This window comes from Micromys minutus (genome assembly GCF_963924665.1).
Source record: "Micromys minutus genome assembly, chromosome: 6".
Classification (NCBI taxonomy): Eukaryota; Metazoa; Chordata; class Mammalia; order Rodentia; family Muridae; genus Micromys; species Micromys minutus.
In genome coordinates this window covers 65,127,655-65,334,649 of record NC_137975.1, presented here as the reverse complement: position 1 = coordinate 65,334,649, position 206,995 = coordinate 65,127,655, and the positions used below count along the sequence as shown (strand labels likewise).

The window sequence follows — 206,995 nt, the reverse complement described above, 5'->3', positions numbered from 1 at the left end:
CGACAGCTAACAACTTCTCAGAGCAGCTCCCACATGGTGCCGGCACTGTCCCGGAACTCTAAAGCACGCCTCATAGGAACTTCCGGCCTCCTACTACGGCAAGAGAAAAGGGACATCTTTGTAGAAAATGCATTACAACAGCCCTGCCTCCCTGGCGCTAAGTTCCGCCTATTTTTCCAGGTCAGTCATTTAATTCTCCGCCTACTTCCCCCTCCACGTGCCCGACCTTCCAAGCCCCGCCCTCCGCTCGCTCACCCCTTTAAACTCCGCCTCCATCTGCATCTTTTTCCAAAACTCCACGCCCCTCTTTTAAGCCCCACCCCTCACAAAACTGTACTAAACCACGGCCATAATCCCTTCACCTTGAAATCCCTTCTTTTCAGAAAGTCGCCTATGAGGCCCGCCCCTTTCGGAGCCCCGCCCCCTCTGCGCCCTTCTCCGGGTTCAATGCCCCACCAAGGGTTGCTGTGTGCCCAGGCCTAGATCTGGGATTCCGTTTCTGCAACCGCCTTTTGGAGCTTTACTGGTGTGTAGTAGGGATGGTTCATTCATTAGATGCTATCCAGCCAGAGAGGAGCTAAAGCGCGGGAAGCTGCGTTTCTCATTCTTCACAAGTTACACGAGGAGGGCACAAACTTGGCATGAGCTGTGGACCCCAGTGCAGTCTGGTTGCTCTGTAAAAACTAAACACTCCTGCACGCAGCTAATGACAACCTTATCACTTTTGCTTTGCCTGCATTTCTAGGGAGTGGTGTTTTTCTTATTTTATTATTATTATAAATATGACATTTAAATTTTTTAGTGAAAAAAATTTTTCTAGATGGGAGGTGGCAGCTCACTCCTTTAATTCCACCAGCTCACTCCTTTAATTCCACCACGAGGGAGGAAAAGGCAGTCGGATCTTAGTCTGAGACAAGCTTGATGAATGAGTGAGTTCCAGGACATCCAGAGCTGCACAGAAAAATCCTGTCTAGAAAACAAAAATAAACGAAAGAGAAAATCACAGAAAAACAATTCTTTTCATATTCTTGTTACGGTTTCCTTCCACAACTCTTCTCAGATCCTCCAACACTTCCCCACCCACCCAAATCCACACGGTGTTTTCTTTCTCTAGAATACAAACATATAATTATGATGGTGATGGGGAAAATAAAAATAAATCAGAATAGGACAAAAAAAAAAAAAAAAAAAAAAAAAAAAAGAAGAAGAAGAAGAAGGAAAAGGAGCCAAAGAAAAAACTCAAGAAGCACATGTAAACACATAGACACACACAGAGAAATCTTATAAAAATACAAAACCAGAAATGGAAGCACATATGCCAAAGACCTATAAGGGGGACAAAAGCCCTGACAAAGAATTACGAGGCAAAGAAACATGCTACGGAGTTCATTTTGTGCTGTCCATTGTCCATATGCTAACTGGGCTTGGGACCTGGCCTTGGGTTTGTTTGTGCGGTGAGTTAGCTCCACTGGAGAAAACTGGTTTGTGAGCGATTCTCAATGGCAGATAGCTTCTGGGTTAGGAACAGGGGCTTGTGTCCTTCCTCTTTCAGCACTGCAAGCCCATCTGACCCAGCCCTGTGCATGCTCCCACATTCTCTTCTACTGTGTTGGGAAGGCCTTATTTTCTTGGTCCTCCATCCCCATTGGCTGTATCTTTTTGCCCTCTTCTCCTACCTTCCCTTTTGGCCTTCTTTTTGCCTTCCTGAGCGGGGGAGGGGGTAGGGGGAGTCAGGGGGGATTAGACAGGGACATCATATTTAGGACTGGGTATTGGTCTTTACCTTTTTCCTCTAGTGGCATGCAGAGCACCTTCCGCGACCATGAGCACTTGCTAGTCAGTAGATGTGAAGGCTCTAGGTAGCACCAGCTCAACTTCTCCATGCTCAGTGAGTTGTGTAGATGTTGTCTTCAGCGATGCGGCCTTACCCTCGGTTTGTGGAGGGCAATCAACAGCTTTGGCAACAGCCTGGGTTGTTTGGCTAACTGCTTGGTTAGATGTAACCCATTCCTGGCACAGGAGACTTCATTTGGTAATGAAAGATGTCTGGCTGGGGCTCCATTTCCCCCGTTGTTTGGCGATTCCATTTGGATCACCTTCATATATGTATGTATTTTAGAAGTTTCTTCTGTAGTAGGTTTCTATACAACCCAACAAATGGCCCTAAGTTTTAACCCCAGCCTCTTACTCTATATCCAACCTCTGTATAGATGGCAGCCTGCTTATTGAAAATTAACAGCTAACAGCCACATATAAATGATTATTTACCATTTTTGTCTTTGGGGGTCTGGGTGACCTCATTAGGGGTAATTTTTTTTTCTAGTTCTATATATGTACCTGAGAATGTCATGATTTCATTTGTTTAACCACCGAGTAATAGTCCATTTTGTCACTATGCCAAGTTTCCTTTATCTCATTTATCCATTGATAGGCATCTAGTGTGGTGCTAAGTACAGTGTAGTCTTTCTGTCTGGCTTTGAGTAAAATGTTTCAGCAAAGCCTTTATGTTTGGGTCAATCAGTAAAGGCTGAGAATGGCTTTGAGATTGAACCTTGAAGAAATGTCTCTCTAGAGAGTCTGCACTTGGTGATATGTGAGAGCTTATAGCTGCACCAGCCCTGGTCCTAAGACACCCCTAGCAAACCTGGAGTTCTTACTTTTGACTATGGGTAACCAAGGGACTGAGATTTCTGTGGGTTGTCTGCTCTCACAGGCAGCAAGGGCAAGATAACTTTGGTACCTGGAACCTTTTCCCAACCCCAATTAGCCATGTATAATGTTTGAATGAAGTAACTGGAGTGAGATAGCTGAGTGTCACTCTTTTCCAAGAAGGCCAAACCCCTTTTCTCCTTCAGGAAAATGAAAGCTTAGCACCTTAGTGAGTTTCTCTCTTTGTGGCACCTACAACCAACATCAAACAATAATCTAGTCTGTTTTCAATTTCTGGCTATTATAAGTAGACCAGCAATAAACATAGCTGAGCGAGTGTCTCTGTAGCAGAATATAAGTCCTTTGGGTCTATGTTCAGGAATTCTATAGTTGGATCTTGGAGATAGATCTATTCCCAGCTTCCAGGAGAGCTGTCACACTGATTTTCATATAGGCTGTACAAATTTACACTCCCACCAACAATGGATGAGGGTCCCCTTTATTCCACACCCTCACCAGCATGAGCTGTCATTTGTTTTATTGATCTGAGCCATTCTGACTGGTGTAAGATGAAATCACAAAGTGGTTTTGATTCACAGTTCCCCAGTGGCTAAGGATGTTGAGCATCTCTTAGTGTTTCTCGGCCATTTATACTTCTGACTTTAAGAATTCCCTCTTTAGATCTGTACTCCAGTTTTAAATTGGGCTGTTTTCTTGATGTCCAGATTATTTTTAGTTCTTTATATATTTTAGATGTGTTTAGATATTAGCACTCTATCAGATGTGTAGTTGGTAAAAAAAATCTTTCATTTTGTAGCCTGCCACTTTGCTCGGTTGATAGTGTCCTTTGACATACAGAAGTATTTCAGTTTCATGTGGTCTCCTTGTTTTTCTTAGTGCCTGTGTTGCTTTTGGGGTTCTGTTCAGAAAGTCTTTCCCTGTGCCAGTGGGTTCAAGGCTATTCCTTACCTTATCTTCTCTCAGACTTGGTGTATCTGACCTTATGTTGAGGTCTTTGATTCACTTAGAGTTGAGTTTTGCATAGGGTGGTAAGTATTTATCTATTTGCAGCCATCCAGTTTGACCGGCACCATTTGTTGAAGATGCTGTATTTTTTTCCCAGCGTGTATTTCTGGCTTCTTTACCAAAAATCAGGTATGCATGGACATGTGAATTTGTGTCTAGGCCTTCAATTCGATTCCATTGATCAATGTGTTGATTTTTGGGCCTATACCATGCAGTTTCTACTACTATGGCTCTGTAGTGCACTTTGAGGTTAGAGACAGTGAGACCACCAGCAGTTATTGTTTTATTCAAGAGTATTTTAATTAGTGTGTCTCTGTGTGTGTGTTGTGTGTCTGTGTATGTGTGTGTGTGTTGTGTGTCTCTGTGTGTGTGTGAGTGTGTGTTTCTACATAAGGCTAAAAATCCCCCCTTTCAAGTTCTGTGAAGAATTGTGTTGAAATTTTGATGGAGATTGCATTGAATCTGTAGATTGTCCTTTTGGTGGGACAGCCATTTTTACTCTGTTAATCCTACCAAGTCATCTGATATTTTCCTTAATTTTTTTTTCTTCAGGGACTTGGAGTCCCTTGTGATATAGGTATTTCACTTGCTTGGTTGGAGTAACACCAAGTGTACTGGCTGGTTTTGTGTCAACTTGACACAAACTAGAGTTATCACAGAGAAAGGAGCCTCAGTTGAGAAAATGCCTCCATGAGATCCAGCTGTAAGGCATTTTCTCAACTAGTAATCAAGCGGGCAGGGCCCAGCTCATTGTGGGTGGTGCCATCCCTGGGCTGGTAGACCTGGGTTCTATAAGAAAGCAGGCTGAGCAAGCCAGGAGAAGCAAGCCAGTAAGTGACATCCCTCTATGGCCTCTGCATCAGCTCCTGCTTCCTGACCTGCTTGAATTCCAGTCCTGACTTCCTTTGGTGATGAACAGTAATGTGGACGTGTAAGCTGAATAAACCCTTTTCTCCCCAACTTGCTTCTTGGTCATGGTGTTTGTGCAGGAATAGAAACACTGACTAAGACACCAAGGTATTTTATGTGAGTGTGGCTATTGTGAAGAGGGTTGTTTCCCTGACCTCTTTCTCAGTTCATTTGTCTATAGGAACACTACTGATCTGTGTGTGTTAAATCTGTATCCTGCTACTGCTGAAAGTCGATCAGCTCTAAGAGTTTCCTGGTGGAAGCTTTTAGGGTCAGTTATATGTACAGCTGTATCTTCATCCAATAATGATACTTGACTCTTCCCTTCCTATTTGCATCTCCTTTGTCTTATTTCTCTAGCTAAGACCTCAAGTACTATACTGAATATATACTGAATAGGCATAAAACAAATGGACTTGTTGTCTTGTTCCTGATTTTAGCAGAATTGCTCTAAGTTTCCATTTAAAATGATATTGGCTGTGAGCTTGCTGTAAACTGCCTTTATTGTGTTGAGGGATGTTTCTTGTATACCTACTGTCTCCAGGACTTTTATTATGAAGGGGTGTTGGATTTTCATCAAAGGCCTTTTCTGCACCTAATGTAATGATCATGTGGGTTTCATCTTTCTGTTTGCTTAAATGGTGGATTGCAACTATGGATTGACGTATGTGGAACCATCCTCGCATCTCTGGATGAAGCCTACATAATCATGGAGGATGGTCTTTTTGGTGTGTTTTTGTATCCAGTTGGCTTACCTGATCCCTAGCATGGCCGGTGGAAAGTGTCTCAGGTCAGACAAAGGGATGGGGTGAGAAAGGAAGGCTGTAGGAGAAGATCTGCGTAGTACCCCAGGAATCGTATTTTTCCTTGAAGTCAAACCTGGGCCAGAGAAGTAGCTGAAGCACTTGCCACCAAGCCTGATGACTTGAGTTAGGTCCCTGAGACCCACAGGGTAGAGGGAAAGAACCTACCCTCACAAGTTGGCCTGTGACACACACATAAATAGTAAATTTTTTTAAAAAGCCCAGTTGAAGCATAATTGAGAAACAGTAAATGCACTCATTTCAGGTAATTGTTAGCAAGTGAACATGCAGATGTGACTATGTCCCCAATCCTAACAGAATTTTAGCACCCCTACAAATTATTTTTGCTGCAGCCTCGATAATGAGTCAACACAGCCTAGCCCCAGGAGTACCAGGTAACCACACAGCAAACCTGCTTCAAGGTCACCGTGGCAGATGATACACACTGTGGACCACACAGGTGAGGATGGATGCTCTGCCTCTCTGTTCTGGAGGCATCCAGTTCTCTCCAGAGATATGGCTCACCATTGCAACAGCATCAGGTTTTCTGTACCCCTCTTCAACTGTAAATGTGGGAAACACAAAGTTCCTGCATTTCTCTCCATTGGATTAACGTAGTCTCCCATCGTTGGCTTAGCGCTGGTTAAAGCAAACAATAAGAAAAATTTAAAAACCCTGCCTTTCATGTATCTCTGTAGACAGTTAGTAACCTATGTCTGCATGAGCTGCTGTTCATTGCAGAGAACAACAAAAGAAGTTAAATACAGATTATAGTGACAACATTTTAATAAAAAATTTAAGTAAACCTGAAGTTTCAGTCCTTGATAAATATTATCTTAGGAAATAGATCATGACGGTAAATTACAGTTCTGTTATTTAATATTGCTAAGTATTTTTTAGCTGCCACTCACTAACTAAAATTCCGTTGTTGAGAATTTTACATTAATGTCTGAGTACATGACCATAAGCTAGAAACACATAGGGAAATTGGAAACTGGATGTTTGAGACTTCTTAGAAATAATTTCTACTATGCTGGAATCTGTTATGTTGTGAAAGGAAGTGTGACTAGTCCCACCGTCTTTTCTTCTCACTAAGAGCATCAAGAGCCTCCTTGAAGCCTGAAGGAACTTGAGGCCTAGGAATATCCAGCCTGTCTTCTAATTGTGAGGACACAGGAGAAGAGCTGCTTCCAAAAAACTTAAACACATACCCAGTTATTTTTAAACATTTATTTATGTATATGTGTGTGAGTGCATTTGTGTGCACCTGTGTGTGTATGTGAGAGTGTATGTTTGTGAGTGTCTGTATGTGTGTGAGTCTGTGTATGAGAGAATCTGTGTGTGTGTGTGTGTGTGTGTGAGAGAGAGAGAGTGTGAGTGTATTTGTATATGAGAGTGTATGTATGTAAGGGGGAATTATATGTGTGTGTCTGTGTGTTGGGGTGAATGTATGTGTGTGGGGGGTGAGTGTGTGAGTGTGGGAGTGTCTGTGTGGGTGTGTGAGTGTGGATGTGTGAGCACTCTCTTGCAAGTGCCAAGAACACAGAAAGAAGGCTGTCAGGCTTGGCCTTGGACACTTTGATTATCCACTCAAGTTTATCTTTTATTGAAAAAAGAAACGGGGTTAGCAGGGGATTGGGAGTTCAGGATCACCATCATCTACACAGTAGGTTTAAAGCCATCGTGGGCTACGTGAGACTGGATTTATTTATTTATTTATTTATTTATTTATTTATTTATTTATTTATCTATTTATTTATTATTTACCAAGTCAAGGTTTCTCTATATAGCCTTGGTTGTCCTGTAGGCCAGGCTGGCCTCAAACTCACAGAGATCTGCCTGTCTCTGCCTCCCCTCCTGAGTATTGGGATTAAAGTAGACCACTTACCATCAAGACTGTTGTTTAAAAAAAAAGAAAGGAAGAGAAATGGAAGGGGAAGGAGAGGAAGGAGCATGAAGAGAGGGAAGAGATGAGGAAAGGAAAAGACATGGGAAGAAGGAAGAGGGAAAGAGAAAAATAAGGAAAGGGAGTAAGGGCAGAGGAATGGAAAGGAGGTAGAAATGTCATTAACAAAGTAAACTCAAAATGTAAAGTCTACATTTTGGCTACATACTCTAAAGCACTTTGAAAAAAGTACTTTAAAATGGGAAAAATAAGACAGCGATTCATATTTCAAATGCCATGACAGTAGAAGCAATGGGTAAAACAAGCTCTTAGTAACCAAACCCAGGGATATCAGTTTTAATAGCTCTGATCACTTGTTGTGGGGATTTTATCAATAAAAAGAATTGAAGATAGGAAAGCCAAAACAAATCCTTTCCCAGATTTAGGCATGTTTAACAAAACAAACGAAACCCCTCAGTCTTTTGTAGCCCAGGCTGGCCTTGAATTCTTAATACTCACGTAATATTTTACTTTTAGAATAAATATTTTAGGTTTTGATTATTATTTATTTATTTTTTTAAGAAAAAGATTTGGACATACAGTGGCAAGAAGCACCTGCTATGCCTCTGGAAACCACCAGGTGACACTAAAGCGCCTTCCCCAGGCTTCCAGGTAGTCAGTCCATAGAATTAGAAAGGAATATAGTGTTGTCTACATAATAATTGATTCATTAACCCCGAACATGTTGTAACATTTACTAAAACAATGTTAAAATGCCATTTAGGGAGCTAGAGAACTTAGACATGTTTTGTGCTTCTTAGCTAGTGAGAACCATTCAGTGATCTGCTTATAAACCCATTAAAATAGAGCCCAGGTCCCTTCTCTTCTCTCTGCCCCACGCTACACTTATTTTGTTGAATATCTGCCACTTCCGATATTGATTATTTATCAATTGAAAAAGATCAGAACTGACATAGAATTTAGAACAGGCATCTGCAGACAATAAATGATTTATCATGTTTGCATGCCATACCTTTAAAAGTTTAATACGGGGCTGAGGAGATGGTTTGGTAGGTAAAAATGCTTACGTGTATATATGAGGGCTTGAGTCTAAATTCCCAGGACTCATGGTTTTTTTTTTTAAAGCTGTGTGTGGCCTTTCAAACCTGTAACCCAGGACAGAGTGTAGACAGGAGAATCACGGCGTTTTGCTGGCTGCCAGCCTAGCTATAGATTCAGTGAGAGCCCCTGTCTCAAGGGAATAGGGCAGAGTGACAGAGAAGGGCACTGGAGCTCCTCCTCTGACACACACGCACACACACACATATACATACACATACATACACACACATATACACATTCACACACACATATACACACAATCATGCACCCTCACACACACACACTGACATATACACACATTCATACACCCTCACACACACACACACACACACACACACACACGCACTGACATGCACACATGTATACATAGTCGCACAGATACACACTCACATACACACACACATAATAGGTGTGAAAGAGGTGCATCTTATGTACATATCAGGCATATGCTCAACTAGAAAATGTTTAAGTAGCTGGGTGGTGGTGGTGGCACACGCCCTTAATCCTAGTACTAGGAAAGCAAAGGCCAACCTGGCTTTAGAGTGAATTTTAAGATAGCCAGGGCTATACGGGGAAACCCTGTCTCAAAAATAAATAAATAAATAAATAAATAAATAAATAAATAAATAAATAAAAACAAAAATAAAAAAAAACCCAGAAATAATGAAGTGTATAAGTGATATTTATTAACAATGCTGCCACCCTTTAGGCATCACCACCCTTAGGAAGCAATTTGGAAACATGTGTCTGGAACTTGATATGTTTCCAGTTAATGCACTAATTCTATTTCTGCAAGTCTTTAACGAGCTGACATTCCAGAGCCAGAACAGACCATTAGCATCCGATTGTGTGGGATGGCAGATTTTTTTTTTTTTTTTAAATTGGGGCTGAAGAGAGGCCTCCCTGGTTAAGAGCACTAGCTACTTTTTCCTCAGACTCCGGGTTTGTTTCCAGCACCCACATGGCAGCTCACACCCTCTGTAACTCTAGTTCCAGGGGATCCAACATTGTCTTATGACCTTTTTAGGATCCAAGCATACAAGTGGTACACACACACACACACACACACACACACACACACACAGCAAAATGCTTATACCTATAAAATAAAAAATTTAAAATACAGTTATATATTGTCAAGTATAAATATAATTAATAGAAATATATTTTTATTTTCTTTGGGGGGTGCAGGGTTTAACTATGTAGCCCTGACTGTCCTGGGTCTCACTATGTAGACCAAGCTAGCCTTGAGCTCATGGAAAACCACCAGCCTCTGCCTTCCAAGTACTGAGATTAATGGTGTGTGCCACCAAGCCAAGCGTGTGTGTGTGTGTGTGTGTGTGTGTGTGTGCGCGCGCGCGCGTGCTCGTTAAACATTGGGAAATCTTGCATTCAGTATCTCAGAGGAGCTTCCTGAAAAAAACAAAACGATATTGTACTGGCAAAATTTTTAACCTTGTTTTGTTTACTTATTTTGTGTTTATGGGTGTTTTTCCTGTGTGTATTTCATTCTCCCATGTGTCTGCTTCAGCAAAAACATCCTCTCATTACACAAGTTTCCAGAAAAACACCACATGACACAAATGAATCGCCAAAGAAACCAGAAATTTCCACTGCAGATCTCCGTGAGTTCAAGGCCAGCTAAAGCTACATAACGAGACTCTGTCTTAAAAGTTAAGTAAATAAGTAAATAAATAAATAAATCCTTTTGTTTGTTTACTTGCTTGCTTTTGGTTTTCAAGATGGTGTTCCTGTCTAGCCGAAACTCTACTGGCGCTCACTCTGTAAACCATGCTGGCGTCAAATTCAGAGATCCCTCTGCCTCTGCCTTCCGAGAGCTGAGATCAGAGGCATGAGCCATTACTGCCCGGCTGACAAATCACTTTTTGAAAGAAGAATTTAAAGGTTTTAAAGTTCTATAAAGATTTTTACAAACACTAAATAGATACCAGAAAAGAGAACATGAGACAAAAACTACTGGGAAATAAACCTCTGGGAGCTACAGAGATCGCTGTCTGATGCCTGTACTTATGGGAGAAGTCTTCCATGATGCCAATCAACAGACCTGGAAATCCAAATGGAAGAACAGAGCGTAATGCCAGCCAGCCCCATCAATCAAAATCATCTTCTCCTGGCAGACTTTCCATCCTGATGTCATCATAATTTTTTCTCTCTCTTTAAGGCTAAAATGTTCATAACAGAGTCTCTGATATGTGATGGGTTTTGCAAAGCCACACCTCTTCAGTGAGATACTTAGGTTTGTCTTTGCTCTGTAATAGGCAGAGAAGAAGGGATAATTTTTTTTTGTTCTTAAAATTGATGTTTTAGATTAACATACAAAGGTTGCTTTCATACATATAGTCACACAGTCTCTTTTGTAATTTACTCCCTCCTCCAAGACCCTAACTCCAACCCAACAGTTCCCTTCCTTGGTCTCCTCTACTACATCCACCCCCAGATAGTTTATACTTTTTAAAATTGGTTTTTATTATTGTTTTTTCTCTTTTAGTTGAAATAGCAGAAAATAGCTTTCTCTTCAGATGACATTAACTGGTACTTATGTGGTTGCTCTGCTCACCCAGCGCTCTCTGAATAAACTATAAGGCCTATGAATTGTGGTTTCTATTGACATCATCATCGTGTGTGTACTCGTATGTCCTCTCTCTCTTTCTCCTTGTTCTACCTCCCAAGTACTGCTGCTCCAAGCACAGGCCTGGGTATTAGTTTATTTTTAATTCACCTTTCCCATCCTCCTTTCCCTTTCCTTGAATCTCCTCTTGTCTATGGACCCAGTGTCTCAGAGCTCCTGCTGGGTAAATCATTCACTGTCTTGGCAGAGAAGTAAGACCACAGCCCACCCCCTCATGGCTGTGATTTTCTTCCAGCTGCCAGCACACTGTCCTTTGGTTCTTTGTTTGGCTTAATGATGGTTTTACTTCTTTCTGTTGTTTTGTTGTCTTTTTATGCATCCTAGGCTAGCCTTAAACTCACTATGCAGCCTAAGCTGTCTTTGAACTCATGACCCTCCTGCCTCAACCACCCAAGTTCTGGGATTAGAGGCTTTTAGTCACCTTTATTGAGACATTGTTCACATATAAAAATTGTGATTAAAAACATCCAGATTGATATTTTACAGTGTTCTGTTCTTAACAGCTCCTTTGTTATACCCATCTTCCTCATGTATTACAAAGGCAAACTTGGCCTCTGAGTATCACTAGATTGAACTGGTGTAGCCTTACACCATAATGGATGTAGTTCAAGGTCTCTTGGTACATCTTTGACCTCTTTCACATTTCTCCTGTCTTTCTCCCTCACTGTGAGCCACTCTAAATGTGAGATATACTTCCACTTCAAGACCTTTGTGCTTACTGTCCTCTTCTCTTAGCTCTTGCCTCTATTCTGGTTAACTTCAACTGTCAACTTGACACAAATATCTGGGAAGGAAGCCTCAGTAGAAAAATTGCCTGTGGGCATGTCTCTAGGGGTAGTCTCTTGATTGGTAATTGAAAAAGGAGGACCCAGCCCACTGTGGGTAACATCATTTTCTAGACATATGGTTCTGAACTAAACCAGAAAGTTAGCAGTATGCCTCTAGCCAGCAAGCGTAAATCTCTATGGTTCCTGCTGTAGTGGGTTAATAATTCCCTATGGCTCATAGCTACTCAGCTATGCAGTGAGTTCCTTGGTCAGAGACAATGCTGTATGGAATACCGAACAGGCCTGTATCCCCATCCACTTCTAGTGAGCCCTGCAGATCTCACAAGAAGCTAAAGTCCATCAGCACTAGCATAGCACTCCTTCTGTAATGGCTTGTATATGCTTGGCCCAGTGCGTGGCACTATTAGAAGGCCACTGCGCCTTGTAGGAGTAGGTGTGTCACTGTGGGTGCAGGCTTTAAGACCCCTCATCCTAGCTGCCTGGAAGCCAGTCTTCTGCTAGCAGCCTTCAGATGAAGATGTAGACCTCTCAGCTCCTGCACCGTGCCTGCCTGGATGCTGCTATACTCTCATCTTGATGATAATGGACTAAACCACTGAACCTGTTAGCCAGCCCCAATTAAATGTTGTCCTTAGAAGAGTTGCCTTGGTCATGGTGTCTGTTCACAGCAGTAAAACACTAAAACACCCTCTTTGTTCCCCTTTAGCTCGATATGCTAAATGTACCTATCTGACTTGTTTACCACTTGTCTCTCAATATGAAATACAAGCTCTATGCATGTGAAGATCGCTGTCTGCCTTTGGGGTGTGTGTCTGTGTATGCATGCGCGTGCCCATGTGTGTGACTTCTGTAGTGTCTGAAACATGGACTGACATATATCAGGTACTCAATAATTATTCTTTGGATTTCATATAAATTTGACAAAAACGTTTCATTTTTCCACAGTGCTACTCTCTGATACTCTTCCCAGGTTGACAAGATGGCAGGCACTAAATTACAGAGACGACTCACAATTCTGCCTTAACGCTTCATCCCTTTTAGCAGCAAGCGACAAGTTCTTGGTGCTAGGTGAGTGAGACAGAAAGAACCGGGAAAACACAGGGGGATCTAATGCACAAAGATTCTACAAGTTCACTTAGAAGTCAATTGATTGGACCTCCTAAAATTACTTTCAGAGCACCATTGGTTACAAAGGGGCAACTTCAGAGAAGCTTGAGAAGACCGCAAGGTTCCAGAACCTGAAACCAGATCTGCCCCGTGGGAAAGGCTGGCTCTGGAAGGACAGGAACAGATACTTTGAATGCCAAGGGCATTCAGTGCATCTTAGGGGATGTTGTTCTGAAGGTGGGGGCATAAGGGAGTGTTATAGAGGGCCCAGAGGAAACGATGTAACTATGTTGAGACGTAGACATCACAATCTAAGAGTGATAATACAAGCTTGTCAAAAACACCAAAAAGAGGATACTGAGGATATAGCTCAATTGGTAGAGTGCTTGCCTGGCATGTGTGAGACTCAGGATACAACCCCATCTTGCAGGCATGTTAAATGCACACGAAAAATCCAGCACTTGGAGGATCCAAAGTTCAAGAACATCTTTAGCTACATAGTGAGTTTAAGGCCAGTTTAGAATACATGAAACCCTATCAAAAACCAAAAATTAAAAGAACGAAAGTATATGAGGGTTAGCAAGAGGATATGGAAAATCGTTATATGAAATTCATATACACAACAAATGACTCATAATGAGAATATTTTAAAAAGTGTTTCATGACTATAAGAATATATTTATGTGTATATGTTTGTGTATGCACATATATGCATATATATGTTTGTATGCATGTGTGTATATATGTATGTATGCATTATGCAAGCGGGTACACTAAAGAAACTATCAAAATGGCTACTCCATTATTAGGGTGGAAGGTTTTATTGTGAGTAAAAGAGAAGGAATATCCAGAGGTTTCTGGAAGAGTCCAGAGCAGAGAAAATTTAAAAAACTAAAAAACAACAACAACAGAAAACAGACTTGGACATGGCTAGGGCTAGGAAAGCGGGGTATGGAGAAATGTGGGGCATAAGTAGGGTGAGTATCTGTGGGAGGGATGTCTGTGGGCAGGAACAGGCCTGGGAGTACAGGAAAGATGTGCTGGGGTGGTGAATAGGAACCATAGGAGCTGGAGGCTAGCATGTATGCCGACGGGCGCCATGGTTATGTCACTGGAGAGCCAGAGACAAGGGAAATGACTCCTTTGGTCAGTTAGAAAACAAGTTTCTGGGGAATTCTGGCTTTTAACAAACCACCAGAAATCCTTCTACGGTCCATTTGGAGCTCATTTCTGCATCTATGCATTTCCCAAGACCTAATCAAACATGCCCATTTCTACACCAGTTGTCATTAAAGCAACAGCAATGATGTTATCCACATTGGGGGTAGCCAATCAATCGAAGCTGCTGTGAGGTTTCAGTACACAGCACCGGTAAGGTTGATACGAGAGAGACTGTCGGGGTCTGAGGGTGGACCTCAGACCTCATCCAGCATGCATGAAACCTTCTGTTTCATTCCCTGGAGGGAAAAAGAGAAAAGGGGAAAGGGGAGAGGGGGAGAGGGAGGGATGGAGGGAGGGAGAGAGGAACAGACAGACAACCATGATAGGAGCTGGGCATGGTGGCTCACATCTTTAATCTCAGTACTCAGGAGGCAGAGGCAGCAGGCAGATCTTTGTGAGTTTGAGGCCAGCCTGGTCTACTTAGAAAGTTCCAGGCCAGCCAGGACTGTACATAGGCCCTGTTCAAGGGAAAGAGCAAAACAAAGCAACCAAACCAAAAAAAAAAAAAAAAAAAAAAAAAAAAAAAAAAAAAAAAAAAAAAAAAAAAAGAAAAAGAAAAAGAAAAAAGAAAAAGAAAGAAAGAAAGAAAAGAAAAAAAACCCACCTAATATACCGCTGGTACAATATAATATCAGGACAGATGCTTCGTTAAATTATTATTTCACAATTATTTAAACTCCCGGGTGTGCTGTTCAGAACAGATATGTCCAAGAAGACCCACAAGAGCATCCGTTGTAATATCCTAACCCAGAGTCAAACCAGATGTCCAGCAGAAGAACGGCCACATGTGCTGGGAATGCCATTCACTGGGATCCTGCTTAGCAATGAACAAACACGCTTGCTCTGCACTATAAAAAGACTTTCATGAGCATCCTGGGGCGCAACAGGTGCCAGATACAGAAGAATGCTCATGCTGTGATTCTACACATATCATGTGGTCAAAGGTTGCTGAATTAGTGCCTCAAAAAGGGACTAAGCTGTGCAGCAGAGATAAGAGGATACTGGGCAGGGTGAGGGGTTTTGGGGCTCATGAGATAGACTGTTTCTAGATTTGGGTGATAAACTGTGCTCATTTTGTGAAAAATATCTTTAAGGTATATACTAGTAGAATACTGTTTTTTTTTTTTTTAAATTTAAAGAGAAAGAAGACAGAGTCAGCCTTAGGCAGGACTTTGTAAATAACAGGACCCAGATGCCAAGCAGAAGGCCCAGAGATGAAACATAGCCTCAGGTAAAAATGACCAACGAGAGTTACACAATCATAAAGCTGCCATCTGCTGCTCTGCCCTGTCCCTCAACAGCACATCTCGGATCTCGGCTACCTTGGCTGCAAAATGGAAATAATATAGAGCTCCCCAAAGTAATCCTTTTCCTCTGTTGAGCCTCCACTTCAAAAACACCCTTCCAAACTGTCAGTTAGTGGGATCCAGATGCCTTGAGCCTATGGGAGACGGTTCACATTCAAACTGCTATGTTGTGCTAAATGAAATAAGCCAGTCATATTCTGTGATCCCACTCACAAGAGAACCTTCAGGAATCAAATTCAGTGATAGGAAGCAGGTAAAGAAGGGGGGTTTCGAGGATCTGAGGAGGAAGGAGGACTGAGTTCTTATTCGAATATTCATTCATTTATTTTATGTGTATATGTTTGTGTCTGTATGGATTTATATGCACCATGTGCCCAAAGGAGCCCGTGGAGGTCAGAAGAGAGCATTAGAGTTTCTAGAGCTGGGATTAGAGGTGGTTGTGAGCCACTAACTGGTCACTGAGAACCTAACTCTGGTCCTCAGTGCACTTAACCACTCACAAGTCACTCCTTCAGCTCATGGGATGTTTTTAGTGGACACTAAGTTTTGATTTTATAACATACAAGTTTTAAGATAGGTGGTAGTAGTGGATATGCAACATGAATATACTTAATATCTGAGCCATGCTTGAAATGGCTAAGATTTTATTCTGTGTATGGTACTAAAGTTAGAAATGGATAGAAAGGGCAGGAACACAGTTGTAAGAGGTGTGATGGAGTGAATACAGGGAGGGGTGCTAGGATGCCAAAGGGTTACAGACACAGCTGGATGGAAAAATGAGCCCAGATTATAAAAGGGGGTGGGGGTCACAATGAAATGTGCAGTAGATGCTATGCATTGTAGAAGCAAGAGGGAGGCCCACCGAAATGGCCGAAACACAGGGAATCAAAAACCCATGTCTCTGTTTCTGCAGTCTTATAGGCTGGATCACAGCCTTCTACACAGCCAACTTTACCTCCCATGACCAAAGAAGAAGCTAGCAAGGGGCTGGAGAGATGGCTCAGCAGTTAACAGCACTGACTGCTCTTCCAGAGGTCCTGAGTTCAATTCCCAGCAACCACATGGTGGCTCACAACCATCTGTAATGAGATCTGATGCCTTCTTCTGGTGTGTCTGAAGTCAGCTACAGTGTATTCATATAAATAAATAATTCTTAAATTAAAGAAGAAGAAGAAGAAGAAGCTAGCAAGTCTTGGGGGCTAGATGAGGTGGGGGAACAAGGACTTGGGATCTCAAAGATGGAAAAGAAACATACATGTAACAGTCCTGAGACTGGAACTTTCTAGACATGGCTCACTTGGCGGGTGCAGGCTGTAATAGCCACAGGCCAGCCTCACTTCCCATTTGTCTCTGCTCTCTGATCCTCCAAGATGAAGCAAGCTGAGCCATGAGTACCTTTCACCTCTGATAAGCCCTGGTCACCATAGCTTCTTGACCCCGATCGACTGCGTGTGTTCACCATATCAGCCACAGAATATCTGACAGAAGCAACTTAAGGGAAGAAGGACTTTACTTGACTCACGTTGTGAGAGGGTACAGTTCACTGTGGTGGGATTCAGGGTGGCAGGGGCAGGCAAAAAGTGCTCTTACACCCTGCAAGCCAGCAAGCAGAGAGCACTAAGGCCAGGCAAGAGGATTGCCACCAGTACGGGGGCTTTCAGCTCTTCCATCCAGAGACCAAGTGTCCTACCTAACACTTGGGCCTGTGGAGGACATTTCCTATTGAACCCTGTGTGAACTGTGAGCCAAAGTAAGTCCCTTCCTGACATTGTTCTGTGAGTGATCTGGTCTTAGTGAGGAGAAGAAGAGTAGCCAAAACTCTTCTCCTTTCCTTCCGTGGCGTTCTCGTGGCAACCCACTTTTCATTGTCCCCAGCAGCTTGAGTCAACCCTGCACCGCACTTTCAGTGTCTATAATTCTACTTAGCCTCCCCTACCCTGGGACCCAGGTGGACTGGAGAGGATGGGGTGGAAGATAAACCACAGAGGGGCAAAGACTCACAAATGGTTTCCTCTAACTGTTATCCTTGTGGAGTTTATTGTGAAACAAGACAGTATTGTCTGCCAACCTTATGCAAACATCTGATAAAAATATCCATGGGCCAGGGAGGTGGCTCATTGGGTAAAGGGGTTTGCTGCCAACCTTGACAGCCTGAGTTTGATTTTGGGGACCTATCTGGTGGGTCTCTTGCAAGTTGTCTTCTGACCTCCATGCATACTCCCATGAGATAAATGAATAAATGTAAGTTTTTAAAATTAAATATATCAGTCATGGGCAGGTGAAATAGCTCAGTGAATAAAGGTGTTGGTTGTTGACAGCCTGATTTCAATCCTGGGATTGGATCCACATGAGGGAAGGAGAGGATGGACTACCACAATTTATCCTCTGACCTATACCTACCGTGGTGTACCTGCATTGTGTGCATGTGTGTACACACAGACACAAAGGAATAGTGTATTTTAAACCATTCCCTTAGTTATATAAAAATGTGTAAACAAACGTACAAAGTTCATTAACTTTTTCTGTTCTTTGTTGTATATATGTAATATATATTATACACACATAATTTTATGTGTTTGGATATTTTGCCTGCATATATGTCTGTGTACCACATGAGTGCATGATGCCTACATAGAACAGAAGAGGGTATAGGATCTCTTGGAACTAGATTTACAGATGATTGTGAGCCATCATGTGGGTGCTGGGAATCGAACCTGGGTCCTCTGGAAGAGCAGCTACTTCTCTTAACCACTGAGCCATCTCTACATCCCCTGGTTTTTGTTATATTAACAACAAGTATCTGCCTATTAAAGAGAAGGTGCTAGAATCATGTCTTGGTTTGCAGAATTCTGGGAGGAAATGGTGCTAGTAGAATGTTCTTTGTATCTTCCATAGAAACCGTTCATATAGTATCCCTTAATGTTTTCCCCTCTTCTACAAGACAAGCCTGCAAATACTCATGTGTGTGTGTCTGCATGAAATGACGCCTCGCGTGTCTCTCCCCTCACTAGCCTTCTTTGGAAAGGTCTCAGGTCTGTGTTTGTGTTGTGTACTTGTCTGAGCCTCTCGCGGTGACTTCACCATAGCTAAGTATGACAATAGACATAAGTTGGCTAGTCGGCTATGTGCACATGTTCATGGTGAGCATCGGTAGCTATGCTGTGCTGGAGAAGTTTTGCCAAAACAAATTCACCCTTTAAATGCATAGGCATCGCCCCCCCCCCCCCCCCGCCCCACGAGCATATTTGCTAAATCAAACGTTGATGAAAGCTTTACTTCACTTTCTCCATGATGAAGCTTGCCAGGAAAGACACTGTAAGCAGAGAATCACACACGATTTCCCATCATCCTCAGCTCATGACGTCAGCACACGCATTCAGCCCGTTCTCTTCAGCTTAGACAGCCCCGGCCACCGGCATCATCTGAGGTTACAGTGTCACTCAGGTGGCTCACGTCACCAGTTTCCATTCCCTCCTACTGCTGGAGTCTCATTTTAGCCTTGGGGATCACGAGGCATGGAGTTCATCCAGAATGCCAGAATGGCACTTGTGGAGATAACATTACTGTTTGCGCCTACTGTCCAGTGACCCTGCTCCAGCACCGAGCATCACGTGCCGTGCACGTGACTTGAGAGGAGGGCTTTGCTTAGGACTGATGTGTCCAACAGAAAATGCAAACAAGGCAGTTTCCTGTGCTCAGCAGCAAACTCGACATTAGTCTCCACGTGGCTGTGCCTGAAGCAAATGACAATAGTACTTAGATACTCAATTTCCACGCATTAGGAGCTGTGGTGCTTGGAGTTCTCACCGGCTGAGTGGTAGAAGCTGGAATGACAACTCCCGTTTTTCCATCCGGGAACATCATTTTAGGACTACCACTTCCATTTTATGGCTTTTTGGTTTCAGCCTCATAAACCTCCCCTCAGAGGGAAATACAAAAATAGAATCAGAGAGACAGGGAGAGAAGGCAGGGCGAAGGAATGCTTCTTCAGAGCCCCATGGACTGTTTGGAATTTCCTTTCTCAATAATCCACTGGTTCATCAAAAATAGGGTCTGTCTGCTTTCCACGGCTCTGCGAAGTTCTAGGTCTGGACCCTCCTCACTCAGACATGCTGCTGCTGTGGTGGGGAGGGCCCATGGGGCAGGGGTCGCCTGCAAAAACAGCTGCTCCTGAGCTCAGGAGCTTACCCTTGCCAGCCGTGAGCCGTTGCCAGGTTTCTGGAGTGTTAGAATAGTAAACAGTTGTCTCTCAGAAACAGAGATAGGGTGATTCGAAACCTCACATGCTAAATTTAAATTTCATTACCCTCTTTCCTAACAAACAGGGATCAGGGATTTTCAAGCAGGGTGGGGCGGAGGGAGATGTAACTCCAGAGGGTTGGAAGAAGGAACCACTAGGAGATTCGGTATCTCCAAATCTCAAAGGACGCTTTTCCCATGTGCTCACTGTGTCCCTGACATTTTGAGAGGAGCCTAGAAGCTCTCAGGGAGAAGTAGACTTGGAGGTGTCACAAGTTCTTGGCCACTGGCCCCAGTGCTGCCCCTGTGAACTTTCTCACAGTTAGCAGGAAGCAGCCAAAGGGCCGAGAGTAAAGGCGAATAATGTGCTCATAATTAAACGCTGACAAGAGTCCGGCTGTAAATTCCGATGTCATCGTAACAAGGATGGTGAAGCAGATAAAAGGGACTGGAGGGGCTGAGGACCTGGCTCTGTCAGTAAAGCATCTGTCACACAACGACAAAGTCCTGAGTTCAGTCTCTAGAATCCACATAAAAGTCATGGTACGCATCTGTAACCCCAGCTCTGGGAAGACAAGTGGATCCCCAGAATCTGTTGGCCAACCAGTCTAGATAATTGGGGAACTCCAGGTAAAGTAGTGAGCAACCAAGAAAGGTAAGAAGTATCAACCTTGGCCTCCATATGCATACGTATAGACGAGTGTATATTTACACACAAACACTACATACACATACACACAAAAAATAAAGTGATTGTGATGGTTTGAATATTGTTAGCCCAGGGAATGGCACTATTGTTTCAGTTATTTTGGAAAGTAGTTGCTATCACTTACTTCTAGACCAAGCATGGTCATTTTTGGAAAGAACAGAGTTTGTGAGAAGTCTCATTTTAGCTATAATATAAACAATACTATTTTCCTCATGCCTTGACCTTGGCACCTGCCTCAACTAGAGCATCTATAGATAAACACTCTCACTTCTTGCTACTACATAGAACACTTCTTCTACCGAGCATACTGAGGATGGACTGATAGGTGGGAAGAGCTGTCATAACTATGAGTGGTACCTTTCTATGGGATGGGGTCTGGACTAAAGAAAAAAGGAGCAAGCAAGCTGGGCACCAGCATCCATCTCTGTCTGCTTCTTAACTACAGGTCTAATGTGAGCAGTTGCTGTAAGTTCCTGCCACCACAATTCCCTGCCATGATGAATGAGTATGAACAACTGTATGAGTTAAAATAAACCCTTCTCCCTTAAGTCACCTTTGCCGGGTGTTTTGTTACAGCAATAAGAAAAGCAAACAATGTAGTGCCAAACAATTGTAGTGGTTTCATGCTATTCTGATACCAACCAATGCTAGCAACAGACCCAATGATAAAGTGTGAAATCCCACAAGCTGGTGGCCCTTGACGGATGTCAGCTGTAAGTCTCAGTTGGTGAGACCCTCTTCTACCCAATGGCTCCCATATATTTCAGGGGCTATAGGATTGAATTATTAGTTGTAAGATTGGTGAGTATTAGATTGGTGTTGTGGTTAACCCCAGCACTCTGGAAGCAGCAGGTAGATTCCTGTAAGTTCAAGGACAACCTGGTCCACCCAGTGAGTTCCAGAATAGACAGAGCTACATAGTCTACATGTCTGCAAAACACGAAACAAAACATAACTAAAAACAAAACCCATAAAACAAACAAAAGATTGGTAGAAGTTACTGGTCTGCTAAGTTGTGTTCCAAAGGTATTACCCCACAGTCACAAAAACACTAGTGGCAGAGGTTGAGAGGCTGAGGTATGTGGTGACTAAGGGAACTAAGAACAGTCAAGATAATTTTGGTTCTGGATCTCGGTGATGGTTGATTTTCATTGTGCCTTTGACTGGGTTTGGGATCACCTAGGAGACACACATTTCCAGAGAAGTTAACCAAGGAGGGAAGACTCATCTTGAGTATGGGCAGCACCATCTCATGGGCCAGAGTCCTGGGCTGAATAAAAATGAAGAATAGAGAAAGTGAGCTGGGTACCAGCATGCACCAGCACGCATCTCTCTGCTGTGAGGCCCCTCCATGTCCCTGATGCTATCTATGCCTTCCCTACCCTGATGGACAATATCTTTGAACCATGAGCTAAAATAAACCCTCCTTAAGTTGCTTTTGTCAAGTGAGTTAGTCACAGTAACAGGAAACACAACAAATACAATCTCCAGCATCTTACCTCATTATGGCCTCAAAAGTATCTACAGGATCTTCTACACAGAGCTCAGCTCCTCGGGGTGATTTCAGCTAACAGTTCAGAGAAATGGCAGTGAATGGCAGTTCTTTGCTCTTTAAATTCTGCTATAATCCTGCTAAGGCAATTGCGAAACATGTGGTGACACCCCCAAGGTGATGTGCAAGTGTGTGTATGTGTATCTGCATGTGCATGTGTGCATGTGTGTGCGTGTATGTATATACATGCACCAAATATAAGCATGCTGACAGTGGAAGCCAAAAGAAGGTAAGTTACATACAGATGGTTGTGAGCCACTATGTGGATACTGAGAATTAAAGCCAGGTCCTCTGGAAGAGTAACAAGTGTTCTTAACAGCTAAGCCATCTCTCCAGTCCCAACATGTGTTAATTCTTGACAATAGCCTGTAGCAGCTTTCTGAAAGGAGACAGCCGCTACGTGACAGATCTGCCCAACCTCCCTCCAACTGTGAGTCCTTAGGGACAGCAGCCTCTCCTTAAAGGCTGCAGAGCTCCAGGGCACACCATTTGCTTCAGGGACACTGCAGCTTTATATGGGGATGATGACAACTTTCTGGCCAGTAGCCATGAAATATCCTAAGGAAGGGAATTCCTACTCTAGTTACACTGTCTCCCTGGTTGCAAACCTTGAACTGTTGAAAGAGGGCCCTCTTTAGAAGGCTAACATCCTTTCCTCTCTAGTCTGCTAATACCCCATTATTCCAGCAGTCTTGGCAAGAATCAGAATCCCCCACCACTAGTGTATTCACTAGTGCTCAATGTGTCCTAGTGAATGGATATCATATCAGATTCTTCCTCATTCCATCTAATAAATGTAACCTTGGGTAATGGCTCATGCATTTCCTCTCCCTTATATCCTTTTGGTCAAACCTGTCTATGTTCATGTGTGAAATTCCAATCACTGGAGAGAAGCAATATAAGTGGGTTTTGGCTGTATAGTCCCTAGGCTGTCGACACTCACAGGCAAGGGACTATATAAAACCAAGTGCTATTATCAAGCCTGACTGGAGGGAAAACAAGCCAGAGAGGTGTGCCAGCATAGGAACACCCAGCCTAAAAAAAGATATGGATGTCTTCAGTTTGCTGGTAAGAGTCTCTAATCTTGACTGCTCACATCAGCTCAGCCATGCTGTGAGAGTTCTCCTAAGTGTGTTTCCAGGTTAAGCACCAAGAGGCTCTCGATTCTGAAGGACAGGATTGGATCCAGGAAAGAGAGAGGTTGGATGGACAGTGAATCAAAGGGCAAACCCCCTGCCTTCAAATATAATACTATGGCTTCCTTCCTGGGGGGTGTTCTTTTTAAAATGCAGACATCTCTGCTAGAAATCTTGAGAAAAGGCTGCTCAGATACTGTTGGCAGAGTATGAATTAATGAAGGAAGATAGCCCATTAGATATTTACATTTGCAGAGAGGGGAAAGGGGGCAGTTGGATCACTGGCTCACATTCTGTTTTGCTTTCATCCAGGGATTGGCCTGGTGGATTAGCAGATAGCTAAGATGCTGGTAAGTAAAAGAACCATTTCCAAGAAAGCTGGTTTGTTTGGGTGTAGAAGTAGCTTGAAGGTTCTTAGATACATTTATGAATCCTTTTGAAAATAACATTTTCTTTAAGGGTTATTTTTATTTTCTTTTTAAGATTTATTTATTTCATGTATGTGAGTACACTGTAGCTGTCTTCAGACACACCAGAAGAAGGCATCAGAGCTCATTACAGATGGTTGTGAGTCATCATGTGGTTGCTGGGAACTGAACTCAGGACCTCTGGAAGAGCAGTCAGTGCTCTTAACCACTGAGCCATCTCTCCAGCCCAAAGCTTATTTTCCTTGTCGGTGGTGGTGTTTTGTTGTTGTTTTGGTTTTTGTTATTTGTTTTGATTTAGTGGTTAAAACTACCAATAGGACTAACTATCTCATTGCCAAAGCTCAGTGCAAAATAAAAATATATACTTCCTTCCTTGAAGGATTTAATAATTAAGAATTTTAAGGGTGAGATGGGGAGTTTGCATGCAGGAGAATAAGGCAGGAGGATATATATATATATATATATATATATATATATATATATATATATATATATATATATATATATATATATATAATCTGGGCTATAAAGTGAATTATGAGAGAAGCCTGGCTATGGAGTCAAGCCCTGGGGGTGGAAGGAAGTCATTGGTTATAGTGGAGTGTCCTGTGCCATTGGGAGGGAGGGAACTGTGGACCCGCACCAGATGCTCACACAGGGGACACCTGGAACAGGAGTAAGCACTCTAAGGCATTCCTTCTTTGATTATGTTTTCCCCCCCAAATCTATTGGCTCTCTAGGCAGATTCTAGGACTGGAGTACAGATGGGTTGGGGTACTGGACAGAGGTGGGCGGGGTCCGATTGCTAAAATGCTCGCCACACAAACTTGAGGCCTCAAGCTCGGTTCTCCAGCTTTCTTATAAAAGCCAGGTGTGGACATGGCCAGCAAGATGACCCAGTGGGCCTTCTGTACAAGCCTGGTGAGCCAAGTTCACTCCCAGGATCCCATACAAAGGTAAGCTTCTCAATCCCTTCTCCACCCCTCTCATCTAGCTTTCAGGTAACAAGGGTTGGCTGACAGGTGGGCCAAGCTCTTCTCCCCCAACTTTTTAATGTTTCCTCTGACCTGCACATGCCCAAGCCATACACATGAACACGAATAAAAGTAAGACAATGGCAAAACTGTGGATAGCTCCTGAAGAACAAAAGATTGACCTCTGGCCTCCACATGTATGTACGCTGCCATGTGTGTGCACCTACTCACACATGTGATCCCTTGAACATATGCAAATATACATAATAGGAAGATCTCTACTTATGTCTTAGCAAGTCTATATCTTCTTTCCCATGTGATCCCCGTCTCCTGTTCAGGTTTGACAATCCCTCCCATAGACTAATGTGATGGGTTTCAGAATAGAATCAGGCTTTGGTATCCCGTGCCCTGCGTTGGCTGGTTTTGTGTGTCAACTTGACACAAGCTGGAGTTATCGCAGAGAAAGGAGCCTCCCTTGAGGAAATGCCTCCATGAAATCCAGCTGTAAGGCATTTTTTAAATTAGTGATCAAAGGAGGAGGGCCCAGCCCATTGTGGGTGGTGCCATCCCTGGGCTGGTAGACCTGGGTTCTATAAGAAATCAAGCTGAGCAAACCAAGGGAAGCAAGCCGGTAAATAACATCCCTCCATGGCCTCTGCATCAGCTCCTGCTTCCTGACCTGCTTGAGTTCCAGCCCTGACTTCCTTTGGTGATGAACAGCAATATGGACGTGTAAGCTGAATAAACCCTTTTCTCCCCAACTTGCTTCTTGGTCATGATGTTTGTGCAGGAATAGAAACCCTGACTAAGACATGGCCTAACATAAAAATGCCTTTAGCTATGAGGAAACTAGAGCACGGAGAGGCAGAGGGAGGTGTGGGATTTGCATCCAGCCCTTCTTTCTACCAAGGAGAAGGTACCAGTGGTTTCATTTGCATTGGCTAACCACTCCCAGTCACACTGCCTGTAAAGCCAGATCATATCCTGCTTTGAAAAAAATGAAAAAAAAAAATCCCGATGCCACAAGTGTTCAGTGATTTGGCCAGTGGAGCTGGGATTTAAACTCGGTTCCCAAATTCCCTCTCCATCCCCCTCACCCAGGTAACACGAGCTGGCTGACAGGTGGGCCAAGCTGTACTCTACCAGATTGTGTTGGCTCAGATGCCAGTTCCAGGCAGCCAGGCTGGTTATCTTAGGAAATGACCTGTTCAGAGTGGCCCGTTTAGGGATGGGAAGGCTCAGGAGGTCTAATACTTGTCTTTCGAGCACAAGGACCTGAATTCTGCCCACAAAAACCATGTTTAAAGGATGAATGAAATAACTCAAATGGGAAAGGCTTGCCACCAAGCCTGATTACCTGAGTTTGACCCCTGGAATCCATGTGGTAGAAGAGAATCAACTTCTGCAAGTTGTTGTCTGACCTACACACTTACATACACACAAATAAATAATTGTACACACACACACACACACACACACACACACACAAAACAAAATAAAAACCAAGCAAGCAAGAAACAAACAAGAAACTCTGCCTGGGCAAGGTGGCATTTGAGTTTGAGGAGGAAAGGACAGTTGGGTCCCCAGATCTCACTAGCCTATCAATCTAACCTAATATGTGACCTCTGGGCCAGTAAGAGAACATGCCTCAGTAAAGAAAGATTAAAAATAAAGGAAAACAAAGATGGCTGCCAGCTGAGGTGCAATACGCACTAGTGCCCGCACACCCGTGTGTATCCCCTCCCCCTACACAAAGTGGCCGATTTTAATGGAACCACAGGGACTTATTAACAAGTTTTGAAGAGTATGTTTATAAGACACGTTGAACTCAATATCCCATAGCTCACTTCTTAAGATTCTCTACTCCAGTGCATAGAGGTGGGTCAGCCGGGAGGACCCTCCTTCCGGGGGTGGGTCAGCCGGGAGACCTTCCTTGGGGGGGGGAGGGTGGGTCAGCCAGGAGGACCCTCCTTCCGGGGGGTAGGGTGGGTCAGCCAGGAGGACCCTCCTTCCGGGGGTGGGTCAGCCGGGAGACCTTCCTGGGGGGGGAGTGTGGGTCAGCCAGAGGACCCTCCTTCCGGGGGTGGGTCAGCCGGGAGGACTCTCCTTCCGGGGGAGGGGTTCAGCTTGTAGGACTCTTCTTCCGGGGAAGGGGGTCAGCTAGGAGGACTCCTCTATGCATGCCTCCTGCCCTACAGCTTCGTGTCTGCCTCTCGCATTCCTGTCAGGAAGTCACTTTGAAGGCCTTGGCCATGGCTTATCATTTTTTCCATTCTCAGGCCAGTGCTATTTGTAGTCCCTCCACCTGTTACCATATGTGTTAGTCCGAAAAAGGCTGAGGGCAGCTTCATTAATAGCCTAAGACCAGCGCAAACTCGCCAGGAACACCGTGCTTTCTTTGAGGGCTCCATCCCTGGGATCCTGGATGAGTCTTTACAGATTCTCAGCTGTGCTGGTGCCACACAGCAAGGGAGCAAGTTTCTCTCAAGGCCTGAGCTATTCCCATTTGTAAATGAGGAATTCCTAATCACTCGCTAATTGCATAACATGTTAATGAATAAAGAGGTCAGTGCAGGCAGCCAATAATGCAGATGCTACAGAAGCTTGCTATCAAAGAAATAGCTATGGGAAAGTAATAAAAAAGTAGCCCAGACTACAAGAGGATAACCTGCCACACAGTATAAAATGCTAAAAAAAAAAAAAATCACCAATGAAACAATGAGGGACACTCTGGTGCATGTTAGTGAAAATAAAATGTGGCAAGTATTTAAGAATAAAACATTAAACTGTAAAATTTCTAAAAGATACAGTAGGGGGAAATTTAGGTGATATTGCCTTTGAGTATTCATTTTTAAGGTAGAGCACAACTGTAAACAACTGAGGGAAGAAAAATAGGCTGGGCTTTATTAAAGTTTAAGGGCCTTTGTTCTGTGAAAGGCACAGAGAAGATGAGCCAGCAAGTAGGAAAAGAGATTTGCAAAGCGTTCATCTCAAAAGCAAGTGGGGGCTGATGGCTCAGCCTGTAAAGACATTCCCTGCCAGTCCTGACGGACCTGAGTTTGATTTCCAGGACCCACGTGGAAGGAAGAGAGAATCTCCTCCCACAACTGTCCTCTGAACACCAGAACGTGGCTATGCCTGCGCATGCATGCGGGGGCACACACACACACACACACACACACACACACACCCCTTTGAATTAAGAATCAGATTTGGATTGGTGAATGGCTCAGTGAGTAAAGGCACTGGCAGCCAAGTTTGACAATTTGACTTTGATCTCTGAAACCCATTTGATGGAAGAACAGAATCAACTCCCAGGAAGTTGTCCTCTGACTTCCATATGCATTCTCTCTCTCACTCTCTCTCTCTCTCTCTCTCTCTCTCTCTCTCTCTCTCTCTCTCTCTCTCTCTCTCTCCACCCCCTAACACACACACACACACACACACACACACACACACACACACACAAAATAAATGAATAAATAGGCTTTCGGGATGCTAGAACTTTAAGCAGTATTAGAGACTTTTCAAGCCTGAGCCTTTTATTTTTCACGTGTATGGATATTGAGCCCAGCCCAAAAGCTGTCTGAAATCTCACCACCAGAAGGACCAGACACTGAGTTAGCCTGGCTCTAATGCTGATTCTTTTCTGCCTCCCCTATTCCTGCCTCCCCTATTCCTGCCTCCCCTATTCCTGGTTAGAGCTGGAAGAAACCCCCTTAACCACTCAGCCTCAGAATCCTTATCTTCACAGTGAGAGCTGGATGTGTCCCCAAGATTCCTCTAACACAACCTGAAGGTTACAGCTCTGCTCTACTTTTAATGGGAAACATCCCCCACAGACTCACTTGGCGCTGTGTGAGGAAGTTGTGGCACCCTTGAGAATAATCTAGTTGAAGGAGGTAGATTATTGAGGTGGCTTACAGTTTGGCCGCAGTTGCAACTGGATCTCTTTCATCCCTCTGGCCACTGGGAGTGAAGCTGACACTCAGGTTCCTGATGTCACACCTGTGAGCCACTCTGATGCTTCAAATGCTGCCATGTCTTCCCTGCTTTGAAACCTCGAACTAGGAGAACTCTCTCCCCTGCATTGTTGGGCGTTTTGTCCCAGAGACAGGAAAAGCACAGAGTATCTTGCTTTCCAACACGGGGAAAGTGAATGGCAAAGAAGGCCACATGGCTGTCAGAGAACTTTGGACCCAAGTTAACCCAAGTGCAAAGTGCTGTTTCTATGAAGTACAAAGTGTAAGATTGGACATAACCCAAACTCAGAAAAAAAACCACTGCATGTTCTCCCTCATATGTGGATCCTAGCCTATGCCATTTATAAACACTGTAAAAGTGGATAAAGTAAAATTTAGAAAAGAGTCTGTGATTGGGTAATATAAGGTCATGGGGAAAGGACAGAATATGCATGAATTTGAAGTGGTTGTGTGTGTGCACATGTGTGTGTGCACATGTTTGTGCGCATGCATTGGTGTGTGCATGGGGGGATCATGAAAAAAGGACGTTGAGTATTTTTCTCATTTTTTGACCTTTTGAAGGAACAACTGGCTCTGTCATTGTTTCCCCTTCCTCTCCCCTCCTCCATCTCTTTCTCCTCCCTGCTCATGCTGAATATGTGAATTCAACTTTCTGTGTATTGAAGTAATTAGAAACATTTCCAAATTTTCAAAAGAGCTCAACATCTGTTATCCTTTGAAGCAGTGACTCTTAGAGTTGGATGCTCTTTGCAATCCCATCAGCCATTAGTACAACAGAAATTAGACATGACTACTCGTCACTGGATTTATTTGTCACATTGACCCAGTTAGAAATAGTGACTCAAAAAAAAATCTGTTATTGGGGGAGGGGTTTTGTAACATGTTCTTTTTTTAAAAATGTTTTAAAATATACCCAGACATCCTATTATAATATTATTTAATATGTAGATTATATTGCTATACATAAAGTATGATTTTATCCTTGAAAGTAAAATAAAATTTCAAATGGGACTATACCCTGTCCACAGCTAGAAGAGTCCTCTTACTTTCATATTCTGTTAAGCCTTTTGCTTCTGATCTCTTGTCATATTTTCAGTTGAGGTGTCTTAAGGACTAAATTGGAATGTGGCTTTCTGTCACTAGGACAACCACTTCAAACCGGAATCATTATATGTATCCTGATCTTTATCATTGCCAAATCTCCCCTGAAGAAACTTTAATAGCCCTTTAGTGTTCCCTAGAGTTTCTTTACCACCTGGCTTCTTTCCACCTAGAAACCCAGTTTATTAGGGAGAGATTCTGAATGGGACACATGGTGTAACTGATCTTTTTGAGAGACGTGTTTGAGGATTTCTCTTGGAAAAGGGAAATGAAGTTGCTAAGTATAGATAGTCCTACAACTGTTCATATTTTGATGTTAATTTCACTTCCCCAAAATGTGCTGCCTAGTCACATACTCGGGACTTCATCAGAACCTTCCCATTTTAATTAGTAAAATAACGTCGAGAGCTGATGATTGGGCAGGAGAAGGGAGGTGGAGAGAGAGAGAGGGTCAGAGGTCAGAGGAAGACCAAGAGAGAAGCTCTAAGATGGAGGTCGAGAAGGATGAATTAGATCCAGGTGGGTTTAATTGGCGTTAGGTAGCTATAAACAATTTTAGGATTCTATAGGTCTTTCATCTCATATAGAAGGGCAGTTTGTATTTTTGTCCATTTGATGTAATCTTATTGTGTAGAGGGTTTATGGAATGAGAGTTTGATATATAAACCTGTATGAAAAGCTCTTGAACCTTAGTGTCATGTTTGTGCTGGGCAGGGTGGTAATTTTACCCGTGTTGAAGAGAGTCGTGAGGGTAGAGTGAGATGTGGGAAGCTTGGACCAAGCGACAGAGTCCATGCACTGGCTTTATACTAGAAGCGGTGCCCGTGGAGTGAGACCATGGGGGTTGATAAAGAGACAAGCCAATTCTATTTTTAATATTTACCATAACAGCTAAGAATTTTATAATTTTCGAGAGAGCCTCCATATCTGTATACAAATAAAATATGGACAACAAAAGCATACTATTTGAAAATTATTTTTTTAAAGATAGGAAAAAAGACTAAGCAGAGTGTTGCAGTAAATATTTAAAAATGTGGTGCCTTTTTATCCCATGCTAGTGCTGGCACCATTAGGGCCATGTGGCACTGTGGGGTATCTTTATTTCAGGGGTTCTATGCTGCCCCAAAGTACCCCAAAACCCCAGTTCTTTGACCCAGGTGGTCTGGTCGCCCTGGCTTCTTCTGACGTGGGTGGTCCAGCAGTGGCTACCCTCTCACAATTCCTTTGGCATTGAGTCGCTGTGAAAAGAAAACACCACACAATAAATTCTGATCCAATTGGTGTGATATAACTTGCCACCTAGATAAGTCAGATCATCCTGTACAATTCTGTCCCTTATAAAATATTCATAACAACCTGTATCCATATAGAGATGCACAGAGAAAAATATCTATGTCTGCCTCCATGTTGCTTCCTCTCCTCCCTCTGCCCAACTCTTCGGATCCACCTTCCCTTCTCCTGCTCAGTCACCTGCTCTTGCCTTTATTTTACAAATTAAAATGGGGAGAAGGTTCTGATGAAGTCATCTGAGTAGTGACTAGGCAGCCCTTCTATGGGAAGCAGAATTAGCATCAGAATACAAACAGCTACAGGACAATCCATTTTTGTCCAGTTAGGACTCTTTGCCCCTCAAATATAAATTGAGTTCAACTATTACCATTCTACAGTTTATGAAGTATAAGAATTAACACCTAGTCCATCAATTTTGTCCATTAACTAAAGTACTCTGTCATCTACAGTTCTACACCTGACTTATATCCTGGTTTTAGATTGTATTTCATCTGAAAACCACCCTTTCAGATATATATTGTCTTTCTCAATGCTAAACATCTTGGGTTGGCTATGAGACTACCAGTCTTTAACCATATCAGAAATCAAAGAATGACTAACATTACCTGAGATTATGAGAAGCACAAAACATAGCTTCCAAAATGTAACCAATTTATAGAGATTGCTGATTTCCTGGACAGTTCCTCAGTTTTCAGCCTTCTGGCTCAGGATTATCGGACAGACCTTTGAAATGTAGAATTTTGAAGGGCTAATAATTCTGGCTAGGCAGAGATTGTCAGTCAACTATTCTGCATAATGTGTCCCTTTCTGGACAGTATTTGTCTGTAGATGAAATAAGCAGAATTTGCCTAGTGGCTGTCTTGCCACAGTTGGAGCCACTTCGTTGATGCTCAATTTTTTCTTAGAATTCAAGAAGGGGTGCTGTTAGGAGCAGACAGGTCTCTAGTCAAATGATCTTTAATAAAGAAATGTCCATAAATATCATATTCTGTGGACTTCTGATACCTTTAAAGATTATTTATCTACACAAAGCATTTCTGAACTGTTAGGCCTTGACTATTCTTGGCCATTTTTTATTTAATTATCTCAAAAACACCCTTTTAATTGACTCAGAACCATGAGCTTGCTATTCAGCCCTTAACTCATATTGTTTAATCAACTAAAAACAGTGTATAAAAGCAGTTACAGGACTGGGTCTAAGCCTTGTATTTTTAAAGTTTTTGTAACAAATAAGTTCTATACCAATGTAAAGATATGACTTTAGCTTAGTTACCAAGTGAGTTTATGGCTGTACAAATCACTCTGGCTAATTTCTCCCTGTTAAATTATGACCATTTCTAAATTCCTCATAAAAACAACCTTAGAATAACCACCTCCAGTTCCCCAAAGTCCAGGGAATTGGGGTGATGACTCTTCATTGGCTTCTTCAAGCTGCACAAGGATGCTGAGATATCTAGAAGTGGGTGGAGAAGATGAGGAACCCGGCCAGAGCTCAAGAAGGAAGGTCACACTGACAATTGTTGTCCTCTCTGATGTCTGTCCTGGACAGGATCCTAAGGATCGAGTTCAAATAGGCTTGAGATTGAAACTCACCAAAGCTGTACATTCTGTAATACATAAATCTCAAAACAAAGTTTTAGCATCATTGAGACATCTATAGTTAGGATGATATTTTGTTCATTTTTTTGGTTTTGATTTATTCTCTTGAATTTATTTCTTCAGGTGGTCTCCGTCTATCAAATCTGATCCATATAACTCTAGAAGGCATCCAGAGTCTAATTACCCCTTTTAAAAACACAAAAACAAAACCTTTCTCCCAAAGTAGTGTGTCCTTTAGTCGGTAACCAGAAAAGCTTGTATCTTGTATTCTCTCCCAGGGAAATAATATAACCGCAAAACTCAACATCACACTCATTTTGAAAATTAAAACAATATAAAGGCACACACAGACACACACACACACACACACACACACACACACGCAGAGTCACTCACAAAGAAAAATAAAATTTTAGGCCTCCTGCCAAAGAGAATCAGCTACTTCTCCTGCATACTCAGTAGACCCATGTCTTCTGTTTATAATTGGAACAAGTAAGAACTGTTTTTAATCTCCAGCAGTGACAAGTGTGCCCTGAGCATGCAGGTTCATGTATGTGGGCACACCCAAACAGCCTATCCTCAATGATCAATCTCATCTCTACCAGCCCAGATGCTCTCTGACCCAATCCCTTATTCTTGCCCAGTTGCTTTCCTGGTTAAGGCTGGACTGGTCATGATTTGATGTGAAACACACTCACAGCTTCCTGTCAGAACACTTGGTTCTCAGGTCATGGTACTTGTTTTAGGAGATAGTGTGGTGTTTAGTAGGTGGGGCCTAGCAAAAGGAAGTGGATCTATAGCAGTGGAACTTGAGGTTTATAGGCCAATGATGCTTCTGGTTCATGTTCTGCTTCTGACCTGCTAAGATGTAAACAGTGGCCTCATGTTCCTGCTGCCACAACCACAAACCACACTGTCATGCCTTCCCTAGAACAAACTGCACTCTTAAACTCTGAGCCCACATAAACCCTTCTTCCACAAAGTCACTTTTCTCAGGTATTATGTCACGGATGAAAAAATACTCCCTCAGTTGTTAATTTGAATGGATGGGCTTTTTAACACAGGGTGAAACTATCAGAGATGTCTACAGTTTGCATTCACTGTCTCACCAACCCTTCTGCATGCCTCCATGTGAGCTCCTTTCCCTGTGTCATCTCAAGGAGTGCTGATTCCACCCACTGGTCATGTCAAAAATTTAGAAGAATTCCTAGGGATCTTCTTCTGTCTTCCTGCACCTGGATAGAATTACATCAAAACATCTTTTTCTTCTACCTTCCAAACGTCACTCAGGCCCACTTCCTTCCCTCCATCCTCCTAGGATGTTTTGAAAGAATTATTCTAGTTACTGCCCATGTCCTAGTCAAAATTATAAAATTCAATATGTACCACTTAATGATAGTCCATCCAACAATGAACTACATAGCCTATGGTGGACCAGTAAGATCATAATAGAGCAGAAAAGTTCCTATATTCTAATTATACCATATGCTATATACCTAGTTATGCTTACTATATACTCTGAGCATGCAGTTTCATGTTTATGGGCATACCTGAACATATATATGTTTGTGTGTGTGTGTTATAGGTAGATGATAGATAGATAGATAGGTAGATAGATAGATAGATAATAGATCAACTATAGTCATTGTAGCCTAACACATTAGGGTGTGTGTTGTAGTGATGCTGTTGTAAATAATTATCAATGCTATCAATAATGTTAAGAATAAAACATACAGTTGCAACAGAACACAACATTCCTAGTTATGTATGTCCCAATCCATGATTTCTTTTCTTATTGCTATTTTAGGGGGTACTTCTACTTATAGCAAAATGGTCCCCTGTGAAACAGTACACTGTGTTACATAGCAGCAGACTTGTGCATCTTATGTTCATCTTTTGGCTGCACAAAGAAGCCAAGCTGAGCAATTGACCACAGCCATCTGGGCATGTGTGCTGTACTCTATGACATCTACACAGCCACAGAAATCATGTGCAGATCCTTTCCTCAGGAGCTTCCCTATCAAACATCTGCTAGGCACAGTTCTTTGACCTCTTCCCTTCCTTCCTTCTTCCTTTTCAGTGTTATACTCAGTCCTTTACCTTCTGACTTCCTGCCTTTCATCTACTTATATTTTTTTCTATTTTATAAAACCTAAATAAAATCTCATTACCTAGGAAGTAAGCTACAAACAAAACAAAACCTACCACGTCCATATCAGACATTCAAATAAAGCAATTGGCACAAATGTGTGGTGTGGTAGTTTCTATGAGAAGTGACTCCCCATAGTCTCAGGACATTTGAAAACTTGGTGACACCATTTGGAAGGTTTAAAAGTATGGCCTTACTGCAGAAAGTATGTCACTAGGGGCAGACTGAGCTTAGAAGCCTCATGTCATTTCTAATTTGCTCTCAGCTTTGCATTTTCAACTCAAGATATGAGCTTAGCTCCTGCTGCCATGCCTGTTGATTGCTGTCACAGTGGACTCTTATCCCCCTGGAGCCATAAGCCCAAATAAGTTGCCTTCTCTAGGTTGCATTGGTCATAGTTGTCATCAAGGCAACACAACAGTACTGAATACAGATAGTTTTGAGCGGGTAAGCTTAGTGGAACATCCACTTAGCCCCAAGCCCATAGAAACCAGCATACTCTCCTAGACTTTAGTGCCCAGGCTGGATCTTGGACAGCTCCAGCAAGGACAAGGTCTCCTCTATAGATATGCAAGTTTGCCAAAATGGACAACCAAGAAAATAGATGAATGAGATGGAGATGAAGAGTTCAAAAGCATTGGTGAACTTAAGCGAGTTCTAGAATAGATATGGAATACAGGAACCCAGGGCATGGAGCTAGTCCTTGGATGGGCTAAGTAAATAGAGGAGACTTCTGGAAGTATCTGGCACAGACCCTTGCTCAGATGCTAAGGTCACCTGCAGAAACAATGGCAACGTTCTTTGTGAAGAATCTATTGGTTCAGGCGGCTATGCAGATATAGGAGACTCTGATGGCTAGTCTTTGTGTTCAGCATGACACACCTGGGAAGAGACAGCCTCTTGGTTGGTGGGTTGTCTCTATCAGTTGACCTTCGGGCATGACTGTGTGGCATTTTCTTCATTGTTAACTGATGTAGCTACTATGAACAGGGGAGCAAGTCAGTAAGCAGTGTTCCTCCATAGTTCCTGCTCTGACTTCCCTCAGAGATGGACGATGATCAGAAGCGTATGCCAAATACTCTCCTTCTGGAGTGTCTTTTGATTGCAATTTGATACTTCTTATCAAAGTAAGGGAAGCAAGGGAGTAAGGATTTATTCTACTGTGTGGGTTCCTGGAATACCAATCCATCCTGGTGGGGAAAGCATGGGGGACAGGGGTGGCGGGGGGCGGGTGTAGCAGGTCTGGCATATTGGCAGCAGAGCCCCAGGGCCGGAAGTGGAGTTGCACTAAGGCCTTCAAAGCCCGCCCCTTCAGTGACTCACTTCCTCCAGTGAAACTCTACAGCTTGAGTTTTCTCCAAATGGCATCGGGTGGGGTCAAGTGCTCGAACCCATGATGAGCCCATTCGGCATATTTCACAAACCATAATAACCTGTGTGGGACGACAGAATACCTCCAATACACAGTCACATCCAAAACGGAAATCGCGCAATATTGAATATTGTTTCACCTCATTTAAGTTTTACAAAAATAATGTTTATGCCTGAATAGTCACATGAAAAAAAATCCAGAGGCTTCACAAGCCTCTGTTAACATTGAATGTTTGTAAGGTTAGGGGAAACGTTCCATCCATGCATACAATATAAAAAAACAGACAAGTTGAAGAACTTCCAAATGCAATGAAAATCGGGTTTGCATACCACCCACCTAGACTTCCTCGCTTTTTAAAAGGGATCTGTGAACCAAGAAGTAACTTGAGAAAAATCATAAGCACCATCAACAGAAAAGAGAAGGTGGGTTGACGTAGCAAAGGCTGAGGAAATGTCAAGGATTTCCTGTTGTTTTAAGGTTGTTTTCAACAGCGAGGAACAATAATTGGATTGCTTTTAACTTCTGTTACTTTACCCACGCTCTTTCTGGGGTTTGGGAAAAGGGCCCAGGTGTCATGGCTGATGGGGAGTTCAATAGAAGCTGCTGTGGGTGGATGAATACTAGGTGCAAACTTGAACGACTCATAGATGCTTGTTCAGTTCTTGATAAAAACATGGCCTGGTGAGCTGGCAGGACCACAGGTGGAGTAAGACACGGACATGTTGCCATTTAGTATTAATGCATCTGGGCTTTCCCCACAGAAAACCCAGTAAAGAGAGCTGAAAGTCAGTGGCGAGATCCCCACATCTTGTCCATCCCCTCCCTAATCCCCAGGGTTTGTTGAAGAGTTTGGGATGTTTTCTTCCAAACACAGATTTATTTATAGATAGGTAAATAATTTTATTTCATCACCTTTCCTTCCTTTTTTACTCCCTTTTTCTCCCTCCCTCTGTTCTTTATCTTAACCAGCCAGGGCTGTTACACAGAGAAACCCTGTCTTGAAAAGTCAAAAGAAACAAACATCAACAAAAACCAGTTCCTGGGTCAAAGGGAGCAACTGTAATCTGAAGAGGGCAGTAAAAAAAATCCTTTACAGAAAGGTTGTATGGAAACCACATTATAGGAAAATTAGCTAAACAAACAGGAAGTGTGTCTAGGTAAAAAAAGAAAGCAGTATTACATGGTTCTTGACCATAGATGTGGGTTTTATAATAATCTGTTTCATATTTAATCAGTGACTTTGGGCATGACATATCCAACAGTTCTCCAGTGTCCATTTACTGTATTTATAAGCTGAGAGTCACAGTTCCTTCCTCCTAGGTGACAGCAAGGGTTAAACGAGATAACCGTTGGACCCCCTTACTCTAATGTTCAACACATAGGGAGCCACCATGTGGGATCTGGGAACAGAACCCATGTCCTCCGAAGGGCATCAAGTGCTCTTGAACTTCTGAGCAATCTCTTCAGCCCTACCTTTAAAATGTTTTATTTGTGTGTATGTTTCTGTATGCCCATGTATGTAGGTGTCTACAAAGGGCTGTTAGATTCCCTGGACCTAGAGTTATAGTTGCTTGTGAGTTATCTGAGATGGGTGCTGGAAACTGATCTCAGGTCCTATAGAAGAGCAGTAAGTATTCTTAGTCACTGAACCAGCTCATCAGTCCCAGGCCACCCAGTGTTTGTTAAGGAAGCACATAATTCAAGGCACAGTCTTTCATGGTGGGGAAGTCAAGGCAGCAGGAATTTGAAGCAGCTGCTTACGTTACATGCATATGGATAATCTTCAATAGCTCTTAAACTCCCCAGTCTCCCCAATCTGAAGTCTGCTACTATGTATCGAAATATCTTTGTCAGTTAGGACATGAATGAATACACCTTAAATAGTAACTTTTAAAATGAAAGACTTTCTTAGGAAGAACTGCAAAATGGCAGCACAGAATAAATGGAGAAAAGAGGCTGGGAGAACCTGGGAGAGACAAGAGGGGGGAAAGACAAGAGGAGAGATTGAGACACTGGAAGAAGGAAGGCTGTTGGGAACACTTGAGGCTGAAATTAGGGGTGTTTCAGAGGAGTAAGGGGACATTGCAATTCTTCAATCATGAAATTGAAATTTTTAAATTAAAGTTTTATTTTCTCACTATGTGTACATATGTATGTTGAGGTCAGAGGACAAGGTAAAGGAGCAGATCCTTTTTAACCAGGCTTGACCGCAGGTGCCTTCACTCTGAACCATCTTGTCAACCCAATCAGAATTTTGGTGGCTTGGCAGTTAACCTAAATAAAAATGGCTTGGGGATATGCCTGTGGAAATACAGAAGTGGCTTCCTTTTATCTGTTCTTAGGTCCTAACTAGGCCCTCTGGCTCTTTAGCAGTGACTAATAATAGCCCTGGGGTCAGGTTCTAGGCTTCACCAACTGTATACCAGCCAGGATTCTCCAGGGTCAATAAGGCACCTACTCCTGTATGAGAGATCCTGGATCAGAGACTGAATAGAAGCTTTCAGAGTCATGGGAGGAGAGATCCCTAGCTCAAATGAAGGAACTAAGAACTAGAGGGACCAAAGGTACTATTCAAGTCAGAGGCTGAAGTCATGGAAGCCCCTAGAGAGCCACTGACATGAATCCCTGTTCCAAGGTGGGAGAACCAACTGTGACAATCTCAAAAACAAAAGACGAAACAAAACCTACACTAGCTCAAGTGTGCACACGTACACACTTCCCTATCTTGTCTTTTCCCCTTCTGCTCTGGTCCCAGCCTATTGGATGATACAGCATCTCCACTCAATATCCGTGCACATGGGCTTTACTGATTGTCTAGGCATCCCTCTATCTGGTCAAGCTGACAAGCAAGATTAAACAACTCATCGACTGCTAGTTGGATGATGGTGGGGGAAACTGATTAATTTCTTTATGCTTGACTTCTGTCCTGTGTAACTGGGGGGAAGGGTGTGTGTAATTATCTTACTGAAAAGATAAAGTTCTTGTGAGATTAAGGTAGTTAACATCCAAAACATTCCCAGGCAAATATGACACAAAATCAGTGTTCAATATGTGCCAACTATAGTTATTAATTAAAACAAATACAGAACAAAAAACACTGTGTCCCAAGACTGAAGAGAGCATAGCAATTAAGAGCACTTGATGCTGTTCTAGGGGTCCTAGTCAGCACCCACATCAGGTAGTTGGTTTACAACTACCTGTAACTTCAGCTCCAGGGGATCTGATGTCTTTGGCCCAAGCCTAGCTTTGGGGTAGCAGCTGGAGAGCCCAGACTTTTGCCCTAAAACCTCTACTTACAGATATCAAAAGCTTTAGGCATATGGAGGTGAGCGACATCAGCAGGGGTCGTGTTAGAGGATAAGGTTTGGGAGCTTTAAGCATGGGCAGAATGTTAAACACTGCAATTTTTAGACGAACTGAAGAAGCCACCATCTGTGGGTGTGAGCCCATCCAAACAGAAATACAGGTTTTTTTTTTTTTTTTCAACAGCTTTGTTGAGATATAATCAGCGTAAAATGAGTTGTGCATATTTAAAATGTATGATCTGTTAAGTTTTGATATCTGCATGCACCTGTGAAGCCCTCAGTAAAAGCAACACATCTGTCACTCCCAAACATTTTATCTAAATTTTTATTATGTTTATTTATTTGTTTATGTATGTGTGCACTAGCACATGCACACAAACACACACACACCCACAAACACACACACACACACACACACACACACACACACACACACACACACACACACACACACATACACGAAGAGGTAAGACAAATTCTCAGGAGTTTGTTTTCTCTTCCTACCTGTCTTGGGGGCAGGGTCTCTGCTGTTTTTGCTGAGATGCATAGATGGACTTCCAGGTCATTCTGTGTCCATCTCAGTGTCGGAAGGCTGGAGTTACGGATGCATACCGCTGCATCTGGCTTTTCGTGTGGTTTCTTGGGAATTGAACTCAGGTCATATTTCTTGGGTGCCGAGTGCTTCTATGTGCTGAGCTATCTCATGCCCCTGTTGTATCATTTTAAATTCCCACTGCAGTGTGTGGGAATTTGCATTTTCCCGTTGACTGCTGCCGCTGAGCATCTGTTAGAATGTTCGATACTGTCTGTCTTTTTGTAGATCGGTATATTAGACCTACTGTCTCTCTGTTGTTGCTTTTAGAGAACTTAAAAAAATTGTTTGCTACAGTCTCTATATGCAACCCTGGTTGTCCTGAAACTCACCTGGTAGATAAGACTAGCTTTAGACTTGCAGCAATCCCCCTGCCCCTGTCTCGAAAGTGCTTGATCACAATCACATGCCACCATACCCAGCTACACGTTGGATATAAATACTCTGTTGGAAATATGATTTGCAAGATTTAAAATTGTTATTACACACCACAGAGTTCAGATTGCTAGCATCTCTGCGGAATTTTTGCATATCAGTTGATGGGGGGGGGAGGGATCTTGTGATACAGAATTTCTTTTTTATTTTTTGAGACCGTCCTTGGTTTAGGTGCAAAGATAATGTTGGTCTCATAAATTAGTTTGAAAGCTGTTTTCTTGGAAAACTTGTGTAGGATGATAGGTTTGTTATTTTGTTTATATATGTTTAATTGTCTGGTGGATCCTGAAGAAGAAGCCATCTTAGCTAGAGATTTAAGACAGCAGACTTTTGCATATTGACCTTGTTATTGAGAATATCCTTGAGATAACAAGGTCAATTTTGTATATTTTGTATATATCCTATATCTCAAGGAAATAGGATAATAACAGGGTCAATATACAAAAGATATAAGTTATACCTTAACTAGCTTCAGTAGGCTCTTTGAAGATTCCATGAGCTTTTCTACATAAAAGACCACAGTTTCAGTTTTAGTCTTTCTTTCTACCACAAAAGACTGATTTTTATTCTGTCTGGTTGTCTGGCTAGAGCCTCCAGTGTAAAATTGACTAGAAGCTGGCAGAAGACAGGCCTATTAGTGTTAAAGGTTTTGTTGTTGTTGCTGCTGTTACTAGTAAGATTCTCTTTATTGGGCTCAGAAAGTTTCTTCCCAGTTTCCTAAGTAGTCATACTGAGCTCTGTTAAATGTGGATCTTTTGTTTGCGTTTTAGATGCTTTTCCTTTATTCACCTGTTAACATGGCAGATTAAATGTATTGATTTTTAAAATAGTAAATCCATACTTCATATATGAAATAAATGTATTTAATGATCATGGATTCAGTTTACTAAAACTCTTAAAAATTGTCTTGAAGCACTTTGGGCGTGTGTATATACACTTTGGGGGAATATATATGTATATATATACACACACACACACACGCATTATGTATAGTACTAGGTTATATAAGAACATATATATCTATATACAGATATACACACACATTATATATTATATTGAGCAATTTAGGAACATTTATATGTGTAGTACTGGGTTATGTAAGGGCAAGTGTATAATGTACTTTGAGCTCATTTGCCCCATAATTCCCCATTCTCCCCTTTACATGTTCTCCTCATTAGTCTCTTTGTCTCCTAGGCAGTTTCCCTCTACTTTCATGTCCTATACATGCTTTATTGGAAATCTGGGATCCACAGAGAAGGGAAGGCATGTGGTGTGCCTTTCTGGTGTAAGCATCTTTGTGTTGATGTGTTGACGTGGAGTTTTCCAAATGCACTTCCAGGACTGGGATAGTTGGGATTTATGGTAGATCTATTTTCTGAAAAGCCTCCATACTGATCTCTATAGTGGCTGAGGTTTTACATTTCCACCAGCAATAAATATACAGGTGTTCTCAGATCCTTATCTAGAGTTTTCTTTTCTTAGGCTGTCAATGGTTACGTCATGGAGCAACTTGGAAACCATTCCCTCTACTTCAGGTTGTATTCAGTCTGTACGGCAGTTGGGTTCCTCTTTTCTTCGTTTTCATGGCTCTTGGCACTGAACTTTGGGCATACTAGGAGAGTGTCTGTCTGTCTGCCTGTACCCTACCAGTCCCAGCTCACCTTGGTGAATGTCAAATGTTTTTAAAATGCTATAGACATTTTTGTGTTTTATTTGGGGACATGGTTAACTGAAAACTATTTTATCCTTCCTTACTTCTCTTTTGAAGTCGTTCAGTACTTTTAATCAAGAGCCAGTTTATTGCCATTTCTGAGTTCTCTGATAACTGTCAGTTTCTCACTCTATGTAAGGCAGGAACCATTTTCCCTGGCCCTTTGTTCTTGTGAGCTGCAATACTCATTTTTTCTGGTCCTCATTGGATTCTAAGGAGCCCAGTGAATCTCCAGAGTCTTCAGCTCCCTTTCTGTAATTGGTCTTGCAAATTCTTGAAAACTTCTACTCTTGCACTGCCCCTCCCTCCCAATTTAGGGAGTCCCTTGAGCTGTATCTTTGTTCCCTTGAAACATATCAGGGCACTGTTTCTTTTCCTCTTGATCTGGAATCTGAAGTCTGTGGTTCAAAGGCAAGCACTGTAGTACGTTGACAAACTTGTTCAGAGACCTGGTTCTAATCTAAAGAGAACTTTAAAACGCAAAAGTAGGGGCTGGGGAGACAGTTTAGTCCAGAGCACTTGGCTAGCATATATGAAACCCTAGTTCTGACCCCAGCATCACATAACCCAGAGGGAGTGGTACATGTCTGTGATCCCAGCATCTAGATTATCTTTGGCTACCCAGCCTGGGCTACACGCAATGACATTACTGAGTACAACAACCAACACTAGGCAAAATCTAAGCATGTCTGGGGAGAGAATAAAAAAAAAAAAAACCCAGTATATTGCATTGTTAATTGTGTAAGTTTTTTCTGCAAAAAAAAAAAAAAAAAAAAAAAAAAAAAAAAAAAAAAGAGTAGATGTCAAACTTTGAAGGAACTTGGCAGTTCTAGGCATACATAGTTCCCCTCTTATGACACAAATAGTTCTGTAGCACCTGCTGGCAACATTTGCTAATTTGGGATATAAACTTAACTTGGGGGCACCTTATCCTCTCAGATGTCTTGGGCATCTAATGCTGCATTCAGCTTATATAGCAGGTGGTTGTTACATGATTGATTTGAAATTCCAGCCCTCTTGTCCTATGGCCCTGGCTCTACTTTCTTGGGTGGTATAATTCCTGGGGAACAGCAAAGCAGGACGAGTGAACAACGGGGCACAAGTACAGCCCTGCGGGGAGAGACGGAAATGTAAGGGGAAACTGACCATCAATCGGCCATCAGCTCTGAATTTATGGCTGGCAGGTGAGTGCTGGACACTTGTGCTTTGGCTCGGTTCCTGACATTTTGATATAGTTGGTCCAAGTTCTATGACTTGAGTCCTTCCGGCGAGAGTGAGGAGCTAAGAGAGAGGATATTCAGGGGCTTTTAAAGGAAGGGAGAAGGGATGGAATGGGGGAGGGAGGAAAAGACTGAGGGTTAGGAGAGCGAACGATGAATAAAGAGAGAACGAAAAAGGAGGGAGACACTTTAGAGGAACCGAAAGAAGGGAAACGAAGGAAGGAGGTGAACAGGGAGTGGAGGAGAGGCAGAGAGGCAGACAACTGAAGAGGAGGAAAAGAAAAACAAATAGAAGAGGAGTGGACAGAAGGAGGAGAAGGGGAAAGGAGCGGATGGGAGTGGGGGGTGAGAGAGAGAGAGAGGGAGACAGAGAGAGAGGGGAGAGAGAGACGGGGGGGGGCGAGAGGGAGAGGGAGAGAGAGAGAGAGAGAGAGAGAGAGAGAGAGAGAGAGAGAGAGAGAGAGAGAGAGGGAGAGGAGGAGAGGTGAGGGAGTTTTTTTTTGTTTTTTGTTTTTTTTTCCAGCTAACTTGTGGAGACACGGAAAACGTGACTTTGCAGTGGGTCTTTGGAACCCGTGGGTGCGCTTTGCGAGGTGGGACCAGATCCACAGGTGTCCGCTCCCCAGTTCTCGGCCTCAAGCCCTCCCCACTTCCCTCCGGGTCGCTGTCCGAGGTGCCCCTAGGTCATCCCTGGAAGCCAGCGGAGCAGGGGTGGGCGGAGTCAAGGCAGCGGGACCTGAGCGGGGCTCTGCAGCCAGCCAACCGCACGTGTTGGAGACGGGGAGTGGGCGGGCCCTTCGGTGTGGGCGGGGCCGCCGGCACGTGACTCTCAGCGGGCTATTAATCCGCGCGTCGCTGCTTGTCGGCGTGCTGGTGTTTCGCCCGAGACTCTGCGCCCAGGCGTGTCGCCCCAGGAGCCGCAAGAAGGTCACAGCAGCCCGCCGCCTATTCATCCATCGATCCAACCATCCATTTCCGTCCGTCTGTTCATCCCTCGCGCTGCGCTCGCTTCCCAGCCGCCCCAGCCACCCAGCGCCATGAATCAGATAGAGCCCGGCGTGCAGTACAACTATGTCTACGACGAAGATGAGTACATGATCCAGGAGGAGGAGTGGGACCGTGACCTGCTCCTCGACCCGGCCTGGGAGAAGCAGCAGAGGAAGGTCAGCAGGGTCCCTCACACGTGTCTATGCCTGGGTCGCTGTGGGGTGGGGGCGTCTCTGGCTGTGGCCACTAGAAGAGGCCCCCTGGTGGAGGTGCTGTTGTTCTCCCAACCTCCCACCCCACCCCGCCCCATCAAAAAGGACAGCCCATCCAGAGAAAGGCAGGACACCCGATGTGTGTGTGTGTGTGTGTGTGTGTGTGTGTGTTTAAGTCAACATAAGTCGGAAAGCGAATGATGTTCAAAAGACTCTGTTAGACTAGAATCTGAGAGTCTCCGCTCTCCTTTCGTCCATGACCTTGGCCTAAAGTTGTTTTGTGACAGGCCCTGCTGTCTTCATTTGCCCCAAGACTGTTTCCTCACCAAGACACAAAATGAAAATCCACTCTTATCTCAACTTCCCTAGGTCTGTCCCAAAGAGAATTTGAAAACTATTTATTAAACATGTTAGGCTCCTTAGAGAGGGATGCTGTCGAACCCTAGACATTCACCTACAAAGTAATAATTATTTCACACTCTATTTATAGTTCATTGAGGTAAGCACTCGGGGATGAAGGAGACAGCCAGCTCCAAAGAACTCCCTCCCCATCTTGGTTGGTGCTCTATGGGGCCTAATGGAACATTCTATTATTACAGGGTTTCTTCTTGATCCTCTTGGCTATAAAAATAGGGGGTGCTCACCAGGAGGCTGAGTTCCATCTCTGTTTGACTGGGCACAGAGCCTGGGTAAGGTTAGGCAAGTCAACAGACTAACCCAGCATTTTGACAAAAGCCAGTTCCCCAAGCCAGTGCCCCATGCCTTATCTTCTTACTTTTTCTGGGCATGAGCAAGGTGGATTTTTCTTCTAAGTTCCTACTTTGAGGGGATACTAAGTGTGAGTGTAAGGGTGCATGGGAGTTCCTATAGCCGCTCCTGTGAGTGATTGTGTGACAATAAGTGTATAATGTTGGAAATCTATGGTGGTGTTAACAAGAAGGAAAAAAGGCTTCGTGTTTGCATTAATTATCAAATAACCAAGCACCACTTTCAATCAGTATTTCCCTTTCCTTGTTTATGCTCCTTTAAATTCTCAGCAACAGTTGTTCCCACTATTGCTATAAACCTCTGATGATGCTACTTTTCCACCCCCACCTTGCTCCATGAGGTGTCTGTCATCACTACCTTTCTTGGGAACGAGGGATGGAGACATTTAGAAACAGAGTCTAGTTAAAGGGCTTACCAAGAGGGATGCCCATGGCCCTGAGGGTTATACTCCTGTCATCTGGATGTGTTGGCATATAGCCACTTGGTAAGAAGTTGAATAGTGGTTTTAATTATAGCAGTGAGTGTCTCTTTTTTTTAAAATTCTCAGTTTGATTGCATTTTTTATGGCTTAAAAAAGAACTCTGCTTCTATTTTTTTTTTTTTTTTTTTTTTTGAAGATTTGTCATTTCTTATGAGAAACAATAACATAACTTAGGGACAGAACAAGATTACCCATCATTTTTGAAAGCCAAAGATTTTAGAAGTTTCTGTTGATTCTAAGAAAATACAGTACAAAGAAGATATAAACATCCTCAGTTTCTGAGTCCATATTATTACACGTTGTGACCTATTTACTTAAAAAACATATTTATAATGTTTTTGTGTAAGTGGCATTGTCCTAATCTTTTAGGATTCTTGTATGACCAATTATCCCAATTATTAATACCACATGAAATATGTTATTCAAAAGGCAAAATATTAATTGACCCAGTTTTTAAAATGCTGAAAAGTATAAAACAAATCGTTAGCTTTCCTCCTTAAGATATATTGAACTGTATGAGATAATCATATGCTCGTAATCTCAGCATACAAGAAGCTGAGCCAGGAGGATTGCTGCAAGTTGGAGGCCAGCCTGGAACACACGTTGAAGTAAAAGAAAAAGAAAAGGGAAAGGAAAGAAGATAGCTTGGGTGTTAGAGATGTCAGGGAAGGAGAGCCCCAGCTTCCTCAAAACACAGACCTGGATGGATGTGCACACAGCTCTTTCCACTTTTGGTAGAGAACCTGCTGTAGTCAGTGAAAATGTGGGGAACTATGAGCTCAGTGCAGCCAGAGCAGTGGCCTCTATATTTGTCCTATGAGACACTGTTGGAACCAGGAATGGATGAGATGCCATTGTTTCTATTGTGGGCCACCTTCTCTGCACTTGCCATTTCAGTGATATGCCGGGTATGTGATCTGTCAACAGATGCTGGTGACGTTGGTGGCATGCTGATGGAAGTGGTGCCTAATAATACTCACAGTTCAGAGGCTTGGGACTTTGGTAATCCCTGCCCTATGGTGTGGAATGCCTAGCCGCAGAAGGCCTCAGGAACAGTAGAGTGCCTTTTTAAAGGTCACTCAAGAGATGTTGGACTTAGGGTGTATGTGTGCTGACACCCCCACATTATCTGTGAGGGCATATTGGGTCCCTGGGGTAGAGTCTACATGATCTATAAAGAAGATCGTGTTTTAAATTTAACTACAACCCAAGGAGAGAACAGCTCCTGAAGTATCAGAGATGGACTATTTAAAATAGAAATGAAGGCTAGGAGTGTAGCTCAATTGGTAGAGTATTTGTCTAGCATCCAGAAGGTCTTGGGTTCAATCCCCAGTGCCACATAAGCTGAGTGGGGTGGATACATGTCTATAATCCCAGCACATGGGAAGTGTAGAAAAGAGGACCAGAAAGTTCAAGGTCATCCTCAGCTGTACAGTGAATTTGAGGCCAACCTAGGATGTCTGCAATTTCAAAATACAAAACAAAACAGAAAACAGTAATGTATCAGGTTTATACCTGGAGTTAGAGAGAAACTTTACCATACAGGACAGTTTAAGGATTCAGGCTAAGTTAAGCTGCCTCCAGGGGCTGTTAAAACCTTTAACACTGATGGTCTCCCATGGGAGTCTAGAAACAGGCTTCCTCTAGATCAAGGAGTGTGCTCAGCCTTAACCCTTCCCTGGGGAAGCCTAGGCAGATGGACACTTGTTATAACCAATCCTGAATGTGCAGTGTCTCTGAAAGCACAGGGCAGCTGTCTTTAACCTTAGGAGGTGAGAGCGGGACTTTAAAGAGAAGACTTATCTGTTTCCATACCTAAAGTTCTCTCCTTAGCCTGTGCCTGATTCCATAATCATCAGACTCTTCTTACCTGTAGATGTTCTAGTCTGGTTGCATTCTGGAGATGAACCGATTCTTCATGGAGCTGTCTGTCCTGTCAGCCTGGCCTCACTGTAGCATGTGGCCATGCTGTTGGATCAGGCAGCCCGGGTTGATAGGTGTGGGGGGCAGCTGGCTACAGGATAAGGGTTGGAGGTTAGGAGCCTTTGCACTGCCCCTTCTGTGTTCTTTGTGGGCTAAGGCCACTTACAGTCATGACGTCCAGGCCCTTTTTGTTTGTTTGAGATATTGGGAGTTGAACCCGTGGCTTCATGCCTACTAGGTAAGTGTTCTATCACTGAGCTACATCCTCAGCTGTGGTGTGTACTATTGTCTGAGGTTTTTCTCAGGAAGAAAGGGAACTGATTGTTGGGACAAATGAGCAAGCTTGTGGATTTTCACAGATTCAGGAGACCCCAATGGTCCTCAGTTCTGCCTCGTTCTTTCTTTCTGTTGAACTGTAGTTGAGTCCTTGTATCTTTCAAGCCTCAGTGTGTTCATTTATGAAACAGAGATACAATTCTTTCAGACACCATTGGGTTGTGCCTCAGACAAGGCCTTAACCGGAGTTAGGGTGAAGGAGCTTCATATTCGTACATGATGAAAGCTACTGTCAGCCTTGTGAGGCGGTGAGGTTAATCTTACCAGTTGATCTGATAGTCATCAGCACTATGCTTAGACTTGGGAGGAAGAATGAAGCCCGAGAGTCAATCCTTGGTGACTGGGATGTACTCTTTCTGATAGTAGTAAAATATATACAACATGAGGTAGGCATGTAACTCAGTGGTAAAGCATTTGCTTAGTATGAGCAAAGTTCTAGGTTCCATCCCCAGAAGCACACATACACATAGACACACAAGTGCATACACATAGAAACATACATACACGCATATACACACACAACTACATATATACAAATACACACACATACATAAACATAACCCCATGCATGTGCATACATGCCCCCTTACACAAACACAAACCAAGGATAAATATATATATATATATATATATCCTTATATTTTAAAACATTTATTTGTTTAAAACATACCGCTCTCACTATTTTTAACAATTTAACATTTATTGTATGTGTATAGGCACATACTTACCATAGCTGTGCATAATAACTGCCAAACCTTTTCTATCATTTCACTCAGAAGCTCACTGTTTCTGTGTTTCCCGTGCTCCCCTTCCCTGGAGTTCTTTTAAAGATAAGATTTGCATGCGTGAATATTAGAGCATAATAATTGTTTAATATCAAATGTTGGATGCTCATCTGAAGCTTCAGACTTGTAGGAGGTGAACTTGGGAGAATCATTGTGGGTGGAGAAAAGTAAGCATCGCATTTACAAAAGGGTAGACGTTGAACTGGGCTGCACCTGAAGTAGTTACTGTTAGCTGAGTGGAGAAGAGAGGAACAGCCCTTTGGAGTGGGCAAAAGATGTGAAGCCCTGTTGCTGGTTTTGTTGGAGAGATAAGAAGGGACAATCAGTGGAATGTAACAGAGCTTTACCCAGCTCTTTAGCACTAACAAGGCAGTTTCTCTCCTGTATTTTATGGAGAGCTCCTCCTTTAACCCCTTTGTAGAGCAACAGGGAACAATTCCAGGGGTAAACATACAGAGAGGGGATGTAAACAAGGGGCCACACCAACTTGGTCATGGAAGCTTAGCTGTGAGTTCTTGAGCTCATTGTGTGAGGAAGCATGAAGGCAGACGAGCTTCTAAAGCTGAAGATGCCCAGACAAACGTAGAGAAAAGGTTGGAGAGAGAAAATGTGGTCAAGAGGATGGTACCATTCCTTGGGTGCCAGGGTGTTGTGAACTTCATTTTGTAGGTAACAGAGATTTTGAGGTCTGAGCTAGCAGGAGTCTTGCTAAGGTGTTCGGGGTAGATTCAGATTGGGAGGGTCTGAAGTGGAAGCCTGCTGAGGGATAGAGTGGTGAGGGTTAGAATGAACAAATGGATACATTGTCTTGGAAGGCATCTAATGGATACATTGTTTTGGAAGGCATCTAATATAGACTTGAGGGATTCTGGAAAGGACCACCTGAAGGTGGAAGGCTGTTGAATAAATCTAATTAAGCAAATGTAATCGTCCCAGTAAGTCTTGGTGCACCTATGATGGGAGACAGGTACTGACAATAGCTGCATCTAAGGAAGAACATCTCTTTATCAACCAGAAGACTGTCTATGTGGGAAGCTACTTAAAGCGTATATCACATTCTGATCAGGGCGTGAACAGCTGTGCCCAAAGGGGCTAGCTTCTGTATCTAGGAAGAGAAGTTGTAGTTCTAGATAGCTTAACATAGCCAGAGAACACTTTGGGAGTGGAAGGATATAGAGAGAGGTGAGTACAGAATTTTATGTGAGGTTTAGGAAGCTAAGGGAACGGTTGTCACAGTTACATGCTTAGTTTACCTGAGAGGTCCTAAGAAGCTCCTCCTCACTGTTTATTTTGTATTCAAAAAACACATTCACTGGGAATAGGATGTGCCCTCTCCCTTCAGTCAGATTCACCAAGAAACGTGAGCCCAAAATACGGTTTCCTATGCATGTGGGAGGAGAATTCTTAACTGGGAACCTCAATTAACTCGACATCAGAGAGCTGTCAGAAAGCCCTGCAGTTGGTTGCTGCAGCTAGGAGACACCCACGGAAAAGGGGAAAAGGCGAAGGCTGGAGTGGGCGGAGAGCCACCCTGCCTTGCAGAGGAGTTGGTATGGAATCCGTTGGAGGACAGTCAGCACTCTGCCTCCGTTTCCCTGGGAACGGGACTAGGTCTTCCAGAAAGAAGAAAAAACAAACAGTGGAGAGGTAAATTTAAGTGCTATGCTCTGCTGATTTCAAAGAAGGGAGCTCTAAAGTGCAGGAAGGTGCCCTTGTGTGTGTTCAGCACGTGCAGGTGCGCTTGGGTCTGTGTGTTGGGGGAACAGTTGACATTAGGTATCTTTTCAAGTCTTTTTGCACCTTATTATTATTTTTTAGATGTATTTATTTATTATACATGAGTACACTGTAGCTGTCTTCAGACACACCAGAAGAGGGCATCCAATTTCATTACAGATGGTTATGAGCCACCATGTAGTTGCTGGGATTTGAACTCAAGACCTCTGGAAGAGCAGCCAGTGCTCTTAACCACTGAGCTGTCTCTCCAGCCCGCACCTTATTTTGAGAGAGGCCCAAAGCTCACTGATTTAGCTTGGTTGCCTGGCCTGTACCAGAGATTCTCCTGTCTCAGCCTCCCCAGCACTAGCTTTACAGACACATGCCTCTGCAACCGACTTTTTATGTATATGCTGGGCACCCGAACTCAGAGCCTCACGTTTAAGCAGCAAGTTCTTTACTGACTGGCCCTCTTGCCAGTTCTAGAATGGGGTATTTCAAGAAAAGCCCCAGGAAAGTTGTGAGTGTGTGTGTTTTACACAAACACAAGTCTGAGCATGGGCTCACCCAGGCATAAACACACACACACACACACTTCCCCTAGTGTAGTAAATTGGATACTGGCAGGTATGGGCACCTCAACCCTGATGAGCAGATGATAAATCAGCAGTGTCACTCTGTCATTTGTTTCCCAACCAATGACATGATGCCATTCTGTCTCCTACACGTGTGGTACTCCAGTTCCCAGTTTTCACGAAGTCACTTCCTGACGTCCTCTGGACCTATTTCTTCTTGTCCCATTTCTAAATTCTTCATGCTTTTCATTTTCGTTCCCTGCCTAGTGAACAGCGGTGGGCTCATGGGACAGTTACCTTTCCCTGAGCTCTGGCAAGAGTGATCTTGAAAAGACACGAGCCTGGTTGAGGTGTCTGTCATTGTATGGCCACCTCCCCCTTCTTCCCTCCTCTTCCTCCTCCTCCTCCTTGAACAGTATTGGAAACGAAGCCCAAGGCCTCCACAGTTCTTAAAGGCCCTGCTCTCTGGTTGCCCCTCATTGTGTTTCTTCCGCTCCTTTATCTTATATTCACCCTTCCCTCTCCCCCACGCCTAGGGGTCAAGTTCCCCTGGAACCCCGCACACCCGTCCCAGGATTCCCACTCTGGGGGTTCTTTGATTGGACCCACAGAGAGAACTAGTTTGCATTTAGTCAATGAACAGATTATGAAACATCTTTCTGAAAACAGTGAATGTAATTAGCTTTCTCATTAAAAATTTTAGTTTTAGCAAAATTTTAAGATTTTAAAAGTTACATGTATGTGGGGGGCATGGGATGTGTGTGCATATGTGTACAGTTTTTCTTGGAGGATAGAAGGCATTCAATCCCCTGGACCTGGAGTTACAGGTGGTTCTGAGAACTTTCCAGCCCTCCCCACTCTCTGGGTTTTGTTTTGGTTTTGTTTTTCTTTACAGCTTTATAACTTTTTCAGCTACAATTGATTCCAAATAACCTCGTTCTGTTGTGATTTAAAAACTCTAAAGTGGTGCCGGTTCGATGAGCCGGTGGGTAGAAGCACTGGCTGAACACACCTGCTGGCCTACTGAGTCGAATCCCCAGAGTCCACACAGGAGAAAGGAGAAAACTCTCTGTAAAGTCGTCCTCGACCTCCACTTGCCTATTCACAGATATGTCTCTCTCTCTCACACACACCATACCATACATACCCCCCATCATACCATACACATACACACCACACACACACCATATACACATACACCCTTTCTCTCTCTCTCTCTCTCTCACACACACACACACACACACACACCATACACACACACCACATACACACCCCATACTCACATACCTCACAAATAAACCACACACTACACACACCATACACACATACCATACCATACATATCACACATACACCATACACACACACATGCCATACACACACTGTACACACTTACACATATCATATACACACACATACCATATACATCCTCACACACAGGCTGGGAAGAGGAGCGGTCAGAAGAATGGGAATGGGATAGAACAGGGCAGTAGAGGGTGAGAATGATCAAACTGCAGAGACCTGGAGAGAGGACTTGCTGCTCTTGCACAGGACCCAGGTTCACATCCCAGCATCCACGTGCTGCTCAAAAGTGTCCCTAACTCCAGTTCCAGGGAGTGCAACAACGTCTGTGGTGCATAGAATATACGTGCAAAATACTTATGCATACAAATTTGAAAATATTTTAAAATTGTCTGTATTTGAAAATGTCATACTGAAGCCCATTATTATATATAATCAATATATGCTAATAAAAATATTTTTATAAAAGAAAATAAAGAGTAGATACAAGTGATACCCTATAGATTATGAGATCCTGGAGCCACACTGGCCTTGGTGCATATCATGTCTTGGGCCGTGAAGTTAGCATGACTGAGTTATTGTGATACTTTTTTTTTTTTGCCAAGAGGAAAAATAAATGTGTCCATCAGGGTCTGTGCAAGTTGCTGTATGCATTGAAAATAAGAGTCTCTATGGGTCCAGTTCAGCAGTGAGGAGCAGGTAGCTCAGGACAGGCTCTCAGTGATTGTCAGACATGGTTCAGTGGAGAAGCATGAGGGTGTTTGGGCAAGTGGGAACAGTTATGTGGGAAGAGGCTGCAGCTGAGTTCTGTGCAGACAATGGTAACTGAGCTCACACGGGTGTATTCAAAACCTCATCTTGGAAAGTCACAAGGAGTTGTCAGACCTCAGAGGTAAAGGCAGGAGCCCAAAGTCACCCTTACCTCCTCACCACCATCAAGGCCAGTCTGGGTGGCTGTGAGTTGCTGTCTTAGAACAGCAACAAAGAGTTCTCAAGTGACTCTGTAACCATGACACAAGATGGGAAGATAGTGATTGCTGAGGTGTGTGTGTGTGTGTGTGTGTGTGTGTGTGTGTGTGTGTGTGAGAGAGAGAGAGAGAGAGAGATCTTGTTTTTCTCTTGAGATATTACATATGAATTAGGTGGAACTGATGGTTCTGACTTCCCTAAACTGTAAATGCCTGTGGTTCAACCTCACAAAGCCCCTTTTCCCATATTGTCAGACTGTATTCAAAGTCCCCCACCAGACCGCAAAGACAGCCAGGCTGCAGCTCTGCTGGGACTGCTCTACCCTGACCTCCACTAGCTTCAGTGTTCATTTTAGGGAGCGAGGGAAGTGTTGGGGGCTTTAGGGGAAGTTAAACTTGTAGAATATGGATTTAACATGTAGGCTGTGGTGGCCTCAAACTCTTGCCCCCTTTCGCTTAGTCTTCCAAGTGTTGGAATTACAGGTATGTGCCATGGCTTCAAACTCCCTATTTCATCATTAAAACAAAACAAAACAAAACAAAACAAAAAAAACTAAGGAGATGGATTGTCCTTATATAGGTATTTTATTTTAAGATTAAAAAAAAACCCCAACTATTTTGCATATTGGATAATTTCAGTCATGAAATTGGTGACACAGAATTTTGTCAGCTCAGAGACTTACCTGTAGAGAAATTATATATATATACACATGTATAAATTATATATAATTGAAAACAAACACATTGAGCCATCAAGATGATTCAGTGGAAAAGGCACTTCCCACTAAGAATAACAACTTGAGTTTGGTACCTCAAAGGAATAATAGGAGAGAACCAGCTCCCGAAAGCTGTACTCTGACTCTCACGTGTAATGCTGTAGCGTACATACCTGCACATAAATATGTAAATGCAATTTAAAAACTGTTTTTAAAAGGAAACAGACACAGAGACGTTGGAAAGGCAGAAGCTGTGGGTTTGCACACTGATCTTCTGTTTGGCTATTTCAGTTTTAGGAAATTTAAGGTAATTTTGTTGAATACTTTGCCTGTGTAGCTTAGATTTTTGGAGAAGAAGAACTTTTTTTCTTTCAATGTGACAGTAATCCCCAAATTGAAAACAAAACCCAAGCAGACAGGGAAAGTGATATTTTAATGTATGGATTTTATTATATGGCTTGTATAATTATATTTTAATGTATGGATTTTCTTTTCTTTTTGCCAGTGGGTGTTTAAAATGTGTGTGTGGGAAGGGATCAGGGCACATCTTTCCCAGTACCCTAAAGCCTTCAATTTATGAGGAGGAGGAGCAACTGCTATGAGAAGTTCTAGACATCATTTTAACCATGTACAAATCACCGCTCGATTTCGCAAAAACCGTGCGAGACACAGATTTTAATCTTCAGTTTTTAGTCAGAGATGTTGAGTTGCCAGCTGAACGGTTGCTGGAGGCGGGGAAATGGTGGCTGGAAAATTCACAGAGAATTTTGTCTGAATGAAAAAAGATGCATTTTATCTCACAACTGAAATTTTGTAAAAGAGCAGAGTCACCAGTCACTTGATTGCATATTTTTTGTCTATAAGTGGTAAATCTAGAATTCAGATCCAGGCTTCTTAACTGGAAGGGTAGGCAAAATGGAGTGGGGGAGCCAGAGACGACTTGGTGGTTAAGTCATGTCAACCATGGTGTCAGAGCACCTGCTGCTCTCACAAAACAACCAGATCTGATTCCCAGCACATACATGGCAGGTTACAACCATCTTTAACTGCAGTTTAAGGAACCTGAAACTCTCTCCTGGTCTCTGTGGGCACCAGGCACAGCCAGACATGCAGGCAAACTAAAAATGAAAAAAAGAAAAAAAAAAAGACATTCAATTAGCCTTGTTTTTGTTGTTTTCTGCTTAGATCTATAACCAATAACCCAGAGCAGAAGTGTAGAATTTTCACTTGGGTTTTAGCACAGTTTGTATAGTGCCTGCTTCCATGCATAAAGCCCTAGGTTTGTTCCCCAACACACTATAACACACTGATGGCACCCATAATTGAAACACTTAGGAGGTGGAGGCGAGAGAAATCAGAAACTCAAAGTCATTCTCAGCTACCCTGAGAGTTCAAGGCCAGCCTGAGTCACATGTCTCACACCCTGTCAGAAAACATTCTGGTATTCTGCATGTCTAGTTTCCCACTTATCTGAAACCTTCCAACTACCTCTGTGGGGAGGCCTATGTGTCTGCAAACTTTTAATTTCTAAACTTATCGATTTGGATCATCGGATGAACATAAAAAGCCTGCATTTTTAGCTCTAAGGCTTTCCTCACCAAGAACTCTAATGGTTGCTTTGTCCAGCAGCAATACCACAGTAGCAGGAAGGGACCCCAGGAAAAGCCAGCCAAGCCTCTTTTGTAGTAGCTTTCAAAGATATCCTGCACACAGCTGTGTGTGAGGTTTACTGCTTATGTGTTTGACTTGTTTCCTGAAGAAGCAGAAGCCAGGGGCCTAAGCAGTTGAGCATGTGTACACATTAGGTGGAGCCAGATAAAGTTTAGGGCCAGCTAGATGGCTTGGAAGATAAAGGTGCTTGCCACCAAGCTTCACAACTCGAGTTTATCCTTGGGACCCAACCTGGTGGAAGGAGAGAACCGACTCCTGAATGCTGTCCTCTGACTTCCAAAGCTGAACTGTGGTATGTGTGCAGATATACCCACATGAAATTATCAATGCTGACTCCCAAAACTGCAGTGTGTGTGTGTGTGTGTGTGTGTGTGTGTGTGTAGGGGTGTGGGGTTAATTAAGAGACTTAGACATGTCAGGCAAGCTCTATTCCAACTGAGCTGTGCTTCAACCCCCAACCCCACTTCTTTCTCCTGATAGAATCTTGCTATGCATCCAGGCTATTTTTGAACTCAAGATTCTCCCATCTCGGCCTCAAGTGTCCGGGTTAAAGACTGGCGCCACCGTGCCCGGCTCCTAGCTCAGTGAGATGCTGCTTTGCTACTGTTGTGTGGCGTCAGGGCCCTTGACAGGAAAACGGAGCTACCAGGTGGAGTTGCGTCTCTCGGGGAAGCAGTGTGATGTGCTGAAAGCCAAGAGGCAAGGTTAGAACTGTCCTCCCACACAGGCCTGTCTTCTGAGTTCAGAGCTCCCTGGAAATTCAGCCCAACGTACTGGAAAGTGGTAGTTCAGAGAATCACATTATGTTTAAGTAAATCTTTCCCTCATTTGTTTGACTTCTTGTTCTGAAATTTTTCAGAAGTGTGCAGAAATGAAGAACAAAATGAGACCATTTTTCTCATCATGGGGAAGAGCCAAGTTTCACAAATAGAGGCTGTATTGTTTTAAAAGGGAAACAGATATTTATGGCCATAAATACTTTGTGGGAAAACAATTAGATGCTAGGTAATGGGCACTGGTGGCTTACCCAATATTTATTGTTCATTTTACTTTTACTTTTTTTTTTTTTTCAGTACTGGGAATTGAACCAAGAGCTTCACCCACTGAACTATATCCACAGCCCCCTTTTTACATTACATTTTAGCACAGTGTCCCAATAAATTGTCCAGACTAGTCATTCTACCTCAGGTTGGCCTCGAACTCATGATTCTCCTGCCTCAGCTTCCCTAGTAGATAAAAGAGCAGGCATGTGCCACTCATTAGGCCCCGCTGCTTTCTCCTGGTGTGGGAAGGTCCTCCCTCCTGAAGATCCTGACTGCTGCTAGGCTTCCTCTGTGCTCTGTCGCTACCCCTGAGTCCCAGATTCTAATTTCTTATGCTTTTCGACATAATATTTTGTTCATGGGGAGAAAAAAGGTTCCTAAGACCTACCTTTCTGGAATAACCAATATTTTGTTTTTTTTAATTATTTTATACGCATAGCTGTTCTGCCTGTGTGCCGTGCGGGTGTCTGGTTCCCAAGGAGGCAAGAAGAAGTTAGATCCCGTTGAAGTTGTAGACCGTTAGGAACTGCCGTGTGGATGCTGGGAACTGAACCTGGGTCCTCTACAGGAGCAGCCAGTGTTCTTAGCAGCTGAGCACCTCTCCTGCTGGTACCAGCTAAACTCTGAAATGGGTTCCCTTAGTACTTTTGGGCCATGTTGTATGCAGTGTATCTGTTTTCATAAGCATCTATTCTCATACTTTAGACAGTTTGATACTCATCTGTGCTAGGCTTTAAGGGTGCTGCTTACTTGTATATTTGAAGAGCTAAAAGTTAAATGTTACTTAAATATCTGAACCAGGAGGCTAGAGAGAAGACTTGGTGGTTAAGTGTACTTGGCTGTTCTTCCGAGGACCTGAGTTCAGTTCTGAGTACTGTAACCCCAGCTCCAGGGGATCAGATACTGTCTTCATCATTTGGCCTCCTTGGGCAGCTGCACCTCTCTCTCTCTCTCTCTCTCTCTCTCTCTCTCTCTCTCTCTCTTTCTCTCTCTCTCGCTCACACACACACACACACACACTCACACACACACACACAAATCAAATAAATCTAAATCAACAGCAAAGACAGAGTTCCTGCTTTGTTTTTCTAATAGTTTCTCAGAATTACAGGAATTTATTTCTCAGTTCGAATGCTTGGAATTTTACAGACAAATGGGGACAAGTATATTTACTGTGTTCTAAAATCATGTGTAAGGAGGCATTTCCCCTTAATTCCCTAGTGAGATGCAGGTTGGGTATCTCCGTTTGAGCCCTTTAAGGACTTGGTCAGGAAGCAGGAAAAAGCGTGTCAGAGATGCCTGGTGTGTGACAGTGGCCTCTGTTGCTAAAGCTGGCATCTGGTAACTGGATCTGCGGGATTCCTGAGGATTTGTCTTCCTCGGGCCTTCATCTGGACCTGGTGGTGCAAGCCTGTAGGATCAGGAACTCAAGGTCATCCTGAGCTACCTATCAAGTCCAATGCCAGCCTAGGCTACATTAAGAGTTGCAAAAGAAAGAAATGGTGTGCTTAGAAAGCTAAGGATTCTGGATTCTAACTAGTTTGGGAATGTCGATGACTACTAACACAGTAAAATGAATTGGAATAACTACAGATAAAAGGAAGGGAAAATTGCTAATCCAGGCTAACGAGTTTTCTATCATTTTTGAGGCTGGAATTAAAGCTCAGTTGGTAGATTGGCCAATTGTACATGAAGCCCTGGGTTTGATCTTCACCCCCCATAAAACCAAGCATGGCGGTATATGCTGTAACCCAGTAGCCGGGAGGAGAAATAAAAGAGTTAAGGATCAGGTCAAGGCCACCCTCAGCTACACAGGAAATTTAAGGACAGCCTGGAGCTAAGAGACCCACAAAATGTCTGGGTTTTCCAACTCCATTTTTTCCCTTCCATTTATGGTTCTGACTTTAAACCAGCTCCGCCCGATATACCCAAGGCAAGTGCTGCTCCACAGAGCTACGTCCTGGCACTCCAAGTTACTTGTTTTTTTAACTTTTGAAATTTGTTTTGTATTTGTGTGTATGCCCACGCTCCTGCACTATGGAGGTCAGGGGACAACTTGGCAGGGATCGGTTCTCTTCACCATGTGAGTTTCAAGGACTGAACTCAGGTCAGCAGGCCAGGGGTAAACATCTTCCTCCAAGTTAATTTTCTAAGATATTTCAAAGTACTTGCATAAGTAACACGTGTTCAATGTTAAATACAAAGGTAAGAAAAATGAGAGAAGCTGCAAACATTTGTCCCCGTGTCTCGCAGGCTGCCGTGACCAGTGGCTTACCTGTTTGCACTGTAAGGCAGAATTGTCTGAAATGGCTAGAAACACAAAAACCCCATTCTGCACTTTCACGAGCATTTCCAGGAAACTTTCTTTAAAATTAAAACACAAAATATTTGATGCGTACGGGTGTTTTGTCTACATGTAGACCTGTGTACCAGGTTGTACACCAGGTGATGCGAAGGCCAGAAGAAGCCATTGAGGTCATTTGGAGCCAGAGCTACAGACTGTTTTGAGACACCACTGTGAGTGTTGGGAATTGAACCCAGGAGGCTTAGAAGAGCAGTCATCCCTCCATCCCTTATGGAACCTTCTCAATGGAGAAATCCCAGTCTGGCTACCTGCTGTGCAGCAAAGCCAGCAGGATGCTGGAAATGCCCAACTTCCCTGTGTTTCTGCCATCTGGTAAGCGTCCCTCCATATGTGATGAAAGCTGTACCTGCCTGAGGTCTGGGGCAGCGATGCAGACAGTATGGTGTATTCCAGGAAGCTGCTTCCTCCCAAGTGAGTGCTTTCATCCCTCGATGTAGGCAGCCACTTATTTGGGTCCCCCAAAATAGTAACAGTATGGTGAACTTGAATTAAAGAATATTTATTTTGTTGTCTGTGTGGTGCAAGCTGTTTCCCCAGTTGCTGGATGGGCTGGGGGGGGGGGGTGGGGAGAGAGAGAAACATCAGTGTGCTTTTCTTTAAGCTTCACATTCATCCCCAGGAAGAGACTGAGTGAAGTACAATAAACTGAGCAACAGTTGGGCATGCCCTGCCAGGGGGCTGCTTGTCATGCGCGGCTCCCGGGCTCTTAGGGAACAAGTTATTTTGGGAAGCATAGCTCAGGATTGGTCAGATGGAGCCTTAATATGGTTACTTACCAGTAAGTCTTCGGAGGAATTCTCCACCTGTCTCATTGCCAGAGTGGGGAGGCAGGTGTGGCCCCAGGGAACACCAAGTTAGTCACTGGGTTGGGTTCCTGGCCTAGCACAACACTAAAGCTTGTGTGACCAGGCCCGAGTCGCTTTCTTGTGATCCTCAGGGCTAACTCCACACACCCTGACCCGTTAGTCTTTTACAGAGAAAAGAATTTGACTTTCAGTGTAAAGCTGCTTTGGTTTTGCTTAGTTTAACCTATGTTCCTAGCCTTAAGGTAGTTGAGGGCCAATACCCAGTTCTTGTCTTCACTGTTGGATTTGACAGGCTTCCCCAAGATCCTTCTTTAAAACAGAGAGTGCATGGGGCTGGGGTGTGGCTCAGAGACAGAAAACTACCTAGGTGTGCCAGGGTCCTGGGTTCCGTACTCTACACTAAAAAAAAAATCACAGAAGACACAAAAGAGATGATATCTATCTATATAGATAGAGATAGATATCTTACAGCTTTTTCTGTTTACTTATTTATTGTGTGTGTGTGTGTCTGTGTGTGTGTGTGTCTGTGTGTGTGTGTCTGTGTGTGTGTGTGTCTGTGTGTGTGTGTCTGTGTGTGTGTGTCTATGTGTGTGTGTGTGTGTGTGTGTGTGTCTGTGTGTGTGTGTGTGTGTGTGTGTGTGTGTGTGTGCACACGAGCGGGCTGCTGAGCCATGTCACCAGCCTATGATTTGTTTTTTTTTTTTTTGGTTTCTTTTTAACCAAAATTTATTTTGAAACCAAGTGTGGTGGCATAGGAGCAGGAGGAAGGATCTCTGTGAGTACCTATCAAGGGCTTTATTCTGAGATCCTGGCTGCTCTTTTCCGAGGACCCAGATTTAATTCCCAGCACCCACATGGTGGCTCACAACTATATCTAACGTCCTCCTCTGACTTCCGTGAACACGGGCTCATACAAGATGCACAGGCGTGCAGGCAGGCAAAGCGCTCATATCCATAAAATTAAAAATAGAAACAAAAAGAAAATTTGGACGTTGTTTTGAGAACTTTAAGGGTGCTCCTTGAGTGCGCTTGCGTTGCGAGCCAGCCTTGCAACTCTTGGCGTTGGCATATTTGCGCTCACTAGATAGCTTAACTCCAGGGTGAGGATGGCAGAGGTAGAGATGAGTGATACTGGCTGGAAGACGACTCGGGAGCATGAGCCGTGGACCTCTGTGAAGAAAACGTGGGGATTCTCCTGAGCGGGGAGGGAACTAACAGATGGAAACTGCTTAGCCTCACAAAACGCAAGGTCTTTATGAGGCAGAGAGAAATGCTAAGTAAGTCAGCCTAAATCCAGCGTTGCGTATGGAGCTCAGTATCAGAGGGAACGTGGGGACACAGATCAGCTTTCGTTGTTTCTGGCTTCTTGAGACTGGCCTCACTATATAGCTAGAACTCGTGTAGCCCAGGCTAGCCTGGAAATCTCTGTGTAGTCCAGGCTCAGCCTTGAAAACCTGATTGTCCTGCCTTTGTCCCTTATTTTAGGATGTCAGGCACGCACCACCATCCCTGGCCATGTTGTCTTTTAAGGGAAAGTTTGACATGGAAAAAGGATGTAGGAAACCATAATTTAGGATAGTTATTGGCTTTGTGGGACAAAAGACGTGTGCATCGATGTAAGATCAGCGAGAAATAGATGACTTGCTCCTGTATTAATTGGTATTTACCTTCATCAAAATCAAGTTGGGGGAAGTGGCTCATTGGGTAATTGCTCTTGATGCGCAAGCATGAGGACCCGAGGACCCAGGTTCAAATCCCCAGCACCCACATAAAAGCTGGGTGCGGCTGCACACCTACAACCCCAGAAGTGTATAGGGGTAGAGATGAGAGGATTGCTGGGGCTTGCTGGCTGTCAGTCTAGCTCCAAGTTTAGTGAAAGACCCTGTCTGAAAGGAACAAGGGAAAGAGCAGGACTCCCAGCATTCTCCTCTGACAGGCACTCATCCACACACATATTAACCGGACATATATCCATCTCATATACTTAAAATTAGGGCTCGAGGGGTAAAGAGCACTTGTTGCTCTTGCAGAGGACCAGGATCCGTGTTAATTGGCTTGCGCCGCCTGTCATTCTAACTCTGCACATATACATCCTCCCGCAGACACATACACACGATTAAACAATAAAGTGAATCTTAAAGAAGGGTTATGCTTTAGATTGCAGTGTGAACCTCCGTGGCCCGCTTAGACAGGCTCTCACTGTTGTCATGCCTGTGACTGCAGACCACTGACGGGCATACAACACCTTGCAGCCCAGTTCTCTCTCTGTGGAGCTCCACCTAGTCAGCCGCTTCCCGCCTTTGTGTGGCATAGCTATAATTTCTTCCATCCTTTCTGGGGGGTATTTTATTGTTTCGATTATGTAAATATGTGCATGTGTTGAAGGTGGGTTGGTGGGGTGTGTGCATGTATTGTGTGTGTGTTCAGCTCCACTTATGTGCTTGCGCACGCTCGAGTGTGTGTGTGTGTGTGTGTGTGTCTGAAGGCCAAAGGACAACATCATGACTTCTCTAGAAGTCTCCATCATAATTTTTGAGGCAGAATCTTTCTGAACCTGAGCTCACCATTTTTATTCTGCCTGGCCAGTGAGCCCCCAGAGGTGGGCGCTGAGGATTCAACCTCAGGTCCTTGTGCCTTGACCATTGAACTGTCTCCCTATTCCCCTCTTCTGGGTGTTTTGAAGAAGATTCCTATGCATCAGAGAGGCCATTCCTCAAACCCTCATTCATCCAGGCTAAATTAAACTTCGCTGAAAAAAACCCTGAGAAGCATTATCTCCTGCTACTCAACTTCTTAGCACTTGTGGTTCTGAATTCTTGAGCAGCCTGTAGACTAGACAGAAGGCAGGCTTGTGATTCTGGCAGTTGAAGCCTCAAGTGCTCAGTTCAGAATTTCTGATTAAGGCCAGGCCCTGATAAGACTGCCTTTCTAGTGCTTGGGGAGTCATGGCTGGCCTACCCACTTGGTCACCCATGAGTGGATTCTATTTTTATAGTCCTCCTCCAATGGAGTTGCCTGTTGTTTTTGTGCGCGCTCTCTGTCTCTGTCTCTGTCTCTGTCTCTGTCTCTCTCTCTCTCTGTCTCTCTTTCTCCCTCCCTCTCTCTCTCTCTTTCTCCCTCCCCCTCTCTCTCTCTTTCTCTCCCCCCTCTCCCTCTCTTTCTACCTCTCTCTCCCCCCCTCTCCTTCTCTCTTTCTCCCCTCCCTCCCTCTTTCTCTCTCCCCTTCTCCCTTTCTCCTTCTCTCCTCTCTCTCAGCTTACATATTCTTTCTTAATGTCTGTGAATTCTGCAGTTAATCTTGGCATAAATGTTTTTTTTTTTAAATGTAGAACTTGTACAGATGCACATTATTATCATTTTTTAAAATTTTAAAAACACCAAACAAGCTTGTTTACACCTTGAAAGTTTGCCCAGTAAGGTCATATTCAAGAGGGAAATTTCATGCATGGTGGTAACTCATACCTATGATCCCAGCAATGTCAAGCTGGGGCAGGAGGATTGCAAATTTGAGGCCAGCCTGAGGAACAGAGTGAAACCTTGCTTGTCTCAATGTAAAAACATGGGCTAGGGTTAAATCTCAGCTGCTTGCTTTGCCCTCAGGAGGCCTTGGGCTCCACCCCCAGAACTTCACGCGTGGGATTTACTTTGATCCCAGCACTCACTTGGGAGGTGGAGGCAAGAAAGCTAGGGGTTTGGTTAGGAATTTGAGACCACCCTGAGACCTTGACACAAACCCCAAACAGGAAATGGTTGTGGCCTGCCACCCTACTCCAGTGACTGCCCCAACTGAGATCAGCAAGTCCTGCTTTTCTGCACCGTTGTTTCACCAACGTCTCCTGAGTATTTTTAAAGGAAGATGGCAGGCTCCTAGAAGCTTTTGAGATGTTTGTTGGTATTCCTCTCCTGAAGACCTAGGGGTCCCGAGGCTTTAGGATAGAAGGCAGTCCTGAGTCCCGCAAAGTAGGATGTGCTGGAGCGAATCTACAGAGATCTCCTTTCCCTTCGACATCATCTTCACATTATTAAATTTGAGCCATTTGCTATCCTTGAACCTCAGTTAAAGGCAGCCATGTTTGCTAATGAAGTTCCAGTGTGTTCAAGACTGAGACTGTGGAGGTAGGAACTCCAAAGGGGGACAGACAGGCTCTGTTCCTCTGGGTGATGAGAGGAAGGCAGCCGAGGAGGTGTATCCAGTGTATTACAACCATGTCCTGATTTAAATGTAGCCTTATTATTTCAGGTTTCCCTTAGCAATAAAGTTCTTTTGAAAAACTAAATAGGCAAAGATTCCTCTTATTAGCAAAACTGATGAGCTGAATACTTTTTATCAGATAAAGATTTGTCAACATTGGCTAGAAAATTGGTAAAGGCTATTGTCACCAAGCCTGACAACCTGTTTGAGTCCCAAGATCTGCATGGCAGACAGAAGCATCTCTCAAGTTGTCTTCTGACTCAATCCATGTGCACACCATGGCAAACACGCACACACCCCCATACTCTAAAGGTACTTCTTAAAGATATTCTAATTATGGGATTGGAGGCGTGGCTTAGTTGGTAGACTGTCTACCTAGCATGCATGAACCCTGAGTTCTGTCCCTAGCATCATATAAACAGTGTAGGACGTGCCTGTTCCCAGCACATTTGGCTACACAAGACTCTCTTGAAAAACAAAACCCAAAATATAATAGCAATGCTGCCTGTTCTCTGAACAGTGGTGTCAATACTCTTGATAAATCTAGAAAAGATGACAATTCAGCACTAGATTCTTGGAGCAGAGACCTTGTATTTGGCAACCTCCGATGAACTGTGCTAAGTGCCCGTGTTTATCTTTAAGTATCAGAGGTGGGATATCTCCCTGGCTCAGGCAATCTTAACTCTCTGCAAGGGGTTGTTTCTTAGAGACACCTTTTCCTACCTGACCACAAGTCTAAAGTGGCTTGAGTCATATTCATTCATTCATTCATTCATTCAAACATTCATTCATTCGTTCCCTTCCTTCCTCCTCTCCTTCCTTCCCTTCCCTCCTTTCTCTCCCTGACTTCCTTCCCTTCTTCCCTTCCTTTTATAAGAGAGGGTCTCACTGTAGCCTAGGCCCACCAGGAATTCACTCAGCAGTCAGGGGTGGCTGTCCTGTGCTTCCCCGCAGCACAGTGTCTAACAGGATCTTGGAGACTGAGCAGAGATTCGTGGGCAGAGAATTAAATAACTGCTCACTATATAGCCAGATGCCTGGTTGTGTAAATTATGAGAACATCAAGGTTCTGAATGGACTTCAAGGCACCTTGGTGATTGATGGTAACTGGCTTGCAGGATCCTTAGGGTCCTGATGTTATACATCCTTTGCTTTAATTTACCTATTCACCCCAGGGATGGAACCCAGGACCCTGTGCATACTAAACTAAGCTAAACTAAGCAAGCACCCTCCCACTAAGCTGCATCCTGCTTTGGTTACGTTTTTTAAGATTCCTTGAACAGTTCAAAAGTGTACAACCTTAAAGGCATGGTCTTTTTTTTTTTCTTCAGTTGGATGGTTATTGAGTCTCCTGGTTAATGTTTTAATTTATTAGTGCTGCCTGGGTCCAGAGGCTTCCTTAATGAAATAGAGGCCAGCGAATCACCTTCCTTGATGTTTTCCAAGATGGTGGAGTGTCTGGATATTTAATTTTTTTGAGAGACAGAGACTCTCTCTGTGTAGACTTGGCTAGACCTGGAACATGCACTTAGACCAGGCTGGCCTTGAACTAGAAGATCCCCTCCTAACCGCTGACTCCGAAATGCTGGAATTAAAAATATATGCTACCACACCTGGCCGGATGTTTAAGTTTAAGGCCACATTAGCGTGTTTGTGTGTGTGTGTGTGTGTGTGTGTGTGTGTGTGTGTGTGTATGTGTGTGTGTTGCCACACTTCTGTGCATGCATGTGTCTGGAGGCCAGGGTCAATCTCAGATGTCTCCTCCAACAGCTACACTGTTGGCTTGTAATGTGGCTTTCCAGGTCCTTCCTGGATGGGGTTAGCCCTGTAGCATTTATATGGACCACAGAGTCACTCTGTGTGGTGTATGCACTATTAAGGCCTTTCCATCATGGGCTCAGGAAGGTTCACTGTGGGGCGGGCCCTTCTCCTTGAGGCAGCCTCGTGGATGAGTGGCTGGGGTTCCACCCTCAGAGGGCTGGGCCACCTACTCTCAGAAGGGGCAGAGTGTCCCTCATCAATGGGTAATGCTGATCATGGCAGTGACTATACCTGCTTTATATCTGGGAACCGTCACCATGTGAAGGACAAATAATTGCACAGTGTCACCGTCAGAAATAGAGCATGAGTTTCTAACCATGACTTCAGGCTGGATTCGGCTCCCTGCCCATTCTCCCTGCTCCTTTTTGGGAAATTTTGGCTGTCCCACCTGAAGGTTTCAGGCCAGGGCAAGTGTCAGGGCACACTTAGAAGACACAGTGTGTGCTTCTTGACCCCCCCCTTCCCCCCAGGACAGATGAGGACAAGTCACCTCAGGTCCTGGCATGCGTTCATGGTTCCTGACCACGTCCCTCCGTCCCATGATGTCTTATCGCTGGTGGATTCGCAGTTCTGTAGACCTCAGTCCATTGCATTCAGGAAAACCCTAAGGAGTTTCTTTCCATTTTAGAGGACATGTCTGAAATGTGTATTGTATGTAGTATAATGTATATATGTAGTGCATATGTATATATGTAGTATATTTCGAGTTATTATTTTTAAAAAGCTGGGCAAAGAAACAGAAAATCAATGTATTAGTATGCTGTTACAGTTTTATGTATGGAGAACAGGGAGCCGGTGGTGATAGTTGAATGAACGATCTGGGGCAGACTTAGAACCTTTTTATTCAGAGTGACTGGGCCAGGCCCAGTGGCACAGACCTGTAATCCCGACTGCTTAGAAGTCTGAGGCAGGAAAACCACTTGTTTAAGACTTGCCTGAGAGCTACAGAGTAAATCTTTCCATCTGGGCAACTCAGACCCTTAGACCCTGTTTTTACTGAGGTGGCTCAGTGGTAGAGCACCTGCCTAGCATGTACGAAGTCCTACGTTCAGTTTCAAGGACCATCGCAAAGTGGGGTGAGGGTGGGCATTGAATGAAACAGACTCTTGCTAGCTCCATGATTGGTTTTTGGGTTCTTATCTGGGCTCCCATCTGTGAAAATAAACACACATGTGGCCAAGGAGGAATGATAAAAATTACACACACACACACACACACACACACACACACACACACACACACAAGACCATTGAGAGATGACTGTTCTTCAAAAGGACCTGAGTTCAAATCTCAGCAACTGCATATCAGTTCACAACTGCCTGTCACTCAAGTTCCAGGGGACCTTACACCCTTCTCTGGCTTCTGTGGGCACAAGGCATGAGCACGGTACATAGATGTACCTGTAGGCAAAACATTTATATGCACAATATAACTTTTTTAATTAAATCACAGATTTAATTAAAATCTGTGTACTTTTGTTTACAAATTCCTCATGAAAAGAAATTGTTCTGAAACATCTCATATGAATGATTGGAACATTGATAGGTAAAATTAACTGAAAAATAAAGCCAAGGGCCACACAGGAGTTGAAGGACACAGGTTCCTCTCTTCAGTACAGAGCTAAGTTATGCTCACCATTAAATAACCATACTGTTCTGTGTTATTATGTCACTGAGGGAAAAGCAGTGGACTTAAAGGGTGGACTGGCCTTTGCTGCTTTTAAATGAACTGTCCCTAGAAAACCTCCCAGCTGACCATTGGCAGCCTTGTCTCAATGTCTGAGGAGCATTTTTCTCCACCCCTGCCCCTTGAGCCTCTGGGGTGAGTTCAGGACTATGGCGGAAGTAAAGACCAAGGCGGTCCGAGTGTCCTGCAGCCACACCAAATGAAAGGGAGTGACTGACAAGTTACCGGAACAGGGCCCGGATCTTGGCCAAATCTGCTGCTTCCTGGGCTTGGAGAACGCCCGTCTGAGTCCAGAGAGGACCCCTGGAAGGAGAAGCCAGCTTGTGCCAGTAGACTATTCACAGAGCACCCTGGGGGTTGTGGTTCTTTGTGTTCTACAAAGTGATTCTGTTGCCTAAGGACCACACCCAGCATCTCTTCTCTGGAACAAGCACCTGACAGACACCCAGATTCAAGTAGAGTCACCAGGGCAGCAAAGGCCTGACAGCGAGAGAGCAGCTCTAGCTGCAGTGGCAGGACAGGAGGTGGCCAGTGACATGATCCTCTCCTTCAGGAAACACAGGGGGGTGTTGGCTTTCCACTTGCCCTCTCCTCTTCCTTCTTCCCTCTTTTTGTTTTGATTAAGTCTGGGGCTCTAACCCATGGGGTGCTGCCTCTCACAGCCATGGCATAGTGACATATCTTTCTCTCTCCCTGTCTCTCACCCGCACGCCCAGCAGCGCAACTCCTAGGTGAGTCCAATCCCACTGAGCTGATTATCTTCACACCTGCAGAGGTGGTGCCTGCACCTCGCTTCTCTCTTTTCTCTCTGGAACTTCAACCTTAGTTTCTCTGGAGCCCATGGAGACTAGATATAGATAGATGGTTTGGGGTTACTTTTTGTGGGTCACTTTGAATTTTGTTTTGTTTTAATATTACATGTGTATGTGTGTGCATGTGTGTGTGCATGTGTGCATGTGTGTGTTGGAAAGTTAGAGGACAACTTTTAGGAGTCAGTTTTCTCCTTCCACCATAGGCTTAGCTATTGCTAAGGACTGGCTGGCTTAGCTATGGCTTTCATTCCTTGGACCATCTCCCCAAACCCTCCTTCCAACATGTTTTTATGTCTACCTCATACCTTTATTTTGATTCTGGGCCTTGGTGTGTAGCATAGACTGACCTTGTATTTATGATCCTCCTGTCTCAGCCTCACAAGTGACTGGGATCACATTTACATGCCTCCATGCTTAGCTAAGCACCCCTTTCTGAGATACCTAGAACACTTGGGTTTACCACTGGGCGCAGAGGAAAGGGAATAGCGAGGTAGAAGAGGGTTTGAGCCGGAGGGAAGATGGAGGAGGATCTCAGATTAGCCAGGCAGCTCCATCTTTTCAGACAGGGCATCTGGCTAAGGAATCTAGTCCCCAGGTGCCCCCCAAACCAAGATAGTCTTAACTTCCATGGCTATTTGAGTTCTCCAAGGTTCCATTCCCATGGACCCTTATCATAAATGTTGCTGTATATGAATATATCTCACCGAGTGAGAAGGCCTACAAGGAAAGCTTTGGAAGGCTGCAGAGCTTTCTTGCTGTCTTGTGCATCCTAAGGATCTGAGCACTTTTCCCAGAAGCCTCTGTGATAGGAAAGGCATAGAAATGGTGTTTCTAGTCGGTGACAACTAAAAGTTTAAAGAGAATGACAGTTAGACATCTAAGAAGTCTTCTAATTTCATTTCAGTATGCAGTATTCAGTAGTCTTTTCCTAGCAATTGGCCTGGAGCCATCTGAGCCCCCCTTTCCATGGCCCCAGCCACCCCTTCCCTTGGTGCTTTGGAGAAATCATAAAAGATAGGTGTTGCTTCTTGGGGCTGCGCCACACTGAACACACTGGCTGCTTAGATTACACTCATTCTCTGAACTCACAACAGAGGAATGTATGAGTTAGGAAACTTCCATTGATAGGTATGCCCAAGAAAAGACTTATCAGAGTGGTTTTCACAGCATTCCATGGGGGATTAGAAGCCTGTGCTGATGTCATGGGCAGCTTCGGGGCTATCTCCAGAAGTGCTTCTGACACTCTGACTATCAGAGGAAGTGAATGATAAGACACCAAGCACCACAGCTTGTTCTTTCTAAGTAGAGCCTAAATTAAAGCTATAAGTGTTTGCATTGTTATAGTTTCCTCTTGAGATTTGGTATTCTATAAGATCACAACACATATATTTAATCTTGATGGTACCAGTTAAATAATAGCACCTGTCAGGTAGTTTTGTTGTTCTGTAATGTTGTTTCTTAAAAATTCTTGGGCTGGAGAGATGGCTCATGAGTTAAGGGCACTGACCACTCTTCCAGTGCGATTCAAATCCCAGCAACCACAACCATCTGTAATGGGATCTGATGCCCTCTTCTGGTGTGTCTGAAGACAGTGACAGGGTACCCACATACAGAAAATAAATAAATTTTTAAAAATATTTTTCTTTATTTTTTGAAAAGTGTGTGTTTGTGTGTGTGTGTGTGTGTGTGTGTGTGTGTGTGTGTCCGTCCATCTGATCATACACAGGCACAAGCCATGGGGTATAAATGGAAGTCAAAGGGCATTTTTCAGGAACTGATTTTCTACCACATGGATCTCAGAAACCTCAGAAATTTTAAGTCATCAGGTTTGAGGCAAACTTCGTTTCCTGCTGAGCCATATTGTTGCCCCTGAGTTTTGTAGTTTTGTTGCGTTGATAGAGTCCCTTGTAGCTCAGGCTGGCCTCAAGCTCTGAATGTAGCCATGGATGACCTTGAACTCCTTATTCTCCTGCTTCTACCTCCCATATGCTGGGGTTAGAGCCTGTTTTTATATGGTACTGGAGACCAAACCCACAGCTAATGCGTGCCAGGCAAATGAACTAATGATTCACTAAATGAACTATACCCTGCAGCCCCTACGTACATTAATTGGATTACTCTTAAGTAAAGTTCTTGTAAGCATCTTACCTTTAGATAGCAAGCCTTACTGTCTAGAACAATGCTGGGATGCTCCACGGCTGGTCCACTCCATACCGAGTACCTGAAAGATGCTGGTGCAATTTAGAGGCTCTATTTGAGCTCACTTTTCCTTTCCGTAGCTTAAGTTTCAATAGCTACTTGGAACTAGAGAGGGCCGCATTATCGCATTCTAGGTCTGCAGAGGCTTCTGTGTTTATTCCTAAAGCTCAAGTGTGTTTAGGAGAAGTAATTCTTCATTTAGACTCTTGACAACTTGATGTCTGTAAATCTGAGAAAACGCTTACACATTTTGACATTGAATTTATAGCAATTTCATGTAGTTCTTGACCTGAGTGACTGCTAAATTCAGAAGTTCTCTTTATTACCTGGGAAAATTGTTTTCATGGGCACTGTGACTTTTCTGGCCCTGTTTGGAAGTAGCCTGTTTGGGAGAGGTTGATTTGTCTCATCGTGAATACAGAAACTCCTCGTGTGTTCCCTGTCTACCCTCCCCATTTATCGTGCTAGGCACTCTGTTCTTAAGCCCAGCAGCTGTTGTGACAGGGGACAGTTTGCATTCTTAGCCAGCAGCTGCCCAAAGCATTTCTAATCTGGTTTTGGCAGGAAATAGCACACAAGTGAAAGCCAAATTGAACGAAGCTTGAAAAATAACAGACTAACTTAGGGCAGCTCCAAGGCACCGTCTGGTTTCCTCTGCAGACTGTATTAGTAATTTGTTAACATGAGAGGGCCCAGAGGCACTCTGGGGTGGGAGCATGTGTGATTAAGTGTAGAATCCAGCATCTAGGCACTGGAGACAGAACTTCAAGGTTAAGACTGTGTACTACTCTTCAAGGGGACCCAAGTTCAGTGTCCATCACACGCCCACTGGGTGGCTCACAACCATCTCTAACTCCAGCTCTAGGGGATCTGACACTGTCTTATGGGTTTCATGGCACCTGTGCTCCCATTCTCTATCTCTCTCCTCTCTCTCTCTCTCTCTCTCTCTCTCTCTCTCTCTCTCTCTCTCTCTCTCTGACACACACACACACACACACACACACACGCACACACACACACTCACACACAATTAAAATTTTTAAAAAGTCTTTAGTAAACACAGAATGTAACTCAAGATCTAGAATAGGCTTGGAGGAGGTTATTAAATACAGAATCTAACTCAAGGCCTAAAATAGGCACGGATGAGGTTATTACTATTTTTATTAATTAAATGCTATGCTACAAATTTGTTTTAATTGATTTAGCCAAGAACTTAAAATTATTGTTCTTTCAAGATAAACTACTCATTGATAATTAGTGGTTAGGGGTCCCTCCTCTTCTCTGCTCTGAGCTACACAGTGTCACAGAAAGCTGCTTCAATTTTCCCTCAGCATCCCGTGTGTATCTATTTGGTAAGCACACTCCCTGGATGCAAGGAATAAACGCCTGTTCTTATTTAGTCTCTTCTCGTCAAAGTAACAGCTCTTCAGCAGCACACGTGTTGGTGTCAGTGGGAGCCACTTTTCACTGGAGGTAGATACACCTCAAGAGGTGCCAGAGCTTCACCAGCTCCTCGGATAAAAGCACTTGTTGCCAAACCTGACAACCTTAGTTCTTCTCCTGGGACCACACAGTGAAAGGAAAGAATGGACTCTTATAGGTTGTCCTATAGGAATCCTATAGGTTGTACTCTGATTTCCACAAGTGCATCTCTCCCACACAAAAATAAATAGGTGTTACTTTTTTAAAAAAATTCTTCAAGTTGTAGTTGTAAACAAATTAATTTTGTCCCTAAGGAGATTTTGCCATGTGCACACCTTTGTGTCTCCAATTCTTCTCTACATCGAATTCTGCTTTCTGTACAAGGCCTAGGTAGCTATGGGCTCTGACAGACCCTTTGGAAGGTTCCGGGTGCTGTCCATGAAGAAGAGGTTTCCCAGGTGCCCGGCCTGTGCTCACCGAGTCTGGTTTTCCTTTGCAGACTTTCACTGCCTGGTGCAACTCGCACCTGCGGAAAGCTGGTACCCAGATCGAGAACATCGAGGAGGATTTCAGGAATGGCCTGAAGCTCATGCTCCTTCTAGAAGTCATCTCAGGTGGGTGTGCTGGCTCCAGGCTGTGTCTGTTTGTGAAGATGAACTTACCCTTCCAGCTTGGCTGGTTACAACATGGCAAAAACTGGGCTCAGGGGTGCACATCTTTAATCCCAGCGCTGGGGAGACCAAGGTGGGTGTCCACCTGTGGGGTCCTGGTTGGTCTGGATCTACACAGCAAAGTACAAACAAGTCAGGGCTACACAGTAAGACCTTGCATCAAAAAACAAGGCCAAGGAAAACTTTTCGAAGAGCAATCTGCCTGTTTGTGTATTTGTTTCTGTTCTAAAAGAAGAATGGATTCTATACAGAATAGACTTAAAATGTTTAGGGCTGGACGTGATGGTACTATTCTATAATTCTAGTCTGAGTCAAAGGGGTCACCATGGTGACCTAGGGCACATAGGGAATTTTAGGCCAGCCTAGGGGACATGGTAAGATCCCGTCTTTAAAAAAACAAAACCAAAACAACAAAAACCAAAATGAAACAGTAAAACAAATACTGCACATCACAAAGCATGGGAGTAAGATGGACGCTTGTTTGTTACCTGCCGTTGGCCCTGCTTCATCTTTGCTCCATCTTTAGTATGGATTCCAGAGATGAATGACCTCTGGTCTGAGCCACTGCATGTGTTTCGAGGGACTCTGAAGCCCGTGCAGAGATCACCCTGGCTTATCAGCTGGCACAGACTGGGCAGGCTAGTGGCCCTGAGGAGACATGACTGGAAAGGAGAATGACAAGCCTGCTCAGATTCAGAGAGCTTCTCGACCAGATGTCTAAGAAGAGCTGGGGCAACCGTTTCCGTGACTCGGGCATCTCTAACAGCTGGCCAGCAACTCTGGGCCCCCAACTGGATTCTTTCTTATCGGTGTGAAAGCAGGCTCATGACCAGATCCAATACTGCTAAGTCTGCAAAAGGTGTGGTGGCCTTACCTGTCCTCTTGGCCACATTGGCCTTGAATGTGTTCTCTTACAGGAAACCAGAAACGTGTCAGAAGCAATGCAGTGATTACCCCCTCTTAAGGAAAGCCTAGACTCTAGTGTTCAACCCCCGATTCACAACCAGGACAGTATTCTGCATGACTCTCTTCTCTTCCTGCAGGGGAAAGGCTGCCCAAACCTGACCGGGGCAAAATGCGGTTCCACAAGATTGCGAATGTCAACAAGGCTTTGGACTACATAGCCAGCAAGGGAGTGAAACTAGTATCCATTGGGGCTGAAGGTGGGTGAGAGGTGACCTCCCTCCCTCCATGGTCGATGCTTGCCTGTATCATGTCCCCTCCTAGGCACTGTCTACAGACCTGTACCAGGAATGGACACCAGGTTCTAGACTTACTGGTTAAAAAAAGAAACGACATCAACTGTTATACCTTGTCTTCTCGAGATCCGTGTCCGAATGATTCTAGGCTAGGAACTGATCGATAGGACCCAGTGTGGGGCCGAGACAAACTTGTCATTGCAGAACCTTTAGAGTTCAGTCTGGACTACTACGTAGGGAGTTCAAGGCCTGGAGCTGGACCAGCTGCACATCACTGTGCGTGCTGAGTCCATCCACTGCCCCTTAGGGGAGATTCCAAGAGGGGGAAATAGAATGCCTTCCCTCTGACAGAGTCTCAGAGCTTCGAGGCGGTCTGCAATGACAAAGCATATGTAAGACTGGTGCTTTTTATTAGCTCAGAATTCACAGAGGCTGGAGCCATTTGCTTATAAATGCCGCACAGACAGATGCTCGGTGACGCCGGTTTAAACAGACAGATCCTCTCCCTTGTCTCATTGCCAGCGAGTTGTGTATTGCTTATGCCATCCGTCCCTTAGCTTGTCTTTCTCACCCACAGAAATAGTCGATGGCAATGTGAAAATGACCCTGGGTATGATCTGGACCATCATCCTCCGCTTCGCCATTCAGGACATCTCAGTGGAAGGTAAAGTTCGTGGATGGTGATCCAGTTGCCTAATTTGGAAGTCGAGCTTATAAATCGAATTTTGAGTAGGATATTTTGACATTGAACAGTCACTGGCATGATCTAAAGAGAGGCATCTAAGTTGAGTATTCAAAAATTTTATATTTATATGGGAAAATATCAGGGCAGCTCTGTTCTATTCTTGGGGTGGAATCACTTTGCAAGAGATAAACACATGTTCAGAGCAGACGGTGTCTTTAACATAAATTTCTCTACTGCATGTTGTACTAGGAAGTTCCCAAATGTGCTAATGCAATAGGCAGAGGGTTTTCTTTCTTCTTTTCATTCTCTATCCTTCCTTCCTTCCCTCCCTTCCTTCCTCCTCCCTCCCTCCTTCCCTCCCTATTTCTTTCTTCTCTTTCTTCCTTCACTGGGGATTAAAACAGGGCTTTGCACATGTTAGACAAATGGTTCACCACAGAGCCATCCCTCCACCTCCTAGAGCCAGCTTCCTTAGGTTTACAGCTAGAACACTTTAGCTATATTAATATTACTAATAAAAGTCGGGCGTGGCGGTTGATACCTATAAACCTAGCACTTGGGAAGCTAAGACAGGAAGATCACAAGTTTGAAAACACCTCAGGCTTCAGAGTGCCAGGCCAGTCAGGCCTATGTAGTCCCTGTGTCACCCCTAAAACATTCTTCACACTTCCTCAAACAAAAAGAAAGAAAGAAAGACAAACAAACAAACAAACAAAAACCCCCAAACAAACCAGGATTTCCTAGCTCATCTACTGTGTGAGTTAGTCTTCAAAATAGTGTCTTCTCTACAAAGTGGGCTTAACTGTCTAGGTATTTAAATTTAGTGGATTAAAAACTGACACAATTATGATGAATTGCTGTTTTTCAATAAATTGGAAACCTTCAGGGAGCATCCTGTTACTTTCATTAGCAAGAAGAAATGCACTGTAATAGAACCACATTGTGCAGGAGTTTTCAGATGCAGACGGCATGTTCTTCAAAGTACCTGTCATCTCTGAGCCCGGATTGAGGTTTAAATGTCATTATATCTCGGTTTGATGTTTCAGATGACATAAATGGGTTTGGTGTTCTAAAAGGGGAATTACTTAAGTGAATTAGAAAGTTCTCTAAGGGCACATGCTGCTTCTTGTCACTAGTTCAGTAAGCTGGGGATTGGCTTGTTAAAAAGATTTATTTTAGTTTTAATTATGTATATGCGTGTGCCTGTGAGTGCAGGTGTTCTTGGCAGCCAAAAGATTAAGTCAGATTCCTTGGTGCTGGGATTATAAGTAGTTATGAGCTGCCCAACATGGGTGCTGGCAGCTCAAACAGATCCTCTTCTAGAGCTGTGTCAGCACCTAACTACAGAGCCTTTTCTTCTCTTCAGCCCCCGCCCCCCAGTGGGCGGGTCTTAATGATTGACTACTGAGCCTTCTCTGCTTTCCAGCCCCAGTGGGTGGATTTTAATGATTCCTGGTCCAGGAGTCACTAAAACCCACCAGGAAGACTGATATTCCAATCTCTTCCATCCTGGGAAGATGATAAGAAACACTTAACTTCTCCATACTAGGTTAGCTGGTGACCAAGTTAACGGAGGCTGCCTAGTTGACAAGCCCAGCTTGCCCTTAAACCTATTCTGCATTCTCAGGATGTCAAGTTTGACATTTGTCAACAGCACTAAATTCGGATTTATTTACAAGAGGTGCTGCTGACTTAGTCCTAGCCTGACAACCTGAGTTGGATTTCTGGGACCCACAGGTGGAAAAAGAATACTGACCCTGGACAATTGTCCTCTGGCCTTCTCATGTGCACTGTGGCATATGCGTGCACACGTATACACACTCACACAACTTTTCTAAAAAAAATTTAAAGAAATAAATATTTAAGAAAAAGATTTGATTCCAGTGATCAAACAGTTGTTAGGCTAAAAGGCACAGTAATACATTGTATTAAAAGAGGAAAAACAGAAAAGCAGTAACAATTAGGGGCTGGGACAGGGAAGGAGGGCTGTAACAGACACACCGCCCTGGTCCATAGGGGTCGGCCTAGAGCTCCTCTTGCCCTCCGTTGAGTACAGAGTGATAGGAAATCCAGCAGATCTTCCTTCAGTCAGCATTGCAGAGGCGAGCAAACTAAGCCTTAGATTTTTACTTCCAGCTGCTTGTTTCATGGTTTATTTCTTTGTCTGTTTGGGTTTTTTTTTTTTTTTTTTGTATTTTTGGTTGTTATTTGGTTTTTGGTTGCTAGATATTGAACTTAGGGCCATAGGAGCACTAACCAGGCAGGCATTCTGCTCCTGAGCCACATCCCATAGCTCTGGTTATAATTTTGAACGTAGTGATAAGGAATTTAAAATTTATTTTTTCCAGGAGTAGCTATGAGAATGGCATCGTCTGTGTTTCCCCTATATCCAAAATAAAGTAGCCTTTTTTTAGCACACCCCCACCACCCACACACTCACCCACCCACACACCCTCACACCCACACACCTTTTCTTGCTGTCACTGTAGAGACATCTGCCAAAGAAGGCCTGCTGCTCTGGTGTCAGAGGAAGACAGCTCCATACAGAAATGTGAACATCCAGAACTTCCACACCAGGTAAGCGCTAGGGCCCTCGGGCCCTGCCTGTCCCCCAAAGCCCGTGAAAGCCAGAAGAACCATGTGGTTTATACCAGTATCTCTCCTGTCCAATGCCTGGTTTACACAGAAGTGAAGCTATATTTCCCAGTGCTCAGGGTCTCCCACAGGAGGAAATCTGTTAAGCTTTGCAAACACGAGGTCCTGTTTGTTAAGTGGAGGCTGTGTTGTGGTCGAGTCCTTCCCAGCTGGTGGCGCCTTTGCCCCCACACTAGGAGAAAATGACAAGACCCGATTCTACAGATTCTACAACTGCCCTGAGCAGTCCCACACTCTGGTGTCTTCCTTCTTCGGCCATCAGCTCTAACTGCTGAAAATGAAGACAGAAAAGTCACAGTTTAAAGATGACAGGGAGCAGGACGAATGAAACCCAGCCTTGTCATAAGAGCAGAGCCTGGCTCTAGCTGCAGGCTTAGCTCCTGGGGGTTTGCTGGCACTGTCATATGCGAGCAGAGGCTTGGTCACCTTTCATTCTTTGGATGGTGAGTTTCTTTGGGTCTGTGAATAGTGATAAAAAGGAAGGATGAAGTCACAGCACAGCCACAGATTGGGAGGTAGTTCTTCTAGGCCATTATTAGGTTAGTAACTGTTGGAGGGAGAGAGTCAGTTTTCTTTAAGGGTGTGACCCTTGGATGTTTACCATGCTGCAGTGGTTGGCCATACACCCATGAGTATATGGATAACACAAATTGAACTTGACTATTGGCAGGGGTGAGTAGGAGGAAGAGGAGGAGAAAAGGGAGGGGAGACAATTGGGAGTGTGATTAAAATGTATTGCATGCTTATATGAAATGCTCAAAGAAATATTTTTTTAAATTATATTTAAAAATATGTTAGAATATCTCTAGGATGATAGCACCAGGTTAGTCCTTGCAAGCAGGGGAGAAAGGAAGCATTCCCTGTCCCAAAGAAGCCAGGGCAGGCTGACACAGACAGCCACAGTGAAAATCAAGTTCCCGTGTTTGCCAACACTGGCCTCTTCTCCTCTTGGTGGACCCATGCCTTTCTGAGTGGTGTTTTGCCCAGGGCCACCTTCCATTTCTAACATTTTGGGGAACACCTCCCATTCCCCCCTCACTGGCTTTGCTGTCAGCAGCACACTCAGAGCTGAGCATCCAAGGGCTCAGTAATAGTGTTGTCTGAGTCTGCCCAGTGACCCTGGACAAACTCAAAATGGTACCCCCCCCCCCCCGAGTCTGCAGTCCCAGCATTTAGGAGGCTGAGGCTGGAGAATTCAGAAGCCAGCCTGAGCCATATTGAAGGACCCTGTCCCAAAATAATAATAAATAAATAAATAAATAAATAAATAAATAAATAAATAAATAAATAAATAAATAAAGGCAACCTCCCCCCTAAGGAAAGACAGCATAGCTGGGAACTTGTGGCAGCTATAAATACTCTAAGAACTCTCAGAGATACATCTCCCAGATATACCTGGGGTCAGTATCCTTAGGGGAAAGGGTTACTGGCCAGTATCAGGTAAGGACCAGAATGGAGACTAGGTAAAGAGTGAGTAGGAAACCCCAGGATTACAAGATGGAAGACTTGTCTTCTTTCCCATTGCTGTCTGTGCCAGCACACAGTGAACAAGGCAAGGGGGCAGAGAATGGAAGTGTCTATGGGAAAGTACAAGGCTGGACCATCCGAGGGCCATTGGGGTTACTCTCTGGGGAGGGGCTAGGTCCCTTTGGTGCAGGGCGTCAGATGGGAACAGATGGTGTCTCACCCAGGAGACCTTGGTGTATCTCCATTAATCCATATTCTTCTCCTCTGTGTTATGAAGCTGGAAAGACGGCCTTGGACTCTGTGCCCTCATCCACAGACACCGGCCCGACCTCATTGACTACTCAAAGCTTAACAAGGTCATTCGTTTGGGGGTGGCTTTCAGTGTGCTCCCCCCCATCACGATCCGCATGTCACCCTGAGAATGAGCCCATCGGCACTGGCCAGCATGGACGTGGGCCGCCCAGGAGGCTACACATATGTTAAAGGTTTTACTTTCCTGGGTTACAAAGATGGGCAATGTCTAGGGCTTGGGGGAACAGGAAGGTTCAGGTACCCCCCATCCCCTTTTAATGTGATATCAGGAGATTGTATTTGCTAATGAAGAGTTTACTGCTGAGCCATATCCCTAACCTTTAAATTCCCTTCACCTTTCTGGAAGATTCAATTAACTCTTTTCTTACACAAAGGCTCATCACAACTATGTCATTGTTGATGGCAGGAATTACTTATTTATCTTACAAAATAAGCTTTTAGAATTTTTTTTTTGGGTGGGGGAATTAACCTTACAAACAATTCATTGTACTAGGTCTTAGGATGAGGTTGGGGTTGGCTGGGGTAGTGTAGCAACAGGGTCTCTTGTAGCTGAGGCTGGCTTTGAACCCCTCATCATTTTGCCTCAACATCTTAAGTATCATGATCTCATGAATGTTCCTCTCCCAATTCCATTTTTAAAAGTAGTTTTAGGGCTGGAGAGGTGGCTTAACAGTTAAGAGCGCTGACTACTCTTCTGGTGACCATGAGTCCAATTTTAAGCAACCACACGGTGGCTTCACAACCATCTGTAGTGGGATCTGATGCCCTCTTCTGGTGTGTCTGAAGACAGAGACAGTACTCACATACATTAAATAAACAAAACTTGAGGGGGGGAGAGAAGAAAACTTATTTGAGAGCCAGGTGTGATGCCCAGCATTTGGGAGGGTGAGGCAGGAGAATAGTGAATTTGAGGGTAGCCTACACTATCCAGCAAGACTCTGTCTCATAAGAAAAACAAGAAGGTTGTTTAAAAATATAGGTTGTAGAACAAAGAGAAATCAGGCTCTCCTGAAATTGCCATGCTTCAGAATAATGACCCAGGAAGATTTGGGACTGAGAGTTTGACGAACTCTGACATGCTTGCCTTAGGTCACGGTTTTCCTCCTGGGTGCAGGTTTGCTGGGCTGGCCATTCACGCGTGCTGTGTCTTTGATTTGGAAGTTGGCTCTGTTGCATGCTGCCGTCGTGTGAGGCATGTATGGTTGTGAGGCTACTGTCCTCCGGCCTCCTTGTTAGCTATCTCTTGCCCACCCCATCCCCACTCCCACCCCAGTGTGTCTTCATCGGAGCGGAGCATGTGAAGGTTGATTTGTTCTCCAAAGATGAGGAAGGAGGTACAATAGCAGAAAGTAGAGTTTCCAGTGCTTTCCAATGCACATATTTCCCTGTCCTCCGAGTTACCTTGAATTATTTAAGCCGTATGTATATTTTCCCCATGAATACTTATTGAATTTGTAAAATGAAGAACTTGTTCTAGATAGTTTCGCTATCAATTTAGAGTGATCCACTTTTTATTTTGAAAGTGAATAGACTTGTCATCTATAGTGGGTAGAAAATTGGTAATATGATGACAACTAGTATTTTATATTCTGTTAGATCAGAATCTATCATAAATAAATGTGTGTATGCACACATTCTCAATATCTGTAAGCATGTGTGTAAAATAATTCACACATAGTCATGAAGCTCCACACTAAAGTCAATGCTTTAGATTTTGTTAGTTTGTTTGACACAAGGTCTGGCTGTATAGCCCAGGCTAACATTAAACTCATGGCGATTCTCCTGCCTCAGCTTCTTGAGTCCTAGGATTATAGAAATGAACCAACACACTTGGCTTCAGTTCTTCTTCTTCTTCTTCTCCCTCTTCTTCTTCTTTTCTTTTTCTTCTTCTTTTTTTTAAAGATTTATTATATATGAGTACACTGTCTCTGTCTTCAGACACCAGAAGAGGGCATCAGTTCTTATTACAGATGGTTGTGAGCCACCATGTGGATGCTGGGATTTGAACTCGGGACCTCTGGAAGAGCAGTCAATGCTCTTAACCACTGAGTCATCTCTCAAGCCCCTTGGATTCAGCTTTTAATTATTCTAGTTTTGTAGACCTAGAAAGTGGGAGAGCCAGGGCAGGCCCAGGATCACATAACTTTCTGCCTCTACTAGAAAGTACTGAATCGCTACATTTCATCTCCTTAAATGGCAATCTAAAAACCCAAGCTGTCACAAAGTCTCAGAATTACCACCCCATTTTAGGCACCATAATCTTTCTTACATATTTTTTTTTGAAAAATTTTTTCACCCATCTAGTAATCTTCAGAAGCACAGCACACAAACCAGGCAAGTCATATTTGATTAATGAGATTAAGCAAATGGCCTTGTACCTTATTAAAGCAATATTGAGTTAAAAGACCATTTTGGTTTTGCCTGATGTAGTCATGTTCTATGAGGTAAAGGAGATGGCCCTGGGGTTCTCCTGGGGCCCATCTGGAATGGTCTTTTGAAGTCCAGGGCTTTCAGTTATCCCCCTGTAGTAGGAAGACTACATACTCCAGAGCAGTGCAGTTTCTAAGATGCTCAAATGGGCCAGATGAGATGAATCAGCAGGTACAGGTACCTGTGGCCAAGCCTGCCAACCCTAGTCCAGTCCCTAGACCAGTGGTGGAAGGACATTGCACTAAAGTTGTCCCTGAATAGCAATGTTTTTATTTTGATTTTCATCTCTTACCTCCATCCGTTTCAGATTCATCAGAGTTCATCACTTTAATAGATTAGAATAGTTTATGTTGCCTTTAGGTTTTCTGTATTCCGGTTACACACATCTAGCTAAACTTGTTACTCCTGTTTAGCTAATCTCACAGGGTGAAAAACATGAATTCCTGTTAAAAATGACCACTTGAGATTTTAATACTGTCATTTTCTCACCTTTAACCTAATAGGAGTGTCATTTCTGTTCTTCATAGCCACCTTGTAACCTCTCTAGCAAGCTAGGCATTGCGCCCAATATCACCCGACCTTTCTCCTCCCACCCCCAGCCTGTTTATATTCTGAACCAACTTACTGTGTTGGGTGTGGAAGTACATACTTGCAATCCTGGCACTGAGGAAGTAGAAACAGGAGGATCGGTTCAAGGTAGGGCTTTTGAGCTGTGTCAAACAAACAAGCAAACACTCAATATAGTCAGAGTAAACATCTCCAGCATCATGAAAATGGCTTTCATGATTTAGAATGGCTGAATCCCCTCCCCTGCCCCCCGAGTGAAAACTAAGCCCTAATATATTCCAGAGTGCACTTTCCCCAATGATAGAATACCCGTCTTCTCACTTCCTAATCCAGCGTTTGCCCTCTCACACCTTTTGCTTACATTGTGTGAGGTGCGGCTGCATGGGTCCTGCATTTCTGTGAGCCTGATGTTTCTCTCCACGTCTCATAAGAAGGAATGTTGTGTATAGTTCTAGTCCTGGGTGATTGGGAACGTGTCCTTCCTGAAGTGAGGTGTATGTCTTGTTTTTGTTTGGGGATTCTGAAAAAAACTGGCTGTGTTGTTTTCCGCACAGGACGACCCCATAGGAAACATCAACCTGGCCATGGAAATAGCAGAGAAGCACTTGGATATCCCTAAAATGCTGGACGCTGAAGGTGAGGTGAAAAGCATGCCTACCGAGTTACAGAACAAAAACCTGTGGACTGTAAGAGCTGTGGCGGTGGGTGGGCACGCCATGAAACCACAGGCGTGTTACATCTGAAGGACCGAGGACGCTGACGAGGCTGCCCCTCGGCACATAGCATCAGAGCTTTGTGCCTATGTTGCTCTTAATGGTCTTGATGAAGACTGGGCTGGCAGAAATGTAGAAAGAGGGTTTGACAAAAATTTCAGCCTTAGCTAAGAAGCAGAGTGCTTTGGTGTGTAGTTTGAGATCTAGACAGTAGTGTGTGTGATTGTGTGTGTGTACATATATGTAGACACACAAGTATGTATAAGTATCCCGTGTATATAAATATGTGTGTACATACATACATATTTACATACACATCACATAGATAGTGCCATAGCTCAGGAAATTGAATCCAGGGCCTTGCACATCTATTCACGCACTCTACCATTGAACTCTACCTTTTACTTTCTATTTTCGAGTCAGGGTCTCAAGTCTTGTTTGGTAAATGAGGCTGTCCTTGAACTTATCCCATAGTCTAGCCAGGTTTTGAACTTTTACTGTCTTGGCCTCTTCAGTACTGGAGACTGCATGTCTGCATCACCAGGCTTTGCTTGTTTACTGTTTTCTAAAACAGGCTTTCTGTGTTGTGCTTTGTTTTTGGTAGCATCAAGCTTTCTTCCCTCTCTATGTAGAAGTACACTTAGCAAATAAATCTCTTTGTGAAATTACTTGAAAGAAACGAAGTCTTTCCAGCTAAAAGCTGTAGAATTAAATTTAAAATATAGAACATTTGTACGTTTCTGCCCTCTGTGGATTAATCTTCGCTTTTCACTTGGTGGCTGTTAAGGGTTATTATTCTCTGATGGAAATTCTAATTTGTCATCAGTCAATTCTCTGGGGGCCAAACAACCAGAGCCCATTCTCTTTGGAGCTCTAAGAATGGCTTCTGTTTTGGCCAGCCCAAAGGATGCTGGGAGGAGATCCTCCCCTGGTTTTCTTTTGGGGCAGTCCTCATCCTGTGGCAGCATTGATGCAGTTCAGCCGTCCCCAGCTGCCCCGCCTCCAGGCTTCTTAGGACCTCCACTTAGAGTCTGTTTTCTTGTTTCATTCTGGGCTAAGAGATCTGCTTACTTCAGGGCGGTTTCACCTTCATTTGTCCCCTTCTGGGAAGGTCCTTCTGCACAAGGTCCAGCTACAGCTTTAGGAAACGTTTCGTGTCCCCTATTCAGCCCAAGGCGGCGATTTTTCGGTTAGCAATGTTGGCCATTTGCTAATCCAAACCCTGTGTCCTGCTTGCTATCAGGCAAGAACTCATGGAAGCCCTCTTTGTGCTTTCTCCCAAGCTCTCTAGAGGGAGAAAGCCAAAAAGGAATATAGAAATGCCCCTTTCCAGCTGTCCCCTCCAAACTAAGGGTGGATTCATGTTGTATCTCCGTGGACCTTTCCACATGGTAATTAACTGCACAGAATGCTTGAATTAATATCTGGTGTGGATGAATAGATTCATATCTCTGTTCATTAATGCCTGGCCCAAGTGGAAGGCCCGGGTCGATTTCAATGTAATCCTGGTTGTCTGCAAGATCATCACCACGGCTTCCCTGGCCCAGCTCATGTTCTCCACCTATTTTAGGTTTTTTTCCTTAGTCTCCGTGTCCTGGGCTGCAGTTACCCTTCACCTTGCCCTCTGGCTGAAGGCATGCTTTAGTTCTGTCATTTCCTCTTCCCTTCCCCACTTCTCCCTTCTCCTGTCCTGTCCTCCCCTCCCCTCCTGCCCCCACCCCCCTTCTAATTTTCTGAGCAAGGTCTTTTCTACACTTTCCAAACTGACCTTAAATCCATGATATAATCCAGACTGGCCCAGAACCAGGGACAACCCCCTGCCTCAAGCTTCCCAAGCCCTGGAGTCACAGTCATATGGCATCCTGTCGACTATTCCCTTTCCTCCTCTTCCCTTTTAAAGATTCAGAATGCTTATTCACAGCGTTAGCCATGGTTGTAGAAGTCTTGTGTAGGAATATTATAACTGTTCAGATTGTGGCCTTGGGTGCAGTGCATCCTGGGACATAACCACTGCATTACCGTAGGTCGCTTTGTGTCTGTTCTTAGCCTTGCTGTCACGGCAGCTTTCCCTTCCGGTAGAGTTCCCTCTGTTCATTCATTGTCCTGACAGTCACACATAGCCTGCCGTCAGCTTAGTGATGACTCTTGGGACATCTTTGTGTCCCACCTGCTGTTGTCACTCTCAGACTGTGGGATTTGTGTTGGTTTCCGAATCCAGGTGTGAGCCATCCTGAGGCTAACTGACCTCCTTAGCCGGGAAGGTCCCTTGCAATGGGAAAAACATTCCCTTCCCGGCTACCATACTTTGAACAGGTGGTGGAAACTGTAACCACCTTGAACCTGTTTGGAGGTGAGCTCTGAGATTAGGTCTGTGGGCTTCTTGTAGACTTGTAGAAGGGATCTTGTTGACCTCAGCCCTCCAGGTGACAGACAACCTGTGAATGTGCTAGGATTCTAGGAGCCTCGTGCCTGGACTTGCAATTAAGGCTCTTCTGATGGGTCCTGTGGCAGCTAAAATACAGTGGCTGCAACAAGCACAGCCACATATACACAACCTCTTTCTTTAGATATTTTGTTTCTCTTGGTGGGAAGGTAACTTTGTTTCAAAGGTGTTAAAGACAACCTTTACCCCACTCTCACTGGGTTCCAGAGCAGAGAGCTTCCACACAGGTGGGGGTGGGGCTGGGAAGTGGGAGGACAACCCCGGGCTGTGTCTCTACCATCTTTCCACGGAACCTATCTTCCTTGGAGACAAAGTTGGGAGAATCACAAACAAGACTAACAAAAACGGGGTAATGATCCATATACGTGTGATATGACTCTTCATGTTAACATGCTATGAACACTTTTCAAAGCCCATCGAAGGGGGTGGGGCACAAGCCCTCAGCTGGGCCATTCAAATAGCCTACTCCTAGGACTGGCAAGATGGCTGAGCATCGGGATAATGGCTCAGGCTTCCTAGCAAGCCTGATGACCTGAGTTTGATCCCTTGGCTCCACCCTGTGGAAGGAGAGAACTGATTCTCAGGAATTATCTTCTAACCTCCACATGCATTCCATAGAACATGTGTGTGTGTGTGGCACATATATGTGCATGCACAAACGCACACACACTCACATACTGAATAAATGGGTAAAAACATAATTCTAAAATAACTATCCTGGGATCATGTCAGTGTTGTCCGGCTGCCCGAGGTTCAGGGTCCTGGGCCCATGAAATGTGAAACAAAGTGGTCGGTATAAACTGATTAGTTCCTCCCTCCGTTCACCGTGGTTTCTCCTCTTCGCCTGTGTGTGTCCGTGTCCCGTGTTATTTTTCCCCCCTCAGACATTGTCAACACTCCCAAACCCGATGAAAGAGCCATCATGACTTACGTTTCCTGCTTCTACCATGCTTTCGCGGGAGCGGAGCAGGTACTCCACCCTTGTGCACGCAGCGGACCACGCTGCTCTTCCGTGTGCGCGTGTGCATTTCTGGGCGTGTGTCTGTGTGCTTCACATCTGACCTTGGAATATCAGTGTTTCATAATGACCTAACACAGCGAGTTCCCAACTGCAAGTGATTTAAACAAAAAACAACCAAAAAAAAAAAAAAAAAAAAAAAAAAAAAAAAAAAAAAAACCTAACCCCAAAACCTTTAGACAATAACCAAAGTGTTTTTTCTGTTTTTCCCCTCCTGAGATAATTCTTCCATTTCATTAGAGAGCTGTTAGAAATGTTTGTGCGTTCTGGGGAACAGAGCACCTTGAAGAGTGTGCTGCATGCATTGAGTGGCGAAGGGCAGGCAACTAGAAGGCACCAAGGCCTTTGCCATGTTTGCTCTTCTCAGTAGCCTGAAAATGACCTTTACTCGGTGGTTGCCCCATCACTCCAGACTAACTGCATGTTTACTCAACGGAACAAAAGGGTTATGACCTCAGAAGCATTCACCTGCCTCAGAACAGTCTAAGGGAACCCTCTGCAGATTCATCCATCTCTGCTGCTCACCCCTGTACATGGGGAGCCCTTGTGGCCTGATGGACAAAATGTGCCCCCTTTCTGCCATCTTTGCAAAGGCCGCCACTGAGAGATGATGGTAATCAGGAGAATTATGGCTTTAGAGGCCAGACTTTGGGGAAAGTGTCCAGTGGCTTCTCTGGGCCATGGTTTGGATTGTCTTGGGCTGCACTGGGGTGTCCAATCTGAAGCCAGAGGTTGCAAAAGCATGCATGCATTTACTCGGCCTGACGTCGAAACATGACATCGTCACCTACAAAGTTCACCCTCAAGAGCTGTGTAATCAAGTCACACACACACACACACACACACACACACACACACACACACACCACGTAATAGTAGGATTAGTGAAGTGAGATGGTTTAGCCAATAAAGGTACTTGCTGCGAAGTCTGAGAACCTGAGTTCAAGCCCCAAGACCCACATGGTAGAAACTAAGAAGATACTACAAATTGTCCTGGTGTCCACATATGTACCTTTGTACACATATAACTGCACTCATTGTAAAAACAACAACAAAGTTAGGCATGGGGGTATACTCCTTTAATCTCATATCTTGGGAGAAAGAAGCAGGCAGGTTTCAGTAAAATTGAGGCCAACCTGATCTACATATTGAGTTCCAGGCCAGCCAGGACTACATAGTGAGACTGTCTGAAAACAAAGAATTTGGTGGTTGTGGTCCATACCTTCAATCCCAGTACTTGGGCTGCAGAAGCAGGCGTGTCTTTGTGAGTTCAAGGCCAGTCTGGTCTACAGGAAAAGTTACAGGGCAGCCAAGGCTACACAAAGAAGCCATGTCTAAAAAGAAACCAAAAAAACTCCAACCAAAAAACAATAAAACAAAACAAACACCTCCCTCCAAAAAGCCCAAAGAATTCAAATAATCTAGTTGGTGTTGGGATATAGTCATTGCTATCCTGGTTAGATGTGGCACCTGGGCCATGAGTTGGGCACCTCTGGTTGAGAACAGGCACATACCTCTTCTTGGCATATCACAGGAATGTGTTAAGAGGCACATGACCCAAATTCCCTTCAAGATAATGACAGAGGACTATTCATTGCTTCAGTGATTCCTCTTGTAGATTAAACAATGAAACAACATCTTAAGGCACACTCATCTCTAATCTCCCATCTAGAAAGTTCTTTCATGGACTCAAGGTTAAAAACATGGATACAGTCAGGAACCAACCTCTGCAGCATTGATGTCTGAAGACCAGGGCCATTCCACCCATAATTGTAGGGTCTATTCAGGAGCATTCAGCTGGACAGTCAGGGACCTGAGATCTTGGTTTCCTCGACCCACATATTTCTGTTACTAACTTGCTCGATGTTTTATAAAGCCTGTACTATAGACTAATGATATCTCCCCATTATTCCCTACAGTATATTCAGCCTGCCGTGTAAGTCTGTGTGAAAACTAAAAAAGGTGTGAACTGATTCATCCCCCTCTATCTTGCCCCACCCTGACCTAGACTGCACCATCTTCAACACACCCTCTCCTCCTTCCCACCCTGCTCCTCCATGTCCGGCTTTACGTGTGTTTGCTCTCATACCCTTGTCGCCCAGCCATCCTGTTTACCTATTGTGTTTTGCAGGCCGAGACGGCAGCTAACAGAATATGTAAGGTTCTTGCTGTGAATCAAGAGAATGAGAGGCTGATGGAAGAATATGAGAGGCTAGCGAGTGAGGTAAAGGAAATGGGGGCAGCTCCGTCCGTCTACCTGCAGCCAGGGGTGAGGCGGAGACTGCAAACAGACCGTCCACGTTTATCTTTGCACTTTTCGTCTCAGAGAGAGAGAGAGAGAGAGAGCAGAAAACAGATCTGGTCTCAGAGGCTGTTTCTTCTGTAGCAGTGTCCCTGCCCCTTGCCCTCACCACAGCCTTTGCAAAGACTTCAAAGCTACATGTGTTTATGTGGTAGGAAGGGGATCTAATCTTAGCTCTGCCCCTGCAAGATCGGAATCTTGTAACTTGTAGCTTGTGGGCTACTGAGATTGTGTAGGGCACTCTGTGTCACGGGTCCTGTTCAGCATTGTGACCTCATGGGAAAGGAATTTGCATAGCCTTTTGGGAGGAGGAGGTGTGGTGTGTGTGCGTGCATGCATATGTGTGTGCACACATGAACACATGTTCTCTTGTGTGCACGCACGCACAGGACCAGGAGGGGATCTGGGATGACAGCTCACCTTCCAAACCCTTCGAGCTTTGGGGATAAATTTTTGTAACTTTTCATCCAGACTCTTGATTTGAGCAATGTATTTACAGTTCTTTCTCTTTTTTTTGTCCTTATCATAGTCCAGTGGGTACCAGGCCATCATTGTCACTTACCCTGCTTACCCTGTATTATTTTTGTGACACAAGCCCAGCTGAGGGACCCAAGAGCTGTGTCCTCTGATATGGAACTCAAGAACAGACCCATAGTCAAGACCAGATAACATAAAATAGATGTTAAAAGTAGTTTAAAGGGTTAAAAGAGAATAGATGCAAGACAAAATAATTTTTGTGTTGACTCAATGTAACCAATATTTGCTCTGAGCTATGAACATGATCAGCATGGGTGACATAAATCATCCCAGCTACATACTTCATGCTGCTGATATGGGGAACTTTAGTTGTTCAACTCCCTACCACTCTTTCTTTTGTAATTGTTACTGTTGCTGCACCAAAAAAAAAAAAAAAAAAAAAAATCTTATTTGTTGGCGTTAAGGAGACTTAGACTTTAATAGGGAAGTCTATTCATCATGGAAAGATGGCTAATTGTCAGGAATTTTCTTATTTGTCCTAAACTTAGTTTTCATTCTCATTGCTGTGATAGAAAAAACTTACAAAAGCTACTTGCAGGAGAAATGATTTATTCTAGCTCACAGTTCCAAGGGGATATGGTCCATTATGGCAAAGAATAAGACAACAGAATCCTGAGTCCAGTTGGTCACGCTGCATCCACAGTCAAGAAGCAGAGAGGAAGCATAGGAACCAGGGCCAGGCTACAAAATCCACAGGGCCTGCTTCTAGCAACTTCGTTCTTCCAATGAGTTGTTTCTTTCAAAGGTTCCATAGCTTCTTCAGACAGCGCCACCAATTGGTGAGCAAGTGTTCAGACACATGGGCCTCTGAGGGACACTCCCATTCAATGCTGACAGTGGAGTCACCATCATTGAAACTGGTTTTCATCCCAGTTTCCCAAGGGATCCGAAGACATAAGAGTAGATAAAAGGGGAGCTGGAGAGAGGGCCGAGAGAGCCTCAGCAGTTATGAGTCTGGTTTTCCTCAGGACCTGGGTTTGAGTCCCAGCACCCGCATGATGGTTAACAACTGTCTGTAACTCCAGCTCCAGGAGGACCTGCCGCCTTCTTCTGGTCTCTAAAGTCACTTTATGCACACAGTGCACAGATAGACATTCAGGCAAAATGCCCATATACAAAAAATAAAGAGCAAAAATTTAAAACAAATTACAAACTAAAAGAGTAGATTAAGTGGCTAGATGTCTAACAGGTCATCTCTGAGACCTGGATACTGACTCAGGAGACAGGCAGACATTAGATTTGGGGAATTCACTAGGATTTCAGCCACTGCCTGTGGAGTTGCATAAAAACTAGATGATAAAGCCTACCCTGGCCCAGAGTCTGACCCAGGCTTATAGTACAATTCTTTAGATCAGAGCTTACGAAACATTTGACATTTGACCCAGTTCTTTGCTGAGTGCATAAACTCCATCCTTCTTCTTCTTATTTTATTATTATTATTTTAAATTTATTTTTCCTTTTAGAATTTGGAGGCTTCATCCAGCATTTGTCTGCAATGTCTGGTTGTTGCGTTTCTTGTAAATGTCACATTTTTGTCAAACACGATTCCGTGTGCTGACCTGAAGTTTGAGTTAAACCTGTGTGTGGTCTCCTTGGGGTGGTCCCTGTGGCCCTGGGTGGACACCGTCATCCTTTCACCATGCACAGAGCTGCTGTCCCCACCTTAAGTCAGCACAGTTGTTACCATGTTCGGTCACCTGGGAGTGTTAGGGAAACTGACTCCAGTCATCGGGCCCCTTTGTTGTTGACCTGGAAACAGTTAGATAGTGTCTTCAGCCCCGCTTTCATGTTTGAAAAACAGCTGTTGGAATGGATTCGGCGCACAATCCCCTGGCTGGAGAACCGGACACCGGAAAAGACCATGCAGGCCATGCAGAAGAAGCTGGAGGACTTCCGGGATTACCGCCGTAAGCACAAACCCCCCAAGGTGCAGGAGAAGTGCCAGCTGGAGATCAACTTCAACACGCTGCAGACCAAGCTGCGGATCAGCAACCGACCGGCCTTCATGCCCTCGGAGGGCAAGATGGTGTCGGTGAGTGACTGCGGCCCCCATTGTCCCCATTCCCTGTGGTCTGCTGAGGAGGCCTCTGATTCCTGAATGTGACTGTTAGTGAACAGTCACGAATGACCCTGTAACCACTCCATTTTTCTGGGTTGAGAGATTGGGGGGGCTGGACCCCAGGACTTTGCACACATCAGAAAAGTTTCCCACCACTTAGCTACCTCCCCGCTGTTTTTCCATTTTTTTTTCTTTTGAGAAATAGTCTTACTAAGCATCCAGGCTGCCCTTAAATTCATTAAGTTGACCAAGCTGGACTCAAACTTGCATTCTTTCTAGCTCAGCCTCCTGAGCCCCTGGGAATATCAGTGAGCGCCCCCGTACCTGGCTACCTGGCTGGCTTCGTTACTGATCCTCTACTCCCTTACATTTTGTAGTTCTTGGTGTAGTGTATTGTGAGATGGTGCCCCACAGGCTTTCAGCAAAGGCTCTGTGGGAGGCCACTTCCTCCGCTTGCAGAGCTGTGGTCTTGACCTTGCTGAGATTTCTTTATGATTTACAATGCCAGCTTTTCCCTGTGTACTCCCCTCCCTGCCGTTACCAGCTGCCCTTCCCACCTTGTCTAACCTGATCTACATCTGGAGATGTCTTCAAGGCTGCCGAGAAAAGCTGTGCTAATTTGAAAGGGCCACTGTGGTGATTTGGTAGGCTGGTTAGTTGTACAGAATCGGCAGGGGGGAAGCTGAACCAGAGGACAACCACGATGAAGGATTAGTGGGACCTAGAAGCGCACATGTCATGCCTGCGCTCTCCAATGTCTTTCACGCCTCAGGACATTGCTGGTGCCTGGCAGAGGTTGGAGCAGGCCGAGAAGGGCTATGAAGAATGGCTATTGAATGAGATTCGACGACTGGAGCGCTTGGAACACTTGGCTGAGAAGTTCAGGCAGAAGGCCTCCACGCATGAGACATGGGCTTATGGTAAGGACATGAGAAGCCAGTTCAGATCTTACAGCATCTAGGCTGTGTGCCAGTGAGATGGCTCCGTGGATAAAGATGCTCACTGCCAAGCCTGACACCCTGAGTTTGAACCAACTCCTGAAGATTGTCCTCTGTCCTCCATATATGCAATGTGGTATGCACATGCCCCTCACGCACACACCGTGTGTGTGTGTGTGTGTGTGTGTGTGTGTGTGTGTGAGAGAGAGAGAGAGAGAGAGAGAGAGAGAGAGAGAGAGAGAGAGAATAATCCATGTGAATTGTGATAGGGTGGGTGGTGTATATCCCTTTAATTCTAGCACTTGGTAGGCTGAGTCAGGAAGACCATCAAGATTTCCAGCTGAGTCTAGACTACTCATTGAATTCAAAGACTATAAAATCAGGTCTAGTTCCCAATAACAGCCAGGCATTGTGGCAGGGGACCAGAGTTCTGTTTCTAGCACCCAAATCAGGTAGCTCATAACCCTCGTGAGTCCAGTTTTAGGGGATCTGATGCCCTTTTCTGGCATCCACAGGCACCTGCACATACATGCACACACCCCACACACAGGCACATACATACCTGTACATGTAATTAAAAAATAACTTTAAAAACAAACAACAAAGAATGGATACACTGGGGCAGGAGAGATGGCTCAGTGGTTAAGAGCACTGACTGCTCTTCCAGAGGTCCTGAGCTCAATTCCCAGCAACCACATGGTGGCTCACAACCATCTGTAATGGGATCAGATGCCCTCTTCTGGTCTGTCTAAAAACATCTACAGTGTACTCATAGAAAGAAAAAATAAAATAAAATAAATAAACCATATAAAGAAAAAATTAAATTAAATAAATAAACAAATGTAAGGAAAAGGAGAGAAAAAGAATGGATACACTGTAACCGTCGCCCATCTGACACACCCTAGCTTCAGTGTTACCATCTTTGACATATGGACATTTGCTTTCCATTTTCAGCTTTACAGAGTTAAGCCACTAGCCAGGAGCGTAAATGTGGATCTGGATACCCATCGCAGCAGTATCGAGATTTAAGAAATACTTTTAGAGAGAACTGGGAATGTGGCTTAGTTGGTGGGATGCAGGCTTAACATGCACCAGCAAAACCCTGGTTTCTATCCCCAGTATGGCATGGACTGGATATGGTAGTTCATTCGTATAATCTCAGCACCAGAGCTGCAGAGGCAGAAGGATCAGAAATTCAAGGTTATCCTGAGCTAAGTACTAAGTTCAAGGCCAGTGTGCATGAGAGAGCCCTCGACCAGACAAACAAGTAATAAAGAAAAACTTATGGAAGAATTAGTGGTGGTTCCAAGAGGGAAATGTCTAATGTTTAGAATCAGAGCAAGCAGAGATTAGGTCCCATTTTGTCCCAGAGTTATTGCTCTCAAACACAAAGCAGAGTGCAAGAGGAACCTTCTGACAGGCAATTGTTTTGTGACAGAGTCCTGCTATGTCACCGATATTCAACCTGAATTCACAATTCTTTTGTCTCAGCCTCCTGGGTGCTGGGATTACAGGTGTGTACCACCATGCCCAGCTAGGCTTAGAATTCAGCCATTTCCTGTGTCTCATGGATGGGAATGATTTCCAACTGAAATGGGTGTGACGATGGGAAGGTAGACACTTGCGACTCAGAATGATACAGAATATACTGTGTAAAATGCATGTTTCTCCCATCACCTTTCTTTCTGGACACCTCCTCTGGAAGCATCTGGAAGGGTTGGGTGCTGCTTATACTGTGGTTCTCCCTTAAAGAATCCCAGTGTTCTCTGAGCACATGCTGGTGTGGGGTAGCTGCTGTGTGACTTTGAGATTCCATGTTTATTTAATTGATCATATTGATCAATTTATTGAGGCATCACTTGTCTTTGTACATCCTAGGCAAGCCCTCTACCACTGAGATTCGGTCTTCTATTTTCCTTTTCATTTTGAGACAAAGTCTCACAGAGTTGCCCAGGCTGGTCTTGAACCTTTACTCCTGCTGTCTCAGCCTAACAGAGCTTGCTGGCCATCCCCGTTGCAGGCAAAGAACAGATCTTGCTGCAGAAGGACTATGAGTCTGCGTCTCTGACGGAAGTTCGAGCCCTGCTTCGGAAGCACGAGGCCTTTGAGAGTGACCTGGCCGCACACCAGGACCGTGTGGAACAGATCGCAGCCATCGCACAGGAGCTCAAGTGCGTGCTGGTACCCCGGCTGAAGACCGTGTTGGGCTATGGGCACTCTGCAGGGTCTCCGGAGAACAGGAACTCTTCACTGCTGAGTTCGACGGGTCAGGCTGGAGCCCCTAGGGGATCATGATTTGGGTGTCTAGAAATGTCTAAACAGGTTCAGTCTTGCTGTGTGCCAGGGCAGTTAGGATCTCTCATCCTTCATACCTGACCCCACATAAACCATTCTGCTTCCAAGGGACTGAGGTACCAGTGTGGGGGCCAAGACCTCAGGCTGCAGGAGGACGCAGGGCCTCTCTCCTGAAGAGAGAAAGGCCAAAGAGAAGTCACTGCTACCTCAGCCCCAAAGGCTGCTTCACTTTTCTGAGTTTTGTTCTGTGGGAACAGATGTCCTGGTGCTGAAGTTGATCGTTGTTTAGCTGGTTTCTGCCTCTGCTTTCTACCTGTGATTCTCGGGATGTGTACAGTGTGTGTGGAGGGCAGAAAAGAGTTTCAGAGCTCCTGGAACTGGGGTTCCTGAGGGTCGTGAGAGTCTGGGTTCTGGGAAACGAACACAGCTTCTGAAGGAAGAACCAGAGCTCTTAACTGCTGAGCCATCTTTCTGGCTCCGTATCTGCAGGTTTATTGCTTATCACTTAACAATTAAAAACAAAGTAATTAAAAAGTACTTCAATACCTTAGTCCCCAGTTCCTCACTTTTGAGGAAGCACGAACCCCTTAATTAACAGGTAGGGCTTTGTAAAATGCCGGCTCTCAGGCTGGCCCATATAAATCCTTCGTCTTTTCCAGCCTCGTGGTCTTATGCATCTTGAATGTGGGCTCTTTGCTAATTAACAGCCACTCACCAATAAGATGAGTGGTCTGCAAAGGACTCAAAGTATTTAGTGTACAGTAATGGTTCTCATGAGTAATTTGGAGCAGTCTTTTTTTGTTTTTTAAGATGTATTTATTATATATACAGTAACTGTAGCTGTCTTCAGACACACCAGAAGAGGGCATCAGATCTCATTATATATGGTTGTGAGCCACCATGTGGTTGCTGGGACTTGAACTCAGGACCTCTGGAAGAGCAGTCAGTGCTGCTAACCACTGAGCCATCTCTCCAGCCCAATTTGGAGCAGTCTAACTGCTGCCCATAAGCTTTAAGCAATTTGGTATTATTATGACTGTTATTCCAAGCAGCTTTGGTGCTGATCGCTCCACCTGCTGAGTTTTAATGTAGCCATGCATGAGACTTAGGTTGTGTTCATCTGACTGCTGTTATCATTCTTTTCCTTCCTGCTCAGCCTAAAAATAAGTCAGAGTTTTTAGGCAGTTCACAGAAGTATAAAAATAGTCATAGAAGTCCTAACTCCCCAAGCACAGGTGTACATGGAACAGTTGTGTAAGAATCAGGGGAAATGGGGGAACCCTAGGAACACAGAGAGTTCTTGCTTTATTCAGTCACTTTGGAGATAGGGTCTCTCTGTGTAGTCCTGGCTGTCCTAGAACTCTGTGTAGACCAGGCTGGCTTCATACTCACAGACATCTTCCTGCCTCTGTGTCCTGAATGCTGAGATATTTTTAAAAATAATAAGTAAAAAAATCATAGTCTGGGATGGGAGGACATACATATGTGTACCATTGAGTGTGTAAGATCAGAAGGGGGCTCTTGAAAGCTGTTTTTGCTTCCCTTTCTGCCCAGGTGGGGGTCCCGATTCTGCTGTTGTCTGTGTGCTCCAGGCTTTTAGGTTGACCTCCTGTCTCGGCCTCCCCCCATGCTATGAGTTCTGAGATTACAGGCGTGTGCCATTTGATTTTTTTTTTTTAAATGTGGATTCCAGGGATCAAACTTGGATTGTCAGACTTGCATAGCTAATGCTTTTTATCTGGGGTGCTATATTTCCCACTCCTTAGTTATTTTTTTATTTATGTTGCCAGAATACCTGACAGAAACATCTTGAGGGGAAAAGTAGATTTTTGTTCACGGTTTCATGAGGGTTTCAGTCAGTCAGGACAAGAGAAGACCAGGAATCAGAGAGAGCTAGTGTCTTAAAAGTTTCTATTGCTGTGATGAACACAACTTGGGAAGGAAACAGTTTATTTTCGCTACTGTGTCCCCATCACATGCCCTGAAATAACGGGCCATCATGAAGGGCAGAAACTTAAGCAGGGGAGAAACGTGGAGACAGGAACTGAGGCAGCGGAGTGCTGCCTACTGCTCTGCTCCTCCTGGCTTGCTCAGTTCGTTTCCTTCCGTTTAAATTTCTTTTTAGGATGGCCTTCTCTTTTACGTGTGAGTGTTTTGTGTGTGTGTGTATGTATGCATGTGTACTACTTGCATGCTTGGTAACCACAAAGAGCAGAAGATCCCTGGAAACCGGAGTCAGGAATGGTTGTAAACCACCATGTGGGTGCTGGGATTCGAACTACGTCCTTTGTAAAAGTGACAAGTGCTCTTAACGGCTAAGCCATCTCTTCAGCCCCTCAGATTTTATTTTGTTTTGTTTTATGTATCCCAGAATCACCACCTACAACGGGCTGGCCCCCCCACATTAATTATTAATCAAGAAAATGCAGCTGGGCAGTAGTGCTGCTCACCTTTAATCCCCTCATTCTAGAGGCAGGGGCAGGTGGATCCCTTAGTTTGAGGCTAGCTTGATCTACAGAATAAGTTCCAGGACAGCCACACACACACACACACACACACACACACACACACACACACTCACACACCTATCTCAGAAAATCAACAACAAAACAAACAAGAACTAAAGAAAATAAAAATGTCCTACAGGCTTGCCCACAGACCGTCTTATGGAGCCCTTTATTGAATTAAGGTTGTTCTTTCCTCTTAGTTGTCCCTAGGTTGTGTCAAGTTGACATAATACTAGGCAGCGACTTAGGGTTTCATTGCTGTGAAGGGACACTATGACCAAGGCAACTCATGTAAAGGTGAACATTTCACTGGGGCCAGATTACAGCTTCACAGGTTTAGTCCATTATCATCATGACAGGAAGCAAGGCAGGGTGCAGGCAGACACGGTGCTGGAGGAGCTGAGAGCTCTACATCTTGATTTGGCAGGAAGCAGAAAGGGACTGTTTCCTGTAGGCAACCTGGAGGAGGCTCTGTTCCACACTGGGCAGAGCTGACCTCAAAGCCCACCTAGTCAGTGACACACTTCCTCCAACAAGGCCACCCACACCTATTCCAACAAGGCCACACCCCCTAGTAGGGCCACTTCCCATGGGCCAAGTATGTTAAAGGCACCATAGCCAACATACCCAGAGTAGAACAAGAGTTGAGTCTGACCCTTTGTGATTGCTTCTGCCACAGTGTTCCACTCTTTTCAAATTCATGCAACTAGCCAGGGACCAGGCATCCAAACATGGGGCCACAAGGGCCATATCAGATGTGAACATCCAGAAATTTCTGGGGAAGACTTATCTCTTTAATGTTCACATGCTAAAGATCTGTCTCGCCATTTTATGTCAGCGAAGTATAGCTGCTCAGGGCAGTGGCCGGGTTTGGTTTTCGGTTTATACTCAAAGGAGACATAAGATCTAAGTCAGCTTTAGTTACATGAAAAGTGTATGTCCGGGGATGGCTGGTGGCTGCTCTTAAGGACTGGACAAGCTCTAATGAGGTGACAGGGAGCTTCTGTCCCTATCAGAGTGTTCTGGAAGAACACTCAGATGACAAGCAGATATGTTTTCTCTGCTCAGCAAAAGAAACAGTGAAGTCAGTAAACACCAGCGGGTATATGAAAACAGAAAAAGTAGAAGGGCAGTGCACATACACATTTATAAATTAATAAATAGATAAAACAGAAGCCTCAAGGAAGTGGTTTTTAGGGGGAGCAGGGCGCTTCCGGAAAGTTCTCTCATCTCAGGCTGTTTTCAAAGAAGCCTCCTGCAAGTGTCTTCTGACCTCCACAGCTCCTGCTCTCCTCTTAGCCTGGAAGGGTGGTTGCTTTTTAAGTAGGACTCAGACATTTATCCCTGAGATGAGCTTAAGTTTCCCTCGAGCTTTTTGTTTCGTTTTGTTCTTTCTGCCACACTGGAGACATGCAACCGTCCAAAGGGTCATTGTCCTTAAACGGAAGAGATCCGGCCTGCCCAGTTTTAGAAGTCTGTCCATGGTTGGATAATGTCACAGCTCCCTCCCGGACTGGTCACTCAATAGGCAGCAAGCTGCATGTCCTTCTAGAAAAGGCAAGGACACAGAACCCTGCAAGTGGACACCTCCTTCCCTATGACTCATTTGAATGTTCCAGCCACCTAGGTCAAATGGTTGGCTTTCTGTGTTGTTTCCATTTAAAACCCAAGCTCTCAGGAGGCCCCGGAGGACACAGGAAGAGAAAGCTCGCCAGAGGCAGCGAGAAGACAGTGCTGTTTTGAAAACTGTTGACTCACAGGATTTGTATTAACTCTTATAATTTATTCCAAGTGATAATATTTCCAGTGGGGACAATTCAGGAAACCCTGAAATGCCCGACCAGTTTTCTGTGACCTTTGTATTGAGTGTATGTGGGGGATTAGGGATTGGGAATCCCTGAAGTGATGTGGAGACCCGAGGTCAGAGATCAGAGGCCAGTCTCAAATGTTTTCAGTGGGCCACTCTTCACATTTTTTTAAACATAGAACTTTCTGATGGGCAAGAGCTTGCATGATTCAGCTATGCCGACTGCCAAGTGAGCCCCAGGGATCCCCTTGTCTGGGTCAACTAGTAATGACGTTAGCATATCTGTGGAGGTCAGAAGACAGCATTAGGGACTGAATTCATGCTGTCAAACTTGGTGGCAGGTTCCCTTAGTGGTTGAGCCATCTCCCTAGCCTTCCTACCAGCTTTCTATTGGGTCTTAAAAAAAAAAAAAGGTATAGGGTTAGGGACCAGATGATGGGAGATTGGTAGATGGCTGCCAGTTGAGGACATAAGTTTGATCACCCAGAACCCACGTTGAAGACTCTGACACAGATTCCGGAGCGATGACTCGGAGGCTCAGAGTGCTTCATGCCCTTGCCGAGGGCACAGGTTCAGTTCCCAGAATCTATGCCAGGCAGCTCACAGCTGCCTATAACCCCAGCATGGGCTCCATTATCCTCTTCTGACCTCTATAGCCACGAGCACGCTTGTACACACACATACACACACACACACACACACACACACACACACACACACACACCCCTCTTCCCTGCTTATTTCCAGCTTACATCCATTTCCCTCCCAGCATCCAGAAGAATTCATCTTTTTTTTTTTCCCCTTGCTCTTTCATAGTGAACTGGATTATCACGATGCTGTGAACGTTAATGATCGGTGCCAGAAAATTTGTGACCAGTGGGATAGATTGGGGACGCTCACCCAGAAGAGGAGGGAGGCCTTGGAGGTGAAGACCTTGCAGCTTTCTTGCCTGGAAGACTCCTGCTAGGGACTCCATAATTAAGTCAGTGGTGTTAATTGTGTTTCTCCATGACCTCATGTGGAGACAACCAAACATCTAGTAAATAGAAGACTGTGGGAGTCACAGGACCAAGGGAGCCTGGCAGCTTTGGACTGTAACAAGTCAGCAGCGAAAACACACTTTTCACTTTTAAAATGTTTCGGGGATCATGGTCTGAGCCCTATTTGTTAGGTAGCAATCACGGTAAATTCCCCAAAAGTCCTTTTGAAATATTTGAAAGACGAGCGTTTTGCCTGCACGTATGACTGCGTACCTGGCACTTTTGCAGAGCAAAAGGAGGCATCATATCTCCGGGAACTGGAGTTACAGGTGGTTGTGAGCCATCAAGTGTGTGTTGGGAATCAAGCTCAGGACCTCTGGAAGAACAGTCTGAACTCTTAACCACCCAGCCATCTCTCTACCCCACTAAAGTTCTTCTGCGCCGAAAGCCGACTCAGGGTATCAGGCCCAACTTGAAGTGTGTACTTGGGAAATGACCACGGATATGGAAGGGAAAAAAAAATGCTAGGTTAGTGAAGTGTTTGTCTCGTACACACAGGGCCTAGGTTCACTTCCTGGAATCTCATAAAATTGCGCTGTGGTCATCAGTGACTAAAGGAGACTCAGGAGGTAGAGGTGGAAGGATCAGAAGTTCAAAGTTATCCTTATCTGTATAGAAAGTTCAAGGCAGAGCTGGGTATCTCTGCACAATGCTTTAATCCTAGCACATGGGAGGCAGAGGCAAGTGGTCTACTTTGAGGCAGCCTGGTCTACATAGTGAGTTCCAGGACAGCCAAGGCTAAGTGAGACTCCTCCCGCCCCCCAAAAAAGAAGAAGGTTTGGACAAACCTGGGACACATGAGACTTTCTCAACAAATAAAAATAATTGCTGTAGCTGAAAGAAGTTGTCTATCTGTGAATTTTCAAGGGGAGCACCACAGATACTTTAAATTTGAGGTTGAATTAAGTTTTTCTTTAATTCAAAAGGCTCCCAAGGGATTGTGCTCAGTGGTGGGGCACTTTCATAACTGAGGCCATGGGTTCCATCCCCAGCACCGAAAGTAAGCAAACACACAAAGTCTCTCAGAGACCAGCGGGGCTCACCATCTTTCCAGCAGCGGCTAGGATAAATAATACTTTTCTGATACATAGTTTACATGTTTGCACATCTTGGGTTTTTTTTTTTTTTTTTTTTTTTTTTTAAGCGTATTTAATCTGCGATAACACTTGCTTCTGTTCACTCTTCAGAGAACTGAGAAGTTGCTAGAAACAATTGACCAACTGCACCTGGAGTTTGCCAAGCGGGCCGCGCCCTTCAACAACTGGATGGAGGGCGCCATGGAGGACCTGCAGGACATGTTCATCGTCCACAGCATTGAGGAGATCCAGGTGAGGGGTTCCAGCTCTCCCTTCCCCTGTTAGCGTGGATTTGCTGTATGAAGGAATGCTTTTGGTTCAAGGGTATCTTGTACCCAAGTTTTCATTCTGCGTCACCCTCTCTTATCCCCACATCTGCCAGTTTCCTTCCTTTCCTCAAATGGCCCCTCTTCTGTTTTCATATGTGTATATGTGTACGGCTGAATATGAGTATAAGACCTAAGGTGCTGGGCTGGTAAGATGGCTCCCCTAAAGGGGACTTGCCCCCAGTCCCGCCGACCTGAGTTCAGTCACCAGAATCCAGGAGGTAGAAAGATAGAACTGACAGTTGTCCTCTGACCCCCACATGATATTCTATGTCATGCATGAACACACATGCACGTGCACAAACACACAGGCATATATACACATACACACACAGAGACACACATGTAAAATGCACTTTCTAAAAGGAAAATAAGGTCCCAGATCGAGGGAGACACTTGATGTTGACCTCTGGCTCCCGTGAACATGAACATGTATGTAAGCACATAGGAAAACACCCATACAAAAGCAACTTCAAGATGGCACCCTGCTTCCCTCCATTCTTCACAACTTTTAAATAAGTCTATAAGTAAGACTTGCTGGCTTTAGTGTTAGGGAGAAAAGTTACTGTCAAGTTTCCAGAACCCTGTTTATTCATAATCCATTTATGGTGAATGTGAGCTACAACAGATTATAAAGAAAATATATATATATATTTTTTGCAATAAAATTGATATGTCATGAGGCCTGGGTTTAGTCAATAAAGTGTTGCCTTGTGGGTACAAAGTCATAAGTTCAATCCCCAAAAATCTACATTAAAGCAAAACCAAAAACCATTGGGCATGAAAGTATATGCTTGTAATCCCAGACTAGGACTAGCTGGCCAGCCAGACTAGCCTAATGAGAGCGCAGCCAGGCCAACGAAAGCCCCTGTCTACAAAACCAAGATGGGCCTCTAGCCTCTAGATACATGTACACACATGTGAACACACAGCATTTGCACTAACAGTCTGGGTGTGGTGTTCCATGCCTGCAATCCCAGAACCTGGTACTGGAGAAGGAGAATCGGGAGTTTGGGGTAGCACGTGATTGCATAGAAAGTTCGAAGCCAGTCTGGCTACTCGAGATCCTGCCTAAAGTTAAACCCCAGTTGGATTGGTTCTCTGCTCTGCCCCCTACCTTAGAGTCTGATCACTGCGCATGAGCAATTCAAGGCCACGCTGCCCGAGGCTGATGGGGAGCGGCAGTCCATCCTGGCCATCCAGAACGAGGTGGAGAAGGTGATCCAGAGCTACAGCATCCGCATCAGCTCCAGCAACCCCTACAGCACCGTCACCATGGACGAGCTACGTAACAAGTGGGACAAGGTGGGCAGCTGCTGGCCGTGTGGGGGTGAGCGCGCGAGACAAGGTGGGCAGCTGCTGGCCGTGTGGGGGTGAGCACGCGGGACAAGGTGGGCAGCTGCTGGCTGTGTGGGGTTGAGCGCGGGAGACAAGGTGGGCAGCTGCTGGCCGTGTGGGGGTGAGCGCGGGACAAGGTGGGCAGCTGCTGGCCGTGTGGGGGTGAGCGCGGGACAAGGTGGGCAGCTGCTGGCCGTGTGGGGGTGAGCGCGGGACAAGGTGGGCAGCTGCTGGCCGTGTGGGGGTGAGCGCGGGACAAGGTGGGCAGCTGCTGGCCGTGTGGGGGTGAGCGCGGGACAAGGTGGGCAGCTGCTGGCCGTGTGGGGGTGAGCGCGCGGGACAAGGTGGGCAGCTGCTGGCCGTGTGGGGGTGAGCGCGGGCAAGATGAGCAGCCATGCGTTCGGGATGGGATGAGGGAAGGTTTACGTGGGAGGAAAGAAGACTTTAGGATGGAGGATGACCTAATCCAGCATCACCCTCAGACTTCCCTCCCTTCCAGGTTTTATAGATGTACTGAATGGAAGTGCTGTTTGGCAACCTCCGTGATCCCTGAGGAAAAACAATAAAAGTTATTTCCCTTAAAGAAAGTGTTAAACATTCTGGCAACATAAATATTGATTATGAAATTAATACTTTCAGGGAAACACTTTTAAATCCTGGCCTGAGATGGCTCCTCAGTGGGTGAAGGCACTTGCTGTGTTAAGTCTGGGGACCTCAGTTCAATACACAGGACCTGCTCAGAGATAGGAGAGAACAAAGCACACAGTTAGTTGTCCCCTGGTTTGCATATGAATGCTCTATCTTCCTGATCATGCACACACACACACACACACACACACTCACACACACACACACACACACACACACACACAGAGAGAGAAAGAGAGAGAGAGAGAGAGAGAGAGAGAGAGAGAGAGAGGAAGAAAACAAAATAAACTTTAAAAAGCCAGGCAGTCCTGTTTGGGAGGCAGGAGATCAAAATTTCAAGGTCACCCTGGCAACCGATCAAGTTTAAGGCTAACCCAGGTCATGATTCACATTACAGAGTGAAAAAAAAAGGGGGGGTTGGAATAGGCTTAGAGTTTAACTCCACTACCAGATAAAGTCAGGATATGTTAAAGTACATGCCCTGCCTCTTTATGAACAAACACATTTAAAAGTGGACCTAACAGCAACCCTATGATTTTGACATAGACCTGAGCGTGTGTGTGATAGTCTCTTGATAGTTGCAGGGGCTCAGCTGGCGTGGAAATGCCTGGTGGCTGTGTGACAATCATGGGTGCTACTCAATCCTGATACCCGCTCCATAGATGAAGGAAACGCTAACTTTTCATCAGGGAGCATGAAAATAAAGATGCCAGTCTTCCCCACATCCAAGCTCATGATTCTGCGCTGTGGTCCCAGCCCCATGGGCTTGGTGCTGCAGGAAGAGAAGTCCTAATAGAGAAATGGCCCCTGGATCGACCCTTAAATCCCTTGACTAAGCTGCCCTTTCAGAGGTCACTTGATGTAATAAGGTGACAGTCAGAACTAATTCCTTGAGTGGGACTCTCATTCCCCTCTGTTCCCCGAGCCTCTGTCCTTGTCTTTCCTCTTGTCCCCTCCTCCCTCTGCAAACCCCAGTGGCTAAACATCTGATGGTGACCCTGTCCCACGGCCAGAGACGGCCTTTCACCCTGCTGTCCTCGGGTTCTGACAGGTGAAGCAGCTGGTGCCCGTCCGGGATCAGTCCCTGCAGGAGGAGCTGGCTCGCCAACATGCTAACGAGCGTCTGCGGCGCCAGTTTGCTGCCCAGGCCAATGCCATTGGGCCCTGGATCCAGAACAAGATGGAGGTTGGTGGCACCCTACCAGAGTTTGGAATTCATACTGAGCTTCAGACCAGCACATTCCCTGCTTTGGTTCCGTCTGTCTGCCTCACCCACTCTGTTGTCTGTGGTCTTTATGTCTCCATGCCAAAGGCTAATAGAGTCTAGGGCTGTTAGAGTACAGGGCTCAGAGGCACATTCCCGCTGTCCATCAGTGTCAGTGACAAAGCTCTTTCTCATCAGGAGCTGGCTGTTAGGCCACCCATCCCTAGTGAGGGCAGGAAGAGAGTCACACGTACTTTGTGTTCCTAAAACATCCAAGAAACATGGTATTGGAATGGCTCCGAGTACCTGACCTCTTTTCTTTTTTCTTTTAAATCGCTTTCAACAATAGCCCGGAGACATTTTCTGTCTCCCTTTGGGATAAAATATTAACTTTATTAAGAGGTAGAAACACCTAAAATGATAAACAAATTCTCTCCTGTGGCCTGATAGCTATCTGGCAGGTCTGCCAATGTCTGTCAGTCCGAGTGCCCACAGCGAAGAGCAGGCTAGCCTCCTCAGGACATTTCTCTTCCCTTCAAGACTGTCAGCTGGACTCTTTCCTTACTCCTGCTTTGGGTCATGGTCTCCCCTTCCCCCCATTCTCTAGAAAGATATGAGCTTAACCTTCTTTCATCCTGTGATCTTGTCACTAATGTGTCTGGGACATCTAGTGCCTTAGGCTCCCTAATATAGATGTGGCCACTGACCCAGAGCTAGAGGCCCACTCTGTTTGTCTCCATGCTCACTGGTGCCCCCGAGTCCCCATCCCCACCCTGCTGTCTGCTACTTGCCTCTCAGCTGCCTCTCAGGGAGACTGCCCCACTCACTTGAGTGCCCATTCACACCCCACCTGCCCCCCACCTGTCCCTCTACCTGTTACCCACCTGTCCCCCCACCTGTCTCCCCACCTGTTCCCCACCTGTCCCCCCACCTGTCTCCCCACATGTTCCCCACCTGTCCCCCACCTGTCTCCCCACCTGTTCCCCACCTGTCCCCCACCTGTCCCTCACCTGTCCCCCACCTGTCCTTCACCTGCCTCCACCTGTCCCCCTACCTGTTCCCCACCTGTCCCCACACCTGTCCCTCACCTGCCTCCACCTGTCCCCCACCTGTCCTTCACCTGTCCCCACCTGTCCCCCCACACATACAGGAAATCGCTCGGAGCTCCATCCAGATCACAGGGGCCCTGGAGGACCAGATGAACCAGCTGAAGCAGTACGAACACAACATTATCAACTACAAGAACAACATCGACAAGCTGGAGGGCGACCACCAGCTCATCCAGGAAGCCCTGGTCTTCGACAACAAGCACACGAACTACACCATGGAGGTATGGAGGGCACATGGGCAGGCTTGACTCACCTTGACACCTTCTCAGACTGTTTCTGGTAAATTCAGTATGTGTGAACGAGGGGGTAGTTGAGACTGTTTACTGTGTGTGGAAAAGCACCGTGAGCTGTTACAAGCACCAAGCAATAGTTATCAAAGTTGTCCTCATTGTCACAGTGAAGTCATTAGGCTTCTTTGCAGAGGAACTTAAATTGTCCTCATTTCTTCCCATTGTTTTTTTTGCTTGGGGTTTTGTTGTTGCTGCTGCTGCTACTGGTGGCCTCACGTTCCCCAGACTCTCCTGGGTTGGACTATGTAACTATGGATGATCCGCTCTTTCTGCTTCCACCTCCTCCGTACCATGATCACAGGCATGTATACCATGCCCATTCTTTATTAGTTATTTAAAAAATTATTCTAGGGCTGGAGAGATGGCTCAGCGCTTAAGAGCACTAACTGCTCTTCCAGACGTCCTGAGTTCAATTCCCAGCAACCACATGGTGGCTCACAACCATCTGTAATGGGATCCCATACCCTCTTCTGGTGTGTCTGAAGAGAGGGTACATAAAGTAAATAAGTAAACAAAAATCTTTTTTAAAGTTAGTCTATAAAGTCAAGACTGTCCCCATTTCTACCAGTCTGGTTCAGTCTGATCTTCCTGGGATACTTTGGGTATAACCCAGTATCCATCTAGCTATTTGGTAAGTATGAAGATGTCTTTAGTGACAAATAGACCACATATTGAATATTTAATCTACAAAGTATGGGTCAGAGATATAGTTTAGTTGTAGATTTTTTCCCCTTGCCTAGTATGTGCAAGGCCGTAGGTTTAACCCCTAGTTCCAAGTATATGTAACGTAAATAAAAAATATGAGTTAATTTGCAAAGTGCCACTTTGTAGATTGTCATTTGTAGAAATCTGGTCTCACTCCTCAATATTCCCCACATACAGCATCTTGCAAAAGTTGAAACAGTGAAAAAAAAAATTAAGCACAGGAAAAATCAAGCTGTTGAGATGGCTCAGCAGATAAAGGCACATGCCGAGAAGCTTGACAGTCTGAGCTGAGTTCTAAAGGCGGGAACTGACTCCGAAATGCTCTTGTGATCTCTGCACATGGGCTCCCCACACTGATGGTGGTGGTGGTGATGATGACGATGAATAGAATAAGTATAGCAAACCTATTCCAAGCTCTGCTTATTTCCTGCTCATTGGAGTCCCCCTCCTCTTGTGACACCGGCACGCTAAAACCTCCTTGACCTCGCTGATTGCTGGTTCTTCTCCTTGACAGCATATCCGTGTTGGATGGGAGTTGCTGCTGACAACTATCGCCAGAACCATCAATGAGGTGGAGACCCAGATCCTGACAAGAGATGCCAAGGGCATCACCCAGGAGCAGATGAATGAGTTCAGAGCCTCCTTCAACCACTTCGACAGGGTACTGCTCTCTTTCTCTCTAGTTAACAGCAGGTCTATCTGGAAACACATGCACACTGCCACTCTGAGTTTTTTAAGACACAGGGATTCTAGGCTGGCTTCCAGGTCTCTGTAACTGAAACTGACCTTGAGCTCCCAGTCCTCCTGCCCCCACTTTCAAGTTCTGGGATGATGGCAAGTTCATGGCATCGTGCCCAGCTGGTCACTTTAGATCTTGCTGCTCCAAAAAGTTCACAAGGAAACTGGTTGAGTGATACCTAGGGAACTAGGTAGCAAACAAGCACCAGGAAGTCCCCGTGACCTTACATCAAGGCTTTATCCTTTGTTTCCTGGAGTTGGGGATTTAGCTCCGTGGTAGAGTGCACAGCTAACAAAGCTTAAGACCCTGGCTTAGGTCCTCGGGAGAACGGGAAAAAACAAACAGGCAAACAAAGAAACACCCAAATGAACAAAAACAACAATGTAGCTTGCTCTTTAACTAGAACACTGTAGTTGGAATCAAAGTTTGGCCGCCTTTTGTGAAAGCACCTGCTTGGGCCGCTGAGCAGGCTTGGTGGTAGAGAGGGCTGTTCTTGCAGAAGATGTGGGTTCAGTTCCTAACACCCACACAGTGGCTCACTGCCACCTGTGACTCACATGGCCACCCAGGCATACAGATATAAACATTAAGTAAATAAATGAACCTAAGATAGTTTTAAAGGTAGAAAAGGTTTGTTTACATTATGCACTGGAAACAAGTTTTCCTGGGGTCTGTTGGGGTGAGATCAGATATTTAGATTACTTCCTGCTCTCACTAGACAGCAACACAGGGCTGTGTGTGGTGTCTCAGGGCTTTAATCTTGGCATGCAGGGAGCAGAAACAGGAAGATCTCTATGAGTTTGAGGCCAACCTTGTCTGCATAGCAAGTTCAGGCAGGAAGGTACATAGTGAAAAAAAACCCGTCCTAAGAAATTAAAAAAAAGAGAGACAAAGCAGTCAGATTGGATAGCAGGGTCATGGCGTGCATAGATGGAGAGATCCCTCCGATAGACATCTGGGCCACTGTAGATCATAGAGCACAGGTATGGCCAGATGTGTTTCTATTTATTATATATAAGTACACTGCAGCTGTCTTCAGACACCAGAAGATCCCATTACAGATGGTTGTGAGCCACCATGTGGTTGCTGGGAATTGAACTCAGGACCTCTGGAAGAGCAGTCAGTGCTCTTAACCACTGAGCCATCTCTCCAACCCCCCAGATGTGTTTCTGAGAAGCTCATTTAGCTCCAGATGGGGATGGGGACATTGGAGTGAAGAGAATGAGCAGAAGCCAGATGTGGCTCTTGGAGAAATGAAGGAAGGGGATTAGGAAGGAACTCCGGGTTCAGGGACAGGAGTGACAAGACTGAGGGCTTTGTGAGAGGGAGACTGATGAGTGCCACAGTTATTCCAGACTCCAAGGACAAGCCGGTCCTGCCAGCTTAGTGAAACCAGGCAGTCCGCACATAACAAGCTTCTCCAGCAAGTGGCCATCCAGGAGGAAGAGAGATGGCTCCGACCTACAGGGTTATTGCTCCAAAGCAGCTGCAAGAGCCAGAACAGGGCACCACGGGAAGTGGACAGGGGGACCCGTAAAGCAGGGCTGAGGAGTGGCTGACACTGGGGAGGCCCAGACCCTCAGGCCTAAGAACCAAAACACAGGTTCCATTCAGAGGACTGAGCTTCTGCCATTAACTTGGAAACCAGCTATTTCCTGGGTGAACAAAATCAACTGAATTGTCCGTAAAGACACATTGGTGTTTAAATGTTAGCTGTCCCACTTACAACTCTGAGACATGTACGCAGGAATATTTTCCATCCCAACCAGGATTTTGCATCAGATTTTGCATACCCTGCTTTTACAGAGCGGAGAGCACTGCCCCATTGGGTTTGGGGGAGAATCTGAGATTGTCATGCAGATGAACCCGCTGCATCTGGCCCTGGGTTCCATTCCTAGCACTTCATCAGAGCAGTCAGTAGTTTCCAAGACTGAGTTTCTCAGCTCAGCTGTAGAAATGTTTGCAATATGTGCCATTACCAACAGGCGGCAGTAGTGAGCTCCTCACCGACTCCCTTTGCTGCCTTTAATGTGGGTTCTTTTTTCATTGTTAATTAGTCTTTATAGGGCCTGTCTCCTTTTCCTTCCTTTTACTTTATTTTTCAGTGCTGAGGATCAATCCTGGGGCCTCGTGTATGTTAGGCAAGCTGCTGTCCCTCCGAGTGACAGTCTCCTCTTTGTTAGGGACACTATTTTATAATATTCTTGCACTGTTGGCTTTGTCCTCCTGTGAGTCAGGGGTGACCTCTCATCTTTGCTGTCACGCTTCTACCTCCTTGCTCACTGGGCACTGGGTCAAGCAGAGCTGCTCATCCCGTCCCTAAGTGCCCACTCTGTTCTTTGTGTTTGCACAGAGGAAGAACGGCCTGATGGATCATGAAGATTTCAGAGCCTGCCTCATTTCCATGGGCTATGACTTGGTAAGACACAAGCTGAATTTCTACAAAGGTCTGGTACCATATCAAGCCTCCATTGTGGGAAATCTAGATGTGATACTTTTCTAACTGGTTCATTTTCATATCACAGGGCAATGCTTTTTGAAAATCTGCTTATCACTGTGAAAATAATTTAAAATGTATTTTATTCAATGCCTGGCAAGGTTTCCTTATGGTGAAAACATTAATGGCATAGGATTTCCTGGTGATGTTTAGAAGGCTCATGGATATAACCCACATACTTCATTGAAACAACTTAAAATGTACATGTCGATGGTATCCAGTTTCCTGAGTTTAGAGTGTGTTTTCCTTCGATATTTTATAGGATAAAAGAGAGATTTTAATGGTTGGGGATTTTAATCTCACCTCTTGGGAGGCAAAGGCAGGCAGATCTTTTTGAGTTCCAGGCCAGTCAGAGCTATATAGGGAAGTCTGTTTAAAAAAAAGGGGGGGGGAGGGGGGCTGGAGAGATGGCTCAGAAGAGCACTGACTGCTCTTCCAAAGGTCCTGAGTTCAATTCCCAGAAACCACATGGTGGCTCACAACCAACTGTAATGGGATCTGATGCCCTCTTCTGGTGTGTCTGAAGACAGCTACAGTGCACTTATATATAATAAATAAATCTTTTTTAAAAAAAAATCAATCAATAGAGAAGACAGATTGTAGCAATGCTCTGCATTGCTCTCTGATGAGTTACATGTTTATCTATTTTTGAAACAGTATCTTGTTAGGTAGCCCAGAGTGGCCTGGAGGTTACTGAGATCCTCTTGCCTCTGCCTCTAACCTGGGGCTTGGAGTCCCAGTGGTGTAAGAATACGTTAAATATATAAAGTCATAGAACAAGCCAGAATACCAGGTGACATGTGCCCATATTCCCGCACTCGGGGTATCTTGTGTAGCCCAGGTAAGGTTAGCTGGGAACTCACTGCGTTCTCCGGGCTAGCCCCAAGCTTGCCATCCTTTCTGCTCAACTTCCTGAAAACCAGAACTACAGCTATGCACTTGCTTATATATAAAGCACTGTTGTTGTTGTTGTTTTAAGCTACCTCCTACTGGGGACATACTAGTCAATTGCTCTAATACCGAGACTCCCAGTCTTTAATGAGCATTTAAAATACGATCTGCTTTGATTCCTCTGGTAATAAACTAAAGAATGAACACCATCTTACATAGTATTACACAGTAACTCCACTTTCCAACTCTGGCTGAGTTACTCTTCCTAATGACATAATTAGGAAGGGCAACGTGGGCTTCAGATAGGATACATTTCTGATAGGCAGGGGCCCCTGCCTTGATGCTACAACATTTAAAACTGATTGGTAATGGACCTAAGTCACCCACAAGAGGAACCTTTTCAGAGAGAGAGGAGAACCACGTGGAGGATCCATTTCGATTTCAAACCCTGACTCATTTACTGTCTCTGCACCGCCTCGCCTTAGGGTGAAGCTGAGTTTGCCCGCATTATGACTCTGGTTGACCCCAATGGACAAGGCACTGTCACCTTCCAGTCCTTCATTGATTTTATGACTAGGGAGACCGCAGACACTGACACCGCAGAGCAGGTCATCGCCTCCTTCCGGATCCTGGCTTCTGATAAGGTTTGCTGGAACAGTTTTTCTTTCGTTTCAAGACGTTTTAAATGATCTTTGACTATCTGGGGGCAGCGAGTACACACTTGCAGTGGGCCTTGGCATGTGTGGTGGTCAGAGGATAGCCTCAGACATCAGTCTTGCCCTCACCTTGTCCGAGACACAAACCCCTTTGTTCCCTGCTGTATATGAAAGGCTCGCTTTTCTGCAAGCTTTCAGGGATTCTCCGGTCTCTGCTTCCCTTGTCACCATAGGAGCGCTGGGATTATAGACGCGTACTGCTATGTCTGGGCTTTTAAAAAATGGTTTGTCTATGTGTGCGTGCGTACGTGCGTGCGTATGTGCGTGCGGTGCGTGCGTGCGTGCGTGCTCTGTTCTCTCCTTCCCCTTTACAGGGGTTCCAGGCACAAGCCAATCGTGTAGCCCTTATCTGCGGACGCAGTTCACCAGCTGGATATTTTTAGTACAAATTAAGCAGGGGTTTATAGAGAGCTAGAAGGTCAGAAAAGAGTAGAGCATATCCCAGAACATGGGTGACGGCTTCTTGAGTTCCCATATGAATATGTTTCTAAAAGTTCTCTTCTTCAATGCCAGTCCTACTCTTTCTTTAAGAGTTTTTTTCTCTCGCAGTGACAACGTATTTTCATATTTTTAATAACCAGAGCATAAAAGGCTGTCTATTCTCTTATATTTTGGGTTGTGAGCCTAACCTTTAATGGCTAAGGATCCTCATTTTCTAAAAACATCAGTTATGTGAAGTTAAATGATTCACTCCTGCGTTCACCTCAGTTGATGATGTGAACCAACTTGACTAATTCTAATCGGAATGTTTTATCACATTTGGCTCAGTATGAGAAATATTGGCAATAAGTCCTCATGTGCTTTTACAAAGCATCCTGAATTTCCTGCAGGTCTCCTTGCAGACTCACTCTCTGTGAACCCAGCTTTTGGTGGTTAACCTAATATGGGCAGAGTAGACTCCTTACCTGCGATCCTTGCCAGTGTAAGAAATGCGCAAACATTAAGATAGCTTATAGTCTGGGTCTCTGCATTTAATGTTCACTCCTTGTGTGCTTTTCTCCTAGCCTTACATCTTGGCAGAGGAGCTTCGTCGAGAGCTGCCTCCGGATCAGGCCCAGTACTGCATCAAGAGAATGCCTCCCTATTCCGGCCCAGGCAGTGTTCCTGGGGCCCTGGATTACACTGCCTTCTCCTCGGCCCTCTATGGGGAAAGCGACCTCTGATGCCCTGGCTGTAATCCCTGACCCTATCAGAATGCAATAAAGGCTGAAGTATAGGTTGCTACCTGGAAACTTTGACCGACTTTATTAAGAGGTGCGATGAGCTGGATGTGGTGGCACGATGCTTTACTCCCGGCGCTTGGAATGCAGAGGCGGGTCGATCTCTGTGAGTTCAAGGACAAGGCCTGGTCTACTTATCGAGTTCCGGGCCAGCCATGGATACATAGTGAGACCCTGTCTCAAAAACAAATAAGCAACAACAAAAAAGAGACCAGAGTGAGGGAGGGGCAGGAGGAGAGGACTGCAGGTTTTCCTCTGGCTTCCACATGCATATGTACACATACACCAGTACATATGTGATCACGCACATGTTAAGGGGTTTCCCTTGCAGTTCATTCTTTCCTAGCCTAGATCAGACAGGAGCAGTTATGATGAGCATGGTGGCCCTATACCCATGGATTTCTGAGTTTTTAGCTACGTGAAACAAAAGGGTAGGTTGGTTTGGTTCTCTGACGGAGATCGCTTACATATTATGGAAACCGGGCAGTGAAAGGGTAGGCATGGAAACATTCAGGATGCAGACTGGGGAAGCAGTCGCTTGTTGGTACTTCGAAGGTCTGGTGAAGGCTTGATGTTTAAAATACGTCTTCATGCCTTTGATGCTAATGCTTATCCTTGGGAGGACATGTTTGGGGAGACCATGATTGGGATTCTAGCATAGTTATTTTTTTTCCTTGCCTATCCAAAGATCACCTGGACTTGTCTATAAGTGACATCATTAGTGGAATTAAGCATTACAAGATAACATTTAAAACATTTTTTTCCTTGAGACAGTGTTTCTCTGTGTAACCTGGTTGACTTCCAACTGACAGTCTTCCTGCCTCAGCTTCCTAATTACAGGAAGATCACGGGTATGTGTCAGTATGGCCCCCATCAGCACAAAAATTTATTGTTCTTTTCTTGAGAGTTTAAATGTGTCCAAGTTGACCTTGAACTCAATATATTGCTGAGAATGACCTTGAACTCCTGATCCTCCCACCTCTGCCTCCAAAGTGCTGGGAATACAGTGTGTCCTCAAGTCAGGCTCATTAAAATCTAACACTTACTTATTCTATTCTTCCACTTTAATTCCTTGTGTGTGTGTGGAGGTGAGACAACTGGGAGCTGGTTCTATCCCTCTGCCCTGTGAGTCCAGGGATCCGACTCTGTTGACTCTGTTGGTGGCTGGCACCTTCACTCCCTCAGCCTTCCTGTTGGCCTTCCTTAACATTTTCGGATAATTAATTTTTATTATTTTTAATTATGTACATGTGTGGTTTTGTGTGAGTATGTGTACCCACAAAAGCGTGGGCACATGAGGTCAGAGGTATCGGGTCTTTTGGAAGTGGAGTCTCAGGCAGCTTTGGGTCACCAGACACAGATGCTGGGAACCGAACTCTGGTCTTCTGAAAGGGCGGTTAGTCTTCTTAAGTTCTGAGCCATCTCTTCAGCCCTCATTAATGTTTTTGAAGGGGCGCGGTTTCAGTCATCTCTTCACTGTATAAAATTGAATGGTCTGATTTGGTGCGTGCGTGTGTGGGAGGGACATCTTCCCTGGGACCTGAAGTAACAAGGAAGCAAGTTCAGTTGCCGGAGATGGAGGTGGAGTCAAGGAGAAAAAGGAAGCTTCTGTTGTTGTCTCTTGATTCCAGATGTCCATGTTTCCCCCTAGAGCCTTTCATAGAAGTTGCAGTGAGACAGCTAACTCTAAGGCTTTGTACCTAAATAAGGAACTTGCCATAGCTGGACCCTGTGAGATTAGAAAGCTGTAGCTTAGGGCACTAGGTGGAGCTCTCCCATGCTTCATCATGGAGAGGGCTGCCATTCTCAGACCCTGGAAGGAGGAGCTTTTCCTCCATGGCCCCATTTGCTACCTTCCTGCTGGGAGTCTATAGTACTAGAGGTTAGAACTTCACCTCTTGGTTGGAGCAGTGTCTGGGTCAAGCCAGGCTCTTCTGAGGACACAGGATAACACCTGTGCTCCCACTTGGTTTCTTTGTCTGGTGTGTGCTTATTTTCCACTCCTGTCCAAACCTATATTACAGGTCTCCCCACTTCACTGCATCCAGCTCCCCGCCCCCACCCCTACCCCCAGAGCTTCCCTCATGCAGACAGCTTGCATTAAACAAAGTAGAAACACCTGTTAAATGTTGGTTCTTAAGATCAGAAAATGAGCTATAAACAAGCGAAAACAATTGCTAATTGCAATTAAAGTATGAACAGAGAGGGAACCAAGTGTTTACTAACTGCGGCTGTTTTTCTCGGGTTTGATAAGTTTCTGCAGCCAGCTGGAAATTTGTTCTTTTTCATTTACCAGTGTTTGCTGATAGCCTTACTGACATTTCACCTTGGTTCACTTTCATGATTATTAAGTAGTTGACAGGTTAATACCAGGTGCTTTGAGGTGGTGTGTGTGGGGTGATCATTCGACTGTTGTACTTGAAGCAGGTGCTATGCTCTGGGATTGTGGAGAAGAATCCAGGAAGCCATTCCTCTTAACTAGGAACTTGTGTTTTAGGGTGGCCATGGGCAACTCATCTCTCTAAAATTTTTTAACCTTTCTATAATATTCAGCAAGAGATTGGATCAGTACTGTCTAATGATTCAAGAGATAGGGAACAAGCCATGAAAAACAATAAAATATTTATACCGTCATCCTACAAGTTGTTTTTGTTTTAATTTTTTAAAAATTAATTTAATATATAAAATATTTATATACAAACACACACACACACACACACATATATATATATATATATGTATATATATATATATATATATATATATATATATATATATATATATATATATATATATATATATATACTGTAGCTGTCTTCAGACACAGCAGAAGAGGGCATCAAATCTTATTACAAATGATTGTGAGCCACCATGTCTCTGGAAGAGCAGTCACTCTTAACCACTGAGCCATCTCTCCATCCCTGTTTTTATTTCTGATGGTGAGTTATCAATTAAAGTTGCCAAAAGATAAAAAAGCATCTCTTTTTTTGTTTGTTTTTTATCACTTTAAAGGATATGTAGGCAATTTGGTTAGCTGTAAGTAAACTTCTTATACTTTGAAAACATGTTGTATTTGCCTCCCTTAAAGAGTCAGAGACTAGTTGGTGATGTGGCTCAGTTGGTAGAATGCTTGCCTAGCATACACAAAGTTCTGTGTCCCTACAGGAGTGTGTAAACCAAGTCTGCCTATCATCCTAGTACTGTGTAGGTAAAAGCAGGTTAATCAGAAGTTCAAGATCATCTTTACCTACACAAGGAGTTCCAGGATGGTTTCTTGGGTTACATGAATGAGACTCTGCCTCCAAAAGCAAAGAACCAAAGGAAGAATGGGGGAACTTATGTATAGTGTGTGGTGCACCAAGATGGGGAATTGGACCTGACCCACTTCAGAGGAACGTTTACACAACAGGTCAGTTCAGAATTCTCAGGATACACAGTTGTTAATGGTGTCTATATCCAGTTCTTCCAGGTTGCACAGTATGATGATGGTCTGGGTTATGACTTGGACACCTGTGTTTTTATAAACTCCACAGGTATTACTTAACCACCAAGTGAGGGCCTGTGGCTTAGAGAAAAGGTCGTTTGATAATCAACACTCACAGAAATTCCAAAAGTCCTCACTGAGGAGGTTAACAGGAAGCTGGGCAACAAGAGTGCCCAGGCTAGGTCTCTGTGTTGTCTCTTTGTCATTATAAAAATGCTCGGCCAGAGCCAGGCATGATGGCTCATACCTGTAAGGGTGGTAGAGTCAGGAGGATTAGAAGTCCTTAGGGAGTCAGGCTGTCTGGGTCTGTAAGTCCCTGTTTCAAAACAAGTTTCCACCACAGCAGTTCTGGTTTCTCCACTGAGAAAAACCAGAGCAGAAAAATTGCTTGGGAGGTCATCAAGGCGCGCGGACAACGCCTTCTGTATGGCCAGGAACTTCCTGGCAGAGAAGCCAGAGAACCAGATGGATAGGAAGTGGGTCGTTAGGGGCCTTTGCAAGACAAGACCCGAGAAGGAAGAAGATCCACAGTGGTCGCTCAGGAGGCAGAAAGTCCCTATGAATACCCAGCATGAGCCATGAAATGGTGCCAAGGTCAGAACCCAATTAGAAAGAATTGAATTTAGGATAGGGAAGACTGAGAATGCGGTTCGTAGGCTAAGAGTATTGGGATTCTGTAAACACCACCCCTCAGTTACTTGGCAACAGTCAGGTATGCTCCACCCCAGTTACCTGACACTATAAAAGGGGCTCCTTGCTCCCTTCTCTCTCTCTCTCTCTTGCCCTCTTGCTCTCATGGCCTCTTGCCTCTCCTCTCTCCATTCTCCACCCCCCTCTCTGAGTGCTCAAGGCGGTTTACTTCTTTACTCTCTTCTCTTTCTCCTCCTCCTCCCTCCCTCCCTCCTTCCCTCCCTCCCTCCCCCCCCCCCCTCCTTCCACTACCCTCTTAACTCCCTCCCCCATGACCTGAATAAATTATTCTATACTATACTGTCATGTGGCTGCTTCCCTCAAGGGGAAAGGAATGCCCAACATGGGTCCCCCAGAGGCACCCCCTTACCCCCAGGCCTCACTACACCTCCAAGGACCATTTCCCCTCCCACCACTCTCTTCATCTTTTTCCTAACATTGGTGCTGAAAACGGGGCATCATCTTTTTCTTTTTTATATACACATCAAAGAGGACTTTACATTTGTTGGCTTTTTGTCTAGGTTCCAGCCCACAGTTACCTGGCAACAGTCAGGTGTGCCCAACACACTATAAAAGGGGCTGTTTGCCCCCTCCTCATTCTCTTGCTCCCGTACCCTCTACCCCCTCCCAATTCCCCTCCTCCCTCTCTCTCCAGAAGCTCATGGCTGCCCCCCTCACCACCTGCCTTTCTCTGTCTCTGCTCCCTCAACTCTCCTCCCCATGCCCTAAATAAACTTTATTCTATACTACACTGTCTTGTGGCTGGTGCTTCAGGGGCAAAGGAAGCCTCAGCATGGGCTTGCATTTTTTTTTCTTTCAGATTTTAAAAACAAAGGATAGTTTATGATTAAAGAGATTAAAAGTAAATGTATCTAGAAAAAAATATATACATAGAGCCTAGAGTAGTGGTACAGGGGTAGTGGTACAGGCCCAGTATTCAAGAGAATGAGGCAGTAGGCTTCTGAGTTCCAGCCTAGTCTGGGCTACAAAGCAAGACTGTGTTCATGGGAGGAAAAAAGCATAACACTCCCATGTCACTGTATGTAATTGCACCACAGTTTTTATTTATTTGAGTGGTTTTCTCCATTTATTTCTCAAGAGGAGGTGTCACATTGTAATCTAAACTATTTTAGAACTGTTTAGTAGCCCAGGCTAACATCAAATAGACAATGTTCCTGCCTAGCCTTCTAAGTGTTGGCATTATATATGAGCCACCTACACTTGAGTCAGTTAGCAAACTTTAAAATTATAAAATAGATTGAAGAGGTAGCTCATCTGTTACAAGCGCTTGCTGTTCTTGCAGAGGACCAGATACGATTCCCATTACCCACATGATGGCTCACAAACCTCTGTAACTCAGGTTCCAAGGGATACAGTGCCATCTGCTGGCCTCCTTAGGTACCTGCATGATGTACACACATGCATTCAGGCACATACTCATACACATACAATAAAACTAAATCTTTAAAATTTGTAAGAATATATGTGGCACCCTTGTGTCGGAGATGTAAACAAAATGAACTGTCTCTTCTCTATTTATGTCACTGGAGGCCAAAGAAATGAATTAGGTCTGCTGGAACTGGAGGTACAGGTGGTCACATGGGCTGCCGGAAATGGGTGGTAGAACCAAGCGGAAGTCCACTGTAAAAATCACCGAGTGTTCTTAACCATTGAGCCATCCTTCTAGCCCCTGGACCATCTTTTCTATCAACGGGAGTTAAGGAAGACGAACTCCACTTTTTATTTGTTTGTTTGCTTCTTTGTTTTTTGAGATAGTCTCATTAAATGATCCAGCCTGGCCTGAAACTTGCTGTGTATCTAACCCACAGAGATCCACCCACCCACTGTTTCCTGAGTACTAGAATCGAAAGCAAACCCAGTTGACAAATTCTATTTTTAAAGGTCGAACATAAGCTATTTGGAAAAAAAAATCGGATTTTTCCAGGGTCTGAATCTTGAGATGGAATCAAGTGCTCGAAGTTACACTCTGCTCCAAACTGTGGTCTTCTTACTAACGGAGAGACTTTACATTAACCAGGCTCATAGGAAGGCAAAGCCACCTTGTGGTAGGAATGAAAACCCAGTGTGACACCCACTCACTGGCCTGCTTGCTAGCTCAAGTGCAGCTACACACACTTCTACAGAAGTAAAGCTTTTGCTGACATATTTTGGATTGTGAGATAATTTTCTTGACGAAACCAAGCCTGTTTTATACAACTTACCAAAGATGGTGATACGTGGGAGGGGAGATATGATGTGGGTAGGAAAGAGAGAGAGAGAGAGAGAAAGAGAGAGAGAGAGAGAGAGAGAGAGAGAGAGAGAGAGAGAGAGAGAGGGAGGGAGGGAGGGAGGGAGGGAGGGAGGGAGGGAGGGAGGGAGGAAGGGAGGGAGGGAGGGAAGAAGAGAGAGAGAGAGAGAGAGAGAGAGAGAGAGAGAGAGAGAGAGAGAGAGAGAGAGAGAGAGAGAACCTGAGATAACAGAAGATTTTTCTAAGAGTATAATTTTCCAGTTATCACTTATTCAAAGTTTGTTGATAAATTTAGTTAGTTAATAAAACAAAGAAAAATCCATAAATCAAGATGCTTTGTGGATTAAAAGATGAGACCATGATTAAGCCAAGGTATGGTTGAGGAGGTTTTATTTTAAATACAAGGGAGGCATATGGAAGGGTCTGAAATGAGTCAAGGTAGGAAAAACAGAAGGGAGGGGAAGAGAGGAAGAGCGGGGTGGGCAAGAGAAGTCAGGGCTGACTTGGCAGTTTTACAGGAATGAGAAGCAGGGTGAAGAGAAGGAAGCCCCTGGGGAGGGAGGGGTTAGGTGGAAGCCTGGTGAGGAGTGGTGGGTGGAGCAAGTGAGCCTTGTTCTGGGTTTCTTTGAAATCTGATTTTATAAAAGGGTTTATCTCTTTATCCGCCCCGCAGTCTAACTCTACGGGCCCCGCTTCTAGTACAGAGCAGGGCACACCCCTGTCGCTTGGTATGAGCTGCCCCATGGTCTAACTTTGTCTGCACAACTCCCTTCCCTGATGGTTTTGCTCCGCATGTGACTGCCTCCGTCTCAGGGTGTTTCTCTACCCCAAAACTCAACACGAACACAATTCTGTAGCCCGATAACTTTTCATTCAGGTTTATGTATTTAATTCTCAATCCACAAACCCTTTATACAACAAGATTACATCAAATAGACAGAGATACAAACTGCCATTGTATATGAGATATTAGACCTATAAAATCCTTAATGTTCATAGGTATTTAATGCCAATCAAGCCCACCTGAATCTAGCTCATCCTTCTGGTTCTCCATCTTGGAGTTTCTGTCCTCCCTCATCCTCTGACCTCTCTCTCCATCTCCCTTACCCCTGCCCAGTCACTGACTCTCCTTTATTTTTCTAATTAAAATGGGAAGGTTCAGATGTAGTCACCTCTTGAGTTCATACTGGGCAGCTCTTCTTGGGGAAGTGGAATTAACATTAAAATACTAACAGCTTCAAAACAATCTACAGGATTTTAACTTCTAATCCTGGGGTATTAGGTCTGACATAGAGGTTGGCTATGGATGGCTGTTTAGAAGACTAAAAGAGTCCAATATAAATGTCAGTAGGTGGTAGGTTCTGGAACATTCCCCACTCTCTACCTTCACTCAAGTCCTAATGAGTTAATCAGCCTCCAGAAGGCTTGGTTTAGAGGTGCAGCTTCTGGAAACTTGTTTTTCATGAAACTTAATCAGCTTAAATGTCGAACTAAGAGCAGAACTTGATAGCTGCTAATTCCTCTCACCGTTAGCAATGAGATCTGAGAAACAGCACCCTGACTTGATGCTGTCTTATGTTAGAGTGAGATCCCAAAATAAATAATCACTGAAGGAAGTCAAGACAGGAACTCAAACAGGACTGGAACCTGGAGGTAGAAGCTGATGTAGAGGCCATGGAGGGGTGCTGCTTACTAGCTTGCTCCCCCTAGGCCTGCTTTCTCACAGAACCCAGGATGACCAGGACCTCCCACAATGAGTGGGCCCTCTCCCATCAATCACTAAGGTAGAACATGCCTTACAGCAGGCTTTCACGGAGGCAGGTTCTCTACTGAGGTTCTCTCAGGTAAGTCTAGTCTGTCAATTTGACATAGTTAGCAGAAACCATGGCCTGCTGCTGGGTCAATGCTTTTGTGTTTTATAAAAATGAAAAGGAAAGGAAGCCAGGGATATGCTTGGTGGAGGCTCTGTATGGTGTGGGGCCTACACCACTACCCCTGTACCACTACTCCTGGCTCTATGTATATTTTTATTTTTCTAGATACATTTGCTTTTAATCTCTTCTACAGTAACTGACTTTACTGAACTATCCCTTGTTTTTAAAATCTGAAAATAAAATGCTATACACACACACACACAAATGTTTGCAGGTCTTGGTGACACACAGGAGGCTAATTCAAAGCCAAATTGTACTATATACTAAAATTCTATATTAAAAAGTGTTGTGTTTTATTTAAGTGTATTTCCTCTGATCAAAAAGAACATACCCTTCCTTTAAGACCCAAGTGTGTGTGTGTGTGTGTGTGTGTGTGGTGTATGCATGTCTGTGTCCTAAGATGATTGAGCTCCTGGCTTGCAGAGCCCAAAGGAGATCATCCGGTATCTTTTCTCACTATCCACCTTGTTTCTTGAGCTAGGATTGTTTTCTGGACCCATACCTCACCAGTGTTTCATTCAGGCCGGCAGCTAGCAAAACCCAGAAACCTTCCTGACTCTACCCCTCATAGAAAAATACCCAGCTACTTATTTGTCTCAAAATATCCCAAGTCCTTTGGGACATGTCCTATTTTCTTTTTTCATGTTTAAATATTTATGTAGAGTTCTTACTGGCCCACTTGTACTATACATGTGTGCATCTCAACGTTTTACATATAGGCACTCAATAAATGTTTATTATCAATATGGCCATTAGCATCCACAGTACCTCAGAATTTTCATAGTGCACTCGCGGATTCTTATTTTAATCCCTATTTCAAGCCTATAAACAAATAGTCACTTTTATTCTAGTCTTTCTTTTCTGTGGATGAGGGAGACAAGATATTTAGTGTCAGGAAAACGAAGCTACAATTAATTTGCTGACTTCAGATTCCTGGCCCTTGATACTGCACCACTGGCGCGAGCCAGTACTGTAGTCCTGTAGTCTGAATTCTTGACTACAACCTGGAGCGGCCTTTGGTGTGGCGTTTCCGGAATTCGGAGAAGAGACGCTCCGGTCTCCATAGGGACCCAGTACTCAGGACTACATATCCCATCGGGCCATGAGCAAAGCCTTCGGCGATTGGTACGACCAACAGCCTATACACAGCGTCGAGGAGCTGGTGAGGACCAATTAGAGGCCGGAGAGGGGGCGGGCCCCCTGCCGGAGGCTAGATTGAGCGGAGCGCTAACTGCGGTGTGGCAGCTCGTGGTCTGCACGTCGTCTACCCTGCTAGTCTTTCTCTGCGGCCTTGCGCTGTAGCGGGGAGCTCTGCGCTTGGGAGTTCGGTAAGAAGCGCGTTGCGTAGGCGCAGTACCCGGAGGCCCGGTCTGTCGGCTCTGGAGCTTCAGGGATCTTGTCAGTCAGTTCGTCTGGCCAGTAAACGCTGGCTGGAGCAGCCCGCGGCCGCATTCTTTGGAGAGCAAGCCTTCCCTGCTTGAGGAGGACGCTTGGCGGCGTGTCGCCTGCGCTGGTGCAACCCGGTAACGCCTCCATCCAGGTCTTGCGGTTCTGTTGGTGCCTCGGTTCTTCAGGCGCTTCTCCTTCGGAGATGCAGCCCGGAGGTCGGGCCGGGGGACGCGGCCCTTGCTGGGTCTCTTTCCTCACTCGGTCCGGTTCCTTTAGCGCTGCAACTTCTAGCAGCAACTCCCAGCGGGGCTCCTGCGAAGTTCTGCATGATGTAACCATATTCAGTAAATATTTACAGAATGCTGTCTGCTAGAGTTCAGACGCTGGGAGGCTGGTAAGGCAGTCTAGACAAGTTGAACCACGTGGGTTTTTAGTTTTATTTTCCCTACCCTTTTGCAAACTCTAGTGTTAGCTTGACCGGACTCCTAGTACCCAGGGGTGGGGATGGGAGGTGGACTAGTAATCGCAAATGGTTCTGATATTGGTGGCACCAGCTTCCACAATGAGAAAAGACACAAAGGGAGTATAATTTCAGCTTTGAGTGTCTTAAAGATTTGGGCAGAGATTTCTATAAGACGTGTGAGTTAAGACGTAGGAACGAGAGAATTAGTCATAAGGACATAAGGTTGTGTTTGCCCAACAGGCAGGAAGCCCTGGTTTAATCCTCTAGTTCTGCATAAAACTAGACGGATGTAGCAGGGTCTTAAGCTCAAGGCTGTTCTCTGCTATGTAATGAGTTCAAGACCGGCCTGGGTTACCTGAGATCCTGTTTGTTTATTTTTAAGACAGAACGGTGACTATGGTATGGCATAGCATGTAGTCCTAGGAAGAGGTGAATATCTAACAAATAGGGCTGGTAGAATTGTTCTTGAAACAAATGGGACAGTGCCCCACAGCACATAGCTGTTGCTGTAAGGAAGATCGCTCTTTTTCTTTTCTTTTTTAAAAGATTTATCCACTGTATAGAAATACTTAAGTACACTGTAGCTGTCTTCACACCAGAAGAGGGCATCAGATCTCGTTACAGATTGTTGTGGGCCACCATGTGGTTACTGGGAATTGAACTCATAACCTCTGGAAGAGCACTGAGCCATCTCTCCAGCCCTGATTGCTCTTTTGCATAGGGGTATGTTATAGTTATTTAGTTTTTTAGGGAGTCAGGCTTCTTTTTTTCTATTTAGAAAAAGAAGAGTAATTTCTTCTTTTGAATATAGTTATTGCTGTCAGCAGAAAGCCTCTGAAATTTAGAATAGCTTGACTAGTGAATGATCCCTTTGCAGAACATGAAAGACACTGGTTGAATATTGGCACCAGCCCTGCTCTCTTCTCCACTTTCCTCCATGGTTGAACATCAAGTTCTAGGCTCCTTACCACCTCACCGGTGGCTTAGAAATATTTCTGCCCCTCTCACCTATGCGTTGGCATTACAGCCACATTTTAACATCCCCCAAACCCTTAGTCACTGATGCCCAACTTCTTTGTTTCTCTCCTCGTTATTTCCTATCATTCTGTCAAGTCTTAAGGAAGAACTAAGATTGTTGAACTTCAAGGTTGACGCGAAAGCTGGACCTGTCCTGAGCTGTGGCTGTAGCTCAGTGGTGGAATGCTTGCCTAGCAAGCGTCAAGTCCATCCTCCCAGCAGGTGGCCAGGGAGAGTAGAGCCTCAGACCCTTTGCAGGAAGTTTCAACTGCAGCGGTTTCTTTTGGTTCCTTCCTTGCATGTTTTTATGAACTTAGGTAAGAACGGTTCATGGAAGAGAGTGTAAAAGGAGCCAGTGGAATTGATGGCAGCTCAGATCTTCTGGCCTTAAAAATTAGTGAGAAAATACACATTTTTCAAAACTGAGATTATATGTTAACAGATGCCTATAAAATGTAGCCAATCAGCTCAAACTGGAGATTAGAGGCTCCCAAACAGAAGAAGTGTCCCACAAGGACAGCCAAAGTGGGAAACTGCTGAGGGAGCACTGAAGTAGTCTGCGCATGGTGCAGAAACGGGAAGTGTTTTCTACTTTACTCATTTTGCCCTGTGAAAGGGAAGTCCCGCTGCAGACCGTGTTCCAGCATTCTCTCCAGAGGAGCTGTGGTCCTGACACTGCAGCGAGCCGCTCACACACACATATTAGGACCTGATTGTCTTCTGTCTTCTTATTCTGCAAGCTGCTCAGTTTTCACTGTTTGCAGTGCCGGGGATGGAGTCTGCTGTGAGACTTCCTTCATGCTAGGCAACCGTTTTACCCTGAGCTGTGTCCCAGTCTTAGTTCTCAGGTGCTGCCTGACTTTCTGTTCCCTTGAGCATCCGATGGGTGCTATAACCAGTTAGTCTTACATCCGTTTATCCTTTGGAATATTTGTTGTGACTACAAATGGTGCCACGTCAAGAAAAGGAAGGAAAACAAACAAACAAACAAAAACCAAAACCTAAAACAGCCAACACCCAGTCCTGCAATTCTTTAGCATCTACTCAAACTGGGGAAACTACACTGTGATAATACAGTGTGGGGAAACTACACTGTGATAATACAGTGTGGGGAAACTGCACTGTGATAATACAGTGTGGGGAAACTACACTGTGATAATACAGTGTGGGGAAACTACACTGTGATAATACAGTTTGGGGAAACTACACTGTGATAATACAGTGTGGGGAAACTACACTGTGATAATACAGTGTGGGGAAACTACACTGTGATAATACAGTGTGGGGAAACTACACTGTGATAATACAGTGTGGGGAAACTACACTGTGATAATACAGTGTGGGGAAACTACACTGTGATAATACAGTGTGGGGAAACTACACTGTGATAATACAGTGTGGGGAAACTACACTGTGATACTACTCTGTGGGCTTATTCATAGGACAGTTCTTGGAGCTCTTTTCCATATAGCACTTACATGTACAGATATTAAACGTAAAGCTATGTCTAATCATCTACTGGGAGTTACTATGAAACAATGTTTTCTTTATTCACCGGAACAGATGTGTCAAAGAACCCGTTCTACCCAGAGTAGTCATCACTTCCCTAATTTTTGGCTAAGATCAGACATAGAACCCGCTAGAAGTTGTAAAACGCGCAGGATATTCTAGACCTAATGAACTGAACACAAACTTCTGCGTTCTTTACAGAAGAATAAAGTTTCAGTGAATGCCCACACTCTGTTAAGGGAAATGACAATTATTAGGAGGACTTGGTTTTTTAAATTTTTTTATTTGTTTGAGGGGTGGTTCAGGTATGTTGGTTTGCACCTTTGGTTAAAGCCTCAGGAGACTTATTCTTTCCTCCTACCATGAAGGAGACTCCTACTGAGCCTTTTCTTGGCCCAAGGGGATTTACATTTAAGAGAAGGTTTTGATGGTAATTAGGAATGCTGGTCTCATGATAATTAGACCTGTAAGAGATAGCCTCCTATTAGAAGACTCAGTGGCCTCTTATGATAACTTGTACATTACTCTTTTTTGAAAAAAAGTATTACTTATTTAATGTATATAAGTACACTGTAGCTGTCTTCAGACACACCAGAGAGGATACTAGATCCCATTATAGATGGGTGTGAGCCACCATGTGGTTGCTGGGATTTGAACTCAGGATTTCTGGAAGAGCAGTAAGTGCTTTTAACCACCGAGCCATCTCTCCAGCCCTGTACATTACCCTTTAAGACAATAAGCATATGGATGATATAGAATCATATTTTGTTGTTTTGAGACAGGGTCTCCTGTAGCCAAGGCTGAACTCACTGTGTAGACAAGAATAGCCTTGAAGTCCTGATCCCCCTGCTCAGACAGTGCTGGAATTACTGGGATGTAGCACCATGCCCAGCTAGCAAAACATTTTCAAGGTCCTAAGTTGCAGAGTTTTGTCTTCAGTTCCCACTCATTTATTACGTGTACTCTTTTAATCCATTTGTGTTTGCTATGCATAATTTACTTGCTCTGTAGACTCCTCCCATTCTTTGTGTATTTTCTTCTAGAGGGTATTATTGCACAGACAGCAGAGGCGAGTGAGGAAATCCCCATGATCTCTGCCTGTTACTGATTCTGGCAGTAGGTGAATTGAGTGGCGGTTGAGCTAACACTTGAAGGTGAGGTTGAAATTATCAGAGTTTGTCAACTGTGATTTTATAGAATTAACACAGATCGTCCTGAAGAGTTCTGCAACCTGGCCTAGGCTTATGCCCCTTAAACAATTGTTGACTTTTTCTGAACTCTGAAACAGGACCAGCTAAGCCTACTTCACCCTTGTTTGGGGCTTCATCCGTGCTTTGTGATATGTAAGACATTTTATTGTATAGAGATGTGAGTATCAGCGTTTTTGGCAGCAGTTTTCCAACACTTTCTCGTTACATCTTTTATGAGCTTTACTTACTCTGTGTTGTGAGTTATGGGTTCTGCCTTTCTTCTTCCTCTTGTGGTGCTGGAGATCACTGTCTACCCCTTACCTACATGCCCCACATAGCTTCTTTGAGTCTTTAAAGTCAGTTTCTTTCTTTCAAGGAGAGATGAAGAAAACCCTGCAAGATGAGATTGAAGCCATTCTTCGGAAGAGGATCATGGTGCTGGACGGTGGGATGGGGACCATGATCCAGCGGTACAAACTAAGTGAGGAGCATTTCCAAGGTCAAGAGTTCAAAGGTCACACCAGGCCACTGAAAGGCAACAATGACATCTTAAGTATAACTCAGCCTGACATTATTTACCAGATTCACAAGGTGAGTTATTTCCAGGCTCTTAAACATTCGTCAGGTTGTTCCATGTGTCAGTCTCAGGCTGTCGTGGTCTTTTCTCTAGAGAGATGGAAAAAGGACATGATATATTTGAAAAGCTGGCGATTGATTTAAACATTAAGTAAAAGTTTCACATTGTGTTCGACAGGTGGGATAAGCCGATGATAAAGACAGTTGTTTTGTTTAGTGTTTGTTTTTTTGCGTTTTTAGCATTTAAACTTTTGTTGAAAAACCATAAATTGTAGAACAAATTAGAAGTTCCATGTTTGCCTATTAATATCTCATAAAGAAATACTGGGTGAGTCTTAGTTTGTGCTGCTATAGAAATTCTCAGATTGGGTGGCTCAAACAATATTTCTGTCTGTCTGTCCGTCTGTCCGTCTGTCCATCTATGGGTGTGTGTTTTGACTGTATGTAAGCATGTGCATCATGTTGTTTATTTATATCTAAAGGGTCTGTCACCTGCTCTGGCTTCCCTGGGTACCAGGCACATACATGCTGCGCATACATGTAGTCACATGCTGCATATACATGTAGTCACGTGCTGCACATACATGTAGTCACGTGCTGCACGTACATGTAGTCACGTGCTGCACATACATGTAGTCAACACCCATGCATTTCAAATGGTTGCGTGGGTATTGGGGGTCAAACCTGGGTCTCCTGGAAGATGCCCAGTAATCTACCTATTGAGCTCTTTCTTCAGGCCCCAGCACTTATTTCTTATGACTCATAGCAGTGGGAAAGTGCATCATTGAGATGCCAGGAATCTGGCGTTTGCTGAGGGCCCTCTTTTGTTTATCGTGGGCCTTTCTTCCCATTGTATGGTAGGGTGCAGGCAAAAGAAAGCAGATCTGTTTCTTCTAGTGGGAGATGCTAAAGTGTGTTATGTCTCTCTGCCAAGCTTCATATGTTAAATTTGTTTTCAGTTTTTTTTTAACACACACACCTACCCCATATATAAATTAATACATTAAATAAATAATTATATATATGAACCAAATTATATAAGTATATATGTATACATTATATTTTATAAAAATATATATTTGAAATGTATGATTTTTGATTCCATGTATGTCTATACTGTCCTCTGGAACTACAGTCACGTGTGGTTGTGAGCTGCCATGTGAATGCTGGGAATAAAGCTGTGTCCTTTGGAAGAACAGCCAGCTCTTAGAACCGTTTCTCTAGCCCCCATTTCTTTGCTTTTTTTAAAAAAAATTCTGTTTGACTATTGCTATAAATTGCTATCCTTCTCAGATAACCACTGTTGGTTGGTGCTTATCTTCCTTTTTTCCCCCTCTGAGGCAGTGTTTCTCTGTAGCACTGGCTGTCCTGGAACTTGCTCTGTAGACCAAGCTGGCCTCAACCTCACAGACATCTTCTGTCTCTGCCTCCCAAGTGTGGGAATTAGAACCACTAAGTTTTTTTTTTTTTTTTTTTTTTTTTTATTGCACCTTTATATCTTCATATAAGTGAGTAGAATATGTATGCTTTAAATTTAATGGTTGTATGTATAAGTTACTTCTGTCATCTCTGCTAAGATAGTTGACAGGAATAAAAAGAGGTTATTTTGGCTCACAGAGAAGGTACAGTTTATTGTGTGAGAGAGAGAAAGGAATAACAGTTGCTTGTTTATATGGCATTGATCCTGTTACCTTGTGCTCATTAGAGAGCAGAGGGAGATTCCTTCCTCCAGCTTGGCCCACATCCCAAGGCTTCTACAACCTCCTGAAAAGTGCTACCAGTTGGGACCAAGCCTTTAAATATGAATCTAAGTACATTTTTCACTCAGACAATAGCAATATGCTTTACACATTGTGTTTCCTTGTTCCTTGGTGCTTGGTTGGCCTCCCCATGTCATAGAAACATACAGTGGCCTTTTTGGCGTCATATGACATAGTATCTAAAGTTGCATTAGTTATCTCCTTCTTGATGACCGCTATTATAAATGGGTTCATTTTTAGTTCTGCAAACATTCATCAGCTTAGGAAAGGCTAAGTTTGTTGACTGTTAGAAAATCAAAGGAGTCCAGGTTGTGAGTCAGATAGAGATGGTAATGTTATCCAGACAGAAACTAGGAAGGCAGGTTTTAAACAGCAGAGTGGTCGGATACCAAGTCTCAATGATCTGGGGTGTGTGTGTGTGTGTGTGTGTGTGTGTGTGTGTGTGTGTGTGTATGTTTATGTGTGTATGTGAAAATAACATGCTCAGATTTTGATATCTTAGTCACAGTGCAGTTCTTAGTGCACATCAGTTCTGTTAAAGTATGGAGGTCAAGGGAACAGAGCTGGTGTTCAGAGCTGCGCACTCAGGGTGCGTCAGGCACTTGAAGTGCTGGCTGATATTATGTAGACTTACTGTAAGCAGAAAATGGTTTTAATACTCGGATGAGGAGGCTGGTACTCAGAACATTTAAGGAACTTGATAGACAGGATTCTTGTTACCCACACACTGCCCCTTGAAATATTTCTTTCTCTATTTTCACCCTTAAAAGTGGCAACAACAAGCTGGGCATGGTGGGGTGGTGCAGCCTTTAATGTCAGCAGCATCTCTGAGTTCAAGGCCAGCCTGGTGTTTGAAAGTGTCTGTGCTTATGCGTCAAAACACCTGCCTTTCTGTGAAATCCTTGTACCTGCCTGCATCTCTAATCTAGAATGTATTGTTTTTTTTTTTTTTTTTTTTGTTTACAAAAGCACGAATCTATCTCTATTTATTTACTCTCCAGTAATTTAAATCCAGCATGGGTACAGCATCACACGGATTCTGTGTCCAATGGCCTGTGCAGGAAGGTTGCTTTGGAATTTGGCATGAGCCATACCACTGTTTCCATGGACCTAAGTTACATTTCCCAAGATCACTCTTGTTTGGTTTGCCTCCAGGAGTCACCGTATTGTTTTTTGCTTTGTACACATATGCACATCTCTTGCCTAAGTAGAACTCAGTTTCATCTCAGGTATAAACACCTTCAATTTTAAGTAGAGCCGTGTGTTCTCTTTGGTTCTGTGGTTCTGGAGACCTCGCTTGTAGCCTTGCACCTCAGCCTTCCAGACACACTTGCGTGTTTTAGAAGTCCTGTTCCCAGCAGGCTTCCACAGGCACCAAGATGGCGGCAAGAGGACGGCAAGCCCCGCTGCGTAGCCGGTGTATTGTTTTAAATGTTGGTTGAAATGTGGTTGGTTGTTGGTGACAAACACAGTAGGGCGTGTTTGTTATTGGGGCCCGGGACTCTAAATTCAGGACAGCTGACTTACTGTCCTTTACTGCAGGAATACTTGCTGGCTGGAGCAGATGTCATCGAAACAAACACTTTCAGCAGCACTAGCATCGCCCAGGCTGACTATGGCCTTGAACACTTGGTAAGACTTTCATGTCCAATATGCGTTGCAGATTGGTAGTGACAACCCCTTCCCCCCCCCAAAGTGGCAGTCAGTCTAATCCCAGTTATCAGGAATCATGGTGCTTATGAGGGTAGTAGTCCGTTCATTTTGCAAAGAAGAGTCACATAACAGTGTGTTCTTTCGTAAAGGCAACATTACTGACTGGGAGGTGACATTAAGTAAATGGCTGCGGCTGTTACGGCGTAGAAGTGGTCAGTCAGGAGCCACAGTGTACCGAGCCTTGTTTAGGATATCTTGGTTTGCTGATTGCGTAATTTGATGAGCCAAGGAGTTGATACAGATCACACATCTAGGAGCACTTGCCAGAGGTGTAGACAGCTTCTGAAGGGCCCTTTTACTTGTAAACTGCTTTACATATATGTACCTACTTGCTTGCTTTTCCCCAGAGAGAAGTCCATGACCCTTACTCAGATGAAAAAAATGATTGATTTTTATATGTCTGAGTGGTTTGCTTGCATAATGTCTGTGCACTCATGATCTGTGCTTGCTGCCCGTGGAAGCCAGAAGAGAGTATCAGTTCTCCTGGAACTCAGTTAACAGGTGATCGAAAGCTACCATGTGGGTGCTGGGAATTGAACTCTGGTCCTCGGAAGAGCATCAAGTGCTTTTAACTGGTCAGTCTCTCCAAGGCTGGGTTTCCCTGTGTAGCTCTGGCTGCTCTGGAACTTGCTCTGTAAACCAAGCTGACCTCAAACTCAGAAATCTACCTGCCTCTGTCTCTCTGGTACTGGGATTAAAGGCATGCACCACCACCACCCAGCAAAAATTTTAAGTTGTTTCAGAATTGCTTCTTCCCACCGTTGTCCAGCAAGAAACTCGGGGCCAGGCAGTTGCTGTGGGAGCTGCCAGCTGGTTCCGCAGTGGCTGAGACAGCCTTAGATCTTAGGTTTCCTGCCATAGATGTTGGCGTTTTCCCATTAGAATACTTCCTCCCTCTTTTTCTTTCTCTCTCTTTGGAGACAGGCTCTTCTTTTATAGCCTGGGCAGGATTTGAATTCAGTCTCAGCTTCTGCAGTGCTAGGATTATAGGCTACTGCACCTGGGTTAGTGTATTTTATTAATCTGTAGAATATTTGACCTACTGGGTGTCTAGATATCAGCCTTACAGAGTTTCACTCAGGCCTCCGTGGTGAGTTCAAATAAGAGTTAGCTAGTTACAGATCCCGTACCGGATGGAGGAAAAGCAGGGCAGACTAACCAGTGGTTGATATGTTAGGCCTACCGGATGAACAAGTGCTCTGCAGATGTGGCCAGAAAAGCCGCTGAGGAGATAACTCTGCAGACAGGTAAGGGACATTCTTCTTTCTTTGTTACACACACACACACACACACACACACACACACACACACACACACACGAACACACACGTCCTTTTATTGTCCTCAACTCTGATGTGCAGGTTTCTTTTACATGATGTTTGGCCTGGAAGCAGATAGTTTGCTTGTTTGCAGGATACTTCTCTGTAGTATCCTAATGAACCATTCAGTGTCTCTGTGATGTGACACTGTCGCCATGGGCCTTCAGTTCAGGATTTACTCTTTTACCCTGATGCTCAGAGCCTGACTTGGTAGATAGGCTCATGATGTTCTGTGTACTTAAAACTGGAATAAAATTTCCCCTTTGACATCATTGGGTCATTACATAGCAGCTGGCTGATTTGAATTTGGTTATTAGAGTATTTGGTCTTATCCCTCTAAAGCTGTCCTCTTCCCCATGCTCGGCTTACTGAGGCAGTGATTGCCTTTGAGCATTTTCCCGTGTCGTCTGCCGGTGACCTGGTCGCTCTTCCTGACCGATGAGGATGCAGCATTAGATCAGCCTTGCTGGGACTTGGAGAGTGGTTCCTGAAATAACCTCCTGGCTTGCTGCCACCACAACACCTGGGCTGGTGGGAGGCTCTGAGACCGGAAAGCAGTAGAAGGAATAGATATAAAGTTATTGTCAGTAGCAGAGATGTGAAGACATTGTTAGGACGTTACTGGCAGCATATTAATGAAGACCAAAGCAACTTACAGGGAAATCTGTTCCCAAGAGATGTCTTACGTTCATGGAGCTGCAGAGCCTAGTACCCCAATCGAGAGGTGGCCGTGGGCTTTTGAACCAGTCCAAGCACCCAGGATAAGTACATTTTCCTTACACCTGTCAACGCCGTTATTCAGCACCGGGGAAGAGTAAGAACATTTGGGCCTGTATCCTTTTTACAGGCTACAAAATAATTTCTTTTTTTTTCTTCTTTTTTAAAAAAAGTTGTCTTAGAGCCCAGGGTAGATCTCAGCAAGTGTTGCAGAGGGAACCTTGAACTGTTGACCCTCCGGCCTCTGCCTCCCAAGTGCTAGAATCAAATGTGTGCAGCCGTGCTCAGTCAGGGTAGATAACCTGCCAGTTGGCAGTCCTTTCCTGTGTTACTATGTCACTGAAGTTATCAGGCCATGAGTTATAGGACCCCGGCTTTGTTCTGATGTGCGCAGGAGCTATAGAAACGAGCTCACTCTGACCTAGAGGACCTCCCAGACTGCTATAGAAACGAGCTCACTCTGATGTAGAGGCAAGGTGTTTTTTAAAGTGTACACGGGTGGCATTCATTCTGCTTCACATTAGCATTTCGGGCCTCGTAAGCGTTAATTGGGATTAGTGCTTACTTGAGTGAAGGCCCGCATTACAGTGCTGTGAAGCCGTTCACATGTTCTGATGTGAGGCACCTCGTTACATTCAGGACCTGGAGTTTTCCTTAGGAATGGGGAGGAAAGCATGCCAGCACACAGTCTTCACAGAAGTTGTATGCACAATACTTGGTCTTTTGAACTGTTACGGCAGTAATATTTATATGTCCCTTTTATTGTGTTTTGACAAGTATGCTAAGATAATTTGTCACTTATCTCAGTGACGTAAAGTAAAGTAGCCTTTTATTAGTTCAATACAAGTTTTGTTTCAAATGAATTCTTAAACATTAGGCTTTTAGGACGTTTTAGGTTCCTGACTTACGGGGTTTTATAGCCTTGTATTCAAGGGAAAGTCTCTCCCACCCCCTTCTTTTTTCTTTATGGGGGTGTTGAATTCCTCATGTGTGCTAGGCAATACCCTACCACTAAGTCACAGTCATAGTCCGTTTTGTGTTTTTGAGATTGAGTCTCACTAGGAAGTCCAGTTCAGCCTCAGCCACAGTCTTCCTGCTTCTGAGTACTGAGATTATAGGCGAGTCTTACTGCGCTTGATCCTAAAGTCTGTGGGTTCATAGCAAAAGGCTGAGTGACTTCACACTTTTTTTTCTCTTTTCCCAAAGGAGTCAAGAGGTTTGTGGCTGGAGCTCTGGGTCCGACTAATAAGACACTTTCTGTCTCCCCATCTGTGGAAAGGCCGGATTATAGGAACATCAGTGAGTATTCACGTACAACCACAGACCTTGGGGAGGTGCTTCAGTCGTGTACAAAGTGAGGCCCCAGAAATGTGTGACTGTACCCGTGTCAAGGGCTTACAGTAGTGCCGTCAGTGCTCACAGGCTGCTGGTCTTTCTCTGCAGTGCTCACAGGCTGCTGGTCTCTCTCTGCAGTGCTCATAGTCTGGCTGCTGTTTTTGACAACGTGTCAGTGCTTCCTATAAAACTAACTGAAATAGTCCTTGAAAGGAAACAGATTGGTTGTCAGCTTGGTCTACTATAAAATAACTGCTACATTGTTTCTCTCTTCCTGTCCTTTAACTTTTTGTAATTTTTTTTTTTTTTAAATCTTTTGAGACAGGCTCTGACACAGTAGTTGAGGCTCGGTGGCCTAGAACTCTGACTGGTCCGTGCTGTCCTCAGCTTTGTGGCAGACTTTTCGTGTCAGCCTTTCGAGTGAGGGCATTACAGATGAGCCACCAGGCCAGTTCATACCACTTTTCACTTTATCTAAACAAACTAGCCTTAGCAAGATAAATTACCATATATAAACTCTCTTTGTTAAGACTTGGCTAAAATTAGGAGTTTAGGTCAATCTGTGAGCATTAACACTGCATAGAAAGGATTTAAAGTCCTAGAACTAATTATACCACTCGTGGTAATGGGTTTTGTGTAGGTGACAAATTCAGGTGACAAATTTCGGCAGGTACAGCTTTTGGGATTTCGTTTACAAAATTGTTCCTGCTGTACTACTGTGCCTCTTTACTAAGAGTGGCTCTTCCCAGGCTGATGTGTGGTCTATGTTCTCTGAACTGCATGTGACAGTGGGGAGCTTGTCTCCAAACTGTATAAGTCAGGTTTAAATACATAGAAAAATAAAGGTGTTATATAGGTGACTCTATTAAGTAGCTAGACACCACAGGGCATTTGAAACAAAGTACACTTAGTTGTTACTGAACACTGTTGGTTGAGTCAAAGATTGTCTTCTGGAGAGGCCTCTTCTTGAAATTCATGGGTTCATAACTTTGTTAGAGAGTTATCTGTGATGTATCCAGATGTCACTTGCTCTGTTGTATTGTGTTTTTATTTGGTGTGTGTCTTTGTGCAAACTCAGATGCAGCATTGAGTCACCCGGAACTTGAGTTATAGGTAGTTGTAAGCTGTCTGTTGTGGGTGCTGGGGATAGAACTCTGGTCCTCTAACCACTGAGCCATCTCTCCAGCCCTTAAGTCCTGTTTCTTAGATTTATCTATGAATGGGATAAGATGATGTATGGGAAGAATGGTATATTGATTTTAAAGATGTGGAGAATAAAGAACATACTTCAGTAAGTCACTGCCAGCTCATGTGTGAGAAGGCAAGGCTGGTGGCAGCGGTTGAGGAGAGCCTTGCTGCTCATCTGCTGCTGCATTTGGTGTATTTGGTGTATGGGGTGTTATCCTCAAACAGTACGTCTTAACCATCATTAATTCACAAGTGCCAGACTTGAGCAAGGTACACCCTGGTGTCGTTCAGAAGGTGTGGGTTTCTGACTTGCTGGCTGTGACTTGTTTTTTTTCCAGCATTTGATGAGCTTGTTGAAGCATACCAGGAGCAGGCCAAGGGACTGCTGGATGGCGGGGTTGACATCCTACTCATTGAAACAATTTTTGATACAGCCAATGCCAAAGTAAGTTAAGGGAAAAAATGGAGAGTAAAGTGGTTTTACAGCCCAAGCTCATGATGGTGTTTCTAGTGATGCATGTCTTTGGTTCATAGGCCTACCGTTGATGTGTACAAAAGGCTGACAGACTAGGCAGGGCATTCTTATTAATATATGTTTATTTGATTGAAGGGTAAAGAAAGAAAAGTTAGCTCTTTAGTTCTTCAAAGTAAATAATTAGCTTGTTAGGTGAACTCAGGTTTTTTTTTTTTTAAATAGGGGGTTGAACCTAGGTCCTTGTCCATCTTGCTAGGCAGAGGCTCCAGTACTAAGCTCTTTCCTGAAGTGAGTACTTGTTAATGTGCAGTGTTACATATTTAGGGGGGGGATTTCCTTTCCTCAGCTTTGAGTGTATCCTACCTAAAGAGGTCTTGGGAAAGGATTATTCTGATCAAGCAGTTACATTGGCCTTGTATCTTTCTCAGAAATAAAGATATTATTATTTTTTTTCCTTAACAGGCAGCCTTGTTTGCACTCCAGAAACTCTTTGAAGAGAATTATGCTCCTCCCCGGCCTATCTTTGTAAGTTCTTAAAAGTGTGCATGATAACCTCTTGCTCTCTTTAAAAAGTAAATTCTTTACAATTCAGGTTTTCATTGTCTGTTTTTCTCCCCCTCCCTGGGATAGTAGAATGATGTCATCTTTTAGAAGCCACCCCTCTGTTCACCTCCCTCCTCTCAATAGCCAGCTTCCCTTTGGGGAGAAGTGGTTGAGGAAGAACAGGCTGTGTTAGGGCTGTGTGACTTCTTAGGCTGCTTGTGGGTTTTCTTGCCTCTGACTCTGCCTTTCTCTGTCCTCCTCCCCAGTCACTTGGCACAGCTCCATCCTGACACTTAGCAGCACACGTGCTGCCGAGTGTGACTTCCACAGTCCTCATCCTCATGAAAGCAGAGAGCTGGCATTTGTTTGTCACACTTTGTCTTTGTGCCCGTATTTCTCACCAGAGTCTTCATTGCTTTGTCTCCATTGTTAACTCAGATTTCTGGGACCATTGTTGATAAAAGTGGACGGACTCTTTCTGGCCAGACAGGAGAGGCTTTTGTCATCAGTGTGTCTCATTCAGACCCTCTGTGGTGAGTGACTCTTTCTTTTTGGGCACTTTTACCGCAGGCTACTTAGTGCGTCCCCGGAGGAGACTTCTGTGTTTCCACTGTGCCATTTCCACGGTGACTGGATTTCCTTCAGTCTGTCAGACTTTAAGGGCTTCAAGCCAGTGTAATGTTGATACCTTTTGGGCAGTATGTTTGCCTGACAATTCTAACATCTTCTTCTTGTTTTCCAGCATTGGATTAAATTGTGCTCTGGGTGCAGCTGAAATGAGGCCTTTCATTGAAACAATTGGGAAATGTACCACAGCCTATGTCCTCTGTTACCCAAATGCAGGTGTGTTTAAGTATCAGGTTGCACATGAAGAACTTTATAGTGACGGCATGGTAAATGGGGTGACAGATTTTTGATTTGAAGAATTTGCATTGTGGGGCTATGTGTGTGTCTGTGTGCAAGCGTATAGGGGCGGGAGGGAGAGGGAAAGAGAGAGGTAGGGGGTACTCAAGTGTATGTGTTTGAGACTCAACATGAATTCTGGGAGAAAAAAATGTATTTGGGTATATATCAGTCTACGTAGACCTAAAAGAACAGTTTTGCACAACTTGAAGTTTCAAAATAGGGTGTAACTTCAGGGAATTAGCCTAGTCATGTTGCTAACGAGTTTTGTCATGTGGATGTAGCCAGAGAAGCCAAAATAAGAAGGATCTCTTTCCTGTTTCATTTTATTAGCAGAAAAACTATGGGTAATAGTATGTGTTGTTATGGTCTGAAGGCTAAGATTTCTAATTAATGAATGGCACATAAAAATTTCAAAGGTATTTATAGATCTCAAACTTTCCAGTAAATATTGATAATTTGGACAGAGCTTGCTGGATTTTCCAGGGAATGTTTTGAGCACTGTTTAGCTGCTTAGAGCTAAAATAATTTTTTATATTTTTTCATATGTATACATTACAAAATTTAAACAGTGTTATTAGTGTCTGTGTATATGATCAGTATGCGTGAGTGCAATTGCTTGTGCATCATAGAATACATATGGAGGTCAGGGGATGCCTTTCGGGAATTGGTTCTCCTTCCATCGTGGGTTTCGAGACTTGAACTCAGATCATCAGGTTTGTGCAACAAGTGCTTTTACTTGCTGAGACATCTAACTAGCCTCATGAATGTGTTTTAATGCATAATAAGGGTCTGAGAAATGTTTTGGTGGTTAAAAGAATTTGTTCTTGCAGAGGACCTGAGTTCAATACCCAGCAACTACATGTTGTCTCACAACCATCTCTTCTGACCTCTGGGCACCAGGCACACAGGTGGTGCACAGGCATGAATCTGAACAAATACTCATATACAATAAATAAATAAACATTAAACATGCATAATATATTTTATTCTCCTTTAGTACTTAGTGGCAGAGCATGAATCCAACAGGAAACTAGAAAGGGGATAATGTATAAAGGTATACTAAAGAGGGGAATATTTACTTTAGATACAGAGATGTCACAAGCAATAGGTTAAAGTTGCACACGGGAGACAGTTCAGATGCTATGTAACCTTCTGTGCCCGAAACACAGTTGAAATACTTGCCTAATTTGAAGGAAGACTTGTTTCTCATTGCTTTGCATGTCAAATGTTCATCAGTTCAAAGGCTGTGGGAGTGTATACAGGGCGTTTTCCACACAGTTTATAAAAAGAAACAGTTACCTTGTAAGGAGGTTGGAGGCGGAGACTGGGGCTTCTGTGTCACACGGGACACATTTCTGTTTAATGCAAAAGCAAAGTAAATGTTCTCCAGATTTTATTTTGCTATACTATTTCTGATATATAAATACTGTGTTACTTTTGCAAGAAATTATCGTTTTACTACCAATATAGAATTTTATAAATTGTAAAGCACTTGTTAAGAGAGTTTTGAATAAAGGTTGATGTTCTTTCTCAGGTCTTCCCAATACTTTCGGTGACTATGATGAAACACCATCAATGATGGCCATGCACCTGAAGGTCAGGGATTTTTTTCATGTCTGTTTTGAAGACACAGATAGTTACTGTATTATTTGAATTACTAAACTAATTACCTTTGCAATCTTGCTTGTCTTGCCTAAGCTGCTCTTAAATTTGCTATTCTTATGCCTTAGCCTCTAGAATAGTTGGGATTATGCACGCATGTGCCACCATGTCTGATGGAAGATGAAATTGAGATTTAGCATATTAAGAAGCAGAATTTTCCTTCAATATGTAGTATATAAATAACAAAGTAAAGTTTAGGTACTCTGAAATAAGGCAATGGAAGCATAAGGGAGGCTTAGCTGCCCGCTTACTTATTGATTGACAGTGGTAGCTGTTGAGAAATTTCCAGTGACGTCTTCTCCAAGCTAAATGGGACAAGACTCCTCTCTACAGCCCTACCAAATAATGACGCCCTCTCTCATTCACTTCAAGCTGCTGCATGAGCTAGTTGTCCATGTGGCTGCCTGTTGTTACCTGCAAATCCTTCTCTTGGATGTACTTGGCTTTTGACTCATGAGACTGTGTTATGTACTGCTGTTGCTTGGTGCATTCAGGTCTTTATGCTGACTCTGTTTTTTCCTAGACTGTTTCTCAGTCAGTTCCTAGGATTTTAAGATTCATTTTGTTTGTTTCAATTGAGAGGGGGTTTTCTGCAGACTGTATTTGAACTCGTAATTCTTCTGCCTTAGACTCTGGAGTACTGAGATAATAATTTCAATTATCTTAAGTAGATAATCTTGGTACTCTGATTTCTTAGCCCCTTCATTGACCTCTGGTTACTCCAGATCCTGCTGATCAGTCTGGTGCCTTATCCCATGTGTTTGTCGGAGCACTTAAAACATGGCTTAATGGGACAGAGGACTTTCTTTTTCTCTGTTTCTCCCCCCCTTTCTTTTTTAATGTTTTTGGGTTTTGAGATATGGTTTCTCTATGTAGCCCTGGCTTTCCTGGAACTTGCTGTATGACCAGGCTGGCTTCGAACCAACCACCTGCTTGTTGGGATTAAAGGTGTATGCAGCAACCACCTGGCCCTTCTTTTATCTTAAAAAAATTAAAATGAATTAGAAAACTGATACTCATGTTATTTGAAAATGCATTGTCCATTTCACATCCATTCTGTCCAGCATATGGGTAAAAAATTGTTTTATTTCTTTATACAGGAAGATAAGATTTCTACTGTGTTTCAGACAGCATAAAAGGTCTCCTAGTATCTGAATTATTTCTCATGTGTATCTTTTATCTAGGGACTTTTTTTGGTATCTAAAGTAAATAATGTTTATCCCTCTTTAGTGTGTTCTTAGTTATTCAGTAAATGTAGAAAGTAAATGCTCCTCTGTTGAGTTTGCTTTGGTAAGTTTAGAATTCAGATGAACTTGCTTTTCCTAAGCACAGGACTTTGCCATGGATGGCTTGGTGAATATAGTTGGTGGATGCTGTGGTTCAACACCTGATCATATCAGGTAATGGTTACTTATCTTTCCTTTTTTCTTTTTGCTTTAACATTTGTTTGGTTTTACTTACTGGCTGTTTTTAGGGGGGTTTCACATGTATATAATTTTGATTTACTTTGTACTCCTCCCTTATGTGCCCACTGAGGCAGGATCTTGTAGCTCCTACCGGTCCTCACTGCGTATAGCCTACGCTGGCCTCCTGAGTGCTGCTGACTCAGCCTTCCAAGTTCCGGGATTACGTCTGGTCCTTAATGTTTCTCCTTTGCACGTGTGTAGTTTAGGACTCTGCCTTTTTTCCTAGAGTAGACAGACAGTGATTGTACTTTTAGTCAGCCCTCACTGTTTTATGTTTGCACACATAATACAGCTGAATTACCAAATACTTTTTTTCTTCTGTTTTTGTTTACTTCTCTGAAAAACCTTTGGCTGGAACTTCCTATGCAGACAGGCTGGCTTGGAACTCAGAGATCTGAGTGCCTCTGCCTTCTGAGCGCTGGTATTAAAGTGAGTGCCTCCACGCACTTGGCTTCTATGAGATTCTTCGTAACTATAGGGTTACTATATATTTGTCTTTTTGGTGCTGCTACTTGAACCAGCTCTCCTGTGCTCTTGCCCTCAGGGCTGGCTGGGCTCTGGTGCTGCCCAGGTGAGCAGGAACAGCTTCCTGCTCTCATGATTCCAAGGGCCCGGTCTCTTACTACAGTTGGTGGGGGGGGGGCGGGGGGAGAAGGGTGTGGACAAGGGAGAGATACAGCCACATCTGCAATGTCTCTGGGTTGCATCTTTTATAGTTGAAGTATTTTATCTTTGGATCACAAACCGACCCTTCATTTTTTAGGTCATTATCTCTTTAAAACGAGATGTTCTAGCTTGTGTGTTTGCATGTTGATCTCTATTCCCTTTTATTTACCTCCTGCTCTTACTTAGTCATCCACATACTGATTTGGGGGCAGGAGAGTGAGCAGTACCTGCAGTTCCCGATCAACAGAAGCTGTATTTTATGGCCTATCAGACACACGATTCATCAAAGGTGACAGTGTCACAGAGAACAGATAACTGAAGTGGATTTTGAGGAGGGGGCGATTGTATTTGTCTGCACCTTTCCTGCTTTGTGCCTACTGCAGCTATTCCTCCCAACCCCCACACCCTCTTCTCCTGTTTCTCAGAGCTGCAGACTTCTTTTTGAAGTTGTTTCTTAGGTAGCAGTGGCCACATTCTGAGTGTGGCTGTGTAAAGACGATCTGTGGGCTGGGGAAGGGAGAAGAGGTTTGCAGTTGGCATCTGTGCAGACCTCACGGAGCTCTAGGCTCAGCCTCTGAAGGCACAGTCAGCGATGATGAGCGTTCTGTGGCTGAGAAAGCTGGCGGACGTAACCTGCTGTACGTTTACATAGGCATATCATTGTGTACATGGATGTAGTGATGCAGAATTAATTTTATAGCTGGAAATTAGCTTAATTAGGTTTATGCTACTCTAACTGAATGAGTATGGTGTTTTCTCCTTTAATTTAGGGAAATTGCAGAAGCTGTGAAAAACTGTAAGCCGAGAGTTCCCCCTGCTAGTGTTTTTGAAGGGCATATGTTACTATCTGGTAAGTCATAAGGATGTAGTTGTTAGGATGTATTTAACGTGCTTATTCTGAGTGGATCGTGATATTTACGCCAGGAAGCTTGTTAGGTCAAAGAATGGTTAGTTTTCTCGGCACTTAGGTAGTTTTCCAAAAAACTCTTTTTTTCTAGGGATGGGGTAGAAAGATTAATTTCTGGGTAAAAAATAGCCTCAAACTCCCAGGGGTACACCTGCCTCTGCCTCCTGAGTGTTGAGAATTAAAGATTACCATGCCTGGCTGTTTTTATTTATTTATTTTTCCTGAAATGGTATATTAAGACAGTCTCTCTATATAGCCAGGGGTCACCTCAAACTAGCAATCCTTCTGTCTCTACTTTTTGAGTGCTAGGATTAAAAGTATGTGCCACGAAGTCCAATCTGAAGGGCACCTTTATTAACCTTGTATAGATGGTAAGCAAGAGAAGTACTGGTTCTGTATCTGACATGTCATTCCTGCAGGATCGGAGCACTTTGTAGAATGCCCTCAGATCACACATGAAATGATCCTACACATATAAGGCCATGTGTCCCCAGACCTGCCTGTGGCTCTTCAGGGAGACTATTTCTTATAAAACTTTTAAAGTAAAGGCAGTATGAGAACCTCTTCCGTGACACTCCACAGTTTTATGTTGTTGTTTTTCTACCTGAGTGTAATGCATCTACGTGTATTATCTGGTACTTGCCTCTGATATAGCCAGTGCCAGGGGAGATGCTATTAATCCTGAGCAAATAAAGTAATAATATGCTAAAAGCCCAGTGGCTGCCTTGGATGCCTCACAGTGACTCCTGGGTCCTCCCTCGTCCAGTTTGGTAGTGCTGGTTTCAGGCTCGTAGTCTCTCAGTGAAAGAGATGAAGTAACCTTTCACATATACTGTGGATGGATGAAGAGATTTGATCCATTCATCTGTAAGCTGATTTCTGACTGAGCACCGATGGAGCAAAAAAAAAAAAAAAAGTTTAAGGTAGAATTTCGCAGAGTAATATATGCTGGCCTCAAATTCCTACAAGCTACAGTGCTGGGATTACAGTCGTGAACCACCATGTTTGATACAACAATTTCATTTTTGGTTTGTTTGCTTGGTTTTTTACAATATTCTTTATTTGAGAATTTTATACAACGTATTTTGAACATATTGACAGGTGTCCCAAGTCTCCCAATAACTACCCTTTCTACTCTGCTGTCCCTTCTGACCCAAGTTTAGTGTTCTCCCCTCTCCCAAGTTCAGTTGGGGTCACCCAGCAAGTTTTGAAAAGAAAGGTAACAATATACTGTATTTCCGTCTCCTCCCCGTTTCAGATGGCAGTAGCTTCTCTGCTCATGGTAGGACTTTTGAACCCTACCCCTACCCCCATCCAGCCACAAACGAGACATGACAGGCCCCTCCCTCCCAAGGCCTAGGGCTTTGCAGAGGAAAGTGGGTCAGAAACTTGGCCTCTGAATTACCCTGTGCCAGGGGCGATGCCATTACTGTTCTACAGAAGCTGTTCTACAGAAAGTGAAAGCTCCTTGGCTTTTTAATAATAATAATAATAAAATCTCTTTCAGAGGTTGCAGGTAGCATCAAGCAGGGCTTCCAGACACAGCAGTAGCTGCACATGTGACTCACAGCAGCTGGGTCGGCATGGCAAGACCTGCTCAAGCTCCGTCCTCTTTTGATGGGGGGTTTCTTCGTGGCTCTTGCCCCAGCCCTAGTTCTGCAGGGCAAAGATGACTTTCCTTCATTTGCAGCGATGTATGGTTCAGCCCACTAGGGGGAGTTGTAGCACAGAGCTCGGAAGTGTTTCTTCCTCTGGAGATCTGGCTGTTGCAACCAGTAGCCCTTTTAGTATTCAGAAGAGGAAAGATGGCGAGCCCATTTCCCTGTTAGATGTCCTGTCTCATCTGCTCGGATGGACTTTTTTTTTGTAGAAAATATTTTGTTTCCTGTCATCCATGTGCATGTTCAGGAATTTTTCAAATGTTTCTCCTTTGAAGGTTTAGAGCCCTTCAGGATTGGACCATACACCAACTTCGTCAACATTGGAGAGCGCTGCAATGTGGCAGGATCCAGGAAATTTGCAAAGCTCATCATGTCGGGAAACTATGAAGTGAGCCCCCCGGGCATTGCCATCCCTCCGGGTAGACTGCATGTCAGCAGAGTTGTGTTCTGGCCGGTGCTACCACAGGGCTGAGTGAAGTATGTGAGGGTGCTAGTAGCTTCTGGCAGGAGGGGAGGCTCCTCAAGACTGGAAGCTGCTGCTGTTGGTACTGCTTGCTCATTTGGGGCATGGATGGAGACGACTGGAAGGGACCCAGCTCCTAGTCTTTCATTGTTATCTTTCGATATTTGGGAATACTTCCCATTTTGGCCTCTCTGAAACTGCTTTACAGAAAGTGAAAGCTCCTTGGCCTTTTCAAAAATTATTTATTATGTATGTGAGCATTTTGCTTATATAAAGGTATGTGCCTATTGCCATGGAGACCAGAAGAGGGCATTGGATCCCCAGGACATGGAGTTGCAGAGGGTTGTGAAGTGCTATGTTGGTCGGGGGCCTGAACCTGGGTCCTCTGTGAGAACAAGTATTTTTAACTGCTGAGTCGTCCCTGCTCCTCCCATCCCAAGCAGAGTTCATGCTCACCTGACCATGTCAGATGCTTACTGATGGAGGTATTGCTGATCCTATTAGCTGTAGGTCAAACCAAAACGAACAGGCCCTTGCCGTGAGAACTCTGAATTTTCAAGCTTTGTATTACTGAACATGAGTCAAATTTAATTCACATAGTGTGTGCCCAAGACAGCTGGATAGAGTTTACTTTCTACACATATGAAATTAAAAATGGAGGAAAATGGTTGAGGTTTTAGGTTGTTTTTTGTTTTTACTGTGACTTCTTATTTTTAAAGTGGGGCATAGTGATACTTGTCTTTAATCCAAACACTCGGAAGACATAGGCAGATTTTTCTGAGTTCAGGCTGGCCTGGTCTACATAGTGAAGACCCTGTCTCAAAGAAGTTTTTTCTTTTAATTAACTCTGTGTGTGTGTGTGTGTGTGTGTGTGTGTTTTGGGAATCAAATGTCAGGTTTGGCATCAAGTACCTTTACCAGAACCATCTTAACTGTTCTTTGAGTTTTAATGATTTTTTTTTTTTTTTAATTTCAGGACAGAATAGATTTAGTCTTTTAAAAAAATAAATATGCTTATTTTGTGTGTTTATTGTGAGCTTATTATACACGTGTGTGTGTGTGTGTGTGTGTGTGTGTGTGTGTGTGTGTGTGTGTGTGTGCATGCAGGAAAGGGCATTGAACTCCTTAGAGCTGGAGTTGGAGGCATTCTGTGGGAAACCTGGCTTGTTACATGTGTCCTGAGATACAACCTCAGATCTTCATGGTTGTGCATTAAATGTCCTTACTCTTTGGACCATATTTCTAGCCTATGAAGTTAGCCCTCCTTCCCACCTCTGCCCAAGACAGGGTCTTATGTACTTCTGACTGTCCTGGTGGGACTCACTATGTAGACCAGGCTGGCCTTGAACTCACAGTGATCTATCTGCCTTCCTCTGCCTCCCAAGTGTTAGAATTAGCCTCATTTTTGGAATTGCTAATTACTGTTTCTTGGCATCTTCTAGAGTTGTCTTTTTCAGCGCAGGTGTTGGTTGCCACATGTTAGTAAGCTGCCTGGGTGGGCTCCAAGCAGTGAGATGCTGTGTGGAAAGAGTTCCTAGTCAGTGTTGAGTGTGGGGCAGAAGGGGACAGACCCACTTGGAGCCAGTGTGTCTGTTTCAGTAACAAGGGACCTCCGGGGATGGGAGGAATAACTGCCTAAAAATCTCCTAACCACGTTTCTCCCATTCCTCCTCCAGGAAGCCCTGAGCATTGCCAAAGTACAGGTGGAAATGGGAGCTCAGGTGTTGGATATCAACATGGACGATGGAATGCTGGACGGTCCCAGTGCAATGGCCAAATTTTGCAACTTCATTGCTTCCGAGCCTGACATTGCCAAGGTTGTACAAGGGTTACAATCATTAAGGGTGTTTACCTGGCTTGCTGTTGGTCGTTTAGCCTTGTCTACCCATCCACAGGAACTGGTCCACTTTTTCTGTACAGTGCTCTTCTCATTCTGAGCTTTCTTAACTAAGCAGGATGTCCACCTGAAGCAGATTTTGGAGAGTGATAGGGCTTCAGCATGGCTGTTGACAGGCATCTGGGAGAAGTAGGCTTCAAGAGACTGAGTTTTGTCCATTGTCTGCAGTCTGAGAGCTGACTATCGTATCTCAGAGGGATGCTATTCCCATGATGGAAAACAGAGCTCTCGGTTAGGGCTTCCTTACTGCAAGAAGGGCCTTGTTAGGCATCTCAGACTAAGACAGTGACATACACCAGTTCAATCAAGTATCTTGTCTTTGTTTATACTAGTTCTTTAAAAGGTGAAAGTTAGGGGTTGGAAGGACAGCTCATTGATTAACAGCACATGGACGTGGGTTTAGTTCCCTGTATTTACTTCTGCAAGCTCACAGCTGCCTGTTAACACCAGCTCCAGGGGGACTCTGCCTCCGCCCCTTCATTTGTGTATACAGACCCCCAGACAGACACAGACATGCACATGTGCAAAAATGTTTGCTTTTGGTTTTGACACAGGGTCTTACTGTGTAGCCTTGGCTGGCCTTGAACTCACAAACAATCTGCCTGCCTCTGCCACTGCCATTTAAAAAATATGTTACAAAAAGGTGAAAGTCTTTCTGTATCTGCCTTTTAGAATGTTTTAGAGGGTTCAAACTAAACCTCATTTCACTTTTGGGTTATTAAATGAAGTTCTGTATGTTCTGGTTCTCAACTCAAGTTATGAGACTTGATCTGTAACATCCATTACTTGACTGCCATGTTGTATATGCGAGTATGTGTGTGTGTGTGTGTGTGTGTGTGTGTGTGTGTGTGTGTTGGTTCTGGTTGTTAAGATGGGTGTCTACTGTAGCACCTATGACTGGCTTCAAACTCCTCATTTAGCCAAGGTTGACCTTGAATTCCTGTTGCATCTACTCTGATGGACTTTTAAGGGTTTTTGTTTGCTTTTTGCTTTAAAGAAACTGTTTCTAGAGTTTCATATCTTTAGGTTTAGATGTCATAAAAACAATTAGGCCTAGCAGGAGCTTAAGAGAAGCCCATAGTAAGCTGTAAAATTATATTTGCCCATTTTCCATTTGTGTCCTAAACTTGCTAAAAGCCCTTCTACTTTTCTGGGAGTCACCCTTTGGGACTGTCAGGTTCAGATCAGCTCGAGTGGGTGGGGTGGGGGCAGGGCTGCGTGGGAAGAAGCCTGCTTCTCTGTAGCATCGAGCACTCTGAGGAGCGTTTGGTGCTGGCTCCCCTCCTCATCTCTAAAGTACTCACTCAGTTCATGGATTGGGTGGTGAGCCTCTTGTTAACTTGGACCTTATGCCCTGCAAGAGCTCATTAGTGCTCTGATGCAGCAACCACTGACCTCTCCTGGTTTTTAGCTACTGTTCAATTTGCTGGGGGCCAAATTTTAGCCATTAGGATAGAATATAAAGAAGTGCTCTAAGCAGAGGGCCTAAGGAAGATCACAGTTGGACACCAGCGTGGGCTACATAATGAGACTCCCACAAGACCCTGCCTCCAAAAACCCGGAGTATGAGTAGTACATCTTCAGCAGTAGTTTAAAACCCCAAAATTATTTGCAAGCTCTTCCAAACACTGGCCTGGTAATTACCGCCACCCAGTCTGACCCTTTTCCAGCAAAGCTCTTCACTGCTCATGTCCTGAGGAAAAGCAAAACTGGTAGAGTTTTGTTTTTTTTGAAATGGTGTCTTATATTCTACTCTGGCCTGGAAATCAATATGTAGTTGAGGATAGTCTTGAACCTCTTATTCTCCCACGTCCATCTTCTGTTGCCAGGATTATAGGTTTGTGCCACCAGTTTATGAACTGAGGATCTCTGCAAGAGCTCCACCAGTCATGCTGTTTAATAAGCCCGTGTGTGTTTATGGTGTTGGGAGACAAAACCAGGGCCTCGCAAGTATCTGGCATTGTTGCTGAGACAGACCCACCCCTTTCCTCCGTGTTCTCTGCTGTGCTGTGTTCTAGCCTTTCCTGCCCTCTTGTGACTTGTTTAATCATTATCTCGGTGAGCATGGTGAAGCCAAGGACCTGTGTGCCTTAGAGGGAGGGAGTCAGGTACTGGCTGCCCTCCATGACAGTCCCGAGGCAGCTCTTCCGCTAGGCTTGTTTCTTTGGAGCAATGAGTCACTCCTTCAGTGTCCTGGAGCAGGCGCTGGATTCGCTGTGGTCTCTCATGTTCCTCTTAGTTGTTTGTAATTTTACTCTTTCAGAGGGAAAAGGATTAGATCTGGTTTTCTTTGCTAATAATGTTTTTTTTTTTTAGCTCAGAAATTTGTTTTTATAAAGAGAAGATTTAATTTGAGTAACTTGGCCCGAGGGTCGTTCCCAAAGGGCAAGAGAGTCAACCTTAATATGAGTCAGAGTAGAATGCTTGAAAGTGGAGAAGGTGTTGGCCTTAGGGTTAAGAGCTTGGAAGTGTAAACTAGGCATAGCCTCTTGGATTTCCTGTCTGTCCATGCATAGTCTTCTGTGAGCCGATCTTACTCCAAAGTGAGTATATTAAAATCCTACTTCTAACCCTTAAATTTGTTTATTGTTCCCCTAAAGAAGAACTAGAGGGTTTGGAACCTCCCAAAGGGAACTTGTGGTGATGGGTAACCTGTGACCTTCTGTCCTTCTGCCACAGGTGCCCCTGTGCATCGACTCCTCCAGCTTCGCTGTGATTGAGGCTGGGCTGAAATGCTGCCAGGGGAAGTGCATCGTCAACAGCATCAGTCTGAAGGAGGGGGAGGGGGACTTCCTGGAGAAGGCCCGGAAGATCAAGAAGTACGGAGCTGCTGTGGTGGTTATGGCTTTTGATGAGGAAGGACAGGTAAGTGGTTTCTGTTGGGCTGGCACTGTTGTGTCACCCAGGTGAGAAAGCAGTGAGGGGAAAAAAATAGGTCTGAAATCGCTATGTGTGTACACACACAAATCTGTGCATATGCTTATCTTTGCATATAAATTTACACACACACATACAATTTGATTCTTTACATCTAAAGGGATCTCTCTCTCTCTCCCCTGACCCCTCAATAGGAAATGCTCCTGACCATTCATTCTGTACTGCTGTAGTAGAACACTACTATCTTAGTTACTTTCTTGTTGCTATGACAACACACCTTGACCTAGCAACTTACAAACAGTTCTTTAAAGGCTCATGGTTGCAGAGCGTTAGAGTCCGTGTTCATCATGGTCAGGAGCATGGCACCAGGCAGGCAGGTAGGCAGGCATGCATGCAGACACGGTTCTGGAACAATAGCTGAGAGCTTCTGATCCACACCTACAAGGGAGGGAAGGTGTGCGAGAGAGCGCACAAACTGGGAAAGCCCTCACCCAGTGACACCTCCTCCAACAAGGCCACACCTCTTAATCATCCGCAAAAGTTCTTCTCAGTGTTGGCTGGACATTAACATTACCAAGAGCTCCTGAGTTGCTGGAGCCAGTCTCCAGATTGTGACTCAGCTGGTCTCATACCATTACTGTGAAACAAACAAGCAAAAGTCCCTGGAAGCTGAAAACCCTGCCTAACTGAGGGGTCCTTCATCTCATTCTGCTGAGCTTCATCCGAGCGTGTGAGGCTGGCCAGCATGTGTGTTTCACAGTGCCGAAAATTATGCATGTGCTCCCTATAGAGGCCTCTACTAGGCCTCACTCTTTGGTCTTTTTCTTTACTTGGTGGCCAGAATCTAGCTGCTGTTCTTGGGGTAGAAGATACCATGAGAATAGTGTAACAAGGGCCTGGCTAGGTTGTAGGGAGGTCACAGTGTTCTAGCCCTGGAAGTGAATTTCTGTCCTAGGAGCATGTCCGTGATGTCTTTGGTGTGGAACAATACCCGACTCTATCCATCACATCTGTGATGGATTTATCTGTGCACAGCTGGCTCAGATAAATGACCAGGTTGTGCCTTCTTTGTTTGCCAGTCAATCGAGGTTACCGAGGCTAGCTCCCTAAAGTTGGAGCGGTGTCTTCAGTAGACTTGGTGTGCCCATCCTAACTGCCATCCTCCCACCCAGCAGGCTCCGGAGACTGAAGCACACACTTTCAGGAACGTCTTTTTCCACATTGAGAGTCGACCCTCGTGACTGTTATGTTCTTTCGGAGTGATTGTGCGCACAATGATGTGCCCTTACCTGCCATGCCCATATATTTTTCTGTGTGTGCACACAAAGCTTGGAGCTTAGGACAGGAAATGTATTCTGTATTCTGTAATGGCAGTTTTTCTCAGATTTCCATACTGGACTTCTGCCCTTTGCACTTGCAGAGGGTGCTTTTCAGCTGTTGCTGGTGTATCCGCTTGTCAGTACCACCAGTTCTGTGCTCAGGAGTCACCGCGTAAAACAAGGGCCATGCGTCAGGTGTGGCAGTTCCTTTGTTTCCAGCACTTTAGGGGCACAGGCAGGTGCATCTCTTGAGTTCTAGGGCAAGTTTCAGGTCATCCAGGACTACAGAATGAGACCCTGTCTGAAAGGAAATGAGTAAGAAAAGGATCGTGTGAACATGTGTTTGTAAATGCTACAGAACCTCACTCCTGTCCCAGGTGGGATGGAGCAGGACCGTTCAAGGTGTGAGGTTTCTTCTCAGTCCTCAGAGTGGCATGAAATTGAAAACTTAGCAACTGTTACTTTCAGGGTCTTTCATTTATCATTTTTGGACTGCAGGTGACAGTAGGTAACTAGTTCCATGAAATATAAAAATGTGGGTAAGAAACACTACTGTTTCTTTCTTCTGCCTACCCTCAGAGCACACTGGGTTAACAATACTCAGAAATTGAGAATGCAGTTTGGTGGATATGCTGTTTGGAGGTTTGATCTGAAGGCAGCTTTCTTGACAAAGTTAAGAAACACTGAGTAAAATAACACACACTCATTCACTCACTCACTCACTCACTCACACACTCACTCAGTCACTCACACACTCACTCACTCAGTCACTCATCCCTTCAACATGGTATTGAGCACACAATCTAACAGGCCCTGCTCTGGGCTTTGGGGATACAGTAAGACTGACATTCTAGTTAGTATAGATAATAAAATAACCAAGAATAGAAAGTTGCCAAACTAATGTATCTGGAAAGAGATGCCCCAAGGCAAGGAGAAGGTGGGAAGGGAGGAGGTGTGCTAATTTGGAGGAAGTGATTATGGCAGATTCTGAAGGGATAATTGATTCCGTACGTGTTAGCTGTGAAATTCAGTTAGGCCTTGCGTGGTCTGGGTTGGGTTGTAAGAGATGGAAAGGCGCTGAGGTTGCTACAGCATGGCAGGTTTTAGGAACATCGTAGAGGGAGTGAGGGCAAAGGGTGGAGTCATGGTGGAGGTAGAGGTCCTGGCTGAGTATGACAGGCTGAGGAGCAGGGCGGGTGAGCCTTGCTGGATCTGAGTTTACTTTTTTAGGGTTCTTTGAGGGAGGAGGATGATAATGTGTAGATTTTATTTATTTTATATGTACGGAAGTTGCCCGTATGTGCATGTTTGGCAAGCAGTGTCTGTAGACCAGAAGAAAGAGGCTGTCCAGTCTTCTGGAATTTAAGTGGCGAGCTACCTGTGGGTGATGGGAACCAAACCTGGGTCTTAGAAGAGCAGTTGGGTCTTGACTGTTAATCCATTTTTCTAGCTTTGTTTTTGTTTTGAGACAAGGTCTCATTATGTAGTCCAGGCTGAACTGGAACTTAAGAAACTCACTTGTCTCTGCTTTCCAGAACTGATTTGTAGTTGCAGCTTGAGACACATGGTAACAAGCATGTGGGTGTGGGCAGTAAATGCAAGTTTTTGAGTCTGCCTTACAAGACCCAAGAAAGCAACAGCAGTGTTTGTGAGCAGTGGGCACTTACTGGCAGGTCAGGAGAGGTGGGGCACTTAGAGGGTTCTTTCCCAGTGTGGCCCACAGAGGCCTGGCACTCATGCGTGCATGGCCCCACCCGCCATAGTTCTGCCTCACCAGCTCACGTGCTAGAAAGACATGTCTGATATTCAGCTGCTTACTTTCTAATCTGTCTGTAGCAGAGCTTAGTTTTTTAAATCACATTTGTCTTTAGAAAGCCACTTGGCTAGTATATCACGTATAAATGAAATTCTTATACAAGGAGTGAAATTATTATATTGAAAATGTAAAATCCTTAACTGATTTTGTTCTGAGATAAGTTGATGAACACCTAGAGGTTTGATATTTGCTTTTAGAAGAAATTCAGTCGTTGAGATTCGAGTGGCTTTGATGAGTGACATAGGCCGTTTTCATAGATAACACTCTGCTTTTCATGTAAATTACGTTTCTGCTCATTTCTCAGGCAACAGAAACAGATGTTAAAGTCAATGTGTGCACCAGAGCCTACCATCTACTTGTGGAAAACGTGGGCTTCAATCCAAATGACATCATCTTTGACCCCAACATCCTTACCATTGGGACCGGAATGGAAGAGCATAACCTGTATGCTATTAATTTTATTCATGCAACAAGAGTCATTAAGGTGAGTCTGGATATTTGCTGTCTTTACCAAAAATACAGCTCAAGTGTGTCATCTTGACTTGCATGCCTACACCTGACACATACTGACTTGCTGAGAGTAGTAACATCCTGTCCTTAGCAAACTGTTTTCTAGAATGGAGGGACTGTATCTTTTATATAATGCTATTATATTGTGTTGTGTAACACACACGAGAATATATAAAACTTATAGTCTATATAGGAGATAAGTAGTTATGAACTGTATAGTAGCTTCATTTTTCTGAAGTGGTGTGAGGCTTCTGTCCCATATAGCTCTCCTTTTCTGGATATACCTTATTCTCAATTTCATAAAGTAACTCTTTCTGAGACTTTTTTTTTTGGCGATTTATTACTTATATGCATGTTCAGTTTATATTATCATCCATGGCTTTTTGTGCTTGCCAGTGTATGTTCTAAGTTTTAGTTTGTAGCTGAGTCGGTATCCATGCTGCTTTTCTGCAGGCTTCCTCACATGTCAGATGAGGAGCTCTTGCTCTGTGAGCAGGTGTCCTCTTAGTTCCATCAGTGCCCTCTGTACTGCCCTGCTCTTTGTTTGTGATTTCCCCTTTTGACAATGTCCTCAGTCCCGATGGTAGTGCTTTCTGTGTTCACAGGCACAGGAAGCTGTGGTGTGCCTGTGGACAAAATGCTTGTTGGATTAGCCTTATTCAGATGTAAGCCACAGGGGTGCTGGCCATGAATTCTGTGTTAATATTTAAGGTGCACATTAAATAGGGAGTTTTGGTTTTTCTTTTTTAATAAAGATTTATTTTCTATGTATACACTGTTGCTGTCGTCAGACACACCAGCAGAGGGCATCAGATCCCGTTACAGATGGTTGTGAGCCACCATGTGGTTGCTGGGAATTGAACACAGGACCTCTGGAAGAGCAGTCAGTGCTCTTAACCACTGAGCCATCTCTCCAGGCCCCAAATGAGGACTCTTTGTATTTATTTGTATTTATGTATATGTATTTGTTCCTGGTTGAGTTTGTGTGTATTACATGTGTGTTTAAGTGCCAAAGGAAGCCAGAGAATGTTGGATTCCCTGGAACTGGCACCAGAGGTTATTGTGAGCTACCCGATGTGTGTTCTTGTGCTTTACAAGAGCAGTGTGCACTCTTAACCCTCCACCATCTCTACCCCAGAAACTCAGAACAGAGTTGTATGTTGATGACCAGAGCTCCCAGTTTCTATGTCAGGAGCAGGCCTTCAGAATTCTGATCTAGTCTACCAAGGACTCTCAAAAATCAGCTGTATGCCTACATAGCAAGAGCTGGCCTCTTTGAGCTTAATGTTATTCAAGTCATAAAATGTTAATCAACTTTTTTTTTATTGGACAGAGGCTCTCACTGTGTATTAGGATGGTTTAAACTTACCAGCCTCCTGCCCAACCCCCTCTTCAGTGCTACCAGGCCCACATCAGCCTCATTTTAAGTTTCATCTGTGTTGTTGCTATAGCTACATTTGTTCGTTTTTATTAGTATTTAATATGCTGCGGTTTCCCTGTGTCACAACTAGCCACAGATAACTGGTCCACAGATAACGGGTATGTTGAGCAGTATTGTTGTGAGAGTTCTTCTATTAGGTTGGTGTAAAATTAATTGTAGTTATGAATAGTGAAATTTTTTGTTTGTTTTTTTGAGACAGGTTTTCTCTGTACAACAGAGTTCTGACTGTCCTGGACTTGCTTTGTAGACCAGGCTGGCCTTGAGCTCAGAGGTGTGCCACTGTCCATGGCTCCCAGATAGTGAATTTTAAATCACAACTAGGCTCAAACATTTCTTTATTAATCAGAATAGGAATCATTATAGTCAACTTGGTTTTGCCAATGAGAAATAATTTTTATTTTTAGCATAAAAAATAAGTGTTTTGCAGGCTGGCCAGATGGTCCAGCAGGTCAGTGTGCTTGGTGTCAGCTAAGCATGACGATGTGAATTTGATTCCCAGCTCCAACATAATGGGGAGGTGAACTGACTCCTGCCAGTTGTGTTCTGACTTCCTGACATATTCTGGCTTGTCTGTGTATCCTCCAAATGAATACATGCACTAAATATGTTTTTATAGTCAAGAACTTTCTCTGTCCTAATGATTGTGCATATTTTTTCCATGCAAAACGTTATCAAGATTCTTGAAAAATGGCCGAATGTTGTTTAGTGATATAAATATGGTAGATAAGGAAAAACTTCACAGCAAGTAATAAATCATTAGGAGAAACTCATAAAGCAGGACCGCACATTAAAATAGAAATTGATCAAGAATGTATTTCAACATTAAGGAACAAATTTCAACATTGAAAACTTATCGTTAGTTTTGCATCAACCTAACAAGTTAATCATGTGTGCCTGAGTTTCTCTGGAGTGTGTCTAGGCGTAGAATGGCGTAGTCAGAGGCCGGCTGTTTCCCAGGACACTTAGGCCTGTACCTGTAGTGAGAGTCACTGTAGTTGTCATGGCTAATGTTTGGTCTTGTCACAGGCACCTCAGCTGCCTTTGTTCTACATTTTGTCAAGTCGTGATGAATAGAGAGCTTGTTCGTTTAAGTTATTAAATCCTTCCAGCTTTGGAAGGGTCAGGAATGTATATACATTTACAGATACAGGCACCTAATCTTTTGCTTTCTGTCTCTTTTCCCCCGTCATTTATTCAGCAAATATTTCATGTAACTTTCACCATTATACATTACCATGGTAATTACAGAGGTAGTCACAGGTAAAATAGCATTTTGTATTTTTCCTGCAGTGTTTAAAATGTAGCAGGAAAAGCTACTTGCGCTGTGCCTCTAGGACATTGAAACGGTGGTGGGTTTACATGATAAAAGAGGAACCGTAGGGCATGGCCCAGTACCGTGGAGGGCTGGGCTCTGTCCAGTAACAAGCTCTGAGTTAGCCACTTTGGACTTTCTTGCTTTTTTACTTTTCCTTTATATAAAGCTTACAAGGTATGGCTGATGGTGGCTTTTGTAAACTGTGAAACTCTTTTCCTGCTTTTACATTCTTGCCAGGAAACATTACCAGGAGTCAGAATCAGTGGAGGTCTTTCCAACCTGTCCTTCTCCTTCCGAGGGATGGAAGCCATTCGAGAAGCAATGCACGGTGTCTTCCTTTATCATGCGATCAAGGTATGCTGAGACCAAGTGTGACTTAGGCTCTGTGGGAAAAGTGTTCACAGCACAAGCCCAGGGACTTGCTTGTGTGAAACTTCAGTGTAGTAGTAGCTCCTACTCTAGAAAGAGATGGAGACAGACTCCTTGGAAGATTGTAGCACAAGCATGTCCAGTGGTGAACAAGAGCGAGACCGGCTCAAACAATGAAAGGCAAGAACCAACGCCCAAAGTTGTCCTCAAAGTTGTCCATGTGCCATGGTATGTGTATGCATCATAAGTGCACACACAAGATTTTTCAAATAATTGAAACAAAAATGATGCACGGTAACTTTGACTGAGAGTAGGGCTTACAAAATAAGTCCTTCAGGATGACCGGCCTGCTTTGTCTCCTTTAAGTGAAGCGTCAGTGGAACAGAGTGCCCCACCCTTTCACCTGTGTCCTGTCTAGGGCTGCTTCTAGACTGTAGCAGAGTTGAATAGTGACTAATCATGTTATAAAGTTGTTCTCTGAGCCCTGATTTAGGGTATCAGTGAAAATCCTCATTTTCCTTTTTATTGCCCTTAGTTTGGTATGGACATGGGGATAGTCAATGCCGGCAGCCTCCCTGTGTACGATGACATCCATAAGGACCTCCTTCAGCTCTGTGAAGACCTCATCTGGAACAAAGACTCTGAGGCTACTGAGAAACTCTTACGATATGCCCAGGTAAAGTGTCCAGGGTGTCTTTCCTACCTTAGAGTTCATCACTCACTGGCAGTTACTGGACCCTCACGGTAGAGTAGGAGCAAAGGTCTCTCTGGGTCATCGGTCATCATCATCATGGTGGTGCAGGAGGACGAGGAGGGAGGAATAGACCTGATCTAGGCCACTTTAGTGTTCTGAGCCCAGACTTTTGAATTTGAAGTAGGTCACATTAAGTTGTAGAAAAGTCATGGGCTGGGGAGATGGCTCAGCAGTTAAGAGCACTGACTGCTCTTCCCATGTGACTCAACCATGTGTAATGGGATCCAGTGTGTCTGAAGACAGCTACAGTGAACTCATACACATAAAATAAATAAATCTTAAAAAATAAAAAAGTCACAGAATATAGTAGTCAAGAGAAAAAAATTACTTACAATCTTACCCCCTGAAGTTAACCATTACAGGATGAGATTTTATTACTTCTAGTCATTTTTAATATATATATATTTGTATGTGCATATATATATATATTATTGAAAATAATTTTTTCCTACAATATATTCTGATCACAGCTTCCCCTTTTTCACCTCCTCTTAGATCTTCTCTATTTTCTCATCCATCCAACTCTATGTCAACTCTATGCTGTTCTCTCTTCAGAAAACATACAAATAATAGCAACAACAACAACAATAATAATAATAATAGAGAATTTAAAAAAGCATTCTTCCTAATTCTGTCCTTCATAGTCATTGTTATGTAATGGCTTTATATTTGTCTTTCTCCCTGTTATCAGGCCTTCATTACAGGTCACATTTTCCTTCTACTGAGTTTCCTTTAGAAACAGTACTTGGAGTTTGAGTCTGGCTACAGAACTTTGAATACTGTCTTTGCCCTTGCTGCACTTGTCTGAAGGCTAAAGTCCAGGATGAAATTCTGTGACCTGGAGGGAAACATAAAGTAGCTTAATCTACTTTAAAAGTGTGCCAGGATACTTGCTTGCATTGTGTCTTCATTCCTTCTCTGAGTTTCTTCCCTGGAGACTCATGTTCCCTGAAGCCCTTCATCAGTGTCTGAGTTGTTCTGTCCCCTCAAACTTCCATGTGGCTGTTACACATCCTGCACTCTTAGAACGTCCCCTTCCCTATGTTTTCCTCTCCCTTCCTTATGACGTGGTACAAACCTGATGTGGATGACCTCACGCCGCCCAGTGTGTCCACCTCCAGGAACATTCTGCCTTCACTCTAGCCTTTCTTCCTTTAGTATTTTTGAGACAGGGTTTTATTATGTAGTGTATGTTGGCCTGGCACTCAGAATCCCCCTGCGTCAGGTTCCCAAATGCTGGGAATAGGAGTGTCCACTACTGCTCATGGCTTCCAGCTCATCAGTTGTGTGCGTGATGTTGATGTCAGTTAAGTTTTAGGAAAGAAGGAAAGAAAATAAAAAGAACCATTACTTTCCTCTACTGAAAGTTCAAATTTAAAATATATCTTTTTCTCTCTCACCACTTATTTCAGTCCTGATTCATGCTGAACACCCTGGGGTCTGGGAACTCGAAGACTAAGACACTGATTTTTTTTTTTTTTTCTGCAAAGAGTTCACTGTGTACCATTTGTCTTAATTTTTATTCAGACTCACGGCAAAGGAGGGAAGAAAATGGTGCAGACAGACGAGTGGAGGAGTGGCTCCATTGAAGAGCGTCTGGAGTATGCGCTTGTGAAGGTGAGCGCCAGAGCCTGTCCCGGAAGCCCGGGGACTCACTCTGGCTCCCAGTGCCATTGCTGGCAGTAGTTGGGAGGGGATGCCCTAGACGTTTCACTTTTGAGTTTTAACCTGGAGATGTCTGTGTGCCAGTGCCCTGAGCTCTTGAACAGTATCTAATGGTGTGTTCCGTTTTCATAGATGGGTGTGGCAGATGCTTTGGAACTCTGGCTGCAGTGTACAAGACAGGCTCACACACACAGCAAGGACTTGCCCTGCCCAGTTAGTAGCTCTGAGGTCAAGGACTCTTCCCTAGTCCTGTAGTGAGTCTGAGACAGTCCAGAGTGTTTTCTCTTGCTCAAGAATTCAGTTTTTAATTCTCCTGGGAGTCATATATTTCAATTTCTCAACTGTTTGTGTCCTCCGATTCTTGAGAATTCTGGGCTTCGGAGGAAGGCTTGTAAACCATGGCCAGGCAAGTCAGGGAAGGAAAGTTCCATGGTGCTTTGTTTTTGTTTTTTGTTTTTCTTTGTTTTACTTTGGTTTTGTTGCTGTTATTTTTTTAATTTCATATTTTAACAATCTTTAAAGTGTTGAATCCTGTTCTAGCCAAGAAGTGTTACAGTGAGAGAAGATTCAGACTTATTTATTTATTTGAGATAGGACCTTATTGTGTCAGCCCTCAACTTACAGAGATCCTCTTGCCAATGCCTCCTGAATGCAAGAATTAAAGATGTGCAACTACCCTACTGATTTCATAGACGTGACCAGTTGCTAAGGCTTGAACCCAGACTTGCACACATGTTAAGCACATACTCTACTACTGAGCTACATTCCTAGTCTTCACTCAGACCCCGTTTTCCCTGTGTACTTGCTTCCTGTTATTAGCTAGGCACCGCTGATAAGTTACATCACAGTGATTGTCAAAAAACATGAAGTTGGTACTTCTGTGATTCTGTGAGTGAGGAAACCAAAACTTCATAAATGGCCCGTGTTGGTGATGAGAACAAGGGCTCAGACTCTGGCTGGCTGGTGCGGAGATTCACCTTCTTAAGCATCTGTGGGATTCATTCTTTGTTTTTGGCCTTAATAAAATCTGTTTGTTCGCTTCCCCTACTTCTTTGTTTTTTTCTTTTAAGGGCATTGAAAAGCACATTGTTGAAGACACTGAAGAAGCCAGGTTAAACCGGGAAAAATACCCGCGGCCTCTGAATATAATTGAAGGGCCCCTAATGAATGGCATGAAAGTGGTTGGTGATCTTTTTGGAGCTGGAAAAATGTTTCTACCTCAGGTTGGCAAAACAGAGAGAAACTTTAACATTTCCTTTTTTCTGTTTTACAGTAAATAGCGCGTGCGAGTGTTTTCCGAGGCTGCAGTATAGACAGTGCTTGAAAGCATTATCTGGTCACTGCTAGGCCAGTCCGTCTTCACAGTGTATATAGGTTAGAAAGCTTGCAGACATTCTTAGCACCACAGTCTGCATGTTCTGTATTTCCATACTGCCCAGGGCCATGCAGGAAGTGACAGATGGCTTTGGAACTCATGGAATGCAGCCCACCAGTTAGCCCAGCCGTGACGGGTGTACCTCGGTTGAGGCTCAACCCTGAGGACTTTATGCTGCTACCGAATTCTGCTCTGCTTGCTGCCCACACATCCCTCTTAATCTGAATTGTATAAAACCTCTAAGGGGGCATCCAGCTCCTCACCGGGCAGGATTTCTAGCACTCACAGTAACACTTGATCTCCAGCATGGCAGCTGGAGCAGATCAATGGTTCAGTCACTACCCTAGGAAAGAACTTCAGGTTGTGACCACTGCTCCTGGAAAGCCTTTGGAAATTAGTGAAGCAGGGCTAAGATGTTTTTACTACTGACTCTGATGTAGAAAATCTTAGGGAGTAACTTAAAGTTCAGAAAGGCACCCCTCAGGGAACAAGGACAATGGCAGCTCTGCCTTCTGTGACTGTCACTGAGGCAGGACTGTGATGACTGGTGTCATTCACCCAATTTTGTCCTCAGCTTCCTGATATGACTTAATAAGAATTACTGATGAGTAGATATGCATTCTAGGATTTAAAGTAGATGTGACTCATTTTTATATAAAAGTTCAGGGTTGTGATTCTTTTAAGATTCTTACAAGATTACTTTTAAAGGTTGGTAATAAAATATTTAATCATTTCTTTGTAACTGCAAATTGCTGCCTGCCAGTAAGAGAAACGGCTGAGAAGACTACCTTGCTCGCTCAAACTTTATTAATCTATAGCAGGCTACTTAGTTACAGATGTGTGTGAATTCTTGGGAATCATTTGTTTTCTTTACCTATAGTTTGTAATGTGGTTTCTTGTAAAGCTATTGGGGAACATACTGGCTTTTTTTTTTTTTTTTTTTTTTTTGTCATTTATTAGAAAAAACTTAATTCGTAATCACATTATGATTTTATACTTTTGAAAGATTTTGCTGGGATATATAAGCCGTGAGAGAAAGAATAAACTTGACACTTGTTCCTTCTATCCTCCATGTATGTATGTATACATGTATGTGTTTATTTGAGAATATGTTGGGTCTTTGTTCCATCCACCAAATCTGTATGTGTGTATACTTGTAAAGCTTGTCTGGGTATGTGTTGGTGCCTGTGTCATCCACCAGTTGTGTGTGTATATTACATATGTGTATGTGTGAAATGCTTGGAGCCTGCTTGCTGGAGCTTTGCTCCATCTAATCTATGTGTGAATACGTATGTGTCTGTCTGTCTGTTTGCATGAATGTATGTATTTGTATGTACAACGTTATTGGAGTCTGCCTTTTGCTTCATTTACTCAGTGTGTATGTGTGTGTTTGAGTGTGTTTGAGTTATCTCTCTTTCCTTTTCTTTCTCTCTGGCCCCAAGGAATCGAAAAAGTTCAGAGTTCTCAGTGGCCACAGGGAGTGCCAGCCCCAGTACATTAAGCTTTGTTCCCTCAGAGAAAAGTCTGCTGAATAATTTCTTTAGTCACTGACTGCCATTTTTAGCAACCCCAGTCAGTATCTGAACTTCCTTTCCTTCTGCTGCCTGCCTCAGTTTACCCCCTGGATGTCAAAGCTGGCTATTGACACCAATACCACCTCTTACCTTAGTGCCCACCTGAGATAAATGTAATGTTAGTTCTAATATTTGTCTTGACAAGCCAGTGGTCATCTTTAAGAATGCATATTTTGGTCTTCGTCTTCACGTGTTGCAAGCTTACACTCTGCCTCTCGAGAGCATTAAAGCTATACCGCAGAAGAAAAAAAAAAGAAAAAGAATGCATATTTTGAAAAAATGTTACTCTTTTAAATATTGGGACTTTAAATAGTATGTTTTAAGTAAAGGCAGAATTCTTCATTATAGCAAGTACTTAAAACTATCATTTTAGCAAATTCTTGATGAGCATTTAGGTAAGGGGCTTTGACGTATGTCAGAAGCTCAAAGGGCCTCTTCGTAAACTCAGTTTTAAGTGAGATAAAAGCCTTAGGATTATAGGATGCTGGGATGAATGGTATTGAAACAAACTTAAAAGATGCATAGAATTCAGAGACACAGTAAAAGGACTTTAGGCAGAAAAACAACCTACCAAGCAAAGTTCAGAAACAGAAATTTTAACCTTTGTTCCTCATTGTCATTCCCCACCTTATCCTTATCCCTTATCTGTACCCTGTTCACTGTAGAAATCTGGGAAAGTCAAATCAGAGATTCTTAAGTGGTCCTAAAGCTTCACCGGTCGGCATCGGCAGTCATGTGATGGTTTGCTAATGGTGCCCAACTCTGCTTTTTTTCCAGGTTATAAAGTCAGCCCGTGTCATGAAGAAGGCTGTTGGCCACCTTATTCCTTTCATGGAAAAAGAAAGAGAAGAAGCCAGAGTGCTTAATGGTTCGGTTGAAGAAGAGGCAAGTCATTTAGTCCAGGCCTAGAGCCTTTTCAGGAGCTGGCCAGGAAGACTTGTTTTCCTGAGGTTGGGAACACCATCAGTAAAGCTTTTATGTAGGGGTGCTGTCCTTTCCCTGTTTGTGTGCTCAGGGGATTGAACTCAGGCCTGTCCCAGCCGGTACTTCCCCTGCTGGGTCAAGTTTGGAGGAGGCTGGTTTGCCTTTAGAAGGCCCTTCCCGAATACTCTGTGCTCTTGTACCACTCGTGGGGCCTGTTCATCCGCTGGCTACATCACCAGGATCAGCCATCAGACTTTCTACTTTAGCTAGAGCCCTGTGAAATTCAGACAACACTGGATACTAGAATTCTAAATTCTTAATCTTTGCAGTTGGCTTAAAGAGATGATGCTTGTCTGCGTAGCTTTTCTTCCCATTTTCTTGTTGCTGTCACTGTAAAAACGAGCTTTTCTAGGGAAACTGTTCTCTTTCAAAATCTGAGGTAATCTGCAGTTAGCTGACTCCTCTCTTTCTCTTCAACTCTCAGTAATACACTTTGGCAGTTTCAGGGTTAAAGACACGTGGTCTTTAGCTGTAGGAGTGTTTCTGTATGTGGCTGCTGACTCTGTTTCAGATGCTAGAACCTATGAGCCTGGTTGAAATCCCTGTGCTAACATGCTAGGGAGGCCTCCTTTGAACTTGTGGGAGGCACAGAGCTTCAAGTAGAGAGTGTTACTTGGGTCCCCAGTGTACCTTTGAGATGGTTCTGCCAACATCTGTGTGGCTCTTGAGAAACAGATGGCCTTCCCTGGTGACCCCTTATGCACGCTCAGCTGCTTGCCTCACTTTACAGGACCCTTACCAAGGCACCATTGTGCTGGCCACTGTTAAAGGTGACGTGCATGACATCGGCAAGAACATAGTTGGTGTGGTGCTGGGCTGTAATAATTTCAGGTAAGTCGAGATCTCACTTCTTCTAATTCCTTCGTGTTTAAAAGAGGAATGTAGGGCTGGAGAGATGGCTCAGTGGTTAAGAGCACTGACTGCTCTTCCAGAGGTCCTGAGTTCAATTCCCAGCAACCACATGGTGGCTCACAACCATCTGTAATGGGATATGTTGTTCTCTTCTGTCTGAAGACAGCTACAGTGTACTTACATATAATTAATTAATTTAAAAAAGAGGAATGTAAACGTTTTACTGGGTGAAAGGGATGGGCATGGCCATGGATGAGGTGGGTGTTTGTTTTGTTTTGTAGGCTCATAATTATGACTGTCTTAGGTATTCGTTAAAGGACAGAGAATGGGAAGTAATCTCCAGGGTACAGGCAGCCAGGAGTCTTTTGGACGTGGTCACTCTCTAATGCTCATCAGGCTTTTCCTGGCTAGCACGTGCCCTTTTCCACCAGGGTGCTCAGGAGCGTTGGCAACATGGGCTTTCTAGGAAGGCTTTATCTTTACTTGTCTCTCTGCCTCTGTGTCTCTTGGTGACTGGGGTTCTCTGAGGGACAGAACTGGCAGAATATGGTAATATGTGTCTATTAGTGATGGGCTCATTAGAGCGGCTAACGGGCTGTGACCCAAGCAGTGTAACAGTCATGGTTCCTGACAGAAAGGCCAGGATCCAGCAGTGATTCAGTCATCCAGACTGGATGTATTAGAAATCACAATCTGGTGCTAGAGTTTCTGGGAGGGGTCCTAAAGAGCTGCTAGTTTCAGTCCACTTTGGAATCCTGAAGAAGTAGAGCGAGGGAATGTTAACAGAAAGCAAATGCTTCCTTCTGTGTCCTGTGTGGGCTGCCACTAAGAAAGAATGGCCAGATTTAGGGTGAATCCTCTGACCTCAAATGATCTAGACTTAGGGTGGTTCTCTCACCTCAAATGATCTAGCCGAGAAAAGTCTCTCACAACTATACCCAGCTGCTTGGGTTTTAGATACTTGCAATTGTAGTCAAGTTGACAACCAAGGTTAGCCATCACAGTGATGATGAAGTAGTATTTGGAATGATATATGAAGGTAAAACTCCCTTTTGATAACTCAACAACGAATAAATTTTCTAAGTGTTATTTCCAATAAGCTAATGGTTTATATTGTTTACATTTTCCCTGATTCACAATATGTTTCAGTGAAAATGTCACTAGTGTCCCACCCGGTCCCAGTGTTCTGTCAGCGGTCCTTTGGAGTGAGGGCTGCTTTCCACTGTGCCTTTCTCGGGTGGAGAAGCTTGCTGGTGCGAGGGCCCTTGTGTTCTGTTCACTGCTGTGAGCTAGTAGTGAGGCCTCTCAGCCTCTCTCCTCCCAACACCTGACCCGTCTCTTCGGGAACGCTGCCTGGATTCCATCAGGAATGCAGAGGCTGGCGGTGTCGGGGCAGCTTTCCCATGGCCAGTCTTTCTACCTTTCTTCCCAGCCTCTGTCTTGAAGGCAGCATTCTTTCCAAGCCTTGAAAACAGGACTGCAGTTTCCACTACCTACTTACTGTTCATTAAAGTGAAACGTCAGCCTCTGTTCCATGGTGTCACTTACTTGCCAGTATTATTTTGACTTGCATCCATTTTAAATGTATGGATTCATTAATATTCAAAATTTCCATTGAGAATAAAGTTGGAATATTCAGAAGTATTTTTGATCAGATAATTGATTACATGATAGCTGATTTTAGAGACAGTCTTTCAGCTATGGAAAAGACAGTAATGTACTTTTCCTCAGTTCACACCCGTTATGTAAGAAAGTCTGCCTGTCAGAGGAAAAAACTACTGTACCTCAAGGGCAGCTCATGCTAACTTAGTCTCTCCTCAGTACCTCATGGTTACTAGTTTTGTAGAGGCCTCTCACTTTTCATATTCTGAAGAAAGGGCTTTCAAGAATTTAGTTTTTAAAAGTAAAACTGGGCTAGATGTGATGGTGCATGTATTTAATCCCATAGGTTTAAATACCACTTAATGCAGAGGTGGTGGGTGGATCAACATAGTGAGTTCCATGCCAGCCTGGGCAAGCAAAGAACAAAAGCTTTCTTCTGTGTCCTTTCGTGTAGGTTGCTACCAGAAGGTATGGTCTAGATTAGGATGGATATTCTGACTTCAGATGATCTAGATTTAGGATGGGGTAGAAGGAGAAAAGGAGAAGGGAGAGCAGCAGTAATAGGACCTGTGAGTACTGCTTAACTTAACCTCAAGTGGAAGAAGGAGGAGGACAAAGGAAGAAGGAAGGAAGGAAGAAGAAGAAAGAAAGAAGGGACTCTAGTGGTGGGATGTGTGTATTGCAGGGACAGCAGTCAGGAAGTGACAGCATTTGTACCCCTTCCTTTCCCGCCTCCATCTCTTTCTCCTATTTTTAGTTAACAAATATATATTCCTAAGATACATATTTATAAAGCACAGTATGACATTAAAACACATGTATACAATGTATATTCATCTAGCAGTTGCCGTGTGTATCCTTACAGAACCGGAGGACTCACTCTTTCCTGTTCTTTGTCATTAATGCACAGTAGGTTATGTATAGAGGTAGCTGCCCTGCTGTGGAGCACGAGAGCCCTTTATTCCCCTCCTCCTCATCCTGCTTATCTCTGTTACTTTGTGTTACTCTTCAACTTTCTCATACTTCAAGGTCAACTCTTGAGTTTCTTTATTTGAGAGAGAGAGATCATATTTCTGTGTCTGGGTTATTTTACTTAACATAATGACCACCAGCTCAATTTATTTTCCTGCAAATGATAAAGTTCATTCTTTTTATGCTTGAGTGGTATTTCATTCTTGGAGGCTTAAGTCATCTTGGGTATTTGCACAATTTTGCTTTTCTCTGTGATTCTTCTGAAGAGAAAAAGAATTATTATTGTCTATTTTCTAAATTCTTTGTAATTTAAAATAGTACTGGATACCATTAGTAACTCATGTTTTGTAACATTTTTTTTTCCTGAATTTGAATCCCAAGTACAATGCATACTCCCCCTCTCTCTTTCCCTCTCTCCCTCCCTCCACTTTTAAAACAATATGCATATGTGTATAATACACGAGTGCTTGTGGAAGTCAGGTGGCAACTTGCTCAGGAGCTGGTTATGCCCACCATTCAAGTTGCAGAGATTCAACTCAAGATGTCAGGCTTGGTGGCAAATACCTTTTCACACAGAGCCATCGTACCAGCTCTTAGAGTGTTCTGAACACTTGGGAAGAACATTGTAACATTAATTAATACTTTTCACAACCTTCTTTTCCCTATTTTCTTTTTCCACATAGGGTCTTACTGTGTGACCTTGAACTTGAGACATGGGGTCTTCCCCACTTAAAGTAAACAAGGGTTGTCAAAGGATGAGGGTGAGTGGGGGGCATAGGCAAGTAGAAGTGAGAGAGAATGATGAGGGAATGGAATCTTGTGAATTTTAGCCGGTCATGGCCCTGAAGCATCATGATTTAGGATCTGTTTTGGTTTTTCTTCTCTATATCTAGCTGATAATACTATTTTATTTTCAAAGTGTAGCTCTAGTGTCACCTGAGATGCTTCTAGTTGTTTGGTTTTGATGGTGTCTGTGGCACATTGAAAATGCATCAGCTGTACCACTTGTCACGCAGGACTCTAACTCAGAGCTTCTGTTTCTCAAGTATGTGCTGTGGGGGCAGCTAGACTGGTACTTAAGACTGAAAGTGTCTGCCTTTGTGAAGCCCTAAACTTGAGTACATGTAGGAAATTATAAATATTTCAGTCATTTTCCAGCAGGGCTTATTGAAAGCAGGTTAAGAAGTTGCAGGTGGGCCTGCGCCACAAGTCCTGGATACTCCAACACATCGGAAAAGCAAGATTCTGATTTAAAATCACAACTCGTGATGATATTAGAGGCCTTTAAAAAGGTCATGAATAACTCCCTTTAAGAAATACAAGACAACACAGGTAAACAAGTAGAAGCCCTTAAAGAGGAAACTTAAAAATCAACAAAACAGGTGGCATAATTGAACAAAGCAATCCAGGATCTAAAAATGGAAATAGAAACAATAATGAAATCACAAAGGGAGACAACCCTGGAGATAGAAAATATAAGAGATAGAAGAGAGAATCTCAGGAGCAGAAGATACCATAGAAAACATTGACAAAACAGTCAAAGAAAATGCAAAAAGTCCTAATCCAAAACATCCAGGAAATTCAGGACATAATGAGAAGATTAAACTTGAGGATAATAGTCATAGAAGAGAGTGAAGATTCCCAACTTAAAGGACCAGTAAATGTTCTTCAACAAAATTATAGAAGAAAACTTCCCTAACCTAACGAAAGAGAAGCCCATAAACATAGAAGAAACCGACAGAACTCCAAATAGATTGGAACAAAAAAGAAATTGCTCTTGTCACATAATAGTGAAAACACCAAATGCACAAAGCAAAGAAAGAATATTAAAAGCAGTAAGGTTAAAAGGTCAAGTAACCCATAAAGGTAGACCTATAAGAATCACACCAGATTTCTCAATAAAGACTACACAAGCTAGAAAATCCTGGACAAATGTCATACAGATTCTAAGAGAATACAAATACCTGCACAGGCTACTATATCCAGCAAAACTCCCAACATAGATGGAGAAACAAAGATAGTCCATGACAAAAGCAAATTTATACTCTATGTTCCCACAAATCCAGGCCTACAAAGGATAATAACTGGAAAACTAACACAAAGAAGGAAATTACACCCTAGGAAAAGCAAGAAAATAATCTTTCAACTAACCTGAAAGAAAACAGACACACGAACATAATTCCACCTCTAACAACAAAAATGCCAGGAAATAACAATCATTGGTTTCTAATATCTCTCAACATCAATGGACTCAATTCCCCAATAAAAAGACATAGACTAACAGACTGGATATGTAAGGAGGACACAACATTTTGCTTCATACAAGAAACACACCTAAGTAACAAAGATACACACTACTTCAGAGTAAAAGGCTGGGATTTTTTTTTCCCAAGCAAATGGTCCCAAGAAACAACCTGGAGTAGTTATTCTAATATTGAATAAAATTGACTTTCAACCAGAAGTTATTAAAAAAGATAAGAAAGGACACTTCATACTCAACAAAGGTAAAAATCTATCAAGATGAACTCTCAATTCTGAATCTGTGCTCCAAATGCAAGGACACCTATATTGATAAAAGTAACCTTACTTAAGCTCAAAGCACACCTTGCACCTCACACAATAGTAGTGGGAGACTTCAATACTTCACGCTCATCATGGACAGATCATGGAAACAGAAACTAAACAGAGACAGTGAAACTAACAGAAGTTATGAACCAAGTGGATTTAACAGATACCTATAGAACATTTCATTCTAAAACAAAAGACTATACCTTCTCAACATCTAGTGGTACTTTCTCTAAAATTGACAATATGGTCTGTCACATGGGCCTCAAGAGATACAATGAGATAGAAATAATCCCATGCATCCTATCTATCTCAACGGACTAAGACTGGTCTTTAATAACAACAACAAAAAGCCCACATACACATGGAAGCTGAACAATGTTCTACACAATGATAACTTGGTCAAGGAAGAAATAAAGAAATTAAAAACATTTTAGAATTTAATGAAAAGGAAGGCACAACATACTTAAACCTATGGGACACAATGAAAGCCGCGATAAGAGGAAAACTCCTAGCTCCGATTGCCTCCAAAAATAAACTGGAGAGAGCATACACTGACAGCTTGACAGCACACCTGAAAACTCTAGAACAAAAAAGCAAATGCATTCAAGAGGAGTAGACAGCAGGAAATAAACTCAGGGCTGAAATCAATCAAGTAGAAACAAAAAGAACTATACAAAGAATCAACAGTACCAGGAGTTGGTTCTTTGAGAAAATCAACAAGATTGATAAAGCCTTAGCCAGACCAACCAGAGGGCACAGAGACAGTATTCAAATAATCAAAATCAGAAGTGAAAAGAGAGACATAACAGAAACTGAGGGAAGTCAGAAAATCATCAGATCCTACTAAGAACCCATACTCAACAAAACTGGAAAATCTGGATGAAATGAACGATTTTCTAGACAGATACCAGGTACGAAAGTTAAAACAGAATCAGATAAACCATCTAAATGGTCCTGTCACCCCTAAAGAAATGTAAGCAGTCATCAAAAGTCTCTCATCCCCCCCCCCCCCAATCCCAGGACTAGATGGGTTTAGTGCAGAATTTTAGCAGACCTTCATAGCAGACCTAATGCCAGTACTCTCCACAAAATAGAAACAGAAGGAATGCTACTCAATTCCTTCTGTGAAGCTCAATTATGCTTATACCTAAACCACACAAAGATGTAACAAAGAAAAATTCAGACCAATTTCCCTTATGAATAGCAATGCAAAAATACTCAATAAAATTCTTGCAAACTGAATCTAAGAACACATCATTCATCATGATCAAGTAGGCTTCATCCCAGGGATGTACCCCATGATCATTTCTTAGATGCTGAGAAAGCATTTGACAAGGTTCAATGTCCCTTCATGATAAAGTCTTGGAAAGATCAGGAATTCAAGGCCCATACCTAAACATACAGGAAACTGGTAGCCAACATCAAACTAAATGGAGAGTAACTTGAAGCAGTCCCATTAAAATTAGGAACTAGACAGGGAAGCCCACTCTCTTTCTACCTATTCAGTATAGCAATTGAAGGCCTGGACAGAACAATCAGACAACAAAAGGAGGTCAAAGAGATAGAAATTGGAATGGAAGAAGTAACTCCAAAAATTCCACCACAGAACTCCTACAGCTGATAAACAACTTCAGTAGCCTTCTTCTATTCAAAAGATAAATAGGTTTAGAAAGAAATTAGGAAAAAGACACCCTTCACAATAGTCCCAAATAATACAAAAATACCTTGGTGTGACTATCAAAGCAAGTGAAAGATTTTTATGACAAGAATTTCAAGTCTCTGAAGAAAGAAATTGAAGAAGATCTTAGAGGATGGAAAGATCTCTCATGCTCATAGATTGGCAGGATTAATATAGAAACAATGACCATCTTACCAAAAGCAATCTACAGATTCAATGCAATCCCCATCAAAATTCCAACTCAATTTTTTTTATAGAGTAAGAAAGAGCAATTTGAAAATTCATTTGGAATAACAAAGAATAAACAAACAAACAAACAGGATAGCAAAAACTATTCTCAACAATAAAAGAACTTCTGAGGAATGGATACAGAAAATGTGGTTCATTTACACAATGGAGCACTACTCAGCTACTAAAAACAATGAGTTCATGAAATTCTTAAGCAAATGGATGGATCTAGAAAATATCATCCTTAGGTAAGCCAATCACAAAAAAACCTCCATGGTATGCACTCACTGATAAATGGATCTTAGCCCAAAAGCTCAGAATACTCAAGATACAATTCACAGACCAGATGCTGAAGAATAAGAATGACCAAAGTGCGGATGCTTCAGTCCTTAGAAAGGGAACAAAAATATTCTCAGGAGGAAATATGGAGACAAAGTTTTGAGCAGAGATTGAAGGAAAGGTGATCCAGAGACTGCCCCACTTAGGGATCCAGCCCATATACAGCTGCCAAACCCAGACAACATTAATGATGCCAAGAAGTGTATGCTGGCAGTAGCCTAATATAGCTGTCATCTGAGAGGCTCTTCCAGAGCATGACAAATACAGAGGCAGATGCTTGCAGCCAACCATTGGACTGAGAACGGGGTCCTTAATGGAGGAATTAGAGAATTGAAGGAATTGAAGGGGTTTGTAACCCCATTAAGAACAACAGTACCCAAATAAATAAATAAATAAATAAATTAAAAAAAAAAAAAAAGAACAACAGTACCAACCAACCAGAGCTCCCATTATCCAAAGAGTAGACGTGGACGTACCCATGGCTCCAGCAGTACACATAGCAGAGGATGGCCTTGTTGGGCATCAGTGGGAGGAGAAACCCTTGGTTCTGCCAAGGCTCGATGCCCAGTGTAGGGGAATGTCAGGGTGGGGAGGTGGGAAGGGGTGGGTTGGTAGGTGAACACCCTCATAGAAGCAGGGTGAGGGGAATGGGATGGGGAAATGAAGGGGAATCTGGGAAAGGTGTGAACATTTGAAATGTAAATAAAATATATCCAATTAAAAGAAAAAAAAATAAGTGCACCACATGCATGCAATGACTGAAAACAGAAGAGGAGGGCATCAAATTCCCTAGAACTGGAGTCAGAGATAGTTGTAAGCTACCATTTGGGTCCTAAGACCAAAACTCACAACAGCCAGCACTTCTACTCACTGACCCATTTCTTCATCTGGATTTAATTTATTGTATTTTTCATTAAAATCTTGGCACAGATTGAAAATAAAAGTTGCAGGTGGTCGTTGTTTCCCTTGTTCACTGTTCCTAGTCTGTCTTACCCACCACTGCCTGTCACCTTTCTTCTGGTTCCTTTCCTAAGCATCCTCAAAGACGTAACCCCCCAGGCTAAGCCCTTGGGCTTCTTTTCTGTTTAGAATGATGCTTCTTTGCCTTTCCTGTCCCTTCTCATTGGGCATCTTGAGACTCACGTGTGGAGAAGGGAAGGTTTGGTCTCAGGTCCTGCATTTCTAGGGAGTTGTCTGAAGGCATTAGTGCTACAGGCACAGGAATCCCCCTCTAGTTAGGCCCATCAACCACACCATCCAGTGTCTTACTCTGTATAATCTACCCTTGGTAACACTTCAGTGTCTTCATGTGGGTCTCTCTTCATAGGCTTCAGACATACATGCTCGTGTAAGTGCTTAACGGGCTCCATTTATACTGACACTGCAAACTAATATTTTGAAAATAGAATTAGTTGCCATCATCATTAATTGCCCCAATTCACCCCTGTTTCAAAACACTCTTACCAACCCCCTGGGTGTCGTTCCTCTTACAGTGTTTGCAGGATATGACTGGCTCTTCACCTTGACTGCTTACAGGCCCGACCATTGCTGTTTGATGTCTGGGTTTGTGTAGCAACCTAGTCAGTCTCTGCTTTTCCCCTGAACTTTCCTGGTTCAAAGTGAATCTGTTTGATTAGAATGAATCTTACCCCTCCATTTAACCTCTGCAATGACTTCTCTTATCAGGATAGCTCATAGTCCTTGCCCTAGTCTACAAGGACTTTTTTTAGGGTGTAGTCTGGGAGCTGCCAGGATCCTGTCTGTCAGTGAAATCACAATCTCTGAGATTGGGCTCAGTTGAAAAGTGTGGGTTCCATTGTGGTGATGGTGGCCCTTGACCCTGAGTTCGGAGAAGCCCCTCTGCTGCTTTGGTGTGTAGTGTGCTTTCCCACCTTCTTTCCATTTCTGCTTAACCACAGCAATCACCTAGATTTTTCTCATGTATGTAAGTTATACCTGAAAGCAACATGATGAAGCATGAAGAACAGCAAAAGCTGTTCTGATGATTTTCAATCACACTTAAGAACACATGCAGGGCTGGAGGGATGGTTCAGCCTTCAAGGCTAGGCCCACAACAAAAATGTCAAAAACTTAATATAGTGATGTAAAGGATCAGCTTTGAGGTGCATACCTTTTTTGTCTTGGCTTAAAAGCTATTTGCTCTTTTGCCTGCTTTTATATTCAGCAGTATATGCTTAGTCATCTTAAACAAAAGATCTTTAGTTAGCAGATTTTCTTCAGTATGTTAAAAAATAAAGTAACACACGAGACTATCTGTCACCATAGCATCTGTTTGCTATGGTTAATACTGACAGAGCCCAGTGTACTTTTTGTCAGCTTGAAATTGTCTCACTCTTTCTTGTGGGTTCCATAATGTTAGTTAATTCAAAAACAGAACAAACTCCTTGTAGAAGGGAACATTGGGAAGAAGTGACACGCCCATCTGTATAAGAGGGCATGCAGTAAGAGTGAGGAGCAAGCCACCTCCCACCGTGGTGTTCAGCACTCACTGTTGGCAATTGCAGTTACATTCTAGGTGTTTATTTACGACAGGGCCGTTACTGAGGCAGGATCCCACAGCCGGCCAGACACAGGCTGGCTTCCAGTTCGTGGCAATCCTTTTGCCTTAGCTTTTTGAGCTCTGGGATCAACCCTCACACCTGTCAGGTTTTTTTTTTTTTTTTTCCTTTAAAAATTATTGACTGTCTTAGTCGGGGTTTCTATTCCTGCACAAAATATCATGACTAAGAAAGGGTTTATTCAGCTTACACTTCATATCGCTGTCCATCACCAAAGGAAGTCAGGACTGGAACCCAAGCAGGTCAGGAAGCAGGAGCTGATGCAGAGGCCATGGAGGGATGTTACTTACTGGCTTGCTTTCCCCTGGCTTGCTCAGCTTGCTTTCTTATAGAACCCAGGTCTACCAGCCCAGGGATGGCACCACCCACAATGGGCTGGACCCTCCCCCCTTGATCACTAATTGAGAAAATGTCTTACAGCTGGATCTCATGGAGGCATTTCCTCAACTGAGGCTCCTTTCTCTGTGATAACTCCAGCTTGTGTCAAGTTGACACAAAACCAGCCAAGTACATTGACAAATATGAAAAAATGTGCTTCAATTTTTTAATTATTTAACAAATATGATAAAGTTAAGTTAAAAAATATGTAATGGGAACTCTCTGAGCATAACATAGGTACAGCATCTCCAAAATGTTTCTCATTTCTACAAGTTTTAGGATACGTACCTCTCTGAAATATTTTACTTTTATATGTTTGGCTGACCTTGGAGACCAGAAGAGGACATTACATTTCCTGGAAGTTGTAGGGGTTTTGAGTCACATTATGGTGCTGGTATTTGAACTATTATCCTCTGCAAGAGTAGCAAGGGCTTTTTAACTGCTGAACCATTTCTCTAGGTCCTGTTCCCTGCTTTGTCTCAGCGATTGCTCTCCGACTTGTGTGTGCCCACCCATGTGCATCTTTCTAGTTGAGCCTTGCTGACGTCTCTTGGTGATGTCTCTGAGTCACTCTCCCTTCCTTCTGCCCAGCAGCTGCTCTGTGTGTGCAGGTCTAATTTCTTCCCGTCCACCCTCCCTACTGCCTCCCACCAGCACTTTTTTTTTTTTTTGAGCTGAATAGTTAAGGTAGTAGATTTTGTGTTAGTTTCTGATTAATTTCCCAACTCTGTTGCCACTTAACTGAGTGATGCTATTTTGCTTTATCCGATATCCTTTTTCATTAACATGGATCTGGAGGAGTGAGTAGTGCTTGTGAGGCAGAATCGAGGTGAGGGTTTCCAGTGCCACTCAGCAATCAAGGCATAGTGGAAACCACCCAGTGTCTGTAGGTGAACTGGGTAGGAATGCAGTGGGTTCAGCTCTGTCTCTGTAAGAAAGGTTTATTTTGGCTCATAATTTTAGAAATTTCAGCCCCTAGTTGCATCTGTTGCCAGCACAGTACATCATGATGAAAAATGTCAGGTAAAAGCTCATAATACCTGTGAAAAAGAGGGTTCTGCTTCAGAACATAAGTATAACAGTAAATAAAAATGCCATCCTGGAAAACAAGCCTTCAGAACACTGGGCTTTGGATGGAGAGTTCAAATCTAAAATGTATCGTGTAGTATATTCATACAATAGAATATTATTCTCCTTTAAAAAAAAAAAAACAAAGGATGACCTTTGATAGTGTGGTTTCACTTTACATGAAAGCAGCATTTGGTGGCTGAAATTAAAATGTTTAGTTCAGCTTTGTCTCTCATGGGCTCTTGTTAATTTTCTCACATCTCATTTCTTGCCTCAGAGTTATTGATTTAGGAGTCATGACTCCCTGTGATAAGATACTTCAAGCTGCTCTGGACCACAAAGCAGGTACTGTGCCACAGTCCTCTGGGCATACCATTCAGCATCACTCTCATGAGAGTATGTATCGGGGAGTGGGAAAACCCAGCTCTCGTGGGGTCTGAGGGACATCAAGCAGCAGGCTCCAGTGCAGGCAGTTAGGGCTTGAAGAAGGTGTGTGAGCATCTTTGGGCCTCCTCTTAGCTCTAGCAGTGGAGTGGGCCGGCTTCTTAGAGGAAAACAGTTGTATAGTTGTTCTTATGGTCAAGCCTGAGATAATTATGACCCAGGGATGATTTTTATTGTATGGCTTCCTACGTGTGTTACAAATATGTTACTACACACTTAAGTTATACTTTTTTTTACTAATTCCTAGAATTAGAAATTGACATGCTAGGTTTTCTGATCATCAGTACAGAATTTTGAAAAGTGTCTTCATTTTCTCTCTCTTTCATTCTCACTGGCCAGTTGTCTTCCTCTTTTGACAATAGATATAATCGGCTTGTCAGGACTCATCACTCCTTCCTTGGATGAAATGATTTTTGTTGCCAAGGAAATGGAGAGGTTGGCTATAAAGATTCCGTTGTTGATAGGAGGAGCAACCACTTCAAGGTAAGTCAGCATGAACAGCTTTGTGCTCACGTTAAATTCTCTTACATGCCAGTGTTTTAAGACAGTGGTGAGATTTGTTGTTTTCCCTTTTGAGAGGATTTGATTTTGTTTTCTTTTGGTGCTAAAATCTATACATAGGGCCTTGTGCTTGCTAGTCAAGATCTCTACCCAGCCCATTCATTATTTAAATTCTTTTCTTTTTTACTTTGAGACAGAGTCGCACTAAGTTGCCTTGAATTTGCAGTTCTCTGATCAGTCTGGACCACTAGGCTTGGTCAGTAACTTGGGCTTTATGAAATTAACTTGGTCTTCTGCTTACTTTGGAAAGTGGCAAGAGGACCTATGGATTGTTGTCAAAGAAAAGACTTTAAAAAGTTGTGATTATGTAATATAGGAAATCTCTATATTAGGAGCTGTGTATCTGGGACCTTAGATTCATGATTAAAATATTTTTATATCTTAGTTTGCTTCATTAAGATCAGAAATTTGTTATGTGGTCCTTTTTATTAGTAGAGACATCAGACAAACGAAAAAAGCCCTCCTGAGACCCTGGTTGCTTCTCAGGTAATTGAGGGTTCAGGAAGGCATAATTCTTCCTTTTGCCAGATGACAGTTCAGGATTTGCATGGTTTCAGGATACAGATTTCTGAGAGTAATACAATATGACTTTTCCAGTAGTAGCATGAACCAGACCTGTGTTTCTGAGACATTTGAGTACAGGTATGACCATTCAGTGAAGGTTAGGGTCAGAGATGGGTGGGAATATTCTTGAAGTGTCCCTTTTAAATCCGTATTTATGGAAGAGAAAACCAATTGTTATTCTGTCTGCAGTATGGGTCATGTGGTATCACAAAAGGAAATCTGGCCTTGTTATGGGGAGAACTTCACAAGGGTATATATTCTGAAAGTCAGCTGTTAAATTTAACTAATGTATAGCCAATTACTACAAAGTGGGTTTTGCAATTGCTTTTTTTTTAAGTTGCTGTACTGTAGAGAAAGTTCTCTCTCTCTCCCTCCATCCCCCCCGCCCCCGTGTGTGTGTGTTTAAGTTTAATTGCTTAGAAGTAGGTAAGTAATTTTATCTTTCTGTTTATACTGATCATAAGCTTTCCATACTTAGAATTTTAGGTGCTATTCTTACTTTTGATTTCATCTTGATTTCTCCATCTTCACTTTTTTTCCTCCTTGCTTTTTAAAAAGGGGTGGGGAATCAGAAGACAACCTTGTGGAGTTGGTTTTCCTGAGTATGCCTGTGTCATGGTATACATGTAGAGGTCAGACAGTTTGGGGAGCAAGTGTTTCACTTTGTGGTGCAAAGGATTGAATTTATGTACCATGCTTGGCAGCAGGTGCCTTTAGGTTCCTGGGGTTGAATTTAGGTTGTCGGGGTTGTACAGTGAGCACATTCACTGGGGGAGGAGCCATCTCACTAGACATGTTAAAGCACTAGCCATGCATAATTTACATAAAAATACTTGAATTCTCGACTAGGCCGAGATATGAAGTAAAAGATAACATACTTTGGCTGGGGTAGAGAATATGAAAATACCTGAGTTGGGAGAAGCAAACAGCAGGAAACATGGCGGGAGCTTCTGTAAGCCATCTGCCTGTCATCTTCACTGGGGGAGGCTGTGTGTGCTTCCAGATCTCACTTTGATTCTGTATGTTTTTTAATGAAATTGCCTATACATGGCCTACACTATTGCTCTAAGTACCTCTTAAAATGTTTAATGTGATATATAAAAATTAAAGGTTGTTCTTCCTAGTATCTGTATGTTAAAGTTTGGCAGTAGAAACTTGGGGCTGAGCAAATGTTAGTATGAAATACTGTGTTACTTCTGTGCTTTAATTAATTGATTCACTTTTGTGATACTAGAGATTGATTGAACCTTCTACACTATAGCAAGAGTTATACTGTTCAGATATATCCCTAGCCTCTTTCTATTTTATTTTTTGTTGAATTTCATGTCTGGAGTTTTTTTTTTTTTACAATTAGAAGGTAAGGTTGAGGCCAGTGGTATAGCTATCTCTCTCAAAGAGGAGGCAGTGGTCAAATCTGTGTCCTGTGTCTTATGCCTGGTCCCTGCTTCCCTAGGGTGCTGGCTGGTCTCCCAGCTCACTTGCAGGAAGAACCTTGACCTTGATGAACATAGGGTGTGGTGACTGCCAGGGACCCAAGCAGGCCTGGGCTGGGAATCCCTTGTTGGCAGATGACTAGAACAAACCTTTCTCATTTTGTCAGACTTCCTTGGAATCTAGGCCTATCAATTCATATGATTTCACCCCATTTTTCCATCTCAGGATGGGAAAAGTCATTCTTAGTTTATAAGGGAAATTTAAAGTGCAGTGCTTGTAAGTACCTTGAAGTCTCTCTTGGAAATACTGTAGAAACATATTATCTCTAATGGCTCTGAACAGGAGTTGTCTGAGCAAGGAGCTGTCAGCACTGATGGATATGCTTTTCTTCTTGACCCTTATTTTCAGAACCCACACAGCAGTTAAAATAGCACCACGATACAGTGCGCCTGTAATCCATGTCCTAGATGCATCCAAGAGTGTGGTGGTGGTAAGTGTGGGAGCCTTCCTTTTATTTTAAATGTGCCGCAAAGAGAGAACAAAGAAAGCATTAAGAGCTAAAGTATCTATCACCCTAGATCCATTTCGTTTTGGCCAGTTTTACTAAAGAAATGTGAAAGAGAAGGCTGGAGTTCATGGTGTGCTGCGGCAGTGTTTGCCTTGCTGGAAGGAAGCCCTGTTAGCATAGCGTGTGCTTTCAGGGATGCTGGCAGAAGGGAGCAGCCGCTGAAGGATGGCACCAAGATGCCTTGCACTTGGACATCTGACCAGGTTGACAGACGCCTTTAATTTACAAGTGTGAGAAGATGGAGATTTCCTTGACTATTGCTAGAATTAACTGGAATGCAGGATTTCTAAAATGACTTTGTTCTGGTTATAAGAAATTGGTAGGGCCAGCTGATTAGCCCAGAAATCAGAACAGTCAACAGATATTCAAAACCCAGAGTAATAGGTAGTTTCTTAATGAACTTAACAAAACCCTTTCCCAGGTGTCTTTCTCTTGTCCTCTAGTAAATCCTGATTGTCATTCTCATGTGTTTGCTGAATAATAATAGGCTGGGAGACATCTGAGAGACCACATGGTCCTTCGGTTTCCAAGTTATTCACCTAGAAACTCAGTGTAAGACAGAAAAGAGCTAAGCAGCCCCTTCTGGCCTCAGTCACACTTGTAGGCTTCAGTGAAAGTATGATTGGACAACAACAGCTTTCTGAAGGAGAAGAGATCCACTGAGGGACCTGTTAATCTGGGAGGCTCTAGGAACACCATGCAGACTGATGACAGTGACCACAGCTTCTGAGTTCAGACCCGTGTGTTTCTTTCTGTGGAGTCATCACTGTTATACCGAGTTGAGAGTATCATGAGGTTCCTCTGGGGTGGGGTGGGGGAGTGAGGGTGGTCACGGTAGCACAGTGTTACACTGTGTATGGAGGTCAGAGACAGCTTGCAGGAACTAGTTCTCTTCTACCCCGGGTCCTAGGGGTTAAAGTGAGGTCGTCAACCCTGGCAGCAAGCATCTTTGTCTGCTGACCCACCTCCCTGGCCTCAGTGGTGTGTATCTTCCTTTGCTGCCTCATGGTTGTTGAACTTTATCTTCATTTCAGTGTTCTCAGCTGTTAGATGAAAATCTGAAAGATGACTACTTTGAGGAAATACTGGAAGAATATGAAGATATCAGACAGGACCACTATGAGTCTCTCAAAGTAGGTGATAAAAGCAGATCACAGTTATCTGTGGTTTTTTCATGGGCTTTATTGACTGTTTTGAGAAGTCCTTTGAGAGAGGTCTTTTTCCTAGTTCAGATCTGAGTTCTTTGGTACCTAATTTCTGATTGGGTTTGTTGTTGATTTGATTTTGGCTGTTCTAATAAATTTTAAGTAGGGTATGGACCTATTTACTTATAATCCCAACACTTAGAAAGGGGCAAGAGGATCATGAGTTTGAAGCCAGCTTGGGCTACATACCAAGACTATGTCTCAAAACACTTGATTTTTGTTTTTTTTTTTTTTTTTTTTCTTCTGTATTGAGCCAAACATTCTGAGTCCTCAGTAGGTGTTAGGCTCTGTGCCAGACGTCAGGCTTATGAGAAAGAGTAAAGCATGAACTTATTGACATCCCCAAAATATGAGCTAGATCATTCCAAAATGGTATTCTCAGACTCGTTCTTGAGGGGAAAATGGAAGAAAATAGAGCATTAACCAGGCACTCATAAACCTCTCCTCTCCTTACTGCTCCAGGCTTTTCTGCCATTCAGAATAATGTGCCAGGAATGGTCCCTTCTAGGCTTCAGGAACTCCATAATTACCCCTTGAAGTCATGGTGGTCTGCCTTACATCTATGTGTGGGGCATTAGAAGAGTTGCTAGGAACATAGATGAATGGCCAGCGGCCCAGATGCTGCTGATGCCTTCTTCCCACTCTCCTTTCATTTGCCTACAGCTGACAGCTCCTCGGGCCTACCCTGGTCTGGTCCTCAGGGTAGTTAGGATGGGGCAGCTAACTCCAAGACCACTCGTGTCCTGAAAGAGCCAGCCAGGGCTGTAGGGTCAGACTTAGAACCACAAGGTGAAGCTAGTAAACGTGTGACACTGTTTACTGCCTCCTATTCCAGTGGCACTGTGAAGCCATAGTAGATGGGAAAGGATAGGGGTTTTCCTTAGAAAGGGTTTGGTTTTGTTTATTTGATTATTTGTCTTGTTTGCAAAAACTGTTATATTGGCTTTCTTGGTTATGCTTTCATTGTAGAGATAGAAAAGCTAAGAGATTCTGACTAACTATTTTCTTCAACAGGAGAGAAAATACTTGCCCCTAAGTCAAGCCAGAAAACATGGTTTCCACATTGACTGGCTGTCTGAACGTCACCCAGGTCTGTGTCTGCTGCTGGACAAAGCAGTGTGATGACGTGACAGTGTCTAGGATTTGTTTGCAGCAGTTGACTACAAAGGAACCTGCAGCAAGAAATTCTGTGTTGTGTGTAAGAATGATGGAAAAGAAAGTAGACAGGAAGGCCTATTAAGTGCCACACACTGTTGTGGGATGAACTCACCGTAGCTTGCTGAGTCCTTTGGGTATTGTGTCCATTTTAACTGAAGAAACTGGAATTTCAGGGAGTGACTGGAATGATTTCAGACTTCTGTTGTTGGGTTATCTTCTGTAGCCTGTGCTGTGCTTGAGCGGGCCTCCTCGCAGGCCTCCTCAAGTGACCTTGGTTGCGTGCAGGGCAGACGGCTGACTTGGAATGTCTGAAGTATGAAATAGCTTGGCACTTACAGGTCTTGAAAACCTCTGCAGCAAAGCTGGATCCCTTTTCACTTTCTTGTTGTGTCTCTGGATGGTTCCCTTTTAATTTCTGTTACGTGGTTTCTTCCCGTTTTATTTCTAGCTACTTCTCTTAACTCACATAGGTGTTCACAAGGGAATAATACCGTAAGATGTTTTGACAGGCTCAGAGAGACATGAGATACAAATGCAAAACCAAGACAGGGTGAAAGGGGGCTCTGTTCGCGGAATCCGTATTTTCAAGGCAATGTCTGAGATGAGCTTCCAGTGCTCCTGACATCTGTGTTCTGCACATGCTCAGCAGAGTTGAGAGATTAAATTGGAAATGTAGGTGTGCTCAGTGCTAATTTCATTCCTGCTGGGTTCAGTGTGGTTTAGTGGAGAGAGTGCCCAGATTGGGAGCTGGAGGCCCAAGTGCTTATCCCTACTTGGCTCCTGGCTCTGACTCACTGTGTGTGACCTTGTGTGTCTGTCTTCTGCATTTGACAAGCTCTGATGTGTGAAGGGGGATTACATTATGGAAATATTGAAAGGGTAAAATTAGATACTAAAGTGAAAACCTTCGAAGAACTAGAAATCACTATAGCGGAGTCCATGCCGTGGTTCTTTATTCACTTTATCTTTTAGTCTAAAAACTGGTCTAGAGGCATCGGGCAAGTTGTGAATCCAAAGTATATTTTGCTAGAAATGATCCTGAGGAGGGCTGTGACGCCTGGTAGTGGAGATACTTTGTGGGTTCCTTTTTTCACCCGTATGATGCATCACCAGGCTCTGTCTACCCTACTGCCTAAGGGATACAGGGTCCCAAGGTGTGAACTTCTGTTTTGAGGCTATCCCAGTTGTCTTCAGGATGCTGTAGGAAGTAAAATCTGTAAGAAAGGAGAGCTTTCTCTCTAGGCCTTGGGAAGCAGAGCCTGAAGCAACTCTAGGATTCTGGGCATGAAGCTTGATCAGAAGTAGCCCTGCCCTCAGCAACTTCCCAGCAGCAGGTCGATGCCTGCCTCTAACAAGAGGCCTCTTTGGTCTGGGATGTCAGTGTATGCATCTCTTCAGTTTCCCTCCAAAGTGGACTATACAGACTTTGTTAACAAACAAAGCTGTAAGATGCTGGTTAAAAAGAGGGGCAGTCCTAGGTCATATTAAGATGGCAGAACAGATGGGGAAGAAGCGTTTTGGTACAGGAAGGCAGAGATTCCAGTGAAGAGCTCCTCCGCTCTCCCCTTGCTCCTGAGAGGCCGGTGTTCTTCAGAGCAGCTGCTAACAGTGGAACAGCCAGTCCTCAGCCTAGTCACAGGGAGACACGGGCACTCGGAGTTGGCAGTAGCACTGGTAACTTGGCCTCTGGCCCAGTACCCATGTGGCATTGTGTCCTGAAATGGCTGGAGTACAGTCTGCTTATAGAGGTCCCAGAATCATATATGCTATGATGTTTCAGACTTGGATATAAAGGACAAATTCTGAACACCCCTTTATTTCCATTACCCAATCTAAGAAATAACTTATGACTTCCTTTTTTAAAAAATCAGGCATTTATTCGTAGTGACAGGTGTGTGTGTGTGTGTGAGAGAGAGAGAGAGAGGGAGGGAGGGAGGGAGGGAGGGAGGGAGGGAGGGAGAATGGAATGAGACTATGCAGGCAAGGCTGTTGGTTCATGTTTGTAGCCCTCATTTAAGTAGTGTCCTTCACCAGTTCTCCTGCAGTGGTCTCTAACACTCTGTATACTCAGGGACAAGGTGGGACTAGAGGGGCTGAGGGAAGTTTCCAGCTGACAGTCAGCTGCATGGGAAAATTCCTTCTCCCCAGTAATTTAAAGTTCTGCTCTTGGTAAGACAACTCCTACGGGTGACAGGAGGGAAGCAGGTGTGGGAGTGAGCTGCAGAGAGGGGAGCAGGGAAGGCCACCTCAGTGTGTCAGTGTGAGGGCTCTCCCAGCTGCCCTGCCCTTGACGGCTGCGTCTCTTTCCTCTAGTGAAGCCAACGTTTATTGGGACCCAGGTCTTTGAGGACTACAACCTGCTAAAGCTGGTGGAGTACATTGACTGGAAGCCTTTCTTTGATGTCTGGCAGCTCCGGGGCAAGTACCCGAATCGAGGATTTCCCAAGATATTTAATGACAAAACAGTAGGTTAGTAAGTCCTTCCTTCCTGGTGTTCAGGATGTGGTATTGTGACTCTTGAGAGTGGTTTGAGAGGACACTAAGCGTTTAGTTTGTACAGGATATAGCAGCTTCTATATTGCGCACCCACTCAACTTTCACACGAACAGTTCATTGTTTGCTTGCCCTTATTATGTCAGGTAAATTTGGTCTTTTATTAACATATTCTTTAAATAAATGTACTTACTGACATCAGTTACACGCTGGTTTCTGCTTGGCAGAGAGGCAAACAAAAAAGGCAGTAGCCTATGATTTAGTACCTGACTTGCTACAGCGGAGCCTAGGTTTGTGCTGGGCTGATGCTGGACTCTTGCTGTGGGCTCAGCCTGGGGTCCCACTCACATCAGAAGAGGGGCTAGATTCCGACAGGAGAGGAGAGTAGGCTTCCTGGAGGTGGTGATACTGGAATGTCATTGAAGATTCCATTGGATTGTCGAGGCTGGGTCTAGGGATAAGAACCAGAAAAAAAGGATATTTCAAACAGAAGGAGAGTGAGAAGCTTTGGACACAAGTGCCCATGTGGAGAATTGCAGATTTCTTTGTACCCAGATCACTCAAAGGAAGGCGGGAGACTTGCTGTGGTAAAGTAGAGAAGTGGATAAGTCAGTCAGTTGCTCCCCTCAGTTGTCATGGGTAGCTCATCCCCACCCAAGACCCAGAGACGTGGTATCACAGCATGGAGGCCAGAGCAGAGCAGGGGAACCATGAGGTTCAGTGGAGAGAGCCCGGAAACCAGACGCTCGTCAGCCTCTGCTGGCCTGGAGATGGGTGCTGAGACTGAGTACTTACGGCAAGTTGGAGGGCCGGGCAAGGGGCTTCCTGCTGTACTGTCTTTGTGCCACCACAGGCCAGCCGTGAAGGGACTGTAGGACCGCACATCACACAGGTAGAGCAGCACAGTGTTGCCCACTGAGAGCCAATGGGAACTGAAGGAGGGTGTCCCAGGGCTGGTAGGACACCGGGTAGGATGCTGCCTACCATTGCAGGTGCTGAAACCTAGGTGCAGCATCAACACTGTGTAAGAGGATTTGGGCCACACATCCCTGTTCGCCCTGTCTGGTCTCCAAATATCACTGGGAAGTTACTGGGGTCGTATGTGGAATATAGTCATATGTGGACTACATATTTTTAATAGGTGAAGAAGCCAGAAAGGTATACGATGATGCACAGAATATGCTGAGCATGCTGATTAGGCAGAAGAAGCTCCAGGCCAGGGGCGTGGTTGGATTCTGGCCAGCACAGAGTGTTCAAGATGACATCCACCTATACGCAGAGGGGGTGGTGCCCCAGGCCGCCGAGCCCATAGCCACCTTCTATGGACTGAGGCAGCAGGTATGCCGTGTGTGTGGACAGTGGGTACAAGGCTTTGACTTTCAGGAAACCTGAGCCTTTTATTTATCTGTACCATTTTATCCGAACAGCCCTCCATAGGCCCGAGTCTGAGGCAGCTGTGAGGATGCAGAGGAGACACCATCATAGGTGTGGGGCTCACTGTGGTGACTGCAGACAGACTAGAGCTAGCCCAGCTGTCACTCACACTCTCCGTCTTTCAGCCCCAACAGTTGCTCTTCATCTGAGTATGCTGTTCAAGGCTGATATCTGGCTGACTGTCTCAAAGGGAAGTCTGGTGGGAACGGATACCCACTAGAGCGGGAGTGAGGCAGCCATGGTGTGAGTGTTGCTCAGCGCTGCTGTCAGGCAGTGCGTGTCTGTTTACGGAGGAAAGAACATGGGCAGAGGGGAGCCGGGCACCCAGTGAGCTTTGTATGCAGAGGCAAGCGCACCTAGCGCACCGGGCTCTTCTCCCTTTGTAACCAGTCTCTGAAGTTCACAGCTTCTGGGTTTTGTTGTCTTTGTTTTTCTTTGCTTGTTTGTTTTTTGCCTCACCTTTAAAAATGCAGGCACCACGAGAGGACTTTAGCTGCTACACACACAATTGTCTCAGTCGAGACGTGAAGCTAGAATTGAATAATTTGTAGTAATTTGTACTTTTTTTTAGTTTTGCTACCGTTTTTTAGTAATTTACAATTGGTAAATTACTTGCCTTTCATCATAATGCAGTTCCTAATGACAGGGTTTTAGCAGTAACATCAGATGGAATTCTTAAATTTGGGCCTTAATACCATAAGGACTTCTGTGAGAACAATGAAAGCTTTGCTCTGTGTGCTCCGGTGCAGACGCCACAGGACAGAGCAGGCAGTTCCAGTGCTGAGCTCTGGCCCTGGCTAGGGAATCCAGAGCTTTCCTTTGACTGGTAGCTAAGGCCAGAAACCTCTGCTGGGCCCATTCTTTAATCTTCCAGTCCTGGGTTTTCTTCTGCTGGCTTTCACTTTTGGAGTGAAATAAATACGGTTGTGTTAGGGAAGTCTGGACATGCTGTATTAAGGGCATTTACTACAATGGGTTCTCAGTTCACCCTTTTAGTAGTCCCTAGAGAGGGAAATTGGACCATGGACACACATTGCGTGCTTGGATAGGCACTGAAAAATTGTAGCTGAGCACCTCATTACTCTAGCCTTTTGTTCAGAGTAGCTCTAATTGCCATCTCTTCTAAGGCACAGTGGGACCAGTGGCCTGTCTTGTGCTGCAGAGTAGCTTTGTGTCCCTCTCTTGCTCTTTTATTTTATTCTACTTTTTTAGATCACAGAATAACAATAGAGTACCACTGGAAAATGGACTCTCCATTCACCTCTGTCCCTGAGCTCTGGGACAGTTCTGTGTGTGTTTATCTGTATTCTGACCTGCAGCCACTTGCTCATTCTCTGCCCAGGGTCAGGCTACATTTGCCCTCATGTATGTCAAATGGCATAGAAGATTCTGGGTGGGCTATATGGTTAATTGATGAGTCTAGAGCAGTGGCATGTGTCTAGGAACACTTGTCTCTAGGAACTGGTGGGACATTGGTGTCAGTCCTGGATCCTGTCACTGGCTGAGCCTCTGGGGTCAAACTGTATGTCTCAGATTTCTTGCCTGTGAAGTGGAGCTTGTGGATTACTTTTCATGGGATTGCTGAGAGCTAAATTAGTACCCTATAAAGGACAACAAAGTATTTAGGAAACACTAGTTATCAGCTATTAACTTCTGATTGACTGTGATACGTAAAAGGTCTTATTTGTTGGCTTCATAGCAGGGAAGGCTCAGATACCAGCCGAGAATAAAACCACAGAAGAGAAGACAGCAGCTTGTTACCGTCATCTGTCGGTGCACACTGAAGGCTGTGCCTTTATCAGGCTTGTTTCAAACGTGCTCTGAATTGAAAACAGTGCCTGCAGCTATTCACCAGTGTTTGGTCAGGGTATAAATGGTCATGTTTCCTGATTACTTATGCTACATCATGTCATATATTTTTTAAAAAATCTCATTTCATTTGTGTCTTAGTCTGTTTTCTGTTGTAGAGTGAAATGCAGTATAGTGGAATTAGGACTGGAGCTTTCATAATGCCTCTTTACTTTTCTGTACCCATAATGAAAAATTGTGAAAATTTCTTACTAGCTTATGGTCATGGAAAAGGGTTTCCTATTTCCTTGACTGTAAGTAAAGATATGCTTTGAAATACTTCGTGTAACCTGTTAAAAATGTTGTCATTGAAATGTATCCGGGGCACTAAGTACTGGGCCCTACAGGTGTGCAGTCACCCTTCGTAGACTCTGTGTGTTTTATAACTTGCCTTTAATTTTGGAAGCAATTTTCAAGATTTAAACATGACTGGGTTCTGTAGAGAAGTGATCAAGAAACTTAAGCTTTAGGGCTGAATCTCCTCATCTCTGGCGTCATGGGTTTTATTCTCCGTGCCTTGTCTTGGTCTTGTATGAGGTAAGAAGATATACGCAAAGCCAGATATGTGGTACGCATAAATGTTGATATATTAGACAAAAAAAAAAAAAAAAAGACTGGAGCTTTTTAAAGAAAACTGTTTTGGTTCATTGTTCTGGATGTTAAGATGTCCAAGATCAGGCAGCCACATCTATTGAGAACCACGTGCTGCTTTGTAACATGGCAGAAGTCAGAGAGGGGAGAAGCAGTGAGGAAAAGGGGTGAACTCTAGTGAGAGCCTGCCCATCCTCAGAGAAAGATGTCAGTTACATCATGAAGCCTCCACCTCAGACACTGCAGATCCTTGTGCCCCACATGGCTGTGTTGACCAATTGGGGTTTAGTGTATGAACGCACTCCAGCCATAGCATCTTGTTTATTCAGCAAGTCTTTATCATATACTCACTGCGTGGCAGCATTGTTCCGAGTGCTGGGTAGAGCCGGGTACAGCAGGCACACAGCCCTGTGTCCTGAGACTTATCAGTTTTCACTGTTTGCTGGTGCCACAGCCTTGCTAATGGCTTCTCTGCTTGATGCTTGGATTTTAAGGCTGAGAAGGACTCTTCCAGCACAGACCCCTACCACTGCCTCTCAGACTTCATTGCTCCTCTACATTCTGGTGTCTGTGACTACTTGGGTCTGTTTGCGGTTGCCTGCTTTGGGGTTGAAGAGCTGAGTAAGGCCTATGAGGACGATGGTGATGACTACAGCAGCATCATGGTGAAGGCGCTGGGGGACAGGCTGGCAGAGGTAAGGCGCTGGTGGGTACTGGGTGCTGAGGCAGAGTCTAGATGTTGGAGCTCCCATGACCGTGTCAGAAAACCTAGCAGCCATTAGACTCTCTGTCACTTTACTTGAGCTAGATGCTGCTGGCCTTACTTACTGTGACTTACGTTTTAAAATCCTGTGTCTTCCAAATGCCACTCATGTCTCATCTTTTGAGCAAAGAGAAACCTTCATTATTGTATTAGTTGGTTGTTGCTCCTTAGAGTCTTGACCTTACCTCTGAATTAGTCTTCCTTTAATTATTGTGATACATCATTTATTGATAACCCCAGAATTAAAGTCACATTTCTTCTTCAGAGTCCTCTCTAGTGTTGGCAACTTTTGTAGAGTTATCTTGCTGCATGGGGGGTGGGGCAGCCCAGGCTGTGGGAGGTCCTGTCCCCATTCTTCCCAATGGGCCATGGAGAATATAGCTCTGTGGTCGTAGTACTCTTCTGGTGAAGCTGTGGTCCCGTTGACTTCAGGAAAATAGCCTGGAATTCTCAGATTGCTAAGTACGATAGCTCAGAAGTCAGACTGAGCCCCTAAGGAAAGTGCAGAGTTTTTCCTTACTGTGGCCAGGTTTGGAAAGCAGCTCTGTGCTACCGTGATGCAGGGCTAGAGGCCACAGGTTGTTTCTTACTGGCTGTGCACCTCTCTCTTCTGTGTTCGCAGGCCTTTGCAGAGGAGCTCCATGAGAGAGTTCGCAGAGAACTCTGGGCTTACTGTGGGAGTGAGCAGCTGAGGGTCACGGACTTGCGCAAACTCCGGTATGAGGGCATCCGTCCAGCTCCTGGTTACCCCAGTCAGCCTGACCATACGGAGAAGCTCACCATGTGGAGACTGGCCAACATCGAGCAGGCCACAGGTGTGTGGGTGTCCTTGCTCACCGAGAGCTGTGCAGTTACCAAAGACATAGGCAGTCAAAGTTTTTGTAAAGTGGAAGAACTTAGATCATCTGCAGACATTCCCTGTACATTCTCCCTGGGCTGAGTCTCAGTTGACCTGTGCTCTCTTGAGACAATAGGCTCTGTCCCTGTTCAGGGTAGAGCCGTCATTGTTCTGAAGCTGTGCGTTGTCTACGTACTGTCCCATCCCTACTGCTTGGCTTGTGTAGTTGAGAGGACTCGGGTTGAATCACAGACCCAATGGATTTAGTCAAAGTTAGCTGTCCAAGCTGGTGAAGTTGAATCCAAATCAGAGGAAGGAAACGTGAGTAGCACTGGATCTGGGTCTGCAGGGACCACCCTGAGAGTCGCAGCGTTTCAGTGTGGGTCCCATTTCCTCTAAGCTAGCTGGAGATCTCTAGATCGTACTCAGCCTTTGTGAGTGTGTCTGAGTGACTGGTGCAGATTAACAGTCCTGAGGTCACCTCCTCAGTGTTTTTGTGGGCTCGTTCTTCACTCCTGCAGTCACCAGCTTCACAGTCGGTGGGGAGCTGTGTGGGGAGCTGTGGGCGATCCTGTCACTTCCAGGGTTAGCAGTCCTGCCCGAGAAGGCTCAGACTTAGGGACAAATTGGAGCCTCTAACACTGACCACAGGTAGCTGGGGAAAGGATGGAAGGCTTTTCCAGGCTTGTTCCCACTGGGTATAATGTGCGTGTCCTGAATTTGGTTTTCCACCTGGCAAGACCTTGCAGACCTTGTGATCTGAGCTTCTTACTGTGTCATTGTAAGGAGGCGTGAGTTTACTTGCTGCTTAGAGTCCATTAGTCCCCTGCCCAGGCACTGACGCCTTCCTGCGCTTCTCTTCAGGCATCAGGTTGACAGAGTCCCTGGCAATGGCGCCTGCTTCAGCAGTGTCGGGTCTGTACTTCTCCAATGCAAAGTCCAAATATTTTGCTGTGGGGAAGATTTCCAAAGATCAGGTAAGTATGTGGCTTTTCTACATAACTGTCTTTAGATGGACCTGTAGGACCCATTTTAAATGAAAATAAAGCGATGTGTGTGTGTGTGTGTGTGTGTGTGTGTGTGTGTGTGTGTGTGTGCACACGTGTGTGTAATTTCATCCCATCTTGTCTTAATTTGATTTCATGAATAAATTCATCCCAGTTTATGCCTTAATTTAATTTCAGCCCATTACCCTGATTCTTCCCATGATTCAATACTCCCTCTTTATCCACAATCCATGCATGTATGTGCATGCACACACACACACACACACACACACACACACACACACCCACCCACACACACACACCATACCACCTGCCAGCTTCTAAGCAGCAAATATTCGCCACATGTTTTCTACCTCCAGAATAGGCAAGTAAACAGAAATGTTCTCTCTTTAGCTCAGTAGATTGCTATTAAGACAAGATATTTCAGGTTCTCAGTGTTTATTGGCAAAAACCGTAGAGACTCAATCAGAAGATCTTAGCACTTTGGTTTAACAAGATGCTTCTTTCCATCTTTTGCAGATTGAGGATTATGCTTTGAGGAAGAACATGCCAGTGGCCGAGGTGGAAAAATGGCTTGGCCCCATTCTGGGATACGATACGGACTGACTTCTCTCTCAACTCCTTTACTCTTTTCTGTTCTTCTTTTCAACTTTTACGTTTGCTGACCTCAAGGAGTTATAATCCAGTGTGCCTTAGAAATAACAACAAAAAGCGCCTTTGTGTCTGCCCTGCCCTGCCCTGCCCTGGCCTGCTGAGAGAAGGCTAGTTGTTGGTGTGTGATGGAGATCAAGTTCTCTAGGGTCTGGGAAAACAAGCACTCTTCAGGGACCTTAAATGAGGAGCAACAAGGGGCCAAGGCTCATGGTCCCCTGGCCCTCGGGACTGGGACAAGCGGAAGACATCTTTGGCATTTCAAGCAGGGCCCCCAGCCTTTTCCCATCTTTGCCTTTGACCCAGGAAGGCACATGTTCCTGGGTTGTCTGTCTGTCTGTTTGGTTTGGTTTTTTCTTCTGTTGTTGTTGTTGTTTGTTTTATTGGCTGCCTTATATATTTAAAAAAGATTCTGAAAATAAGTTGACTAGGAGAATATATAGAGAAATGTAACCATGGAGCAAAGTCTCACCATGAGAAATGTGATGTTTCAGTCTCCGTGGTTTCAGCAATAGACTTGGACAGGGAAAAAAGTACTCCTTTCTTCTCTAATGTAGCGTCCCATCTCTGAGGTGTAACTAAGTAGGCGTAGAACTCTCGAGCAGAGGCATACTCACTGCTTGCTGGACAGAGATACTGGAACTGTTTGCCCTGGTGTGCTGGTAGGCACAGTCACATTTTCCAGGGGCTTTTGCCTTTGTAGTTTCATAGTCCTTTGCTCTAAGGGGGGTTATGGAAGAGAGAAAGAAACTACAAAAGGTATTTAACATCTAGCTGTTCTGAGAATCAGACAGGTTGTTAGCTGAACCTTGATGGACCCATGGGTGGCTTAAATCTACTCAACTCTTCGTCTGCACTCGACTCCAGATACTTGTATTTTAGATACACCACATTGTCTTGTTCTTTGATATTTCTGGAGAAATTGCTCAAAGCATGGACTCCGAAGGTACGGACACAAACTTTTCTGTACAGCTGCTGTGAGACAGAAGCCAAGTGCCAAGACGCCACACACTGTCTCCTCATCTGAAAAACGAGAACAGTTGTGTTAGTGTCATTGGGGTGAGGTTTAGACAGGATTGTGCACGGAGACGGTTCTGACACACAGATATTTAATAAGTGGAGGCTCAGTAGAGCTCTGTCGTCTCGGCCCTGCAGGTACTCACGGGAGAATGAGAGGAGGGGGAGCAGGGGAGTGTGTGGAGCGTGACTGGTCTCCTGGGATTAGAACAGAGAAAGAGAAGCACCTCTTAGGTGTTACACATCAGGACTCATCTCTTGATGTTGTCCCAAACCACTTGCAACAAACACCCTCCCTGGTATATTTGCAGGTGAAAGGAAGAAGATGGTAGTTGGGTAATGACAATCCTGCATGTCTGTAATCTTTCCAAGTTTATTTTCCAAGTAGCACACTCTGTATCCCTGGCCCTTAGAGTGAAAATAGTTGTCTACTCTTCTTTAAGGCATCTTTAACTGGTACTAGACTGTCAGTGGAGCTCACTAGCTTGAGCCGCTTCGTTCCAGGGCGTATTTCCATGGCAGGTACGTTCTTTAGGCTTCGGAACATTGATCTGTGAGAAAGAATAACCTTCATATAGTTCGCTGCACTTCATTCGAAGAGGTACTAAGTCTTATTTCTTTGCCATTCTCTCAGCTGGATCCCCAAATATGTCTTGGCCTAATCCCATGACATACATCATCATCGTCATCTTTTCTGTCTCCTTCCTCTTCTTCCTCCTTCCTCATCCCTCTTTTCCCTTCTTCTTGCAAGTTTAGGTATATAGATGCTCACTAAGTAATATAAAAAGAAACTTGAAAGCATCCTTCTTAGTTTATTTTAGGTATTTCAGAGAAGCTGGGCTCAAAGACTAACATTCTAAACTGGGCTTTGGTGTGTGTGATTGAACGCACCTAGCATGTTCCCTCACTGTTGCCGTCTGAGATTCTGACATGAACTTGTTCACACGTGGGGCTTGCATATTCGTTAGGGCTGCATTTCCCCCTCTCACAGTTTAGAATTGTATGTAGCCAGAAGTGCTACCCTATGTCTGTAATCACAGGATTTGAGAAGTTGAGGCAGGAGGATTCACAGGCTATCCTGAGTTTCATAGACCCTCAAAAACAAAAACGGGACCAACAGAATGGCTTAGTGAGTAAATGCACAGGCTGCCAAACCCTGGGACCCGCATGGTAGAAGAGAACAAACTCCTGACTTCCACACGCAGGTTGTGGCACACCACACAATAAATATAAAGGAGTTTTCTCCGTTTTGCTGCTTGCTCTGCTCCCAGCGGCTGGTACTAGGGACCAGGGAGAGTACTGTTGGTATGTTTCTCCTATGAGCGATTTTACCAGGAGTTCCTCTCCATTCAGAGCAAACACACGGGATAGTGCTTTCCCAGCTGATGTCTCGTGTCCGCTCCCCTCACATATGTTGTGTGTCTTTCATGCACCAGTTCTTTTTCCTACTCTCACTTAATTCAGTGAAGCCAGGGAGGCATGTTTCTCGTCTCTTACCACTGATGACTTTTTAATTATTAGGCTTTCCTAGGGGATTATTTTCTCTTTGCTTTGTACAGTGTTCTTACCCTATCCTTTCCCTCAGAATAATTTTTGTTAGCCTCTGTGGTCATTTCTCAACCATTTTTTTTCTTAAGTTTTTTTTTTTTTTCTTTCTTCTACCTACTTAAATTCTCAGATCCTGTATTAGTTGCTTCCCCAGCCTGTTGTTTCAGAGGCTGAGCTCCTCTGTTCGGTACTCCAGGAGCCTACATCCTTAATCCTTGCTTCCATCAGGCTGCCACCCCAGCTCCTGAAGGACTACACAGGGCATTTCACAGCGAAGTGTCCCAAACCTTGCTTCTGTGTGTCTCATCTGCTCTCCAGTAGATTCGTTAATAAAGACTAATTGGTGCCACCAAATCAGGAGATTGCCGGCTTGCCCCATACTGTCTTTGTTTTTTTTAAAGAATGGTTAGCTCAAAAATGTGTTAGGCTGGTGGTGGAATTATTCAGGGAAGGTCCTGGTTGACTCTGCTTCAGGGCCTGAAGAGTAGAGATGGCGCAGCAGGAATGGAAAAGACGAGGAACAGTGAATAGAAACGTTAAAGGTTATAAAGGTGCCAGATCTTTCCAAATTGAGCTATAAAGTGAAGATTTCCAGCAGCAGTACCAACTGATGTGATGACGACGGTAAGCAGACAATTCATGTGGAAAGGATCAAAGTGGCCAGATGCTTCCGAAGAGGAAGAGATTTAGGGAACTCATCCAACCAAGTTCTACTGCAGAAATAGTGTCAGGTGTAGCACAGACGTGGCTTAAATCAGTGCAACCCTACCTAAAGACTTCTGCTAAGCAAATGAATGATTTAGGTGAGAAGGGATTAGTAATTAGAATGTATAGAAATGTTCTATTTGGAAAAGTAAGAGGAAAGGCTTTCTCATGAGGCAGGTAAACATGTTTTTGGTGATAAGAAATGTGAGATTCGGGTTTGCATCTATCACATTTGCAAGAGTGGGGCCACAGTTTTAGATCTGCAAGTAGTCACGTGCATGGTACCTATCACTGCTAGAGAACAGTTAACCCTTCACAGATGTGAACACCTGCAGAGTGAACAAGGCCAGAACTCCACATTAGTCACAGGAATAACTGAAGTTCTGTCCTCGTGAGAACGGTTTTAGAAGATACCATGGTGCAGTGAAATTGAGTGAACACAGCCACACTTGGCAATAAAGGAGAATCAGAACATAGGGGCAAAGCAAGTCAGTCTCTGGACTCTTATGGCATGATACTGTTTTCATTGAGTTCAAAAGTGGATGAGATCAAAGAATGCATATAGTAGCTACATGTGTGATAAAAACATACACGGTCACAGGAATCCCCAAATGAAGTTTAGTGGTAGATAGCCTTGGGAGGCGGGGCCAGAGAAGAGCACACACGTGAATTACGAATAGCTGCTTTAGTTTTTGGGTGGGAGGGTTATGGCTTTTTACTATACACAGCATTTTGTACATTTTAAATATGCTATATTTAATGCGTATTTAATATATTTTAACCAATAAAGTGGAAAGGTATTTTCAGATCTGGTGTGATGACTTCATATGCGATGATGTACAAATCAAACACAGTTTTAGGAGAAAGGAAGAACATTCTGGCCAGAAGAGCAGGAATGAAGGCAGCTGGGCAAGGCGGATGCATTTGTGCAGCTAACATCTCTCAGAGCCTAGCTGTTGGTGGGTGAGTGGGTGGTACCATATGCCAGGAGATGAGGGGAGGAGAGGTGAGCTTTGGAAAGATGGGATGTGACCAGACTGAACTGAAGCTTTGGAACCTAATCCACCTATTGTGTGCATATTGTCTGACAGGGCTTGGTGCTCAGTAAAGGTCTGCAGATCCTCTGATTCCATTTGTACTTTGAAGTCCTCAAATGTAATTTTCAAAGATCCCTCTTTCTTCAGCCTTTGCTTTTAAGTATGAAAGTCGCAGTCACCCTTTGTTCTTGGAGGATATGTTCTGTGACCCATGGATGCACATACTGTTTTGTGTACACGTGCTATTTAGTATGCAGTCCCACTTTTAATGTCTTTCCATCTTAATTATTTACTGTGGCTGTCACTTCTGCTGTTTGAGGCACAGTAGCAAAACTAGTATGAATATCCGTTGCTTTCTTGATAGCTTTAGAAACAGTTTCTTCTTATCTTAGACCTCAGCACATAATATTTTCTTAAGTTGATGATTTTTATTATTTTAACTTGAAAAATATTCATACAGCTTTTATTTGATGCGCCTGAATTGCTCGTACCACATTTTGTGCAATGTCATGGGAATTGATTGGCAGCTCAGACAGCTACCCAGTGACTAAGGGTATGTAGCACTGAATAAAATGCAGATACCCTGGACAGGGGTCATTCATGTCCTTAGCAAGCCCAGGATGAATGAACAATGTGAGAGTTCATCGTGTTACTCAGAGTGGTATCTAGTTTAAAACTTGGGATTTGTTTTTTTTCTGGAATTTTTGACTTAATATATTTGGACCATAGTTACCTGTGGATAACTAAAACCGTGGAAAGTGAAATCTTGTGGAGACTCATAAACAGGTGCAAACTTTTTCTTTCTTTCTTTCTTCCTTCCTTTCTTCCTTCCTTCCTTTCTTCCTTTTTTTCTTTTTTTCTTTTTTTCTTTTTTCTTTTTTGCTAATAATGGATCTTAGCCTTGAGCTCACATATTCTAGCAAAGAAAGTATTGCTGGTGAATTCATAAAGGAGAGCCACACAGCCACCTACTAAGCTTGAAGTGACTGAGAAAAGTTTACTTTGAACTTATGTGGACTACTCTGTACCTTCACCTATGGAACAACTCAGCGAGGTGATGTTTTATTTCATAAGGTGTGACATCAGTGCCCACTGGTCTTAATCACATGCCGCTGCTTTATTTACTGTGTCCATATTGAAAGGGAAAGTGAAATATGGCTGTCTTGGTAGATAATGTTAAATATGACTGATTATTTAAAAGTACATGTTCTAATATATGCAAGGTCTTGGTTAAATCTCCAGCAATTACGAGACATTTTCTACCCTGTTAAGGTAAAATTTATACTTTATGATGGGTGTGGTGCTCATATGTAAGATTTGGTATCTTACCTGCTGAGTCATTTTTTTTCCCAGCAGACATTGAATGAATTAAATGTTGAATAATTGGGCTGCAAAAATGGCTTGGTGGTTAAGAGCTCTGGCTGCTTTCCTAGGAGACCTGGGTTCAGTTCTCAGCACCCACGTGGCAGCTCACAACCATCTGTCCAATTCCCTGTTGTGGCCACTGGGCACTAAGCATTCATGTCGTACATAGACAGGTATGTGCAGACAAAACACATGCACTTATTAAAAAAATCACAAGTCAAGGTTGGAATCAATTACGAGTCAATGAATGTACCATTCCTCCCCCAGGTCGGGAAAATACATAGGAGAGGGAAGGAAGGAGAATACATCTGTATTGCTTAGTTCATCTCAGTCTTGCACAGAAGTCTGGATTAAATTCCGTTGTAATTAGAAAATTAAAAACTGCAAATGAATTGAAAGCCAAATCACATTTAATTCTGTATTATTCCTAACAGGTCAGATGAACCCAAGAGAAAGACCCTGTGAAACATCTTCATTTTTAATTAAGAGTAACACTGGGAGAATCAGAACAGGCCTGTCTTAAACATCACACAGAGAGGCATGGAACCCGTTTTACTTGGGATATGCACAAAAGAGCATGGCATGCAGTTGCTAATGTCAGAACCAGAGACTTAGCAGTCTTGCCAGGCACGTAGTAGGAACGTAAGTGTCTGTCTGAGGAGTAAGATTGTACAGAACTCAACACCAGGAAGCCACGTACTGTTCTCTAGCTTTTGCAGTCATTTGCAAGACTTGCTGTGTTATCCAGTGCACACAGGCAAATCTGTTCTGTCCATCAAGGAGTTTATCCAGAACTACAGTTTATCCAAAATTAGGCACATAGAAATGACTTTGAGCATTGCATTATTCTTGCAGTATCTTTTGAGTCATGAAAAATTCATTAAAATTCTGTATAACTGCCCTGTCAAGTACATTTTGCCATACGAATTATTGTACTCAAAGGTTAACCACCCAAGTATGATGAATACGATCTGTCTCTTTAACTGAAATTAAGTAGAATTCTTCCCCATTCTGTCACATAGTTGAGTCTTGTGCTGTCACCAGGCAGTAACAGTGAACACCAACATTGTTTAAGTTGGCGAGGAGACACACAGAAGATAGTTTGTCAGGGCAGATGAGAAGTCGCTGGAGTGGAGGGGTTACAAGAAGAGGGAGGGAGTTGTGACAGTAGGCCGGTGCAGGGCAGGGTTGAGTCATTCAACCCGATCCACACTGAGGGGGAAGGAAAGTGCTAATTTTGCATGGTTTATGTCAGGTTAGCAGGACTGTCTGACTTGAGAGAGAAGAATAATTGCTGGGTTTTATCTTGTGAGAAGAGGGGTTTGGTTTTGAATGTTACCCTCAATGTTTTACTCAGGATCTACGATTGAAGGCATGAAGATTTTGGTGGGAACAAGAATAGATCGTATGAAGTATTTAGTAAATTGACCAGCAAATGTGTATAGTCCTGTTAGAGAAAAGTGGGCAAAAGAAGTGGAGACATGACAGCTCTAAAAACAGGGAGGGGGAAAGAGCTTACCCAAGTTTCTCAGGCAGCATTAGAGGGACCACGCATTCCTTCTGCAAGGAACAGGATGAGGATGCTCACTTCACTGGTCACATACTGTTTCATTTCATTAATTGCCCCGTCTCAGCAAAAAAGGCATTTAGTCAGCCCTGGGCATACAGTGCGGAATTACCTCATGAACGCAGATGCAGGAGTAGCTAGCTGGTGGGCCTCCCTCTTCTATCTAACCATGGCCCTCGAGAACAGAAGTGCTCAGGTGTCTCCCCTGTAGATTACCAACCTGAGTTTCTGAGAAGTACTTCTGGATGAACACCTGCCTTCTGAAGAGGATCAACTTTACCAACACACGGCTGTCTCAAGATTTCCAGAAACAACATCCTTTCCTCCATCTGTGTCTTCCTTCAGCCTTCCAGCAGCATACTTGTTAAGCACTAGTACAACTTCTGTGAGGTCAATAATTTCACATTAACGTAAGTTTTCCCCTTAATCTCTAGGACTGGAGGCTGGTGCCAAGCATGCATGTCAAGCAGCTTGCCCTTGCATGTAAGTCCAGCTCCAAAGGCTCTGATAGCCTCTTTTGACTTGGCAGGCCTTTGCACACACGTGGTATGAATGTACCTAGCACACTAGACATACAAGTAAAAATAACAAAATCTTGAAAAACTTAAAAACCTCTCAACTTACTTTAGAATTACTTTTCATTCATGTGTTATTTATGAGAAGCCTATAGAAAGAATATCACTAGTCCCCTTTAGTATTGCAGCGTGAGTGTTTCTCCTGAATTCTGTGTTGACGTTTAGTTTTCATTGTAACAGTAGTATTAAGGGGTGGAGGTAGTCGTGGAAAACTGAAATCCCAGTACTTGGGAGACTAAACTAGAAAAGTGTCCTGAGTTTGAGGTTAGCCTGGGCAACAGAGTAAGTCACTGTCTCAAGGGGAAAGGGATTGGCTCTGCAACTCTGCCCTCATGAATTAATGCTGTGATCAAAGTATCTGGTTCGTTATCTCAGGAGTGTGTTCCTGACATTTTTGTGATGCTTATTAAATAACAGCTTCATCCAAAGATTGTGTGCCCTGGATTCAGGGAGAGTCCTTGATCAGATTTGTATTTTGTCTTCCTAGGAGATAGGTGTGTGATTAGCTGAGTGTATATAATAATACAATATCCATTTTGTAGTATGGACCAAGGAATAATTTAATCAAACCATAAAGCTTTAATGTTAATTAAATTCATTTCATAAGTCTGAAGTTGCCACACATAGTGATTTGTCTCAAGCATGTGGACTACGTAAACTGAGAACCTGGAAAACAGTTGTCATCTTAGAGCTATTACAGCATGAGTCATAGGAAGGGGTCAAATAGCAATGTTCACGGGAGCTTGGAGGAAGTGATAGGGAGCTTTGGGGGCACAAGTCTCCTGTGGAGGAAATAATTATCAGGGGGTAGCAAGCAGCATGAGGTCTCCTCCAAAGTGAACCTGAAGAGAGACAGGGTGTGGAGAACAACAGGATTTATACCATTTTACACTTGGTTGATTGAGCGTGCTCAGCAGAGTGAAGTTCACGGGTATGGTCCCACTGGGATCCTTAGAATGAACATGTGTAGCACAGCATAGCTCCAAACTCTGGCTCAAAAGATCTTCCTGCTTCAGCCTTCTGAGTGCGACTGTGCACGTTTCCCTCCATCCAATGACCCCTTGTTTTGACAGGTTCTCCTGATGGCGAAATGCTGTCAAAGTGTGTCACATGGTATGGAGAAATCTGTCATTAAAAGGCCAGCAAGCAATGCAGAAAACTTCATTGTTGGTTTATAGTTGTCTTATTTTAAATGGCCGTAATCCCAACCTTCAGTCACCACCTCTCTGTCAGACATTAACCATCAGTACTGAAGGGAGTCCCCACAGCTAGAAGGCCCAAATGGTCCACATGGTTGTTAGCACCTTTTTGATTTTGTTTTTAGCAATAATGCCCCACAAAACCACAAGTCTCAAACGGGAGCACACTTGTATACTGAGCCGGGTGTGGTTGTGCACACCTTTAATTTCAGTACTGAGGAAGCAGAGACATGAAGATCTCTAAGTTCAAGGGCAGTCTCTCCATATAGTCGGAACTGTATGGTGAGTTCTGAACTAGCCAGGACTACATACTGAGACCCTGTCTCAAGTAGAAAACAAAACAACAATGTGGAAGATTTTTAAGACACTTGATGTTCACTCTTGCTTCCATGTGCAGGTGTCCATAAATGTATACGCACCTTCACATGTATGTGTACTCATAGCACACACACATATACCACACACAGACAAAGTGGCAGTTCAAACACACAAATACTTAAATTTTGTAGTAATAATCTTACATTAAATGGTCTTAGCCCATTGAAAACAAAACAAAAACGTAAATCCACTATACATAAAAAAGAACATGGGTAAGCAAACTGTGGGATATTCATACCATGGAATGTTATTCAATAGTAAGAATGAATAACTCATGGACAGGGCCACACAAATGTTACATCTGTTGGGCCAGATATGTAGTGTTAGGATTTCATTCATACTAAGTTCAAGTATAGGCTGAAGTATTCCATGGTATTCAGAACAGCGAGTGTTATAATTGTTAGGTTTCTTTCGATGTGATAAAATACCATGAAGAAAAACATCGGTGGGGAGGGGGTGTCTTTCAGTTTACAATTTAGTCTGTCATACAGGAAAGTCAGGGCAGGAACTCAAGGCAGGAAATGAGACAAGAGACCAAAAGAACCTTGCTTACTACTCCTGGCTTGCTCAACCTGCTTTCTTAAAACAACCTAGGACAGCCTCACCAGGTGCGACACCTCCCACATTGAGCTGGGATCTCACTCATAAGTTGGTATCGAAGAAAATGCACCGAGAACTTGTCTACAGGCAACCCAATAAAGATATTTCCTCCATCCTTCCTTTTCAGATAAGTCTAGTTAGTATCAAGTTGACAAACAGCTAACCAGGACAGTGAGTCTGGGGGCAGGAAGCTAATTTCTGAGATTGGAGAAATCCTCTATAAATGTGGTCTGAGGCGATGACTGTATAAAAGGTGTATTCATCAGACCTCAGTGGATCTCTGCATTGTGCACTTTATTAGTGGGAAATGTAGCCTTAACCAACATTGAAACCTAGTTAGTAAACTTATTTTTGTAGTAGTTTAGGCTAGCAATTTGCTATATATGCTTCTCGTTATCAGAGAACTTAGCTATAAATATGCAAATGAAGAAAGTGGAACTGGAGCCTGTATCTTTTGGTCTCCCTGCTGTAATCTAAATTTTAAAAAAATCCCAGGATTCAGGAACATTTTGGATAAATGGACATTTATCATAAAATAGATCAGAATTTTGGTAGCTCTATCTTTTGAAAACTTATTTATCATTTAGTGTTATTCAAAGACCACATCTTAGGTATTTAATAGGCTTTACTTTGCTTTGAAGTTTCCAAAGAATGCTTTTAAATATTCTTTCCTACAAAAAGAAATTGCGGTTTTGAAAACACTCATAGAATGGAAGAATTCTCTGTACAGTCCCTGAGTGGAGCCTAGATTGTCTTGCTGTTTACACTTTAAGCCTTTCAGCTGTGGGTCTGTTTCTATAGAGCAAATGCAGACCCCAGAAAAGTAATTTTTCTTGCTTTGTGGAAACTTCTTTATCTGACAGAAAATGGCAACTCATCAGACTGCAACAGAAAGCACCTTTTTGACTCTCAGTCAATTTGATCAATATTATGCATCCATCATACGAAGGATCTGGAGCGATAACCTCAAAACACCCCGCTAGGCATCAAGGTATTGATTCTGCGTTTGGCCTGATGGATAGACGCACAAAGGCAGCACGTGAAGGCAGAGTGGGAACCTGGCCACCTGCCTTCTCCGATGCACCAGGCAGGATGTGGTTAGAATGGAAAGCACACTGGGTTTTCCTGAAAATGCAGCTCCTTCCTGTCACCGTCTTTCAGAATCTGCTCCTGGCTGGGAAAAGGCTCCGACTCTTTCCTTGGGGTTTTCAGGAACCCTCAGAAAACAACTTAAAATGAAATGTCATTACATTTATTCTGGTGGATTTGAGATTCACTCTGATGGGAAATATTTTGAGGGAGGCATTAGTGACTTATACCAAGTAGGAAGAACGGATAATGGTATGGAGGAAGTGTGGAATGGTCTTAATTCATCTTTGGGATTAAAGTTTTTTTAGAGGCTTCAGAAGTATTGATTCATATTAAACTAATAGGTATGCTAATTAGAGTTGGGTCGTTTCGATTCATTAAGCCAGCCCAGCAGCCCCCTCACTAGCTATGCCACCTGAGTGACAGGTGTTGGTTAAGGACCCTGGTATCATCCTCTGGCAAATGACTGGGCTAACCTCAAACAGAAGCTCTTCTTGGTGGCATTCTTTTCACTTCCTCACTTGATGTCTAAGGCCCTAATACCTTTGAGAGATTCCCTTGGCACATTGTCGTTAGAAAGTCAAAGAAACGAGCTGAACTTCATTATGGTCCTGGTAGCATCCTGTCAAAATTATTTACTTAGGTCTCTCACCCTACGAGACTAACTTTTTATAAATAAGATCTTATGGTACAAATGAATTATAATTAGTGGTAACTATATGTAACATACTATTTTAGCTAACTCAGAGCCATTACAACCCAATAATTGAAAGTGTAGGCTGCTGTGAACCGAAAAATAGATCTTAATTTAAGTTGCATCTCAGAGCATAAGACCGGCACAAAACACTGACCTACAAACAGTGATGAAACAAGCATGGCGCTCTCTTAGTTGCTCATGAACCAGCTTTTTTGGGGAAATATATGAGGAGAGTAGACTTATGGACAAGCTTCTTTCCGGTTGCCTCTCTTGTTGTGAGGTGTCACCAGGAGCTTCAAAGGAAAAGAATCATGTGGGTAACTCCCTTTGACAAAGACTCAGCAGAGACACAGAAAATGATACCTAACAGTTTAGAGTTACCTGTCTCTGGATGCGTCTGAATTGCTAGGCTAGCATCCTCTCATTGAGCGTACTACATGCGCTCCAAGGTTCTGCAGAGGGAGCACGTCCTCTAATCCACCTTTCACAGGAACAAAGGTGACTGTCTAGATCATCTGAGGATGCAGCGTCACCAAAAGAAGTAAGAACATTGCCGGCTTGTATGCTCAAGTACATAAATCAATTTCCAGCTTCATTACTTGGAGTCTGCTCTTCACCACGAAAAGAGAAAGAGCCACGTAATCAAAAATTATGTAACAAACTTACAGCTTTAGCCGGATACCTGGAAATCTTATCTTTTCTGTCAGAGAAACGGCGAAGAAACAGATTTAGGTAAACAGTGAACGAGAACACAATTGACAACCTCTCCACTTGCTAGAGGATGTAATTCGGCTGAGTGTTGCATTTTTCTTTTTAATTGAAAGTGGATCCTTCTCTTTCTAAACTGGCACTCCTTAAGGACAAGCCCATGTTCAGCTCAAGCACCAAGATTGTGAAGCCCAATGGCAAGAAGCTGGACAAGTTTGAGTCTGACATCTCAGGCGCTGCCCACTGCTCAAGCGGGAGAGGAACGCAGATCTCAAGGCACAGCTGTGGGAACTCAACATCACCATGGCCTCAGAATCTGAAGTTGGTGGTAGTAAAAAAAAAAATGCTGTTATAATTTTGTACTAATTCCTTGGCTGAAATCTTTCCAGAAAATTCAAGTCTGGGTAGTTCGTGAATTGGGGGAAAAGTTTGGTGAGAAGCATGTTGTCTTGAGCGATCAGAGGAGGATTCTGCCCAAGCCAACTCGGAAAAACTGTAAGAAAACCAAGCAAAAGTGCCCAGAAGCTGATCATGGACAGGAGAGCAGGAAGCCACTCTTGGGGACTTGGTCTTTACGAGTGAAATTGTGGGGAAGAGGATCCGCGTGGGACTGGATGGCGGCTGGTTTCTAACGGTTCGTTTAGACAAAGCACAGCAGAACACCATGGAGCGTAGGGCACTGAAACCTTTTCTGCTGTGCGTAAGAAGCTCTCAGGCAAGGATGCTGGTTTTCGGTTTCTCAGGGTTTCACTAGTAAAGATACTGACTGAATAAAGATGCCTGTCTCCCTTCAGAAAAGAGCAGGCCTCCAAGAGATGACAATGTAACAAAACAAAATACACTAAGGCAAGGCAGCAACCCCAGCATCAGCAACCCCAATATCAGCAACCCCAACATCCTCAACCCCATCATCTAAGCTGGACAAGGCAGCCCACCAGGAGGAAAAGTGGGTCCCAGGAGCAGGCAGAAGTGTCAGATACAAAACCACCAAGCTAACAGCCACAACGTACACACAGAGGACTCGGTGCAGACCCCTGCAGACCCCATGCTTGCCGCTTTAGACTCTGAGCCAGTATGAGCCCTGTTTAGTTGATTTAGTGGGCCATGTTCTTAGTGTCCTCTGTCCCCTCCTGACTTACGATCTTTCCTTCTCTTCTGCAGTTTCCCAAGCTCTGAGGGGAAAGACCAGATGGAGACCTCCAGTTTAGATTATCTTTCTACATAATGTCTGACTGTGGGTTTCTGCACCCACTCCCACATGCTGCTGGAAGAAGCCCCTTTGATGACTATTGGACAAGTCACAGCTCTGTGCATATAGCAGAACATTCTTCCTAGTTTATCGTGTGAAAAACATACTTGAAGGAAATAACTTAATGGAGGAAAGGTTGACTTGGGATCATGGTTTCATATGTCTCAGTCTCTAGTTACTTCCCTCTGCTGCTTTCTTAAGCCTGTGACAAGGCAAAAATATGGGTGGAAAACTATTAACCTCATGATGACCAGAGATGTGTGTGTGTGTGTGTGTGTGTGTGTGTGTCTAGTGGGTGTAGGGTGTAGATGATTTGGGATAAGACACAAACCTTTATGGGTATATCTCTAATGGCCCAGTTCCTCCAACTAGTTCCTACCTCCTAATAGCCCATTAGCTCTGAACTTACCAATGAAACTAGCATCCTCATGATCCAGTCATCTCTCAATCAGTGGCACCAGCTGGGGACTAACCATTCGTACTAGCCTTGTGGGGAGACACTGTTCTAGTTTGATTTTCTGTTGCTATGATGAAATAGTCTGACCAAAATCACCTTGGTGATGAAAGGATTTATTTGACTTACACTTCCAGGTCACAATTCATCATGGAGGGAAGTCAGAGCAGGAACCTTGGAAAAATGCTGCTTGCTGGTTCGCACTCTCCCTTGCTCTCAGGCTCATGCCAAGCTAGCTTTCTTATGCCGCCTGCCAAATCGGTGGTGCTGGCCACAGCTCCAACATCAATTAGCAATCAAGCGGGGTGATGGTGGCACACACTTTTAGTCCCTTGGGAGGCAGAGGGTGGTGGATCTCTGCGAATCGAGGCCGGCCTGGTCTACAGAGTGAGTTCCAGGACAGAGCAACCTTGTCCCGAAAAACAAAAACTAGCAATTAAGATAATGCCCCCATAGACACATTACTGGCCAGTCTGACCTAGGCTATTTTTCAATTGATGTTCCTTCTTCCCAGGTGACTCTAGGTTGTGTCATGTTGACAATAAAAACTAGGACATGCGCCATGTGCAAACCATAACAGTCTTCTAAGTCAGAGGCTTATTTTAAAAAGAGAAGGAAACTTTGCAGTTTGCTCCTTTCTAACACTAACATGGAATCAGTAGGCTGAAGGAGAAGGGAGGAATAGGAAATGTATATTAGAAGATTTGAGTTGTAGATCATGGGAACTATTGCAAGAGAGAGCTTTACCTAGTCAATCTCCTTTCTGTCCACTGACAGTAGGGATGAGACTTTCTCAAAGCCCCTTAGAGTCTGAGATGACACTTAGTGACACAGGCATCTGCACAGAGTCCAGCGACCATTTCTTTTTGGATAATGGTCATGGGTATTGGTTCTTCTGATGAAATGAAATGCATGGTTAATATACAGTCCCTATGGCTCCATTAAACCATATCATTTGGACCTCAACAAATGAGACTGAAAAGAAAAATAGTGTCACGCTAAAGTTCTACATCAGCAAACTAAGCTGTTTATCTAACCTCCCCAGAGGTCAGGAGAAATTCAAGAGAACAGTCAAATTCCCAATGGGCTGGTGTTAGGGTGGTTAAACCCCATTCTTTATAATCCTTAAACTTTAAGAACCATTCCATCACTGTTCTGGTCCTGTCCCTGATTTACAAGAGCAATAACTTTGAATGACCAACACTATGTTCTTTATTTCTTATTTTTCCAGTCGTTGTCTACCTCCTTGGGACCCTTGCACTATGATGTGGAATACTGTATTGTGCACTTCTGGAGGTGAAAAAAAAAGATCTTGAAAGGGAATTGTTGTAATTTGTAATTTGCCCTTTGGCACTCCTTGTAGCAAAAGGTCTATTAAGCGGAGTGCTGTGATGGTTAGTCTTGGTTATCAAACTGACTACGTCTGGAATGAACTAAAGCCCAAATGGATGGGCACAACTGTGAAAGATTTTTAATTAAGTCATTTGAAGTGGGAATCCCCAATTATAATTGGGGGGGGGGTGTTACCAGGGTTTCTCTGTGCAGCCCTGGCCATCCTGGAACTCACTCTGTAGACCAGGCTGATTGCAAACTCGGATATCTGTCTGGGGCTGATTTCTATGTGCTGAGATTAAACCCAAGCACTGCTGCTGCCCGGCACTGTAATCCAGATCTCTGAGGTGGGAAGATCCACCTTTCCTCTGCCGCACACCTGCTGCTGCCAGCCTGTTTAAAGGACATGGAACTAGCTCTCTCTTTGCCTGCTTCCTCCCGAAGGTTGTCCTCTGGCCTCCACCATGTGCTGTGGCTGGTGTACACACACACACACACACACACACACACACGCACACACAATTTAGAAAATACATTTAAAAAGCAGAATTGTGAAAATACCTTTGTACATTTGTCTGTGATCTTTTTTGAGATAATGGTTCATTTTGTTTTTTTATGAACTTTTAACATTAGCATACAGAATTCTAGGTTTCGTTATGACATAAGTTGCTTTTGTTGATTCTCCTCCCACCATTTCCTTCCATATCTAAGCCCCCTCTCTATACCTCTGAGCCTGCACGCCAACCTCTTTTCTGTTCTCATGTTACATGTGCTCCGTGACCTCTTCCTCACTTCCTTAACGCCTTTCCTTTCTAGTTTTATGACCTATGCCTACATGTATGTATAATATGTATGTATGTTCACTACATGCATAGCTGGTGCCTTTAGGAAGTCAGAAAAGCCATTGGATCCTCCCAGAACTAGATATGGATGGCTGTGAATCACCATGTGAGTGCTGGGAATGGAACCTGGGTCCTGTGCAAGAGCAATCAATGCTTTAACAGCTGAGCCCTCTTTCCAGCTCAAAATCTATTTTTATTCTTGCCTGCATATATGTGCATGGCATGTGTGCCCCGCTGCATTCAGGAGCTGGAAGAAGGTAACAGATCTCCCAACACTGGAGTTACAAATATTTGCAAACTGACCTGTGAGTCCTGGGTCTTGGAAGAGCAGCCAGTGTTTGTAACCATTGAACCATCTCTCCAGCCGTGATCACTTTTGATATCTGCATAACCACTTTTTTTTTTCCAAATAATTTTGAAACATTTTACTTTGTGGCCTGCCAGTATTTAACAACAGCAAGCCGTTGGCTATCTTTGGTTCCTTTTCCCCCACTGCACTCATCTCTGGGGACACATTCCCTGAAGTGGAATCCAGGCTCAATGTTAGATATGCACCGATGGCTTCTGTACATGTATTTATAACACTTGTTTCATGGGAAAATCAATTCCGAGTCTTGCAAACAGACTTCTACAGGGATAAAATCATCTGATGTTGTTGCTTTAAAATTTTGCCAGTGATTATTTGGTATTTATGTTTGTGTTATGTAAGTTTGTATTTCTGAGTGTAGGCATAGTAAAATCCTCCATGTTCTTGGGAATCCGTTCTGTGTTCTCAGCTTTGGAGAGCTATGTTATCATACCCAGAGCACAGGATTTCTGCTCCCCTTCTGTTCCCAGGACATTCGCAACCTGCAGAGAGCGGTTACAAAGGCATCTAGCTGCATCTGTTGCTTGGGTGGAGCATGGGAGGGAGGCAGTGTCTGCACTGATGTCTTTCTCTAGAACACCCCTGTAGGCGGAAGGAGTAGGAAGCGTTGTCAAGGCTGAGGAGCAGGACACAGCTGCTTCTGAGAGCTCTCGAAGGGGTTGGGAACTGTACTGCTGCTGGAGTTCTCTGGAGAGGCCCAGATTGGATTTTCTCCCTGGAGCCAGCTGCTAACAGATACTTTCAAAGGCCAGCTACCAGCATGTGTCTAGAAAGAGGTTGAAGGGAGAAAGGAACCAATGGCCGCCTGACCTCTC

General features: G+C 43.9%; 2 protein-coding genes and 1 pseudogene across 3 annotated transcripts; all 3 read left to right on the top strand.

The window, feature by feature from the left end:
* The first annotated feature begins 44,118 nt into the window (after positions 1-44,118).
* ACTN2 (actinin alpha 2) lies at positions 44,119-112,463 on the top strand. The gene is made up of 21 exons (XM_080918208.1): positions 44,119-44,425; positions 72,547-72,661; positions 73,762-73,881; positions 74,495-74,581; positions 77,092-77,179; positions 79,002-79,080; positions 82,588-82,669; positions 86,074-86,159; positions 88,339-88,431; positions 90,848-91,078; positions 91,878-92,025; positions 94,064-94,214; positions 99,469-99,577; positions 100,880-101,020; positions 102,217-102,399; positions 104,132-104,266; positions 105,435-105,614; positions 106,903-107,049; positions 109,481-109,546; positions 111,001-111,159; positions 112,236-112,463. Exons 1-21 carry the CDS (start codon positions 44,300-44,302, stop codon positions 112,392-112,394), a joined length of 2,685 nt encoding a protein of 894 aa, XP_080774334.1. The 5' UTR covers positions 44,119-44,299; the 3' UTR covers positions 112,395-112,463.
* Positions 112,464-122,033: 9,570 nt separating this feature from the next.
* MTR (5-methyltetrahydrofolate-homocysteine methyltransferase) lies at positions 122,034-189,689 on the top strand. Its single transcript, XM_080918300.1, has 33 exons — positions 122,034-122,135; positions 126,752-126,966; positions 130,254-130,343; positions 131,602-131,671; positions 133,667-133,759; positions 135,322-135,428; positions 135,921-135,983; positions 136,440-136,534; positions 136,744-136,844; positions 138,442-138,503; positions 139,902-139,969; positions 141,472-141,551; positions 143,545-143,657; positions 145,409-145,549; positions 148,309-148,494; positions 151,946-152,125; positions 155,145-155,261; positions 155,812-155,952; positions 157,558-157,647; positions 158,766-158,918; positions 161,422-161,529; positions 162,359-162,459; positions 174,170-174,237; positions 174,699-174,819; positions 177,304-177,385; positions 178,498-178,596; positions 179,683-179,758; positions 182,140-182,295; positions 183,461-183,657; positions 186,687-186,887; positions 187,578-187,770; positions 188,658-188,770; positions 189,320-189,689. The coding sequence occupies exons 2-33, from the start codon at positions 126,757-126,759 to the stop codon at positions 189,404-189,406; spliced, it is 3,762 nt and encodes a 1,253-aa protein (XP_080774426.1). The 5' UTR covers positions 122,034-122,135; positions 126,752-126,756; the 3' UTR covers positions 189,407-189,689.
* A 12,407-nt stretch (positions 189,690-202,096) lies between these two features.
* Positions 202,097-202,690, top strand: LOC308422028 (small ribosomal subunit protein eS7-like; annotated as a pseudogene). The gene has a single exon. The product of its transcript is annotated as a small ribosomal subunit protein eS7-like (transcript).
* The last annotated feature ends 4,305 nt before the right edge of the window (positions 202,691-206,995 follow it).

What these genes read in the sequence shown, in the direction of transcription:
- MTR (XM_080918300.1), top strand. Translation starts at nt 126,757, where the DNA reads ATGAAGAAAACCCTGCAAGATGAGATTGAAGCCATTCTTCGGAAGAGG. An exon ending in TTATTTACCAGATTCACAAG is followed by an intron (nt 126,967 to 130,253) that starts GTGAGTTATTTC and finishes CCTTTACTGCAG; the next exon opens with GAATACTTGCTGGCTGGAGC. An exon ending in CCTCTGTTACCCAAATGCAG is followed by an intron (nt 136,845 to 138,441) that starts GTGTGTTTAAGT and finishes GTTCTTTCTCAG; the next exon opens with GTCTTCCCAATACTTTCGGT.
- ACTN2 (XM_080918208.1), top strand. Translation starts at nt 44,300, where the DNA reads ATGAATCAGATAGAGCCCGGCGTGCAGTACAACTATGTCTACGACGAA. An exon ending in ATCCAGAACTTCCACACCAG is followed by an intron (nt 77,180 to 79,001) that starts GTAAGCGCTAGG and finishes TGTGTTATGAAG; the next exon opens with CTGGAAAGACGGCCTTGGAC. An exon ending in TACGTAACAAGTGGGACAAG is followed by an intron (nt 102,400 to 104,131) that starts GTGGGCAGCTGC and finishes GGGTTCTGACAG; the next exon opens with GTGAAGCAGCTGGTGCCCGT.